The sequence below is a fragment of the Gorilla gorilla genome, chromosome X (assembly GCF_029281585.2).
Source record: "Gorilla gorilla gorilla isolate KB3781 chromosome X, NHGRI_mGorGor1-v2.1_pri, whole genome shotgun sequence".
Taxonomy (NCBI): Eukaryota; Metazoa; Chordata; class Mammalia; order Primates; family Hominidae; genus Gorilla; species Gorilla gorilla.
The window spans coordinates 47,342,820-47,631,177 of NC_073247.2; the positions used below are offsets into that span (position 1 = coordinate 47,342,820).

The 288,358-nt window shown below is 37.5% G+C and overlaps 4 protein-coding genes and 1 pseudogene across 4 annotated transcripts; 1 reads left to right on the forward strand and 4 right to left on the reverse strand.

Annotated features, from left to right (window-relative positions):
* Positions 1–13,061: 13,061 nt before the first annotated feature.
* On the reverse strand, positions 13,062–185,018 carry LOC115932055 (uncharacterized). The gene is made up of 4 exons (XM_055375801.1): positions 184,870–185,018; positions 183,907–184,785; positions 162,636–162,753; positions 13,062–14,201 (listed from the first exon to the last, which is right to left on the reverse strand). Exons 1-4 carry the CDS (start codon positions 185,016–185,018, stop codon positions 14,178–14,180), a joined length of 1,170 nt encoding a protein of 389 aa, XP_055231776.1. The 3' UTR covers positions 13,062–14,177.
* LOC101140666 (transcription factor Dp-1-like) lies at positions 159,747–162,107 on the reverse strand. Its single transcript, XM_055375784.2, has one exon. It carries the CDS (start codon positions 161,814–161,816, stop codon positions 160,587–160,589), a length of 1,230 nt encoding a protein of 409 aa, XP_055231759.1. The 5' UTR covers positions 161,817–162,107; the 3' UTR covers positions 159,747–160,586.
* A 21,410-nt stretch (positions 185,019–206,428) lies between the features above and the next one.
* On the forward strand, positions 206,429–209,112 carry LOC101141047 (putative protein FAM47C). Its single transcript, XM_019019059.3, has one exon. The coding sequence runs from the start codon at positions 206,429–206,431 to the stop codon at positions 209,033–209,035; it is 2,607 nt and encodes an 868-aa protein (XP_018874604.2). The 3' UTR covers positions 209,036–209,112.
* A 31,688-nt stretch (positions 209,113–240,800) lies between these two features.
* LOC101141419 (putative ferritin heavy polypeptide-like 19) lies at positions 240,801–241,701 on the reverse strand. Its single transcript, XM_004063982.5, has one exon. It carries the CDS (start codon positions 241,496–241,498, stop codon positions 240,941–240,943), a length of 558 nt encoding a protein of 185 aa, XP_004064030.4. The 5' UTR covers positions 241,499–241,701; the 3' UTR covers positions 240,801–240,940.
* Positions 241,702–276,365: 34,664 nt separating this feature from the next.
* Positions 276,366–277,082, reverse strand: LOC101142163 (putative ferritin heavy polypeptide-like 19; annotated as a pseudogene).
* Positions 277,083–288,358: the final 11,276 nt, after the last annotated feature.

Genomic DNA, 288,358 nt, shown 5'->3' on the forward strand with positions numbered 1-288,358 from the left:
AATATTGAAGTTTAACTGATATATGACCTTCTTCTAGGAATACTCGACTGGTAAGGAAAAAACAGCTCAAATGAGCATGCACACAACTTCAGTGAACACACAGCACATGTGGCCCCTCCCAAGTGCTGGCAATCCACTGCACAGGTGGACAGCCTGCTCCAAAGGAAAAATTTAGGGAGGAGAAACGGAAACACCAGAAGTATGCCAATGTACAAAACCCCAAGTCGAGGGCTGAAGAGCACACTTGGATCTCTCAAGTCGCCCGCTTGGCCCTCTTCCAAGTGTACTTTCCTTCCTTTTGTTCCTGTTCTAAAACATTTTAATAAATTTTCACTCTTGCTGTAAAACTTATTTTGGTCTCTCCCTCTGCCTTATGCCCCTCAGCAGAATTCTTTCCTCTGAGAAGGCAAGACTAGAGTTTGCTGGAACCCCATCAGGTTCACTGCTGCTAACAATAGCAGAGAATGTGGTGGTTGTTTCCATATTTAAGCAGAAAATACATTGAGACCTGTAAAACCAGGGGTGGAAAATCTTACTCAGTTACTAAGACGAGCCTTCCTTCCTGAATTTATACCTAAGTTATAACAGTGGAAGTGAAGCAGGAAAACTATACATAGAAACAACTCCAAACAGGCCTAGTCTCATTTGGAATGCTCCCTGGACTTCATGATTTCACAGTTGTTTACTGTCAGTCTAGAGGTGTGCCTTAACACAAACCCTATCAAATTTAAGAACAGGATGTTTTCAAAATTATGAATCAAACTAAGAGTCATTAACATAAAATGGCCTCAAGAAGATTGACAGGAGAAAGAGTTTAAAAATCAATTTATGTCCTCAGATGCTTATGGTTGTAGCTCTTCAGGGAATTCCTTTCGTTTAGTTAGTAGCACTAAAGTCCTTGCTTGTGTACAATAAGCCAGACACTATTATTGTCACTTCACTATTTGACAAGCTCCCTTTAACTATAATGCTTGTACTTGAGACATTTCTTAATGATTTCCGTTTAAAGCTGCCTGACACCTGTGTTTTTGCTTTGAGATTTGACTATTAAGTATCTTTGCAACTGTGAAGCATTTGCTCTTTGCCTGGTTGGTGGTCCACTTATAATGTAAAACGAGGCCCACTTATAATGTAAAACTTTCTATAATGCATGAATCTAAAAGAGGAGGATATTATTTTAAAAGCTGAGAGGAGAGAAACAAAGTGTCTCTCCGGAAAAGAAAAGCTAAAGCTGGGTGCCTGCCTCCCTGAAGTCCTTTGCTAGCCCTGAGCATCCTGAAGCGAATTTACAGCATATAATCAAGTGTGATTTCTCCTGATTGCATCAGAACTAATTATGGAGTACCTCTCACTCAAAACCTCCGTCTAATTAGAAGTATCTGGCAAGAAGGTATTTGCATATCTTCAAGTCATATTATGTCATGAGGACATTTGAGCTGATGAAAATTGACATTTACTATAAAATTAAAATAAAATGCATTGAAACCAGGAGTCATCAGAAATTCACAGCTGTGCATTTGGGAGCCTATTTTAATTGATGAGACATAGTGGCTCTGCATCATGAAGCAAATCAGAACATGAAGAATGTAAATATACAGAGTCAGAATATCACAGCAAGAGGCAGAGCTGCAGACACTGTGATTGGTACAGGCATGTCCCAGATTTTGGTTTCTTGCTCTTCTCTTCCCATTCCCTGGTATTTATATATCAGATTTTAGGAGCAAAGCTTTACTCTCACTCTCACTGTTGTTTCCTTGTCATTTTACCATTGCTGTGCCATTTCTACATATTAGAGAACTAGCACCAAATGCCTATAGTAATAATTTTCAGACAAAAGAGGCTCAGAGAAAGAAGGAGTTTACAGTCGATTTTCAGGAGAATGTCATCATTTTATGTTACTGTATTTGCCCTCTAATAATTATAAAGAGTACCCATTAAAGTTACATCAATAACTGCTGCTTATAATACGATGAGCATTGTCCTATGTGCTTCACATGAATTAATTAATTTAATCCTTGAAAATCCTCTGAAGTAAATGCTCTTATTATCTCCACATTAATGACTAGGAATCTGGGCCTAAGAGTGATGGAATAATTTGTTCAAGATCACCTAGCTTCTAAGTGGAATTTGGGATTTGAACCTAGCCAACATGACTCCAGAATCTGAATTCTAAGCACTCGCACTCTTCATGCTAGTTGCTATTGCTTCAATATGTTATTCACAGGGACACACACACACACACACACAGAGTGCACAGAGTGATTGGAGTAGGACTGGCAAGATTGGCAAGTGACTCAGTCAAACCAATAACATCTTTCTCCAGGATTCTTGATGCAACTGTTGGGAAAGAGACACTCTTTTGTGTCTAGAATTGCTAACTCTAAGAACACTGTGTATTTAGAGCAGTATCCTCTATTCCACGTGGAAAAAAAACACTGAATAACTTATTGAAAAAATAGCAACTAGCAACAAAAGTGCAGTTGCTTAGAGCTTAGAATCTTGATTTAGATTGGCTGGGTTCAAATCCTGAATCTCACTTACAAAACAGAAATCTTGAACAAATTATTGCATCACCCTTAGGCCAGTTTCCAAATCATCAGTATGGAGATAATAATAGCACCTATTTCTTACAAATCCAACAAAGAGAAAAGTAAAGCTGAGATATGGAGGACAGAAGAGTAAGTATTAATAATATAATTCAAGCCGCTGTATTAGATAGGCATTCAGCCATATCTGAAGACAGACGGCACCATTGTTTTCATGCCATAGCCCATATGCATCTCTTCTTTGGTTTAAATGGTGTAAGAACATTTTCTGTCATGGGTCCTGAGAAGCACACTATGAGAGTCAAAAGATGAACAGGGAGTGTTATGTGTACTTACAGAGCCTAAATATTGTGCTTTGGAGCAAGGAATGATCTTGAATGATTAGCTATATCAGGATATCTCCAAAAGGAGGAACACCTCACCTCTGTCTTCCAAAACACGAACCAAGAAATTCACATTTGTGTTGCAGAAAGCATTTGAAATATATTTTTGCTCCATTGTCTTAAGCACACCTGACAAATCAAGAAATTAGTATAATAGGAATGTGTATTTATATGTTACTTTACAATTGATGATGTGGGTTTATTCCCTGTATTTTGTCCTCAAAACAACCATTTGAGCTTCCTGCAGCATGTTTTATTATTTTCATTTTACAGGTGAGAATACTGGGGTACAAGGAGATTAGAGAGAGCTATAAAGCAAAATCTACCTATGACTAAGTAATTACTGAAGTAAAAGGATTTTTTCACCACAACATGTATTTTTTTTTTAAATGCAGCTGTAGGTGGGAGTTGTTTTACTTGGAAATGTGCAATTCAAAGAGAGTCTCTGCACATGATTATAAGTGCAATTGTAGTCCGGTATATTCAATGGCTCATTGGATATATAGGACTAAAATGAATATAGATTTATTTTAGAAGTTGCAGATTAGGTAATTAAATAAACAGTGAACATAGAAATCTGGGAGTTTTGTGTGCATCAAATAATTTTATTTCTTATTTTTTTAATCCTTTCCTTAGAAACACTTTTTAAATTCTTATAGGCTATTTTTCAAGATGTGTTAACTATTTTGGTAAATTATAATTGAGTGCTCATAATGGCAGTGAATATACTCAATTCATTATCTAAACTATTTCAGAGGGAATATGACTACAAAAACACCAGCTAACTGAATGTATTAGTTTCCTATTTCTGCTATAACAAATTGAGACAGATTTAATGGCTTAAAACAATGCAAATGTATTATAGCAAATGTATTATATTTTAATTCTGGAGGTCAGAAGTCTGAAATGGGTCACACTGGGCTAAAGGCAAGGCATTGGCAAGGCTGCATTTCTCCTGGATGCTCTAGAGGATAATACATTTTCTCGCCTTTTCCAGTTTCTGAAGTTTGCCTACATTCCTTGGCTCATGGCCCCCTTCCTGCATCTCCAAAGCCAGCAAAACAGGTTGAGTTTTGCTCATGCTTCCATCTCTCTGGTTCTCTCTCTTCTACCTGCTTTTTTCACTTACAAACACCCTTGTGATTATATTGGGTGCACCCACATAATCCAGGATAATCTCTCTTCATCTCAAAGTCATCTGATTAGCAAACTTAATTCTATCTGTAACCTTAATTCTCCTTTCGCATGCCACCTAACGTTTTCACAGCAATCAGGGACTAGGGCATAGACATGTTTCAATGGAGTATCCTTTTGCCTACTACACTTACCAAATTTTTATTTATAGTTTTGTTATACAAGAATGCATACAGAATACGTTTCCGTTTTGAAATTTCAGAACATAAAAACATCAAAAATGTTAAGTATCTTTCCTAATATGTGCACAATATTGGACTATAAAATATATGAATATCTAGTTTCTGTAGGTGTATATAACATTTCACTTGAAAATGAGTGATTTTCATCCGGGTAGTCACGATATATTGATAAACGTTTGACAATATTCAAAACATTTAAGTCTTCTTTTAAACTTGTGCTTCTATTCCTTCATTAGACTTTCCTGTTTGATGAAAAACCATCAATATTTTTGGAGACAGGGAGCTGTATATTTGGAAATACTTTGATTTATACATGATGAATAAGTGACTGAGTTCCCAAAATTAGACTTTTTGCCATTGTTTTAATCATTATTAGTTTTGTCCAAAACAGCATAGCCACAAATTGATAAGACTGGCCCTGAAGGCAATCTCAAAAGAGGAGATACCAAAAAAATTAAGTAAAAAGTCATTAAATCACAGAAGTAGTTTTATGATTTATCAGTGTGAATGTCTAAATTGACTAACTACTCTCATTGGTACATGAGAAATTAGCTATTCAGCATCATTGTATTTTGAACCATATATAAGCACGTAACTAATTAGGAACCTCCTATTTTTTACATTTTCAAATTATTACTATTAATGAATACGCACACACACACACACATTTTAAATTGATGCCATTATATGTGTTTCTTTGGTAGTGTTGACTTTAAAGCATCCCTAGTGGATAAATATAAGTAACTAGAAATTGCTCGGAAATGAAGATGTGTATAATGAATGCATTTAAATCAAACGTAGCACAAGGAAATACTTTTCTGCTCCTTTATCAGTCATATTGAAACTGCTTCTAAGTGTTCACAGTAAGGACCCTTCTTGTGTCTATTTCTGTAACCCATTCCTTTTCCATTGTCATGTATATATACACATTGTGATAGTAATACCACAATCAAGCTAGTAAAAATATAATTACTTCACATACTTACTATTTATGTGTGTGTGATAAGAGCATTTGAAATCTACTCTCTAAGCAAATTTCAAGTATACAATACATGATTATTGATTATAATCACCATGCTGGATGTTATGTATACAGAACTTTATTCTTTTTTTTTTTTTCAGAGTCTCGCTCTGTCACTCAGTTTGGAGTGCAGTGGCGTGATCTCAGCTCACTGCAACCTCTGCCTCCCCGCTTCCAGCAATTCTCCTGCCTCAGTCTCCTGAGTAGCTGGGATTATAGTTGCCTGCCACCACGCCCAGCTAATTTTTGTATTCTTAGTAGAGACGGGGTTTCACCATGTTGGCCAGGCTGGTCTTGAACTCCTGACCTCAGGTGATCCACTCGCCTAGGCCTCCCAAAGTACTTTATTCATCTTATAACTGAAAATGTCTATCCTTTGAGCAACATCTCTCATTTTCTCCAACTTTCAGCCTTCGTAAACACCATTCTACTCTCTGTTTTTATGAGTTTGACTATTTTAGATACTTCATATCAGTGGGATCATGCAGTATTTTTTTTTTCTGTGCCTGGTTTATTTCTTATAGCATAATGTATTCTAGGTCCATTCATATCGTCACAAATGGCAGGAATTCTTTCTTTTTAAAAGCTCAATATTCCATTGTATGTATATACCACTTTTTTTTCTTTATCCATTCATCTGCCAGTGGAAATTTGTGTTGTTTCTATATTTTGGGAATGGCAAATAATGGTACAAGGAACATGGGAGTACAGATATCTCTTTGGGATTCTGATTTCAATTTCTTTGGATAAGTACCCAGAAGTAGAATTGCTGGATCATATAGTAGTTCTGTTTTTAAATTTTTAAAGGACTTCCATACTGTTTTCCAGAGTGGCTGCACCATTTTACATTCCCCACCAAGAATATACAAAAGTTCCCTGTCCTTTACATCTTCAGTAACGTCTTTTTTTTTTTTTCATAATAGTTATCCTAACAGGTATGAAGTTAGAGGAATGCCTATTTAGTTTTGATTGCTCATTTTTAATTGGGTTATTTAACTGAGTTATAGGAGTTTCTTATGCGTATTTGTTATTTATGCTTTATCAGGTATATGGTTTGCAATTTTTCTCCCATTCTGTAGATTGCCTTTTCATTTTGTTGATTGTTTTCATATGGTAATTCCAGTTTTAATTTTTTGAGAAACCTCCACACTTTTATCCATAGTGGTTGTACCATTTTACATTCCCACCAACAGTGTACAAAGGTTCCAATTTCTCCACATCCTCACCAACATTAGCAATCTTTTCTTTCTTTTTCTTTTTTTTTTTTTTTTTTTTTTACAGTCTCACTCTGTCATCCAGGTTGGAGTGCAGTGGTGCAATTTCAACTCACTGCAACCTCCACCTCCCAGGTTCAAGCGATTCTCATGCCTCAGCCACCTGAGTAGCTGGGATTACAGGTGTGTGCCACCATGCCTGGTTAATTTTTTTTGTATTTTTAGCAGAGACGGGGTTTCACCATTTTGGCCAGACTGGTCTCTAACTCCTGGCCTCAAGTGATCCACCCTCCTCAGCTTCCCAAAGTGCTGGGATTACTGGCATGAGGCACTGGGCCCAGCCTGTTGTCCTTTTTAATAACAGCTATCCAAACAGGTGTGAAGTGTATCCCATTGTAATTTTGATACTACCCAAAGTGAGCAATAGATTAAATGCTATTCCCATCAAAATCCCAATGACATTTATTTAAAATATATTAGAAAGCTATACAGAAATTTACATGGAACCAGAAAAGAAAAAGACTAGAATAGCCAAAGTGATTTTAAGAAAGAACAAATGTAGAGACATTATATTTCCTGCTTTCAAAACATATTACAAAGCTATAGAATTGAAAATAGTACGGTACCAGCATAAATACAGATACATAGACCAATGAAACCAAATAGAGAGCCCCCAAATAAATCTATGCATCTATGGTAAACTGATTTTCAACAACGGTGCCAAGAACACACGATGTGGAAAGGCTAATCTCTTCAACAAATAGTGATGAAAAAAAATGGATATCAACCACAAAAGAATAAAGTTGAACTCCTAATCTTACATCATACACAGAAATCAACTCAAAATGGATTAAATATCTAAATATGAGACTTGAAACTGTTAAAATTTATAAAAGAAACTATAGAGGAAGTTTCTTGACATTGGTCTTGGCAATAGTTTCTGGGATATGACACTAAAAGCACAGGCAACAGAAACAAGAATAGACAGTGAGACAATATCAAACTAAAAAATGTCTGCACAGAAAAGGAAACAATTAACAGAATGAAAAGACAATCTATAGAATGGAATAAAATATTTACAAAGCATTTATGTATTAAGGAGTTAATATCCAAAAAATGTAAGTAACTTCTACAACTCAATAATTAACTAAATAAATAAATAATCCAATTTAAAAATGGGAAAAGAATTTGAATATACTTTTCTCTAAAGAAGACAAATGGCCACCAGGAATATGAAAAGGTTCTCAAAGTCACTAATCATCAGGGAAATGCCCAGACCCTTCTTTAAACCAAAATTAGTCAGCAGGTCTATGGATAGAATACAACATATGTATTCAAACACTTCACTAAATCACTTAATTCTTCATTCTTGCACACATATACTGAATGATTATTATGTACTAGGGACTGTTCCAGGTACTGAGAATACATCAGTGAACAAAACATACGAAAACTGCTGACTTCATAGAGTGTACATCTAGGAAGAATAAAAACAATAAAGAATAGACACAATAAATTATTAAATTATGTAATGTAAGTATGTGTAAGTTCTATGAAAATGTATTAAGGGAGGGTGAGGGACTTCACGTGATATGTATGTGTGGGGAACGGTTGCAATTTTAATTAGGCTGTTAGAGTAGGACTTTCTGAAAATAAATCATTGAACAAACATATGAAGATTGCATGGAACTCAGCCATCCAGACAATTGGGGAAAACCTTCTGGGCAAAAGTTTCTAGCGCAAAGTCTTTAGGGCAGGAGCATGTTGAGTGTGTTCAGGAATCAAAATGGAGGCTGGAGAAGAGTTACAAAGAGGTGAGCAGTGGAAGATGAGATCAGGAAGGAAGTAGAGCATGGACAATATGGGGTCTGATAGGTCATCATAAGGAACTTGCCTTTTATTCTTAATGAAAAGGGGTCTTGAGCTTCAGAGTTTGATCTGACAGGTTGTAACAGAGTAACCATGTCCTTTGGGTTTGTGTGTTTGTTTGGTTTAGTTTTTGACAATAGATTGTACAGGTCCACTGTGGATGCAAGAAGACCAGTTAGGAGGAGTTGCTGTTACCTAGGAGGGAGAATGAGAGCGTGGAGCAAGGTAGAAGCCATTCGGCTCATGAGAATTGTTGGGTTGTGGGTATTCTTTGAAGGAAAGACAATAACAGACACCTTTGGATGCATATCTCATTTTTAAATCACTGCTGATAAATATTTTATAAAGATAACCCTTTTCTTCTCTTGCAGATTCACCTGCAAGTTTATTCTAAGAATTTTATTTTTTGAGAGTTCATATCCCCATTCCCTTTCCACCCCACACCTACATAAATGTTCAAATTTAGTCTTACTTTGTTTTGGACCAATTGTGTATTTTCTCAAATTTGTTTTAAATTTTCCTTCCCACAATCTAGGACAATATTCCTTAAGTGGTGGTCCATGGGCCTCTTGCATCAGAAAGATCTGGGGTGCTTGCTAAGAATGCAAATTATGTGCCACACAAAATTCACCAAGGACCCAGGGCATCTACAATTTTAACTCACTCTCTAGGAGAAGATAGGGAGTATATGTGATTATAATTTTCTCTTGTCAGCAAGTCACATCTGATTTTAGCAAAAAACAACATCCAGCAAAGTCCCACAAGAGGACTATATCTTGACTTTTTGCCACTATGTGGCTATGTGATCGCTGTACTTCCATTGAAAATCTAATAGTTTGTCTCTGCTTAAAATGCATGCCTGTGTCTTCTGTTCCCTAGTAGCCAGGTACATTAAACATTCTTGCATTTGTTCAATAAATATTGGTTGAATAGTTTTATATGACCAGAACAAAGATAAATCCTACCCTGTAGTTGCCCCTATGGAGCTTAGAGTCAAGTGACAATATCTTTTTAAAGCAGGATATACATTTCTGACTTATTTCATTTTAACTGAAAGCACTCAATCAGTATTTTAATAATGAATAAATAACCAAAAGTTATTCTGATCACAGAAAGTATTCTAGTTTTTCCTATATTCATGTAATCCTTACCCCCCTTTATATATATTCGTTTAAAATCTCTTGGACTTTCTTAAATTTAAAGAAAAATTCTAACTGAATCTAGGAAATAATAAATACAAATGAGACTGAAATTTTATCTCATTTATTTTTGAACTGAGACATCTGAAGAGGAAGAAATGAGCTCAGCCATGTGCTGAATAGCTCAGAACATGAAGTAAATGTCTTTTAAGCATGCTTAGTATGTTTTTCCCATTCCATTCAGGATGCAAACTTCACGTATTCTCTCTTTCCAGACGTTTTCTGCTATTTGCAGCTTGGAGGGTTCTAAGCACTAATCAGTGGTGGAGAGGGAAATAAACAATCATGACAGTTAAAGGAGTTAACATAGCCAAGTAGTGTGAATTAATGTGTGGGCACAATGCCCTTTGTTAGCAGTCTTAGGAAGCACTCCAGTGGCCCCACAGTACTGGGACTCCATGTTCTTTTTTTTTTTTTTTTTAACAGAGTTTATTTGAAATTAAAGGATTCATGAGTCCATGTTCTTAATAAGCAAGGACCCTCAGCCTCACACAGTCTCACATGACAATGCAAAGGCACTGGGGAATGTACTTGGCTTCCTAGTATTCAGCATTTTGGGAGAAAAACAAAATGACAGTAGAAAGTGTTTTACTTGTTTATTCCAGAGGAATGTATTGTTTCAGTAGGATAAAGTAGGTCCTTTAAGGAAAAAGTTCAAGTAAACTATGCATTAAACTAAGTCTACTACCAATATATTAACAGTATTGCAGCCAAGTTATAGTCATGTCTCTCTGATAAAAAGGTGCAATCTTTAAATAATAAATTTATTGTTCAAAATGTATTAAAGAAAATTGAAATAGAGTGGATCAAAACTGAGCTTTTCCAAGAAAAAGATGTGCAGCCTAAACTGCCATTCAAATTACCTAACTTCCAATAGCTTTCATCCAGGACTGCCAGCTCGCTTGCGATCTACCTGTCTTTGCTCAAATTAAGCATCCCTTTCTCCCCCAAAATGTAAATCTAATGCTGCCACAATAGCCATTCCAATAGCAATGACAATGAAACTTGATCTTTTCTATTTGGAATGTGTGCACCTTAAGATACATGGGCTGTTTGGGAAAAGGTATTCTAAACTAAAGCCTTTTAAGACACCTTTGTCTCACATAATCAATTAGGGCTGAATTACATAGGCCTTCAATCATTTGACAACTGAATTCTGTATAAGGAAATGGCTGATATCAAAAGAAGAGTGGCAGGGACTGTTTTTATAACGTGTTTTAAGAGAATAAATGTTTTTAATATGAGTCTGCAAGAAGACTTCCTTTGGCAAAAGGCAAATGGCATCCAATTGGAGTAAATAACCTACGTATGCAATGACAAAGAAAATAAATGAAAAATTGTAGCTTTGGCATTTAACATATCCAAAAGGAAATACCAATCTTTTCAGAGAAAGCTATTTAGTCTGGCAGTTTCTAAGACTATAATTTTCTTCTTGCTTTGTTTGTTACCTTAATCTAAATCCTATGAAAAATAAACTAAAATAAATTTTCCAGAGAATGTCCTTTTCTAAGTTCTCTGTAAGCCTAATAAAATAATGCATGTGTCTATCTTCTCTAAATGAAATTTGATTTGGATTTTTTCTACCTATATTAAAACTTTCTGATATTTGTTTGTTATCACTGCGTAGGTATGGATACCTGAAGTTTATACTTCAGAAATGATCTATTTGCTTCCAGAAACTGTGCCCGCAGTTCAAGAAGCTGAGTAGCAATTATGTCTCAATTAATAACCTATGATTTCCTTAGATATCTGCAACAAGAAACTCTGATTGGAACATAATTCAATTCTATTCTATTTTTGTCTGAAATTAACATATTTATTACAACATTGAATGTTTAATATTAATCTCTTCTGGGTTACTTTGGCTCCTCCCATCAATTCTTTCCCTCTTCCAGTAATTATTTCTGGGTGAAAATTTGGAAGTTCATGTTGAACTTCATGTTATTCCACTGCCTAAATCCATTCAGTAATTTTTTTAAAAATATATTATCTAAATGGCCACATCTTATCAGGAATGAATCGAAAAGGAATGGTTTGAGACACTTCATCTCTTCAGCTCACTTCAAACTATGTTTTCCTCCACTGTTTGTCCTTGAGCTTTTCTGTCCTTCCAGTGTTTTTCTAAAGTAACTCACTCCCTCTGGCTGAAGGGCATTTTTGTATATTGTTCCTTCTACCTAGAACAGTTTCTCCCCTACTATTAGTCATTTGAAGTGCATTTAAATTGTGATTTCTTCAAAGAAGACTTACCCTCTAAAACTAGATCAATTTAATTTACATTTGTGTGCATTATTCTTTGATAAATATACATCTCCCTGACTCGACACAAAACTCCAAGAGGATAAGGACCAAGTCTATTTGTGTTTACCATTTCATTAACAGAACTTCACATTATGCATTGATAGCTAGAAAAAATAAACAATTAATGTGCTTGGAAAGCATGAATATGTACAAAAAATTGCTTCTCTTAAAACTTGATATAAATTAAATGTTTCCTTACCACATTTAATGTTAGTTTACCCTAACATTATTATCCTGTTTATATCCATAATTTTCTATATTACTTCTGTTGCAGAAAAACAAAAAAAGAAAAAAAAACATCTTTTTCAGTAGGCTTTTTTCTTCTGAGACTTGACATGAAAAATATTTAACCATCTACTTGGAATTTATCAAAATAAGCTCACTGAGCTTCCTTGTATTTTTAACCCTGAAGGCACTCTAGCTTATCTGAGAAGGCTCTCTGTGCCACCTTCCTCAACAGACTTTAGTAGACCCTGCTTTCTTTTCTCTAACCAACCCAACTTTTTAGGCAGAAGGGATAAAATTGTTACTTCTCATGGCAAAGACAGATAGGAAACTAGATGATATTCTCCAGATTTGCATAAAAACCTTTTCCGTTAAAAAGTTTTCCTTGTGTATCTATCTCTGCTAATTTTAAATAGTGCTCTTCCCTCCACTCATCATCATTATACTCCTTAATGTCTTTTTTATAGTAAAATTTGGCTGGAGTTTTTTTCATTCATAAATTATCCAGATTCTTGATTCTGAAAAACTTTAAAACCAACTGAACAACTATCAATTGTAAACAGATAAAAATAATAGTTTCTTTATACTGAGATAAAATCAGTTAAATAAGTATTCAGTAAAATAGACTTCTAGTTCTGGGGAGATAGAGTAGGCTTATCTTTCCTCATTCTTCCCTTTAAGCACAACTGAAAATCTTGGACATCATATATAATATAAATATGAAAAGACTCTGAAAGGTGGAGAGAATAAGGCAGACTGATAATGTCAGTAGAGACCTCAATATGAGCTTGGACTTACACCAATATCCAATGGTCATGAGGTACCCCTCTGCATTTTCACTGACTAGGGTGATGTCAAAGTTTGCCTATCAGTGAGCAGTGGCAAAAAAAATCAACGATATAAAATAACTCAATAAATTAATCAGTCAACAGGATCTAACTGACATTTATAGAACACTATACCCAACAACAGCACAATGTACATTTTTTAAAAAATGCCTTTATAACATAAATCAAAATCAACCATATCTTGGGCCATAAAACAAACTTCGACAAGTTTTAATGAATTGGAGTCATACAGAGTGTGTTTCTTGACCACAACAGAATCAAATTAAATATTAAAACAAAATACAACAGGAAAATCTCCAAACACTAAGAAATAAGTACAGCATAATTTGTAATAATACGTGGGTTAGAGAAGAAGTCTCAAGGGAATTTACAAATACATTCAACTAAATGAAAATGAAATTATAGCATATCAAAATTTGTGGGAGTAGCTAAAGAGCACAGAGAGGGAAATTTATACAAGAGCAAACTAAACTCAAACTAAGCTGAAATAAGGAACTAATAAGAATAAAAGTAGATAATGATTAAAGTGAAAACAGAAAAAATCAAGATGGATAATGCTGATGAAATAAAAATCTTGGCTTTATGGAGATTAATAAAATTGACAAGCCTCTAGTAAGAATGAGGAAAAAGGGGGAAATAATACAAATTATTAACATCAGGAATGAAACAGTAGATACTACTACTCACCAACCAGGCATCAAAGGATAATAAGAGAATACTACAAACAAATTTACAACTTAAATAAAATAGACCAGTTACCTGAAAAGCACAAACTACCAAAATTTACTGTGACAAATAAGTAATTTGAATACAATAAGTATTAGGGAATAGATATTTTAAAGTGAAAACCTCCTGAATAATAAATATTTTTATAATTCTAAGAGAATTTTGGCCACCAAAATTCTGTGACCCTGGTGTACTTTCCCTGTATATTACCCAGGACTCTGCATATGATTAATTATACTCCCATGACTAGGTTATATTGTATTACAAATTGACTTTTAAAAAAAGGGAGATTATCCAGTGTGCCTGACCTAATCACAGGAGCCCTATAAATCTGGACACTCTAGTCAGAGACAGAAAAGTCAGAGAGATTTGAAGAATGAGAGGAACTTGACAAGGTATAAATTATCCATTGCTGGCTTTGAAGATGGAGGCGGCCATATGGTAAAGAATGTGGGTGGTTTCTAGGAGCTCAGATAAGCATCTGGCCAACAGCCTGTAAGGAAAAGGGTGACATTAATAGTATAACTGCAAGACAAAATTTTTCAAACATCTTGAATGATCTTGGAAGAGAATTTTTTCCCCAGAGTTTTCAGATAAGAATTCAGTCTCGCTGGTGCCTTGATTTCAGTATTGTAATACCCTGAACAGATAACCAGTGTATTAGTCCATTCTCACACTGCTGCTAAAGACATGCCCAAGACTGGGTAATTTATAAAGAAAAAGAGGTTTAATGGACTCACAGTTCCACATGGCTGGGGAGGCCTCACAATCATGGTGAAAAGTGAAAGGCACGTCTTCCCTGGCAGCAGGGAAGAGAGAGAATGAGAACCAAGTGGAAGGGGTTTCCCCTTATAAAACCATCCAATCTCATGATACTTATTTACTACCATGAGAACAGCATGGGAAAAAACCACGCCCCTGATTCGATTACCTCCCACGGGTCCCTCCCATGACACATGGGAATTATGGAAGCTATAATTCAAGATGAGATTTGGGTAGAGACCCAGCCAAACCATATTAACCAGTTATGCCATGCTGGACTTCTGACATAGATAACTATGAGCTAATATAAATTAGTGTTATTTTAAGCTTCTAAATTTGTGGTAATTTGTTACACAGCAGTAGGAATATAATACAACAGACAATAAGACTGAGACTTTTTTTTTTTAATTATACTTTAAGTTTTAGGGTACATGTGCACATTGTGCAGGTTAGTTACATATGTATACATGTGCCATGCTGGTGCGCTGCACCCACTAACTCGTCATCTAGCATTAGGTATATCTCCCGATGCTATCCCTCCCCCCTCCCCCCACCCCACCACAGTCCCCAGAGTGCAATATTCCCCTTCCTGTGTCCATGTGATCTCATTGTTCAATTCCCACCTATGAGTGAGAATATGCGGTGTTTGGTTTTTTGTTCTTGCGATAGTTTACTGAGAATGATGATTTCCAATTTCATCCATGTCCCTACAAAGGACATGAACTCATCATTTTTTATGGCTGCATAGTATTCCATGGTGTATATGTGCCACATTTTCTTAATCCAGTCTATCATCGTTGGACATTTGGGTTGGTTCCAAGTCTTTGCTATTGTGAATAATGCCACAATAAACATACGTGTGCATGTGTCTTTATAGCAGCATGATTTATAGTCATTTGGGTATATACCCAGTAATGGGATGGCTGGGTCAAATGGTATTTCCAGTTCTAGATCCCTGAGGAATCGCCACACTGACTTCCACAATGGTTGAACTAGTTTACAGTCCCACCAACAGTGTAAAAGTGTTCCTATTTCTCCACATCCTCTCCAGCACCTGTTGTTTCCTGACTTTTTAATGATTGCCATTCTAACTGGTGTGAGATGGTATCTCATAGTGGTTTTGATTTGCATTTCTCTGATGGCCAGTGATGATGAGCATTTTTTCATGTGTTTTTTGGCTGCATAAATGTCTTCTTTTGAGAAGTGTCTGTTCATGTCCTTCGCCCACTTTTTGATGGGGTTTGTTTTTTTCTTGTAAAGACTGAGACTTTTGAGCATGTAAGAAACACTCTCTCAATCCTTCAAGACTACTCACTTTGAAAAAAAATTTGAAAAGATAGTTCAAACAATGGCAATCGGTGCCTCTGACTCCAAGATGTATAGAGACCCCAAGGACCCATGAAGAAGTATCCCCCAACAGAAAATCCACATCTCTCATTATTCATAAATAGGTTTCTCAGCAGAAATTGTGAAGACCAGGAGAGATTTGGATGTTATGTTCAAAGCGCTGAAGGAAAAAAATCCCAATGAAACATACTATACCTTGCAAAACTGTCTTTTAAAAATGAGGGAGAGATAAAGGCTTTCCCAGACAAACAAAAGCTGAGGGCATTTGTTTCTACTAGACCTGCCTTACAAGAAACTGCTAAAGGAAGTTATTCAAGTTGAAATAAAAAAGATGATAAGTGGCAACGCTAAAGTATATGAAAGTATAAATTTCACTGATAAAGGTAAATATACAGACAAATATAGAATAATGTAATACTGCAATAGTGGCATATAAATCACTCTTAGCCCTGGTAAAAGAGTTAAGTCAGAAGTATTAAGAATGCCTATAACCACAACAATTTGTTGTTGGATACACAGTATAGAAAGAAGTAATTTTAATATCGATAACACAAAAAATATTGAGAAGTGGGAGTAAAAGTATAGAGTTTTGTAAACAATTGAAGTGATTATCAGCTTAAAGTGGACTGTTATAACAACAAGAAATTATATGCAAGCCTCATGGTAACCACAAAAAAAAATCCCACAGGAAATACAATAAAAGATAAAGAAAAAAGAATCAAAGTATATTACTACAAAAAATTTCAAATTTCACAGAAGTCAGGAAGAGAGGAGAAAAGGAAAAAGAGAGCTACAGAATAGATAGGAAACAATTAACAAAATGGCAATAGTAAGTCCTTACCTGTTAATAATTACTCTAAATGTACAAACTGATTAATCAATCAAAAGATATAGATTATCTAAGTATATTTTTAAAGCAAAATCAGACTATATGATGCCTGGAAGAGGCTCACTTTAGAATTAAGGACATGCATCGGCTGAAAGTGAAGGAATTGAAAAACATATTCCATGCAAATGGTAACCAGAAGAGAGCAGATGTGGCTATCCTTATATCAGACAAAGTAGACCTAAGTCAAAAACTGTCACAAGAGACAAAGGAGGTCATTATATAATAATAGAAGGGTTAATTCATCAGGGAAATATAACAATTATAAATGTTTATGCACCCAACATCAAAGGACCTAAACATGCAAATCAAATATTGACAGATATGAAGAGAGAAATACGCAGCAATACAATAATAGTAGAAGGCTTCAGTACTCCATTTGCAATCATAGACAGATCAACCAGACGGAAAACCAATAATGAAATGGCAGGATTGAACAACACTGCAGACCAAATGGGCCAAATAGACATACACAGAACTTTCCACCCAACAGCAGAGGAATATAGTATTCTCAGGCACACATGAAACGTGCACCAATATAGGTCACTGTGATGGTTGATTTTTAGTGTCAACTTGACTGGATTAAGGGATAGTCAAATAGCTGGTAAAGCATTATTTATTCTCCAATTTTAGTATATGTGCTGCTGAAGTGAGCACAACATTATTTATTCTCAATGTTTCGGTAGACACAGAGCTAGTCCCTCTTCTGCCAAAAGAGAAACAAGTGATTATGCTTTTTATATGCTTTTTATTAGAATTATTGGGCTACACTAGGTGTGTTTGTGAAGGTGTTTCCAGATTGGTATGTGAGTCAATGGACTAAGTGGGAAAGACTTGCCTTCAATAAGGGCAGGCACTATCCAATCAGCTGGGGGCCTGGATGGAACAAAAAGGTAGAAGAAGGGCAAATTCTTGCCCTCTCACTCCTAGAGCAAGGATGCTCTTCTCTGGCCCTTGGACATTAGAACTCCAGGATCTTTTGCCTTTAGACTCTGGGACTCACACTAGCGGTTTCCTGGTTCTCAGGTCTTTGGCTTTGAACTGGTGGTGAGAATTACGTTATGGGCTTCCTTGTTTCTGAGGCTCATGGATTTGGACTGAGCCTTGCTACTGGCTTTTCTGGTTGTGTAGCTTACACACAGCCTATCATGAGACTTCTGAGCTTACAGAGTCAAGTGAGCCAACTTCCCTAATGAATTCCCTTTTATAGCTCTCTGTTGATAGCCTATCAATTCTGTCTCCCTGGAAAACTCTGACTAAAAGTCACAAAACAAATCTTAACACACTCAAGAAGATCAAAATTATACCAAGTATCTTTCCCAAGAACAATGAAATGAAACTAGAATGCATTAACAGTACAGAAATGGGAAAATTCACAAATATGTGGAAACCGAATTACAGTCTCTTGAACAATGATAGAGTCAAAGACAAAATTAAAAGAAAAAATATCTCAAGACAAATGAAAATGAAACACAACATACAAAAAATTATGGATGTGCAAAAAGCAGTGGAGTCCAAAGAAGACCTTTCTTTGTGTCATGGGTTTCACTGGAGCCAGGTTTTTACAAACATAGCAATCATAATGAATGTCATGCAGAAGAAAAATGTAGTTATGCTGAACGTCAGTTTCACAGATCTCATTTTGAATTCTGACTCTTCATATCTTCTTCAAATTTTTGTCCCAATTTATATCATAATTGACTCATAGATTTGATCTTGATTGTTGACTATCCAACAGTATACTTTTTCCTGATTTGAACAACCTCTCCTTCATTTGATTATTTATGTATGTTTCTAGAATATGTATGCCAACATAAAATCTCCTTTTCCTCCCCTCAGGTCACATGCATTGTAGAAAATAGTAAAATCCTTTTCCTTACCTTTTGTTGTTATCTTATGCACATTTTAACACGCTTCAGAATGAAAAATTTATTAAAATAATGTTGAGGTTTATATAGTATGATAGACTGATTAAAAACACAGCTGAAATAATTATTTTAGTTACAGAAAGTCTCAGTTGTCAAACAATCAAATAGATGATAACATAATTAATCCTAATTGCTTGTTAACATGAAAGCATCAAGTAGCAAGATGACACCTTGGTTCAGTTCAGTCATCTTAATGACCGAGGCAGAATTCTGTAGGTTTAAAATGTGAATAATTAACTGCTACTGAGTTAAAAACAAGTAAATCAGCTATTAAGCAATATACACGTTATACATTACTTGTGTCAGAAATCACAGTGGGAGACAGCTAAAACAAGTAGCATTACTATTACGATGTTTACAAAGTACTTTAACTTACAGCCCAATTTAGTCTTCACAATGATAGTTTACATATTATTATTATTATTTCATTTTTAAAAATTTGTCCTAAAATAATTAAGTGTAAATGGCTTATCTAAAGTCATACATCTAATGAGTGCTGTAGTTCTAACTCAAGCAGAGGTCTGAATCTGATAGTTTTTCTACTGTTCCTCTATCGCTATCCATAGATACTAAAACATAACTTTTCAAGTTATATTATCCCTAAAAAATTGACTCATTAAATTCTTTTGTATTTTGAAACTGAAATCATAGTTTCATAGTTATCATTGGGAAGGGTGGCTAGTTTTATGGCACCATAAATTAGTAATGGTTTATAACAAGCTTTCAGCTCTATTGACAATTTCAGAAAATTTCTCCCAAACCACATTTTATGACATTATGAACCAAATTTTTTAAATTTTCGGCAGGTCTTTCTGTCAAAAAATTTTCCCTTATCAAGTGGAGACTGTTGTTCTCTAATGTATCAAGAAACTAGATGTTCTTGACAGACTGATTCTAGTTTTCAGCTGTCTTGATTATTTTTCTGCAGCCACTTTTGTCGTTACTTTCCAGATAATCTCATAGGTTTTTTTTGTTTGTTTGTTTTTGTTTTGTTTTTTTTTTGAGACAGAGTCTCGCTCTGTCGCCCAGGCTGGAGTGCAGTGGCGCCATCTCGGCTCACTGCAAGCTCCGCCCCCCAGGTTCATGCCTTTATCCTACCTCAGCCTCCTGAGCTCCGGAGTAGCTGGGACTACAGGCGCCCGCCACCACACCCGGCTAAATTTTTTTTGTATTTTTAGTAGAGACAGGGTTTCACCGTGTTAGCCAGGATGGTCTCGATCTCCTGACCTCGTGATCTGCCCACCTCAGCCTCCCAAAGTGCTGGGATTACAGGTGTGAACCACTGCGCCCGGCCTCTCATAGTTTCTTAACAATTTACACAGGGTATTTCGTTTTATTATTATTATTATTTTTTTCTTTTGAGACAGAATCTCATTGTGTCTCCCAGGCTGGAGTGCAGTGGCATGATCTGGGTTCACTGCAACTTCTTCCTTCCGGGTTCAAGCAATTCTCGTGCCTCACCCACTGGAGTAGCTGGGATTACAGGTGTGCACCACCACATACGGCTAATTTTTATATTTTTAATAGAGATGGGGTTTCCCCCATGTTGGCCAGGCTGGTCTTGAACTCCTGGCCTCAAGTGATCCACCTGCCTCTGTCTCCCAAAGTTCTGGGATTATAGGTGCGAACCACCGTGCCTGGCCTGTTTTGTTATTTTCCATTGGATCCATTCACATAAAATCAGTTTCACATATAATTGTAGTCACTATTTTAATTGTCTGTATTCCAAAACATTTTTTGCTATATGTTACAGGTATTCAAGGTCCTTTACATATGTTCATTACTGTGCTTGACTGACTATAGCTTTCTCAGAGGAAGAAACATTAATTTCCCTAAAAATGTATATCTTACTACTAAATACATATGATGCAAATTATATCTTCAAAGAAGTGGTAGAATTTGTTGAGTGGGGAAAGTTGAGGAAGCATAATTACTGTCTTTAGGCCTAGGTCATACAGGCCCTTGCCCAACCCTCTCTGACAGGGCTCCCGCTGGTTAGACCAACACAATCCTCTAGCCCATACTCTGGCCAATCATGTCCTAGGGTTTCCCTTCTCAAATGGCCCTGAATCCACTTCCAGGGTTGTGTGGGCTTCCTCTTGAGCCCATCACGCTAAGTACAGAGCTATCTTACATGTATATGCTCCTAAGCCCAATGGATAATCAAGTGGCAGATGTCAGTAGGGAGATGTGGAAAAAAAATTTAACCTGTATATGGGAGTGTCCTTATGGGTGTAAGGACCCTGTCAGTGTGAGAGTATGCAAAGAGAGGAGAAAAGAAGAGAGTCAACAGGGTTCAGGGGTGTGCTTTTTCTGTGCTGCTACTTTCTGACCTTGAAGTGAAAAGAGTTCATAACTTGAGCCTGCCCTTTCAGGTGATTAGGAAAGTACCTTGTCAAGGTTGGAACATAGACCATGTTTTACTTAGCAGTTTCTTAGCATTATATGTTACCTTTAAATTCATAGATTTATGGCAATTTGGCCTTTATTTTGTTCTATTGTTATATGTCCCACAAATGTTATAAATGACCTGAACAAGTATGATATTACCAGCTAGTGAGTTCACATTTGTTTTGCTAGCATATGACAATAACATATTGAATATGATATAATGTCAGAAGAATACATCGTGATGGTTATCAGAGCCTTGATGATTTCTCCTTAGATTTAAATGGCTTCACATCTTTCCTTTTGTAGATATCCTAAATGTAAGACAGCATACTAAGAATTTCTCATTCAAAGTAATGACACAAATGTGAAGAGTTCATACTCTCAATATTCCTGAAGTAAAAAGTCAAGGCAATTCAATCTAAAATTATTCATCCATTTAGAATACACATGTCAATCATGTGCTGTGTATATGGAATACATTTTTAAGGATCTCTTGGTAATAAAAATATAAATGGGACACAGTTATAATTTTCTTATCTAATAATAAAGACGAGTCTGCTAATGGCTATAACGTAGGGCAACAAGTAGTTTGTCCATGAGAAGTAAATACGTTATTCTGCAGGAGTTTCAAAGCAGGAAAATTTTTGCAGGAAATATATGAATTGCTTCAATGGTGCATTTTTGTCCAACCACCAGAATTTAGTCTATTTAGAGAAAATGTTGTCTTCTATATTTATATGTCCTCTGCTACACACACTATCTGGGACATGTTAGGAAAGACATAAAAGTTTACTTAATAATTGGCCGGGTGCGGTGGCTCATGCCTGTAATCCCAGCACTTTGGGAGGCCGAGGCAGGCAGAATACGAGGTCAGGAAATCAAGACCATCCTGGCTAACACGGTGAAACCCCATCTCTACTAAAAAATACAAAAAATTAGCCGGGCGTGGTGGCGGGCGCCTGCAGTCCCAGCTACTTGGGAGGCTGAAGCAGGAGAATGGCGTGAACCCAGCAGGCGGAGCTGGCAGTGAGCCGAGCCGAGATTGTGCCACTGCACTCCAGCCTGGGTGACAGAGCGAGACTCCATCTCAAAAAAAAAAAAAAGTTTACTTAATAACTTAGAATTGGAAGGGTATTTCAACTATATTATAGAATACATGAAGATGGAACTCAAAGATTTTTTAAAAAAGGAGGAAGCCACTTGAGTTTGAGAAACTATTATAAGCAAAGTACAGATGGGAAATTGATATAGAAGAAATGCAAGTAGTGCAGCTGAGCTTTGTTGTTGTCTTCCTGGAGCAATGATTGGGAAAAAATTTGGAAAGTCGTGCAGATTAAGAAGGCCTTGAGTATATAGCTAACGAGCCTTCACCTTGTTAAGCAATATAGTGTCAATGAGTGTTTTTGACCAGTTGAGTTTCATGCATGGAAATCTACTTTAGGAATTTTAACATCTGGCTGACAAGCCAAAAAAAAAAAATTCTCAATATCACTACTCACTGGAGAAGTGCAAATTAAAACCACAATGAGATATCATCTTACCAAAGTCCAAATGGATATTATCAAAAAGACAAAAAATAACAGATGCTGACAAAGATACAGAGTAAAAAGGACTCTCATACACTGTTAGTGGGAATGTAAAGTAGTACACCCACTATGGAGAACAGCTTGGAGGTTCCTAAAAATTGAGCTACCATATGATCCAGCAATCCTACTTCTGGGTATATACCCAAAAGAAAGGACATCAGTATGTTGAAGAGATATCTACACTCCCATGTTTGTTGCAGCACTGTTCACAATAGCCAAGATTTGGAAGCAACGTAAGTGTCCATCAACAGATGAATGGATAAAGAAAATGGAGTACATATACACACCAGAGTGCTATTCAGCCATAAAAAGAAGATCCTGTCATTTGCAACAACATAGATGGAACTGGAGATCATTATGTTTAGTGAAATAAGTCAGGCATGGAAAGACAAACATCAAATGTACTCACTTATTTGTAGGATCTAAAAATAAAAACAATTGAACTCATGGACATAGAGAATAGAAAGATGGGAGAATAGATAATAGAACCAGAGGCTGGGAAGGGTAAAGGGGGGCTGGGCGGGAGATAGGGGTGGTTAATTGTTACAAAGAAAAATAGAAAGAATGAATAAGACCTACAATTTGGTAGCACAACAAGGTGACTATAGTCAATAATAATTTTACATTTTATCATAACTAAAAGAGTATAATCTAACTGTTTGTAACACAAAGGATAAATGCTTTAGGGGATGGATACCTCTTTATCCATGGTGTGCATATTTCACACTGCATGACTGTTTCAAAACATCTCATGTACCCCACAAATATATACACCTACTATGTACTCACAAAAGTTAAAAATTAAAGAAAAAAAGAAAACAATATGGATATTCCTCCAAAAAGTAAAAGTAGAACTACCATTTGGTCCAGCAACTCTACTACTAGGTGTCTAAGGAAAAAAAATCATTATATGAAAAAGATACCTGCACGTATATGTTCATCACAGCACTATTCACAATTGCAAATATATGGAATCAACCTAAATGTCCATCAACAGATGATTGGACAAAGAAAATCATATATAATTTCATTCATTTTATAGCAGAATAGTATTTAATATCTATATATAAAATACTTATATGTATATAAATGAAATACTATAAGTATGCATATGTGTATATATGTATATGTGTATCTATGTGTACATATATATATACAAAAAAATTAAATGATATTCTGCTATAAAAAAGAATGAAATCATGTCTTTTGCAGCAACATGAATGAAACTGGAGGCCATTATCTGAAGTGAAATAACTCAGTCAAATACCATATGTTCTCGCTTATAAGTGGGAACTAAGTAAAATGCACACATAGACAACCTCTGTGGAATAATAGACCCTGGAAACTAGGAAGGGTGAAAGGGAGATGAGGAATGAGAAATTATTTAATGGGTACAATGTACATTATTTAGGTGATGGTTACTCTTAAAGACCAGACTTCACCACTATGTAATATATCCATGTAACATAATCACATTTGTACACCTTAAATTTATACAAACAAAAAAGAAAAAAAGGCTGGGTGTGGTGGCTCATGCCTATAATTCCAGCACTTTAGGAGTGTTTGAATCTAGCCTGGGCAACACAGAAAGACCCCATCTCTACAAAAAAAAAAAAATTGAAAATTAGCCGGGCTTGGTGTCACACGCCTGTGGTCCCAGCTACTTGGGAGGTTGAGGAGAGAGGATCACTGGATCCTGGGAGGTCCAGTCCACAGTGATCTGTGATAGCACGACTGCACTCCAGCCTGGGTGACAGAGTGACACCCTGTCTCAAAAAAAAAAAAAAAGAATTTTAATATCATGGTTTGGCTGAAAATACATGGGAAGAGAGACTAGAGATAGCAGATGACCTAAGAAAATCTTTATTCAACAGCCACTTATTGAGAACTTATTAGTTAACAGGCCCTGCACTATGATCTGGAGACACTGAGGCACATAAGTGATAGCTCTGTCTTAGAAATCTCAGTAGAAGAGACTGGCTTTCAAGAAAAAGTTATAGTACAATGTGGTCAGTGTTTTTGAAAAAGGTGTTACAAGGATAATATAAGCGTAGAAAAGGGATCCATTAAATTCCATAAATGAAAACTTGAATTTGAGGGAAGTAAGAGTGGAAAAGGAATAAGAAGAATTATCACAAGATATTATAAAGGTTCCCTGAATGGGACTTTATGTTGTAAATACAAGTGAACAGGAAGGTTTAAAGTTGGCTATGGCTAGAGTATGGCATAAAGAGGGAGTAAAAATCCACTAACCACCTCAGGAAATGCAAAAGGAGAGATTTATTTAGGAGGAAGTACAATGATCTAACCACATAGAGATGATTGTTTCTTTGGGACTGCTGGCAGAAATAATAGCACAAGTTTACTGAACAGATTATGTCTCATGAATCTCCCAACTTGTTTCCTACTTCTCATCTAAAGTTATGCAGCATTGGCTGGGCACAGTGGCTCACACCTGTAATCCCAGCACTTTTGGAGGCCGAGGTGGGTGGATCACTTGAGGTCTGGAGTTCAAGACCAGCCTGGACAAGATGGTGAAACCCCATCTTTACTAAAAATACAAAAATCAGCCAGGCATGGTAGTGCGTGTCTGTAATCCCATCTACTTGGGAGGCTGAGGCAGGAGAATCACTTGAACCCGGGAGGTAGAGATTATAGTGAGCTGAGATCATGCCACTGCACTCCAGTCTGGGCAAGAGAGTGAGACTCCATCTCAAAAAACAAAACAAAAAAAAAGTTTTGCAGCATAAGGGAATCAGTAAAGTTAAACTGGTACGTAGGCAGCCTCTCCTTCATTTTGGGATACCAGTAGCATAAATTTAACCAGAGAAAAAGTGATCAGTGAGAAGATATTGCGCAAAACTAGCACTATTCACACAGGACCAGAAAGCAATTTAGACCAAACACTGACAAACAAATACCTATGAGACTGCTGAAAGTGAATCCAGTTTAGGACATTGGAATAAGACAGTCCAACCTGCAAAAGCTATGCACCTTGCTATGCTGAGTTTCCAGAAAGCTACTGGACAAGGGCTCTGATATATCCTGAAATAAAGCAACTTTATACTCCTGATTACTATATATTGAGTTTGAGGAAAGAATTTCAGATGGGAAAAGCGGTAAAGTAGGAATTCCTTTCCTTTTAAAGCAGATGAGTGCATCTGTCCTACCTTTCAGGTCACAAAATGAAATATCAAGCAAAATCACTGAGCTCATGTGCTTCTAGTTCTGGCCCATGTTACCAGCTGAAAATAAGCCTTCCAATCATAGTCAGTTTTGTCAGGAAATTTTGTGAAATGAGTCCATTCTCATAGACTATTGAAAAGTTGTCAGACAAATAACATGGTAGGAGTTGTCACAGAAACTCAGAGTCTATTTGATATCCAAGGCGGTGAACTAGGGAGGGAAGATTAGAATCTCTCCATACTTTATTATGGGTTGGCTTAGTTAATGTGTGTAATAATTAAATTTACTGTACTTTAATATAGAGAAAGGAAAAAAACAATAAAAACTGGAAGGAATCCACTGAGGTGATGAATAGGCTAATTACCCTAATTTGATCATTACATGTTGTATACATGTATCAAAATATCACTATGTATCCCATAAACATGTACAATGATCACATTTTAACTAACAATAAAAGGTAAAAAAAAGAAATAGCCTCAATTAGATTTCTAATACAAATGTTTTTATCTTGAGTGCTAGTTTCATTAATACATTCCTTGTACATGGAAGGTGATTAAATAAGTCAATATAGGTAAGTTTGTGTTCCAGAAATAAAAAAATCCAAAATCTCAGTGGTTTTAAACAACAATAGTTCATTTGTACAGTGGGTTCTTCCAAGAAACAGGATGCTCCAATCCGTAGTCAAATAAAAAGTGACACTAAATATTAGGAAGTATTTGGTGTAAAGGAGAGTCCCATAAACATAAACATAGAAGATGGGCTTGGAAGAGGGGAGTGTTTTCTACATACTCATCCCAGAGCCTCTCCCAGCCCTTCTGCAGACTCTATTCCCTTAGCACTTATGCTGAAGCTTTCAAAAGATCTGAAGATTAGTGAATCCTGACATCACTGCATTCTGGTTTAGTTTTCTATAAAATTTTCTTTTTCTACTAATTGTTCAGCATAAGAAAAGTCTCCAGCCTAAATTATAACAGGGCCCATATTATTAAACAAAAATATATTTATTTTAACTAGATAGCATTTAAAACTAAAATTGCAGTGGTTTGCCAAGAGGCCAAGCATAAATAGTAGTTGAAATACATATATATTTATTTAGGAATGCTGGTTCACTTTCATGGATTTTTGAGCTACGTTAAATTTTAGAAAAGACTTTAAAATTTCTTGGCTTATAAGGTGTTCTGGAAAAATTATAGACTTTTAAATATTAAATCAGTGACACTTGAAATCACTTCTAATATAAGTTTAAAGGACAAGGGGGAATATGTTTAAGCTAAAACGTTATCAGTAGTTAACACATTGTCTTTGACAACTCTTGTAGCCTAACATTACCCAAGTCCACCTGATTACTTCTACTAGAATTGCATCGCATGTTGGAGGGAGGAATTGAATGCAGATACCAGAAAGTTCCCAGAGAAGCCTGGAATATCTTCTGATTTTCAGTTATAGCTCTTGTATCTAAACCTCATGCAATTACTATTCTAGGTTCAGTGCTTTAATAATACTATGAAATTTCCTTTAAGTAAGAAATATTTTTGTTAAATTTCCCTGAGTTTCATTAATAAAAGTATGTTGTATTTTTTGTGTGTGTTGACTGGCGTTATGTTTCAAGGGATCCGAGAAACCCTGCAGCTGCAATTTTATGAAGGCAGATTTGTTTTTGTTTTCTTGTTTTTCCTCTCTCTCTCTCCACACTTCTGATTACAATGATTTCTGTTGATTAAAAGTGGAACATTTAACCTTCATTTAATTTGAAGATTCTGAGTACAGCAGGTAGCCTTTGCTTAAATTTCCAACTTTTTTGGGGAATAGGTGGTATACGGTTACATGGATAAGCTCTTTAGTGGTGATTTCTGAGATTTTGGTGCACCCATCACCTGAGCAGTGTACACTGGACCCAATGTGTAGTCTTTTATCCCTCACCTCCGTTCCCACCCTTCACCCTGAGTCCCCAAAGTCCATTGTATCATTCTAATGCCTTTGCATCCTCATATCTTAGCTCCCACTTATAAGTGAGAATATATAATGTTTGGTTTTCCATTCCTGAGTTACCTCAATTAGAATAATAGTCTCCAATTCCATCCAGGTTGCTGCAAATGCCCTTATTTCATTCCTTTTTATGGAATTCCAGTAGTATTCCATGGTATATATATACCACATACATGGGCCAACTTATATGAACAAGATGCTCCTTTAGGACAAGGACTACAACTGCTCATTCACATACACTCAAATTAGTGCATTGAATAAAGTGAAGACTGAATGAATTCACTAAAGGAACAACCAGTTGGCTTCAGACTGTGTAGATTCATGTTCTGCCTTTGCTCCAAGTTCCACATTTATAAGAAGACAGGAAAAAGTTTTATACTTCCTTAGTGGCTGATCCTTTTGGTAATCACTCTGCAGAATTAGAGAAATATCTATCTCCTGGATTCTTTTAGCTCCAAATATCTAAATCCCTAAGAACTGAGACTGTGCTCTCACATCCACCTTATTGCCTACCCCATGAAACCTGCTGTGAGGGGAACATGGAGCAAGCTTACTTTCCCCAGGCTTATGTTTTCCTACAGGCCTTCCAGGACAACTTAGTTCTAACGTTGTGTTCCCCAGTGATGTTGACCAGCATTCAATTTGTCAAGTACTTTACTACAGTTGTTTTTATTCAATGAAAACAGATAGGAGTACAATATTGTCTTTCACAGCATCTAAAATATAAAATGTAAATAAACAATGGAAAAATTATTTCCCTTTGAAGGAAGGGAGTATTTTGTACTCAATATAGAGATGACTAATAACTTTCAGTGAATAAATGTTCCATAAAAATATAGAATGAGATTTTGGACAGGAATTTTTCCTCCTACAAATGGTAAAAGCAAAAAATGTAAAGCAGAGCATCAAGGCTTGCTATTATTTTTTTCACTGAAAAATTGAAACTAGTGTATTTTCAGTAATAAAAAAATACGTAAACACCTCTTTAATCTAGCATTTGTATGTACATTGCACTGCTTTGAAATTCCACATTCCCAATCAAGGCTTCGCAGTAAAATAGCTCAAAAAGCACATGACCCATCAGACGTAATACATATTACTCACAAAAATAAACTGTCCTCTTCCCTAGAAAGGAAAGTATATAAATTTTAAATCACAGCAATCTACCATTGAAAAAAAAAATTTTTTGAGGAGCCACCAGAGGCTAGATAACAAGGCACTGTGCTCAGCACAAAGGACTGAATGAGTAAGACACAATGACAAAGAAAATTAATGATTAAAGCAGTAAATCTTACAGCTTGAATTTGCAGTATTCAAATCACTGATTGATTTAAACAATTAACTAATGGGCCAGTTAATGCACCAGGTGAACTGGGGTACTTATCACTTTCTCATCCATCTACAAGAATATAATATTCCTGGCCATAGTTTCTTTCTCTATCTTGTTTGTGGCTGCATCTTCTGAGCCCAGAATACTGCCTGGCCCAGAGTAACCATAATAAATGTCTGCTGAATAAAAGAATTAATTCACTCACTAAATAATTCAGTTCATCTTCTATTAGAAACCTGTAGCAGGTTCTTTGACAGTTTGTAAGATGAAAATGCTTGGCCCTTATTGTGCACTGGAGATCATATGCTTGAGGTGAAGAGCAGACTATCTGGAGTCATATTCCTTGGGTATGAATCATACCCCCCAAAATCACCAGCTGGGTGACCCTGGATAAGTTTCATAACATCTCTGACCTTTGCTTTGTACATTTGTCATTTAGGAACGGGTAGTCATAATCTACTCCTTACAGTACTATGTTAAGGTTAAATTATCCAATACATATTCAGTGCTTAACATAATGCCAGGGCATACTAAACAACTGTTCTTGTTTGGGATACTATTTTCACCACTTAATAACATTCAGCTCATCTGAAACAACTCATGTCTCTAAGACCAAGTGAAATTACTCTGGAAAATAAAAATTTTAAATACTGTAAAATCTTAGATATGGCAAAATGCCTAAGGCACAGTAAATTACAATCCAATTCACTGCAATTACGAAGAAACCTCAGGAAATTTGATTTCCAGTAGTTGTAGCCCTTGCATTAGAGAACTCTCTCTTTATCTCCTGTGCATGACTTTCTAAGCAATTACTTTACAACCAGACAGGCAGCATCAAGTTGTTCGTTTTTCCTAAAAAGTGTGGATGAAAACAAAGGCTCGGCGGGGGTGGGTAAATAAATGAAAGAAAGGTGTTCATGGGGCCCTTGCCTAGAGAGTAAGAGAAAACAGATAATATCCCTGAAGGGAGACCCTCATAACAATGCTACAAATGTTTCTATTTATTCCAAACTGGAATTAAAGAAGTTAGATTACCTGTTTGCATCCACCATGATTTTAAATAGAGAAAACCCTAAAGACTCTACCAAAAGAAAATGTTAGAACCAATAAATGAATTTAGCAAAGTTGGAGAATACAAAGTCAACATGCAAAAGAAGTTATATTTCTATACTTTAACACTGAACTATATGAAAAAAATAGGAAGACAATCTCATTTATGGTAGCATCAAAAAGAACAAAATAATTAGAAATAAATTTAACCAAGAGGGTGAAATATCTATACACTGAAAACCGTAAAACACTGATGAAATAAAGAAGATAAAAATAAATGAAAAGATATTTCATGTTTATGATGGTAAAAATTAATATTGTTAAAATATCATACTACTCAAAGTGATCTACAGATTCAATGCAATCTCTATTAAAATTCCAATTATATGTTTTTAAGAAACAGAAAAAGAATCCTAAAATATAGATGGAACCACAAATAGCCAAAGAAATCTTGAACAAAATATACAAAGCCAGAAACATCACATTACCTGATTTCAAAACTTACTGCGTACAAAGCTATAATAATCAAAACGTGGGTAAATTTTATGATGAAGATGCCAAAAGCAATGGCAACAAAAGCCAAAATTAACAAATGGGATATAATTAAACTAAGGAGCCTCTGCACAGCAAAAGAAACTATCATCAAAGTGAACAGACAACCTACAGAATGGGAGAAATTTTTTGCAAACTATGCATAACTATGCATCTGACAAATGTCTAACATCCAGCATCTATAAGGAACTTAAACAAATTTACAAGAAAAAAAACAAACAGCCCCATTAAAAAGTGGGCAAAGGACATAGACACTTTTCAGAAGAAGATACACATGTGGCCAAGAATCATATGAAAAAAAGCTCAATATCACTGTATATGCAAATCAAAACAACAAGATACCATCTCACACCAGTCAAAATGGCTATTACTAAAAAGTCAAAGAATAATAGATACTGGCGAGGTTGTGGAGAAAAAAGAAGGCTTATACACTGTTGGTGCGAATGTAAATTAGTTCAACCTTTGTGGAAGACAGTGTGGCAATTCCTCCAAGACCTAAACTCAGAAATACCATTTGACGCAGCAATTTCATTACTAGGTGTATACCCAAAGGAATATAAATCATTCTATTATAAAGACACATGCACACGTATATTCATTGCAGCACTATTCACAATAGCAAATACATGGAGTCAACTCAAATGCCCATCAATGGTAGACTAGATAAATAAAGTGTGGTACATATACAACATGGAATACTATGCAGCCATAAAAAATGAGATCAAGTCCTTTGCAGGGACATGGATGGAGCTAGAGGCCATTGTCCTTAGTAAAGTAATGCAGGAACAGAAAACCGAATACCACATGTTCTCACTTATAAGTGGGAACTAAATGATGAGAACACATGGACACATAGAGGGGAACAACACATGCTGGGGCCTATCAGAGAGTGGAGGGTGGGAGGAGGTAGAGGATCAGGAAAAATAGCTAATGGACACTAGGCTTAAAACCTGGGTGATGAAATAATTGGTACAACAAACCCCCATGACACATGTTTACATATGTAACACACCTGCATATCCTGCACATGTGCCCCTCAACTTAAAAGTTAAAAAAAAATCAAAACAATGTGGTATTGGCACAAAAAAAATAGATATAGGGATCAATAAAACAGACTAGAGATCACAGAAATAAATCCACTCATCTACAGTCAACTGATCTTTGACAGGGGTGCTAAGAAGACCAACAGGGAAAGGAGAGTCTGTTCAATAAATGTTGTTGAGAAAACTGGATATCCACATAAAGAAAAATGAAATTGGGCCCTTATCTCATCCATATAAAAAAACACATTAAAATAGGTTGAAGGCTTATGTATAAGACCCCAAACTGTAAAATTACTAGAAGAAAACACAGGGGGAAAGCTTCTTGACATTGGCCCTGGCAAAGGCTTTTGGATATGACCCAAGAAACACAGGAAGCATAAGCAAAAATAGACAAATGAGATTGCATCAAACTAAAAAGTTTCTGCACAACAAAAAATCAAAAGGATCAAAAGACAAACTATGGAATGGGAGAGAATATTTGCAAACCATATTTCTGTACAAGGTTAATATCGAATATGTATAAATAATTCAAATGACTCAATAGCAAGACAACAAATAACCTGATTAAAAATGCACAAAGGACCTGAATAGACATTTATCAAAAGAAACCATACAAATGGCCAACAGATATATGAAAAGGTGCTCAACATCACCAATCATCAGGAAGATGCAAACCAAAATCAAACACAATGAGATATCTCACACCTTTACCTTTTAGGATGGCTTTCATCAAAAAGATGAAAATAAGAAGTGTTGGTGAGGATGTGGAGAAAGGAAAACGCTTGTACACTGTTGGTAGGGATGTTAGTTAGTTCATCCATTATGGAAAACAGTACAGAAGTTCTTCAAAAAATTAAAAATACAACTACTAGGTGGTACAGCAATTCCATTTCTGGGTATATATCCAAAGTGAATCAAATCACTATCTCTAAGAGATATCTTCCTCTCATGTTCATTGCAGCTTTATTCAAAATAGCTAAACTACATAATCAATCTAAGAATACATTAACAAATGAATAGTTAAAGAAAATGTGGTATATATATGCAATGAATACTACTCAGTCTTCAAAAAGAAGGAAATCCTGTCCTTTGTAGTGACATTAATAAATCTGCAGGATATGATAAGTGAAATAGGCCAGCTATATAAAGAAAACTACTATGAGATCTCATTTATATATGCTATTTTTAAAACTCAAACTCATAGATATTGAGAGTAGAATAGTGGCTACCAGGGCCTGGGGGTGTAGGGATACTGGGAGATGTTGTTCAAGGAATACAAAGTTTCAGTCATATAGGACAACTAAGTTCTGTAAGTATATTGTACAGCATTGTGACTATAATAATTGTACTATATACTTAAAAATTGATGAGAGTAGATTTTAAATAAATTTTCTCACTGAAAAGAAAGATAAGAATGTGAGATGATAGATATGTTAATTAGATTGATTTTATCAACATTATGAAGTACCCTATAATTATATGCAATAAAATAAAACTGGTGCTTGCTCACTAAAAAAAATAGAATTTTAAAATTGATGCATATTTTACAATAATTATTACAGTGTCTATGAACATATTTTTGCAATATGAATATTTATGAAATATAAACCAACAGCAGGAATGAAAGGTGTGAAATGGCAGAATGTCACAGAATGCCATGTTATAGATGCACAGTTTCAGGAGACAGGCTACATTGCCTGCTGATGGAATGTTGCCATTATCAAGCTGAGGAATTGCTGCCCAGGCTTTAGATTCCTTTCTCCCAATTATTGATTCTGCTGAAGTGAAGTCCAGCAAGCTTCACTGCAAGCTCAACGTTAAGGGGATAAAATTCAGTCATTTCTTAAATGGACAAAATACCTATATTTTCTCCATGTTCACCTAAGTCAGCATTACGATCTAAATATTTGTTCATCTCCCATCTGCCCAAATTCACATGTTGAAATCTAATCACCAATGTGATGTTATTAGAAGGTGGGGCCTTTGGGAGATGATTAGGCTCATGAATTAGGTTATGGCCCTTGCAAAAGAAAAAAAAAAGGCCTCAGAACACTACTTTGCTCCTTCTGCCAGGTGAGGAATTAGCAGAAGGAGCCATTTATGAACCAGAAAGTGGACCCTCACCAAACACAGAATCTGCTGGCCCCTTGATCTTGGAGTTCCCAACCTCCAGAACCATGCAAAATACATTTATGTTGTTTATAAGCTACCCAGACTATGGCAGTTTTTAATAGCAGCCCAAATCCACTAAAACAGTCTCTCTTTATTTGCCTGATACCCTGGGATTGTTGTATAAAATGATTTGGAAAAGTATCAATGATTAATCACCCTGGAAGTGCATTTGTTACACAAAAAGGGGGTCTTGGAGCTACAGAGGCTTGTCCCAAAAGAAGGAGTTGTAAAATCTCAGGTACTGAATCATTCTCTTTAAATAGCAGGATTCCAGAATATGATGTAGAAAGACACAAGCAGCAAGTCCATGTGAACTTTCAAGCTGTCTGTGTAACATCAGACTTCATTAAGGTCAATTGTATTTGGAGTAGGCTGCATGGGACACAGTCACTATGATTCAAACATACCCACAAACAATGGCACAGTATTTTATAGTATGTATTATCTTGTGGCAAAAACTGTTATTGAAGGATAGTGTGTTCTATATTTTTAGAAGTCTAGTTTTAAGACAGCAGTATGAGTCTCTCAACTCTGTCTTTCACTAAAATTTATGGGAAGAGGCAAAGCTACATCAAATAGAAGTATTTAGCCAGGCTAGAAAACAAATAAGAAAGGAAAATAACGTTTTCAAGTGTTACTTTTTCTTCAAATTAGTCTATAATTTTAAAATAATTTGAAGAAAAATACTAACAAGTTATTTTTGTGGAACTATAACATTGATTTAACAATTAACATAGAAAGTACTGGACTTTAAATGAGCCAAGACAATTCTCAAGGAGAACAAAGAAGGAAGGAGAAGTTGCCTTACCCAATAGCTAATAATTAAGATACTCTAGTAATCAAAATAAGTGTTATTGGAAGAGGGATAGACAAATAATTCAATGAAATATTATAAGATATTCAGAAAGTGCCCCAAGTACATCTTGGAACTTGGTCTGTATTGGAGGTGAGACTACAAATAAAGAAGTAAGGAATTAATTGCTCAATAAATGATGCTAGGAAAATTGTCTTTCTGAAAGTCAAAATTAATAAAATTGGATATCTAAGTCACTTCACACACAAAAAGAAATTTCAGAAATTTAAATGAACTATTAATAAATGTGAAAAATTTAGAACTAGTAGGAAAAAGTACAGGTTTAGAATTTCTTAATTGAAAAATGGCAATTATAATCTATTAAGAATTATTGATACGTTTAACTACATTATAACTATATAACAATAATAACTTTGAAAGAATTTTTAACAATCAAACACATTAAAGGCAACTGCTATAATAGAGTAGCACTGAATTCAATGCAATGTCTCACGATTGCTGCACTCTCCCTCACCCAAGTGTACAGATTCTCTCTCTGTGCTGCACGGCTGCTGCTGAGAGATGGGGGAGGAATGGTGTCCTTTTTCAGTGCCTTTTTTCAGTGACATGAATGTAAAACCGGGTACTGTGAGTGCTCACCTGATTTTTGGTTCTTATAAAGGTGCTTTTTGTGCATAGATAGTAGTTAAGTTGTTGTCCTTGCAGGGGGGAGAATCAATGGAGCCTTCTATTCTGCCATCTTGCTCCACCCTTCCTCAACTTGTTCATTTGATTTTTAGTGTTTTTTCAAGGAACAACACACTCTGGCCATTTTTGTACCCTTAGAAAATTATGAATTAGGCAATATAGAGGTAAGTACTTTGTATCTGTCCTTCAGAAAACCCCCAGTCAAATCATAATAGACAAATAAAATTTTTTGGAAATAAATGCTACTCTGCTCTCTCCAGAACCAGGTATCTACACTGATAATTAGGGCTGTGGTCTTTAAGATTCCACCACAGTGGTGAGTGTGGTGAGGCAAGACTAATTTAAAATAACATAAAGTTTTCCTACTTTGTCAAGTCGCCATTTCTTGAGCCACCATTTACTATGTTTGCTGTAAATCTTTGACTATTTTCCACAATTCTGACAAAGTTGATTCTAATAGTTTTGGAGGAAATTTGTTTGATTGGTTGGTTGGGTGTGTGTGTGCGCGCATGTGTGTGTTTCTGTGGAGAGATGGACCCCTGGAGCCCCTCACTGCATGGCATTCTCCACACTCCAGATGATCTTAAATGTAGAGCCATTTAATTTAACCCACCCTAGATCAATGAAATCACACATGATGTACAAACAAGACTGCAAGAATAATATGCTTGTAGTTTTAAACCACTAGTTTGGGGGTAGTTTGTTACACACATTTTTGGAGTATGAGCTGACTAAAAATATACTCTGCATTGTGTTATGTTAAGAGTAAACACAGAGTACAGTAATGAGAATGAGAAAAACATGTAACCAAGTAATTGTATATTCTATCCACAAATTCTAGAATATGTAAATAATTGTAGTTTGCATTTACATGCTTTGTTATTTTTAACATGCAGTGAAAACATACATGTTTAGCTGGGTGAAATATGCTAAAATACATTGAGCCGACAATTTCCAATGTAAGATATTTCTCAAACTGAGTCTAGGACTCCTAAAATATAGGGTTAATGATGGAAAAATCCTAACACAAGTAAGGCTTCAAAAGAAAGTGTAATTAAAACGTATAAAACTTTAAATTACAGCCGGGGTGGTGGCTTACGCCTGTAATCCCAGCACTTTAGGAGGCCAAGGTGGACAGATCACCTGAGGTCAGGAGTTCGAGACCAGCCTGACCAATATGGTGAAACCCTGTCTCTACTAAAAATACAAAAAAAATTAGCCAGGCTTCATGGCGTGCACCTGTAGTCCCAGCTACTCAGGAGGCTAACACAGGAGAATTGCTTGAACCTGGGAGGTGGAGGTTGCAGTGAACCGAGATCACATCACTGCACTCCAGCCTGGGTGACAGAGCAAGACACTGTAAAAAAAAAAAAAAAAAGAACGAAAGAAATTTTAAATTACATAGAAAAATTTCAAGAAAACAGTGCCTACTTCATTAAGTAAGATTTTTTTTCTCCATGATATTCTATCAAAATAGGCATAGGAATAATGGAAAATGATCATTGGCCTCTGTTTGATAAAATACCCATTATTATGAAACTAAAAGACTGTTACATTTCAGAAATTTATGCATAATGTTCCAAGAATCAGATAGGAAAAAAATACGTTCTTAGTGAAGCTTATTTGGAATATCTACTGTTTGGTGCAAATACCTTTGGCTAATTGGGCAATTTGCTACCGCTAGTGAATTTGTCAATTGATGAAAAGAATATTATGTGAACATCTTCCAGGCAAAATGAAATATGAAGCAATTATTCTTTTAACTAGATCTTCTAAATGAAGCTTCCTTTCAACTGTAGTTTGTGAAGTTCTGTATAAGTTCTTTTCACTTAGAACTTCTAAATGAAATTTTACAACTACCATTGTTATATACACACATTATGAAAGCAGAATTGGCTTCCACTCCATTTCTCATAAAACTATCAACTTAAAGAAATTTTCAAGATATAGGCAGTATAGTAAGATATAGAGAAAACAAAAAGGTAAAAAGTGGAAGGATGAAGTTAAAGTGTAGAGTCTTTATTCATTTTTTTTCTTTGCTTGAGTTTGTTTTTGTAATCAGTGTTGTCATCAGTTTAAAATAATGGGTTGTAAGAAGTTATTGCAAGCCTCATATTACCCTCAAATCAAATAACCTACAGCAAATACACAAATAATATATAGCAAGATATTAAAACACAAAAGCAGAAATAATAACCTTCACATGAAGGAAGATAGGGAAAATAAAGAGAAGACAACATAACAGCCAGAAAAGAACAAAGTGGCAGGAGTAAGTCCTTATTGTCAATAATAATACTGAATGTAAATGGACTAAGCTTTCTCGTCAGAAGACAGAGTGATTCAATGGATAAAGAAACAAGACCCAACTATATGTTGCCTACAAGACACATGCATCATTTATAAAGACACATGCATCATTTATAAAGACACATATACACTAAAAACAAAAGGATGGAAAAGATATTTCATGAAAATGGGAACCAAAAAGGGGCAGATATATAGATATATACTTATAAAGAAAAACTAGATTGCAAGATGAAAACTATAAAAAGAGACAAAGAATGATGATAATGATTGTTTTATATAATGATAAAGGGGTCACTGCTGCAAGATGATATAATGATTGTAAATATAAATATATCCAAAACTGGAGCATCCAGATATATAAAGCAAATATTATTAGAACTAAAGATATAGATAGATTACAATAAAAGAATAGCTAGAGTCTTCAACACCCCACTTTCAGCAATGAATAGATCACCGAGATGATATTTTTTAATTAAAAAAATTTTTAACTTTTATTTTAGGTTTGGGGTTACATTTGAAGGTTTGTTAAATAGGTAAACTTGTGTCACAGGGGTTTGTTGTACACATTATTTCATCACTGAGTTATTAAGCCCAGTACCCAATAGTTATCTATTCTGCTCCTCACCATTCTCCCACCATCCACCCTCAAGTAGACCCCAGTGTCTGCTGTTCCCTTCGTGTTCATAAGTTCCCATCATTTAGCTCCCACTTATAAATGAAAGCATGTGGTGTTTGGTTTTATGTTTCTGTGGTAGTTTGCTAAGGAAAATAGCCTCCAGCTTCATCCACGTTCCTGCAAAAAAAAACATAGTGATTGGGATGGTGTACAAGGGAGCTTTTTGATGCTGTCAATATACACTGAGGATCAGTTTGTGATATATTATTGAGTTTTTATTTGTATTTGCTAAAGTTTTTGTATGTATGTGATGGTGATGTATTCATGATAAGAAGGTTAAATTTTGCTGCATACTAATTTAAATCTTCTAAAAATTAAAACATAAAGACAAGGGGTAAATAATGATGTAGAAAAATATTTCCTACATGCAAAGGACAAAGGATTTCTAAATCACCAAGGTTACATCTGTTTTCCTGGCCTCCTAAAAACCTTAGAGCTTTAAGCTACCTTTCTGCCAATGCTGAAGCCGCATGTTAGAGTATTGAGGTTGTTCATTATTAGCTCCATAATAAATGTGCAGAAAATCTAGAGTCAGTTTCCTCTTGTCTTTGATAAGGGAGACATATCCTTCTGTATTCCTTCTGTATTTTCCACCAAAGTTTTTTCAAAAAGAGAGTTTAAGGAGGGAATACACATTTAATAAATGGGTTTTTAGATGTAGAAAACACTGAGTTATGGTTTATGCACAATTTAAAGGGATGAGCTGGGCAAGAAAGTCTGTGCCAGGCATACAGGAATTGGGGTTTAGTAAAATGAAAGTGGTGGTGATTAGAGAAAAGACCTTCTTTACAGCACCACTCTCATTTTCTTCTTCTTTTTCACCTCTGTTTTCACTTGTCTGGATAAGGAAGATCTCTCTCCCAACCAGTACTGGTGTGTGAAGAGGAACAGATATCAGAGCAAAAAGTACCTCTGAGCTGTAAGGGCTGGACTAATTCTAGGACAGAGTTAGCAAAATAAAGTTGCCATTAACTGAAAAGCTTAACATCATGAATAACAAATGTACCAAGCGCAAACACAAACAAAAAAGAAAGTCTATATTCAAATGACCCCAGAGCCAATATATTTTTAAAGTAGAACATCATTGCAAAGTGGATTGGAACACCACGGATACAAATAATGTGAATATTATATGATATCTGTCTGCCAAAGTATGCAAAAAAAACCTGGATAATCTAAGCTCCAATAAACCTGTGAGGAATATTAATGATCTCCAATTAAATTAATAATATTGGGTAAAACAGAAAATAATAACAATATTTTAGAATTGTAATCAAAGGGTTTTTTATTCCCAATTAATTTTTAAACAAAGTTAATGTTTAAGGTTTCTGAAAATTGTCATTGAATATAAAATTTATCCATTAAAATATTTAAATTCTTTTTTCAGATATTATTGCTACCTTCTACTAATTGAAATTCCTGATATTGTAGCTTAAGTCATTGCTAGAAATGGTGCTGCCATGCAAAAATGTGCTAAGATAATTATGTAATAAACAAATCAAGAATGCATATTCAGCTTTCAACATTCCAATCAATTATCTAGAACAGAGAGATTCTTATTTTTAAGCCATATCCAGCAAAAAGGGCACCCTTTTACACGATATATATTATCCACATTGGAAAAAATAAGTAGCCCTGATTTTGGTAATAATTCTTTTCCCTGACCAAAACACTTTTGACCAACATATTTTCATCGGCAACTCTGAAGTTTTAATTTGACTCATATATAGGTTATAATTAAGGATATAATTGAGAAGGATTAGAAAGATGTTAAAATAACCTTGTAGAGAGTTTCACAAAGCCAGTGTCAGAAAGAATGTTACAGATCATTGGTGGCAGTCATAAAATACAAGTAAGCATTATTAAAGTCATAATACTTTTAAAAATTCATTCCAGTTTATTCAGTATTTCTACCTTAAGTAACCTACACTGATGATATGTTTTTTCACGCTCACAGAATGACATTTAAATTAATGTTTGAGTACGAAATTGTTCTTAATAGTATAAAATTGAAGGCAGCCAAAATATTTATCAATAGAGCAGATATAATAATATTCAAATTTATACAATGAAATAATGCAAAGACATTAAAGCACATACATTGGATCTGTATGTACACATGGAAAGATAACCAAGATATGCTGCCCAAAAATAATTGCAGAATATTTTGATGTACCCTCCATTTTTATAATACTTCTGTATATTAATATACATATAAAAAAGTTTGGGGGCTTTTTCATGAAACCATTCATGATTATCTGGGAGAAGAGTTCTCCAGGGAGTTTCACCATCTATGTTATATATCTTAATAGTATTTGAATTTTATATAAATTCATATTACATTGTGGTTAGGAGAAAACATGAAAAAAAGAAGATGTCGTTATATTTAATGTCTAGTTGAGTTTGCAATATGCTAGTGGTGGAGCTGGACAGTACATTAGGCAGAACCTATATCAGATTATGTCCATGGCACAATTAGGCTTGTGTCTTTCTCAAGGTCCACAGTTCGTTGACTTTCATGGAAAGGCTTGGGAAAACAGTTGTAATTATCTTGGGTCCCTAGACCTCACCTTCCTATAAAAAAGAGAAGTAAAATAATTTTGTCCGCAAAACAAATTTTAAAATAATGTTGTGGCGGTGTAAACTTTTTGAAATAATAATTTTATTATAATAGTATTTTATAGAAATGAGAGAACCTCACTATTTTAACTGATGGAAACTATTAACACAGCATTCAATTTGCAGAGTTAATACAAGAAAAAAATGTTACCAGGAAACTGATTTATATGGGCCCCTCCACAGTTATTATCCTCTGTGAACACTGTTACGGCTTCTCTCACCATGAATTAGTTTTGTATGACTTTCATATAAAGTAAAATTTATTTAAATTGAGCCATTCTGCATGTACTATTTTGTAGCTGGCTTTATTCATCCGTGCATGTTGTGGTGAGAAGCAGTGATTAATTTAGCTTCATAATAGTATAGTATTTCATTTGTATGAATATACACATGCAATTATTTTTCTGTTAATGGCATTTGAGTTTCTTCTGTTGGGATATTTATTAAAAATACTGTTATGAATGTTCTTGCAAATTCATTTTGGTAAATATATATGAACATTTCTTATGAGTACATAGAGGTGAAGCTACTAGATCATAAGATTACATTGATTTAACTTTAGTATAGGATGCCAAATAGTTTATGAAGTAGTTATGGTACCAATTTACACTCTGACCAGCTGTAGTAAAACTTATTTATTTTAGGGAAGAGCATGTGTTCCTTAAATATTTGAACATATTCGCTGGTAAAACCAAATGCACTTGGAGTTTGGTATGAGAGTAGGTTTTGAATTACAGCCTCAATTTCTTTATAACATAAAGAACAATTCTAATTTTTATTTATTCCTACTCAGTTCAGTTAAATGGTTTTTTCAAGGATTTATTTGATTTGAATTGTCAAATTGTTGTCATAACATTGTCTATATAACATCTTCTGGTAATCTTTTAACAATGATAGAATCTCCAGAAATGTACCCTTTTTGATTCTAATACTGATCATTTGTGTCTTCTCTTTTTCCCTTGATTTATGAGTTTATCAATGTTGTTTTTTAAAAGAAACAACTTTTTGTTTTGTTTATTTCATTGCATGAATGTTTTATATTTATTGTATTTCTGCATGTATCATTTTCTACTTTTTGGGGTTAATTTGGTGATTTTCTAGCTCATTAAGATAAATACACAGATTATTGATTTTTAGCCTTCTTTTCTAATATAAACAACTAAGTCTATAAAATCTTTTCTATGCCCGGCTTTAGTTGCATCTCAAATATTTTTATGTGCCAACTATCTTGTCATTTATTTCCAATAATTTTCTAATATTCATCATGATTACTTCTTGACCTATGGATTATTTATAACTATAAAGCTTAATATAAAATATTAAATGATTTTTCCATTTATCTTTTTGATACTGATTGTTAATTTAATTCTACTCTCTGCAAAGACCATAATCTCCTTTAAAATGTTTTGAAACTTGTTTCATTGTTCATAATATGGTTAACACTGGTAACTTTCCAAGTACACCTGAGAAGACTATATATTGTAATTATAGAGTGCATTGTTCTACATACGTCAATTAGGTCAACTTCATTAGTGGTATTCTTTAATCCTAATCAAAACCCCAGCAAAGTTTGTTTATTTATCCACAAAAATCTGACTCTAAGCAGGGAAAAAGAAAAAAGGCCACACCCATCTCAATGTATATTATTACTCTTAGGACCTGGGCCTCACAAGTCCTGACTTCTTTTATTGCCTTTCGATGTTCTTTGCATTTTATGTAGCTTTTATAGCTGTTTGCAGTGGGAGGGTGGTTGTGATATAAGCTGCTCTACCAGAACTGAAAATGGAACTCCTTCCCCAACCACCGTATTTTTATTGTTGGTATTACTACTTCTAATGGAATGAATGAATTTTCTTAAAATAGTACAAAAGAAATATATTCATGGGATTTTAAAAATCTTTTCTTTTTTCATGTTGCTTGAATGTATTGTTATTTAACTAGTGTGTTTCTAGAAGACAGAATGTATAATAAATATAAATCAAAACTCTTTCAATGCAATGGGTATTATTTACATGTGGAGAATGGCAGCATTTACCTTAAATCATTATGTTTCCAAAGGGCTTGCCCAGCTATAGGCAGAGTAAATCGTTTCTGTTTGGGAGACATGTTGTTCAGGCCTAAGGCAAAGTTAAGCAAGTCTCATTGAACATAGGAGTCTCATACGTACCATACCAATAATTTTTCTGCCATAAGACAAAGTTATCATATGTTGCAGATATGTGTGGTGATTGATTGTAAATTTGTATGTGTTTGCATGAACGTGACTGCTTGACATGACTGTGGGTGTAATATTTATGTGCATACAGTTTGTTTAATGGCCTATATGTGGCTGGCTTATCTGTAGATGTCTAGGAAGAGTTATACATATTTACGGATAGACGTATGGTGTACTAGGTCTATTAGCACATGTGTGTACAGCTGGCATGGGCCAATATGTCTCTGTAGGCTGAGTATCCAAAGGAAGGATTTCAGGGACCTGGGGAGGACTTATCCCAGGATGGGGATATGGAAGGAGGACACCAGTCACTTTAGTAGTCTAAATACTAGATATTTGTATTTTTTGGCATTTAATGACCAATACACTGTGACCTTTTACCAAATCATTTATGTTTATGCCCATTCTCCTAAAAGGTCTTCTGCCAAAGTACACTGAGAACATTCTAATTTGTGCAGCATAAGAACCCCTGACCCTGCCAAATTCCCAAATTCCTTTCACTTTTCATCCAATGAATCTGGAGCTCCATCTTTGTGTTCTTAGCTGTTTTTCCTAGGTCATACAGTAATGCTTTCCTGAACCACAATGTCTGCACCTACTTGATCACAAATGTGACCTCTTCCCATATGACCTGCTACATCCATGAACTGTATCAAGCTAAACACCACTGGGTTATGTTATAATTCTTTAGATACTAATTTCAGCAAGTAAATCATGCATTTCCTGCTTAGTCATCTTCCTACCATTGCAGTCTCATAATGGCTTCCTTACTACCATTATTAACCCAAAGGAACTTGTGGTTGAGTCCATGATGCTATTGTCATTGACAATTACTAGGGCCAAAAACAGTCCTATATTCCAAGCCTAAATAAAATAACAGACTATTTTAATTGCATTATATAAGATTAGAAATGATAGGGAATTATTTTAAATATTTTATGGTAATTGTACATTTCTTACTCAACTTGATGAATATTACTGGCAGAAAATTAAAATTCAAATGTACTCATAATAAAAATGTTATCTGGAATTTAATGAAAAAACTAATTATTATAATTTTGTAGGAGTGGGAAAATCCCCAGAAACAATTTAAAATAAAAGATTCTGAAAGTGCTCAAATCTTGTATGGAATGAAGATTGTGACCACAAGGAGACATTGTGGATGCACTGAAAACAAGTCAGATTGAAGAAACTTTATGTCCTTTATATAGAGTATCAGTATATTAGTATCATAAGTGAATGCCTTTGACAGTATTTCTTGATTTCAATAAGATGCACAAAATGTACCTAACAGAATCATTATGGAGAAAATGCAAAAACATGGGCTAAAACCAATTAGGCAGATTCACAGCTGGTTGGACCTTCATATCCACAGTATAAATTAACCAATAAAAGTTAACCTGGGTCAGATATTCTGTCAGGTCGTTATAGATCCTATGTATTTGGCAGCCTTTAGGCTTGTCTGTAAAGGATTTTATTTCTCCTTCACTTATGAAGCTGAGTTTGGCTGGATATGAAATTCTGGGTTGAAAATTCTTGTCTTTAAGAATGTTGAATATTGGCTGTAACTATGTACCGTGTACAGTGCGAAGTGCTGCACACTCATGATCTCAGTGAATCCTTCACAATCCTAAGAGGCAGGAAATAGGACATTTAGTCTGTGAGTAAACTGAAACCTAAGGAGGCTACGAAACTGACAACAATCATAGAGATAGTCAATTATAGAGCTGGGATTTGAAACTGCGTCTGTCTCAGGCACATAGCACCCAACACAACACCTCTCATACGTCCCAACTCATGCAGCAGCAGCAACAATAAAGGGTCCCCTTCCTCGTATTTCTTCTCTCTTCTCCTATTGTATAACAAATTTATACTGGATAGGAATTATTGAGCCAAATGATCTCTTTGTCTTAACAACTTTTAGATTCTACAAACCAAATCCAGAGCCTTGCCCAGTACCAGCCCAGAAAGTAGCAAAGGTTAGGTAAACATATGAAGAGTAAGGCAGAGCTCACACTTCCACTGACTATAAACATTCCAGAATTGCAGTAGAGAGGTTCTTGCTTTTATTTTGAAGGAAACTTTATACCACACAAGCAAAATTGGAAGCACCCCATGATAGCATTTGCCGACACGGCTCAGCACACTTTAGCAGAGAATAAACAAGCACTGAACATGGAAATTGGGAAGAAGTCAAGTGCTATCATCTCCCTGTACATTGATTCAGTGCTCCGGGCTTTGGATGACTTGCTGTAAATTCATTTTTCCACACCATCGTTTCTTGAGGTCTGGATTGTTTACTAGCTGTGTGGCTTATAATTTAAGAGACATTAAAGAAAAGTTATCTTTAAAAAGAACTTCATATTAAAAAAATAAAAAGCTAATCATGTTGTTAAAATATTTGGGATTGAATAGTGCCTTTAGAGAATGTGTATATTACAGAAAATAATATTCAGTACAAGCATGCAAATTTAACTAATGATGCATGAACATTTGAATGTAGTAAGCACAATAAAGAAAATCATGAAAATATGACAAAAATGTCTCTCACAGTCTTGATTGTTGCACATTTTGGCCCCAAAAACTTTAACGAGGCTGCAGTAAAGGAATCATTTGACATATGTTAGTTTTCGTTTTCCTGAAAGTCACAGATACAAAATTTAGTTGGCTATCTGGGTTAAGTACCAATACAAAACACTTTTCTTTAGTTTTGTTGCTCTCTAACATTTTTCTCACAAAATTTCATTACCAAGCTTTATTTTTACAATCAGTTATTTGATGTGCCTATTCAGATGCAAGTATGACCCAAAAAACAAAATTACAAGCTGTATAACATGTCCAAAATAACCACTAATTTTTCCAAAATGTTATTAAAATAATCCTTGGCCGGGCACAGTGGCTCACACCTGTAATCCCAGCACTTTTGGAGTCTGAGGCAGGCAGATTACCTGAGGTCAAGAGTTTGAGACCAGCCTAGCCAACATGGTGAACACTGTCTCTAATAAAAATACAAAAATTAGCCGGGTGTGGTGGCCCACACCTGTAATCCAAACTACTTGGGAGGCTGAGGCACAAAAATCGCTTGAACCCAGGAGATGGAAGTTGCAGTGAGCTGCGATGGCGCCATTGCACTCCAGCCTGGGCGACAGAGTCAGATTCTGTCTCAAAAAAAAAAAAAAAAAAAAAAAATTAGGTGATCCAATAAAGTCCTCTATTGCTTAAAAAATAATTCTCCAATAAGTTTTTATTAATTCTTTTGAATTTTAAAAAAGTAGAGCAAATCTCACTGACTAAAATTTAGGGCACGTAATAACTACTAGATAAACACTAAAATTAGTGTTTGGAAAGGTGAATGAAATTGACAAGCTCACAATTTTCTAACCACAATTGCCATTTACTATTATACTGATAGAAGGATTTTAGTTTATTTAAAATTGGATAGATATTAGATGCCATAGAAATGGCCCACTAATTTGCCCAATTGATTGTTTTCAAAATCCTTCACTAGGAATTTGGAAAAGTCATACTTTTCAGTTTATTCTCAATATCAAAGTATTCATCTCTCTCCACCTCCAATAAGTTAGTCAATAAATTTTAACAACCATTTCTACACATACTTCTGCCAGGTCAAGAAGCAGCATTATTCCGTGTGTATCAATGAAGACATTTAGTATTACATACTGATTTTATTATGTATAAATATGCTCCAAGAGTGACAGACCTTTGATTTAGAACTCTTAAGTCGTGGGTCACTGTTTCTTCTAGTGAAAGCCAGGCTGCTCAGTTATGAGCTTCAGATGATAAAAAATTGATTCTACCATACCTCAAGCCAATAATCTGACACAGTATGGCAGCAAGGTGCTTATGACTGAATGTCTCTGCATACGGACCATATAGCAAAGAACTTTGTTTCTCGCTGTGCACAAGGGTTACCACAGTATGCAGTGTTCATCAAATGCTAAAAGAGAGTTATAGTGGGAGCCAATAAAAAAAAAACAGCCTTTGGCTCAGGTTTATATAACTCCTAGTCTCTATACAAGCTCCTGAAGAGGAAGTACTGTTGACATATTTGTCTTTCATATCTTCTGGCACAGGTTAGCCTCACAGAGGCATTTAGTACCTTCTTGTTTACTTGTTTCACTGTCTTGACTTCTAGGCAGCATAATTGCACATGATTAGAAGGTATCTGAGTTTGTGACAGTTATATATGCTGAGACTGGCTTCTGGTTACTGGTAATAATCAGAAATGATGTGGATAACAAAGGTAGAGATGTATGTGTGTGCCTGTGTGTGTGTGTGTGTGTGTGTGAGAGAGAGAGAGAGAGAGAGAGAGAGAGGGAGAGATCTTTCCCATCTGTTTCAGGAGTATATATTTTTGCCAGTTACAAGAATGCATGAAAAGCAAGTCTATCCATTCCACTTACTAGCCAGATTTCCCTCTTATTGGGGTGGGCCAAACTTCAATAGAGAAATTTATACTTCATAATAAATGTATAAAATCTGAATGCAAGACATGGAATAAAAATACATTTAGTTATCTGGTGATTTCACTATTTTGAAGCTAAAAGAGACCTCAAACATTGTTTATTCCAACTTCTTCATGAATGAAAAAGCAAAGGCTCAAAGAAGAGAAATAATTTCCCAAAGTCAAACAGCCAGCAAGGACCAAAGACTATTGACTTTTAGTTCAGGGATCATTGCACCTCACTAGGATGCCTTGCATGCTAGCGGGTCACTTTCCCATTTCCAACCTCATATTGCACATCAGTGAACTCACCAAAGCAACTCGAGTGAGGAAAGCCCTTTTCTGCAATTTGTTGAGTATCTGTATAGGATTTTGCTAAGCCCTGTGATTAAGCGTAATATTTCTAACCCACAGTTAATCTCAATCATTTGTAGTTTTTTAAATATTTCAGATAAATTTTTATTGTAGTAAACTACATACAAAACAAAATTTACCATCTTAACCTTCTTTAACTATACAGTTTAGTAATGTTAGATCATTCACATTGTTGTGCAACCAATCTCCAAAACTCTTTCATCTTGCAAAACTGAATCTCTGTCTCTTTTAAACAACTCTATAATTTCCTTTCCCCTCAGCCTCTGGCAACCACCATTCTACTTTCTGTATCTATGAATTCGACAACTCTAGGTTCCTTATATAAGTGGAATCATATAATGTTTGGTTTTTATTAAAGAAATGAATACATTTGTTTTTTACCCACATTTATGTTCACAATGTCACTTCACAAACAACTTTTCTCTTATCCTTACCCTCTCTCGTCCCAAATCCTACATCTACATAGATCCACAATGCATTTAGGATGTATTGAACATTGACATAAAGCTTGGAAGGAGACATGCAATGGAACAGGCAATAAAATCTAGAGGGGAGCAGAGTGAGGATTATCTACCCATCTACCTACTAATTTCCCTTTCTCCTCCCCCTCCTTCTCTATCTCTATCTCTCTGTTTTTAGTTTTTGAGATTTGAAGTTGTGTACAAGAGTTAAGGCTTATAGGGCCACTTGAAGGCTTATAGGGATTGGAAATTGGTAGGAATGGAGCAGGTGTTCACAGTAGCATTAGAATTAAGTAGGGATTAAATGTAAATCCAGACTGAAAATAAGCATAGAACTTTTAACATTTGTTGTGTGTAAACAGGATTGGCCTTAGAAAAAATTGAGAAGTAGATGAAGATTGTGCATTCTTTACTTTGCAGCCTTTCCTTGCTGTCATGGACAAGAATAAATTGTTTTCCAATGATTTAGGAGACTAATGTTTTGCTGCATTAATGATGTATATTTTTGAAACACATGAATTACTCCTTTATTATTCTGCATCTCAGTATATGTCTGCTTCTTTCCTTCAGTTGTCTGATTCAAAAAACACAGAAACATCCTCCACTCTTCTTACATTCCACATCCAGTCCAACATCAACTCTTGCTAAAATATATTTAAAATATAACCTCATCTCACCATCCCTACTACTATAATCTTCATCCAAAGCACCATCATTTATCTCCTGGATTACAGCAGTAACTTCCTAAATAATTTCCTGTATTAGGCCATTCTCACATTGGTCTAAAGAAATATCTGAGATTGGGTAACTTATTAAAAAAAGAGGCTTCATTGGCTCAATTGGCTCACGGTCCTGCAGGCTGTGCAGGAAGGATGACATCAGTATCTGCCTCTGGGGAGGCCTCAGGAAGCTTAAAATAATGGTGGAAGGCAAAGAGGGGTAGCAGGCACATCACATGGAGAAAGAAAGAGCAAGCAAGAGAGAGAGAATGGGGAGTGGGTGCGGGATGTGCCACACACTTTTAAACAACCAGATCTTACAAGAACTTACTCACTATCACAAAGACAGCACCAAGTCTTAAGGAAGCGCTCCCATAATCCAAACACCTTCTGCCAGGCCCCACCTTCAACAATGAGGATTATAAATCAACATGAGATTTGGGCAGAGGCAAATACCCAAACTATATCATTAACCTTTTTTTCATACGTTACCTCTTTTGGTCTATTCCCTAAGCCAGAAGGATCATTTTATTAATAAACTTTTATTTTGGGGGTACTTTCAGTTTCACAGCAAAATTGGTGGAAGGTACACAGAATTCCCATAAACCCCTGCTCATACACATGCACAGCTTCCCCACTTCAACATCCGAAACCTAGAGTGGCATATTTGCTACATTCCATTAACCTACAATGACACATTATTATCACCCAAAGTCCCTAGTTTACATCAGGGTTCACTCCTGGTGTTGCACATTCTATGGCTTTTGAAAAATGTGTATTGACTTGTATCTACAATTATAGTATCATACAGAATAGCTTCACTGCCCTAAAAATCCTCTGCCTCCCTGCTATTTATCCCTTCTATGCTGTAACTCCTGGTAATTCCTGATCTCTTTATTGTCTCTAATTTTCTCTTTTACAGAATATCATATAGTTGTAATACAGTATGCAGCCTTTTTAAATTGGCTCCTTTTACTTATAACATGTGCTAAGGTTGCTCTATGTCTTTGCATGGCTTTAAAGCTCATATTTTTAACATTGAACAATATCCCATTGTCTGTATATACCCCCGTTTATTCATTCACCTACTGAAGGATATCTTGGTTGCTCTCATGTTTCAGCAATTATGAATAAAGCTGTTAAAAGCACCTGTATGAAGCTTTTTGTCAAGATATATTTTTAGCTCATTTGGCCAAATACCAAGGAGAACAATCTGGATTGTATTTTAGGAGTATGTTTAGTTTTGTAAAGAACTGCCAAACTGTCTACGAAAGAGGTTGTACCATTTTGCATTCCCACAAGCAATGAATGAGAGGTTCTGTTTATCCACAAACTCACCAGCATTTGGTAGAGTCGCAGCTTTGAATTTTGGCCATTCTAATAGATTTGTAGTGGTATCAAATTGTTTTAATTTGCAAATTCCCTAATGTCATTTGATAATGAACAACTTTTAATATGTGTACTTGCCACCCGTATATATTCTTTGGTGAGGTATCTGTTCAGCGGTCTTTTGTCTATTTTTAATGAGGTAGTTTGTTTTCTTATTGTTGAGATTTAAGAGTTTCTTATATGTTTTGGATGAGTTCTTTATCACATGTGTCTTTTGCAAATATTTTCCTACAATCTTTGGCTTTTCTTCTCATTCTCTTGACATTGTCTTTTGCAAATAAGAAGTGTTTAATTTTAATAAAGTCCAGGTTATCAAATATTTCTTTCATGGATCATGCCTCTTTTTTTTTTTTTTTTGAGATGGAGTCTCACTCTGTCACCCAGGCTGGAGTGCAATGGCGCAATCTCGGCTCACTGCAACCTCCGCCTCCCAGGTTCAAGTGACCCTCCTGCCTCAGCCTCCTGAGTAGCTGGGATTACAGGCATGCGCCACCACGCCCAGCTAAATTTTGCATTTTTAGTAGAGACGGGGTTTCACCATTGTTGCCCAGGCTGGTCTCGAACTCCTGACCTCAAATGATCCACCTGCCTCAGCCTCCCAAAGTGGTGGGATTACAGGGGTGAGCCACTGTGCCCGGCCCATGCCTTTATTTTTATACCTGATAATCATCGCTGTACTCACGATTATCTAGATTTTCTTATATGTTATCCTCCAGGAGTTTTTATAGTTTTGTACTATACGTTTAGGCCTAAGATCAACTTTGAGTTAATTTTTGTTAAAGGTGTAAGGTCTATGTCTAGAGTCATTTTTTTTCTTGCTCTGTCAATGTTTCATTTCCAGCAGCATTTGTTAAAAAGACTACCTTTAAGAGTGATGTCAGCAAGATGAAGGAATAGGAGTTTCCAGTGTTCATCTCCTTACAGAAACCAGTTTGAACAACCATTCAGATACAAAAAGACCTTCATATAAACTAAGGAATCCAGGTGAGACATTACAGCATCTAAGTGGAGCACATTTAAAAAAATAAAAGTAGAACTACCATGTAATGCAGCAATCCCACTGCTAGTTATATATCGAAAAGAATTGAAATCGGGATCTCAGAGAGATATTATCACTCCCACGTTCATTGCAGCACTATTCACAATAGCTAAGATGTGGAAACAGCCTAAATGCCCATGGACAGATGAATGAATATAGAAAATACGGTATATCCTAATGCTAGATGACGAGTTAGTGGGTGCAGCGCACCAGCATGGCACATGTATACATATGTAACTAACCTGCACAATGTGCACATGTACCCTAAAACTTAAAGTATAATTAAAAAAAATAAAAATTAAAAAAATTAAAGAGAAAAAAAGAAAATGCGGTATATGCATACAATAGAATACTATTCAGACTTTAAAAGAAGGAAATTCTGCAATATTACATAACGTGGATGGACCTTGATAATTTTATGCTAAGTGAAATAAGACAGTCACAGAAATACAAGTACTGTATGATTACACTGAGATGAGGTATCTAAAATAGTCAAATTTATAAAATCAAAGGCTGGAATGGTAGTTACCAGGCTCTGGAGGGAGGGAAAATGGCAAGTAATTATCAACAGGCATAAAGTTTCAGTTAAGTAAGATAAGTAAGCTCTAAGGATATGCTCTGCAACATTACATCTATAGTCAAAGATAATACATTGTACATTTAAAATTTGTTAGAAGAATAAATCTCATGTTAAGTGTTCCTACCCTAGTGAAATAAAAATTTTAAAAACTAATTTTAATTCATTTTAAAAATCTAATGCACTGCTTTTCTATGCTTTACTATAGATAGGAATCACCTGGGATCTTAATAAAATGAAGAATTTGGTTTTAGTGCGTCAGAACTTGGGCTTGATATTTTTCACTTCTTAAAAACAGGTGATGCCTGTGCAGCTGGTCCATTGACAATAAATTGTATAGCAAAGAATTTAGCAGTGATTCTCAAACCTTACTGCTCAATGGAATTACCTGGGGAGCTTCAAAGTAAACAGTTATCTTCATCCTACTCCCAAAGGTTCTGATTTAATTGGTTTGGAGTGTGGCCCGGGCATCAGAAATTTTAGAAAGGTCACAGGTGATTCTAATGTGAAGCCAAGGGTACAAATCACAGTCCTTTTCACTCCTCTGTGGACCAGGATACTTTTTGTGATGGGTAGAATGGAAGCAAGTTAGGAATTACTATTTTAAAAGCTGCAGAGAAAACTGCTTTTGGTGGAGCATAATGACATTTGAAATAAGGCAGGAGCAACATCTGATTCTAGGCATGCCCAGTTCTATTGCTAGCATGCTAGGATCCTACTATTGTCAATATTATCCCAGAACCATTCACTTGGGAGTTAGAAATGCAGAATCTCAGGCTTCAAATACGCCTTTTAATAAGATTTCCCAGGTGGTAGTAGGACAAATTAAGGTCCACGACTCACTACAGATACACAGGCTAACCAAACAACTCCCTTATAAAGGTCTTGGAAGCAAAAAGGAGAAAAAGAAAAGGATGCAATCAAAGGTGAATGAGAAATGCTAATGTAGCTTTTCAAGGAAGTGCCAAAATATACCCATTATACACGGTAAGTTTCAAATCTGTCAATCAATATCAATTTAGAGGCATATATAATTTCTTTAAAAGGCAAAATCTCACTTATAAAAGTGAAGCAAGGAAATAAAGATTTCATCCGGCAAATAACTTCAATATGAGAAGCTGAATGATCAGGCTGTTAGAATAGCAGAGTGGTCTCAAGATGTGCAAGTTGCTAAGAATGTGTATGCAGCTCTAGGGTATAAAGTTCATTTTCTTAGTGCATGCACTAAACACTGCTGATAGTATTGTAAACAACAGTCCAGTAACAGCTCAGTGTCTACTTTTTGGTTCTCATTAGTGTTAAATTGTCGATGTGCAGGAACCACTAAGTAAGCCCTTCAAGATGATGGTATTGTATTAGGCACTCCACAGAGATTAATCTCTGGCTTTAACAACTTTTGAGTGTAATTTGCAATTTTCAAAATGCACAATTGTAAAAACTTCAGAGAAGTTGGTTGTCATTTCACATGATCAGGTTTAGTCCATTGGAGCTGTTGAATCTCTGCTAAGGAAAACCAATGTTAGGTATGGACACAGGAAACCATTGGCTAGCCTTGGGCATTGATGGGATCCTTGCGTTGGAAAGAGGTCTGTTAACTCTCACAGCCAGGGCTCTATGGTCAGGTGTACAATCGATAATGGAGGCAGTTCTTGGAAATATGAAAGCTGGGAAAAAGTAGAGGTGTGTTGGTGTTGGCATTCTTAAGTTCCCTACCTCCTATTCAGGCCTGCTCTAGTTCCCTTGTCTCTGAGGTCCAGAACATAACTTTTAAGGGTGGTACAGGGTGCTTGAAGACAGCATTCAGCCTTTCAGTAACAACAGCCTATCTAAAAATTGAAAGCAATGAGGTTTGCCAATGATTGATATATGGCATTCTCACTTGGTTTTTCTGCCAGCTGTTCAAGTGTCACATCATGTTCTGAGGAAAGCCTGGAGTCTGGACACAGCAATGACTTTTTAGTTTATTTGCTTTCAGCATGTAGCAACAGATTTCAATTTATACGTACTCAAGTATGTGATTTTATCATCTTAAATGGTAGAATCTTTGCAATATTGTATACTGGGATGGGGTGTGGGCATGACGTCTTTTGTTCCCCACTGAGGTTCACTGGTCAACTCCTGACAAGTCACCAAAAAATTAATTGAAAAAAATTAGACGTATAAACTTTTTTTAAATAAAATGATTTGGAGTTAATTTGCTGACATTTTCCATGATGACCAGTGATTGTGAGTAGTTGCTGCCTCAAAGGCATTTAAAGACACACACACACACACACACACACACACACACACACTCACATCTAATCTGTTGCTTTAATGTTAAGTGGGTTTTTGCAAAGAACAAGAAAGTAGTTGGTGTTGAAAACAACTCATGCTATCTATAGAGTATTATAAAGAGAGGTTTTCTCTTTTTTTTCCATTTCTAGGTTGCTTTGCTGCTGAAAGAGATATGTGTCACCTATAAAAACTCTGATATCTGGTCACTTTAAAAATCAGGCTTCAGTTTTCTAACTTATTTAAAAATCTCTCCAAAGAAAAGTTTCAGTGACTTTTCAATGTCTTTGATAATAACATAAATTTCCTTTGATAAGTTTGCAAGCACATCTGATTACTCCCCCTTGTGGAAGATTGAAATTTACATGCCAAATTTCAATTAAGTCCTTTCAATATTTAGTAGTTGGGATTTCAAACTCAGTGTCCTCATTAAGTAAGTGCAACCAATGATACTCTTCTTCCATAAAGATCAATTCACCTTTCTAGCCACGACAGCTATGAAAACCAAGAATCAAAATGAAATTAACGTAGAACTATGTTTTACCATTTGGATATTGTGCTATTAATGGAATATCAAAAGGTTAAAAAATAAAGCACATTCAATAACATTGCCAACAAAAGACTTTGTGCTGTTAAAACAGAAAATAAAAATATTTCAAGGTATTGTTTATTTCATCTTTAGCCTATTTGTATTTATGTATTTTGTATACATATTGTATCAGTAGTGTATGTATATAATTTCATACATACTTTGTATATACAAATATATAATATATAAAATTTATATGTAAGTATATTTATATAATTTATATATATATATATAATTCCCCTGAAGGAGACTGATTCATAGGAAATAATCAAAACACACCCTTATTTTTGTCTCCTACTGTCCTTTTGAAATAATTCTGTGGAGGAAATGTCTTCTTCTGCCACTGGGTAAAAATTCCAGTAGAGAGGCAGAATACATTCTCTAATTATTCTTATATAACAGAAGTTCTAGGACCACTTTTAGTTGCAAATATTCAGTCTGGACTTAGTATTTAGAAAAGCTTCAGTCCAATTTATGACTCATCAATTTGAACTTTATTGAAACCAGTATGGAACAACCCATCTGCCTTTGAAGCAGGGGAGGTGTTTGATCAGTTTCTTCTGTTTCTCTAGATCCTATTTACCTTTACTCACTAGTGCTGTTTGTGACCTTGCCAGTGTCTAATGGAGTTTAAAGAGAAGAGAGAAGGGCATAGGGAAGTTCTTAATTCCCTTATACTGTAGGAGATGGTTTGCTCTCCCTAGACCTGGTAGTGGTTTACTCCTCACTTATATCTCACTGACATAGTCACATATATCTTGTGATATAACCATATACATATCAAATATAACTATATTTATATATAGTATATATGTATATAATATATGTGAAATACATATTTATACGTATAACATAAATATATATTAATAATATAATATAAATTATTATATATAAATTGTGGGTTCTTCAGAGTCTGTTCTCCTGGATCCCTTCTGAAGTTCTGTGATCAACATGATGCATTCTGTTTTTCCAGCTGCTGTTACCTCTTCTGTTTCTATTTTTTCTAGCTGCCAACTTCAAAAAAACTCTCTCTTTTGGAGTGTGAAACCCGAAACCAACTTAATTTCCTGGATCCGTGTAAAATAATACCAGGACTGAGTACACTTTACTATCTCTGTGTTAAGTAATGCTGAGAAATAATACTAAGAACAAGCAAAAATAACTCACCAATTTGTTCCACAAAATGTTTTCTACTGCAAGTTAAGAATGTGAAAAGAATAGTATAGTTATTTTCAATACTAACAGATTGCTCATCAAGGTTCACTTCCAGATCTCACCTCTCTGTGTCTCCTAATCCAAAGATACTCTGTCATAACCTCTACCTGGTCCCCCATAGGAAGATCTATCACCTCAGCAAGATCTATCTTCACATCACTATACCCAGGTTCTAAAATCCTATGCGTATTTTCCCCTGACTTTCTCAGTTCTGAGAAAGTACGAAGGCTCAGTCATGTTCTCCCTTACTGCAGTGAGCGCGATTGATTTAGTTGTGCTCGATCAACATGTTTTCGGTGATGTCTTGAAGTTGATTTTGGTCAGTACCTTTACTTTCCCAAGTGGTTTTCTTGGTTAAAACTCTAGGTGGCTCTCGCTCCCTCTTAACTGAGGAGAAGACTCTGAATTCACAGATTCCATGCAATATTCAGCCAGCTGAAGGCACAGGGTCTGGCTCCCTAGTAGTGAGAGTGAAGGAATGCTGCACACAGTGGGTTTGCATGCACATAGACTTAATCTGCTGAACACCCAACAGCTGTTTCTACAAGCTAAAGTTGTAGCTTCTCTCTACCACTGTCTAAAGCTGCAGCTTGTATCTACTATTGTCTCTACACCATTGCCCAAACACTGGGTAAAGTGCTGTTGAATTTGTCACCCCCAGGCATAATTTTGTAACCAAATGTAAAGGTTATGGGTTCAGTCAGTCTAAAAAGTCTAATAATTTCTTCTCTCAGTCCTTCCCTTCTCCCTTGTCTGAAGCTGCCACCACCATTTAGAAGCCTCCCATGCTGTTTATTCCCAGCTGCTCAACCGCAGAGTGTGTGGGAAAGGCCTGAGAGAGAGGGGTATGTTTTCTCTCCTCTGGAGTCTCTGTGGTGTTGACGCAGCAGAGAAAGAAGCGGGAGCAGCCTTGTCTTGCAGAATCACCTTCAATCACTGCTACTGTCTGGGCCGTTACTGCCAGTCTGGCCAGTGTCTCCCTCAGTGGATGGCTTTGCCTCCAGGGGTGGACCAGTGTTTACCTGACTTCTGAGCTCTTTAAGCTGCCTCAAAGAATGAATCTTTTTAGTCTAGAAAATGTGTTTATTTGATAAATATACTATTGTGTATGAGTGCGAAACAATGCAAACTTCGGAGTATCTCATTAGAAGGACTGTATGAATTTATAAAAAATTGAATCTAATCTCAGAAGAGCACATCATCTTCTCAGTCGACAAGGTTGCCCAGCCACAGAGGATCAGAGAATGCCCTGTCCCCTCCCGACTCTTTTTCTCAGAATCCTCTCTCAGGCCTAATTGAGCTGTCATATCCAATTCAGACTGATACAGAGTGAGGGGCGCTGAGAGTCTCTATGTATACAAAGATATAGGAAGAAAATAAGAACCATCACGGGAATGTGTTGGGCTTCTCCCCATGACTGTGATCTTACCCATGTTTGAATCACAAACTTTAAATTTATAACAGTTATGATTCTTGCTGTTTTCAAGTAATTCGTTAAATGCCTATTCAATGCAGGCAGATTTTTGTTTTCAGCTGTGGCTTGTAAATGCCTACAAACTGATTCACGCTGGTGGTCGTTACAACACTTTCTGTGAATTGGTGAATAAATATTATTTTAGAATTTCACAGTAAACAAGAACAACAACAACAAAAAACTCTAGGTGGCTCTACTGTCTCTTACTTTTGATTCACGGGAAACACGCATCTCCCTTCAACAAATTCTGGGTGATTCTAATACAGTCACTTCTCCTTTGCTTTCCCACATAATAACTTGCCATTCCATCTCACTTGTCTTTGTGATTTCCTAGTCCATAGTGAGAATACAGTTCTCTGTGACTCTTAAACCTTAAGGAACATATATCATAATCTCAGTGGTTTTATTAAAACCCTTCTCCTTAGGCTTGAGGTGAGATCTGACCGTTCCCACCTATTCACCTTGAGATCAGTGGCGGTGAATAGGTGAGACCACAGCATAACAATAGCTTCTCCAAAGAAATCTCACACATGTACTCTGACAAATCTGTTCAACTCTTTGATACCTTTAAAGTGTTTCAAGTTTGGAAAAAATTCCAACCTCTCATTTTCTTTGAAAATTTGCATTTTGGTCCAGCAACCTCACTTTGGAATATCATTGTATATTCATTGAATATCATTGAATATTTGGATATCTATTGTATCCTGGTACCTCAGTCAAAACTTCCAATGTGACTGTTAGGTTTTCAATATTCATATTTATTCATTTTATCCTGAAAGCACAGAAAAGGTATCCCAGATCAGAGACAAATTTCCTAATTATAAGTTCATCCTCTGCTCTACATTGCCTCAGGCTTTACCTCTGGGGTTACACAATAAGAATAAGGCCAACTGTCCTACACAAGTAGCCAAGCATTCCATAGGCAAGGGAGAAGACGATGGGAAAGATATTTCTCTTTGCTTATAAAGAGGAAGAAGCAGCTCTTCCCTACCCCTCTTGAAAGGGTGTTCTTGGAAAATTAATTGGTCTGAATCCTAACTCCAATTCACTGATATGTAAATAAAATGTTTGCAGGAGCCAGAGGGCTACATGTGTCTCAGAATTTGGGACCTAGAGATGTCTGCAAGTTCTCCAGCCTCAATACTCCTGGAAATGTAAATACCCAAAGGCATAGCTATTGCAGTCTTTCCTGTACCTTGGGAACTTAACAAGGGCACCTAGTCAGGTATGCAAACATTTAGCACTCTAGGGGAGATGAGAGATTTTTATTACCTTTTCAGACCAGATCAATTAACTAGGCAAATGACTACAGATCTAAATCTCATGGTATGTAAAGAGTAAAGTATTTCTGGGGAAAATAAAAGCAAACATTCTCTATCTTTACATCATATACATTTCTGTGTCTCAGAAGGCAGGGGCTTCTTGAAGAAGCACTAAGAAATTCAGGGAAGTTTTCTTTTTTAGCAGAGACATTCTGCTACATTCGTATTTTGGGAGCACATATATTAAATGTTTGTTTTATTACAAAGCATGTGCTGTTAAAAATAATCTTGTGAACAACTGATCTAGTCCAGTGCTTCTCATACTTTATGCTTAATGCACAGACAGAACCATCTGGAGAATCTTGTGAAAACATATATAAGCAGATTCTGATTACATAGGTGTGGAGTGAGTTCTTAGATTTGTTATTTCTAATAAGCTCCCAGCAGATGCTGATGCTGCTGTTCCTCAGATCACACTTAGCATAGCAAGACCCCAGCCACCTCCCTGTCTCCAGAGTTGGAGCAGAACTGTGAACTCTCTGAGCTGGAAAAATTGAAAATTGTACAGCAGCCAGAATGCATCTCTGTGTTGCCTAAGCAAGGAGCAAGAATCTGGGTCAAGTGTTGGACAGAATATTAGCACTTGTTAAAATTGAAATGGAGTGGTGGAGAAGAGACAGGAGGATTCAAAGAATCCTGGTTGAAAAAATTGAGATACAGTAGGCAGGAGATAGGAATCAGTCAGAAGAGCAAAAGAAAATAGTGGAAGGAAGAACACAGACAAAATAAATACAGTCTAGCATTTCCAGCCCGTGTTTCATTGGGTAAATATATTGCCAGATGTCAGCTTTGCTGTGCGCCTAAGCAATGTGATGGTCTCAATTTTTTGATGGTTATTAAAGAACTTGAGAAGGTGGGAGATGGTCTGGTAATTGGGAAGACATGACCCAGCCTAGGCACAGCATAACAATTGTTTTCTTCACTGCTTGTTTCCATATCCAGTGTTGTTATGCCATATTTTGGAAATTTTCCTTGGGAGGTATTCAAACTGATGGTAGAAGTATTGCAGAAGTTTGAAAAAAATAGGCTTATAAAAAATTCCAACTTACAAAGAAATATATTTAATTATTCTGTAAGTTTGTTAGAGCTAGAATAATTTCCAGTATTTTCCTTTTCAAAAACTGTTCACCATTTTTTTGTTGGTTTAGATAGTACAGAGGTTTGGGGGAGGATACAGATGTCAGCTGTTTTCAGCAACATTTTTTCAGTGAATCTGAAATGTCTATGAGCCAGAGTTTCCATTGCCAGAATCTGCTGTCCAAGCAGGAACTGTCCATGTTCTGTCAAAGTCTCCCTCAAGCAACAGTGAAAGTAAGGGCATCCCACCTATATATCATATGACCTGCTTGTAAATAAATGTGTTGAGACGAATTGTTACACGAAGCACTTTGCAGGCACTGCAATAATCAGGGGTGACTGAATCAGTGTTTCTGGTCCAAAAAATTGAAAAAGAAAAATTTTAAAAGATTATTTTTTAGTCTATTGACTGAAGTTAGAAAAAAAGGACTTTTACTTCTCAACTTTAAAAATATTTACAATGATTTTATTTGTAAGAGACTGCAGATGGTTTCAGAGGTTTACTCACCTTCTTGAAAGGAGAAATGAATTTGACTTTTGCTAAGCAACATATGCACTTTCCACAAGCCAAGACTACCATTTACTGTCTAAATTGTATGTCCTTTTTACTGTAGACAATAATTTTCCCAGTAGTGTCTTTATATTCTGGTTCATCCTTATTATCATTTCTGTCTCTCCTACTGGGAACAGATTTTAAGTAGTTTCATGATAGGTAAAAAAATAAATGCAAAAGAATCATGAAGATTCTTTAAAAAAATCTTGAACCTTAATAAAATTGTTGAGACATTTGTGTTTCTTTCCTACAACAGCAATACAAATCTTATTTAGTCTAAATTATCTTCACTTTCCTTACCAGTCTCTGAATTGCTTAAACCTGAACAAAAACCTCAAAGCCTTACCCTCTCAGGGTTTTAGAAATTGAGTATCTGACTCTATTTGGGAAGGATGGGTTTGGCATTGTCTTAGATAATGGTTTTAACCCTCTTCTACATAATGGCACACAAAAGGTTTGAAAGGAGGAAATGAAAGATGAAGCAATCAATAGAATGACTGTCCCCATTAAATCAATTAGAACATTGAACTTTCATTTTTCCTTCATTTGATGATTACAGGCTTTTTACTCATCCTGCCTGTCTGCACTTTTGAAGTACAATCTTGTCACAGAATGATGACTTTTATCATTACCTGAAAAATTATTAAAGATTTAGTGCTTCTCAGCATTATCAAGGATATTCAATCTTGCTAATTTGAGGACAGTCCTAGAAAGGGCCCTTTTGGGATAGATGTGCATTTCCAAGTCATTGTAACCAAGACAACAAACATATTTCCAATCTATGCCCATATAACGATCCAGGTTAATAAAAACTGCTAGCTTAGTGAAGTTTCTGGAAGATACTTATTCACTTAACGTTATGTAAGCCTCAGGCTCTTAGTAATTCTTAGAGAGTGTTAGGTCTTTAGCTCTCACAAAAGTGTTAATTTCTTTAATATCTCTGGTTCAAAAACAATGAAACCACCTTGGAACTTTGGAATTTTGCTCTACTCTGTTAATATACAGTATCTAGCTTAAGGATTGAGAACATCTGTAAAGTTAAATTGGATGGGTTTGTAAGAAACATATTAGTAATGCTGCCTTTTGATGCTTACAAAAGGCACGCAAAAGAAAGAGATTTCCCGCCCATTTTCAAGAATAGTAATTGAATTGAATTGCCATGGCATGATATTGGAAAATAAAGGCATCTACAAGAAATCATGTTTACCATAATGTGCATCTCCCCAGATCAGCAAATACAGTTATGTTGAATTCCGAGAAGACAAGGCTTACACCCTCCACAATGTGTAGTTCATTCCCCCAAACGTATACATTCTCAACCTGTTCTCTGCCTAACAGTTATAAATATAAAGGGAAATCTGACTAACTTAGCAGATTTTGGTCCTAACTTGCCAAATCATGTCATGGATTTGCTTAACTTTAACATAAATCTATGCATTTTAAAACTTTGCCATGAGGTTCATCCTTTCATCATTCAACTTAATACAACAGATTTCATATTCTTGTCAATAAGGTATGAGGTATATATGAAAAGACAGGGCAGGGTAGTATCTATTAAATGACAGATGAGCAATGTGTGACTTAGGAATCTATATTTCTTTTGAACCTGTTCTGACTCAGAATTATTATTCTGTAAACTGGAATCTCTCTGTCCTTGCCTGGGTTACCCTAGTATGTTTTTTGTAGTTTCTGGCATCCGTAAATTCTCTACTGTTCCTAAATGTCATTTAGAGATATGGTGTTAATTTCTTTTCAGCACTTCTCTGTATTCTGTGCAGAACAAGTGCCCCTAATGATTCTGTGAAGAACAAGTGCTCCTAATGATTCACACTCAATGCTATCCTTGACAGCTGGGTCAAATTCTTGAACTACTGAGAATTATCAGTTTTCTGCATGCATAGGTGACTCAAATTCTCCAACTAATGGTAAATAGCTTTCATCGTATAGCCTGACTTGTTGGCAACATGCCTTTTTCTTTAGCAACTTCAATAATACAAACCCACAATGTTTTTAATAAGCCTATGTCACATGCTTAACAACATTTTGGGTGAAACTAAAATCATCCAAAACCCAAAAGTGGTTTTATGAGAAATGGCCAATTTGAGCATGTGAGCATATTTATGAGAAATAATAAAAGTAATAGCATTTTGGCATAGAATTCTAAATAAAATCCACCATAAGATATTTAAAAGTGTATGTAGGTTTATTTGTTTTGGTTATGGAACATAATGGAATACAATACGAGAAGCACAGAGATCACAGTTATTTATTATGGTTCAATGGAGAAATATTATTAAAGTAGCAGGGCCACAGCCAGCAGAATTAGCAACAATTGTTTATGATAAGTACCCAATACTGCATTGGAACTCATATGCTTTGGACTGGGACTGTACTGTGAAATTTCAATAATATCAAAGAAGATCACTACTTGACAGGTATTTGTAGTTAAGTGGCACGTTTTCTAGAATTAACTTACTAATAATCTTTATTGGTTAATATATAACTTTGTTATTTTAAAACCCACTGCTTTTTAAAAATTATAGCTACATAAGCTCTTGGAGTTGTGTCAGAGAGACAATTTTGAGTTGAAAAGGTGGATTGATAACTAATGATTGATAACTGACAATCGAGAAGACCTTTTGAATTTCTTTATCCTTAGCACCATGCAAATATTGAGGGATGTAAGATCCATTCTACAACCAAAGATTTCCAACTCTCTTGTATTATCTTCCAATATTAAAAAGGTTTTGAGAGAAGATTCTAAATGAGTGACTCAGTGATTTGTTTTAGTCCTATAAAAAACATGTAATATACATCCCAATTCTTCACTTAATGAGAGAACCACATATTCAAAATATTAAGCCACTTGGATGAATGTAATATTAATCACAAATTTAGATGAGAAAATGGAAGACTAAATTTTTAGTCAGGGTATTATGAGTGTAAGCTGGGATGTAAAGCAATTAAGACTTTAGCTCCTTTTTACTGTCAAAATCAATCTCCTCCAAGAATACGATCAGAAAGAAACAAAGGGAATTGACTCTATATGACAGTATGTAGTAGGACTCACAAAATGGCAGAAATCAAGTTATATCTTAAGAAGAACTGGGTTGAGCAGGCAAACCAACAAGGTGGAGGAGGCCAATCAGCATTCAGGATGGCCAAATATTAACAAAGGAATGGTAAGGATTGAATTCTAGACAAGGTAAACAACATGGAAACAGAAATTAATACAGTAAGAACAACATGTCATCATAGAATGATGAGTATTTGAGTCTAGCTGGATTACCAGGTTCTTTCACCAGAGTAGCAGGAAAAAATTCTCTTTTACAACTCTTAAGATTTGATTGTCAGCTAAAAGAAGATGGGCACAATTTGTGAGTAATTGATTGTTGTTCCAGCAAACAAGAGGCATTCTCATTAAAGTATTTCAGGAAAGTAAATCTGAATGTATAAAAGTTGAAGAAAAAATGGCAAAGTAAGGGCTCAAAAAAGCAGTCCCTTCACTGAGGTACCTGTAAGCTGGAAAAAATGCAAAATTTTGGGAGCTCTGAAGTATAATAAAAGACTTACATCAATCGTGAGATTGCTTAATGAATAAACAAAATGTGAAATTTTGGCAAGAAAGTATTGTATTTCTGCTTACCTGCCAACCATCTCCAATTGCCCAGCAGTCCATACAGCTGGCAGTTCATGATCTTGGTGTGGCTTGCTGGTACCAATACAGACCTGTTTTTTGTTTGTTTGTTTGTTTGTTTTGAGACTGTGTCTGGCTCTGTCACTCAGGCTGGAGTGCAGTAGCATGATCTTGGCTCACTGCAACCTCCACCTCCCAGACTTTTTGATCCACCATCATTATTTCTGGTTCACCAGCTACACTGAGTCCCTTGTCAGGCCAGCCAGATCCCAGCTCATGCCTGTGCCATATGGGAATTGAGGTTGCTTCAGGAAAATAAAACTTCACGGCTTACCTCTGTCACATCCATTATAAGGCCAAGTTCCTAAAGTCATTGCTCAAGGTTGGTATGAAAACAGCATCCCAAGAGTGACCTTTTCTTGGCTCTCTCAATGGAAAGTAAAAGCAATCTCCTCCTCCTTCTATACTTTAATGTAATCCTTCCTTATCATAAGTATCTCCTTCCTATACCTTGCAGCAACAAGTGAGAAAATTGGTGATTGCTTTCTTCTTTTCCTCTCTCACTTCTTTTTTCCTCCTTTCAAACATTTCCTAGCCAGATACAGGCAGTATTTCCCTATTCTTCCTCTATGCTCTATTTTCCTTGTACCATTGGGAAGTACAAACCTAAAGTCCTACATGGATAGGGTAAGGAATAATGTATTCGCTTCACCGGGCCAACACTTCATAGTCTAGTTTGGAAAATACTTTCAAAGACAATACTAGCTTTGCAAGGCTGCCATCTAGTGGCATAATCCAATTTAGAATATTAATGACTATCACTTAGGTCTTCCATAACCAGTTACAATCACTTCTCAGATGAATGGCCAGGGAAAATTTAGTCAATTGTAGTTTACAGACGAAGGAAAAAAGAGACTAATCTGTTAGTTCAGTGAGAAGTGATTGATAAACACATTTGGATAACAGTGTCAATTTGTGACAGTGAAACAGCAACCAGGAAGAATACTAGTATTTCTGACATTGATTACCCTGATATGTTATATGGGTCTGAGTGTTTGGGTTCAGAATGAGGTTCTCTGATTTGTTCTACCACCAGATAGATATTTGATTGATAACTCTGAGAGGGAAAGTACTATACAAAGGCTCTCAGCCACAGGAAACCTTATCCTTCAGGATGAAAGGACAAAATAGATAGAGATGATATATTTTATAGGTATATTTTTGAATTTATTAAGAATTCCCAACCTATAGTCATCTCCATTTTTCCATTGTGCAGTCTGATTCACTTGTCCTCTAATTCTGTATTGTATCTATCCTAAAACTGTGAGAAAAAAATGCCAGATATAAGATGTGAGCATTTCCATAATCAGAGAAGAGAACTGAAAATCTTAATGTCTATTTAAAATGCTCTAGGGTCTTTAATAAAAATGCTAACATAACACGAAGTATACTATCAAACATATTTGCACACTAAATATTCCCTAATGTTGTACAAATACCAGATCTTACCAGAAACTGATTTATATTCCACATTATTAAAATCTCATTTTTCCCACTTCATTAATTATTTCAAAGGCAATTTTCACAAGCATGTGACTATAAAGTGCTTGTATTTTTATCCTCCTTAAATACGTTCTAAAGTTTAGCACAGTGGGAAGTCCCTCCTCTGTTTGAAATTATATATAGCTGTGCAAAACAAAATAATTTGAATATTTTCAAACAGGACATATTAATTTAATTAAAATAAATTAAATTCCATACTGTAGGATTCCAACCCGATTTGAAACTTGCCATTCGATGATCAAAAATCAATCTTGCTTCAAACAAAACATTAACTTATAGGTTAACAATAGAAAAATCACTTAATAACCAGTTGAATGATCAAGTTACATTCAATTGCAAATGAATTGTTTATGTATACAAACCATAGAATAGTATTGATTTAGCAAATATGCTTCACTTCATTCAACTTATTTACATACACATGCACAGAAACAGCCTGTAAAATATTCACTAATCCTAAGTATGTATTTAACAAAAATTCTATTAAGTATTATTATTTCTGTAATTCTCATGACCCCTCTAACTGTAGAAATATTTTGAATCTTGCCTTAAATAATGGCAAGTTTGTATTGTTGAATGTTTTCAAGGATTCAAATATCAAAAGGCAAGGAGTACTATTTTAGGCAGCAATTTCTCGGAAGCATGGTCATACGGTACAGTAGTTATGCAAGTCAATCTGTTGACTCTCCAGTAATCTCATACGCCTACAGTGGCACTCAAACTTTTGATTCTTGGAATCATGCCATGAATAAATTGGTCTATTGAGCAAAATCTACGCAGCCAGACAGATTTACATTTAAATAAAATCTGAAATCAACTTAGTTCACTCAGCATAGCAGTACCTGGTCCTCAGTGGTGTGTCTTCTTGCCTTTAAGTATCAGTCAAGAGTAGCCCCTCTAGAACTAAAAGCAGTGAAATAATGGCAAACTTGCAAAAACCTGAACTGATTCTAGAAACCTACAGATCAAGAGAAACCTTTAACCATTCCAGAAACCTGAAATGACATCAGAAAGCAACAGATCCAGAGAAGCTTTTAGCCATACCAAAGTTTTACCATAACTGACTAGGAGGGAAAGCTCTTATTAATCTGGATATTGCATGTTATCCCCTTGAAACACAATGTTGAGACAGAATCCAGCAATATTGTCTTAGGAGAAAACTTTCCTAAGGCAAAGCACAATGACAACAGATATAGAGTTACTGGTCATTATATTGTATGCTGTGTGGTGAAGTTTTTATGAAGAACATAGGCTTAGAATAATGTATCTTGATGCAGGTAAAAAGACTAATAAGCAATTTGGGAAGCCTAGCAGAGGAAAAGTAGCCATCCAAAACTGGAACTATTAAGTCTCAATATCACAGAAGCAAGATGAGTGTACGGTTTTAAAACATATTTGAAAATTCTTTGACAAGTTTCCTATCAAGAGATGGGAAAATTTCCCACCCCACTACTTTTTAAATATAGACTGGCCTTAGTGACCAAAGTCTAATAAAAAGATTGCAGCTGAAGTGACATTGTGCAACTTCTGAGGTTAGATTAGAAAAAGTAATACTGCTTCTGACTGGCTCTCTCAGGACATTTGCCTTTGGAACGAAGATGCCATGTTGTAAGGAAGACCTAGCTACATAGAAAGGCCACACGTAGATGATTCTATTTATTGTTAGCCTCTGCTATGACTCCAACCAAAAACTAACATCAACCACCAGACATGGGAGTAAAGAAGGCTTTTAGAAGATTTCAGCTCCAGCCACTTTCTGAGTGCAGCAGCATGAGAGACTTCAACTGAAATCCACCAAGCTGAGCTCAGTCAAACCCCAAAACTATAAACAGATAATAATTTTAATTGATTGTTATTTTACACCACTAAGTATGGATCAAATTGTTAACCCAGACATGATAATCAAATCAATGGGACATGTGCAGGGGTAGTACCCCTTAGAAGTGGTTTGTGTGAATATTTTTGCTGCTGCTAGCATGTTTCCCTAGTTTCATTGAAAGATTAAGACAATTCTCAAGTCTCTAACAGAGACACTGAAATGTAATTCAAGTAAAACACTATGAGATTGAAAATAATGGCCATCTGCTTTGTCTACTATTTTCATATTACAAAGTGAAGTGATATGTATAAAATTTAAGAAATGGAAAGCTAAAGAAGAAGAATTGTTTTACTTGTGGAAGTGTAACCTGACCATTTGCCATAAATATTTTAGGCACCTTGACAACTATAGTCTTTATACCAGTATAAATCAGGTATATTCACATATGATAGCATTATAGAACTAACCACTCAATCATGTTTTGCCTGTTAATTTGTATATTTATACCATGTTGTTCCAAAAGGATTTGAGAAAGCTTTAAAAAATATAGAAGGTTGGTGCCTCATATGGTTTGACTCTGTGTCCCCACTCAAATCTCAACTCAAATTGCAATCCCCATGTGTCGAGGGAGACACCTGGTGGGAGGTGACTGGATCATGGGGACGGTTTCCCCATGCTGTTCTTGTGATAGTGAGAGATCTAATGGCTTAAAAGTGGCAGTTTCCCCTGTGCTCTCTCTCTCTCTCCTGCCGCCTTGTGAAGAAAGTACCTGCTTCCCCATTGCCTTCCGCCAAGATTGTAAGTTTCCTGAGGGCTCCCCAGCCATGCGAACTGCCAGCCAATTCAACCTCTTTTGTTTATAAGTTACCCAGTCTCAGATAGTATCTTTAAAGCAGTGTGAAAATGGATTAATACAATGTCGGTATCAAAAAAAAAAATCACATGTAACCCATAAATATAAAAACCTATTATGTACCCATAATAATTACAAATAAAATATTTTTAAAGTTTATGTAAATAATATAGAAGGTTAGAAAATAAACCATAAGCTTAAAAAATTGTACCAAGAGAAAACAAAAAATGAAGAATGATGACAAAGTATACCCACGAATTAGGCTTAAATTAATCATAACTCAGTTATGACTTATAGCTTGTGGGAAATACATTTCTAACATTCAATATAAGGTATTAAATTTATACAGTTTCATAATTTAAAAGATTGGCCGAATGAAACAAAATAATTACTCAATAGCACTCAATCCTTGAACTACAAAAGAATGTTCCCCCTTACGGGGAGTGTCAAAAAATAAGACATGCGCTATAATGAACAACATATTTTCAATCATTACATTGACATGTTCCAGAGTACTTTTCTTCTGTTGCTTTCTGTCTTTCTTTTGCTTTTTTCTTAAGGTTTAAATTACATAAGTGATGCCTTTTTATTGAAAAAAATAGAGAATTTTATAAATGAAAACTTAAAAGGAACCTCTTCATCTTTGCCACTACCAACACTTCATTTGAAATGTCTATTTAATCAAACAAGAAATTCTGCACAAATTATTTACTTTCATTGAAATAATGGCCAAAAATTCTGAATTAGCTGAAAACTATAACAGATCTGAGAAACTCAACAAAACCCAAGAAAAAAACCATTAAAGTACATCAACATACATTATAATCACATTGCTCAACACCAACAATAAAAAGACAATCTTAAAAGCAGCCAGAAAAAGAGATGTGTTACATAGAGAGTAATAAACTTAGGGATGACAGCAGATTTGTTATTGAAAACCATACAAACTAAACAGCACAGAGAAAGAGAAACTATAAACCCAACATTTTATTATGAGCAAAAATACCATTAAAAACAAAGGCAAAATGAAGACTTTTTTTACCATGAAGGATTGAATTGACATATAACAATATATTTATATTTAAAGCATACACTCAATTTTGGCATATACATGCACTCATGAAATCAACATGATCAAGACAATGAACATAGCCATCACCCTCAAAAGTTTTATCATGCCCCTTTGTAATCTCTCCCTATTCCCATATCCTTTCTTTAGCATTCCCAGACAACCACTCTTTGGTTTTCTGTTAAATAGCTTGCATTTCTTATAATTTTATACAAAGAGCATCATATAAATAGGAAATAATCAGTTTTTTCTGTTTTTTTATTCACTCAGCATAATTATTTTCAGATTCATTCATCTTGTTACATATATTAGTAGCTCATCCTTTTTATTATGGAGTAATATTTTGTTGTACAGATATACCAAGATTTGTTTACTCATTCACCTGTTAATGTGCATTTTGGTTGTTTCAAGTTTTTGTCTATTAAAAATAAACCCTTGACCAGGTACAGTGGCACACTTCTGTAATCCCAACACTTTGGGAGGCTGAGGCAGGCGGATTGCTTGAAGCCAGGAGTTCAAGACCAACCTGGGCAACATAGCATGACTGCGTCTCTACAAAAAATAAAAATAAAAATTAGCCAGCTGTGGTGGTGCATGCCTGTAGTCCCAGCTACTTGAGAGGCTGAAGCAGGAGGGTCGCTTGAACCCAGGAGCTCGAGGGTGTAGTGACTTATGATCACACCACTGTACTCCAGCTTGGGCTACAGAGCAAAACCCTTTCTCTAAAAGAAAAAAAAAAACCTCTGCAAATTAACATATGCTTTTATTTCTTTTGAATTAATGCCTTAATGTGGAATGTATGGATCACATGGTAGCCCTATGAGGTGGCCTAGGCCTGGTGTCTCCCTCTTTGACCCAGAAATCCCATTACTAGGTTTATACCCAAGAGAATATAAGTCATTCTACCATAAAGACACATGCACATGAATGTTCATTGCAGCACTATTCACAATAACAAAGACATAGAATCAACTTAAATGTCCATCAATGACAGACTGGATAAAGAAAATGTAATATATATACACCATGGAATACTATGCAGCCATAAAATGGAACAAGATGATGTCTTTTGCAGAAACATGGATGGAGCTGGAGGCCACTGTCCTTAGCAAACTAAAGAAGGGACAGAAAAGTAAATACCACATGTTCTCATTTGTAAGTGGGAGCTAAATGTTGAGAACTCATGAACACATCAAAGGGAACAACAGACCCTAGAGTCTACTTGAGTGCAAAGGGTGGGAGGACAGGGAGGAGCGGAAAAAATTAACTACTGTATACTAGGCTTAATATCTGCATGATGAAATAATGTGTACAACAAAGCCCCATAACACGGGTTTACCTATATAACAAGCCTACAGAGGTACCCCTGAACTTAAAATAAAAGTTAAAAAAATTAAATAAATGGTACATATTAAAACTCATTTTCTAGTATCTTTTAATAGCATAAAAAATTCAATTTGACTAGCTCCTATTTTTGAGCTATAGAAGCCTTAGAACTTTAAACATTACTACAGAGGGAGACACCAGGCCCAGGCCACTTCATAGGAAATGAGTACTTTTCAAATGTACAAAGGCTGAAATAATCAGCAAAAGACTGGCACTATAAGATATATATACATAAAGTGGTACATTTATAAAATATGTCTGTCAGACTTTCATAATATTGGTTGAAATGGAAATGGACTTGGAGATATTGACTTAAGATTCATCATCATAGACATGGCTGATATCATAGATGGTAGGGAGGCTGTGGAAAATAAAAAATAGGCACAAAGTGAAAAGCATGGGAAGCACCGATGATGCATGAGAGATTTATTTGATGAGTGCCTGAGGTACCAGGTACCATGCAAGGTGTGTAACATACTTTATCTCATTTCCCTTACATTATGCCTATGAGATAGATATAATTATTCCTATTTTGTAGATGAGAAAACTGGAACTCTGAGAATTTAAGTAAATTTCCTAAGAATACACTGCCAAAAAATGGCAGAAAGAGGGTACAAAATGAATATGCAAAAAACAGTAGCATTTATATATGTTAACAGCAAACAATATAAAAAAAAGAAATGAAGAAAGCAATGCCATCTAAATAGCTGCAAAAATATAAAGTACTTGGCAACAAATTTAAACAAGAAATGAAAGTTCTCTGCACTGAAAACTATAAAACATCAATGAAAGTATTTGAATAAATTCACAAAGGAAATGGAATATTTCATGCTCATGGATTCAAATAATTAATATTGTTAAATTGTTAATATGATCCAAAGAGATTTACAGATTCAATGCAATCCCTATGCCTGTATCAAAACATCCCACATACCCCATAAATATATACACCTACTATGTACCCAGAAAAATTTAAATTAAAAAAATTTTTTAAAAATACTAATGAGATTCTTCACAGAAATAGAAAAAAAATTCTAAAATGTATATGGTATCACAAAAGTCCTCAAATAGTCATACCAAATCTGAGCAAAAAGAACAAAGCAGGAGGCATCACACTGACTTCAAAATATAATACAAAGCCATAGTAACCAAAACAGCACTGTACTGGCATAAAGACAGACATTTAGACCAATGGAACAGAATAGAATACGCAGAAATATATCCATGCATTTATAGCCAACTCATTTTCTACAAAGATGTCAAGAGTGTATATTGGGGAAAGGACAGTCTCTTTAATAAAAACTGGCTAACCATACGTAGAAGAATAAAACTAGACCCCTAGCCCTCACCATATAGAAAAATCAAATCAAAATAGGTTAAAGACTAATCAAATCAAAAAACCTGAAACTATGAAACTACGAAACTATGAGATAAAAACAGGGGAAATGCTCTATCATGTTGGCCTGGACAAAGAGTTTTTGAGCAAAACCTCAAAAGCACAGGCAAAAAATGTAAAAAAAGACAAATGGCATTACATCAAGATAAAAAGCTTTAGCACAGCAAAGGATAAAACAAAGTGAAGAGACAACCCACAGAATGGAAGAAAATATTTGGAAACTATCCATCTGACAAGAGATCAATAGTCAGAATATATTAGGAACTCAATGGTAAGAAAACAAGTAATCCAATTTTAAAATGGGCAAAAGATCTGAATAGACATTTCTCAAAAGAAGACAAACAATGGCCAAAGGGTGTATAAAATAATGCTCACCATCACTAATAATCAGGGAAATGTGAATCAAAACCACAATAAAATATTATCTCACCCTAGTTAAAATGGCTTTTATAAAAAGGGAATTAGTGAGTCTGGCAAAGATGTGGGGAAAGGAGAACCTTCATACACTTTTATGGGAATGTAGATTAGTACAGCCACTATGGAAAACAGTATGGAGGTTTATTTTTAAAAAAGAATCTACCATATCATATGATCCAGCAATCCCATTAGAGCTTATATATCCAAAAGAAAGTAAATCAATATATCAGAGATGTCTGCACTCCCATGTTTATTGCAGCAATATTCACAATAGCCAATATACAGAATCAACCTAAGTGTTTATCAACAGATGAATGGATAAAAAAGTGACATATATACACAATATAATATTATTAATCCATAAAAATGAGATCCTATCATTTGCAGCAACATGGATGGAATTGGGGGTCATTACATTGAGTGAAATAAGCCAGGCACAGAAAGACAAATATCACTTGCTCTCTCTCATATATGGACCCTATAAGAGAGGACTTCATGAAGATAGAGTAGATTGGTGATCACCAGAGGCCAGAAAGATTTGTAAGGAGTAGGAATGAAGAGAAGTTGATTAATAGATGCAAAAATACAGTTAGATAGAAAGGATAATACCTCATGTTCAATAATTCAGTAGGGTGATTTTAATAACAATGTTGTATACTTCAAAATAACTAAAGGAAATTAATTATAATGTTTCTAGCATACAGAAGAGATAAATGTTTAAATTGATAGATATCTCAATTACCCTGATTTGATAATTACACATTATATGAGTGTATCAAAATATTGCATGTACCTGGAAAATGTGTAAATCTGTTATGAATAAATACAAATTATTCAAAAATAAATTTAGGAAAAATCTCATTTACAATAACTACAAAAATAATTAGGAATCTATTGAAGGAGGTGAAAGACCACTACAATGAAAACAATAGAACACTGATTAAAGAAATTGAAGAAGACACAAATAAATGGAATGATATCCCCTGTTCTTAGAATGGAATAATTAGTATTGTTAAAATGTCCATACTACCCAAAAGGATCTACAGACACAGTGCAATCCCTATTACAATTCAAATGACTTTCTTTTACAAAAATAGAAAAAACAATCCTGAAATTCATATAGAACCACAAAAGATCCTGAATAACCAAAGCATTCTTGAGCAAAAAGAACAAGGCTGGAGGCATCACACTTCCTAACTTCAAAATATGCTACCAAGCTATAGTAATCAAATAGTGTTGTACTAGCATAAAAACATATACATAGAACAATGGAATAGAATAGAGAACCCAGAAATAAACACATGCATTTATGGTCAATTGATTTTCAACATAGGTGCCAAAAACACAATGGACAAAGGACTATCCCTTCAATTAGTGGTACTGAAACAACTTAATATCCACAGGCAGAAAAATGAAAGTAGATCGTCATCTCACATCACGTACAAAAATGAAAGATTTAAATATAAGACTTGAAATTATAAAACTACCAGAAGAAAGCATGGGGGGAAAGTTCTGTGACATTGGTCTGGGCAATTTTTTTTTTAAATATGAACCCAGAAGCACAGGCAACAAAAGCAAACATAGACAAATAGGATTACAGCAAACTAAAAAGGTTCCCCATAGCAAAAAAACAAACAAACAAAAACAAAACAAAAAACAGTCAAGAGACAACTTACGGAATGGGAGAAAATATTTTTAAACCATATATCTGATAAAAGACTAATATCCAAAATATATAAGGAATTCAAAAAACATGAAAACAATAAAACAAATAACCCAATTAAAACAATGGTTGAAAGATTTGAATAAGCATTTTTTAAAGGAAGGCACACAAATGGCCAACAGATACATGAAAAAAATCATCAACATCACTAATCATCAGAGAAATGCAAGTTAATACTACAATGCGATGTCACCTCACACCTGTTAGAATGGCTATCATCAAAACAACAGAAGATAATAAGTGATGGAGAGGATGTGGAGAAAAGGGAATCTTTGCACACTGCTGGTGGGAAGATAAATTAGTACAGTCACTATAGAAGACAGTATGGAGATTCCCCTAATACTAAAAATAGAACTACCATATGATCCAGCAATCCCACCACTGGGTATATATCTAAAGGAAATGAAATAAGTATATTGAAGAGATATCTGCACTTCCATGTTCAGTGCAGCGTTATTCACAATAGCCAAGATAGGGAATCAACGTAAGTGTCCATCAACAAATGAATGGATAGGGAAAAAATTTGTATATGTATACAATGTAATACTATTCAGCCTTCAAAAGGAAGGAAATTCTCTCACTGGCAACATCATGGATGCACCAGGAAGACATTATGTTAAGTGAAATAAACCAAGTACAGAAAGACAAATACTGAATGATCTCACTTATATGTGGAACCTAAAACAGTTGAACTTACAGAAATAAAGACTGTAATGTTGGTTACTAGGGGCTTTGGGAGGGGCAGGGTTGGGCAGATGTTGGCCAAAGGATACAAAGTTTCAGTTAGATGGGCGCAATTAAGTTGAAGAGATGTATTGTGCACCATGGTGACTATAGTTAATAACAATGTATTGAATTCTTGAAAATTACTCAGAGTAGATTTTAAGTGTTCTCATGACAAAACACAAATGATGAGAGGTAATGTGAATGTTAATTAGCCCAATTTTGCCATTACACAGTATATATATATTTCAAAACAACATGTTGTACATGATAGATATATACAAATTTTATTTGTCAATTAAAATAAATAAGAAAAAAAGAATTATACCTTCAAGTTGTTTCGTTAAAGAAAGAAAAAGGAGAAATTCTAGGCGAATAAATGACTAAAATCCTCTATCTTCTTTCAGCCCTATTTCATTGTGGGGGATCTTTCACTCCACCATTATTTTCTCAATTCCCAGTGGTGAATGACCCACTTGTTCATAGCAGATGGGTAGCCCCTCCTATTTCCAATCTGTTTTTGGATTTCCCCCATACTGAATAGGTACCAGCTCTACTTTGTTATGATTATTGCTTTTATCTTTACAACTACTCTTATCCTGGCTGACACACAATACATTTTTGTTTCGATGAATTACTCCAGCCTTAAGGGGTCCTGCTACTACTCTGGCAACTCCCTGTTCCTTCCCATCTAATAAACGTAAGTAGTATTCTTTGATCCCTGTAGCCTCATCTTGGTAATCTCTCTAGCTAGAACGTGGAGTCAGGTTAAAAACCAGAGTCTTCTCAGTTCACCTCACGGGAGCAGTTAGTAGAAACTGGAAGCACTAACTCAAGCACCAAAGAAATGAAATAACAAGAAAGGATGAATAATAGTTTTTAATAGTGGGAGGCCGCTATCTTCAGTGACATAATGAATGTGCATCAATGTCACTCTAAATTGTGGTTTCTAATGAATTTTAAATGTAATGTGTGATTTTTTAGCTGTTAATCATAAAAATGAAATAATCTAGGTTAGAGTCAAATAATGTGAAGCTTGTTCTGAGATTCCTTCCATAGACGCTCTCCTTCTGTTGACCCACTATCTGCCTCCACCAACTTAAGAACAAGGGTACAAATTAGGCAGCTGTGATCTGTAACTGCCTTGCCAGAACTATGACATACTGTAAGAGAAGAAATGACCCTCTACCTGTCACATTTTTAACCTCTTCCTTACTGAGTCATATTTAATCATATTTCAAAACAGGAATAAGTAAATCACACTACAGATCCCTGTATATGTTTTTTTTCAATGAATCCATTAACCAGCTCCATTGTAGAGAGATTACATCAATTCAAAAATGTAAATTCCAGCTTTTCAAACTCAGCTCAGTAAAATTCTAAACTTCATTTCTAGATATCTGTTTACATGGGAAATTTATAACTTTCTGGCAGATAACTTGAAACACAGGAATAGCTAAGTGAGAAAGTATTTGAGTGATAGTATAGAAATTATCAATATTTCTGCTAATTGTTCACATTTTGTTTTTTCTCTTCCACATTTTCCCACAGGAAAAATCAGAAAAGAACACTTTCCATCGTCAGAAAGCATGACATTGTTGCCATATATGGAACAATTAAAAGTTATATCTCATCTGGAAGAAATATGACGGAAAAATTAATAAAGGAGGACCAGGTGGTAGAGGATTTAATGAAATGAAGGAATAATGAAAGGGTGTCTTAAACTAAGGCTACTCCATAACTTCGCTTGTATTAATGATAAGATATAGGTAGCCAGGATTTGGTCTGGGAATCTTCTATATTAATGCTACTGGATAAGCTTTAGAAGTAGATGAAATTCATGAGGTGAACTATCGTTGCAAACCCTGAATTTTTCGTCTCTATCTCTGCCTAAATTCTGCACAGAATCCACTCTACTGAAAACTTTAGCATGACAGAAGTGACATGTTAAAACAAACATTGCTGTCAGAGTGATCTTCCTAAAATGCAAGTCCGACTACATTACTCTCTTTTATAGAGTCATCATTGCTCTCCTGTATAAGTTCAAATGCCCTGACATGGCTTGCATGGCCATATACTATCTTGCCCCCTCTCTTAAAACTTCCCTGTCCTGGGCCATGCGCGGTGGCTCACGCCTGTAATCCCAACACTTTGGGAGGCTGAGGTGGGCAGATCACAAGGTCAAGGGATCGAGACCATCCTGGCCAACATGGTGAAATCCCGTCTCTACTAAAAATGCAAAAATTACCTGGGTGTGGTGCCATGCAACTGTAGTCCCAGCTACTAGGGAGGCTGAGGCAGGAGAATCACTTGAACCCGGGAGGCGGAGGTTGCAGTGAGCCAAGATTGTGCCACTGCACTCCAGCCTGGCGACAGAGTGAGACTCTGCCTCAAAAAAGAAAACAGAAAACAAACAACAAACAAACAAAAAAAACTTCCCTGTCCTTTCCTTGTCTTCCTCATTTTTAATTTCTTCTTCTAGGAAAGCTGTCTCTTTGTATAGTATATGTTCACCAATCTGGACAAGCACTCATCCCCTTGATCTGGCTAACACCTTAATATCATTCATATCTCATATCTACTTCCTCTGCAAAGCTTTCCCTGATCATGTCCCTCCAACCTAGTGTCCCTGTTATGTGATTTTATAGTACCTTACACTTAACTTTTAGTACTGCACTTACTCTATACCATCATAGTGTATTTATCTGTCTTTCTTACTAAACTACAAATGCATTCTTTGTCATTGTTTCCTTAGCACCTTATACCCTATCTGACACACAGAATGTAATGAATATTTGTTGAATGTTTAATAAAAAAAAACAAAGAAGCAGACCCTATTGCAGAAATCATCTATGTAATATTTATTAACAGTTTTGTCAGAAATATGACAATAAGAGCATTCTGCATTTTGAGTAATCACATTCATATTGGTAGGAAATATGATCAAAGCTCTTTATTTTTGAGCCAAACCCATTGTCTGAGGGGCATATATATTGACTAATAGTAAAATTTTACAATGAAACCAATCTGGCTTCGTCTTATTTTGTGCAAGTGGAAAACTTCCACAAGAGGAAAGACAGAAGGGAGAAAACAGAAATAATTGGAAGCTAGTGAAAGAATGGTGGTTGCAGTGGGGAATGTATGGTGCTTAACATTTGTCATTACTCAGAAATTCATAATTTTGCAATGCAAGTCTCATCCCCACCCTCGTTTCTACAGTTTTGTGTGTTTATGTGAGATGATGCCACAATCCGGCAAGACCAAATCTTCTCTCCTTGACTTAGTGCTGTTTTATTCTGGCTATTTGGAAATATGTTCTTGTTGCTGAATTGATCACAATATGAGTCCTGGAATGTTGATTTTTTTTAGCATGTGTTCTTTCAAACTGGCCATTTCTTTGGCAGTCTATTTCAACGCATGCAATAAGAATGAATTGTGTTATCCAAACAGAGGGAAATAAAATCACAGCTGGGTGTTACCTCAGCTGCAGGCGTCTAATCAAGAGCACTCCCATATCATCTGGCTGATTGTTCCCTAAATTGCCTGAATGCTGAGAAACTTCTGTCACTAGACATCACTAGAATTGGAATTAGAGGACCTCTGTGACCTCAGAGATATTTAGAAAGTAGTGTCTGCAGGGCCATAGGAAGCCCTTTCCCTGGACTTAAACTTGCTCAGAGTTTGACTCAGTGACATGTTTATCTTTAATCTCTTCCATTAGGAAATAGTGACATGTTCTCCTATGCTACTGCGAAAGCACAGGTTCATTGTATTTTGATTGGCTCCCAATAAAACAGACATATATGCAAGCATTGTAGTATGCAGGTGGGTTATGCCGTCTAATCAGAAAGTAGTTTAGTAATAAACCATCTTGGACCTCACTTAGGACTTCAGCGTGCCAAGTGCAGTCAAAACATGAGCGAAAATCTGAGAGTAAGCAGGACAGAAAAAAAGGCAGTTACATCTCTGCAGGGTGGCAAATCCACTCAGATAACTTATTTTCTATGTTCATAATGTCACCCACCCTCACTGTGGCATATCTTGCTCTATAACTTGTTCTTTTGTTCAGAATTTGTGACACTATTGCTCTTCTCCTGTAAGGGGATGTATTTCCCATTAGTCAGACTCCCATTATTCTCATAAGACTGGACTTATGGAGGGAAAAATGTCTTGATTTTAACACTTCCACTTTATTCCGTGCAACTACCTTGCCACATTTCATTCATCTGATTAAAGTAAAATTGAGATATTTGGGCAAAAGAGAATCTCCCTGTGCCTCTTTCTAAATTATAAAAGTTTTTGTTTTTGTTTCCAAGTCATTTTCTGTGGAAATCTCTGTCCACAGAGAACTGTGGATTGTGGGGATTTAGAAGAAGGCAAGGGTTTCCAAAGAAACAGAGACTGAGAGCTAGTTCTCTTTGCCTTTATTTACCCAAATAGTTTCTAGACTTCAAACCTACTCTACAGCCTCACTTATTCCCTGGGGCTTATAATGAGAAGAAAGACATGAAGAAGCATTACTTCTTTCCTATCCATTTGGACTTATCTGAAAGAGACCATGCACCCTGTATTATTTAAAATTCGGTATGTTCTCTCTGATTTCTAATCCCCAAGGCCCTCACCTCAAGGGGGAAGACAACTACATCCCAACCCTTTGCTCTACTCCCATGCGTACAGTGTTTCCAATCCCTCACAGGATCCAGTCTAGACTTCCCAAGCTCTTTGAATTATCCAGACCCTAACAACTTTCACTTGCTCAACTCTCCTCTCTTCAGTCTTATGTCCTGTAAAATATTCAATGTTTAATTTGCCATCATTAATGTTCCCCACACATTTTTCATGAAATTAACTCATCTGTAACCATCATTTTCAGCCATTTGCATGTCATTCCCTACTGGAAACTTTTTCTTTAGCCAAAACTGCTTCAAACTGCAAGGTGCATTTCAAGATCGACTTTTTATTTTATTGCATAGTTTAATGACTATATGACTATTCTAGTTCCCATGAAGCATTCTTTCTGTGAATTCTATACTGTTCAGCACTTTGTTATTGAATCATCTAATCTTTTATTATTGCCTAAACATTTCACACACACACACACATGCACACTTAATCTTATCTCCTAAATATAATGTTTTCCACTTATTCATTATTTCAGTAAATATCAAATATTTTCCTTCCATGGGTCAAATGCTGTGCTAAGAACTGTTGATCACATAAAATGTAAAATACGTTGTTCCTGCTTTCAAGGAGATCACAAACTATCAGTAAAGATTAGGCACATGGAAAAATAGCAGGAGGAAGAAAGTGCTGTATCATGATGAGTACGTGGAAAAACATTTATATGTGAGTCTTAGAAACTCAAAGCAATTAACAATGAATACGTCCCTAAAACAAATAAAAGGAAAATGCAAAGAACTGAAGACCTCAGTCAACTGGATGAATATTCACAGCATTTTCCGATGGATCACTCAACCCTGATCTGTTGGTGTCTTACTTTGCCTAAACCCAAACAGAAGACAGAATGCAAAGGGGCACAATTGATAGAGTCCACTTAAGTCCTTCTTCCAGGGCACAAAGTACGGTGGCATGATTAGTAAATGTTTTTCTAAAGGAGTTTGCAATCTCAATGCCTATTAGGAAAGTTTAATGCTGATTACAGGGGAGGTGAGAGATTCTTTGGAAAATGGGCTAGAAAACCAGATAAGTCGATTTTAGATTTATTTGGATATTGATAATCCTGAGGGAGTAGAAAACCAAATTTCAATTTGAATAGCAGTAACTTTGGAGATATGTATTACTCAAATGTAGTCCATTCTGTCTTAGGTACTACAGCAGTTCTGGAAAACAGCTTGGAAGGCTGTTAGTAAGCACTGTCTCAAACACTAAAATCAAGCCAAAGCCCAGAGAGCAAGAAAGAAGGCAATAAATGTTGCTTAAAAATTTATATTTCTTGTATGAAAATAAGTTAGTGAAAGCGATGATTATCATATAATAGTGATGGATACTCTATTTTCCTTTATGTATCCTGCAAGGCATACCCCAATTGAGCAGCTTGCTATTTCCCCAGCAGGCCACATATTTCCATCCTGAAATTAGAAGGGAGGGGCAGAGACTCCCTTATTTATCTTGTGCCACTGTGTTGAATATTCTTCATTTGCCCCACCAGATCTTTTATTTCTTGACCATGTGAGTGGAAAGGGAGATGTCAATCTTATTGCACACCACAGGAGCCCATTGGGAGGCCTCCAAACTCCTGATAGTGAAACGAATGCAGGAGCAGGGCTGGGAGGCTCTACAGCGACACACACATTTGGCAGGAAAGTTGGGACTGCTTTCATGGTGTATAGTCTCCTTTCTTTAGAGACCAGATTCTTTTGAGTTCTCAAGTAACTCAAAAAAACTATAATCCCGACTAGGTCAATTCTTTGGAGAAATAATGATAGTCTTAAGAGCTAGCATTCATTGGACGTTTTTCCTATGTTTGTATTGAATTATATTGTTTAATCCTCAATATAGCTCATAAAGTACTATTATTAACTTCCTCCTTTCCAAAAAATAGAGTTTAAGTACTTTCCCCATCAAAGTACCTGTGCTATTAATACAGAAAATCTCAAGACTACTAGAGTATTTCAAATTCCGATCGCTGCTGTCACTAATTGGACATCACCTGTTACCAGACCATGATGTGAAAGGCTTTACATAGATAATCTTGAGAAAACTGCTACAAAAAAATGGTTAAATGTATGGGAGTATGTGTTAAAAATTCTGATAAATCTATATATGTACACTGGAATTGAACAATTAAATGAATGGATGGTGGATAGTGAGAATCAGGTTTCTCACTATTGGAGTCGGAGTTTATAAATAAACAAAGGGAAGAGGCTAGAATGATCCATGTGGTAAGGGATTATAGTTTGTGATGTCAGTAAAATTTACATTTAGCTTATTATAGATACAGATGGCTACATATGCACATATATATATGCACACATGTGTATACACACACATACATACATATATACACACACACATATTTATATGTATACACACACCCAAAAATTATTTGGAGTTCTTCTGGATGGGAGATTTGTCTTTTCTCCCCAAATTATTTATGTATTTGGTTACTTATTTATATTAGTATGGACCCTGGGATATTTATTTTATGCTTTCGTTTATGATCCAATTGCCCACGTTGTTCCTCCTTTGGCCATTGTGAGCTCTTTCGGTTAGCACCTGTGTCCCTTTGACATGCCCCCATTATTGTGGTTGTGTATGTGTGTGTGTGTGTGCGTGCGTGTGCATGTTTGAGTTCTTCCTTGCTTACTAGCACCATGAGCTGCTCCAGACTCATCCCGTATATTCTCCACTTCAATCCTAATGCCAACCATTTCTCTAAGGAGACTTTGTTCCTTTTATTGAAGTATGGTATTAGAAATCAGGATCCAGGATCTAGGTGTGCTCATTGCTACTGGGGTATAGTTACTTCTATGCTCTCTCAACTGATAGTGCATAGGAAATATATATGTGTATAATAATCATTATATATACACATATCCATATTTCTATATGTAGCCATCTGTATCTATAAGAAGCTAAATGTAAATTTATACTGACATCTGGAACTATAGCTCCTCCCTTTGCTTATTTATAAACTCCCACTCCAATAGTGAGAAACCCGATTCCCACTATCCACCATCCATTCACTTAATTGTTCAATTCCAGTGTACATATATAGCTGTATCAGAATTTTAACACATACACACATACTCCCACACATTTAACCCTTTTTCATATCAGTTTTTTATATATGTGTTTGTATATACATGTGTACATATATACATATATACCTGTATACATGTACAGGTATATATGTACATATATACATATATACATATATACCTGTATATACAGATATATATACATATATGTATATACAGATATATATACATATATACCTGTATATACAGATATATATATACATATATGTATATACAGATATATATACATATATACCTGTATATATGTATATACATATATATACATATATACCTGTATATATGTATATACATATATATATATACATATATACCTGTATATATGTATATACATATATATACATATATACCTGTATATGTGTATACATATATATATACATATATACCTGTATATGTGTATACATACATATATACACATACATGTATATGTATACATGTATGCACATACATGTATATGTATACATGTATGCACATACATGTATATGTATACACATATATGTGTATATATACACATATATACATAGGTATATGTATACATATGTGTATGTATACATATGTATATGTATATGTGTATGTATACATATGTATATGTATGTGTATGTATACATATGTGTATGCATACATGTGTGTATGTATGCATATGTGTATGCATACGTGTGTATGTATGCATATGTGTATGCATACGTGTGTATGTATGCATATGTGTATGCATACGTGTGTATGTATGCATATGTGTATGCATACGTGTGTATGTATGCATATGTGTATGCATACGTGTGTATGTATGCATATGTGTATGCATACGTGTGTATGTATGCATATGTGTATGCATACGTGTGTATGTATGCATATGTGTATGCATACGTGTGTATGTATGCATATGTGTATGCATACGTGTGTATGTATGCATATGTGTATGCATACGTGTGTATGTATGCATATGTGTATGCATACGTGTGTATGTATGCATATGTGTATGCATACGTGTGTATGTATGCATATGTGTATGCATACGTGTGTATGTATGCATATGTGTATGCATACGTGTGTATGTATGCATATGTGTATGCATACTTGTGTGTATGTATGCATATGTATACATGTGTGTGTGTATGCATATGTATACATGTGTGTATGTATGCATATGTATACATGTGTGTATGTATGCATATGTATACATGTGTGTATGTATACATATGTGTGTATGTATACATATGTGTGTATGTATACATATGTGTATGTATATGTATACATATGTGTATGTATATGTATACATGTGTATGTATATGTATACATATGTATACATATATACCTGTATATACATACATATATACATATATACCTGTATATACATACATATATACATATATACCTGTATATACAGATATATATACATATATACATACATACAGATATATATACATATATACCTGTATATACATATATACCTGTATATACAGATATATATACATATAAACTTGTATATACAGATATATATACATATATACACATATATATGCGTGTATATATATATATATACACACACATATATGTTACACACAAAAAAATTATTTGGAATCCTTCTGCATGGGAGATTTGTCTTTTCTCCCTAAATTATTTATATATTGTACACACACATATATATATGTGTGTGTATATATGTGTGTATAATGTGCGTCTATATATATATATATATACACACACACACATATACATATATACATATATATATTCTGGCCTCAGGGAAGTGAAATATAACTCCCATTCCTTAAGTGTGGTGTGTGCATAGTCACTTCATTGCAAAGAAGACTGCGATGAAAAGATAAGAAAAAGAGTAACTATCTGGTAGAGAAACCTGTTAAAAACTACCTCAGCCAGGTGATTTAAGGTCAACATCAACAGTGATAAGTCATGGTGACTGTATTTGCTTTCTATACGATGTGATAAGAATGGCACTTTACCTCTGTGGTCTTCCAAAATGCACTACTTAAAAACTAAAGAACAGGTTACTTACTTAAAATCACTTAGTTAGTAAAAAAGCCATATTAGCACATGGTCTTCCGTATCTTTACCTGTGATTGTTTTCATAACTTAAAATAATTGTTTCAATATTATATTTTTCAGAAACTCATTGTATTGTATTTTTAAGAAACTACATTGGTGAATGCCTACATTTAATGCCTTTAATACATTAGTATCTGTCAGATAATCTACTATGGAATTCTATGAATCTCCTAGGGTTGCACATTATTATTTGATTTGTCACCATAATATTTTATCTTTTGACTTAGAGCTGTTACACATGAGGTCATCTGTAAGTTTATTCTACTTCTCCCTCTTTTTTATCCCATTTTTGTTAATTGTACTATATCTAATTTCACAACATATATTTAAATATTATTCTGACGTGATTTTTCATACTGCTGTCTTAATTTTATATATATATATATATATATTTTTTTTTATACTTACCAACAGACTTTGCCAAAGTTTTCCTAATCATCTCCAGTTAGCTGAAGTTTATCCTGTAGGTTTTTCCTCAGAAAAGGCACATGGAAATGATATCATCTTATTTCTTAAAATCTTAAAATTCTTTGTCTATTCTCTTTGGGCTTGAAGGACGGCTTGCCTGGATGTAAAAGCATTGGCACAAATTTTCCCTTAGAAATACCTTTAATGTCTTCTGTCATTTAATGATGTTGTTGAAAAAAGATGATGCCAACCCAATTCTTGTTACCTTTGCATTTTACTTAAGTGGTCAAAAAATTCTTTCTTCATTTTTAAAGTTCAATAGTTTTCCCAAGATATGTCTTAACATTTACTGTTCTGGATCATTTCCATCAGGTGCATACTGTTGCCTTTCAAGTGTATGTTTAAATCTTCTTTTACTTTAAGAGCATTTTCTTAAATTATAGTCTTGAACATTTATTTTGTTGCATTGTCTTGATCTGCTTTGAGCTCTCAAATTAGTCACATATTAAACCTTTTTCTGCCTAATTTCTACAGTTTTGTAGGAATTCTGTGCATAGGGTGAGGATAGGGAATTTCTCTCGGGAATCAAGAATATCTCAAACTTGAAAAAATATATAGAAGATGGGGCAGAGCAAGACGGCCAGACAGAAGGATTCACAGATGATCCCCCCTCCCACGAACACCAGATTTAACAACTATCTACACAAAAAAAACACTTTCATAAGAACCAAAACTCAGGTGAGCTCTCATAGTACCTGCATTCAAGTTCATATTGCTAAAAGAGGCACTGAAGAGGGCAGGAAACACAGTCTTAAATTGCCAATGCCACCCCTCCCTCATCCACCAGCAGTGGATGTGTAGCATGGAAAAAGAATCTGTGACTGGAAAAGGGAGGGGAAGAGCATGCAAGTGTGAGACTTTGCAATGAACTCAGTACTTCCCCGTCAGAGCACAAAGCAAAACCATGTTGAACTCAGCTGATACCTGCCCACAAAGGGAGCATTTAGACCAGACTTAGCCAGAGAGGAATTGCCCATCCCAGCTGTCAGAACATGAGTTCTGGCAAGCCTCGCTACCGTAGGCTAAAGCTCTCAAGCCCTAAGTAAACTTGAAAGGCAGTCTAGGCCACAAGAACTGCAATTCCTACACAAGTCCTAGTACTGACCTGTGCTTTGGTACCAGTGCTGAATACCCAGCCATACCCAGGTAGTACACCATGGGCCTTAGGTGAGACCCTGAGACAAGCTGGCTTCAAGTGAGAACCAGTGCATTCCCAGCTGTGGTGGCTATGGTGAGAGACTCCTTATTCTTCAGAAAAGAAGAGGGAACAGTAAAGGGATTTGTTTTGCACATTAAGCACTAGCTCAGCGACGGTGGGGTAGAGCACCAAGCTGATTCTTAGGGCCCTCAATTTCAGGCCTTGGATTTTGGACAGCAATTCTGGACCTGTCCTGGGCCAGAAGGGATATCACTACCTGAAATGTGAGTCCCAGGTCTGGCCGCACTCACCATAAGCTGACTGCATAGCCCTTGATCTTGGGTGAACATCACTAGTCCACGGCAGTACCCCCCTGTGGGTCTGTGGTGGTGGTAGTCACAGGGTGAGGCCCCTCTGCTTCTGCAAAGTTGAGAAAAAAGTGGGAAGGACTTTGTCTTGTGGTTTGGGTGGCAGCTCAGCTGCAGTAAATAGAACACCAAGTAGATTTGAAAGATTTTTGCCTCCAAGCCCTGGCTCTTAGATGGCATTTCTGGACCAATCTGGGGCCTAGGGGAATGTACCACCTTGGAGAATGACACAAGCCTGGCTGGTTTTACCACCTCCTGATTGTAGAGCCATAGGAGCATCAGCAAACGTAGGCGGTAGACAGGTAGTGGCTACAGCATACCTTGGGTAAGAACCAGTGCTGAACTTGCTTCAGGTCTGACCCAGTATAGTCACAGTGGTGGTGTCCACAGGAGTGCTTGTGTCACCCAACCCCACGTTCCAGGCAGCTCAGCAGAAAGAGAGACTCTGAGAGAAAGTAAGGGAAGAGAACAACAATCTCTGCCTGGTAATCCAGAAAATTCTTCCAGGTCTTATCCAACATCACCAACATGGTACCTCTACATGTCTGCACAATCATGGAATTACTTATGTTACATTCCTGATGATGCAGATACAACTTGTATCACAACACTCAAGTTCTTTTAAATACCTGGAAAACCTTCTCAAGGAGGACGAGTACAAACAAGCCCAGGCTGTGAAGACTGCAATAAATACCAAATTCTTCAATGCCCAGACACAGACAAACATACCAAGTATCAAGACCATCCAGGAAAGCATGACCTCACCAAATGAACCGGATAAAGCACCAGGGACCATTCCTGGAGAAACAGAGATAGGTGAATTTTCAGACACAGAATTCATAATAGCTGTTTTGGGGAAACACACAAATTCAAGATAACACAGAGAAGGAATTCAGAATTCTAACAGACAAATTTAATAAAGAGGTTGAGATAATTTAAAAGAATCAAGTAGAAATTCTGGAGCTAAAAATACAATTGGCATACTGAAACATCCATCAGAGTCTTTCAATAGCAGAATTGATGAAGAAGAATTAGTGCAAGTAAAGGCAAGCTATTTTAAACCATACACTCTAAGGAGGTTTTTAAAAAGAAATAAAAAACAATGAAGCACTCCCACAGGTTCAAGAAAATAAACACAAAAGGGCAAATCTAAGAGTTATTGGGCTTAAAAAGGAGGTAGAAAAAAAGATAGGGGTTGAAAGTTTACTCAAAAGAATAACAGAGAACTTCCCAAACCTAGAGAAAGATATCAATATCCAAGTACGAGGAAGTTATAGAACACCAAGCAGATTTAACCCAAAGAAGACTAACTGAAGGCGTTTAATAATCAGTCTCCCAAAGATTAAGGATAAACCATCCTAAAAGCAGGAAGAGAAAAGAAACTAATAACATACAATGGAGCTCCAATACATCTGGCAGCAGACTTTTCAGTGAAAATGTTACAGGCCAAGAGATAGTGACATGACATATTTAAAGTGCTGAAGGAAAAAATCTTTTACTCTAGAATAGTATATCCAGTGAAAATATCCTTCAAATATGAAGGAAAAATACTTTCCCAGAAAAACAAAAGCTGAGGGATTTCATCAACACCAGACTTGTTCTACAAGAAATGCTAAAGGGAGTACTTAAGTCAGAAAGAAAAGGATATTAATAAGCAATAAGCAATCACCCGAACATACAACTCTCACTGGTAATAGTAAGTACACAGAATATTATAACTCTGTAACTGTGGTGTGTAAACTACTCATATCCTAAGTAGAAAGACTAACTGATGAACCAATAAAAAAGTAATAACAAAAGCAACTTTTCAAGACTTAGAAAGTACAATAAGATATAAATAGAATGAAAAAGAAGTTACAAAGCAGGGGGACAAATTGAGTTTTTATTCGTTTTCTTTTTGCTTGTTTGTTTTTGCAGACAGTGTTAACTAGTTATCAATTTAAAATAATGGATTATAAGATAGTATTTGCAAGCCTCATCATAATCTCTAACAGGAAAACATACAATGGATACATGAAAAATAAAAAAACAAGAAACTAAATTATATCACAAGAGAAAATCACCTAAAGGAAGACAGGAAGGAGAGAAAGAAGAAAAGACCACGAAACAACCAGAAAACAAATAACAAAATGACAAGAGTAAGTCTTTATCCACAATAACATTCAATGTAAATAGACTAAGCTCTCCAATCGAAAGAATTAAAAAACATGGCCCACCTGTTGTGACAAAGAAACACACTTCACCTATAAAGATACATGTAGACTGAAAAATAAAGGGATGGAAAAACATATTCCATGCCAGTGGAAACAAAAAAAGAGCAGGAGTTGTTATATCAAACAAAATAGATTTCAAGACTGAAACTATAAGAAGAGATAAAGAAGGTCACTCTAAAATGATAAAGGGGTCAATTCAGCAAGAAGATATAACAATTTTAAATAAATATGCACCCAACACCAGAGCACCTACATATATAAACCAATATTATTAGAGCTAAAGAGAGAGAAAGGCTCCAATGCAATCACAGCTGGAGACTTCAACACTCCACTTTCAGCACTGGACAAATCTTCCAAACAGAAAACCAACAAAGAAGCATTGGAGTTAATCTGCACTAAAGACCAAATGCATCTAATAGATATTTACAAAACATTTCATCCAAGAACTGCAGAATACGCATTCTTTTCCTTAGGACATAGATTATTCTCACGGATAGACCATATGTTAGGTCACAAAACAAGTCTTAAAACATTAAAAAAAAACCTGAAATAATATCAAGCATCTTCTACGACTACAATGGAATAAAACTAGAAATGAATAAAAAGAGGAATTCGGGAAACTATATAAAAATGTGGAAATTAAACAATATGCTCCGGAGTGACAAGTATGTTAATGAAGAGAGTAAGAAGGAAATTGAAATATGTCTTGAAACAAATGATAATGGAAACACAGCATACCAAAGCCTGTGGGATACAGCAAAAGCAGTACTAAGAGGGACGTTTATAGCTATAAGGGCCTACATCAAAAAATAAGAAAAACATCAAATAAAACATCAAATGATGCATCTTCAAGAACTAGAAAAGCAATGGTAAACCAAACTCAAAATTACGGGAAGAAAAGAAATAATAAAAATCAGAGCAGAAATAAACGGCATCAAAATGAAGAAAACAATACAAAAGATCAATAAAACAAAAGTTTGTATTTTAAAAGTTAAATAAAATTGACAAATATTTAGCCAGACTAAGAAAAAAGAAGACACAAATAAAATCGGAAATGAAAAAGGATACATTACAATTGATACTGCAGAAATTCAAAGGATCATTAAAGGCTATGAGCAACTACATGCCAATAAATTGAAAAACCTAGAAGAAATGGACAAATTCTAGACACATACAACCTACCTAGATTGAATCAAGAAGAAGTCCAAAACCTGAACAGATCAATAACAAGCAACAATATTGAAGTTGCAATAAAAAGTCATCTGGTAAAGAAAACCCCAGGCCCCAGTGATTTCACTGCTGAATTCTACCCAACATTTAAAGTACTAACCCCAACCCTATTCAAACTATTCTGAAAAACAGTGGAGAAGGGAATACTTTCAGACTCATTCTACAAGGCCAGTATTACCCCGATAGCAAAACCAGACAGATAAATCAAATAAAGAAAACTACAAGCCAATATCTCAGATGAATATTGATGCAAAAATCCTTAACAAACTATTAACAAACCAAATTCAACAATACATTAGAAAGATCAGTCATCATGAATGATCCAAGTGGGATTTATCCCTGGGATGCAAGGATGGTTGAATATATGCAAATCAATCAATGTGATACATCATATCAAAAGGATGAAGTATAAAAACCATATGATTATTTCAATTGATGCTGAATACGCATTTGGCAAAATTCAACATCCTTTCATGATTAAAAATAATACCCTCAAAAAACTGGGTATAGAAGGAAAATACCTTGATATCATAAAGGCCATATATGAGAGACCCATATGTAGTAACATACTAAATGGAGAAAAACTGAAAGCCTTTCCTCTAAGATCTGGAACCCAACAAGAATGGCCGCTGTCACCACTGTTTTTCAACATAGCACTGAAAGTTCTAGCGAGAGCAATCAAGAGAAAGAAATAAAGGGCATCCAATTTGGAAATGCAGAAGTCAAATTATCCTTGTTTGCATATGATATGATCTTACATATGGAAAAATCTAAAGACTCTACTGAAAAACTATTAGAACTGATAAACAAATTCAGAAAAGTTGCAGGATACAAAATCAATATGCAAAAATCAGTAATAATTCTACATGCCAATAGGGACTAATCTGAAAAAGAAATCAAGAAAATAATCCCATTAACAATACCTACAAATAAAATGAAATACCTAGGAATCAACATGACCAAAGACAGTAAAGATCTATACAAGGAAAACTACAAAACATTGATGCAAAAAAATTGAAGAGCACACAAAACAATGGAAAAATGGACCATGTTTATGGAGTGTAAGAATCACTATTGTTAAAATGTCCATAATTCACAAAGCAATCTGCAGATTCAATAAAATCCATATCAAAATACCAATGACATTCTTCAAAAGCAGTTGAAAAAACAATCCTAAAATTTATATGGAACTACAAAAGATCCAAAGCTATCCTAACCAAAAAGAACAAAACAGGAGGAATCACATTACCTAACTTGAGCTAATATTACAGAGCCATAGTAACCAAAACAGCATAGAACTGGCATAAAAACACTAGACCAGTGGATCAGAATTGAGAACTCCAAAATGAATCCATGCATCTATAGTAAACTCATTTTTTACAAAGATACCAAGAACATATATTGGGGAAAGGCCATCTCTTCTAAAACTGGTGCTGGGAAAACTGGATATTCATATGCAGAAGGATGAAACTGGACCCCTATCTCTCACCATATACAAAAATCAAATAAAAATGGATTAAAGACTTAAATCTAAAACCTCACACTATGAAACGACTAAAAGTAAACATTGGGAAAACTCTCCAGGACATTAGATTGGACAAAGATTTCTTGAGTAATACCCCACAAGCACAAGCTACCAAAGCAAAAGTGGACAAATGGGATCATGTCCAGTTAAAAAGCTTCTGCATAGCAAAGGGAACAATAAACAAAGTGAAGAGACAACCCACAAAATGGGAGAAAATATTTGCAAACTATCCATCTGACAAGGAATTAATAACCAGAATATAAGAAGATTAAACGACTCTATAGGAAAAAAATCTCATAATCAGATTTTTTTTAATGGGCAATGTGTCTGAATAGACAATTCTCCAAAGAAGACATACAAATGGCAATCAGGTACATAAAAAGGGGCTCAACACCATTGATCATCAGACAAATGCAAGTCAAAACTACAGTAAGATATCATCTCACCCCATTTAAAATGCCTTTTATCCAAAAACAGGCAATAATAAAAACTGGAAAGGATGTGGAGAAAAGGGAACCCTCATACAACTTTGGTGGGATTTGTAAATTAATACAGCCACTATGGAGAACAGTATGGAAGTTCCTCAAAAAAACTAAAAGTAGAGTTACGATATGATCCAGCAATCCCACTGCTGGGGATATATCCAAAAGAAAGGAAGTCAGTATATCGAAGAGTTATCTGCACTCTCATGTTTATTGCAGCACTATTCACAATAGCTAAGATTTGGAAGCAATGTAAGGGTCCATCAACAGATTAATACATTTTTAAAATATGGTATATACACACAATGGAGTACTAATCAGCCATAAAGAAGAATTAGATCTTGTCATTTGCAACAACATAAATGGAACTGGAGGATATTATGTTAAGTGAAATATGCCAGGCACAGAAAGACAAATATTACATGTTCCCACTCATTTGTGGGAGCTAAAAAATAAAACAATTGAACTCATGGACATAGAGAAAAGAAGGATTGTTACTAGAGGCTGGGAAGGGCTGTAGGGGGATGGGGAGGATGTGGGGATGGTTAATGGGTACAAAAAAATAGTTAGAAAAACTGATTAAGACCTAGTATTTGCCAGCACAACAGATTGACTATAGTCAAAAAATAATTTAATTATACATTTTAAAATAACTAAAAGCATATAATTGGATTGCTTGCAACACAAAGAATAAATGCTTGAGGGGATTGATACCCCATTCTTCATAATATGCTTATTTCACATTGCAGGCCTGTATGAAAACATCTCACATATGCCATAAATGTATACACCTACTATGTACCCACAAAAAATTTTAAAATTTAAAAATAATAAATAAAATGGGAGATTGACATTATGAAAAAATATAAAAGACATAGAAACATAGAATCCACATAAATGGCTTAAAAATGAAAATATTAACATCTCTATAGAAGCAGAGACCATTTTTTACAAAATTTAACACAACTTTATAATAAAAACTTTGTAAATTAGGAATATATAGAATTTCCCTAACCTAAAGAAAACTTCTATATAATTCCTACAATAAATATCTTTCAGGAGTATTCCTTTTACTTGTTAGTATAGAAATTTTTTAATGATTTTTAAGAGAAATATTTTAAATTTTGGAAAACAGTATCATGAGCTTCAGTTGTTACAGCTATTCACCCAGCTGCTTCGTTAACACCCTGATAGAGTTTGGCTGTGTCCTCACCCAGCATTTCATCTTGAATTGTAATCCCCACATGTCAAGGACAGAACCAGGTGGAAGTAATCCGATCATGGGGGTGGTTTCCCCCATGCTGTTCTCATGATAATGAGTGAGTCACCTGAGATCTGATGGTTTTATAAGCATCTGACATTTCCCCTGCTTGCACTCACTCTGTCCTGCCGCCCTCTGAAGAAGAAAATGCCTGTTTATCCTTTGCCTTCTGCCATGATTGTAAGTTTCCTGAGGCCACCCAAACCATGTGGAACTGTGAGTCAATTAAAATTCTTTCCTCTACAAATTACCAAGTGTCAGGTATTTCTTCATAGCAGTGTGAGAATGAACGGACTAATACACACCCAATCCCCTTGCACCCTTTGAATTACATTGAAGTAGATCCCTGTCATCATATTTTTCATCTGCAGATATTTCTGAATGTATCACTCAACAAAAAGATACATTTCAAGAATCTTTGAAAACAAAGAATATCATTATCAATAATAAACAGTAAGTATAATATTTTAATATCATTCAATATCTAGTCAATGTTTAAACTTCCTCAGTTATTTATAAATGTTTTGTTAAAGTTTGTTTGAATTATATTTCCAAAAATGCCCGTACATAGCAAGTTTATATTTTTGACTTTCTGTTTATCAAAGAATGCCACTCTTATTTTCTGCTATTTATTTTTGTGGAAACAAAACAAAACAAAACACTGAATTGGCTGTTTTGTAGTATTTCACTCAATCTGGATTTGACTAATTGCATCCCTCTTATTTAGTTGAACATGCTCCACACTGTCTTGTGTTTTATGTAAATTGTTGATTATATATATATCCTGATTTGCATTTTAGCAAAACAGCTTCATAAATGGTATTGCACCCTTTTGCTAGAAGACCCAAAATACCTGGTGCACTCTCTGTTATGATGACAACCACTGATAGGCATTGTTTTTTCCAATTACAGTTACAAAAAGATGGTATTCTAGTTTTATTTCTTCACTTACTAGCTAGAATGCTTCTATAAAGAAATACCTTAAGATAACATTTGTGCTGGAAAGGTAAGAAAAACACTATTTTATTTTCAAATAAATGAATTTGTTTTTTTCATCCCCCCAAGTTGACCAATGAATGTGATGGGGTGTGTGTTTGTGTCTCTGTGTGTGTGTGTGTGTGTGTGTGTACGGGTGTATAGGTTATGAAATACTTATGAGTGTAAACATATTTTAAAACATATTTATGCTTTCCATTTGTTACATTTATTATTATTCATTCTCAAAATGTCCCATTTGAGGGAAGATGCAATTCTTCTCTAGTTGATTTGATATGATTCAAATATTATTTAATAACTTTTTTGTTTACCAGTGTGACCAGATGTTCTAGGCTTATCTACATTTTTATCCCCGTATGTATAATCTTCAATTTCCACAACGAGAACTAATTTTATTTTTGAATCTGTTTTTTTACCCATGTTTCTGTAGATATTGCTTTTTATTTATTTCCCCTATATCCCTTAGTGTGCTTTCTATTTTCAGGCCATCACTTCCTGTTTTCTGGTCATCTTTTCTTGAGTCTTAGATTTATGCTTTGTAGTATTCCTGCATAACTATCATTGCTCTTTCAAGATTTAATTCTGTAAGTTTTCTGTTTGTTGTTTTAATTCTTATTATAATATTAAGTTATAATTTTCATCTGCTTTGTGGAAGCCATTTCCAGATAGGTTTTATTCCCTTTGTGTAGAAATATATGTTGCTCTTGTTCATTGTTTATCCTATAGTATTCTTGTGTGTAGGCAAAGCTTCCTCATTTCTTGTTACCTGTATTTAAATGGGATAGATTTTTCTAGACTTCTAATAGGAGGATGGGATGGAAAATACAGGTATGCTAGGGTAGTATTCCAAGCGTCACAGCTTCCAGCTCCCTCCTCTGTCCCTACAGTGAATACCTTAAGGTATTGTCCTTTCTGTAGCCAATTTTGCTCTGGCTCTTAGAGCACAGCCTGGTTCAGGTGAACTTCCTTTGCCATCCTGGACCTCTGAGTTCCCATCGCAGCCCTTGCTTACACCACAATGCATTCTTAGAAACTGTTTTTACTGGAACATTTTGCTACCTGCCACCTGTGGGCTCCTGAGCACTTTCTGAGCCTTAGTTCTCTATTCCTTCTCCAGTGATCTTGAGGTGTTCAATCTCAGTTATGCTCACACTGGTTCCCTCTCAGTGAGATGTTCTCATTTGGGAGGCAACTATTGGCTGGAGACGTATGGACATGCCAGCCCTTAGAACTCCTCTGCCCACCTTGTTCTTCCCCATAGTCCCCTCACAATGTCATGCTTCCCATGTAGCTTCACCTTTGATGGAATGTATATTCAACTGGGAATCTGTTGATTTTTTGAGTCTCCTAGTTTTAATGAAAATATAATTTGAAGTTGTGACTTGTAAAATTTCTCCTTGTTTTCTCCGTATGAATTGTAGGAGAAAGAAGATATTCCAAAATTAGTTGCTTGATTATAAAACTGTTGGCTATAAACTGCTTGCTTATAAAGTTTAATTTCTAAACTTTTATAAATGGAAGAGTATGTATCATCTGCTAAGGGTTGTCAAGGACCAGTCTCAGTGCTATGTACTGTGAATATAATGACTCAGTACAGCAAACCTGAGGGCTAATTACTGCCCCCATGAAGCATGCTGGTTGGGTATTCAAGTCTGCACTGTAAGCAGGTGCAGCCAGGCTGGGGCTCCAGGAAAGGCTCAGACAGGGGGATTTCAGATAGACTGGCCCCATTCCACAGCCAAGACCATGCTGCTCTGTCCAGGTCCGACAGTCACCAAAGGCCAATGCCACCTAGAGGAGCATGGCAAGCCTTAGGGAACGGGCACCTGTGGCTGTAGTCCACTGCAGCCATTCCTGCACCAAGCCCTCTGGACTCCACAAAGCCTGGAGTCTTGCCCATGCCACCACTCTAAACAGCTCTCCCTGCCAGCTAACATGTCCATGGGGGATCATGTGATCTCCTGCAGCTAGGATTCTGGAGGCAGTGAAGCTTCAGCAGCAGCTGCCTCAGGCAACAGGGAGGTGGTCATGGCCCCTCCTCCTGGCAGGTCTGTGTGCCACAGGCACCATACCAGGCAGGTGTACCATGGGAGGCTGGCATGTACCCCGCCACTTCTACCCCTGGCAGGTCATGTAGACCAGACTTCGGGGCTCTCTACACCTCCCCAGAGTGTCCCTCAGCCCCCTAGGTGTTCTGCAGCACTGCCAGCCCTAAATACCTCTCTAGTGCCTGCCTTGGTTTTTTTTTTCCCCCCTGTGTATGCATCACACTTTACCGTTTCTTTGCATGTGTCGTATTTTTTTGTTGAGAATTTGACATTTTAGATATTTTATTATTGCAACTTTGGGTACTGACCCACTCCAGAAGTGGTTGTGATCTTTGCTGGTTTTTTACTTGCTAGTTTGTTTAATGTCTTGGGTGAACTATTCCTGTAAGTCTATTTCCTACTCAGCGTGTAGCCTCTGAGTTATTTTTCTATTTTTGTCTTTCAACCTGACTATCTGGGGGGTCACCCCTGTGTAATTATAAGGCACTTACTTCACAAAGATTACACTTAAGCCCCATTTCACTAGATACATGTTTACTCTCTACTATGAGATGTTTGTGTGGCTTGAAGGTTACTATCTTAGTTCAAGGAGTTTATGGTTTTATGCCCCATTCATCCTGGCACTAGTAGTTTGGTGGTTCCCTCTAGTGGTAACTCTGTATAGAGTGCAGCCTTGTGCATATACTCAGTCTTCCATACAATCATGGATGACTGTGATATTATTTTTAAGCCCGTATTTTTAGGAGTCACCCCTGAATTAGAGTAGCTGATTGTTCAGTCAGTGTCTTTTCAAAGGTTTTATTTAAGCACCTTGTGCCAAAAAGACTTCTTCCCTGCATAAATGGGTCTGTTTATGGCTCTGCCCCATGTCTTTCTCTGATTGCTTCTGAGTGGGTGTAGCATAGTGTATATCCACAGGCTTCACAAACAGGGTTGACTGTGATCCTAGGAAGACTCTACATTGGCTATCTCTTTCCCTGGTAATCACTATTAAATTCCTGGCTGTTCTGTTGTTTTGCTTATATCAGAAATACCACCCATAGTTCACCAAGGTCTTCACTGTTTTCAACAACACACTTAGGCATGACTTCTCCACTCACTGTTCCAAATAATGTCCACTCCCTCATGCACAACTGAGGAGCTATTTACTCTTAAAGCTTGACTTTACTCCTGGACAGAACCCTTGTGTCTCTGCACTGAAGCTGCTGGTGGGAACCCACTTTTCCAGAGTAACACCCCTATTCTAAGAATGGGCATTGGGGACTGGAATATCAGCCCCAGTCTTGTCAGCTTGCCCCTCCAGACATGGAACCTCCACTCTACCAGCAAGGTAGTAGCTAGACAGTTGGGGCCAGTATCCTTTGCCTGCAGTACCTAAGGTAGACCTTTAACCCTATGAGTGGAGATAGGGTGTGAGAAGAGAGACCAGTTCTTCTGCACACCTAGAATAAGGCTTCCACACCTCAGAAGTAAGAGGAATGAGACACAGCAGCAGCCTTCACATCCTCGGACGAAAATATATCCCCAGGCAGCTGGGTGAAAGGGATCTACCATATTCTTTTTTGCACATGCCTGGGGTAGAACTTTTGGAACAAATAACTGGGAATGGATGGATAACGGACCAAGTTGTGGCTCAAATGCCTCACACTCTCAGTGTTCTGACCAAAACTTAGTAAATTCTCTTTAACAAATGTGTCTCCTAATGCTCTGTGGTTTTAGGAATATCTCCAGAGACTTCAAAATATTTTTTTCTTTTATAATTTTCACTGGTTTAATTGCTTTACTAGGGAGGGAGTCTAACATGTTCCTTATTCCGTCATTTCAGAAGTTCTATCTTCAGTATTTATTCTGTATTTTTTATGCCCATAGTTTCTAGTCCAGTATCTTCGTGCTTGATGTTCAGTATCTCCTCATTTGTTATTGCTAAAAGAATGAATGAATGAAGTTCCCAGAAAAATGTCTGGCAAGCTCTCCAGTATGGTGTTACTGTGTCCTGCACAGTTACTCCTCCCCATGACTTGACTCAAATTTGGGAAGATGGTCTTAGTCTTTACTTTCTCCCACATCAATGGGAATACTGTTTCTTTCTAGCAGATAGAAGATAGGCTTTATGCATCCTCCCTTCTTTATGCAACATTGTATATTCAGTGTCTGGGGACATTTAAAATGGTCTAAAAATTTCTTTCAAAAATCTACAGGCAAATCAGGTTTTAGTAATCTATCATGCAACCCCAAAAGTTTTAATGTGGGTATAAAGATGTATTGTGGCACTGGACCATACATCTAGTGATTTCCGATCTGTATTACTTTATAGTAAAACAAAACAAAATCAAATTATTTTCTCCATAATAGCCGTAACATTTTTTGAAGAATGCAACTGGTGTCTCTTAGAATCATCTTTACTCTTGACTTTAAAAATATCGAAGAATACTACTGGCATCCTTAAGTCATTGATCTGGGTTTATGCTCTCAGCCTATACCTAGATTGAATACAGTGAACTGGTTTCTGATCAATACCGTCAGAATCTACCCTCTTGTGAACTGGACGTTACTTCTTTTATGCAGCCAAAGATGGCAGCAGATGGGCTGTGGTATTAAGTATTGCCAGATGTTTTGTGGCTTATGTTCTGAGAGTCATCACTGCAATATACACATTTCTAAATAAAAATGCATCTATAAGAGGCTGAGCTGAAGTTCTAATAGGGCACAGTTCCCATATGCCCTTAGAGCTCTCTATTTTTGCCCAATATCATGGTCAATTGTGAAAAGTGAGTGCCTGGTATATGTTCTGGGTCTGAGAAAATACCTTCGCTTTCTCTTGTATTGAACAGTGATTATTTCTTACCTTATAACTTTTAAAATTTTCTCCTTTTATTTCCCCTTATCTACAGAATCTCAGTTGAATTCTATTTTATATAAGCTAATATGCTTATTTTTATATCCGTTATTTTATATTCCTCTAAGGGTGTCTGAAACGGCTCTTAGGACATATGCACTTGGAAAAAATACTTACTTATTTTTTAGGTAACAATTTCCCTAGCTTTATCCAAAGTGAAAACACGTGGGAAACTTACTGATTTCACAGGATTATACATTGCATAAATGTTGATACAAGGAAACTGAGACAGAGAGGGGAGCATTTTAGTTAACTAGTGATGATATGGGCCTTGCCAAATAATTGTCAGGGAGTCCACATTTAAACTCACTAAATAAAATGAGGAACACATGGGAGGGGTGGAGTGCCAGCAGCGAACTGTTTATTTCCACTGGGCGTTCATCCGTTTGTCTCTCAGAGGATTCATAACTACCAACAATCTGTTATTTCTCATTTTGTTGACCTGGAAAATATTATTTTTGATACCAGCATCAAAGAGAACAACTGTTTATGTAATCATAGACTTTTGCTTCAGAAGCATGCATGGCTTTTTTTAACTTTATTCCAGGGGTGAAAATAATATTTGTAGTGAGCAATTTGACTACTAAGCTATTAATCAAATGAGAAGGATTCAGAAGAACTGATTTTAATTCTGGTCTACCACCAACATACTGTGAATGAGTTTCAATGGCTGAATACCTGAACGCTTTCAAATACAGAATGGCAATGTCAAAGTCTGGTTTTCCTGCCTCCCAACTTTTCTGATTGCAAATGAAATGTGAATTTGTTATGATATGTGAATATTTTCAAAAAGAACTTCTTCATGAGGACTTAAAATATACAAAGCAAGCAGTAAAAACAATAAAAAATATATTTTCAACAGAATATAACACAAATATAAATACTAAGTTCTTCATTTAAGCCAAAATGTGGATAACATGGCTCCTTTTGTTATTAACAAAGAGGGCCTAGAATACATGCAATCTCCAATTTGTACCGTCTACACACATTGTTATTTAAGGAATTTTATTTTGTACCGTGTACAACCACATTCGTTTAAGTGTGTGTGTGTGTATATATATATATTTAAATGTAAGTATACATATAAAGATACACACAATTAAATATAAGCATGTATACATACACACTTAAATATAAGTATACATATGTATATATGTGATCATATATATGTGTGTATATATATATATAGAGAGAGAGAGAGAGAGAGAGAGGCTCATGATTCTACAGGCTGTACAAGCATGGTGCTGACATCTTTTAGGGAGGCCTCAGGGGGCTTTTACTCATAACAGAAGGTAAAGCAGGAGCAGGTGTATCAGATGGTGACAGATGGAGCAAGAGGAGTGATGGAGGGAAGATGCCACATGCTTTTAAACAACCATATATGGTGAGAACTCATGATCTTGAGAACCAAGCCATAAGGGATCTTCTGCCATGACCCAAACACTTCCCACCAGGCCCCACCTCTAACATTGGAGATTACAATTCAACATGAGATTTAGAGGGGACAAAATTCTAACTATATTAATTATATTTAATATAAAAATAATACATAAATATTATATATAATTAAAAGTGCTTTTAAACATTTTCTTGGAAAAACTCTCAAAATCTAAAACTCAGTAGTTCATTAATGTAGAATAATTCAATATTTATTTTTGTCAGAAATAACAAGAACATATTAAGAATTGGTGTGTGTGCATGTGTGTGTGTGTGTAATTAAATAATTTTATTCCTCACAAATAATGGTATACTTGGAATTATTTGAGATGTGTCCAGTCTGGAATTATTTGGAAAGTAATAGCTGTTTAGACACATAACACTTTCTGTGATAGTAACATTTTTATAAGGGCATAAGTATAGTCTTTCCTAACATAAAACTACACAAAATTGAGCAATTTTAATAAGCCACTTAAATTATACATTTTATCTCTCTTAACTATAAACGTGACAATTTCAAAGTGATGTATGAAAACAAAACACTATAAATACTTGCAGAAGGTATGCTTTATCTCCTAACTACATTCCACTCCTTTTGCTAGAAAGCAGGATGGTAGTTGTCTTAGCACTGCCAAAGGAATTCAGAGTGTAGACAGTGCGTGATTTCAATAATACCATAAAATAGGCTGGATAATTTGTTTGGATAATAATACATTTGAATCTTTATTTTTTACTCAGTACCAAAGATGAGACTCATTTTTTTAAGGTCAATGAAATATGCAATTAAAAGTTACTTTCACATACCTTCCTTCCATGGGTGTCAGTGCAAATTCTCTGGGTTCACTTCTCCATAGATCTGTATAGAATCATACAAAATCATTCATGCAAACTGACCTGAAATAGCTTTGAAATATTGAAAATTCCATTTTACAAGTTCTTCTGATCAGTAACAAAGTGGTACATCTTCATCTTGATAAAAGCCCCAAAGTATTTTCATTCATTGAAGTGCCTGATTTTGTGGGTTTTGAGAGTAGGAAGGAGTAATGGGGAGAGCAGGTCATTAAAAAAAAAAAAAAAAAAAAAAAACAGAGTGCAATCAGCACCAGGAAGGTGGCAGTATGCTGCTTTAAAAGAATTAAACAAATTGACCCTCTTCTGAATATTTCACTCTGTCTTTGACTAACCATACATTACAATACTAACCATTACAATAGCCATTATGCATAAATCAACAGGCCTGGAAAGAGTGGGACACAAAAATAATTACATTTTGGTTTATTTCACTTAACATAATGTCCTCCAGTTTCATCCATGCTATCACAAATAATAGTATCTCCTTTTTTTAAGGCTGAATAGTATTCCATGTGTATATACACCACTTTTTTTAATCCATTCATCCAACTAGGGGCACTTATGTTGGTGCCATATCTTGGCTATTATGAATAGTGCTGCAATAAATATGGGATTGCAGCACAAAAAATTATAACTATGTGATGTAATACATTTGTTAATTAGCTAGATTTAACTATTTCAAAATGTATATATATATATATATAATTTAAAGCATCATGGTGTAGATGATAAATTTATACAATTTTATCCATCAATTTAAAAAATCAAATTTTGTTAGCCGGGTGTGGTGGCAGGCACCTGTAGTCCCAGCTACTCGGGAGGCTGAGGCAGGAGAATCGCTTGAACCCAGGAGGCAGAGGTTGCAGTGAGCCAAGATTGTGCTGCCATCCACCTAAAATGTGTCTTGTTCCTCCTTGCCTTCCACCATGATTGTGATGCCTCCCCAGCCATGTGGAACTGTAAGTCCATTAAACCTCTTTCTTTTGCAAATTGCCCAGCCTCAGGTATGTCTTTATCAGCAGTGTGAAAACGGATTAATACAGTAAATGGGTACCAGTAGAGTGGAGTGCTGCTGAAAAGATACCCAAAAATGTGAAAGTGATTTTGGAACTGGGTAACAGGCAGAGGTTGGAACAGTTTAAACAGCTCTGGAAAAAAAAAAAAAAAAAAAAAAAAAAAACAGAAAAAATGTGGGAAAGTTTGGAACTTCCTAGAGACTTGTTGATTGGCTTTGACCAAAATGCTGATAATAATATGGACAACGAAATCCCAGCTGAGGTGGTCTCAGATGGAGATGAGGAACTTGTTGGGAACTGGAGCAAAGGTGACTCTTGTTATGTTTTATCAAAGAGACTAGTGGCATTGTGCCCCACCCTAGAGATTTGTGGAACTTTGAAATTCAGAGAGATGATTTACAGTATCTGGTGAAGAAAATTTCTAAGCAGCAAGGCATTCAAGAGGTGACTTGGGTGCTGTTAAAGGCATTCAGTTTTAAAAGGGAAACAGAGCATAAAAGTTCAGAAAATCTGCAGCCTGACAATGCAATAGAAAAGAAAATCCCATTTTCTGAGGAGAAATTCAAACTGGCTGCAGAAATTTGCATAAGTAATGAAGAGCCTAATGTTAATCACCAAGACAATGGGGAAAGTGTCACCAGGGCATGTCAGAGACCTTTGCAGCAGCCCCTTCCATCACAGGCCCAGAGGTTTAGGAGGAAAAAATGGGTTCATGGGCCGGGCCCAGGGTCCCTCTGCTGTGTGCAGTCTAGGGACTTGGTGCCCTGTGTCCCAGCTGTTCCAGCTGTGACTATAAGGGGTCAACATACAGCTCAGGCTATTGCTTCAGAGGGTGGAAGCCCCAGGCCTTGGCAGCTTCCATGTGGTATTGAGCCTGTGGGTGCACAGAGGTCAAGAATTGAGATTTGGGAACCTCCGCCTGGATTTCAGAAGATGTATGGAAATGCCTGGATGCCCAGGTAAAAGTTTGCTGCAGGGACAGGGCCCTCATAGAGAACCTCTGCTAGGGCAGAGTGGAAGGGAAATTTGGGGTACAAGCCCCCACACAGAGTCCCTACTGGGGTACTGCCTAGTGGAGCTGTGAGAAGAGGGCCACCACCCTCCAGACCCCAAAATGACAGATCCACAAACAGCTTGCACTGTGTACCTGGAAAAGCCACACTCAATGCCAGCCCAAGAAGGCAGTTGGGAGGGAGACTATACCCTGCAAAGCCACAGGAGTCAAGCTGCCCAAGACCATGGGAATCCACCTCTTGCATCAGTGTGACCTGGATGTGAGACATGGAGTCAAAGGAGATCATTTTGGAGCTTTAATATTTGACTGCCCCAGTGGATTCTGCACTTGCGTGAGGCCTGTACCTGCTTTGTTCAGGCTCATAGGCAGAAGGGACTTGCTTTGTGTCAGATGAGACTTTGGACTGTGGACTTTTGAGTTAAAGCTGAAATGAGTTAAGATTTTGGAGGACTGTTGGGATACCATGATTGGTTTTGAAATGTAAGGACATGAGATTTGGGAGCAGCCAGGGGCAGAATGATATGGTTTGGCTGTGTCTGTCCCCACCCAAATCTCATCTTAAAATCCCACATGTCGTGGGAGGGACCCAGGCAGGTCTTTCCCATGCTGTTCTCATTGATAGTGAATAAGTCTCACGAGACCTGATGATTTTATAAAAAGGAATTTCCCTGCACACGCTCTCTCTTTGCCTGCCACCATCGACCTAAGATGTGACTTGCTCCTCCTTGCCTTGCTCCTCTCTGCCTTCTGCCATGATTGTTACACGGCTCCAGCCATGTGGAACTGTAAGTCCATTAAACCTTTCTTTTGTAAATTGCCCAGTCTCGGGTATGTCTTTATCAGCAGCATGAAAATGGACTAATACAGTGACCATGTAATTTGTCTTCCCAAATGGGACACATTTGAAAGTAAAAGATAGTACTATGAACAATTATACAGGGGCAATAGGCATAAACCAGGACTGTCCCACAAAAACACTACATATGTCTTTGTTTAGCAGCTTCTGATAAAGATTACTGGTTACAGAGAAAATCAGTGACATTCAGATACAAGGAGAAATGCTACTAGTCTCACAATACTTGCATGTAAATTAGGGAAAAAATGAGTTCTTTTCTCCTGGTAGATGTATACAGCTCAATACCAGGGTATATGAATTTGGTTACTTTGTGCAGTAAGTGGTCTTCACAATCATATGCAATAGCCTTATATATGGATTTGTTTTAATGAAATCAAGGCAGAAAAAGTGTTTTTGAAGAAGTTTGAATTTGAGGAAAGAGGGCTTGAATTTGAATCACTGACAAATAATAACGGATACAAGAAGTGTGGCTGAAATAGCTGATTGTAAATTTCCAAGTGGAGTTTGGCATGAAGTTCAAGTACGATAGAACTGTATTCATTATCATTAGGCACCAATACTTCTAGAACCATACATTTTCAGGCTTTCGGCTGGTTTTTTCTTCCTCCGTTATCTCAGTTACTCAACTTTTCTTAGTATACCATGTAGGGATTTCACCTTGGTATAATCTAGACTATCTTTCTGATAGAAGGCTAACACCTATAAAGTATTATTTGGAACAAGAATATTTAATGTGCAAATTATAAACTATATTTTACTAAGCCACTATTGCCCTGTTGGTTTCTTGGTAACTCACTCCATATTTTAAAATTATAGCAAGGGCATAGTCTCTTAGTCTAAGACATTTGAACACAAAATATTCTTAAGCTGTGAGTACTGTTTTTTTTTCCCCTATTTCAAAAAAAATACAAAAACTTCTACTGACCAACCAGGGCCCTAGACATCTTAATAAACATTGAGATGTGAATTTTATTTTTAGACTTTCCATTTAAACTTAAATCCACTAGATAATTGTCAACTATATTTTCAGCTTTCTGTTGTGTAGATGCAGTTTAAATATTAATTTCCATAGGAGAAATACAAATAAACTAAGAAAGTGAAATTTAAAACAAACAACACTCCTTGTTTTTATTTTTAAGATAGTCTTCCCAAAATGTCCCTTGAAAATCTCTAAGAAAGAGCAGAGTTAATTTACTTAGTGGAACAAAATGTCCTGACTAATCAAAATAATATTTTCAGATCTCTTATTCAAAGGATTATGGTTTAGTTAAAGAATAAGGAGTAAGGAAGTTATGTTTGATGCAAAACAAGCCTGGCACCAGTAGGGATGCTACTTCAGGAATAATGTATTGTCCTTATTACTCTGCTGATACATAGTTATGACAATAAGTAGACATTATCTTAAGGTGATAACAGCATTCTACCAGATCCAGAATAGATAAATTGAATCGTGTAGTTTCTTGATTTAATATACACATGAATTTTTAAAAGATCAAAGCAAAACTTATTTTTATATGGAAATGACAAGGAATGAAGAGACAAAGATAACTGCGTGTGCTTTGTTCAACCCTGCTGTCATGTATTGCATCGCATTGAAAACATTTTTATTCGATTTTAAACCTGTTGATTGATGAGCTATTTTTAGTATTCTTTCTCTTGGAAATGTACCAGGTATGCACACACATAATGCAATTTGTTCCTCACATACAAAACACTTTAAATTGAGTAAAAACAAACAGCTTTCTAATTTCATGACATGTGGAAAATAAATTATATTATGAATTTGCAGTAAAAATGAAATGATAGAAGTGAATTCCCTCATCTATTCTTCTTCAACTTGAGGGGATCTTAACTAAGAAAGTGGTATAGAAGGTAGTATGAGCCAATAATAAAACCAACTATTAAAAAACATTACATTTTTAAATGTTCTAGTAATGTATTGATCTGCATATTACCCCAGCACTTTTACATAACTTGTAAATTTTGAAAGTTTGCCTTTGTGGCAAGTTAACGACAATGAGCTCTATCTCTTTCAATTTAGGAAAATTGGTCTATTTAAAGTGACCTGTACTTACAGCTTTGTTTTTTTTTTTTTTTCGTTTTTGAGACGGAGTCTTGTTCTGTTGCCCAAGCTGGAGTGCAGTGGTGCGATCTTGGCTTATTGCAATCTCCACCTCCTGGGTTAAAGTGGTTCTCCTTCCTCAGCCTCCCAAGTAGCTGGGACTACAGGTACACACCACCACACTGGGCTAATTTTTGTGTTTTTAGTAGAGACGGGGTTTCACTATGTTGGCCAGGTTGGTTTCGAACTCCTGACCTCAGGTGATCCACCTGTCTTGGCCTCCAAAAGTGCTGGGATTACAGGCATGAGCCACCGTGCCTGGCCCTAACTTTGTAATTTGAAAGCTATCGAGCCAGTACAAGAAATAAAATCCTGCCTCTATGATAATAGATTTAGAAGCCTCTAATGCAACATTGCTAGTAATACAATTTTGGAAGCAATTTTAGCCCACAAAGTCAAGCAATGATCTGTAGGATTGATTTTACTTCACTTAGGGTATATTAATGTGCCATTACTTTGGATTTCAGAAATAACAAATGTGTTTCACTATATACATGAAAACAGTGAAGTCAAGGTTGATTTTGAATTACTACATTATTTAATACACATACACCTATTTTTAAAAATATTATTTAAAATTAGATATTTGGGAACTATTATAATGTGTCGGGTTAATTTTCTTTGGTTTCTAACAGGCAAACTTCTGTTGATCAAATGCATTATTGTAATCTATTATGATACAAAAATGCTCTGTGTTAGGACATATGGATAAGTTCCAGTTTCTAGGCTGACCTTAAAGTGCTAATTTTGGTCATCTGGTAATAAGGACAGAGATTAATCATGCGTTTTCCCGCTAGACATGAAAAATAAGAATTTATTTCTATATTTGGGAATATTAATTTCAAAAGATGAAAAAACATTGTCAATAGTTAATGCCATCTAGTGCCGAACACATAGCAATGGCAAAGAATGGGTGAAATGCTGTAACAACACAGAAAATATACAGAGTACAGAGCCACCTAGTGGTTATTTTAGCATTTCAAAATAGTCATATCTACTTGGATAAATGAATTATTAAGTATTAGGTGTCCCACAATTCTAAAACATTTTCAGTTTTTAGATGGTATCAAATTTAATTTCATTCCATGAATCTTGACTGTCTGTAATAAAGGTCAGCAAACAATGGCCTGTGGGCAAAATGTAACTTACCACCTATTTCTGCATAGTGCATAAGCTAACAATGGTTTTTACATTTGTATATAGTTGAAAAACCCCAAAGAAAAATAATACTTTGTGACACATGAAGATTCTATAAAATTGTAATTTTATTGCTTATATATATTTTTGCTTATATATAATTTTATTGCTTATATATAATTGGAACACAACCTTGCTCATTTGTTTACATGTCTCTCGTTGCTTTGGACTACAATGAAAGAGAAAAGTAGTTGGAACTATACGTGGCCTGTAAAGCCTAAAATTTACTATCGGGCCCTTTACAAAAAACAAATTTGTTGGCTTCTACTCTAAAATATGTTGCAATTTGAAAAACACGCCAAGAAAGAAAGAATGCATGCATATATTTTATGTAGTATGTGTAATATAAAATGTGATATACGAAATGGCATCACTCTGGTTCAAAACACAAAAATAAAGTTCAGGAAGCTATTTCAAGAAGGATTGCCTGTATTACAGGCAGAAAACAGAAACAAACAAAAAACCAGGAACTTGCCTTGAACCTTTGAACTGGGCCAAACTGCAATGACCACAACATCCTGGAAAACAGCCGGATTTCACCAACACTGCAAATTCCTGAACAGCAGCAACCAATGAACTACGGATTTGTGTACTAAGCCAGCTGCCTCCACCAATGATCATTCTTTCAAAGCAACTTATGTAATCACCTTTAGCTTCCCTTCAAAAACCCTTACTTCCCTCCCTTTCTTCTGAACGCAATTTGGCTTCTAGCCAAATATGTGTCTTCCAAATAGCAATTCCTAATACACCAATATATGCCTAGTCTTACTGCACTGGAGTGTGGTCTTTCGCCTCTTGGTTGACAGTAATATATGTGTTTGTACATCTGTGTAAATCTGGTTTCTTTACTATATCTATTATTCATATCATTTATTTTGTTCCAATTATACATTATAATTATATGTATATATATATTATATACAATTATACATTATATGTATATTATATGATTTTTTGTACAGCTTTATTCTTGGGGATTCTAGGGTACAGGCTTCAAGTTTTGGCTCCATTATTGTTTTCTTTATCCTTTTCTCCACTGATGGTTCATGCAGCTTCCTGAGTGCACAAAGCCTCCAAGACATTCCTGTGATCCATAGCCCCACACTGGACTGTCCAAGTGTGCTTCACACCATCTGGGTGATTTCTTTACAAAGGCCCCACAGGGGTGAAGAGCTGTAAATCATTGCTTGGCATTTCCAAAGGGCTCAATAGATGGACATTCTGTTAGCACTGCATGAGGAGGAGAGGCCAGCCTCCATCTTCCCTGTCCGGAGATTTTGATAGTATGATGCCTCTATAAAATGGAATGAAGCCCAAAAGAAATATAGAGATGCCAACGCTAAAGGGTGGAAAACTCCAGTAAAATTACTCTAAGAAATAATCAGGCATTGTGGCTGCCTTTTACATGTGAAAAGGGAAGGATGCAAAACTGCAAGAGAGAGATGAATTAATGTATTTCTGCTGCTGTGGACATTAGGCTGCTGTGATTGTGGCAAAATGATTTTGAAACATTCGTGAGATTTGCCTGATATTTATCTTCTCAGACTTCCCTGACAAATATAATTAATTTATAGTTTGGTTTGTAAAACATTGAGACATAACAAACATTAAAATACATTTTTAAGATGCATTGGTTTGAAGATCATCATTTAAATTTTTATTCCTCCTTGCATTTTACAACCTTAATTTTACTAATAACGATGCTATTTGAAGACAATACCAAGAAGAAATTTTTATATAAATAGAATATAGAAACTTCATATGAGGTCTCTACTCTAACCCCTTTTGCCCAATAGAAGAGGCTCCTCGTGAATATTTTTGTCAATACCTGTTAAGAAACAGAAATAATTGGGGTTGTAATTGCTCCACATTCTGGCCAACACTTATCTTTTGTGGTTGTTGGTGTTTTGTTTTGTTTTTTCATGACAGCCATCTTAAGAGGTAGGAGGTAAAATGTCATCATGATTGTGACTTGCATTTTCATTATTATTAATATAAAATATTTCACGTTATCTGAAATCTGTAGCTCTGAAATATGAGTGTTGACATAAACATTATTGATGAGGAAATTGAAATAAGAATGATTAAATTATCTGTCCAACCTAAAACAGCTTGTAGGTGGTGAAGCTTTGTTTTGAATCAAGATCATTGTTTTAAATTAATAAGTATAGTGCTTAGTACCAGTTGAGGTTTAATAATACATCTATTGTATTACTAATTTTGTACCACATTTATAATAAAACTAAAATGTTTATTATTGTTGAAAAATGAAGCAATTAGTGTTCTGTTGGAGAATGGAGTTACAGCGGTGCTGAGCGAGGGACCCAGCATCACCTCAATTGTTTCTGGCCCAGCAAGATCTTTCCTATTACCTTCCCAAGGGAGGTGCATAAAAGGCACAGAAAAGAAGAACAATCTTTGTTATTCAATGGGGTTTTAGCTCCAAATTCCAAAGTAGAGCACTGCAAAGCAACATAGATCACCTGGAAGGCTAAATAATCCTTGGTCTAGAGGACAGAAGACATAGAACCCAGAATCAAAGCAGTCTAAGTGGTCTTCTAGCTTTCAAGGCCCCACACCAAATTTATTATTTACTATTTTAATTAGAAAAAAAGGCTGCACCCAATTTTCATCTTAATTGCTGGCCCTTGGACCCCACTTCTGTGAACGAGAAAAGGTGCATAAATGGAGAAAAAAAGGTAAAGCCATCCAGATGAGGCCAAACCCTATGGGTGAGGAAGAAGTGAGGGTGTGAGGTAGGGTGAAAAAGATCAAGTTCATTTGACAGGACTCTTTAAGGACTTAGAACACTAAACCCAATCAAGAACTGACCCACTAAATAAGGACCCTTGCATACTGGATGCATTGTGTGTGTGTGTGTGTGTGTGTGTGTGTGTGCGTGTGTGTGTGTGTGTTGATCATAACTATATATTGAAGAAAGAATAATGAAAAAAGGAGACCTTGAATGTTTCAGAAAGACTGTAGATTTACTAATGGAGAAGTTGCCTATTCATTTGTTTAACATTTGGAGTTCTATTTTTATTAATTTAAATTCTACCTCTATTTCCCTTATAACTTCCACTCAACGATTACTTCTAGTTTTACTTCTAGTTCTGCCTTCTGGAAATATACATATAAAGTTGATGTGACACATTTGCTCATGAAACTGCAGCAATTACAAGATTTATCCTTTATCACATCAGATGCAAAACTTGATCGCTACTCCCTCTCTACACATACATACACACAGAGGCAGCAAAAAGTTAACATCTGAATGCATAAAGAATTTAAAGTATAATAAGAAAAAAAGAAAAAAAAGAATGCCGAATTTATAGATATGATCCCAAAAGCAAGGCAACAAAAGCAAAAAAAAAAGAAAAATAGGATTACATTAAACTAAAAAGCTCCTGCAAAGCAAACGAAATAGTCAACAAAGTGAAGAGACAACCTAAAGAATGGGAGAAAATCTTTGCAAAGCATACATCTGATAAAGGGTTAATATCCAAAATATATAAGGGACTCAAACAACTCAATAATAAACAACCTGATTTTAAAATGGGCAAAGGATCTGAACAGACATTTCTCAAAAAAAAGGTATACAAATGGCCAACAGACATGAAAAAATGCTCAACATCACTAATTATCAGAGAAATGCAAATTAAAACAATGAAATATTACCTTGTATTTGTTAGAATGCTTACTAACAAAAAGGTGAAACATAAGTGTTGGAAGAATATGAGGAAAAGAAAGCCATTGTACAATGTTGGTGGGAATGGAAATTAGCACAGCAATTATGGAAAATAGTACGGAGGTTCATCAAAAAATTAAAAATAGAATTACCATATGATCCAGCAATCCTACTATTGCTTATATATCCAAAGAAAATGAAATCAGTAAGTTGAAGAGATATTTTCACTCCCATATTCACTGCAGCATTATGCACAATAGCCAAAATATGGAATCAACCTAAATATCCATCAACTGCTGAATGGATAGAGAAAATGTGGTAAATATGTACAACAGAATACTAGTCAGCCTTTAAAAAGAAGAAATTCTGTTATTTGACACAGCATAGATGAAACTCGATGACATTATGTTAAGTGAAATAAGCCAAGACACAGAAAGACAAATACTGCATGAGCTCACTTATATGTGGAATCTAAACAGTTAAACTCACAGACACAGAGAATAAAATGGTGGTCCTAGAGTCTTAGTGGGAGGATTGGACAGATGTTGGCCAAAGGATACAAAATTTCAGTTACATGGGAGTAATAAGTTCAAAAGATCTACTGTACAACATGATGACTATAGTTTATAACAGCATATTGTATTTTTGAAAATTGCTAAGAGATTAGATCTTAAGCGTTCTCACCACAAAAAAATTTAAGTATGTAAGATAATGGATATGTTAATTAGCTTGATTTAGCCATTGTACATGGTGTTAAATATACGTGATTTTTATTTGCCAACTAAAAAGGTTTTTTTAAAAAAATAAAAGGAACCTGACTTAAGGATACCATAATCTTTTAAAGTGGGCTGCTGACAAATCTGCCTAATCCTTGCCCTAGAAAGACACATTCTTTATTATCCTGAATAGTGAACAAATAGGCCCTTTGTTGCCTATCCCAGAAGGAGACAATATTTCTGTCTTTCAAGTTGTTCGCCATACAAACATCCTTGAAAAGATAGTTTAGGACAAAAGCTAATTCAAGGTGTGCAAAATGCAAGGGACCCATGGAAAATTATCTCCCAAATATATATGTGTGTATGTATATATATATATAATTTATACTCATAAAAGTTAATTTTTGCATAAATTGGATCCATTTTTTAGTGACATGCTTTTCTTTATGGACATCTTACCTTGTCAGTATACCTCATTCTTCTTAACAGCTACACAAGTATTGCATAGGGTCAACATGCCATAATTTATTATAATTCTGAACTACTTCCCTATTAATGTTCATTTAAATTTTCCCCAATATCTTGCTGTTACCAAAAGATGCTGGGATAGGTATGCTTTTGTAACGATGCTTCAGTATTTCTATAGGAAAGATTAATAAAAAATGAAATTTCTTTCTCAAAACACGTGCATTGAAAAATTTGAAGGATAGGTACAAGTTGTCTATGTCAAATTATGTACCCCCAACAGTATGAGTTTCCAAGCCCTATTTTCCAGAGTGCTAACATACTTATATGCTCCCATTAAGGATGAACCGATGAAAAGATATGATTTAAAATTATCATTGGGTTCCCCATCGTCTCAGCCCAAAATCTCCTCAAGCTGATAAGCAACTTCAGCAAAGTCTCAGGATACAAAATCAATGTGCAAAAATCACAAGCATTCTTATACACCAACAACAGACAAACAGAGAGCCAAATCATGAGTGAACTCCCATTCACAATTGCTTCAAAGAGAATAAAATACCTAGGAATACAACTTACAAGGGATGTGAAGGATCTCTTCAAGGAGAACTACAAACCACTGCTCAAGGAAATAAAAGAGGACAAAAACAAGTGGAAGAACACTCCATGCTCATGGGTAGAAAGAATCAATATCGTGAAAATGGCCATACTGCCCAAGGTAATTTATAAATTCAATGCCATCCCCATCAAGCTACCAATGACTTTCTTCACGGAATTGGAAAAAACTACTTTAAAGTTCATATGGAACCAAAAAAGAGCCCGCATTGCCAAGTCAATCCTCAGCCAAAAGAACAAAGCTGGAGGCATCACGCTACCTGACTTCAAACTATACTACAAGGCTACAGTAACCAAAACAGCATGGTACTGGTACCAAAACAGAGATATAGATCAATGGAACAGAACAGAGCCCTCAGAAATAATGCCACATATCTACAACTATCTGATATTTGACAAACCTGAGAAAAACAAGCAACGGGGATAGGATTCCCTATTTAATAAATGTTGCTGGGAAAACTGGCTAGCCATAAGTAGAAAGCTGAAACTGGATCCCTTCTTTGCACCTTATACAAAAATTAATTCAAGATGGATTAAAGACTTACATGTTAGACCTAAAACCATAAAAACCCTAGAAGAAAACCTAGGCAATACCATTCAGGACATAGGCATGGGCGAGGACTTCATGTCTAAAACACCAAAAGCAATGGCAACCAAAGCCAAAATTGAAAACGGGATCTAATTAAACTAAAGAGCTTCTGCACAGCAGAAGAAACCACCATCAGAGTGAACAGGCAACCTACAGAATGGGAGAAAATTTTTGCAACCTAGTCATCTGACAAAGGGCTAATATCCAGAATCTACAATGAACTCAAACAAATATACAAGAAAAAAACAAACAACCCCATCAAAAAGTGGGTGAAGGATACGAACAGTCACTTCTCAAAAGAAGACATTTATGCAGCCAAAAAGCACATGAAAAAACCTCATCATCACTGGCCATCAGAGAAATGCAAATCAAAACCACAATGAGATACCATCTCACACCAGTTAGAATGGCAATCATTAAAAAGTCAGGAAACAACAGCTGCTGGAGAGGATGTGGAGAAATAGGAACACTTTTACACTGTTGGTGGGACTGTAAACTAGTTCAACCATTGTGGAAGTCGGTGTGGCAATTCCTCAGGGATCTAGAACTAGAAATACCATTTGACCCAGCCATCCCATTACTGGGTATATACCCAAAGGATTATAAATCATGCTGCTATAAAGACACATGCACAAGTATGTTTACTGCGGCACTATTCACAATAGCAAAGACTTGGAAGCAAGCCAAATGTCCAACAATGATGGACTGGATTAAGAAAATGTGGCACATATACACCATGGAATACTATGCAGCCATAAAAAATGATGAGTTCATGTCCTTTGTAGGGACATGGATGAAGCTGGAAACCATCATTCTTAGCAAACTATCGCAAGGACAAAAAACCAAACACCGCATATTCTCACTCATAGGTGGGAACTGGACAATAAGAACACATGGACACAGGAAGGGGAACATCACACACCAGGGACTGTTGTGGCGTGGGGGGAGGGGGGAGGGATAGCATTAGGAGATATACCTAATACTAAATGATGAGTTATTGGGTGCAGCACACCAACATGGCACATGTATACATATGTAACAAACCTGCACGTTGTGCACATGTACCCTAAAACTTAAAGTATAATAATAATTTGAAAAAATAAAATAAAATAAAGTAAAAATAAAAACTAAAATAAAATTATCATTGGGTAGTACTTTTTGAAAATTAAAAAATGTAATTTTGCCCTCTGTACCAAATTTATTCCTATACAAATGCTGGAAGCTGGCTATTATTAGTTTCAATTTTAAATAAATAAAGGGAAGCATTTCAATAAATGAGAAAACTATGGAAAAGAGAGAAGTAATCAGAGCTTCCAGTGCTAATTTCTTATATTTTTGTATTCAATGCTGCTGCCTTCCCTGACAGAAATAAGGTATACGCAATCTATGAGGCCATACATCAAAAGGAATGCAAGAACTCCCTACTGGAGCATTTCTACAATGTATTTTATCCCACATAAGCAACTTTGCTACATAGCTTCATCACGTTTTCCATAACTGAGTTTCATGGCAGTGGACTTGAGACTAGGGATTCTTACTGAGCTTGATGTCAACTAAAACTTGTTTGGTTTTTGTTGTTTTGTGTTTTTGTTTGTTATTTGATGATGCTGCTTCTGTTGTTATACTTTTAAAATAAACTGCCACTTAGCTGGGTATCCCCAACCTATTTGTGTGTGTAGGTATAATGTTGTATTTTACTTCTGAATGAATAACTTAATACGACTCCTAAATGCATCACCTTGCCAACTTCAGCTCATATTTCCAGATTGTCAAGATCTTTTCACACTTGATTCTGTCTTCTATCATATTTGCTGACTCTTCCATTTCTACATCATCCATTATTTAATAAATACAGAATTCATTCAACTCACTTATTAAAGTGTTGAACAAGACGTATCCAAACCCAAGCACATACCTATGCCAGCAATATCTTATCTGAGGGTGGACATCATTCTCTTTACAAGCCTGTCTTGATTTTCATCAGTAGAGCAATGGCCATGAATTCAGTCCAATGTCACTGGGTCAGGTGTAGGGTACACAAGATGACTGTAGTAAAATGAAATGCTAATGGAAGGGAGAAAGCTGCCACTTTTCACATATATCTGTAGTTATGTAGGCTTCATGGGAAAGGTAGTGTAAAAAGATAGCACATACATAGAATTAAATTCTAGTAAAATAAGATGAGCTTAATTTATTCATTTTGAGCATTGATATAATGAATAATTTTACTTATATATTTATTTATTTTTAGGTGTAAACTTTTTTATTTTTATTTTTTGTGGGAACATGGCATATATATTTTTAAGGTATGTAAAATATTTTGATACAGACATACAATGCATAATAATCACATCAGGATAAATGGGGCATCACCTCAAGCATTTATCCTTTCTTTGTGTTACAAACAATCCACTTATACACTTTTAGTCATTATAAAATGTACAATAAATTATTGGTGACTGTGGTCACTCTGTTGTGCTATCAAATACTAGATCCTATTCTATTTAACTATGTTTTATAACCCATTAACTATCACCTCTTTCCCTACAACTACCCTTCCTAGCCTCTGGTACCCATCCTTCTACTCTCTATCTCCATGAGTTCAACTGTTTTAATTTTTAGCTCCCACAAATGAGTGAGAACATACAAAGTTTGTTTTTCTATGCCTAATTTCATTTAACATAATGTCCTCCAGTTCCAACCATGGTGGTGGAAATGATAAGATCTCATTCTTTTTTTATGGCTGAATAATAAATACTTCCTTGTGTATATGTACCACTCTTTTCTATTTATCTGTTGATGAACCCTTAAGTTGCTTCCAAATTTTGGCTATAGTAAGTACTGCTGCAATAAATGTGGGAGCGCAGATATCTCTTCAATGTACTGATTTCCTTTCCGTTGGGTATATACCTAGCTGGGGGATTGCTGGATCATATAGTAGTTCTAATTTTAGTTTTTTTGAGGAACCTCCAAACGGTTCTCTATAGTGGCTGTACTAATTAACATTCCCACCAACAGTGTACAAGGGTTCCCTTTTCTCCACATCCTTGTGAGCATTCATTATTGTCTGTCTTTTGGATAAAATACATTTTAACTGGGGTGAGATGATAACTCAATGTAATTTTACATTGTATTTAGCTGATTATCACTGATGTTGATATACCTGATTGCCATTTGTATCTCATCTTTTGAGAAAGGTCTATTTAGATCTTTAGCCTGTTTTTAAATTGGATTATTAGTTTATTTTCCTATAGAATTGTTTGAGTTCCTTATATATCCTGGTTATTAATCCCTTGTCAGATGGATCTTTTGCAAATATTTTCTCCCAATCATTAGGTTGTCTCTTCACTTTTTTCATTGTTTCCTTTGCTGTGCAGAAGCTTTTTTAACTTGATGAAATCCCATTGGTCTATTTATGTTGGTTGCCTGTGCTTGTGGGGTATTACTCAAGAAACCTTTACCCAGTCCAATATCCTGGAGACTTTCCCCAATGCATTCTTTTAAGAGTTTCATGGTTTGAGATCTTCGATTTAAGTCTTGCATTCATGATGTTTGTATATGGTGAGAGATAGGGTTCTACTTTCATACTTTGCATATGGATATCTAGTTTTTGCAGCACCATTTATTGAAGAGACTATCATTTCTTCAATGTATGTTCATGGCACCTTTGTTGAAAATGAGTTCATTGTAGATGTACAGATTTGTTTCTGTTACTGATTTTTGTAGGTTGATTTTGTATCCTGCAACTTTACTGAATTTGTCAGTTCCAAATAGAAGATCGTATCATCTGCAAACAAGGATAATTTTACTTCTACATTTCCAATTTGGATGCCCTTTATTTTTTTTTCTCTTGTCTGATTGTTCTAGCTAGAACTTTTAGTACTATGTTGAATAACAGTGGTGAAATTGGGTATCCTTGTCAGTTTCCAGATCTTAGAGGAAAGGCTTTCATTTTTTCATCCATTGAGTTTGATACTAGCTGTGGGTCTGTCATATATGGCTGTTATTGTATTGAAGTATGTTTCTTCAATACCCAATTTTTTTAGGGTTTTTATCAAAAGTGGGGGTTGAAATCCTAGTTTCTGACAAAACAGACTTTAAACCAACAAAAATCAAAAAAGACAAAGAAGGACATTGCATAATGGTAAATGGATAAATTCAACAAGAAGAGTTTATTATTCTAAATATATATGCACCCAATATAGGAGTACCCAGATTCATAAAACAAGTTCTTAAAGACCTACAAAGAGACTTAGACTCTCACACAATAATGGCGGCAGACGTTAACACCTCACTGTCAATATTAGATAGATCATCAAGACAGAAAATTAACATGGATATTCAGGACTTGAACTCAGTTTTACTTTTTTGATGTGTCTTTGTCTGGTTTTGCTATTAGGGTAATACTTCCTTCTCCTTTAAATGTTTGGTAAAATTCAGCAGAAAAGCCATCAGGTCCAGGCTTTTATTTGCTGGAAGACTTTGTATTATGGCTTCGATCTCATTACTTATTATAGGCCTCTTTAGCTTTTGGATTTCTTTGGGGTTCAATTTTGGTAGATTGAATGCCTCTAAGAATTTATTAATTTTTTTCTAAGTTTTCCAACTTATTGGCATATAGTTGCTCATAATAGCCACTAATAATCCTTTGAATTTCTGTAGTACCAATTGTAATGTCTCCATTTTTATCTCTGATTTGATTTATTTTGGTCTTCTATCTTTTCTTCTAAGTTACACTGGCCAAAGGTTTGTCAATTTTTTTTCTTTTAAGAAAACCAACTTTTCATTTTCTTGATCTTTTGCATTGTTTTCTTTGTATCAACTTTATTCGTTATGTGATTATTATAACTTCTTTTCTTCTACTAATTTAAGGTTAGGTTGGCTTTCTCATTTTTAATTTTTTAAGATGCACCATTTGGTTGTTCATTTGATGTTTTTCTAGTTTTTTGATATAGGTGCTTATAGCTATAAACTTTCCTCTTATTAATGCTATCACTGTATATGATAGGTTTTGGTATTTTGTCTTTCCATTATCATTTAAGGAAATGTTTTAATTTCTTTCTTAATTTCTTCATTGATCCACTGGTCATTTGGGAGCATATTGTTTAATTTCCATGTGTTTGTATAGTTTCTAAAATTCTTCTTGTTATTGATTTCTAGTTTTATTCCATTATGGTCAGATAAGATACTGGATATAATTTCATTTTTTTTTAATTTTGTAAGACTTGTTTTGTGGTCTAGCATATGGTATATCCTTGACGATGATCCATGTGTTGAGAATGTGTATTCTGTAACCACTGAATGAAATGTTCTGTAAATATCTATTAGGTACATTTGTTCTTATAGTGTAGATTAAATCTGATGTTTATTTACAGATTTTCTGTCTGGAAGATCTGTCCAATGCTGAAAGTGGGGTGTTTAAGTCTCCAGCTAGTCTTGTATTGGGGCCTATCCCTCTCTTTAGCTCTAATAATATTTCCTTTATATATCTGGCTGCTCCCCTGTTGGGTACATATATACTTAAAATCATTATATCCTCTTGCTGAATTGACTCCTTTTTAATGATGTAGTGATTTTCTTTGTCTTTTTTATAGCTTTATCTTGAAATCTATTTTGACCGATATGAGTATAGCTGCCCATGATCTCTTTTTGTTTCCATTGAATATCATTTTCCATCCTTTTATTTTCAGTCTGTGTGTCTTCATAGGTGAAGTATGTTTCTTGTAGGCAAAAGATCATTGGGTCTTGTTTTTCTATCCCTTCGGCCACTCTGTATCTTCTGATTGGAGAGTTTGATCATATCATTTTCTTATTTGTTTTCTGGTTATTTTGTGGCATTATCTTTCTTTTTTCTTTTCTTCCTGTCTTCCTTTTAGTGAAGAGATTTTCTCTGGTGATATGATTTAGTTCCTCGCTTTTTATTTTTTGAGTGTCTGATATATATTTTCTGGTATGAGGTTACCATGAGGCTTGCAAATACTATATCATAACCCATTATTTTAAGCTGATGACAATTTAACACTGATTACATAAAAAACAAACAAGCATAGAGAAAACTCCTAAAAATCTGCTCTTTAACTTTATCCTCCCACTTTTTAACATTTTGTTGTTTCTATTTGTATTGTACTATATCTTAGAAAGCTACTGTAGTTATTATTTTTGATTGATTCATCATTTATTCTTTCTACTCAACATATGAGTAGTTTACTCACCACAATTGCAGTAAATAATATTCTGTGTTTTTTGTGTACTTGCTACTACCAATGATTTTTTCACCTTCAGATGACTTCTTATTGCTCATTAATGTTCTTTTTATTTAGATTGAAGAACTCTATTTTGCATTTCTTGTGGTACAGCTCCAGTGTTGATAAAATACCTGATCTTTTGTTTACCTGAGAAAGTCTTTAGTTTCCCTTCCTATTTGAAGGATATTTTTGTTGGATATATTATTCTAGGGTAAATGTTTTTCTTCCTTTAACACTTTATATCATACCACTCTTTCCTGGCCGGCAAGGTTTCTACTGAAATGTCTGCTACCAGATGTATTAGAGATCTATTTTGTTCTTTCTCTTCTCTTGCTGCTTTTGGGATCCTTTCTTGATCCTTCACATTTGAAAGATGTATTATTAAATGTCTTAAAGTAGTCTTATTTTGTTTACGTATTCTTGTTCTCTAACCTTCTTGTACTTGAATGCTGATATCTTTCCCTAGGTTTGGTATGTTCTCCGTTACTATCCCTTTGAATAAACTTTATACCCTTATGTCTCTTTCTACTTTTTCTTTAAAGCCAATATGCTCTTAGATTTCCCCTTTTGAGGCTATTTTCTAGATGATGTAGGCATACTTCATTTATTTTTATTATTTTGTCTTTTGTCTTCTCTGACTGTGTATTTTCAAATAGTCTGTCTTGAAGCTCACTAATTCTTTCTTCCGGTTGGTCTATTCTGCTGGTAAGAGACTCTGATGCGTTCTTCAATATGCCAACTGCATTTTTCAATTCCAGAATTTCTCCTTGCTTCTTTCTAATTACTCAATTTCTCTGTTAAATTTATCTGAATACCTTCTTATGTTAATCTTGAATTTTGTTGAGTTTCCTCAAATGGCTATTTTGAATTCTTTGAAAGGTCATATATCTCTGTCTCTTCAGAATTGGTCCCAGGTGCCTTATTAATGCATTATATAAGGGTATATTTTCCTAGATTGTCTTGATGCTTGTAGATATTCATCAGTGTCTGGGCATTGAAAACTTTGGTATTTATTGTAGTCTTCGCAGTCTGGACTTATGTGTAGCTGTCCTTCTGGGGAAAGCTTTCTAGGTATTTGAAGGGACTTGGGTGTTGCAATCTAGGTTTCTGATCACTGCAGCCATATCTGCATTAGAGGGCACCCCAATCCAGTAATGCAATGGCTCTTGCAGAGTTATAGAGGTACTGCCTTGGTGGTCTCGGATAAGATCCTGAAGAATTCTCTAGATTATCATGCAGAGATTCTTGTTCTCTCCCCTTACTTGTTTCCAAACAGAGTTTTTCTCTTTCTCTGTGCTGAGCTGCTTGGAGCTGGGGGAGTGGTGACAAAAGTATCCCTATTGCCACCACCGCTGGGACTGTGCTGGGTCAGACCTGAAGCCAACACAAAACTGGGTCTTACACAAGACCCACACTAACCACTGCCTGGCTACTGCCTATGTTTGCTCCAGTCCTTAAGGCTCTACAATCAGCAGGTGGCAATGCCTGACAGGCTTATTTCCTTCTTTTCAGGGTGGTAAGTTTCCACCAGCCCTGGGTGGGTTCAGGGATACCATCCAGGAGACAGCTTCTGGAGTGGGAAACATTAGGAATCTACCTGGTTCTCCATTCTACTGTGACTGGGTTGGCACCCAAGCCACAAAACAAAGTCCTTCCCCCTCTTCCTCCCCATTTGCACAAACATAAGAGTCTCTCCCCCATGGTCACCACTGCTCCAGGCCCATGGCAAGTACTGCCAGGCTACTGTTGATGTTCACTCAAGTCCTCAGGGATCTTCATCCAGCTTGTTGTGAATGCTGCCAGGCCTCAGACTCTCTGTTCGGGGAAGTGGGCTCCCCACTGGCCAAAGACAGGTCCAGAAATGCCAGGACAGGTCCAGAAGAGGCAAGGTCCGGAATCAGGGACCCCAACAGACCACTTGGTGCTCTACCCTACTGTGGCTGAGCTTATACCTAAGCTGCAAGACAAAGTCTTCTTTACTCTTTCCTCTGCTTTTCTCAAGCAGGAGTCTCTTCATATAGCAACCACAGCTAGGAATGTGCTGGGTCACACCTGAAACCAGTACATTTCTGAATCTCACCTGAGACCCATGACAAGTACTGCCTGGCTACCACTGCTGACTATTCAGAGCCCAAGGGCTCTTTAGTTACCAGGTGATGAATCCTACCAGGACTAGGTCCTTTTCTTTAAGGCAGGGGGTCCCCTTCTGGCCTAAGGTGTGTCTAGAAATGTCATCCAGGATATAGGGCCTAGAATGAGGGCCTCAGGTCTCTGCCTGGTGCCCTATCCTACTGTGGCTGAGCTGGTATCCAAGTTGCAAGACAAATTCCTCTTTACTCTTCCCTCTCCTCTACTGACTGCTTAATGGACAGAGGGTTTCCTTTTGGTGTAAGAAAAACATTCTTGAATTAGATATCAATGATGATTGTACAGCATTGTGAATACACTAAACAGCACTGAATTGTAGACTTTAAAATGGTTACAATGGTGAATTTTATGTTATGTAAATTTTATCCTAACTTTAAAAATCATAATTGCTGAAATTATGAAAAGTAATTCAGCAGGCAGATGGCTTCTTTTTTTTTTTTTTTTTGAGACAGAGTTTCACTCTTGTCACCCAGGGTGGAGTGCAATGGTGTGATCTCGGCTCACAGCAACCTCTGCCTCCCGGGTTCAAGGTATTCTCCTGCCTCAGCCTCCCAAGTAGCTGGGATTATAGGCGCCCGCCACCAAGCCCAGCTAATCTTTTTTTTTTTTTTTTAAGTAGAGACAGGGTTTCACCATGTTGGCCAGGTTGGTCTCGAACTCCAGGCCTCAGGTGATCCACTCACCTCAGCCTCCCAAAGTGCTGGGATTATAGGCATGAGCCACCACACCTGCCCAGATGTCTTCTTTAGAAAAAAAATGAACAATAATAGCTAATAAACCTGCCAAGTGAATATGAGAAATTCACTGCTTTCTGCAAATTAAAAAAAATAGTAATGAGCATTTAAAATTATTCATTAGGAGGCAGAGCAAGATGGCTGAATAGAAGTCTGCACTGATCTGCCGGGCGCAGTGGCTCATGCGTGTAATCTCAGCACTTTGGGAGGCTGAGGCGGGCAGATCACGAGGTCAGGAGATTGAGACCATCCTGGCTAACAAGGTGAAACCCCGTCTCTACTAAAAATACAAAAAATTAGCTGGGCGTGGTGCCACACGCCTGTAGTCCCAGCTACTTGGGAGGCCAAGGCAAGTGAATTGCTTGAATTCAGGAGGCAGAGGTTGCAGTGAGCCGAAATCATGCCACTGCACCCCAGCCTGGGCTACAGAGTGATACTCCGTCTAAAAAAATATAAAAATAAATAAAAATACCTGCACTGATCATCCTCTCCTCTCAGAAACAACATTGACTATTTAGAACTATATTGTCTAATTTCCGTACATTTGCAAACTTTCAAAATTTCCTTCTCTTATTGATTTCTAATTTCATTTCAGTGTGGTCTGAAATGTACTTTGCATTATTTCTATCATTTTAAAACCATTTAGGTATGCTCTATTGCCTAGCTATGATCTATCCTGGGAAATGTTCCATGGGAACTTGAGAAGACTGTACATTTTCCACTATATGTTAGGACTACTTGTTTACAATGTTGGCCAATTACTCTCTTTACTTATTGATCATCTAGCAGTTGTTCTGCATATTATTGAAAGTATACTTTTGAAATCTCTATTATCAGTGAACTGTATTTAACCATCCAATTATGTCAGTTTGCCTTTGTACATTTTGCAGCTCTGTTGTTAGGTGAGCGTATAATTAACTGTCACATATTCTTGAAGTGTTGACACTTTTATCATATATAGTGTCCTATGTCTCTTACAAAAAATTACTTAAATTCTATTTTGTCTGATTTTATTATAGCCACTTCAGCCCTATTTTATATTTCCTTGGTATACATTTTACCTTTCTTTCATGTTCAACCTGTTTTTGTCTCTTCTCCCCTTTTACTTTTAGCTGACACATAACAATTGGACATATTTATGGGATACAGAATGATATTTTAATATGTGTCTACAATGTATAATGATCAAATCAGGATAATTAGCATAGTCATCACCCCAAACATGTATTATTTCTATGTGTAATATAAACATTCAAAATTCTCTCTTCTAGCTTTTTGAGAATTACAATAAATTAGACTTAACTATATTCACCCTACAGTGCTGCAGAAGACCAGAACTCATTCATCCTGTCTAGCCATAATTTTGTATCTGTTAACCAACCTCTCCTTATTCTCCCCTTGCCACTACCCTTTTCAGCCTCTAATACCACAACTATACTCTGCTTCCATGAACTCAATGATTATTTAGCTCCCACATATGAGTTTGAACATGTGGTTTTATGTTTCTGTGCCTAATTTGTTTTGCTTACCATAATATCCTCCAAGCTTATCCATGTTGCCATGAATGTCAGGATTTTATTCTTTTTTATGGCTAAATAATACTCTATTTTTTATATATACACCACATTTTCCTTTTCCTTTTCCATTTGTCTGTTGATGGGCATTTAGGTTAATTTCATACCTTAGCCATTAGGAATAGTGCTGCAGTAAACATGGGAATACAGGTATCTCTATCACTATACACAATAATTAACTTAAAATGGATTAAATACTTAAATATAAGACCAAAAACTATAAAACTACTAAAAGAAAACAGGCAAAGCACTCCAGGACACTAGTATAGGCACAAATTTTATGAGTAAGACTTCAAAAGCAAAGGCAACAAATAAAAAATAGACAAATAAGACTATATCAAACTAAAAAGGCTTCTGCACAGCAATGGAAACAATCAACAGAGTGAAGAGACAACCTGTAGAATGGGGAAAAATATTTTAAAACTATTCATCTGACAAGGGACTACTATCCAAAATATACAAAAAATGGAAACAACTCAATAGCAAAAAAACACAAATAATCCCATTAAAAAGTGGGCAATGAATCTTTGTAAACATTTTTCAAAAGAAGACATATAAAATGTCCAAAAGGTATATGAAAAAATGCTCAACATCACTGATCATCGGGGAAATGCAGATCAAAACCACAATGAAGTATCATCTCACCCTAGTTAAAATGGCTTTTACCAAACAGACAAAAAATAACAAATGCTGGTGAGGACATGGAGAAAAGAATACTCTTATACACTGTTGGTGGGAGTGTAAATTAGTACAGCCATTATGGAAAATAGTGTGAAGGTCTCTCAAAAATCTAAAAATAGTTTCTCAAAAAACTAAAAAACTACCATATGATCCAGCAATGCCATTACTGGGTATTTATCCAAAGGAAAAGAAATCACTATTTGTGTCAATCTAATGTGAGTCTTTTCCACACAGCATAGAGATGAATTGTATTTTTCAACCATTGTGCCAATCTGCCTTGTAATTAGACAGTTTAATCAATTTACATTTTATGTAATTACTGCTAAGATAGGAGTTCCTTCTACTCTTTTAGTATTTCCTGTCTATATTTTTTCTTTTTTGTGCCTCAATTCCTCCATTACTATGTTCTTTTGTATTTAATTAATTTTTATTGTAGTGACTTGATTGTTTTCTCATTTCCTTGTCTTTATATATTTTAGGTTTTTTTTAGTGCTTACATGGGGTATTATAATTGACATCTGAAATTTATAACAATCTAGTTTAAATTAATAACAACTTTGCTTGTATAGTATACAAAAACTTTCAGTGGCATATACAATGTCTGTCCTTATATAGCTCTGCCCCCCTTTTATGTTGTTATTGTCACAAATTCCATTTTTATCAATTATATCCCCATTAGCACAGATTTATACTTATTGCTATATAAGAGCAAAAAAGGATTTACAAACCAAAAATACAATAACACTTGTTTTAATAATTTATTCATATGACTTTAAGTTGCTATCTACTTTCCTTTTATTTCAGCCTAAAAAACTCCCTTCAGCATTTTTTATGGGTTGGGTCTATTAACAATTAACTGTCATGCTCTAATTTATATAAGAATGTCTTAATTTCTCCTTCATTTTTGAAGGACAGTTTTGTCAAATAGATAATTCTTAGTTGACAGGTATTTTTTTCTTTCAGTCCTTAAATACATTATCCTACTTCCTACTGATGTGTATGGTTTCTGATGAAAAATCAGTTGTTGATCTTATGGAAGTTCCATTATGTGTCATGGTTTTTTGTTTGTTTACTGTTTCCAAATTTTCTCTTTCTCTTTGGCTTTTGACAATGTATTTATTTTATGTCTTATTATGAATGTATTTGAGATTGTCCTATTTTGAATCTGTTGAGCTTTTTGGATGTGTAGATTTATGTCTTTCATCAATATTGGGTAGTTTTTGGGCAATATTTCTTCAAATATTCTTTATGACCATTGATCTCTTTCCCCTCCTTCTGAGATTCCCATAATGTGTGTGTTGGTATGCTTGATGGAATCCCATATGGCTCCTTAGGCTCGTTTCAAATGTCTTCATATTTTATTTCCCTTCTTTTCCTCAGACTGGTTAATCTCAAATGTCCTATCTTCAGACTTGCTGATTCTTTCTTCTGCCCACTCAAATCTGCTACTGAGCTTCTCTACCGAATTTTCATTTCCATTATTAGATTTTTCAGCTCCAAAATTTCTACTTTTTAAAATAATTTCTGTCTTGTTGTTGATATTCTGTATTTATCAAGCCATTATTCTCCTGGTTTCCGTTATTTCTTTGCCCATGGTTTTCTTTAGTTCTTTGAGCACACTTAAGATAGTTGATTTAAAGTCTTTGTCTAGTATGTCCAATGTCTGAGCTTCCCCAGAGATAGTTTCTATTAATTTCTTATTTTCCTGGGAATGAACCATACTTTTGTTTCTTTGTGTGCCTTATAATTTTTTGCTAATTCTTTTTAAATATTATAATGTGGTAACTATAGAAATCATATTTTACTTCCTTCCCATGATTTGTTGTTGCTTCTTGTCAGTTGTGGTTGTTGTTTTGGGTAGTATTTTTAGTGACTTTTCTAGGCTATTTTTGCAAAGATTGCATTATTTTTCACATATTATTGAGGCCTCTGTTCTATTAAACTTGTGGTAAGCTAATAATTTTATAAGGATTTCCTTAAACACCTGTAGCCAAAAAAAAATTTAATACTCTCCCAGTCTTTGTGTATTTGCTCCGTTGTGGTCACCATTTCAATGCTTAGCCAAGCCATTTACAACTCTGCCTTTGCCTTCACTTTATCTTCATGGAACCTAAACGCCAGCCGAAGGTGATAGCTTAGGGTTTTTGCAAGTCTTTTCTGAACACGTATCCAGCCCTTAGTGTGTGTATGACTTTTACATTCTCCAGTATAGGTGGCACCTTTTCAAAGCCATTATTCTCCCATGTATCTCCTTCAGCAGTCTCTCCCTTTCCAGGCTTTTCGGCCTGCCTGCTGCTTGCTCTATCTGTTATCCCTCATCTCATGTGGAAATGGGCTTTAAATGCTTTTGATAAATGCCTACTGGAAAGCCAATCCAGTGCTGAGGGAACTCCACTGGGAAAGCAAAACAAAAGCAAGCCCCTGAGATTATCTCTCAGGGAGCCATCAGACAGTACAAAATACCAATTCTTTGTTCTCAAAGTTGTTCTCAAAGAATTGGTATTTTCTCCTTCTCTGTCACTTGCTAGCCACACCAAGAACCACAAATACTGCAGGACTAAAGAAAGCATAGAGTTTTTCCTTCCTCTTCTACAGTATTTTTTTAAAAAAACTTTTATGGCCGGGCATGGTGGCTCACGCCTATAATCCCAGCACTTTGGGAGGCCGAGGCAGGTGGATCACGAGGTCAGGAGAACAAGACCATCCTGGCTAACATGGTGAAACCCCGTCTTTACTAAAAATGCAAAAAATTAGCCAGGCATGGTGGTGGGCACCTGTAGTCCCAGCTACTAGGGAGGCTGAGGCAGGAGAATGGCGTGAACCCGGGAGGCAGAGGTTACAGTGAGCTGAGATCGCGCCACTGCACTCCAGCCTGGGTGACAGAGCAAGACTCCATCTCAAAACAAACAAACAAACAAACAAACAAAAAACTTTTCTAATACATATGTGATCTTGTTAGTTGTAAAAATGTCTGCCTTCTCTTATGGACTTTAATTCAATGAAGTTGGAGTGTAGTTTAAATGATCACTCATTTCCCAATAATTTCAACAGTACCTGGAAAATAATAGGTGTTCAATAAATGTTTGTTAATCAAGTTCACTCTATATAAAGTAGATGAATTAAGACTCTGAAAGTTTGATGTGACTTGCAGTGACTCACTCATCTACTCAGCAGGGACATCTAGCTGAAGCCCCAGAATTTCCAGGAAAAATATTATGTAGTTTATTTACTTCTTTGAATTTTAATCTCGCCTTGCTACCATGACTTGCCCTCGAGCACACAGACCATGCTGAACTTCCAGAAATTGTGTTAGTTCCTTCATGTGTCCAACCTCAATCCCTGTGCTATGCTCACAGATAGTCTCAAAGGAGGTCTTTAAAAAAAAATATGGACCACTTTCTTCTAACAATTGTATTGTTAAAAAATCCTTTATGAAAAAATACTTTATGGTCAATCCCAACTGCTTTACAGCAAATTAGCCACCCATCATTTTTTCTTGCCCCTAATGCTCAAGATTCCTACAAAGTTCAGGACTAGATAGAGATTACAAGGTAATAATTTCTGTCTATTGTTTTGCTAGTCCACCCAAAGGAATATCTATGCCTTTAATTGCCCACTTTAGATAGCTTTCAGCTTTTGAAAATTCAGTAAGAAAAAATTCCCAGTAAATATCACCATTTGACAAAATATATCACCTTCAGGGGAAGCAAAGTACAAATGTGAACCACATGAACCTAAGAAGCAAAGTGAGCCACACAGATCTGCCAAATTTGATATACTAAAGAGGAACATCATTCTTTTTTAATTGTACATAACAATTTGAGAACATTATTATTCTAAAATGCTAATCCTTATTCAGTGCCCTCAGGCCTTGCTGTAATCCTCTGTAGGAGCAATTTTCACTGACAGTGGCCAGTAGTTCAGTCACTGGTAGGCAAAAGCATTACATTGATAAACATAAATCCTTCAGCTAGGGAAACAATAAATAACTTTAACAGATATGTAATTAATAGGCTGCTCAACAAGTGCTCTGAGCTCCCCAAGCTGGTATTTAAATGCAAATATGCACCAGAGTGTGAAAAGCATGAATGGAAGAGAGAACCACCATGAAACCATGCAGGCTTCCCAAAATTCAACAAGGGGGTTAGTACATGGTAATCATGTAACTGCCCAAGGAGTTCACCTTGCCTGCTGCCTAGACAGAGCCAATTCATCAAGACAGGGGAATTGCAATAGAGAAAGACTAATTCACACAGAGCTGGCTGTGCAGGAGACCATAGTTTTATTATTACTCAGATCAGTCTCTCCAAGCATTCAGGGAGCAGAGTTTTTAAGGACAACTTGGTGGGTGGTGGGAAGCCAGTGAGCCAGGAGTGCTGACTGGTCAGGGATGAAATCATAAGGAAGTTGTCTTCTTGTACTGAGTCAGTTCCTAGGTGAGGGCCACAAGATCAGATGAGCCAGTTTATTGATCTGGGTGGTGCCAGCTGATACATCAAGTGCAAGGTCTGCAAAATATCTCAAGCACCGATCTTCCTAGCAGTTTAGGGAGGGTCAGAATCTTGTAGCCTCCAGCCGCATGACTCCTAAACCATAATTTCTAATCTTGTGGCTAAGTTAGTCCTACAAAGGCAGTTTAGTCCCAGGCAAGAGGGAGGTCTGATTTGGGGAAGGGCTGTTATCATCTTTGTTTTAAACTATAAACTGAGTTTCTCCCATGGTTAGTTCAGCCTATGCCCAGGAATCCACAAAGACAGCTTGGAGGTTAGAAGCAAGATGGAGTCGATTAAGTTAGATCTCTTTTACTGTCTCAGTCATAATTTTGCAAAGGCGGTTTCAATCACAACAATATGTCCAGGTCAAGCACTAGTACTTATCTTCCCTTGGAAGTCTGCTTAGGTCCAGCCAACAATTGCACACACTTGTTTAAAAAGGAAACTTCTAATACAGGGGATGGGGAGATAGTATAGAAACAAAAGACAAATATTCTTACGGCCAGCACTCTATGTTTTGTTTTCAAGGATGTTAGATGTAAAATTTAATTTTTCCTTCTGATAATTGTTTTTCAGCCATGGAGTTTCAAGAATATGGTGTATCTAATTCAAAACCTTTAAAATTTATGTTATAAAATGTATTACAGTGTTCTAATAAATCAGCACTTGGTAGTAACAAATTACCAGTATGTACCATGTATTAAAAAGACAAATGGGAATTTAATAGTTAAGAGAGAAGGTGTTTTCAGATCACACAGCCAAATCACTAACTAATGGACACATTTGTAAACTCGGCAATGATTTACACCAGGGCTCTTGGTTAGAGTGCATAAATCCAGCAGAAGAGTTTTTATCTATCAACTGAGACTTTTGGTCACTTGTTTATAAATCAAAAAGTTAACAAAGAGTCAGGGGTCTGTAAATCCAGATACTATATTATAAATTTGTAGCTTTTTATTTATAAATAGGTAGCTTTAAGAGTTATATATAACAAATAGAAAAATGAATTGCATTTAAAATTAAGTGAAGGTTAGTATTTATAAGTCACAATTATAAATAAAATGTCTATATGTTTGTATCACCAACCAATACCATCTCAACCAATTCCAAAACTATGCATTTCATAAGATCATAGCAGGGATGTGCCAAGCAGAATGTCAACACTTGGCAACTTCAGTGCAGGAATTAACTCAATGTTATTCTATTAACTTTAATAGGGAACTTTTAAAAAATATAGCATCTGCATTAAAATTTTTTGTTTCACCATAAAAGGACCAAATAATGGTTATATGGCAAGTCATAACTTGAAAAGACTGCATCTAGTTATAGACATGAAGTTCAAATGTCTTCCTTTTCTCTTAAGATACGCTAAATATATTTCCTAAGAAGACCCAATGTAAGGACAATTCTCTCACGTTTTGCTTTGCCTCATAACTTCTCCTCACAGTGGAATCCAAGATAAGCAGGTGCCATTTCAGGGCCAGGTTACTCAGGTCCCATGTGGCCATTTCACACAAGCCACAGGCTGTGACTCTGAAGGAGGTGAGCTTGAGACCCTCACATGACCCCCTGTTTGTGAATTTTCAAATCCCTCCTGAGTGGAGAGGGGAGACTCTCATCACAAAAGAACACAAGAGAAACAAAATCAAACGAAATGAAAAAGGAAAGAAGTAAGAAATCCCTACTGGCTCAGAGACAAGGTTAAATACAACTTGTTTGCCTTTTACTGCCTCTGCTTCAGAAGGACACCCCTGCTAGACTGCCTCCCTGTGAGCTACATCACTGTGGAAGAGCCGGGCCCAAGTGAGGTTCTGGGGAGTCTCATTCCACCAAGGATCCCCTCTGTCCCTTCTCCTAGCATCTCACCCAACCCTTGAGGGTCAGGTCCTTTATTCTCCTGGCTACTCTGAACCTGAGTGAAATATCCTGCTTCCCATTCCAAAGGAAGTGACCCTGCCTTGTGTCCTCTTCTCTCTAGATGGTATGAGTGCCTCACTAATCAATAAACCACCTATGTACCAGATCTGAACGGATGCTAATCTGTGACTCCATGTGGGTTGACATCGTTACATGTTAGTAGGAACCTTCAAGTACTCTTCTTTACTGGAGATAATAATGCAGGACTTTATATAGGCAGCAAAATGTGGGGTAAGAAGCTGTAAGGGAAGGCTGGAGATATTTTACATGAAAGGTATTTGGGAATAGGGACATCTGCCCTGGAATCACCAGTGCTTACTGCATTGAGTAGAGTGGGGTTAAATAACATCTCAGCAGCCTACTGGATCATAATTGTTAAGGACCTATGTAGAAGGTACCCGCCTTTTTCCTCCTCTGTTTTCACTCACTAGTTATTCACGAATGCAGCCACCCTGGACTCTCCTGTATGCCGCTTGCATAAGGTCTAAAACCACAGCATCTTGAGGTTGATGCAATTTCCGGTGAGGAGTGAGGAATAGGAGACCCGAGGCTTATCCTTTGAACCCCTTCTCCACCACGATGACCTCATGACATGCCCTTTGTTTTCTGTCCTTTCACAGTGACCTCGTTGTGCGGCTTCCTCAAATGTAGGTTCATGGACTGCACATCTATATTCATTTTCTGGCTTTCGGTTTGGAAGCTGTGCAGCTCCTCCCTGCATGACACTCCCAGGGAACCCACATAAGAATCCAAATGTCAACTGCGTCCTCATCTCTGACTACAGATGGAACCACTCCCAAGCATGCCATGCAGGTCCCTTGGAAGGGCTTGTACATAGGAGCCACTTAATATGATTTGTTAAATTCTAAAAATACAGGCTTAAAGACACAGGGCATTTCAAAGCTTGAGGAAATGTACTGAGTTATAGGGTTATAAAGCAAATTCATATCAGAAATTAATTAAATGAAATAAAAGAGCACAGATCCTAAAACACAGAATTTGTAGATAATATTATTTCTTCACTTGAAATTTACTCTCAAGTGTATTTAATATCAGACCTAAAGATACATCTGATGTGGCATTGCAGACTCATTTTACCCTTCTGCATTCTTCTTAGAACTTTAGAGACCTGGGTATGTCAACAGCTTACTGGGATAGTAACAAAATGAAAAATCAGAGCAAGTGGTCCCACGAGTTAGGTACAGAAAATCATCCATCGCCCTGCTGAAGCAGCTCCATTAGGTCCAATATAAGCAAACAAAACTTATGAGAGTGTATAACATGGTATTTTGCTTCATAAGCATTTGATTACATTTTGTCTATTATTTGGAATAAGATAGGACTCATTAGTCTGGACACATGCACACACACACATACATACACACAAACTCCCCAATAAATACAAATATATTGATTCTTATAAAGATCAAAATCAGGAATATTTACTGCTCATGCTTTCATTTGCAATACTTGTAAACTCCCAACCACTTAAATGTTTCCCATTATAAGTTCATCAACCCTTAACACGTGTTACTCAAGTTATAATTTTGCTAATATCACCTATTTTTAAAGAACTACCAATGCTACATTACTGATATAACTTTATTCTCTCCAAAAAAATACGGCACTAGTTTCTAAACCTGACTTTATAAAGTTCAACTAGTCACCAAATAAAGTGCAATGTTTATCAGCTATTGTAGAGAAACTGGCTGTTATGTGAAATGGGCTGCTCCATCAGCAGATTGCTAGGGATCATTTCCAAATAGAGGTGGGAATATAGGCTGTTTAAATAAATAAACAAACAAACAAACAGAAGATAGAGCCTGTCACTTGCAAAAAGAACCACCAAATCATGACTTGGGGCCTGTGAGGGTTATGTTCCATCTTCTCCAGTTCTACCAACAGCTTTTCTCTGCTCTTCTCTGTGCCCCAGAAGGCTCCATCTTGCAGTGTTCATCAGGGGCTCCTCTGCTCTCTGGCTCCTGTTGGGTTTGGCTGATGGGAGGCACCAGCAAGAGCATGGAGGGCAGGAAGAAAGTGAGGTTGCGGAATTTATTCCTCAAACCTCTTTCAGACTTGGGCAGTTGTGGCAGTCACTGTGCCCCTCCACAACTATAGCTCTTACCAGTGACTTCTCTGGCAAGGCTCCCCCTCTCAACTGGTTGCCAAAATGCCTCTCCCCTTCAGGTGTGGTAAGGTTTTCTGTTGTTGCAAGTCCCTGAAGAGCCAATTATAATCCAAAAAGGCACAATCTTGAGTGCCATAATCCCAAATATTTAAATCCCAAAAGATCAAAATCTTGAAAATATAATTATGAAAGAAATAATTTTTAAAAACTCTTTAAAATATATTTATTTACATTTTTAAAGGGGGATTTATTGAGAAATTTATAACACAGGACAGAACATGTCATAGGACAGTTTACATAATAAAAGAGACAATAATAACATATATATATTTTTGCAAGCCTAAACACCCAGGTATATTAACACACAGGTATACTAGCTGTGAGCAAATGAACCATATTCATAAAGTAATATGTCAAAAAGGGAAACTTATTAGCACATATCACTGTGATTTGTAATTGTGTGTACCCAGCTGTATAACTGCAATCACCTGAACTACAACAGACAACCTGTCTTTTGACAAGATTGATTTTAAAAAAACTGCAATGAGTCACCACTGCATCAACCCTGAGTTAATCACCCAAAGAACCAAGAACCAGAGAAATTTATCTTTCACAAATGCAGATGTACAAAAAATATCTCCTCACTTATTGAGGAAGTTTTTTGTTTGTTTGTTTGGTGTGTGTGTGTGTGTGTGTGTGTGTGTGTGTGTGTGTTTTGTGATGGAATTTTGTGTGTGTGTGTGTGTGTGTGTGTGTGTGTGTGTGTGTGTGTGTGTGTGTGTGTTTTGTGATGGAATTTCACCCTTGCTGCCTGGGCTGAAGTGCAATGGCGCAATCTCGGCTCACTGCAACCTCCACCTCCCGGGTTCAAGTGATTCTCCTGCCTCAGCCCCCGGAGTAGTTGGAATTACAGGCGCGTGCCACCACCGCCGCTAATTTTTTGTATTTTTAGTAGAGACGGGGTTTCACCATGTTGGCCAGGCTGGTCTTGAACTCCTGACATCAGGTGATCCGCCCGCCTCAGCCTCCCAAAGTGCTGGGATTACAGGCATGAGCCACCGCGCCTGGCTAGAAGATTTTATGTACACGTACAATGCTTACATACAAAGTCAATGTTGTGATAATACACTTTCATGGAGTCACATTTCAAAAAATGCATAAAGCAAATTAGAACTCTCTAAAAGTCTTTACACAATGTATACCTGCAGTGTTTAAAATGATGCAAAGATAAAAATACATAGCATAAAGAATTGTAAAAAAAAAATAATGCTGACAATTTAAAATAGTGAAAAAACCTAAAAAACAAATGACAACCAAAAAGTAACAAAAAAAAAAAAGATATGAAAACGTGTACTACAGGCATAGATTATAGACTATTATTCAAAGATAGTCCAGAGGTTCTGGCCAATTTTTATGATCACTAACTATATTTTAAGGTATTGCATCATGTCACTTGAGGTCAGCATTTCGAGAACAGCCTGGCCAACATGGCAAAACTTGTCTCTACTAAAAATACAAAAATTAGCCAGGCATGGTGGCACACTTCTGTAATCCCAGCTACTTGGGATGCTGAGGCACTAGAATCGCTTGACCTCGAGAGGTAGAGGTTGCAGTGAGCTGAGATTGCACTGAGCCTAGATCGTGCCACTGTACTCCAGCTTGGGTTACAGAGTAAGACTGTCTCAAAAACAGAAAGAAGGGAAGGAAGGGAAGGAAGGGAAGGAATGGAAGGGAAGGGAAGGAAGGAAGGAAGGAGAAAGAAAGGGAAGGGAAGGGAAGGAGAAACAGAAAGAAAGAAGAAAGAAAGAAAGAAAGAGAAAGAGAGGAAAGAAAGAGAGAAAAGAAAAGAGGAAGGGGAAAGGGAAGGAAGGAAAGGAAAGGATGGAAGAAGAAAGAAAGGAAGAGAAAGAAAGAAAGACAGAAGGAAGGAAAAGAGAGAGAAAGGAAAGGAAAGGAGAGGAGAGAAGAGGAGAGGAGAGGAGGGGAGGGGAGAGGTGAGGAGAGGAGAGGAAAGGAAAGGAACCCATTCCCTGGGCACTCATATGCAGACTACAAATTTGATAGAAACAATGCTGGTAACTGAATGGGACACTGTTGTGTAAGTATCTTCTTATCTTACCATGCACATACTTGTTTCTGAACCAGTCAGTAACTTTGCTGACTTCTTCAGGCAACTGCATGGAGCTTTAATTCATTAAAAGCTCCCAGAATGCCATCAACTGGGAAGAATGCCAATGCAGGTAAATGACACATTTTCAAACTAAAGTTTTCCTCATTGCCGTACTTCATGGCCAATTGATTCTTCTTAATTTTCTGTCAAATACACTCGGGTGAATGGGAAAAAAAACAAACTTTATTGGAAACACCTTGAAATTCATTTTTAGAAACTTTAATTGCACCTAATTCCAAATCTGTCATTATGGTTTGGGGATTCAATTGAAATTCATTTTATTCTGGATAAAGACAGTAAGAGGGTGCCAAGGTGCCAAGGTGTGTAGATCACTTGAGGTCAGGAGTGCGAGACCAGCCTGGCCATATGGTGGAACTCCGTCTCTACTAAACATACAAAAATTAGCTGGGCATGGGGGCTCTGCACCTGTAGTCTCAGGTACTAGGGAGAATGAGGTGGGAGGATCACTTGAATCTAGGAGACAGAGGTTGCAAGTGATCCAAGATCGTGCCACTGCACTCCAACCAGGGCGGCAGAGTGAAACTCCATCTCAAAAAAAAAAAAAAAAGACAATAACAAAATAATAGTTTCACCTGACATTATGCAATCAATTTGTGATTGTGATTTTTCAGGATTTTAGAAGTTAGGGATTGTAGACTTTAGGAATTTAGACTTTAAGAACACTGATCTTTCAGGATTTTAGCATTCTGGATTTGGCATCTGGGATTGTGTTTTTTGGGATTACAATCCAAACTCAAAGGATCTTCTTGTCATCCACCTACCTTGTCATTTAACAGATGATATTAGTCAAACGTCAAACTATCTCAAAATTAGGGTTAGAATTTAAGTCTCTAGACTCCCAGTTTAGACAGTGCCCCATCCTACCCCTCTGCCTTCTTGTTGAGCCATTTGAGAAGAGGCCCTCGGAGTAGTGGTCATGGTAGTAAAAGATAAGGTCATGGCATGTCCATAAGGAGAAAGGGTAAAAGGGCATGACAAGGCACAGTCTGAGCACCTGCATTGGTATTGATAGCAGTATCTGGGGCTACACCCATGGGATGTAGAGAGATGCTATCTTCCCACAGAGAAACACATACGCAGAGGTTATGCTTCCTCTCACTAGAGTAAACTCAAATTCTACCTTTTTTTGGAAGCCCTCCCGGATCTGAATCTATCAAACAAAATTAAATTCCCGTAGAATTTATTGCTTGAAACATTGTTGTAAAGATCAAGGGAGATAATGCATATTGGAATGCTTTGTAGAGGGTGACGTATTATAGTATTATTAATGAGAATCCTCAGTTAAATATGAGAATTCTTGCCTCCTAGACATGGTGTCTGTTTTGACATGAAAGGAAACATGAAAAAGATGCTACCATCTTAACCTGTGGTTAATATTTCTGAACTTTATTTATAGAATTAAAATTGAAGGGGCTCTATGAAGAAAGAGTAAATCAACAAACTGGCATCAGAATTTTGGCTTTATTGTCTATTTTCATCTTGGTTTATACATCATGCTCATAGTCTATAGTAGTTAATTTTCCCTTATATAACAAAATAAGGATAAGGGGGTCTCAACCGATTCTGAAAGGTTCTATCTAGCAAAAAGTGATATAGTCTCTCGGGTTGTTGAATTCCCAGAACATAACTAGAACCTCTGAGCTGTCAAATATTGGGTCGATTTCATCATTCTGCAGTAGATTTTTGACAACTGTCCAATGAAAAAGCTCTAAAAAAAATGAAGACTTACTGAATCATATTTTTTCAGAGGAATCGCTTGACTCAGAAATGGTAGTCAGCACTAAGAGAGAACGAAAACAGATCTTTCCCTGATCTATACTGTGAAAGTAGCACAGAAGCACTTTGAAACTCATCTTCACAAGGAGCAGGTAACTTCCAAATCCTAATACAAATGCCAGGATCACTCAGTTCAATAAAACTCACCAGCAGTCAGGCATGCACCTTTCCATCTCAACCAACAGTACCGAAACAACTTAGAGAAACAGCCTGAACAGTGAAGAATGAAGCCCCTGGTTCACCAAAGTTCAATTTCTCCTTTAGAGTCTCGCAAAGAAATATGGGCTTTAGAAGCAGCCAATTAAGCCCACCTGTCCCTGAGGAAATTCGGCCAGTTTATATTCATTGAGCAGTGAGTGGATGAAGAACCATCTGCAAGTTGTTCTCAGGGAACAGATTTCTTACGTGAAATCAAAGTCCTTTCTTTGATGTATCTGCCACTACCCACAGTAACACCCCAGTGCCAGTCTTCAGAGAGATCTCCCTTACATAGTTTACAGAGAAAATACAGTATATCCACTTATGCTCAGCTACTACAAGCAACTGAAAAACAAACACACTCACTAAGACTCATGTGGACAAACCTGTTTGTACATATAGAAAATCTGAAGCAATGTCATCGTGTTTGAAAGCTGATAGACGTGTCAAGGTACTTCTCACTTAGCACAGACAAAAAATAAAGCACAATTTACTTTTATTTATAAGCCCACCTGATTCTAACTCGAATAACGAAGGGGAACAGTTTATTTCAAGATGGTCTTGTAGAGAAATAAGTTTTCATTTAACCTGTGGTGCTGTTACGTTCAAATGCTGCACTAGAGCTCCCTGATGTTGGGCAGTAGGCACCAGTCACTGGAATACAGGCCTTAGTTACAAGTTAAGAAAATATTTGCCTTTGGAGCAACAAACATCAAGTGAGTTGTACAGGCCATTAAAGAAAGCCTATCAGAGACCATTTGGCCATTTGTCCATTGACCATGTATGGTAATCTTTTGTCATTTTTAGAAAGAATAGGTCAGGAACTTCAACAACCCACCACTCTACTTCTTTCCAGGAGCTTGACACCATCATAATGTCTCTGATCTCAGAAACCCAAGTAGAAATCACCAAATCTCAAGAAGCGATTCATAAAGAGCTTACTCAGCAGACTTTCAAGTCAGAAACTGCTGTTGTCTATAGCCCTTCTATGCCACATTTACTTTTTTTATTGACAATGAAACTGTGAAAGGGCTATGTGGACCCTGGCTGCATCTTTTCTCAGCCTGCCTTGTGGGTGAGTTTCCCTGTACATACGTCTGTTATTGTACTTGGAAAGTGGCACCATGACTCTGTTTATGAAGACTGGTCCCAAAACTGGATAAAGTCCTAGAAGATTGTGTTAGGCATTCCCCCTTAGTTGCTGGATCATTTGTTGGTGAGGGAGTGTGTATAGGGCAACAACTAATAAGGTCTGGGAACTCAGGGAAGTGGTTGTTAATCAACTTGTACTCCAACACCTAGATATAATCATATAGTTTGCCCATCTCTTAGGTACTTGAAATCCAGTATTCTAGAGGGACAACTTTGATAACAAAAAGTAGCTGTGCCCATTAATAAAGTTTTGGTCCAGGTGAAGAGCACATACACTCATTAGAATACAGAGGATCAACCCGGCAACTTGCAGGCTGTGTTTAGCACTCTCCTTATTTTCTCAAAGCCTTTGCTCTTTAGTGACATAGGGATGAAGATACCTACCTTGCAAGGGTGTGATGAGAATCAAACAGGACAATGCTGTTTAATTGGATGAAACAGAATAATGCTCAGCATTGTGGTTACAATGTAGAAGTTGTGCCGTAATTGCTGGAATATAATGATACACTAGAGAATATAATGGTACACTAAGCAAGATCTCATCCAATTTCCTCATTCTACAAATAAGAACCTCTGGGTGCAGGGATGTTTATAATTTCCAGTGGTTGCCCAATAGATTAATCACAAATTCAAAAGAGGAAAGCAGGTTTCCTGTCTTTCTGTGGAACATCCTTAACCCTACATTATACTATATCGCTTTTATCCTTTTACAAAGAATTTACCATAACTTTGTCCCTGTGGTACATTAACAAGTTATGCACTTATGCTAATAACTTTTTGCTGTAGAACACATAGTAGTGAATAGGGAAAAGTAAACAAAATGAAGTTTATGCATAAAGGATAAGACCTATAGGGATGTGCTTAATGAAAGGACTTGGGGTGTGAAATAGGAAATTCCAATTAAAATAGCACACACTTAAATACAGGCTATAACCCATTCTTTCAAGAATGTTCAGTCAGAATGGTGTTATTTTCTATTTCTTTTCCTACTAAATATTTCCCAATTATTTTTTGATGAGCTTGAGTGTCCAAAAGCTCAGGTAAGGGAATTTATTTTGACAGAACACAGATGATCCTCCCTGGGAATTGCTGCCACTAAGTCTTCTGTGAATCTGCATTCCTCTATCTGGCAGCTCCAAGAAGATATTTGTAAATAGCAACGTTAAGTAAATAGCCACAGCATGAAGAGTCCTTCCACCAGATTAGTACCATTCCTGACTGCTGGGGACAGCAAACTCGCATTTAAATAAAACTCCCAAATATGTCACACTGCTCCTCGCCTTTCATATATTTATCCTAAGTCAAAACAATGTCTTGTCTTTGGAGAACACAAAGGGAAACAAGCATCAGGCCTGGACTTTAGTCCCCTGCCCCACATCTTCTTACCTTCCCATCTATAAATGTGCAGTTTCATTGACGAAAGTTGTGTTTCTGCATATTTGTGTGTGATTTTTTTCCCCTATGCACAAACTGTCAATAGTTACTAAGGCAGGAGAACATGTTCTATCTTTCTGGAAGCAGAAAAATTAGTTATAATCTGTCAGATAACAACTGTTTATCAAGGAATTCTTCCAGGAGCACTAACCTTTGTTTAATATGTCGTTGATTTTCTAAACTGTTAAGTATGCCTTATAATGGTGAAAACCTACATGATACCACTCACTACATTAGCTAATATCTAGTTTATTAGAACATTAACATTTACCACTGACAATTAACTGACAACTTGCATGTGTATGTGATTTATAATGAGAGATTTGAAGGTGAACACAAGTTAAGTATTTTTAAATGGCATGTGGGAATGCTGTAGTGAAGCCTAGACTCTTCTTGTCCTTCCCTTTTCTTCTTAGAAGAAAGAGACCAGTACTATGCAAGTATGAAGCCCCTCCCCTCTGAGCTTGGTGAACTAATCTGCAATTAGCCATTGGAAAGCCTGTGCATAATTAATTAAACATTACTATTGAAGAAAGATGTGTACATGTGTGTGCAGATGGAGAACTTGTGAATAAGATAAGGCAAAGTGTTCTAAACAATGAAAAAACATTGTGTTGCTCCATTGTTGGTGCAAGGTAAGATTCATGTTTATTCCTTTACAGGGACTATATTAGTCTGGTAGGGCTGCCAAAACCAAAATGCCACAGACTGGGAGATTTAAACAACAGAAATATATTTTCTCACAATTCTGGGACTAGAAGTCCAAGGTCAATGTGTCAGCAGGTTTTGTGTCTGGTGAGGCCTTTCCTCCTGGCTTGTAAACTGCCATCTTTTCACTATGTTCTTACATGGCCTTAGATCTTGCAAGTCTTTAGCCTTTATTTTACTTTTGAAATTTTTTGTTTTTATTAAATTATTGTACATACATTTGAGATGTGCCAATAGATATAATATGCACCATTTAAATCTCCACCAAGTTACAAATAATAAAATGATCTTTAAGATTGTCAGGTTTTTGAAATATCGTAAGAATCTATAAATGTACAATCATTTATTTATTTAAATAATTTTCTTCATTCAACATACACTTAATATCTCCAACTATTGACCGACTATTATTTCTATCATAGAGTTGTTGTTATATACTATTCAAAAAAACTAAAAATGTTTTTATAAATTGAACATGGAAAAAGACTACTGAATGTGGCAAAGCCACAATAATTTATACAGATGTATACGTACTTGCTTATGCATCAAACATTTTTAGTGCATATGTCCCTCAAAGGCAAATATTTTAGTAGGCCATCCCATCAATTGACTGGAACTTAAAAGTGTTTGATGATAACAATGCTTTCTTTTTGACAAAAATAAGTTGCATATTACTAAAGTTCAGATTAATATTTTACAAAGTACTTCGCAATTTTTTCACTATACGTTATTTCCAAAGTTAAAAACATAAAATAACTCTCTCCAGTGAAATACTCAGATGAAATGAGGATCACATCCTTTTCCTATTTTACTTTTCTTATCTTTGTATTCTGTTTGTGGCTATATATGCAGATATCCTTGAAATTAGAAATATAGCCAGAGGGTTTTCCTCCTAATAAAATTGCATTTTAAATGAATATTAATAGCGTAACTTTTTATTTTTAACCTCTTTTATTACAAACATTTTAAACATATGCCAAAATAGATATAGTAACATAATGAACATTCGTATTTCCATCAAATAGCTTCAACAAATGGCCAATATCGCTTTATCTATTTCTCCAACTATGTAATTATTTTGAAACAAACCCCAGACATCTTAAAACTTCTGTGAATACTTTACAGTGCATCTTTAAGAGATTACTATTTTAAAAAACATAACCACAATATCATTATAATCTCAAATAACAATAATCACTGTATACCATCAAATATTTAGCCACTAATCAAATTTCCAGTTTGGTTGGATTACTTTTATTTAATATCTCTACAATATTTTTTGTAGGTTTCCTCTCTCACTTTCATTCTTCAATTTATTTATTGAAGAACCTGGACCATTTTTCCTGGAACATTTTCTATACATTAGATTTTGCTGATTGCATTCCTATGTTTCTTTGTCTCCTGCGCTTACCATAAAATAATAGACTAAGCGATTAGGTTTTATATTATTTTTGGCAAAAATGCACATAGTTGAGTTTTATTTTCTTTCTTGCACCATATCTGAAGGCATGTAAAAAGGGGTTGCTTTTCTTTTTGTGATTAATCAATAGGTTTAGGTGTTCCCACCTTCACCCATTCACTAAAAAGTTTCCCATGTGGTTTTCACTTACTGCTATCAGCAGCCATTCATATTTATTACAAAGATCCATTAATTACAAAGATTCAAAAATCTCTATTGTAATGTGGCAATATTCCAATCTAATTCTTAACCTTTAATACATTATTTAATAAATATAAATAAAGTATAATTATTTTCATTTCTTCTTTCAGGAAATTCTAATTTAAGGACTTTGCATTATTCTTCATAGTACTTATTTAAAATTATTGTAAGAGAGGTCCCTTTTTGTCTCTGTGTGAGACTGGTTGGTTGTGTACTTATAGAGGAGAGTTTTACTTCCATTTGAATGATAAGCTCTTGAGGGCAGGCAACAACACATCTTATATTTATTTTTATCTAGCACCTACCATGATGTACTTTACATTGCAGACACCCAAGAAAGTCGTGGTAATTTGGTGGGTTAGAATGCTTTGGCACCTGCCAACCTCATCTTTGGGCCATTTCCTTTACCCTACCCCTCCTCCAAGTATGGCCCTGTTCATCATTTTTACCACATCATGTGGGATAGTGAAGTGTAAAGTCATTGATTGATAGTTGGTGTTTATGCATTAGGTTCTACCTCACTCTAGAAAGTAACGGTTGATATTTTAAATTCTGAAACAGAAAGATCCACTTGTGCTGGTGTCAACTATTCAATTAAAGTCAATCCATTTCTAACAACATTTTTAAAAAGGCAGAGATAAATAATTTACTGATGTTAGTTACTACCAACTACTAATGTCAGTTACTGCACAGTAGTATTTTATTCATTTATATAAAGGATCTTTAAAATATCTTTCAATATAATATAATATATAATATATGTTAATATAATAATAATAAATTAATCTGAAAATGATGATTTTCAGGAGAGGAATACGTTGAGTCATTGTGTGATTAGTATCTCTACAACGTTTACATAGGGGTTTTCACAAATAGGCAGTAATATTTATTACTGCTAAAATGAAATCGAAGACATATTACTGTAATACTGTAACGAGTTCATGGTCCAGTCTGGGAGACAGAATCTATGGTGATAAACAAATGATAATACATACATAATGGTGTAGTCAGGATTCAGAGAACACTATTAGACCTCACTGAGATTGTTATAATTATTATAAGTCATTTGAGACTTTACCTCAGGAGAGATCAGTAAAAAATTTCTCCTCATCTCAGTTTCTAGAAGTGGTTATTATATTCCATGGATCTGTAATGGCAGAATTTAGATCAAATTTTTATCAAAAGTTCAGATGGGACAAAAATGCCACATATGGATAGAAATTTCCAGTTTTCCAATAATAGATGACATCCATTTTTAAGTCAGTTTTAGTATCAGTAAATCAGTTTGAAAGGTTATATAAAAACATATGTCATAAACTTCTTCTTTACATCCCTTACTCAGAATCTGCCTAAATTAATAACAGAATTTTCTAGGCTTTGATGACAGGTTATTCTCAGGAAACTGCCACCACAGCACCTAACAATTCGATGTCATGATGCTTACTCCAGATTGAGTGCTACAGATTTGTTATATTCCTATTTGAGTTCAAAACTGAATGAGAAATGGCAGTTGCATTTTAATTTGAGGTAACATTTAGAAATGATTTAAGAAATGTGATTAATGACAACACAGATTTATTAGATTCAATTATTAGGAGGCTTGTTTTTACCTTTTTCATGTTTCAAGCAGGCACTAAATAATTCTATCAACCTGTTATAAGACATTTATAAATGGCATTGCAAAGAATTATTTACATGTCTCTTGAACATAATAAAGTACTTATCATAATAAATTATTATGGAAAAGGCAGTGCTATTAATCACTTGTTAAATGTTAATAACATTTACCAACATTTATTTCTTTTAAAGCAGCAAGAAAAAATAGCTATTTCTTTTTTTTCTGTAATATAATTTTTATTGAGACTGAATAAAGCATTTGAAACACTGAATGAGTCGTTTCATATACTAAATTTGGAGTTTTTCATTTGAGATAACAAAGCAGTGGGAAATCAATGCTATGACAACTAACATTTGACTATAAAACTTAAAGTATAATAATAATAAAAAAACTAAAACTCTGTGTTCCAAAAAAAAAAAAAATTGCTTCTTAGTTTTACTTCTATTTTAGACATTATCTACTGAATCTCTTCAGTAGTCAATTTGGATGTTACTCCCTTTTACATTTTTAATAAAACCATGAGCATTTATCTTTTTTGTATTTTCAATATAATTTAATAACAACTTTTGGTTATATTGATATTTATTGTTTAATTGTACTTTTAAACATTGTTTGCTGCCAAGTAAAGTAATAATCACATTAAAAAAAAAAGAAAGTTCCTATAGGTACTTTTTCATGTTTAGCATGTTATTCAATATTGTTTACAAGTATAAATTTACAACAAGTGGAAATTTAAAAATAGGTATTTCATTTTGAAAAATTATCAACTGAAATAAGGATTTTATTATTTCCAGATCCCAGATTCTCAACTCTAGACTTAAATAGTTAAATCTTTTACCTCTTAAAAATTCTTGTATTTATTGGCTTTAATGTAGATGAAAATAACGTATTTTGAGTTTTACAAAAATTTAGCTTCTAGAGTGCAAAAGCTTTTGAGAACGTAAGTGGGGTAGAAAAATTAAAACTAGATTGTATATTATAAAGCACTTTCTGTACTACTTAACCAGGAAAGCATCTAAATATTTATTCACTTTCCAATGTAGTACATTTATGCCATCTTCTGGCAATGGTTCCTCAAGCTGGGAATATTCAAATTAACATGCATCAAAATAATTTAATATTTCCTTACCGAGTCAGTAGCTGACATTCCTTAAATAGTATGAAGTCCTGTAAAATTGGAACAAGGCCACAATAGTGGCTATCTTTAGTAAACAGAGAAAAGGTGATATTACAAAATCACTGTTATGTTAGTTGACTAGTCCCAATATATCAGAACAGACGCTAAACATTCACAAAACCTGTAAAAGTTAAACATTTGGAAAACACCAAGTGTTCATGAAGAGATGGAGCAATGACAAGCTCTATTTCACACAGTGCTGATAGAAATATAACTTGGAAAACTGAATGTGCCTCTCCAAAAATTCATATGTTAAAACCCTAATCCCCAATATTATGGCATTTAGAGATGGTTCCTTTGGGTGGTAATGAGATAAGTATTTTTTTCCTTTTTTTCTTTCTAATTTTTGTGGGTACATAATAGATGTATACATTTATGGAGTACATGGGATATTTTGATGCAGGTATGCAAGGCATGATAATCACACCATTGAGAATGGGTTATCTATCCCCTCATGCATTTATCCTTTGAGTTAAAACAATCCAATTACACTCTTTCAGTTATTTTTAAAAGTATAATTAAGTTATTATTGACTATAGTCACCCTATTGTGCTACAAATAGTAGATCTTATTTATTCTTTCTATTTTTTTTGTACCCATTAACCATCCCCACCTCCCCACCCAGTTCTCCACCACCCTTCCCAGCCTCTGGTAACCAACCTTCTACTCTCTATGTCCATGAGATCAACTGTTTTGATTTTTAGATCCCACAAATAAGAGAGGACATGTAATATTTGTCTTTCTGTGCCTGGCTTTTTTCACTTAACATAGTGATCTCCAGTTCCATCCATGTTGTTGCAAACGACTGGATCTCATTTTTTTATGCCTGAACATGAATGTGGAAAAAACAGCCTTTCCTATAAGATCTGGAACACTACAAGGATGTCCATGTCATCACTGTTATTCAACATAGTAGTGGAAGTCCTAGCTAGAGATTAGCATATTTATTTTTAAAACATGAGTTAACCTGCTTCCTCTCTCTCTCTGTTCTCTGCCATGTAAGGACATAAGAAGATACAATGTAAAGATGTATAGAAGCTACTGCTTCAGTCTGTAAACCAGGAAGAGGGCCCTCACCAGAACCCAACCATGCCGACAACCTGATCTCAGACTTCCAGCCTCCAGAACTGTGAAAAATAAATTTCTGTCGTTTAAGCTATGCAATTTATGGTATTTTTGATAGAGTGGCCCAAACTAAGTTAGTATTGTCCAATAAAAGTAAATAAGATCATACTTTACGACTCACAACTTCACTCCTCAGTATATAACAAAGCAATACTAGCTGCATTTATTTCTTTTCTTGGAAAGATAACTAGGTCACTTTATATCCCATCTAACAATATTTTATAAAATCTGGTTTAATGTCTGTAATCTTTTTCAATAGCTTGGTATGTAAACGAGGTCACTTCTTTTTCATCTCTTCAAATTTGATTGCTTAGAACTTCATGCATCCTGATTAGCAGTATGTCCACTTTCCCCCTTTTAAGGCCTTTTAGCTTTCATTAACCAAGAAAAGGAGAGTTTACTCCACACAAAAAAATCAGTTCTTCCCCCAAAACCTAGCCACACAAAGAGCTAGAAAGTCCAGTTCTAACACCATTGTGTTGTTGCCACATGGAGTCATAGTTGAACTCTCTGGTTCTGTGAGATCTAATGTTACTTGTTCCAAACTGAGGTGAGTTCTTTGGTGGTTTGGATACTTTATGAGACACAAGGATACCCTGGTCTAGGGCTTCAACTTTACCATTGTGTATTTATGTGTCTGTGTGTTTAACTTCCCACTCAAACTATCAGCCCTTGTTCTTCCAAGTGAAATGAGACCTCCTGGGAGTACGGGCATATTTCCAAAAACTTTGTGACATATGCCACTGATATTTCCTTTGAACAAGAGTCCACTGATGAAAGTGCCATAATAGCTTTCATGAATAAATGACAATCCACTTTTTACAATTTTAGAACAGCTTTAGGTTTCAGCAAAATTGAGCAGAAAAAAATAGAGTTCCATATACTCCCTGCCCCTACATTTGCATAGCCTACTCCATTTTCAACATCCCCCACCAGAGAGGTACATTTACTATAACTGATAAACCCACACTGACACATTATTATCACCTAAAGTCCATAGTTTACATGAGAGTTCACTCTTGGTGTTTGATATACTTTGGATGTTTGTTCCCTCCAAATCTCATATTGAAATGTAATCTCCAAAGTTGTAGGTGGGGTCTGGTGGGAGGTGTTTGAGTCATGAGAGCGGGTCTCTCATGAATGGCTCGGTATCCGCCCCCCCCCCCACCCCGCAGTAATGAATTTGCATGAGATCTGGTTGTTTAAAACAGCTTTAGCACCTCTGCACTTCTCTCACTCCCTCTCTCACCATATGATGCGCTGGCTCCCTTTCACCTTCCACCATGATTGTAAGCTTTCTGAATCCCTCACCAGAAGCAGATGCCCATACTATGTTTTGGGTAGAGCACAAAAACCATAGGCCAAATAAACCTCTTTTCTTTATAAATTACTCAGTCTCAGGTATCCATTATAGCAACAAAAACAGACTAATACAGTGTTGTACATTTTATGGGTTTGGGAAAATGTTTAATGAATGACATGTATCCATCATTATAGTACCATACAAAGTAGTTTCACTGCCCTAAAAAAACTCCTCTGTGTTCCACCTATTCATCCCTCCCCAGTCCCAACCCCTGGCAGCCAATGAAACTTTTACAATCTCCATAGTTTTGCCTTTTCCAGAATGTCATAAAGTTGGAATCATTCAGTATATAGCTTCTCAGAATTGGCTTTCACTTAGTAATATGCATTTAAGTTTCCTCTGTGTATTTTCATGGCTTGATAGCTCATTTTTTGATAGCACTGGATAATAAATAGTCCATTGTCTGGATGTACCAATTCATTTAACCATCCACCTTCTGAAGGATATCTTGGTTGCTTCCAAGTTTTGCCAATTATGAATAAAGCTATAAACATTCAACTGCCAGTTTTTGTGTGGACATAAGTTTTCAACTTATTTGTGTAAACACCAAGGAGAGTCATTGCTGGATCATATGGTAGGAGTATGTTTAGTTTTGTAAGGAACTGCCAAAGTGTCTTCAAAATTGGATGTACTACTTTGCATTACCATCAGCAAAAAAACAAGAGCTCTTGTTGCTGCACATCCTTGCCAGTATTTGTTGTTGTCATTGTTCTGGGTTTGGTTTAATCTGAAAGAGAATGGAACCTGGGCCCCAGTCCAGAAAGCACAGAATCTTAGCCACTAGGCCACAGGGCGAGGTGCTCTTTTGTCAATGTTGCAGGGAATAGAAGCAGGCAGTTTAAGCATTTTAAAGGATTTTAACTTGTTTCAGATGTGAGCTCAATTGGAAGGTTGTTTAGCTAATTACCTAGATGTTACCATTTCAAAGACAGGATCAGATTTACATCTCCAAAGGACTGTGAAGTCCAGCAGGACATTTAAAGGGTATTCTCTGATATTGGGTCAATAAATCATCCATGTCATTTATTAGTTATGGTTTAGAAGAAAAACTTTGTTGGATCTGTATTTTATAATCTCAGTAGTTTTCTTCTCATTCTGTAGTTGTTCCATTTGTTTTCTCTCCTCCAAATTTAAAGACGTTTACCCTCTTTTGACAAGAGAAAAAAAAAAGTTTGCATTGTGGAATTTCAAAAATCTCTGCCGAAGAGCTTATGGGAGCTGAGGGAACAAGCAGAAAGGGATGAATTCAAATGACAGGGGTACAAGGAGGAGGAGCAGTTGGAGGCAAAATGGAGAAAGTCTCTGAAGTCTTTTTTCATTTGAAATAACTTTAGACAATCTTGATTTCCTCTTGCAAAGAAATTTCTTTATCAAAAACTCTTTTAGAAGCCTCTAAGTAACATTGAAAAATTGCTCTCCCAGTTATTTTGGTTTTATTTTAAAGCCAGCTTTATTTTTATTATTAGAGCATGCAGATAAACTATTTTAAATGTTTCAAAGATATCCTATTTAGGCTGTTGTAGTTAGGGGTCTTTGTGCTTTAAAACCATTTTTCTAGATATTGACAGGAGGTGGCACCATAAGTATTGTACATGAATTCACCTGAAGTTTCTAAAGTTGGATGTCTCCTTTAGAAGTACAAATGCAAATTAGATTTTCCCTTTGAATGACCAAAAAGATCTAGTGGGAGGAATTTTGGTTACTCCAGATGAAAGTGCAGATTTGACCACCGAGCCAAGCTTCAGAATCTGGCCAGTTTTAAAGATTACAAATTTTTCATTTAAGCCACAAAAATTTCATTTTCTCTCTTCAAAGAAAACCTGTTTTCTCCTTGACCAAATTTCAAGTGAGTGAAAAGGTTTCAAACCCTAAGAAATAAGACAAACAAAACCTTTACTGCAGAGAAAAATGAAAACAACAAATATGCAGTCCACAGAATCCCTAGAATTAAAGCTCTGCTTTAAAGTAGGAGTTTTCTCAAAAGACTCCTCTTGAGGAAACTCCTACCTTAAAATCAGAGCATCAATTCCAGCTCCATTGAGCATGGAATTGGGTTGCTTGAATAAAGTTTCAATCTCAAACTGAAATCAGGGCAACTGAAAACCTGAGAGGAGCTTTGACAGAGACCCCCATCAGCTTCAACAAGGTCGGGTGAATGAAAAGCATTCCCTCTTGGCATAATTAATTTAGGGAGTCCTGAAATTTTATTTTCTTTTACATGTACAAATTTTAGAAGTTTCTTTCTATAAAACCAAGTATTATTAAATCAAATTTAGCCTAAAGCAGCCTCCTTACATATTTTAAGGTCAGCCTAAAAGTTTCTCTATACATCATGAAGTATAACTTAAATGGGTTGTATATAGACTGTAGCCTACTCTTGTGCCAATCACTGAGTTTTGGCCAATCAACCGTGGCCAACTGTTCAAATTATATTCAAATAAGGCAAACCCTGAGCTGTAACCAATACCAAATCAAATTTCTACTTCAAAAATAAGTCTTTTTTGACCTCTAACTTTGGGATGCTACAGAGGGCCCCTGAAGCATCCAAAAGAGAGGTTAACAGGATTATTTGACATGTTAAGTTACATGCAAAGCATTGCCAAATAAGAAATAATGTTTAACTTTATTCAGCCTATATTTTAATGAATGTTATTAATATATGTTCAAAAATTGTATGGAATTCCTAAAATTCTAATATGTCTGAGTATATGCTATCAATCATAATTATGGGTAAGTTACTGTAGACCACAGAAATAACCACATTTCCTTGTCAATTGTGTCTTTAACTGTGACTATCTAAAGCCATTTCCATAGTTAACTGCTTGATTCTGATGCAGTTTCTGAAAACTTCACAAGCATGCAACATCCAAGAATACGATGTCTGTAAGGAGGTTCAGGAAAGGATGGAAAGGACCCTGAGAAGCACTCCTTAGTACAGGTCTAATCACTTTAGAATCATATCATTTGGACTGGGTAAGAATTCCCAGAACTTTAATGAAGAGACTGACTAGTATATAAAACTGCTCACCCAAGCAGAACAAAAATTAATATCAAGAAAATATTTTGCAGGTTTCCATGCTAAATCTGCCAGTATTGAAAATGTTTAGATATACAATTTGAATGAACTCCATAGTCTAAGTAAAATTACCTATGATAACCCATCAGTTATCAGTGCTATGCACCTAAATTGGAGAAACAACTGGTATTCAAGAAGACACAAGTCTATCGTTAAGCATAGACTCATGGAAAACCAGGATGGCTATCTTGTCCTTCTTAAGTCCTTAAAGCTATGGTTATTAAAAGTTCTAAATCCAAATTAAATATATATATTGGTATGGTGACTTCTAAGTTGCTAAAATAGTTTATGACCAATGTTTGGTTTGTCAAACCCATATTCTTGGGAAGACAAATAAAAATTTCAGGTACATTCTACTATCTGATGGGCTATTTAAACACTTCTAAAGGGATTTCATTTAATTGTCATTTTCAGTGCATGTTTTCTGGTTGTACAAAACGTTCCCATGCAAGAAGGCTAATGTTATAACAGTAGCTCATTATACCAAAGTGTCTCTTCACCAGGTAAAGAAAGATTTTAATGGTTCACTGACTGAGAGCAATTAACCTCTTCACAATATAGAACATGAAGATTAGACCTTCTAAGAATATCATTGAAAGACTACCCTTGCCATCCACACTGCAGCAAAACTTCTGGACCTTGAACCTTGGGTTCATAATCTCACAACTTAGAGGGGTCCCTCCTTACTCTTGGAACTATAAACACATTGGAAACCTTAAGGTAAAGCTAACCAGGGAAGCTTCTCTCCTCAGAAGAAGGTGGCATCCTTGATGTAGACAGCTTTATCCCAACATCACAGATAAAGACTTCTCTAGTATCATGAGACTCTTATCTTTGAATATTTTTCCCTTGCTTATGCCTCTATGAATGATAGAAGTGAAAGGGGGGGTATATTGTGTGCACTCATGGGGTATAGTTTATTTGTGAAAAATTTTGCAGCCAGTCTTATATATGGATAACCTGATGCCTCTATGAATGATAGAAGTGAAAGGGGGGGTATATTGTGTGCACTCATGGGGTATAGTTTATTTGTGAAAAATTTTGCAGACTCCAAACTCTTGGTGTTATTCTCCTGATAGTCTTAATAGTAGTCTCCCTGGTACACTGTATTCTCTCAAAAGTTTTAAATACTTCCATGCAGCCATCTCTAAAATGTCAGATGGTCTCTCTTTAACTGGAGCGACAAGAGCTGAAAGAAATATGTGACCAAAAAGGCACTGTAACCCACGAATGACATGCTGAGACCAGAAATCCCAAATGATGGTAACTGAGAGTGGCACTAAGGCCCTAAGTTTTGGTCACACTCTCACCATGAGAATCTGACCAAAAGGGGGGAATTTTAAAACAAATTATGGGAGCCCATTGTTTGCCCCAACAGACCAGACCAAACCAAAATGGTGTCATTTATGCTAAATGTGACATAATCAAACTAAGACTTTAAGGAAACACAGAAGATTTTTAGAACAGACCATGTTTTGTTTCTCTCCTGCAGCATAAGAAGGTATTCTCTACTCCAAACCTTACAAAAATAATAATAGTAATAACGTTAAGACCTTTTTTCCACCTTACAAAACCCGCAGTTCTGCTATTTCCCAGTGGGTTTCAAAACCAAGTAAGTACATTTACTATGGTGATAGTGACATCAATGACTAAAGTTTTGGTAAATCTCTCACAATTGAGAGGATGAAAAAATGGGGGGAATTGTTAAATCAAGTTTAGCCTAAAGCTACCTCCTTATATATTCTAAGTTCAGCCTAAAGGTTTCTCTGTACATCATGAACTATAACCTAAATGGAGTTATATATAGACTGTAGCCTACTCTTGTGCCAATCACTGAGTTTTGGCCAATCAACGATGGCCAACTGTTCAAACTATGTTCAAATAAGGCAAATGCCAAACTGTAACCAACCCCACTGTTTCTGTACCTCACTTCCATTTGCTGTATGTCTTTTCCTTTTTCTGTCCATAAATCTTCTTCTACCATGTGGCTGCACTGGAGTCTCTGAGTCTTCTCTGGCTCAGGAGGCTGCCTGATTTGTAAATCATTCTTTGCTCAATTAAACTCTTAAATTTAATTCAGCTACAGTTTTTCTTTTAACAGTACATATGGTCAAGTAATTTTCTACAAGGCCACTAAGAATACACAAGGTGGAAAGAGTAGTCTCTCCAATAAATGGTGCTGGGAAAACTGGATATCCACACAAAGAACAATGAAACTGGTCTCTTATCCTACACCATATACAAAAATCAACTCAAAATGGATTAAATGCCTAAATATAAGACCTGAAATGTAAAACTCTTTAAAACAAAGGGGACGGGGAAGCTATGTGATATTGGCCTTGGCAGTGACTTTTTGGATATCACACCAAAAGCACAGGCAAAAGCAAAAATAAATAACTAGGACTATATCAAACTAAAAAGCTTCTCCACAGCAAATAAAACCATTAACAAATTGAAAAGGCAGCTAATAGATTGAGAGAAATTACTTGTGAACCATATATCTAATAAGGGGTTAATATCCAAAATATATAAGCAACTAAAAGGAAACTAAAACTATTTTCCTCAAAATATACTTTTTTGGCATATTTTGAAATTCAGGCAAATTTGGCTATTCAGAGGACCTGCAGACAGGAATAGCTCTGAAAAGCTGTCATTTGTGGAGTATATATGCATTGCTACATTAGCAAAATAAATAGCCAGGCTTTCTTTGAGGCCCTACCCCTTATCCAGATCTGGAAATAATTAACTCAACCACAAGCTGCTACCTATTCTTTCTGAGAGCTGTTGCCTTTGAGATTTCATCTACCTGACAAGATTGCCTTTACCCCTTGCCTTTATTTCTCTCTCCCTCCCATAATCTTGAAGCATGGTCTTGCCATGCTTTAAGCCCCTATTCTTCTGTTACCTCAAGGTGGTATAAAAATGTCAACTATCTGGCCCTGTCTTTGAGATTTTCATATTTTGTATGAGTCCCATGCACACATGTGCATATTAATAAATTTTCTATGTCTTTTCTCCTATTAATCTGCTCTTTGTCAGTTAATTTTCAGTGAACCTTCAGAGGTCAAAGGAGACATTTTTCCTTTTAGCCCCTTCAGAACTCACAAAATTATATAGCAAAATCATAATATAATTAAAGAATGGGCAAAGGACCTGAATAGACTTTTTCCAAAGAAGGCATAAAAATGGCCAATAACTGTATGAAAAGATGCTCAACTTTATTAATCATCAGATAAATGTGAATCAAAAGCACAATTAAATATCATCTCATACCTGTTAGGATGGATATTATCAAAAAGTCAAGAGATAACAAGGGTTTTCAAGGGTGTGGAGAAGAGGGAACTGTTGTACACTCTTGATGAGAATCTAAATTGGTATCGCTATTATGGAAAACAGTATGCAGGTTCCTCAAAAACTTAAAAATATAACTACCTTAAGATCCAGAAATCCCTCTTCTGTGTGTATACTCAAAAGGTATCTGTGCTCCCATGATGAGCATTATTCACAGTAGCCAAGATATGGGAACAACCTGAGTGTAGTGTGAGTGGGCAGTTGAATGGATAAATTGTGGTAGATATATAATGGAATATTAACCTTAAAATAAAAGATACTGCCATTTGTAACAACATGGATAAAGATGGAAGACAGTTTGCCAAGTGAAATAAGACAGACACAAGAAGAAAAATACTGCCTGATCTGGTATGTGGAATCTTTTTTGTTAAAAAAAAAAAAAAAAAAAAAGAGTCAAATACTTAGCGCAAGGAGGAAATGGGGATGTGTAGGTCAAAGGTACAACTTACAGTTACTTGGGTTAAATAAATAAGTCTGAGATCTAATGCACAGCAGGAGTACTATACTTAACAATATTGTATACTGAAATTTTACTAAGAGTTTATTTTAGATGCTCTTATCACAAACAAAGGTAAATATGGATGGATGGTTATGGATACGTAAAATTGCTTACCTGTGGTAATTATTTCACTATGGATATGTACATCAAAACATCTTGCTGCTCACCTAAAACTAATACAATGAAAACGGAAATGCTCCTGACGGGGCAAGGAGGAGAAAGCTAGGTGACTTGGAGCCAGCGCGGCTGGGTACCTAGCGTCTTCAAGGAACTGCCGCGCGCCGCCAGTCGGGGGCGCGGGGTGGCACCGGGCTCCCTCCGCGGGCCAGGGCCGCGGTAGGGGCGGGATTCGCGCGAGCCTCGGGCCCTGGGAGCAGGAGCCGAAGTCACCGGGTGCTGGCCCTCCGCCCCTCCCTGTTCGGCACCACCTCCCGCAGCCTGGGGAGGGGCCGGGACGGAGCGAGCCCGGTCGAGCGGGGCGGAGCGGGCGCGGGGCCGGCGGCGAAGGTCAGGGGTGGAATCGACGTCGCTGCGGCTGCCGACGACCCCCACCCGGCCGGCGGCCTCCGCAGACCCACCTTGGTCGCGCGGCAGGGGGCGCGCAGAGCCCCGAGGGAGCGAGTCCCAGTGCGTGGGGGCTCGGTGGCTTCTCCCCTCGGGAGGTCGGGCTCCTGGCTCCCCGGACCCGCCTGGCGTCCTCGGGCGGCAGCGGCGCCCAGGAATGGCTTCGGCGGGCAGCGGCATGGAGGAGGTGCGCGTGTCGGTGTTGACCCCCCTTGAAGCTGGTCGGGCTGTTGTGCATCTTCCTGACGCTGTATCTGGATCTGGGGGCGGTGCTGAGCCCGGCCTGGGTCACAGCTGACCACCAGTACTACCTGTCGTTGTGGGAGTCCTGCCGGAAACCCGCCAGCTTGGACATCTGGCACTGCGAGTCCACGCTCAGCAGCGGTGAGGGCCCGGCGCACCGCGACCCCTGCCTCCCGCCCCGGACTGCCTTGCGCCCTACTGCCAGGAGAGTCACCACCTGTCCCCACCTCTCCGCGTCCCCTGCCCTGGCCCGTCCCACTGCGTCCAGGCCCTTCTCGGATCCTGAGGCTCCAACCACCTCTCTGGCGTCCACCCCTCTTCCCTCCCCATCCCTGGCCGCCAAACCTAAAGCGACAGCCCACGTCCTCTCCCTCCCCCGTGGCCATTCCTCCTATTCTGCAGTAACACGTAACGCTATTTTGGGTATTTGTTATCATTTGAGGCGAGAGCCATGTGGCTGTGTAAAAAATGCGACGCCTTCCACACCCCAGTTAAAAAAGAAGCAGGCAAAAACGCCCCAACTCCACCGAGATGCTGCGGGGGTTCTCTGTTGGTCTTCCCCACTCTTTTTTCCCTCCTCTCTCGAGGACGAATTTGCCTAGGTTTACCTCTCAGTGTTCACATTTCTGCCTGTTCCACTCCATCTTATCTGGATTTTCACCAATTAACTCAGATTGGGATTTTATTTCCTTAAACTTTTGGGAGATAGGAAGAGTTGGGAGAGGGAGGGGCTTACTTTCCTTTGTGGTCTTTGGTTGTGAGTTGCCCTCCCATCTCCCCAGTCCAAAGTACCTCTCCTCTCCAGCCAGACCTTTATTTATTTCTCCTTTGCAAGAGCTGCTCACAGATGGCCTAGGACTTTATTGCTTATTCAGCCAGTACTAAAAGCTGCCAATGGATCCCCACTGTGGGAGATCCCAGGACAGAGTTGTCTGACATTGGAGTTTGGAGTGGAAACAAAATGGTATAAAGACATTATTGGAATGATTGTTCAGTTTAAATAGGGATAGTTATTGTATAATTAGATAATATTGTATTAATGTTAAATTTCCTGATTTGCTCATTGACAGTGGTTAAATAAAATAATGTGTTTTCTGGCCAGGCGCGGTGGCTCACGCCTGTAATCCCAGCACTTTGGGAGGCCGAGGCAGGCAGATCACCTGAGGTCAGGAGATCGAGGCCAGCCTGGCCAACATGGCGAAACCCTGTCTCTACTAAAAATACAAAAAATAGCCGGGTGTGGTGTTGGGCGCCTGTAATCCCAGCTACTCAGGAGGCTGAGGCTGGGAGAATCCCTTGAACCCGGGAGGTGGAGTTTGCAGTGAGCTGAGATCACCATTGCACTCCAGCCTGGGCAACAGAGCCAGACTCTGTCTCAAAAAAAAAAAAAAAATATATATATATATATATATATTCCTTTTTTTAGTCAATACACACTGAAATATTTAGGGGTACAGGGTCACAACATATGCAGCTTACTCTCAAATGGTAGAAAATATGTATATATGGTAGAGAGAAAAAATGATAAATGAGACAGTGTTACAAATTGATAAATATGGGTAAATGACTTTTCTTGTACTATTTTTGTACTATTCTTGCAAATTTTCTGTAAGTTTTAAAGCATTTAAATTTTTAATTAAAAATATTTTTCCCTGGTATAAAGTACTTTTAGCACAATGAATTCAAACAAGTGCTTGCCTTTTCTGTAAAGGAGAATGATAAAGTAGGATGAAAAGTTATTAAGTGTGTGAAAACCGTTAGATTATCTAAAATTTATATTTTTTGAAAACATACAGTGTGAAAAAACAGATTTTATGTTTTAAACGTATGAGCCATATTGAACTCTAAACATTCCATGATATTTGATATACATAGTGAACGCTTTCAATAACATTTAGATGACATTTGCAAATAATACTTTATTCTATTTAGAGTATATAATAGCTCATGATTGGTCTAGGAAGATGAATACTTTAAGACAAAGCCAGTTTTGTTAAAACACACACATATATGCATGTTCAACCACACACTCACAGAAAATTGTGTGAAGCCCTCCCTATTAGAGTGAGACACAAGATGTATTTGTCTTCTAGCATATGTGACATCACTTGTGTAGCATCTAGTGTTATTTTTGTGCTGCCCAGGACTGGATCTTTATACAATGGCTACCTCTGGTAATGCAATTTCCAGCTGTGGAGCAGTTCTATGGAATTTTCACCCCCACCTTGTGCTTTCCTATCCATGCTCTCTTTGAATAGCATGTAGTCTAGAGTAAAGAATGGTGAGCCGGGTGCAGTGGCTCATGCCTGTAATCCCAACACTTTGGGAGGCCAAGGCATGTGGATCACCTGAGGACAGGAGTTCAGGACCAGCCTGGCCAACATGGTGAAACCCTGTCTCTACTAAAAATACAAAAATTAGCCGGGCGTGGTGGCAGGTGCCTGTAATCCCAGCTACTCGGGAGGCTGAGGCAGGAGAATCACTTGAACCCGGGAGGCGGAGGTTGCAGTGAGCCAAGATCATACCATCGCACTCCAGCCTGCAGCACAAGAGCGAGACTTTGTCTCAAAAAAAAAAAAAAAAAAAATGGTGAAGAAGAGTATTCTCTCAGAGTGGGAAGGGAAGTCCAGATATGTCTTTTCTTTTGTATGAGAAGTAAAACCTTTTAAAATACTATCAGTATCTATTAACTTCCTCCATACTTTGTCTCTCATTAGGCAAAGCAATGATGTTATCTATAACCTTCTAGAACAAAACTTTGTGTGAATCAAATCCTTCCCCCTGGCCAAGGAGATAAATCCTAGCTCAGCAGCGTCCTATGGAAATGGGGCTCTCAAAGACAGTCCAGCACACAGGAAAGTGAACCTAGCTCTCCAACCAACATAATATTATTAGTTAAAAGCATATTTCAGAGTTCCTAACAGGGTAATTTTTGTTTGTTTGTTTTTGTTTAAAATGCCCATGCGTATTTTATTAATAAAAACTAACAGTGCCAAGTTAAACAAGTCAAACAATTAAAGTCTCTTTATATTCCATAAAATATTACAGAAAAGTTTATTTGTGTTTCAATAAAAAGACTTTCGCTTTAGAACAGGCAGCTAATAGCAACTGTGCAGTTAATGGGTTTTGTGAATAAATTTTAAAAGAGACTACTGCCTGTCCTTAAATTCCTTGTTCTTTTTATTTAAAAAAAATGAACTATTAAAAATGATTGACAAATTTTGAGTTAAAAAATTGTTAAAACATTCTTTATACTTAATTTCAATTTTATAATAGATTACAGGAAGATGCTTATGAAACAAATACATTTGTTTCAGTATATGTCTTTAAATGATAGACTGATAAGTATGTAAACAACTATATAATAAAAGGTTTCCAAACGCTGCCTGTAAGAAATCAGGCAAATTTTACCATAAGCAATAAACCATTCCAAGCCTTCCAAACAGTCTCCATAGCCGCACCAGCGTGGCAGTAAGCTTTAACCAAACAAAAACAAACAAACAAAAGCACTTTGCAATTTGTTGCTGCAAAATAGGGAGAGAAGAGAGTGTATAAACTTGATGGAATCACGACAGTCAATATAATTTAAGGGAAAATAAAGTTAATAAGGTTGATGGTGTTTATTGTTTAAAATGTCGAATTCTGCTGTTTGCTTGGGGCTCTGGACACCGTACCACTGAACAAATGGAAAACTCCACAGAGTCTCGCTATCTGCCAGTGGGGGCGCCGTCCAAACTCACGGCAAATAAACGGCATCAGGTGCTCACCATCCACAACAAGAGGGCGTTTTATTTTCATGCATGTGGATGAAATACAATTTCTTCAGCAAACTCAGCAAAAACTGTTCAGGGGCAAAAATGAACTCTGCACTTAAAAAAAATAAAAAATGAAAGCACAAAATACTAAAAATTAAATAAACGCTCTGCATCAGCACACTGGTATCAAAACACACATCCACAGCACGTCCTAATCCTACAGGAAACAATCCTTGCTTATCAGAGGTGCATATCTAAATTAAATAGCTTACCAATATCTTCTTGGGAGTAGGACAAAAGGAAACAGAAAACCCACATTAAAAAAAAAAGTTTCTTTTCCCTAAATGTTTTCCTGAAGCTGAATTTGAAGTGGGGAGGACGTCAGTCGTCCTTGTCATTCTCGTTGAAGTCATCATCCTCCTCGTCGTCCTCCCCGACGTAGGACACCGGGGTCTCCACCCTGGAGCCGCTGTACTGAGACCTCTTGGAGCTTGTGGCCAGCATCCCATCTGCACCGTTGGTCAGGTCACTGGCAGAGAACCTCGTGCCTTTAGACGTGGAACCTGCCGCCGTGATGAACACGCCTCCAACAGTTCCCTCAGCCATTTCTGTCACATACGGCTCCAGCGCCTTTGGGACTAGACTTCTGGCCATTTTAAGGTCTTCAGCAGAGCAGCTCCCGGACTCCAGCCAGCAAGCCATGCCCATCCGCTTCAGCACTTCTATGTCACCTTGGATTTCAAATGTGTTGTCAAAATTAAACAGATACTCGAGTTTGTCGTTGGAGATGCTGCAGTCGATGACGGTCTTCTTGCTGGTGTTGACGATGATGAAGGGCAGGTGGATGACCGAGTTGGGTGGTGGCGGCCGGCTGGCCTGCTGCTCTGCGTGCCGGTTTCTCTGCACCAGGTTCTTGAAGGCAATTTGCTGTAGAATAAGTTCTTGAAGTTGAGACTGTTTCTGTTTTATTCTTTCAAGTCTCCTCTGTCTTTCCACCTCTAAGTTCTGACATTCCTGAGCCGAGTTGGTGGGCAGACCAATCCACTTAATCTCCTTCTTCTCCTTGGAGATGATGTTCATGGCCATCAGCACGTTTAAGGCATCATAGACGCGCCGTCTTATGTTCTTCTGGTCATAAGCTGACTCGTTTGGTAAGATGTGGTTGTCGGCAGCACTGAACTCTGCTACCAGCTCGTCCGCCACTTCGTTGTAGGAAGTGGTCCCTTTCCTCTGCACCTTCTCGCAGACCTTCATGGAGAAATGCCGCAGGCCCTTGCAATTCTCTCCTTTCCTGTTGCGCTTCCCTGCAGACCGAGGTGAGGAGTCAGAAGGCTGGTTCTGAGAGGCAAAGTGAGTGCTGGGGGTGTGTGAGCTTCCTACCACCAGGGTGTTTGACGCTGCAGGTCTCTGAGGCATACCAATCACCACTTGCTGGGCAATGCTGACATTGGACTGTCCAAAGGTTTTTGGCAAGAGCTGTTTCCCGAGCGGGTTGACGGTGGAGGGGTGAACGGCCACGAGGGACACCACGCCTTTTCCGGAACTAAGGTTCTGGTCTATGAAGACCTTGAGTTCTCCGTTGGCTTCAATTAGACCGGCATCTTTTGCCATGTTACCAGATCCGGAAAATCAATGCTACAAATGTTCACCTTCCCAGAGAAGAAAAATGATTTTTCTGGGCGCAGCCCCGGGGTCCCGGCGCAACGTGCAGGCTCGCGGCGTCCACCCCGGACACTGGCGGCGCCCGCCCGGCAGACCGGTAACTCTGACAGGTGGGCTTCCGGGGTCCTCGCCGCGCGCCTGTCACTAGGCCTCGGGCCGCCTCCGCACTAGGCGCCTCCCGCGCGCGCCGGAACCGGGTCCCCGCGGGCCGCCGTGGGGCGGCCTCCCCTCCCCCGCCCTGCGCGCTCCAGCCGACCCTGGCCCCGGCCCCACCTCCGCCGCGGGCCGCGGGCGCTGCTGTCGACCGGGAGGGCCGGGCCCGGGACCCCCGCCCCACGATTACCTGGGGAGCCCCCAGCAGCGCCGAGCGCGCGGGGTCCCTGAGGCACAGGGGCGCGCTGGGCGCGGGAAAGCGCGGGTCGGGGCCGCGCGGCGCCTACAAGCGGCCGGGGCACCGGATAGGGTGGCCAGGGGTCCCGCCCGCGCCCCAGGCCCCCCCCGCGGCTCCCGCGGCATCCCCTGCCCGCCCGCACCTGGCTACCCGATCCGGCCGCGTGGGTGGGGGCGCGGAGAGGGCGCGGTGCGGGGGCCGGGCCCGGCGGTCCAGGCCGTGGCGGGGTCCCTGCCCTGGGCCGAGCAGCGCCGGGGACCACAGGGTAATTTTTAATTGCTAGCTGTGTACGTAATTCAGGGATGCAGATTTCAAATATACGCCAAAAAGGTAGGCAAATCTGTGTGAATTTTTCTTTTAATTCCCAATATACTTACTTTTTTGTTATTTTCAAAAGCTTGTCTTGCTTCTTTGAATGTGCAGACGACTTCTGTGTACTCGCCCTCAATCTTGGCTAGCATTTTAATACTGAATTGGCTTTTTTCCTGTGAAAAACTAAAAAGATATATAATTATAAGCAAAAAAAATAATTTTTTTATTGAGACAGTATCTCACTTAGTCACTCAGGCTGGAGTGCAGTGGTGATTATGTCTCACTGCAACCTTGACCTCCCGGGTTCAGGTAAGCCTCCCATTTCAGCCTCCCGAGTAGCTGGGACCACAGTTGTGCACCACCACCACACCTGACTAATTTTTATATTTTTTTGCCATGTTGCTCAGGATGGTTTTGAACTCCTGGGCTCAAGCGATCTGCCCACCTCAGCCTCCCAAAGTGCTGAGATTATAATAGGTGTGAGCCACTGCACCTGGCCAACAGAGTAATTTTTTTTTTTTTTTTGAGATAGAGTCTCACTCTGTCACCCAGGTTGGAATGCAGTGGCATGATCTCGGCTCACTGCAACCTCCGCTTCCTGGGTTCACACGATTCTCCTGCCTCGGCCTCCCGAGCAGCTGGAATTACAGGTGTGTGCCACCATGCCCAGCTAATTTTTTGTATTTTTAGTAGAGAGGGGGTTTCACCATGTTGGCCAGGCTGGTCTCAAACTCCTGACCTCAAGTGATCCATCCGCCTTGGCCTCCCGAAGTGCTGGTATTACAGGCGTGAGCCACCACGCCCGGCCGAGAGTAATTTTTTTTTTAAACCCACATGGTAACTTAATATACCAGATGAAAACTGCTAGGTGCACTCTAGAAAACAGCCAGCATCCTACACCTCTTTCTTGGAGACAGCAATGGAGTAACACTTAATTCCAAACCACTGCATCTGCTATCTTCCTCATCATGTGAGTACCTCCTTTCAGTAGCAGTTCCCCTGGGCAGGGACAGTGACATAATTAACTGTGTTATATTCAGACATTAGCACATTCCTGCAAACCAAGGGTGTTTATGATAGCACTATTTATACTCATTAGTATAAGTAGATGCCCCAAGGCATTCTGCTGTTGGACAGAAGCAACCAAATCAAAACCCAGCCTCTAGACAATGTCTTTGTCCTGCTTCCTGAAAATAAATAAAACTTCAATTGAACTGTATAAACCCAGAGAACCATTACTTGTATGAAAAGATAGGTGACAAAACAACATTGAGGAGTTAAGATACATTTGGCCAAACCCATTCCAAAAAAGAAATAATAATTTTGTTTTAAATAAACTTTAATTATGTATAGTGACATTTTAACACATACAACCCTATTCCACTGCCCCTCAGAAAAAGAAAATTCTTCTCTGTGATGTATGGAGATATTGCCACATAGATAATCAAAATTTATACCCATGATACTCTGTGCAGTAAATAAGGCAATAGCTATATATGCGCTCATGGAGAATTATTTTTACTTTTCTATACAAGTAAATATAAAATGTACTTCAATTACATATATCTAAAAAGAAATCTTCTTTGTTTGTATACATAAATAAAATGCCACCAGAATTAAATCCCTGTTAATATAAAAGGCCTATAACATTTCTTAATCTTATAAATCTCTAACATATGAAAAGTCACATTAGTGCAAGATTTTTTTTAATTTGTATTTTCCAAAGGAGTTTTTAAAGTATTCATTTTCCAGAGAACATCTTGAAATAAATGAAAAATAGAAGTGCATTTTTAAGAATAAATGTCTAATCAATGATTTTAAACTTTACTTAATTATGTATATTTCATATAATAGAAAACAGATTTTTAACCTAGTATTTTTTTAAGTATCCAAATTGGAATCAGCTAGATGACACACAATAACAACAATAGTAGGCCCACAATGAATGTTTCCATCCTTCCACACTTCATAAGCATAGCCATCTAAAAACAAACTTCAAGCATGGCTGAGTGAAGTGGTCAGTGAATTATCTTTGCAAAAAACAATGATAAACTGGATAAAATTGTCAAAAAAAATTCAGTACTCTGGAAAATGACAAAAGGCATACAACAAATTGAAAGTGTTTATTCAAGAAATACAGTGAATTTGTGGCATTATTAGCCTGAGCTCCTGCCATCCTGTCTCCCTACCCCTAGCTCTGTGGTGTAGCACTTCTACTGTGGTATAGCAGCAGGCTATGAGACTAGATGATGGAGAGGGCTGATTTTAAAGTGCAGAAAAATCTGTGCTGAGGGGTGTTGTTGAAAACAATAACTGTTTTAGTGGCAAACAACTGAGGAAGATCAACATCACAGCTAAATTGGGGTTGCAATATGAGTTGGGGTGAGCTACAGATAAGAAAGTCAGCTGTAAATTTAACAGAGAGATCCAGCAATAAGACAGCCATAGTGAACTTTAAGAAGCTCCCATATATCCCAACTGTTATGAAAGGCTATATTCACTCAGGAAAGTCCAGAGATTGCCCTAGCTAGCAACGTGTCCCTGGCTACATGTGAAGCCTTGCGTATCCAGAAAGTAAAAGCCAAGGCAGATTTGTAAACTTCCTGAACTTTGAATGTGACTATATTTAAGAGACAGGGCCTTTATGGAGGTAATTAAGGTTAGATGTAGTCATAAGGGTGGGATACTGTACTGACAGAAGGGAAACCTCTAGGTATCCAGGTTTAAAAATAAAAAAATAAGACTTAAACAAAATGAGTAGAAACATTAGTAGCTACACACTACAAGAGAGACAGACCCTACAGAATGAATCTGGGCAGAAACTGTAGCTGCTATAATACAGTACCAAAAATGTCCACTTCTAAAAAACAATTATAAGACATGGAAAAAGCAAGAAACTGACTTGTGCACAGGAAATAAAGCATTAAATGAAAACTATCCCTGAAGGAGCTGAGATATTAGACTTAGAAGACAAAAATGTCAAACCAACTTTTATACGTATATTCAAAACTAAGGAAACATATTTAAAGATTAAATGAAAAGTACTAAGATAATGAGTTGTCAAATAGAGAATAAAGATACAGAAAATGCAAAAATTCTGGAGTACAAAAGTACAATAACTAAAATGGAAAAATTTCACTAGAGAGGCTTAAAAGCAGATTGGAACTAGCAAAGAAAGAATCCATGAAGTCAAAGGTAAATCTCTAGAGAAAACTGAATGGAGACCCACAGACCAGTGGAATACATCAAGCACACCAACCAATATATGAATAATTGGAGTCCTAGAATGAGAGGAGTGAGAAAGAAGGGAAGAAAAGGTTTTTGAAGAAACAATGTGTGAAAACCTCCCAAATTTAATGAAAAACAGTCTCACCTAACCTGATCAACCAAATCCCATTCTCAAAAACACAGAGATATGGCTGGGCATGGTGGCTCATGCCTGTAATCCCAGCACTTTGGGAGGCCGAGGAAGGCAGATCACCTGAGGTCAGGAGTTTGAAACCAGCCTGGCCAACATGGCAAAACCCCGTCTCTACTAAAAATACAAAGATTAGCCGGGCGTAGTGGTGGGCACCTATAATCCCAGCTATTCGGGAGCCTGAGGCACGAGAATCACTTAAACCCAGGAGCCAGAGGTTGCAGTGAGCCGAGATCATGCCACTGCACTCCAGCCTAGGCGACAGAGGAAGACTCTGTCCAAAAAAAAAACACCACACATATACACACAGATCTATCCCTAGACATGCCATAGTTGAATTTTTGAAAAAGACAGAAATGATTCAACACAGAAGGGAACCACATTAAGAACATAAACCAACTTCTCATCTGAAACAATGGAGGCCAGAAAGCAGTTGGGATATTCAAAGTGCTGAAAGGGGGGAAAAGTTTATCAACCAAGAATATTGTATAAGCAAAACTATCATTTAAAAGTGAAGGCAAAATAATGACATTCCCCAATAAATGAAGGCTGTTAGAAATCATTGCTAAAAATCTTGCCTTGTAAAAAAATCTAAGGGTTCTTCTATCTGAAAGAAAATAATAGCAAACAGTAACTAGAATACACAAAGAGCTAAAGACCACAGGGAAATATAAAATGCTGTATAAATATTTTTTTCTATTTTCTTAACTGTCACAAGCTAGGCATACTTCCCATTTTATAATGTACAAGTGGTAGAATTTTACCATCTTTTGGCTGTCAAAAGGCAGATTGTGAGTGAAAATAGGACAATATTAATGACCAACCAAGTATCCTGTCCATCAAATACTTAATCCTAAGTGGCTCTGCTGTCAGACCCATAAAAGTGAAAACACATTTAAGCAGAAGCATGTAAAGAGCTAGTTTTAAAATGTAGGTTGTCCTTTCTTTAGATTTTTATACTTGAGCCTCAAAGGGGGTTATTTGGTTTCATAAAATTAAAAACATGTCATCTGTATTCCTTCCTTCCTTCTGCAAATATGTATTGAGCATATTCTGTTTGCCAGGAAGGTGCCTGTCATTCTGCTCTGTAGTAGTAAAAAGGCAGTGGCAATTAAGAGTTTGGAGTTGCCTCATTTAAAGGCTCCCTAGGAAACATGTAAGACGAAAACAAAAGTGATTCTGTACGTGCAGTGAGCAATACACCCAAAAGGGCAGCCAGAAATGCCAGGGAAAAGGGAGCAAGAAAATTATAAAAACGGCTTGTGAGAAAAATAGCAGAAGAAACTCAGGGAACAAATTTGTTAGAAACTTTTTGCTTTGTGGTTTATTGCACAACTTGCCATCTAATTTCACTCCACGTACTTAACCATACATGCTTGTCTCCAGCATCGCACTACCAGTCCTTTCAATATGTTCTATTCAGGACTTCTTACCTGTACCTGAATGCCTCCCAGACACCTTCTCTCTACAAGTTTTCAAGCTACTTTGGTGAGTCTAGGGTGAGAGTAAGCAACTAATTCAGTCCTGAATCCCTAAGACTGGTTTAGAAGCTCTGCCCACTCCCATGAAAGTTCCCTCAACAAACAAAAACAATTGCCATTCAGTCAACATTTATAGGTATAATTAGGTAATGGGGAATTTTGTTTAACACTATTAGTACCACCAGCCCAAGACAGCAGAAAGTTCACAACTTTGGAAAAGAACTTGAGTTCTGGACAAGGCTCAATGTCTTATTAATTGGGGGCCATAAGTCCCACAGGTAAATCTTGGGTTGTATCTGTTGTTAGATTCCCCACTGGTTGGTGCCTGTCAAAAGTATCCTGCTTGGGCAACAAATGTTATCATTATCCTACTTCTTAACCATATAACCTTTGGAAAGCTACTTAACCTCTCTGCAATGTTTTCTATTTTCTATTCTGAAAATGAATGTGGTAATAATATCCAACTTGAAGAGATATTGCAAGAATTAAATAGGACAGCTTATGTAAAATGCACTTAGCAACTTAATGGTCTATATAATTATTAGTTTCTCTTGGTTGCAATGACTTGGAAGCATTTTGGGATCTTGGAGCATCTTAGAGCCACTGCCATGAAAAACTGTTATTCTTGCTCTGCTTTAGGTAAATGGTTCAACCAGTCTTTCTTGTATTCGAATCATCTATCTTTTCACTTTTAATTATTTTAACTGGGCCCTATCCCCATACCCCTTTTCCCTAGGTAGAAGTTTAATGTAGTTCCAATCCTCATTTTTAACTCAATACTTTACTAGGGAAGGCACAACTGTGTACATTAAACCATATGAAGATTTGAATCAACACAGAGCTATTCAACTCTTTCTTCTACTAATAAAACATCATCATTAAATCTTAATTTAGTATGGCTTATAAGAATATAACGGATATATCAAGCTATATCTTTGATGAGGAAATGTTTGTTGACAAAATTTATCTATAAATGACCACATCATTTCTGTTATTAGATGGCATTCCATAAATGTTCTCTAAGAACGCTGTTTGATCATTGAACAGGAAGAGGGTAAATGTGAAGAACAAAACAGAGTGTGGATAAAAGCCAAAAAGCACGGGTAAAGTCAGTTAAGGTGTCCTCATTTATTTTCTTGATGTTTATATTTCTCAAAGAAATACATGTGCATTGTTTTAAAAGTCAAGAGCTCTTCAAAATAATAGCAGGCTCCTACCCCCCCCCCATTCCCACCCGTATATCAACTCCTTTGAGGCAAAAAATTAAAACATTTTTATCTGTGTATTTTTCTAGCAACTTATCTCCATATTTAAAAAATGACATCCTTATACAACTATTTCTTTATTTGTTCATTTAGGCATTATCTGTTAATCTGCTAACATGGAAGATGAAACTTTAGCTTTTTTATGATCTCTCCATACATACTTCTCCTTTCTTACCTACCCAAAATAATAGTATCACATTATTTGACTAAATCAATATTCATTGAGCAATATCATGTGCAATTAGTCCTACTTTTGTCTCCTTTTTCTCCCCTTGGTATTAATACCCAGCCGTGATCCTGGACTGTCCTTTTACCACCACCCTGGAAGTTCCCTGTGGCCCCACTGGTATTGGGGCCTCAGGTTTTGTGATCCCATATTTTCCAATGTTTTGGTTCATTCCCTCTTTTTGACAAACTACAAAAAGGGTATCTTTTTGGAGACCCTGCATATCTAAAGATATGTTTTCTACTTTCACACTTGATTGATAACTTTGGCTGCTATGGAATTCTAGTTAAGAATTTTCTCTATGAATTTTGGAGACCTTGCTTCATTGTCTTTTAAATTTCTAAGTTGCTATGAAAAGTCCAATGCTAATCCTTGTATGGAACCAGGTTTTTGTTTTTTTTTTTTCTTTTTGGAAGTTTTTAGGATCTCTTCTTTATTGTTTTTCCATTGAATATGCTGGTGGGTCTCTTAAATCTGGCAACTCATGTATTTCACTTATAAAAAATATTCTTGCTTTTTTTCGTAATTTTCCTCTTTCACTTTGCTCTCTTTTAATTGGGACCGACTACTAGACAGAGGTTGGACTTCTCTAATCTTTTCTCTTATTATCAATCTCATTGTCTTTTGGTTGAACTTTCAGAGACATTTATTCAACTTAATATTCTCATTTTTGCATTTGATTATTTTAATTTCTGCTATCATATTTTTTAATTTCTAAGAGTTCTTTTCTGTTCTCTCAATATTGCTATCAATAATATCCTGCTTTCATTTCAGACATGCGATTACTTTCCTCTCTGACAATATTAATTATAGACTTGGGCATTTGGGAAATTTTCTTATGCAGTATCATCTCTTTCCTCCAAGATTGGCTTTCCTATTTGTATATTTTGTTACCATCACTGCCTTTTAAATCAGACACGTTCCTCAAATGTCTTTTGAATGACAGTTCCTATTTAACAGTTTCACCCTAAAAAGCTCACTGGCAATTCTGGGTATGGGAAAGGGCTAGCTAGTTGATGGGCTTTCAGCAGAGGGCGATGAGACAGTGTACCTGCATTTACACTGGGATGGAGTACTCCTCCAAATGTCTGTATCTGTGGTTCTTTTTTCGTGAATGTATCTGACAACCACATATCGTCCTTCAACCTACTGCTTGTTGGAGGCAGTGGCTGCCAATGTTCTGGATGTGGATTTCAGGAAGAGGTTAACTAAATGTGTGTGCAGGAGGGAGGCGCCCACAATTCAGCATGTAAACTTTCAGGTCATTCTGCTTTCAGTGAAGTACCACATCTCTGCCCTTGACTGTACCTTGGGCCTCAAAGCTGAGTTTCTCTAATTCAATCTGTCAAAAAAGTGAATCTCAGGGCTTCTACTAAGGTGTGGAGGGCCCAGGTGGAGGAACTGCAGGTTTCCCTATCAAACCTTCTCAGATGCTTCTTTATCAGTTCTTTGAATCCATCCCCCTATGTCCATATGCTTTGCTTCTAACAACTCTCACTTGCAGGCTTCTTTAGAGCCCTACTTTTGGGCTACAAGTACAACTTCAGCAGCATGCCAAGAGAGTCTGTAGTACCTGAAAATTTACATACCCCCCCCCCCACCACCAGCTGAAGCTCATTACTGGTACAAAAGTGTACCTCTAGCCTAGAGTGTAATATACACTCCAGAGCTTCCCTACAAGATAAGACAGAGGCTGGAATTTAGCCTAAGATCCCACTCTTGCTTCATTTCCTTCCATTCACTGCTTCCTACTTTCCCCATTCTCATACTGGTTTCTCCTTGGAACACCTCCTTAATAAACAATTCCATATGAATCCACATCTCAGGTTCAACTTTTGGGAAATCTGGCCTAAGACTATCATATGGTTGCTGAGATTTGGGAAAGTATCTGGGAGTCTAACCACTGTTTATCAAACTTGCAACTAATTCTGTTTTCATACATGACCCACACCCCCACTAACACCAGAGACACCTGGAACCTCCAATTCCTGAACCTTTCTACTGTTCAGGAGGCTGAGACTTCCAGGCTCCTGGAAGTTTGTGGAAAATGTAGAGCACCTTCATGTATTGTCATTTAAAATAGAAACTTCAGAAACATTTTGCATTTGATAGAGTGGAGTTCAGGCTATTCTTCCAAACATCTTGGGGTGCAAGCCCAAGATCCTCTTGGAAGTGTGTGCTTTAGTAGAAAAACATGCAGACAGACTACCTGACTTAAATCTATAGAAATTAAGAAGTTATATAGTCAGACAAACGTGGGTTCTACTACTTTACTAGCTGTGTGATGATAGGCAAGTTACTAAACCTCTCTAAGTCACAATTTTCTCACCTGTAAAATGAAGAAAATATGCTTATCATAGTGCCTGTCACATAGTAAGTCTTATCCTTTGATTTATTTTCTGGTAGTGATAAGTTTATGGTACTGCCGCCATATACCCTCACCTAGTTCCCACATTTCAGAGATGTTTGGCCAAGGTTAAGGGTATAGTCTAAGAAATTCATTCTCGAAATGTATTCCCCAGACCAGCAACAGCTGCAGCATCACTGGGAACTTGTTAAAAGTGAAAATTCTCAGGTCCATCTCCAGAAACTTGGGGAGTGGAGCCCAGCCATGTGTATTTTAACAAGCCCTCAAGGGATTCGAATGTATTGCAGGTGTAAGAAACACTTGCATCAGAAAAAATAAATAAATAAATAACAGACCCACACGGAGAATAAAGCCAAGATTTAGAACCCAGTTGGTGTGGTATCAAAGATCATAAGCAGAGCTAATCAATATACATGACACCCCCACCCCTGATTAGGGATAGGGGAAAGTCATAATTATAGCTTTATTATTAAAGTAGCATAGTTGTTAATATAAAGAGCATTATGTGATAAATGAATATAAATAGGAGCTAGGAATGAAAGAGTGAAGTGCAGATTTAAGTTTGTAAAACTGACAGTGAGTCTATGCCACGTAGCTTTCAAATACTAATAGAGAAGTGTATTAATGCATGAAAAAAATAATTTCTGAGCCCAGAAGCTGAAGAAACACTTGAAAGAATCCTTAATTGTATTAATCCTTTTTGAAACAAGCCACTATATGTACATGATCTGGAACATTTGCTGAGGAAAACTTATTTTAAGTTGTCACTTTGACAGTGTCACAACTATTGAAATTCCTCTGAAATTCTGAATTAGTGCTATGTAAGCAAATTATCTCTAGAAACAAAGAAGAGAACCTAAGAGCAAAATATAGCTCACTGAATCCACCACTCAGAATAGGGAGTTGGAGTGGGGAACAGAGCAAGAAGCAAATATTCCAACATCACCTGAATGGCAATTTATAGTATCTTCAAGCCAATCAGGTGATTTACTCCAAGGAGCACAAATCAGAGAGACAGGAAAGCCAATTCTTATAACACTGCAAAGATCCTACAGTTTTTAAAAGAGAAAAGAGCCCTTTCCCTGGAGGAAGTGCAGAGTAATTCACACAAGTTCTTGTTTTAGGGGTGATGCCCACTCAATTTACTTTGACATATAATCTGCCTGAGCAGCTCAGCTTAATCTCCTGCATGGCAGAGCAGAGGGCTTCCCTCCAGCCCTTTAAGGCCTCTGTGTGAAAATCTCAAAGCTTTGCTGTTGCCATCCAGGACATAGCGGCTCTGAATGCCACCACAGGGAATATAAGACAGATTGGCTGAACATCCAAAAGAATACATATGCTATTTAGTCAATGTAGAGTGCTTTAGCACCCTATGCTAAAGCCCAACAATACTCAGAATCAACATCCAGAACACTGGCAGCCACTGTCTCCACCAAGTCGTAGGTTGAAGGAGGGTTTATAGTTGTCAGATAGATTCAAGGAAAAAAAAAAAACACACATACTGACATTTGGAGGAGTACTCCATCTCAGTGTAAATGCACTTACACTGTCTCATCACCCTATGCTGAAGCCCACCAATACTCAAAATCATGGCTGACATAGGGAATTCGTAGTCTGTGCCTGGGAACATCCTCTGCCAAGCATGTTACCACACATTCTCAGTGGCCCTTCCTAGCACACCTATGAGGTAGGTGCTGCTTGAATTGCATTTTGTTGGTGAAGAAATTAAGCCTCAGGGATGCTAAGTAACTTGCTTAAAGTCAACCAGATATTGCAGTGGAGTCCAACAATCCCAAGGCTACCTGAATCTGAAAAGGCTGTTCTTAACCATCATGCTTTAATGTCTTCATTGAGAGTCCAGCCTATTTCAACAATTGCAATTTGTAATAAATATGCAATTCTCTTTGCTTCACGAGAAAAAAAAAATTTAAAAAGCAAGATTATGTTAATGATATATGCATAAGGACAATATATTGTTTCTGGTTGGACACTGGATCTCTTTAGCCTCGGATAGCTGTAAAGTCTGTTAGAAATGTGTCTTCTTCCTAAACTCATTGTGTAAACAGAGATTCAGCTGGTCCCGACAGTGCTTGCTTTGAGATTGGTGATGCTTTTGTTGCCATAGACACCAGATTTCAACACACCACTGAGCATGGGGAATCCATTCCGCACAAAGCAATGCAGTCAGCAGATGGGCACCGTAACAGCTAACTGCGCATAATGCCATAACCAATATTTGTTTTGCCACCTCTCATTTAGATGATGTTCTCACCAATGAAGTCTGTAAGACTTTGTCTCTCATTTGAAAAACAGCTTCTTTATGACCCAGATAGCCATACTCACACATTAACGGGCCGAAGTCGTTCATTTCTCTGGTTTGGTGAATGGTTAAGGCTATTCAGAAAGGAAAATCTGATTTTACACAAAACACTCCTTTATTCATCTTGCAAAAAGAAAGATCAAATACTTCTTGAAAATTCAGTTTGTTCAAGTGGCTAGCACCCCAAGAATAATGGGCCTGTTATCTTGGTAGGTTTCCCTAGTAACTAAAACCATAAAGAAAATAATTAGGAAGAGTTTAATGATGTGTGTATGCATGTGTGTATCTTATATACACATGCATACATATATCTGTGTGCGTGTGTGTGTATAATGAGGACAACTTTTTTTTTTATGAGACAAACCAAACAATCAAGACATGGTACTTGACTGGTGGTCAGAGATGAACTTGTAAAGTTGAATCATGAAAAGAAAGACTTGGACACATCATGAACTGTTGAACCAGTTTACCTAGAGACCATGACCATGTGGGGATACTACAGGACCGCCCTGTCACTTGAAGGAAATCCATTGTATATTGTGTTGCAGCCAATCACATGACAAACATCATTTACCAAATTAACCAGCAAAAGTGTAATTAGAGAAGTTAGTAAGAAATTTATATAATCTGTCATTTTCACATTCAAAGGCCAATACATTTAATAAAATTCCATTAAAACAATCTCCTTATAGAGCACTGGGAGTTTAACTATTGGCAAAATAAATAATTAAGTTCATTTAAAAGAATTTTTACTATGTTTATTTTTCCATTTACTCTAATAAAAAATTATGAACTATGTTCTCTTTAAATATAATACAAATAAGTTTGGGTTTTAGTGGAATGTATATAAACAGATGAAAAGATATAAATAAAATGTATCTAAAGCTTTTTGGATTATTTTGAGTAGGTCTGTTAAATCATTGTGATTAGAAAATCAAGAAGAAAATGATCATTTTTAATTTAAATTAATTTAGAGTTGGAAGAGAAACTGCTTTATGTGATGCAGGTAAAAATCAATTGAATGACTAAAATAGGAGTGGTATCATGATTATCAGGCTCATGTTTTCTGTTTGGGAATGATGTAATAAAGTGTCTCTTGAATTATGATGAAATAATTTAAAACTGCTGAGATGTGGTTTGTTTGGGCCTTTAAAGGAATTCTAAAAACTTGCTGTATACAGTGAAAAATTACATCTATTAGGAAAAAGAAATCCATGCATTTGCTCATTCATTCAATAGATGTCAGCAGATTCCTTAAACCTGCAAGGAGATGGACCAGGAAGTGACTCTTTCCTTCAGTATAACCTACAAACCAGAGAGCTGGTATTCTTGCACCTATGGAAGAAGTCATCTTCAGTACAAGAAAAAATGATGAAAATTATGATGTTTGTGGACTCGGTTACATTTGTTGACAGGCAACCCCACAAAATTGGGGAAAAATTGTAATTCAGAGTGTTGTGCTCAAGTTTGCTCCGTAAACCAGCAAGAGCAGCATCACCTGAAGCTCAGTAGAGATGCAGAATCCTGGGGCACACTCCAAACCCACTGAGCTAAAAGCTGATTTTTAACAAGATCCATGGGGTTTGTATGCACATTAAAATATGAGGATCACCAACTGAAATCACAGATTTGGCAACCAGCCTGGGGAAGATGGAACCCCATCTCTGCCACTGACTTGCTGTGTGATTTGGAACAAGTTTCTCAACCTCTCCGTGCCTCAGTTTCCCTACTGGATATGATGGCGATAATAATGGTGCCTATGTTATAAGGTTATTGGTAGTATTAAGTGACATATATGTAGAATCTAAAAACGTCTAACTCATAGAAGGTGAGAGTAGAATGGTAATTGCCAGAAGATGGAGGTGGTTGGGGGAAGATGGGCAGGGAAAGGGTAGAAGTTGGTAAAAGGATACAAAGTTTCAGTTACACAGGAGGAATAAGTTCCGATGATCTACTGCACAGCAAGGTGACTATAGTTAATAATAATGTATTCTATACTTCAAAGTTGCTAAAAGTGGATTTTAAATGTTCTCACCACAAAGAAATGATAAGTATGCCAGGTGATGGATACATTAATTAGCCTGATTTGCTCATTCCACAATGTACACATCTATCAAAACATCACACTGTATCCCATAAATATATACAATTATTGTCAATTACAAATAATAAAATTTTAACAAAATTACACTTAGCTACATTTTGAAAAGTGGCATAATACATGAAAAATGCCTACAACAGTGTGCGGAAATAAGTGATCAATCATTGTCAGTTTGTATTACATCATTTTATCATTCACTGGGTTCTGGGTCATGGATAACAAAGGGTCTAAGCTGTAGCCCATAGACGTGCCTGCTTTCTGGTTGATCTGTAATCAGGCAATTAGGAATTGAACCCAGCCTACAAAAATCCAGCTTGCCCAATCTGCTGCCATTTCAAGCCAAAGTTCAGGGTTTACTTAGGCAGTATGCAACACACACCTGCCTGAAAAATGGGGACCGCTCAAATCCAAAGACTGAAAGAAATCCTACACATGCATTTTGTTTGGTAAAAGTTGAAAGGAATAATAAGGACACTCAGTTTCTACCCTGGAAACCTCCATCCTAATTTTCTGCTCATCAGTTTGGCATATATTAAAAACTCTGAGGAAACCCAGTGAGAACACAGGCACTCCCAAATGCTGGTGGAGAGAATAGAAATTGATGGAACATTTTTGGAGAGCAATTTGATAATCCTCTATCAAATAAAAAATACATGTAAACTTTGACCCATCAATTGTGTGTTAAAAATTTATCCTACATAGATACTTGCAAAAGCAGGCAAAAATACAAACATAGAAAGACATATATATGTGTGTATACACACATATATATTACATGTATGCATTTTACTCTGTAAACCACCTGCCCCTTCGTCACTTAGTAGGAGTCTCTAGGCGTCTTGGGTATCAAATCGAAAAACCAGTATATATAGCGTTTGTTACTATCCACGGTTTCAGGCATCCACTGGGGGTCTTGGAACACATCCCTGGAAGATACAGGGAGACTACTGTATATGTATATGCATGTATATTATTTATGGCACTATTTATTTGTGATAGCAAAAAAGAAGAAATGAGTCAACCTAAATGTCCATCAATAAGGGTTAAATTATAGTATAACCATTAAATGGAACAAGTATAAAGAATGTTACATCTCTATACAATATGCAAAGATGTCCAATGTACATTAAGCAAGAAAGTAAGCTGTATAATATATGTATAATATGATAATTTGTATAAGTGGATAAAATATAGGTATTTTATGGAATAGACTTCTAAAAAAAGAAAAAAGTTAACTTTTAAAATAAATTTTAAATAAACAATTTAAAGACTCATTTTGTTTTAGATCTTTGATGAGAGAAATAATTTTTAAGAAAAACTAGGAAAAATGCAGTTGCTGCCATAAAATATACTCCCCAAACTTTACTAGTTTAAATCTTAATTAATAGTTAATATCTTAGCTTTCATTTAATTGGCAGCTAGCTGACAGCAAAAACAAGATACCTTACAGGTGCCATGACGCATGGAGGTGACCTGGAAAAGGGAAGAGAAACACCAAAGGAAGGAAAAGCGAATGGATAAAGGAGGTCACAAGACAGACCTTGCCAAGGGATGCCAAAGGGCAGATGCTTTGGTAACAACCCGATAGCGATTTCCTTCTTCCTTTTTTCATATCAGAACCTGTGTCCAATGATAGAGGTTAAAAATAAAAACACTAGCCTTCCCAGCCTCCCTGAAACTAGAACTGACTAATGACCAAGTGCTGGGCAATGAGTCAGCAGGAAAATTATTCTAGGATAGAGTGTTCTACACGACATTAGAAAAAGATGCAGGGGAAAAAAGCCTCAGACTTTCCCTCACTACTTCAGTTAGGGGAACATGATTAGTGTACGATTAGTACTTCAGTTAGGGGAACAGTGAATTACAGCAGCCATCTTACAACATTGAAAGGTGAAACAGCTCAAACACTGAGAATAGCAGAGAAAACGCCTGGAAAGAGCTTGGATTTGGATAACTCTCCTGAGTTGCTGAAACAATCCTGGAGTGGCCTAGTTTTCCACTCCTTGCTAAGTGAGGTAATAAATGTTCTCATTATTTAGATGACTTTTTATTGGGCATTTTGTTATTTACAGCTAAAAGCATTGCCCCTTATACAGCTGCCAACCACCTGCCTTAGAAATGAGCCAAAGACCCAATTAACAACTTTGCAATAATTTGTTGTTGTTGTTGTTTTCAAATCACAGCAGGAAGATAGATACGTCATATTGAGTATCATTTTCTATCTGATATTCAGAATTACCTTAGGTTTTCTGTTAGTAGTAGCGAAAAAGGCTACCATTGATTCCATTTAGCAGCTACTATGTGCCAAGCACTGTGCTAGGTACTTTAGGACTGGTCATCACAGCAACTTCCAAACCAGTCTCCTTTGGCTGGGGAAATAAAATCACATCTACATGTTTCCCGCCTTAATTAAACAATTTAGCATTTCATTACAAACGTAAACCACAAACCACTAGTTGTACTTGTGACTTTGTCACCTACAGAAATCACAGATATATGCATACCACACTGCAGCTGTGGAGGGTATCTCAAAATACCATTGACTCTCATCACTGTTTCAAAAGTATCATCATCCTTTAGCCTGCTGTAAAATCTTATTTAATGTGTTGATAAAGGAGCACATACGCTACTGCTCACACATTTTAAAAATGTTTTGGTAACAGCGTTGCAATATAATTGACTTCCTTTGTCATTCTGTGTGTTTTATTTTATGCATTTAAAAATATTATTCTAAGATGAGTCCTTGGCACAAAAGGGGTTTAGACCCCCCATAACCAGTGCCCCTTGTTATCATTCTTAATATTGTCAATCCACTCTTAATACAGAAAACCAGGGCGATCTTTCTAAAAGGTAAGTCAGATCAAGATTTTTCCTCCTTTAAACACGAAACAAATGCTGACTCCTAACTTTGACTAACTTGGGCCTCCAGGATCTGATTTTACCCTGCTCATGTCTCCTTCCATGGTTTCAAACTCCTCTATCCCCTGCTCTCTCTCTGCTCCAGCCATGCTAGCCTCCTTCTATTTCTTTGAAATATCCAAGTCATTTCCTACCTTAGGGGCTCTTGCCCTCTGCCTGGAATGCCTGTTCTTAGAGCAGCCACTTGGTTCCCATGCTCTAGTGATAAACCAGGACGCTGCCTCCACAGAGAAGCCTTCCTACCAAACAGCAGCCCTCCCCTTTCCCACCTGTCCTCAGTTAGTTCCTGATTACATCCCTAAGAGCACTTATCTAAAATGATTGATGTTATTTTTTTTCTTTACCAACAAAGTTATATTTTTTGTTCACTACTGAACCCAAGAATCTAGTAAGTTGCCTCACACCATGTAGAAACCTGACATTTACTGAATGAATGAAAACCGGAACAAGTCAACAAAGAAGCTCTTATTAATCAATTTACAGGTGAGGAAATTGAGGCTCAACGATATTAAAATATTTTTCCCACTTTGGGAGGCCGCGGCGGGTGGATCACGAGGTCAGGAGATCGAGACCATCCTGGCTAACACCATGAAACCCCGTCTCTACTAAAAATACAAAAAATTAGCCGGGCACGGTGGCGGGGGCCTGTAGTCCCAGCTACTTGGGAGGCTGAGGCAGGAGAATGGCGTGAACCCGGGAGGCGGAGCTTGCAGTGAGCCCAGATCGCGCGCACTGCACTCCAGCCTGGGGGAAAGAACAAGACTCTGTCCAAGATCACTCAGTGGCAGAATTATTATTTTAACTGAGATCCTAGGTCTCCCCCGAATGCCTCTGCCATTGTCCGCTACATTTCCCCCAATCAGTGGAAAGCCGAATGGGCCCAATATAAGTTTTTATGGCATGATTTCTTGAGACTTCAATGCCCCATTGCTTAAGGATATCTGCCTAAGAAATCCTTGGAGCTACTCCAGGAAGGCCAAGTTAAGTGAAAATACATGCCTGGAGAGAGGGATTCTCTGTCTCTTGCCACATACACATACATCTTTTTCTTATATCTGAACCTTGTAAACATAAATACAAACAACAAAATCAAATAAAAAGAAAAGAACCTAGAAAAGGGTAAACTAAGGAAGAAACAAATTAGATAAACCCAGGGGAAATGTCTACACATAAATATAGATCTGCTAAGGTACTGTACGCTAGCTTATATGGACCACAATTCTAGCCATACACTCCCTAGTAGTCAACACAAAGTGAGAAACAGAATCAGTTACATAACATATTTTGAAGATTTTTAAAATTCAATTGCCAGGAGTCACACAACTATTACTGTCTCTACAATCTGAGAGCAATTCCTCTTGTGAGTCTTTAGAGTGAAATGTAGGATATAGTAATCAGCATTCTAAACTACAGACCTTTTAAATAAACATATCAAGCTTCATAGAATGGCGTCTTATAGTATGCCTTAATAGAGGTGGCAGGTATAATGCCAAAACCTATGCAGCACAGTATTGCCTTGCTATTCAAAGCATGCTCTATGGACCCGCAACATCAGGATCACCCAGGAACTTGCAGCTCTACAAGATCTGCAGGTGATTCCTAAGCACATTAAAGTTTAAGAAGCACTGCTTTATTGGTTGAGCTTAAGCCATGAAAAATAATTGGAAGAAACTATAATTAATTCATTCATTTAACAAATATTTACTGAAACTTTCGCAGTAGGAAAGGATTTCTTTAAACATGACACCAAAACTACCACCGTAAAGGAAAATATTGATAAATGGGACACCACTAAAATTGAGTGATATTTGCAAACACAAAGCTAGGCATCTAAAAATGTGTCAGGCAGTCTTGGCAATGAACATCAATGAAACCAAAAATGTCTACCCTTATGGAGCTTACATTCTAATCAGCGAAGACATAAATAAACAATTTAAGTAAAACAAATCACGAAAGGGGGATAAGTTGAGGGTGGGGTTGCAATTTTAAATAGGGTAGTCAGGAAAAGCCTCATTGAGGAAGTAAAGACCTATACAAGGCCAGGCACAGTGGCTCATGACTGTCATCCCAGCACTTTAGGAGACTGAGGCGGGCAGATCACTTGAGCCCAGGAGTTCCAGAACAGCATAGGCAACACAGTGAAACTCTGTCTCTACAAAAAATACAAAAAATTAGCTGGGTGTGGTGGCGCATGCCAGTGGTGTCACCTACTTGGGAGGCTGAGGTAGGAGGATCACCTGAGCCCAGGAGGTCGAGGCTACAGTGAGCCACGGTTGCACCACTGCACTCCAGCCTGGATGACAGAGTGAGACCCTGTCTCAAAAAATATATATATATATAGATCAGGTGTGGTGGCTCATGCCTGTAATCCCAGCAATTTGGGAGGCCGAGGCGGGTGGATCACCTGAGGTCAGGAGTTCGTGAGCAGCCTGGCCAACATGGTGAAATCCCATCTCTACCGAAAATAAAAAAGATTAGCTGGGCGTGGTGGCACACGCCTGTGATCTCAGCTACTTGGGAGGCTGAGGCAGGAGAATCGCTTAAACCTGGGAGGCGGAGGTTGCAGTGAGCCAAGATCATGCCATTGCACTCCAGCTTGGGCAACAAGAGCGAAACTCCGTCTCAAAAAAAAAAAAAAAAATATATATATATATATATAGACCTATACAAGGTCAGAGATCTAGCTACAAATATCTAGAGGGAGTGTTCCAAGTAGAAATAACTATAAGAACAAACACACTGAGACAGGAAAGTAACTAAAACAGGAAGATAGCCAGTGTGGTTGAAGAAGAATGAGCAAAGAGTAGAGTAGGAGTGTAGGAGGCTAGATCACGTGGGGCCTTCTCAGCTATTTTTAAGAATCATAACTTTAACTGTGAGATGACAAGCCACTGGAGAAAAAGTAATAGGGAGCCACTGCAGTATGTTGAGCAGGTAAATAACATGATGAAAAATGTCTCTTGAAATATTTGTTTCTTAGAGGTAGATGGAACGGCTTGAGTGGGAGATTCTAGCTCAAAGTATATTGCACCAATCCCAATATATGGTGATTCATTCATTCAACTATTTATTAGGTGGCAAAGATGTGCCCAGTAATGTGGGGAGGATCTAAATTAGAGCGATAACTGAGGGAATTGCCAGAGGAATGTGAATATAAATGACATCAGAGGGGAAGAAACCCAGGACATACTGAGAGATTATTTATAGAGAAATGACACAAATTCGCAATTCAATCTAATCAAGGTTTATGGATCACCTACTGAGGGCAAAGCAATGTGCTGGCTATGACTTGCGGGGTGGGGATGGTGTATAAAACTTGTACTTTCCCCTCAAAGGGCTTCCAGCCTGGCGTGCTTAGCCCCTGCCCTACACCTTTCAAGCCAGAAAGTCTTGAATTGACACAGCTGCAGCTGGCACTGGAACTAACTGGTTTGCTCAGGTTAAGAGATGGCTGTTGTTTTTGTTGTTGTTGTTGTTATTCTTGAAGCTTGTTCCATCTCCTGGGAGCAGGGGCCAAAACACCTCAACTCGATTAGTACAAAAAATATAGATCTGGTTTGGCAGGAGGGCAGAAGAGAGGTCTTAATAAATGTCTTTGTGGATCAGTGTTGCAGATTGGCCCGAACCACCAGTTTTTGGGCAGAGTCCTTCTGGTCTGCTTCCACCTGTGTGACCTAGTGGTCACACACTCTTCCCATTCCATTCTGGAGAAAAGGCCTCAAGGCATGGAAAAGGGAAGAGGCAAGATTAAGGAAAACAATTGGAAAAAAATTTTTGAAAACCTCCTGCTGCCAGACTACAAGGTGAAGGGAGCAGACACGAATGCAACGCAAATGATATGTAAATATCTCTGTGGCCTTCTAAAAGGTTTTCTACAACTGGAAGGGCATTTGAAAAACTGCTGGCAGTAACAGTGACTCAGAAGCAGAGCAAACTATTTCAAGACAACTTTGTGACATAGACCTTTGCTGCCCAGCTAACACAGTGCACATTCTTTAGTAATCTTTTTCTCACTTGAATCAACCTCACCTGCTATAAATAAAAAAAATAAAAAAATAAAAAAAGCGGTCCTCAGCTCCGCACTAGGGGGCACGGGTAACAGCATGGACACCAAGCGCTGCGTCGCCAATTGCTTTGATGACTACCAAGGCAGCCTGCTGGCGGGCCAGTGTGAGGAGGCAATGGTGTCCTTGGTCACTTGCCTCTGCAGAGGTTATCTAAGTTAATTATTCTTTTAAAACACTCTACATACCTTTAATTTTTCTTCAAACGCCTTTCTCACCTAAATAAAGCCAAGTTAAATGTGTCACTTCCTCCCTAGAACAATAGTTGGCTCCAGTGGATTATGAATGAAAGTGCCTCTCTCTCCGTTCTAGTCACTATGATCCTTCAGAGTTTTGTTCTTTTTCCTACTCCACAGGAACTGGCATATTCTCTTCTAATAACCACATGCTGATTTCAAAGTGAGTCCAGGAAAAAATATGTATGTGAAAACCAATTCACTTTTAAGAGCCACTGTAAAGTTATTCTTCAAGAAAAGCTGCCCTGCCAAGAAAGCTGTGGTCTTGCCCACCCTAAGCAAATATTTTTAAGTGAAATAATTCACATTCAACCACAATGGGGTACATTTCCGGGTACGTTTCCGTCTACATTTATGTATTTTTAAAGGGGACACTCCTATCAGATCCTATCAGATATGCATTTAATAAGAGCCATGGGTTGAACTGAATAGTAAGCAAGACAGTAAACACATCAGACCCACAGCTGAGCAGTTATTTTTGGTTACAGACCCAGGGCTCCAGAAGCAACTTAACTCCACATCGGCTCCGAAAAGTTCCATTACTTTCTAGCACTCTAACATTCGAGGATGCCTCAGCTTTTGACAGCAGAGTCAAAGGAAAGGAAATCCCTTCCATTTCTGAAGTTTTCATCTTACTTGAAAGGGCCACACTGTTATCCCCCAGAAAGCTAACAGGCATCCGGTGTGATGCCACGTTCAGAGTAAAAACAGGAACGAAGCGCAGAGACGCCGAATCTCAACTAATGAGAGACTGAAAAAGGAAAGAAGACGGACAAAAGCAGGAGACAGACCTCAAGAGACCGAAGAAATGCTAGCACCACAACAAGAGTAACAAAAACATGGAGAGCAACCCGGGACAGTGCTGCCCGAGCCACGGAGTCCGGAAGGGAGGCCGGGCAGGCGGCGAGCGCCCTCCCGCGGCCGGGGCTACCTCTTACCTCCTGGGCGAGTTTCTGCTTGAGCACCAGCGCGGCACACAGGTAGCCCGCGCGGCCCACGAACAGCTCGTCGGAGCCGCACTCCAGGAAGGAGACCGGCGCGCAGACGGCACACAGAGCCCGGAACTTGCCCAGCGGCTGCACGTAGTCGGACCGGCCCAGGGCGTGGTATACGAGCGTGGCCACGGCGTACACGCCCGCGCCCCCGAGCAGGAAGGCGGCGCGGGTGTCGTCGTCCGGTTCGCCCCACTCCTCAGCGCGGGCGCACGCGTCCATGAGGCGCATAGCTGAGCGCAGGTAGCGTTCCCGGGCCGTGGCGAAAAGCGGGCTTTGCGAGACGTGGTAGAGCATATACGCCACTCCGGCCACGCCGCCATAACCCCCCCGGCAGCCGCTAGCCCTGGCCGTCGCCCCTCAGGCCTCGGCGCCGCCCCGAGTGGGGGAAGCTCCTGGAGGATGCGCTGGATGGTGGCGGTGACCAAGGACGCCACCGCCTCCTCGCACTGGCCCGCCAGCAGGCTGCCCTGGTAGTTATCGAAGCGACTGGCGAAGCAGCGCTTGGTGTCCATGCTGTTGCCCGTGCCCCCTAGTGCGGAGCTGAGGACCGCTTGAAGTTGTGCCCTGCAGCCCCGCACACCACCTCCGGCTCTCTGAGGCACTCGGATGGCGGTGTATGCGGCGGGGAAGGAGCGAGAAGGATGAGACGGGAGGTGACAAGAGGAGGCGGGCAAGGAGCGGATGGCCAAGTGGGGCGCCGGGTTGCTGCGAGGCTCCCGAGTGGCCCGGGCGATCGCGGGGGATGCGTGTCCTGCGCCCCCCCTCTGAGGCCGTGCCCTCGCCGAACCCGCCCCCTCCTGCGCCGCCGCAGCTTGGCTGCCTCTCCAAGGGGCCGAGGTGATCTCTGGCAGGACCCACGGGGGGCCCGCGCCACTCCTCCCGCTCCGCCCCCGGCTCCTCCCCTACTGACGGAAGGCCTGGGACCTGCGGGACACTGATCTGGGACGCCGGGACTCAGCATACACACACCTGGCGGTAGAGGTGATGGTCTCCGGTCCCTTGTATACACAAAGTGTGGTCCTTGGGTTAGAAGCATCAGCATCACCCGGGGGCATGTTAAAAACGCAGCATCTCAGGCTTCGCTCCAGACCTATTGACTCCAAATCTGAATATTCAGCAAGATTCCCAGGTGATTCGCATGCACATTAAAGTTTGAGGCGCCACTGAACTAGGCTAGAGTAGCAAGACAAAACTGGGCGCCTTCTTTGAAGTTTGTATTTCATCTTGGTCGCTTTGGAGTTCTCATTATGAATGTTTCAATCCCAAAGGCTGGGGCATTTGAGCACATCATGTTTAATGCATTAAAACGGTGAAATACCCCATACAGGAACTTTTTTCCCAGCTTTGATTTTTGTATTGTTTTCTTCGAGTATACAGGAGTAAAAAGTCAAAGAACCACACCAGGTTAAGGCAAGGAAGGGGCACGCCCCTCCTGCCATGCGTGCATAGTAAAAGCTCAATACATATCTTGAGGTCATTAACTAGTTAATATTAGGATAAACGCTCTGTGAGAATTTAATTAGGCTTTTTATCTCCCCCTTCCCTCCCTTCTTTCCCATGTTTGTCCTCTTCTGCTTTTTTTCCCAAGGGCGTTATGGAGGGTCTCCTATGTGTCCTGAAACCTGGAAATAGATGGATGAATAAAATTTGACATGGTCCTATACCTCTTGGAACTAACAATTCAGTGGGAAAAACAGAAAATGAACAGTTACACAAGCTAGTAGCCTTTCTTGTGCTCAGCTGTTTGAAATAATTCTGCCTTTCCCAAAGTGTTGACTCTTGAAGACTAAAGAGGTTACGTCTCCCAGGAGTATTTGACTTTTGATAGGGACTGTGCAAGACATAAAGGAGTAAGTGGCTCATAGAACAGTTTCTGATACTTTGTGGGGAAAGTCACTACTCCACTTACTTGAAGGCCAGTTTGGAGGCATTTTTTTTTCCTCAGAAGTGTTAAATGTCACTATGATTGGGAAGCAGATATTAAATACCCTGCCCCTCCACCCTTACTTAATGTAGTCTGGGAAAGAACCTTAGTTTGCCAACATGATTGCCAGGACTGACACATCCACATAGTTTAAGGACAGTATGGCCATCGTCCCCCTTTGATGCTGCCAAAACAGGTTTATTTTTAATAATAATCATAATGATAAAAGTCCACTTTTAGGCAGGGAGCTTGATATGTTAAAGGAGGAAAAGGCATCAAAGAAGCAAAGGAATGTTAAGAGTTTCTCCTTGAGACTTCCTTCCTCATCCCTCAACCATAACAGACATTAGAGGTGATTTGTCCCCTCAGACAAGGAAACATAAAATAAAGCCTTTACTGGCAAAAATGAAGCCTTATTCCACTTCATTCCTCCACACCTCATTCACCCTTGTCATGAATCTAGAGGCAACTCTATTAATTCTGACTCTGATTATTCTTCCAAACACTCCAGCCTAGAGGTAGCGCCAGCAACAACAACAGGGATCTGCTAACTGGCTTCAAAATAGAACTGTGTGTAAACACGTCTCCAAGAAAAGGAGCTCTTCCGCTTTTTCCCGGTTGTGTCATCTGTCTATTGCCCCAAAATGCTGTATGAAAAGCAATCACAAAATCTAATAGCATATGGCAGTAAGTTTAATGTTTATGCATCTAGGATCTTGGCTGGGCTCATTCAGGTGTCTGGAGGTGGGTTGGGTCTTGCTTGGGGAGACTGAGGTGACTGGCCTCTGGCCCATATGTCTCTTGTCTTTTAGCTGGCCAACTCCCAGCATGCTTGCATGAAAATGGCAGAGGGGCTAAAGCAAAAGCAGAGACATGCAAGACGTCTGAGGGTCTAGTCTCAGGACCACACACTCTTTTCTGCCTTAGTCTATTGGCAAATCACATGAGGAAATATAAGGTGTTTTTGTTGAACTTCAAAGTTGCATGACAAAGGGTATGGATACAGGGTAGGGTGAAGCGTTAGGGTTCTTTGAAACCCCACCTCTAATTGTCCTATACTTAATTTGCATGCAGTGTTATTTATTTTAATATCACTACTCCACTAGAATATACTCTCCATGAGGCTTTTTCTTGCATTTATTTACTGATATGCAAGAGCCTAGAATAGTCTCTATTCTACCACTGCTACTGCTACTACTATTACTACTACTACCACTACTCCCTGTAGTAGATATTTACTGAAAGTTTATGAAATAATGAATGAATTACCATGAGAGTGCCATGAGAGACTTAAGGTACCCTAAAGTGTAGAATACAGCATGAGGCCTTTTTTGAAACCTTAGCCTGACATGTCTAAACTCCTCCTATATTCTTGGACCCTTTTCCTCTTGTGAGCACAAGAATGTAAACATTCTGCAGTTTTTGCTCTTGTCAGTTTCTCTACAAGATATGGTTACCTCTATACTTTACCTTGAATTCAGGGCCTTCACACGTTCTACTTTTGCTAACTAACCCTGTGTGGCAGCTTATATTTTTCAAATATGGCCACAACAATATCTCCTATGCCACATGTTCCTCTACATGTGACCTTGACATTCTTCTCATCAGGAGGGAGGTACATGTAACCTCTTCTGAATTCTGGGTGGGCTGATACCTCATTTGTAACAAATAGAATGTGATGGAAATAACACTGTATGGCATCCAAGGCTAAATTACAAAAAGTAATGCAGCTTCCATCTTAAATGTTGCAGCACTCACATTTGGAGCCTTGGGCTGCCTTGTAAGAATCTGACTACCCTGAAGCTGCCTTATCGGGAGGAAGCCCAGACAACATGAAGAGGTCACCTGGAAGTGCTTGGATTGACAGCCCGAGGACAGCATCAACTGACAGCTATGTGAGTGAACCACTTTGGAAATATCCACCCCAGTCAAGCCTTCAGATTACCACCATCCCAAACCCTTCCAGAGTTCCTGACCCAAAAAATTACAAACAAAAATATAATTGTTATAAGCCTCGAAGTTTTAGGATAATGTGTTATGGAGCAAGGTAACTGGAATGTCCTGCTAGCTTCCCATAATCCAATGCTCTGGAAGTCCCCTCTAATCAACAGTCTACACTCAACAGGGCAATGGGCAGTTAGGAAGATAAATATTTTAGAGAAATCTGGAAGACAGAGAAGTATGCAGGCACCCAAAACGTTGTGTTCTGAAATAACAATTCCAGTTGGATTCTTTAAAAGTAGTGATGACCCCACAGGAAATATGCAGTCTATACAAAATCTTGCCAAGGCCATTTATTTTACCATTATCTGCAAGATTTGTCCTGATAGTCACAGAATTTCTAGCAGCATTTGCTGACAGGCAGCTCCCAACACATGTTTCTGTGATCTTGCTGAATTGCTCAGTTCCCAGTTCTTCTCAGTATGTCCTTATTATGCAGATTATGCAAAACTATGGATGGGAGAGAGTATTATTGGGTTCATCAAGGAAATCGCATAAAAATTATGCAAAACTATCCAGAAAAGAGAGTATTAAAATCAGGGTTTCTCTTATGCAAATTATTGCTCTCTATGGGTGAATATGAAAAAAATCAGTAATTGTATAACTGTCAAACCTTACCAATTAAGGTTTAATACATTGTATGGGATAATGCATCTTAGAAATGCTTTCAAAAGGTTTTCCAAAGTTTTGCTCAAAGGGTGCATCCTAGAAATGCTTGAGATAACTGAATAGTGCTTTGTTCATTCCTTATAGCATATCCACTGTGGAGACTCATCCCTATTTTATTAGATTAACAACATAATTGGAAACTTTTCCCTAATTCTGCTCTTTCCTTTGCAGTTTTCTCTCCTTGGAATACTCTTCAAAAAATTACTTCATGGCTTGCCTTTTCACCACTCTCTCAATGAGGTTTTCTCCAACTTATTATTTTAAAGTTACTGCCCTTCCGCCAATCATTAGTATTTAACAACTATATATTTTACTTACTTATTTTGTTTCCCATCTATCTCTCTCCACTAAAATTTAATCCCCATAAGAACAGGAAATTTTGTCTGTGTTGTTTCCTCTTGTATCCTCAGCATCTAGATCAATGCCTGACACATGATATGTACTCAGTAGATACTTATTGATGTCTGTGATGCTCTTCATAATGTCAAAATTTTCTATCAATCCACGGCTGAGTTTTGCTGTCTGCTTTCCTGACCAGTTGCTTGATTATACACCTCTGCCACAAGCAGCCACAAAAATGTGCATTCTAACATAGGATTTTATTCTCTTTATTGTCTTTTTTCCTTCTACTTCCAGTTTTATCAATTTATAGTACTTTGTTAGCCATTATAGGCTAATCATGATTGCCAATACACGTGTAATCCCAGAATTAAAAGCTACCTGAAATGAGCAAGCAAAGTGGTACTTGCCACTCCACCTGAAGGAGGGGCAGCCGAGTTTGATTGGGTCACATTGGCCAAGAACAAGCAATAGTGCACACCCCAGCTTATTGGATGTGAAGAAAGTATAGGTCAATTATACCTTTTGGTATTACAATGTGTGTGTATGGATGAGTGATTTGAATGAAATATAATAAAACACTGCTGTATGGGACACTGCTAAAACAAGTATTCCTCCCTTGTAAACTAATGCATCTGTGTAAGATACATTAAATTGGCAAGTGGGGATGTAGGTGTTCCTTTAGGTAGAGTAAATTATTTAACTGGAAATGTTTAACAGCTTCCTACATGTGGTCATTTCTAAGGTTTTCGCCAGCAGTCGGAAGGGTAGGAGGAAAAGAGTGATTATAAATTCCTGTGGTGCTATAGTTCAATGGCTATTAAATAACCTAATAATAGCTTAGTGTTGATAATGCATTAACACATCTGCTTTTTGTCTTATGGTACACTAATATTTTTCACTTGTACATTCACAGTTCTCCTTATCTTAAGAAGTTCCAATGTCAAAAACATAAGGTAGAAGTAATTCTCGTATACAATTTTTAGACATCTGCATGAATGCAAGAGGTGGTAGTTAAAAGAGCAGATATCTTCCAAATAATTCATATTGATTTTGACTCTGGAATGGCCATGGTCGCACTTAGCCAGCTGTTCTCAATCTGAGATGACTGCTCAACAGGACTTGACCCAGCATTCTCATGAGATACAGTAAGGGGCGATAACCAGAAAAACACAGGGTCTCAGTCCATAATCCAAAAGATAGGCAAACCAATTACCAAATGATTAAACAGAGCTAACTACTTTGGGCTGGCAAGGATTAACAGAATCATGGAGCTGGAAGTCATCTCCAAGAGATCATCTCTTTATGCCTTTCCTTTAACAATAAGGAAACCAAGGTCCATGGAAATCATACAACAGGCAATCCCTGAAAGGTTCTGAAGAGGAGAGTCGTGGGATCATATCTGTGCTTTAGAATGATGAGTTTTCTTGAAAATTAGAGAACGTATTTGAAAGGAGGACGATATGTCAGAGCAGTAAGTAGAATAATCAAGAAACGAGGAAATCTGTACTAGGGCAATAACAGGAAGGGTGGCGAGACTTGGAAGAAGTCAAGAGATCTGAAGCGAGCAGGTTTACAGGGTTTTATGAGCAAATGGATGTGGGAGTAAAGGAGGATAAAAGTCAAAGATTATGGCTGGTTTCTGCTCTGGACAATTGGGCCAACAAAGGTACTATCCACCACGCCAAAGAATACATGCAGTGGAATAGATATGGGGCATAAAGATGAAGGAAAATAGCTAATTCAGTTTTAAAACCTGAGTGTGGCTTTACAGTCTCATGATGTAAAAAGAGAAACAATAAGGCAATAAAATGTTAACAATATGTCCTGAAGTTTAAAAATTCAGTACAACTGATTAAAGAAGGTTGATAGAGGTGAGCTTTGGAAATTGGTTAATATAGGGATAGTACAGAGAAAGGCATGTAGCTGAACTTCAGAATGAGGAAGCTTGACCACCCAGCATTCATTGCCTTCTACTATCAGCAACATCTTGAGTTTATTTTGAGAAACCACCATTCCCTGTTTCTGGAACATGTGATTTAAAAGAAACTATACCATTTCCATGTCCCCAAGGGGGAGCATATATCCCAGGTCTGCCCAAGGAGAAGCAATCCTGAGCTTTCTTGGCTAAAACCATTGGGAAAGCTAAGATTGCTAATGTAGAAGGATTAAACCTACAGCTACTGCTAGCTCTCTTATGACTGCAAGGTGAAAGCATGCTGAGGATTAAACCACACAGAGGAAAGCAGAACTGAGTAATAAAAAATGTATGACATGCTATAACAAGATGTCTTAGAATAAAAAAGAAAAATAAAATAATAAACCAATAAAACAAAAATTATAATAAAAAAAGAAAAAAGTATGACAAAAAGTGTGACCCAATGACATTATTAAAATGCCTGCATCTGGCCTTCCCTGAAAGACTATTCAATTATGGAACCCAGTACATTCCTTCTTTTACTTAAATGGGGGTCTGTCACTTGCAAAAGAAGGAGACCTGGAATAATTCAGCGTTTTTTGGCCATTTGAAGTAGTTTGCTGTGATTCGATTAGAGAAGCTAGGTACGTATGGATGGGAGCAAGAAAAATATTTACTGAAGTCACATTTGAGAGGATTATTGACAACAGAGAATTCTATGGCCTTTGAGCAATGAACGAGTGGAGGTATTGAAATGAGACTTGATGTCAAATTCCTGCTCCACCAAGCCTCACTGTGTGACATCGGGAAAGTTATTTAACCTTCCTAAGCCTTGGTTCTCTCATCTGTAAATTGGTAAAGACAGTGGAATCTTTCTCGAAGCTTGGTTAGGATAATGCCTATAAAGGGATTAACTTGATGTCTAGCTCTGAATAAATGTTAACATTTGTCCAAAATCATTATTATTCTGTATGTAGTTGCTTTGAGAAGTGGATTATCACTGCCTGCTTACCGCCTAACCTCTTGCATCTTCCTCTTTTTCTAAGTTGGTTCTCCTTAGAAAAGAGTCATAGGTTTTTGGTTTGTTTGTTTGTTTTGCTTATTCTTTCTCAATGATTCCTAAATAAAATGTGTTCCGTTTACAAGCCTAGCGATTTTTTTTAGGGTGACAAATTCAACTTCTAAGGTGAGAAAAGAAATCTCATCTTGTGTTTTTCAGCTTTTATGTGATCACCGGTAATAAAGATTCAAGTTGACAAATTGTGTTGCTGATGCATGAGACAGAATAAAGTTAATCTTTTCAAGGCTATCTGGTTCTGCAGCAGAAAGAGTAAACAGGAAAGTAAAAACATGTGACAGAAAGCTATGTGGGTGAGCAGATCTGCAAAGAGAGGATAAGCAGAAAACATCTGAGGGGGGACTTTTAGTTGTTTTCAATCTTTTAAGTTCCATAGAAGTTTCCCACAGTTGATCTTTACCAAGCTCTCACAACTTTGGGGAAGAAAACCTCTGCAAGATGTCCTTGGATATTTAGTTATTAGAGCTGCTTCTGGAAAGACTGAACAAGAAATTTGCTTTATTTTTGGCTAGAAGGTATACAAACCAAGCTTAGTTGAGAAATAAAATGAGTGTCTTCAGCTTCTAATTTTATTTTCTCTTTCAATTAAGATGTTCCAGAAAATTATTAATAGTATATTTCTGTGTGCCATCCAAATGGGTGGCTTACGCATATTTACTTGAAATTCACAATTAGAACCTCCACATAACTCAATCTCCAGGCCACCACTACTCAGTAAAATTCTTTTTTATTTAGATAGTGACATTCAGCACTCCCCTCCATCTTTTTTGGTCAATAAACTGCACAGTTGGATTTTGAGTTTTGCATGAGACATACAAAATTTGAATTCAGACAGAGTACTAGTGATGCAGAAGTGGTAAGTAGGTAAGTACATATAAATGGTGAATGTAAAGGCATTCAAAAGATCAAGTCTTTTAAAAAAGGGAACCTGGAGATAAGTCAATGAAATAGAACATCATAACAGTGTAATAGGCTCCTGCTTCCGGAAAAATGTCATGGAAAAGTAAAGAGATTTATTTTGTACCAATATTTATTTTTAAAACTGAGGTCTATTATTTCCTCTAATGGTTTTATTTCATTTCCCAAATGATTAAATATAAATAAAGTGAGACCATTTATTTAATACAAGCTGACTCTGGTTTCTGATGCAGGCTAAGTATACAACCCAAAAAAGAGAGATGTGGAGTGTGAGGCTAGCTAACAGGTTACTATCCAGACATCTCCTCTGTTTTTCCCGATTAGCCAAAACAGCATGAGGCCCATTATTTTCCTGTCCATAAAACCAAAAATAAAGAGGAGGATTTTCTTTCCTGGGAAGTATATTTGTATATATTCTCATTATTATTTTAAAGTTCCTCTTTTTCATAAAATATTTGGGAGAAGAAAAATGCACTGAACCTTAGATTTATGTACTCCTAGATTTGTAAAGCTTTAAAGTATCATCTAATATTATCTACCACTCAAAGAAGGGATCTCTTTGTATCCATTAGGATTAGCTTTAGTTGCATCAAAAATAAAAATAGAAAAAAATTGTAAGCACAATAGAAGTTTATTTCTCTCTCCTATTAAAAAAGCCCAAGATACAGAGAGTGACATCATAAAATGGCAAAATGGGAAGCATTAGATCCTCCTTCCTGCCATGGAGACAGATTTGGCAATAAAACATGGAACAACTCCCTCTGTGGGAAATCCAGAAACCAGTTAAGGGGCTCCTGCACTCCAGAGAAGTGCAAAGGCACTCCAGGCCTATATGAAAATTCATGGCACTCATGCTATAATCTGTCCCCCAATAGAGTGCCATATGCTTGGGAGAAAACTCCCAGCTTCTAGTTTCTGGCTTCTCCCTGGGGAAGGAAATAAAAGACTGGACTGTACTTCCAATGTTTTTACTTTCCAGGGGGCTGGATGAGGGACTGGCTTTTGCCCACCTGTCTGGGAGCACTAACAGGGGCAAGCACATTCTAGATACCTGGGGGACCGTGACAACAAAAAAGAGCTGTGCATCACGCTGCTGCTACCCAGGAATCATGGTACAGCAGACAGAGGTCAATAGAGGTTGGCAGTTTCTTATTCAGGGAGAAATAGAAGAGTAGAGCATGTGTTCAACATCTGGCTTTTCATGGAGCTGCCTGAGGTACTGGTTTCTGTCTATCTTGATGTGGGGAGCTGACTGAACCCAGCATACTTTAGATACCTGGGGTTCCACTGCAAGTAAAAAAGGGCTAGACTGTATGGTCATGTTTCTGCTTCAGATGACCCATGGTGAAACAAAAAGACACAGAAGGAGCAAGAGATTACAAGCTCCTTAAAACAAGAAACTGGCAAATCCCTCTAATTAGGAATCTGCACACATGTCTAGAGAAGACACATTCACAGAAAAGACTTGAGAGGCCCCCAGAATCTCTAGCCAGGCTTATAGGTTAAGATCTTTACATGTATAAAGCTAATCCTTAGAGACTGGGAGAGGTGGCTGATTTTTCAAATACCCAGATACCAACACAAAATCACAAAAATTACAAGACACAGGGGAAAATGGCCCAGTGGGGAAAATAAAATAAAACTCCAGAAATTGAACTTAAAGAAACAAAGAGATATGAATTACCTAAAAATGAGTTAAAAATACCTGTCATGAAGATTTTTAATGAGTGTAGAAAAATGATGCATGAACAGAATGACAATTTCAAAATAGAGATAATTTTTTTTTAAAAAAAGAACAAAGCAGAAATTTTTGAAGCTTAAAGATGCAATAACTACAGTGATAAAAGAAATCACTAGAAGGGCTCAACAGCTGACTTGATCAGGGAGAAAAAAGAATCAGTGCACTCAAAAATGTGTAATCTGAAATTATGCAATAAGGAACAAAAAGAAAAATGAATGAAAAAGAATGAACAAAATCTAAGGGTCTTATGGGACACTATCAAACAGACCACTGTATGCATTATGGAAGTTGCAGAGGGAAAAGAGAAAAAGAAAAGGAAAAACAGTTTCTTTAAAAATTAATGGCCCCAAACTTCCCAAATCTGGGGAAGAAAAAAGACATCCAGATTCTAGAAGCCAATGGAGCTCAAAAAAGATGAATCCAAAGAAATCCATGTAAGATACATTATAATTAAATTGTCAAAGTCAAAGACAGAGAATTTTGAAAGCAAGAGAAAAGCAATTTGTGCCACACAAGAGAACCTCAGTAAGACTCAGAGGATTTTTCAGTAGAAACCTTGCTGACCAGAAGTGGGATGATATATGTACAAAGTGCTGAATGGGAAAAAAAAAAAAAAAAAAAAACTTGCCGACCAAAATACTATACTTAGCAAAACATTTCTTTAAAAATGAAGGAGACCTAAAGACATTCCAAAATAAACAAAATAAACAAAAGCGGAAAGAGTTCATCCCCACCACACCTGCCTTACAAGAAATGCTAAATGGAGTCATTAAAGTTGAAATGAAAAATGCCAAGCAGCAAAATGAAAACATATAAAAGTATAAAGCTGTCTGGTACAGGTGACTATAGATAAATACAGAATACTATAATACTGTATTGGTGGTGCACAAATCACTTTTAATTTTTGTATGGAAGTTAGAAGACAGAAGTATAAAAATAACTACAACTATAAAATACGTTAATAAATTAAAAATATTTAAACAAAACAAGATTCAGTTATATGCTTTCTACAAGAGATCTACTTTATATTTAAAGACACACACAGGCTGAAAGTGAAAGGATGGAGAAAAGATATTTCATACAAATGATTATAAAAAAGAAAACACAACATACCAAAACTTATGGGGTACAGCTAAAGTAATACTAAAAGATGCTAAAAGAAAAATATATAGCTGAATTAAATTCAAAAGAGTTTAACAGAGCAAAGAACGGTTCACGAATTGGGCAGTCTCCTGAGCCAGAGTAGGCTCAGAGACTAGCACAGTCAGGTGGAAGAAGAAGATTTATGGATACGGAAAGGAAACTGACGTACAGAAAACCAAAGTGAGGTACAGAAACAGTCAGATTGGTTACAGCTCATAGTTTGCCTTGTTTCAACATGATTTGAACGGTTGGCCACATTTGATTGGCTAAAGCTTGGTGATCGGCACCAAAGTAGACTATGGTCTGTATACAACTCCATTTTGGTTATACTTTACGATGTACAGAGAAACCTTTAGGCTGAACTTAAAATATATAAGGAGGCAGCTTTAGGATAAACTTGAGTTAACAGAGATAAGTTGATAACAATAAATGCCTGCATTAAAACTGAAGAAATATCTCAAATAAACAATCTCAGTCTATACCTAAAGGGATTAGAAAAAGAAGGACAAACTAAGCCCAAAGTTAGCAGAAAGAAGGAAAGAACAAAGATTAGACCAGGAATACATAAAATAGAGAATAAAAACAATAGAAAAATTAAATGAAAACAGATTTGGTGTTTTTAAAAGATCAACAAAATTGGCAAACCTTTAACTAGACTAAGTAAGAAATAAAAGACACAAGATTCAAATAAGTAAAATCAGAAAACGATGCGATGGTGTTACAACTGATGCCATGGAAATAGAAGGATTACAAGAGACTACTGTGAACAATTATATACCAGATCCAGGAGCTCTAAGTTTATCTTGGAACCTTAAGAGACAAGGATCACCCAACTCACAGGTATTTGAGGATAAACCCATGGCTGGGCGCAGCTTTAAAAGGTCTTATCTGAGATCCCTTGGGGAATAGAGCTCCATCAAAGCCAATCCAAAAGGCCTATGTAGAAAGAATTATCCTTGCTGCACTTTATGCAAATAATCAGGCCACGTATAAGACTAAGGTCTATTTTGCAAACCACCCGACCTACGATGATTTGTTTTTTAACAAACATGAGGACTGGAGAGAAATTAGGTTCCAAAACTTATCATACATTTGTCATTAAATTCTAAACGCACTAGTTGTTTTTAAGTTTTCACTTACCTTTTAGACTAACCCTGCTTGTTCCTGTGAACCAACCAGCAATCTCTGGCTGCAGCTCAGAAAGAACAAGAGGGATGGATAATGTAAAAATCTGGATCAATATTCTAATTCTGAGCAATTATCCTGCAAATCCTGCCAGGGGATTGGAATCAATAGGATGCTCATTACTCGGAGGTTTCCTTTTGGGAAAGTAAGAACAAGCCAGCTAACCAAAGACAAACACCATGCACCCAAATCCTAGCAGGCATAACTATAGCCACCAGGTGTTTGGGTGTGTCACAGGACATCCTTTTCTCTCTCCCTTGTTGGAGGAGGACTCAGTTCCACAGTTTCACCTTAGCATTCAGCTTATGATAAGGAGTCCACGCAACACCCCCATGAGATACATTTTTGTCCCAAACTAATTCCAAGCTTTGAGTCAAAGCCCTAGGAAAGAAAACTGGATCTAAGGGATCCAGAGGCAGACAACAACGGAGGTTAAAAGGCACAGTGCAGGTGAGTGTGGCTGATTCCTGCCGATTAAGCCAAGCCCAAGCTTCCTGTTTCATGGATAAAGGCCACATTAGTATCCATGGCATAAATGAGGTGTAGAGAATTCAAGGCTACTGACAGCAGGGAAGATAGGGCATACGTGGGAAGCAGCGGATGATTCCCACCCGTTCGACCCCCTGCTTCATGGGTGCAAGCCACTTTTACACTCATGGCCACACCTGCCAAGGTTGATGGGACTTGGGGAGGCAAGGACAGAAGAGGCAAAGAGGACTCTCTTCCCTCTCTCACTAACGTACCCTGGGTATCTGTTAGGCAGAGAAGGGAACCAGGGATGCCTGTTCTCCTCTTTCTAGATGGGTAGCCATTCTTCAGTCTGTACCCCTTTCGAATGCATCCTGAGCCCCTGGGACTCCTTTGAAAAATAAAAGCCTTCTTTTTTCTTCTCTCCTCCTCTGTCCTCTCTTCACTGATAGGTAATTGTGTCCCTGTACTATGGAACACTTCCCTCAGATGCATCCTCCAAACTGGAAAGAGTTAATTTCCCAAACTTTAAACTGGTTGGCTTGGGGTTGGGCTCAGGGGAGGGGAACCCAGAAGCCCAACATGCCAGAAAAGGGTAAAACTTTTTACCAGCCGGGCTTTTGGCCTCCCTGTCCCCATGCAAACTGGTAAAAGGCCTTAGAATTTTTGAGCTATCCTTACCCTTCACCTTGTTTCGTTTTGATACATGTTTTCTAATAACCCAGTTTGTCTGTCTTGCCTTCAGGCCATGGAACTCCAAAGGGTCATGCAAACAGAGCCTCTGATGATGGCCCCTTCTGCTGGGAAGCCTTAGGCCTCTGAGGGAGATCTGACAGCCTTTTCTCCAAAACAATGCCCCAGTCAGCAGGAAGCAGTTAAGGTCGGTTTTCATCCTTATCCTTTTCCTTATTCTAACAGGAGTTAGGTGTACTTCTTTAGAGGGGCGAATGAGACAGCCAGGTGGGAAGGGGCCCCCCAGGAAAACACCAACCAGCCTGCACACTGGGGTGGAGACATAGGAATTTGCGCCCTTTGCAGCAGTGAGGAGCCTGGCCCCACCTCTTCCTGTGTGGAAACTGGGATTCAAACAGCATGAGGTGGGAAGTGCACCGGCAGGAACTCTGGCCTTGTGGAGAGTCCCCATTCTCCCTTTTTCCCTTTTCACTCAATAAAACCCTGCTTTGCTCACCGTTCAAACTATCTGGGAGCCTAAATTTTCGTGGCCATGGGACAGACAAGGAGCTAGTCTTTAGCTGAACTAAGGACAAGTCCTGCAACACTGAGAGCAGCTACTGGTGGCAAAGCATATGACTGTGTTGTATGTGCAGGTATTGTAACATTGCTTAGCATTCCTAAGACCTTAAATCACTGTCAAGGACTAAAAACTCCAGTGATGACTGGAAATATCTGTTCCACATCCAAAATAGTCTATTTAGAATTGCTTCCCTAGTTCACCAGGTCTCTATCAAATATCGGTGCTTTTAGTTCCTTCCAAATCATCACTTTGACTTCTAATCCAATGTATTCCTGAATTATGCTGTAGAGAAAAATGCAATTTCCATTATGTCGGTCTCCCTCCTTAAGTTTTTCTTCCTCACATCAAACATCTCTAACATTTAGAAAAAGACAATAGTTTGTGAATGAATCCAGGTGCACAATTGTCCAACTCATGAAAATAACTTCCTAAATCATTATTCATTGATAAATATATTGACCAAATCAATGTAAGTATTTCAGTTGATCAGTTTGTCTACAGAGATCGTGGCTACAAAATGAAAAATCACATTCAGCTTATTCATTTGTTATAAATGCAAAAAGAGCAATGGAAATAGGAATCACGATATTCTATGCAAAACCAGAAGTCTACTTTATTTTTCCCCAGAGACACTGATGGCTGATTTTCCTAGCCATGTTATTAAATATAATTGGTTAGATTACATTCTAAATTAAACCAGTTCATTGGAGTAAACCTCTGTATGGGACACTTGGCATCATAAAGCTGTTTCACAGCTGGATGATGTAGAATATCCTTCAGACTCTTTGTAAAGGAGTACCGTTAGATCAAATGAACACACAGGTAGTAATATTATATTAGAACTATTTCTGTAAAATCACAACTAAATTAACATTTTGTAAAAGGTTCAATAATATCTTAGAAAACTGTGGTGTGTTCACATGTGTATTGAATGCATGCATTTGCGTATACATATTAGGCTTTGATCACTAATGTTAAAACCAGCTCAACTTTGGACCTTTAGTGAATTGTGGTTTTAACATAGAATTAACAACCTGTATTTCAAAATTGAGGTAAAATGGTAACAATCTGTCTGTAAATATACTAATATTGCATATTTTTCCTGCTCTTCCAATGTTGGACATTAGCCAGGTAAGGTGGACACTACCGAGAACATAGCTTTGAGCTGGTTATGTGTGTATGTGTACAGTACTCTGCAAACTGGTAATTCTATAAAAGATGCAAATTTTGCAGTAGAAGCCAAGAAATAAGATTAAATCAGCACTAGTGGACAACTGAGATTATTGATTATTCTACATTATTCATATCCATGATATGAAGTGATTCTGGAATTATTTTGCTAGCTACTAGAAAATAAGCTAAGATTAATGACAGCTTGTTGAATGCATCTGCAAAATTCCATCAATAGGAAAGCAAGAACAGTCTTTTTTAATTAAATCAGAGAATATGACACAGTAACAGTTACCTGTCCTCAAAGTTTTATTACTTTAACAACACACAAAATTGCCAAGATTTTAGCCATTTGTGAAGTCCTCTAACTATATACTAGAGAGCGTCATTGAACCACCTGAACCACCTTATAAAATAAAGCTGCCTCTGCTCGATTATTTTCTGAATATTGCAATCTATTTATATTTGTGAATTGAAACAATGGACCAGATGATAAATATGCATATAAGGAGACAGGAATATTGTCATTTTTTCTGGAATTTATCTATACCAGAAAATAGAATGAATCTTCTAGAAATATGAAAAATACTAGCCTGACACTGTTTATTCTTACTTTTTGAGAACTCGTGTAAGTCATTTGTTCTATTTTGCCTCAAGTTCTTTATTAATAACAGTAGTGCTGGACTATATCCTGTATGAAATACTGTGATCAAATTATTATGTATCCAGGGATTTCAGCCTTTGGCTGTGAATCATTATCAATGGGAGGAATTTTGATTCTGCAGGCTCAGGGTAGAACCTTGGCATATATACTCTTAAGATGGGCCACAAATGATTCTGATATTCAACCAAGGTATGGAATAATTCTTCTATGTTTTTTGATTCAATGAACAAAATGGAAATCTTTAAGTCTATATTATTTCTTATGCCTTAACTATATTTTATACTTTGCTGAGAAAAAGTGTCAGTGGGTGTAGCAGTGGTAAAATTGCTGCAGGGAGTATCATTATAAGACAAGATATGAACATTGTTACGGGTAGAAAAATGATCAAAATGAATAGTGTATTAATCAAGGTTCTCCAGAAAGATAAGAAAATATTAGGATATATGTGTGTGTGTGTGTGTGTGTGTGTGTGTGTGTGTGTGTGTGTGTGTGTATGAAAATGCTCTGTACAGTCTTTGCAGCTGGTTAATAAATCAAAAATTATTCAAAAACATAAGGTTTCCAATTTAAACTATATATTGCATCATGATAAATTATCAGCAGTCTAGATGTTGCTATGGAGGTATATATAAATATATGTATACAGAGAGAGAGAGAGAGAGAAATTTTAAGGAATTGGTTTATGCAACTGTGGGGGTTGGCAAATCCAAAATCTGTGGACCTGGTTGTAGGTTAGGAATTCAGGCAAAAGTTGATGTTGCAGTCTTGATTCTAAAGTCTGGAAACTCAAACAGATCCGTCTTCTTGGGGGAACTTTTGTCTTTTTCCTGAAGGCCTTCAACTAACTGGATGATGCTCACCCATCCTATGGAGGGTAAATCTGATTTACTCAAAGTCTACTGATATAAAATGTTAAATGACAACTTAAAAATACCTCCACAGCAACATCTAGACTATTTGACTGAATAATTGGGCACCATAGCCTAGCCAAGTTCACACAGAAAATTAACCATCACAGAAAGTAAACTTACCAAGAGCTAATAAAAGGAAAATAATTCCAAAGTGGGTTGGATCAGAATGAAAATGATTGGGTATCTGAAAAAGGCTGGCAGGTGCCGCATGTGGGTGGAAGAGGCAGCAAGGTTGCAGATAATGTGAGTCTGCTGGAGCATAAAAACGGTGTCCGGAGTTAAGTCTACAGTAAAGGTTGTAGGTAACTAAGAGCAGTCAGAGGCACACAAAGATGTCAGAACTGGTACTCCTTAGGCTCCATTAAACCAATGCACTTCATCACATTGATTTTCATTGTTTATTTTAATTTTCTTATACACTTATTCATTACATGCTGCTCTGCTCAGAGCATTTTGACTTCCTTGAACATTTATTTATTAGCTTGTTGGTGTTCGTTTTGCTTGTAAGCTACATTATTCATTTCTGGAGTAACACTTCATACTAAGGCAGTTGTTGCTTGTTGATTGAACAGGCCAGTTGTAATTTCTCTGAACTCTATAGTGACATCAGTTTTCTTTAACCCAAGAAGGGCTGTTTGCACAAGTAAGTTGCTTTCACTCCTAGTTGTTTTTTCACTGCCAGTCAGGTACTCACCAAACTTTGTATCTTCTTTACTCTTCTATCATGACTTCATTATCCTGTGGGTCCACCAGTTACATACATGTTATCTAAGTGAATTATTTTGTCCACCGGCTCTACTATCTGATTTTTACATTCCCATATAGCACTTGCTGAAATTTAATTTTCTCCAAATTTGGTGACTTTGGATAATACCATAACTGCTGTGGTTTTTAAACTCTTTGAAAGTCTTTGTGGGCTATAAAAAGCACAGGGCTTTAGAAAAGTAATTCTCACATATTGGTGTGTATAATTTAGAGACCATGTAAAATGTAGATGACTGGCTCCACTTTGAAAAAATTATGTTTTACTATATATGAGGAGAGAGGGGCCACAAGTATGCATTTTAAAGAAGCTACATCTTTCTCTCTTATATGATTAATAGTGATTTGCTGATAATTTATCATGATGCAGTATGTACTTTAAATTGGAAATCTGTTGTTTTAGAATAATTTTTGATTTATGAACCAGTTGCAAAGACTGTACAGAGCATTTTCATGCACATTTTACCCAGCTTCCCCTAAAATTAATATCTTACATTGTACATGCATTTAAACTAAAAAATTAACATTGACATATTACTATTAACTAAACTTCAGACTTTATTCAGATTTGTAGATTTTTTTATACCCATGTCCTTTTTCAGTGTCAGGATCCAACTCAGCCTACCACATTGAATTTAGTTTGAATGTCTCTTTGATCTAAAGTCTATGACTGGTTCTCTGCCTTTAATTTTTTCCCATGACCTTTATGATTTTGAGGAATACTTGAGAATTTTGTAAAATGTCCCTGGACTTGGGTTTGTTATATGTTTTCTCCTCATTAGACTAGGATTCTGGAATTTAGAGAAGAATGCTACAGAGATGAAGTGTCTTTCTCATCACATCCTATCAGAGTAGTGCATGATACCAATGTAATGTCTCACTGCTGATATTAACATTGATCACTTGCTTAAGGAGAGAACTGCCAGGCTTCTCCACTAAAAGGTCACTATTTTTCCCTTTCCATATTCCATTTTTTAGAATCCAGCCCACACTCTGGGGGGGGGGGGGGGCATTTAAATTCCACCTCCTGGAGGGAGGAGTATCTATGTACATTTTTTGAAATTCTTTGCGAGACAGATTTGCATCTTTTTTTTCATTTATTTATTTGTACGATCATTTATATCAGTATGGACTCATGGACATTTTATTTTATATTGTGTTATAATTTTTAAATTTTAGTTCTCATGTTGCTTAAATTGTTTTAACTTTGGGCATTGAGTGCTCTTTCAGTTTGGCTCCTGATCTGCTTTTATTCTTTTGTTTTCTGAGAACTTCCTATTTTCTCGCATTACATAATACTCCAGGCTCATCTTGTGTTTTCACTGTCCCAGGCCTAGAATTACTCATTTCTCCAAGGATGTCTCGTTTTGCTTTTGTTATTTTGGATAATTGTATTTAGAAACCAAGATCTGGGCACTGGATGTACTTTTTGCTACTTGGATGTCATTTTTTTTCCAGTTTCTCAGCAGACAGAGCTATAAAATATATGCATGTATACTAACCAATATGTGCACACAACTATATTTATTTCTTTACCTATATATCTCTATACATGTTAAACTACTATGTATTATACATTTTGTTTTGTGTTCTCTGTTGTCTTAAGTTTTTTGTTTTGTTTTGTTTGTTTGTTTGTTGTTTTAAGGTGGAGTTTCACTCTTGTTGCCCAGGCTGGAGTGCAGTGGCGCGATCTCGGCTCACCGCAACCTCTGCCTCCCAGGTTCAAGCGATTCTCCTGCCTCAGCCTACGGAGTAGCTGGGATTACAGGCATGCGCCACCATGCCTGGCTATTTTTTCTATTTTTAGTACAGACAGGGTTTCACTGTGTTAGCCAGGATGGTCTCAATCTCCTGACCTCGTGATCCGCCCGTCTCAGCCTCCCAAAGTGCTGGGATTACAGGCATGAGCCACCGCGCCCGGCCGTCTTATTGTTAAGTTTTAATAATTATTTATGTATTCTGGATATAAGTATTTTGTATAATATTCTACTTTGTAAAGTGGAAAAAAATGAAGTGGCTGTAAAGTACAAAAACTGTTTTAATGAACAGCCACATGACAAATTTTGAAGATGCCCAGTTGACCTTTAGGAGCTTCAATGTGTGTTTTTCTCTGGGAATATTTAGAATATAGAAGTTTTATTCAAACCCTCACCCACTTTAGATAAGTGAGAACTGATATGTGCTTGCTAGTTAGAGTACTGTTATAGAGAATTGTTGAAATATTGGCTCTTGAATTTAACATACATTCCATGGAATTTTTCCAAGTGAGAAAGTTAAAAACAAATCCATATCAAAATGGTCTTACCAACTTCACATTATGAAATCTACTAAATGTGTTGTTTAACAGATTCTTATAATTGATAAATGAAAATATTTGTGACATATAAATAGATCTGTATGATTTCTGCTTCCCCTTTATTTAGACACTGAAAGTAGAATATTTTTATTTTCAAATAGTAGTAATCCTATATAAAATAACAATACTTTACTGGATGCTTATTCTGTGCCAGGCACTATACAAAATCATGTTAAATAGATTATCTTGATTTACACATAAACCATTTATTTGCGTTAATGAGAAACCTAAGAGGAATATATATTGTGTCTATTTTACAGAGGAGGAGCCACAGGGAAGAGAGGCATTGATCATGCCTTATTTACAAGGAGGAACTAGGGTATACCTGCTAGTAATGGTAGAAAACATTGTTCAGCTGCACTTAACAAGGGAAATAAGAAATACTTCTTTTAAAAATGGATAAGAATGTACAGAAAAAATTATTATGTGATTAGAAAATAATATGGTTAAGGAATAATGCAAGCTGAATTTGTCTATAATTACATTTTTTATAAAAAATCTTTTTCATAGATATAGTTTTAAACACCATAAGAGAGAGAAAAATTTCACTGATATTATTCAAAGGAAAATCAAGGATTGCAACCGGACTGAGCAGAGGGGATGAAGATATTCAGTTTGGAAAGAAAGAAGGGAAACTGTCTTTATTCACAGATGACATTATCATATATATAGAAAATTCAGTGAAATCTACAAAAATGCTCCTGAAAGTAATAAGTGAGTTTACCAAGGTTGTATGATACAAGATGGGTATACAAAACTCAATATTTATATATACTAACAACAAAAAATTGGAAATTGCAATTTAAAAATACTACATATAATAGTATCAAAAGCAATATTTAGAAAAAATCTGGGGAGAAATTATGTGAAAGACATATGCACTAAAAAATACAAAATATTCCTGAGAAGATTAAAAATCACATAAACAAATGGGAAAATGTACCTTTTTCAGTGGTCAGAAGACTTCCTATTTTTAATATGTCAATTACCCACAAATTGATCTACAGATTCAACAGAATCCTAATCGAAATCCCAACGGAATTTTTTTTAGACATTGACAAACTGATCTTAAAGTTTCTGTAGAAATTCAAAGGACCTAGAAGAACCAACTTTGTAAATGAACATTGTTAAAGAACTAATACAACCTAATTTCTAGATTTATTTTGAAGTTAAAGTAATCAACAGAGGGTGAAATTTGTGTGAGAGAAAAATCTGGAAGAGAAAAGAGTGCCAAGAAATTGACCCACAAAAAAATATAGACAGCTGATATTCTACAAATTTCCAAAGGTAATTCAGTGGAGAAAATATAGTCTTTACTGAAATTACCAGATATACACAGGCAATAGACACATTTTTTTAAAGTACTTTGATCTATATCGTGTGCTGTTTACAAATCTTCAAACAAATTTAAATTTAAAAAAATCTTTGTGACCTTTGGATAGGCAAAGTTTTAACAGATACATCAAAAGAAGCACAATCTGTAAAAGAGCAAATTAATAAATTGGACTTCATCAAATAAAAAAAAACTTCTCTTTGATAGACACTGTTAAGACAATGAAAGGGAAAAGCCAAGGATGAAGAGAAAAATTTGCAAGTCATATAGATGATAACGGACTTAGATGTAGAACAGAACAAGAATTTTCAAAACTAAATATGATATCCAGCAACACAATTTAAAAATGGGGAAAAAATCAACAGAAACTTCAACCAAGGAGAGATAAGGATGGCAAATAAGCAAATATAGAGATGTTCAATACCAGTAGTCATTAGGAAACGCAAATGAAACCCAGAATGAGATTCTACTACACACCTGTTAGAATCCCGGCTGCGCAGGTGGCGTCAGCGCTGCTCCGCCTCCAGGAAGGAACCTGGGCTGCGCGTGGCTGGCGGTCTCCTAGCGACTAGAGCGGCAGGGATCAGGAACCGCGGAAACTGGAGAGGTGGCACCCCAGCGAGGGCCACCATGGGGGACCAGAGGCTGCAGGACTGGCTGAGGTCCCCGGGCATGGACTCCAAGCCCTCGTACTGTAACAAACCGCCTTCCAAGTACTTCGCGAAGCGCAAGCACAGGCGCCTGAGGTTCCCGCCTGTGGACACCCAGAACTGGGTATTTGTGACGGAGGGCATGGACGACTTCCGCTACGGCTGTCCGTCTCCCGAAGATACGCTTGTTTGTCACCGTGACGAGTTTTTACTCCCCAAAATATCTCTCAGAGGTCCCCAAGCTGACCCCAAAAGCAGGAAGAAAAAGCTGTTCAAGAAAGCGGCCCTATTTTCCAAGCTCTCGCCAGCACAGCCAGCACGGAAGGCGTTCGTAGAGCAAGTGGAAGCCCAGCTAATGGCCAAGCATCCCTTGGCCATGTACTCCAATCTGGGAGAAGATATGCCTCCAGATCTCCTACTACAGGTACTGAAACCGCTGGACCCTGAGAGGAAGCTGGAGGACGCAGGCTCTTGTGAGGGCCGGGAGAAGACAACCGACGAACCCACGGAGCCTGGTAAATACCCCTGTGGGGAATTCTCCCCTCGGCCTCCCGAGACTCGGGTGTCCTGTCTCCGCCCGGAGCCTTCCAAGACTCCGGTGTCCAGTCTCCGCCCGGAGCCTCCAGAGACTGGAGTGTCCCATCTCCGCCCAGAGCCTCCCAAGACTCAGGTGTCCAGTCTCCACCTGGAGCCTCCCGAGACTGGAGTGTCACATCTCTACCCGGAGCCTTCTGGGACTGGAGTGTCTCATCTCTGCCCAGAGCCTCCCAAGACACGCGTATCTCATCTCCGCCCAGAGCCTTCTGAGACTGGAGTGTCCCATCTCCACCCAGAGCCTCCCAAGACTCGGGTGTCCAGTCTCCACCCAGAGCCTCCTGAGACTGGAGTGTCCCATCTCTGCCCGGAACCTCCAGAGACTCGCGTATCTCCTCTCCGCCAGGTGCCTCCCGAGGCTGGAGTGTCCCATCTCTGCCCGGAACCTCCCAAGACTTGCGTACCTCCTCTCCGCCCAGAGACCCCCAAGAATGGAGTGTCTCCTCTCTTCCCGGAGCCTCCCAAGACTCGCGTATCTAATCTCCGCTCGGAGCCTCCCAAGATTGGAGTGTCTCATCTCTGCCCGGAGCCTCCCAAGACTCGCGGATCTCATCTCGGCCCAGAGCCTTCTGAGACTGGAGTGTCCCATCTCCGCCCAGAGCCTCCCAAGACTCGGGTGTCCAGTCTCGACCTGGAGCCTCCTGAGACTGGAGTGTCCCATCTCTGCCCGGAGCCTCCAGAGAATGACGTATCTCATCTCCGCCCAGAGCCTCCCGACACTGGAGTGTCCCATCTCTGCCCAGAGCCCCCCAAGACACGCGTATCTCATCTCCGCCCAGAGCCTTCTGAGAATGGAGTGTCCCATCTCCGCCCAGAGCCTTCTGAGAATGGAGTGTCCCATCTCCGCCCAGAGCCTCCCAAGATTCGGGTGTCCAGTCTCCACCGGGAGCCTCCTGGGAGTCGCGTATCTCATCTCCGCCTGGAGCCTCCTGAGACTGGAGTGTCCCATCTCCGCCCAGAGCCTCCCAACACTCAGATGTACAGTCTCCACCCGGAGCCTCCCGATACTGGAGTGTCCCATCTCTGCCCAGAGCCTCCCAAGACTCGGGTGTCCAGTCTCCCCCCGGAGCCTCCCGAGACTGGAGTGTCCCATCTCTGCCCGGAGCCTCCAGAGACTCGCGTATCTCATCTCCGCCCAGAGCCTTCTGAGACTGGAGTGTCCCGTCTCCACCCAGAGCCTCCCAAGACTCGGGTGTCCAGTCTCCACCCGGAGCCTCCCAAGACTCGTCGAGTGTCCAGTCTCCACCCGGAGCCTCCCAAGACTCGTCGAGTGTCCAGTCTCCGCCTGGAGCCTCCCAAGACTCGTCGGGTGTCCAGTCTCTGCCCGGAGCCTACCAAGACCGGAGCGTCCCATCTAAAAGAACTGTTTCAGGAAGGTACATCAAGCACAATGGAGTGTGTTTCTGACTCTCTTCAACGTAGACACACATCGAGAAAACTCCGTGACTTCAAGTGGGCTGGAGACCTAGGAGTTGATGAAGAATCCATCAGCAGTCTGTTTGACTTTACCCCTGAGTGCAGAGCAACCTATCAAGACCAAAAGAATAAGAAGGCAAACGAGTGTTCCTCAGGGCTGAAGTACAGCATGGAGCTAGACGAAATGGATGAGGTCAAATTCTTCTCACAGGAAAAAGACTTGGACGGGAAAATCCAGACTGCACCAAATTCTCATAACGCACAGCATGTGAAGATGGGGTATGGAGCATGGTACCTCAAGCCTAAGTTGGGGAAAAAGCTAAGAAGTGATGAACCTTTGATTGACCCAAAGCTCGTACTTGAAAAGCCTGATGAACCCGACATTCTTGACGGTCTTTATGGACCAATCGCCTTTAAGGATTTCATTCTAAGCAAGGGCTATGAAATGCCTGGCATCATTCAAAGGCTGTTTGCCAGGAGGGGATGGACTTATGACTCTGTTAAGACTCCTATTCAACGTGCAATGCAAGTTTACAAGTACAAAGAAGACGTCACAGATGCATCGGAAGAAGATTAGATGGTTTTCAATTTACTACTTAATTGGGTATTTCTTGCTCTCATTTTAAACATCAGTCAGAATTTATGATGACTGGCCCCAGGAATGTACAACGTTGGCAACATCTGTAAATTCAATACCTAATGTTTATAAATATTTCTTAATGACCTGCTTTGGCTTCATTACTTCATATATTTTATCATTTATGTGATTAATATTCACATATACTTTTTTCACACTTTTGAAGCATTGTGAATATTACATCATCATTTCAATTATTTGTAAAAATACATACAACCAGAAACAAAAGCAGAATTAATCTTAGAAAGAGAAATGGGGTCGGGTGCGTTGACTCACACCTGTAATCCCTCCCGCCTTTGGGAGGCCCAGATGGGTGGATTGCTTGAGCCCAGGAGTTCAAGAGCAGCCTGGGCAACATGGTGAAACCTGGTCTCTACAAAAAAATGCAAAAATTAGCCAGGCATGGTGGCATGCACGTGTAGTTCCAGCTACCTGGGGGGCTGAGGTGGGAGGATGGCTTCATGCCACCACACTGCAGTCTGGGCGACAGAGCAAGACCCTGTCTCAAAAAACAAACAAACCAAATTTGCTGAGTGAAAGGAGAATTCTATAACTCTTCTTATATGAAAATTCTAATGAAATAATTATGACAATTATTTTATTACTATAGCCAAAATAATGTTAACACTTTTTAATAGTAAAATTGTTATCTTCCCCTTTGTGATTCCATCAACCCCCCCAAAACAAGTTTGAAAACTATTTATCAAAATCATAGTTGAAACTTGAGTTATGCCATTTTGTCATATCTCTCAATAGAATGTATGTATTTCACCATGTTCATAAACCTTCACAACAAAATACTATTACCAAATCATATAAACAAGTGCAGAATAGGAGGTAGCTTCAACTCCCTGGAAAATCTCATGTGCAAAATAGGATCTGTATGAGAAAAGCTACCAAGCAACATCAAATATCCTTACATATCTGTTCAAGTTCAAATAATTTTCATTTCATTCATAGCAATTTAAAATGCACTCATAAGTTTAAAATGATAAATCAAGCATCTGCTTTACCTTTCAAAAATAGCAGGTAAAGCTGTCTGATATAGGTAAATTTGTAGGTAAATATATTTGTAGCGTAGATCTGAAGTGCACTTTTTCTTTCAGTGACGAAAGTGTCCATCTGTAAATGGATGTATATGCATATATTTCATCCAACTAAGCAGTGATATATAGATCTGTGTATGTGCAAATTCTCGTTTCTAGTGAAGTTTGTCTGTGGGTATTGTGTTCCTGAAGAACCAAGTATTTTCTATGTTGTTTTCTAAGCCGAGGCCTAGAATTTCTCTTCAAATTCATCATCATAAACTTAGGTTCATCTCACCACTATCTCTTATTGTATTTCTGCAACGGTTTCCAACCTGTGTCTCTTCTCGAGTATATTTTTGCAAAATGCAAGCATGGCTTGTTAATTCTCCAGGCTCATCTAAACTTATCTAGGTACATAAACACTCACACACACATGCACACACACACACTCACATGCTCCTGCATTCCAGACTCCAGTTAATATTCCTTTTCTTACCTCTGTGTGTTTCTTGTGTCTTTGTACATAATCTTCTCTACTGTTAGGACTTCACTCAGGCCATGTAATCCTGTTTCAGTGCTTTCCCCATCGAGGTCAATTTCATGATTACATTTATTAAGATCTTATATCTGTAGACAAGGACCCTCATTTTCCAGTTGTCTTCCACTGAAGAACTTACATCAGTATCCTAGAGAAATGAGTCATTAATGCCTTCAAAATAAGGGAAAATCCCATACTTATTTATTACAACTTCTGAGAGGCCAATACCATGCCTTATGGCTCAGAGTTATCTGGTTTCTGAGGTTCTTCACTGAAGCCTTGGGCTTCATGCAGGAGCATTCAGTGTTCAGTTCCTTTCAGCAAGAGACAGACCTACTTTTTCACATTTGGTTATGTGACCTTGCACTTCATGGAGGATGTATCCTCATTTACACAATGGACACCATATCATCAAATTCAAATTCTGGTGAGACTTAATTACTTATTGGAGTGCCTAATGCCTCAGGCATCACAGAATTAATACAAAACCTGCATTTGTGGAAGAGAAGGAGGGAGTTGGTAAAGGAAGAAGGGTACTAAAAATATCACAACAGAAATACACTATACAAACATAACTTTTTGATGGTGTTTATCTGGTGATAGCCTTCACCTATATCACACACAATCTTAGCCATTGCTTAACATGAAAAAGTAGGGCTTGCTTTGGCTGCACATATACTAACATTAAGATGAAAAAGTGTAAATGCAAAATAAGAGCCACTGGTTATGGTTTCTATTGCTTCTTGGTAATGGCTACTTCCAGGAAAATAAACTTTCGTCACAGAAATTATGTGGGTTTCTCTACACTGTAATTACACACATTGGTATTAGTTGTCATACAGATATAAACAGAAACAATGTTTGATCTATTTGGATTTTTAATACCAGTTGGACTTCTGAAAACATCCTGACTTCAAATCCATAGGTTTTAGAAAGAGAGAGAATTCAAGAGAGCTTGATATGTAACTGTGCCTGTGTAGCCTAAAGCTATGAATGGTATATTCCATAAATACTGTAGTAATCAATGGTATTACAGCATCACATAGGTTTCACAAAAGCTTTGGAGAATTTGGCTGTAGGAATATGTGATTTAACAAAGATGAAGGGAATTATTTTCATTTCTGAGAGTCTGAATGAATGAGCAAGGCTTTTGGAGCTAGGCAAAAATGAGTTCACATCCCAGTGCTGCCATGTTCTTATCATATAGCTTTAGGCAGAGGCAGAACAGGCAGAGGGAAAATACAGAGGGTGGGCTGAAGGGGGAGGAAGCTAGGAGCCCTTCCTAGGGCTAGTGCACACTGGAATGTTTTCCTGGCCCCCAGTGACTCCTACAGAGGGGAAGAGTTTAACAGGCAAGGAGCTACCCACTCTCACTGTGGGCCTTTGGAATCTTAGCAAGAGGAGACCCTAGACCACCATGGACACTTGAGTTGTCAGGGAAAGCTACTTAGAGAAGTGGTAGCGGTAGAACTCCAGCCACAGGCAGAGCACAGAGGGTGTCCTGTGGGAGCAACTGTAGTGGAGCACTGTCAGAGATGTGCATCCCCCTAGGCTAGAATTGCTTGCACAGGATAATTTAGCCCTAGGGGAACCTTTGGACCTGAACTCTGCAGGGCAGTCTTACCCATGAGACAGGACTAGGCCAACCTGAGCACCTCTCAGTCTGCTGGCCTCCTGCAGGGCCCCAGCCTGGCCACAGCTGCTTGCAGCACAGCTGCTAGGTGCCTCTTGGAGCCCACATTATAGCTGGTGGACCACACCTGACTGGCAGAGTGCTCCAGCCAAGTGGCCTCTGAAAACACATAACAGCTCGTTTGCACCCATGGCCACCCTCCACATCACTATGCTGGTGCATATATGCCCAGGCAGACCTAGCCTTCTCTTCCCCACCAGCACAATGGTACACCTGCACCCTGCCTTGCCACTGCTGCTGGAGTGAGTGCACCTCCTCCCCCCACCCCCAACCCCACCACACCACCATTGTCTTCAGAACATTGGTGGGCACAGAGCCCCCCAGCCCCCACTGTCAGCACGCTGCCCATGAACCTGGGCCACCAGAGCAAAACTAGGCATGGAAAACAGTAGACTAGCCCCTAGCCTTGAGCGGCTGCTGCTGCCAGCGTGAACGTGCACAGAGGGTGCACACAGTCCTGCACCAACCAATGCCCCCACCTCCATGCTATAACCACCAGCTGCAGGGACATGCACACAGTCCCAGTGGGGGCTCCTCACCCCCACCAAGCCATACTGCCACCACTGCTGCTGCAAATACTCACGTCAAGCCTAGCACCCCGGCCATGGAAATAAAAAGGATTATAAGAGACTACTAAGAATAATTGTATACCAACAAATTGGAAAACCTGGAAGAAATGGATAAATTCTTATAAACGTATAACCTACTAAAACTGAATCATGAAAAAAATAGAAAATCTGAACAGATTCATAACTAGTAAAGACATTGAATCAGTAATCAAAAACCTCCCAACAGGCTGGGCGTGGTGGCTGACGCCTGTAATCTCAGCACTTTGGGAGGCCGAGGCGAGTGGATCACTTGAGGTCAGGAGTTCCAGACCAGCCTGGCCAACATGGTGAAACCTCCTCTCTACTAAAAATACACAAATTAGCTGGGCCTGGTGGTGGGCACCTGTAATCCCAGCTACTCTGGAGGCTGAGGCAGGAGAATCCCTTGAACCCAGGAAGCGGAAGTTGCAGTGACCTGAGAACGAGCCACTGCACTCCAGCCTGGGTGACAGAGCAATACTCCATCTCAAAAAGCAACAACAAAAAACCTCCCAACAAAGTAAAGCTCAGGACCAGATGGCTTCATAGGGGAATTCTACCAAACATCTAAGGGAAGATTAAGGCCAATCTTTCTTGAAATCCTCCAAAAAAATTTAAAAGATGGAATACTTCCAAACTCATTTTATGAGGCCAGCATTATCTAACAGGAAAGCCAAAAAAAAAAAGACACTACAAGAAAAGAAAACTATGGGCCAATATTCTTGAATATAGATGCAAAAATCCTCAAAAAATAATAGCAAACTGAATTTAACACATTGAAAGGATTATATACCACAAATAAGTGATATTTATCCCTAGGATGTAAGGATGGCTCAACACACGCAAATCAATAATGTAACACATTAACAGAACAAAGAATAAAAATTACATGATTGTCTTAATAGATTCAAAAAACTATTTTTAAAAATTCAATTTTATTATAATAAAGGCATTCAACAAACCTAGAATACAAGGAAATTCCCTCAACATAATAAAGGCTGTATATGAAAAGTCCACAGCAAATATCATACTCAGTGGTGACAAACTGAAACTTTTCCTCTAAGACCAGGAACAAGCAAAGACGCACACCCTTGCCACTATTATTCAACATATTTATCAGAGCAGTTAGGCAAGACAGAGAAATAAAAGCGCCTAAGTTGGAAAGGAAGAAGTTAAATTGTCCCTATTTGCAGATGACATGATCTTATATATAGAAAGCCTTAAAGATGTAACCAAAATAATAATAATAAGAAGAAGAAGAACAAATAAATGAATTTAGTAAAGTTACAGGTAAGGAAATCAATATACAAAATTTAGTTGTGTTTTTATACACTAACAATGAGCCGTCTGAAATGAATTAAGAAAATAATCTCATTTATAATAGTATCAGAAAGAACAAATTCTTAGAAATACTTAACCAAAGAGGTGAATGACATGTACTTTGAAAACCATATGCTGTGGTTTGTATGTAGTTTGTCTCCACGAAAATTGATGTTGAAATTTAATTGCCAGTGTAATGGTATTGGGAGGTAGTAACTTTAAAAGGTGATTAGGTAATGGCTTTCTCACAGGAGTGAGTTCTTGGTCTTGTGAGACTGATTTCATTATCATGAGAGTAGGTTGTTATAAAGTAAGGCTGCCTCTCATGTTTGGCCTCTTTGCATGTGCCTGCTTCCCCTTCCAATTCTCTGCCATGTTATGACACACAAAGCCCTCACCAGAAGTTGGCCACATACAGCCACCTGATCTTGGACCTCCCATCCTCTACAATTGTGAGCTAAATAAACCTCTTTACTTTATAAATTACCCAGGTATTCTGTTGTAGCAACAGAAAACAGACTAAGACAACATATAACATTGATTAAATAAATTAAAGAAGCCATGAATAAATGGAAAGGCATCTCATGTTCATGGATAGGAAAAACATTTTTAAAATGTCCAATAACTCAAAGCAATCTGTAATTCAATGCAATCCCTATCAAAATCCTTATGATATTTTTTACAGAAATAGAAAAAAATCCTAATATTCATATAGAACCACCAAGAACTCTGAACAGCAACATGAAAGAACATTATTTCTCTTTGTTCTTCAGAAAAACAGAAGAAAACTAAAGGTTTCATGTTTCCTAATTTAAAAATATATTACAAAGCTACAGTAATAAAAAAAACAGTATGGTACTGGCATAAAGACAGACATATAAACCAATGAAACAGACTAGAAATCCAGAAATAAACCTGCCCATATATGATCAACTACGAAGAATAAACAATGCAAAAAGGGTACTCTCTTCAATTAAGGTGGTGGGAATACTGTATAGCCACATGCAAAAGAATGATCAGATCCTTGTCTTGCACCATATACAAAAATAAACTGAAGATAGAATAAGGACTTAAATGTGAGACCTGAAACTCTAAAACTCCTAGAAGAAAACATAGAGGGAAAGCTTTATAACTTTTGCCATGACAATTATTTCTTGGAATTCTCACTTTGTGAGATTTAGTGGAAGTCAGACCTCACTTCCTTTTACATAATTGAAAATGCCACATTCAGATTTTTCACAACATTCCTTGCAGCTAGGATGTGAGTACATGACAACATTCTGCCAATCAGATGCTCTTGTCAGTACTATCAGGCTTTGAATTGAAGCTAACCATGTCAAATATCTGTGACTATGGAGATTCACCTTGGGTGGAAAGTTTGGCTGTCTCAAGATCGAATTCCCAGGGAAGCAGAGACAGGGTCTTAGTGGCAGCATGAAATGTCCCATGCTGTGGTAGTTCTGACACAAACTGTATCATCTATTACATAGTGATGGTGGCAACTGAGTCCTCAATAGGCTTTTATGTGGGGTGATTTAGAGCAACATTCCTGCCCCTCAGCCTCTGCCCAGCTTTCCAGCCCTCCCAGAGTTTCAGTGAGCTACACAATTTTCTTTTAATAAATTCCTTTTCTGTTTAAATCAGCAAAAGTTATTTTCAGACTGATATAACCTCTGATCTTTGTAAGTGTCCAGGGTTTCTCTTTTTTCCTGATCTTCGTTGTTCTAACTTTTTCAGTTTGAAATTAATTTTCTTCAATGAAAAAATAAAGATAAAAGAAATGGAATAGTTTTGCCTTCCTTCTATCAACTGTTATGAAACAACCAATACTCCTGTAACTTTTTGTCTCTTCTTTCTCAGAGAATAAAAGAAAGGAATTGTGTCTTCTTTTTGCATGCTTACGTAATAATCCTAAACTCTCCCTGCCTTTCTGATGCCATTTTGGGGCTTCATGCCATTCTTCCAATTCATATTTGGTTAGTTGCCTCCATCTCATCTTTGTGTTTTTAAGGTCTTTGTCTTTCAGCAAATTCTCTCTGCAACTTCAATGAACTCTTCAGCTGCCTCTGTATTAGGCAGGAACTCAACTCGCCCTGAATTTCTCCAAAAGAGAACTGATGGGTTGAAACCAAGAGATCCTGGCATGGCTTACACTAAGCGCTAAAATAATGATGTGAAATTTTTCTCCCTTTCTCCTGCCTCCTCTTCCTCCTTGTCCTCTCCTCACCCCAGGTTGGATTCATTTTGAGGCAGGCTTTTTCTACAGTTTAGCAATCTTCATAGAAAAAGAGTGTTTCTCTGTGGACACATAAAGGGGAACCACAGACACTGGGGCGGTGGACAGTGGGAGGAGGGAGAGGATCAGGAAAAATAACTGATGGGTACAAGGCTTAATACCTGGGTGACAAAATAATTTGTACAACAAACCCCCATGACATGTGTTTACCTATATAACAAACCTGCACATGTGCCTCGAACTTAAAATAAAAGTTAGATTTAATAAATAAATAAAATGAAGAAAAGGAGTGTTTCTCTCAAGATTTTGACTCTCTTTGGCCTAGTTTTGGTCACATGCCCATTCCAGAATGAACCTGGTTGGCCAAGCTTTGGTCACATGCTTATGCCTGGGAACATGTTATGAGAGTGGGAAAGAAGTGATTCCCCAATGAAAATTAGGGTGTTGATGCCAAAGCAAAGGCTGTGGGCTGCTGGGCAAGCAAAATCTTCCCAGTTTGTCTGAGTGTTTCACCCCCACACTTACAAAGTAACTGTCAAAGAGTTTATTCTTGTCTGTGAGAATTTTGAAATAACTGCTTCCCAAACATGAGCCCAGACTTATCCAGGATCTACGTCAGACAATGTGTATGACAACAATGTACTACTCTTCCTATTCCTAACACTTCTGAATCACCACCATCACTACCCAGTTTTTCCTTGTGGTTAATATTAAGTCAACATCAGTGGTTCCCATTACTCTTACTTTCCATTGACAGATAATACATTTATTTGGGGTAGACAACAATGTATCAGGTAATCTGTCTTTAGTACAATGAGATTTCTGCAAGTGCCCAGTGGCTGAAACCCTCCATCAGCACTGAACCAGTTTTGCTGTAATGCTAAGCTAATTGGAAAGCATTACAGGTAAAAACACCTCAAAGTTCTCAGTCTCCTCCAAGTTTTACTTATCCTTTTCCACCAAGAAGGAAGATTCGACAAAAAATTTATTTCCGGTTTTTCCATACACTGGTATGTGACCTTAAGCAAGTCTTCTCTATTTTTTAGCATCTCAGATTTTAAATCTATTTTAGAAGTTGGTTGTAAGCTAAAGTGTGGTAAAAATATAATAAAATAATTTTAAAAATAAGAGATTATAAGGTCTTAGCTATACTTATTAAACTGTTTTAGTTTGAAATTCAAATCAAGCAAATTTGGACAATTTATTGGCTCACAAAATCAAGGGAATGACAGGGAAATAGCTAAGCAGAAAAGACAACTGGAATTAGGAACTTGAGTGTTGTTAGAACAGTCTCATTCTGCTTGTATTCCTCTAAGCCTAGGGGAATATGGCTGCCTCACAATTCACAATGTTGTCCATCAAAGGGAAACTGAGACATACTCCACTAATTCAATTTAATAAGCTCCTACTACATAACCGTCGTTATTCAAGGTGATACACATACATCAGAGAGCAAAACAAAGTTCCGGATCCTCACGTAGCACCCCATCCAGTGGCCATAAATTTAAAATTCTAAGGAAGAACTCTCATTAGCTCTGTTTGAGTCATAGGCTTACTCCTGGGCCAATCAGTGATGGTCAAGTGGAGCTTGATAAATGGAATGGTCTTATCTCTAGAAATTTGGATTCAAAGAATGGATCCTGAGAATTTTGTTTTTAACAAGCCCTCCCAAGTGATTCTGATTTAGGTAATTATTGAAAGAAACAGAAAAACACTTTTCTCTTGCACAAAGGCACCATCATTTTTTGGCCTTATCTTAGAAAGTCACATTTCTGTCTACATACCCTGATGCTAGTAGCATGCTATCCTCCAGTAATACTTTCTCGTACCTTTGTATTAAGAGCCAACCATGACGATGAATGAAGAACTATACAGTGAAAATAGCAACAACCACATTGAAACAATCGTGGACTTTTATAAAGAGCTGGCCTGAGGCAGCAACTCAGGCATGGGGAAGCTCATGGAAAAAATGACTTTTCTTTAACACGTGTGACAAGTGATAAAAAAAATACTTTAGGTCTTTAGAATTTCTGCAACAGCTTTTTCTTTTGGTCATGCTACATGTTTATGGAAGCCTAATTTGCATGGGAATTGGTTGAAGGTGGAGATCAGTTTAGTCTTATAGGATGACTTCTGAAATTCAATGTCCAAGTGCTTGATGGGGAGAATATTCCAAGGCATTGTAGGCAAATGAGTCAAAGCAAACATACTCAGGAAGGGCCACTTTCCCTCTCCAGGGGTATGTCCCTGCTAGGCGATAGAAAAAAGGTGCATTTTGCTTGTCAGCCAGGTTGCTAATTTCATTTGCATGCTATGAGAGTTTTGCATGTCTGTAGCCCAAATGTGGCTGAACTGAAAATATGTTAGGGAAACAGAATTCATGAAAGGAAATTGAGTAAGACTGGTTTGGATGGCAAAGAAAAGAGATTTGATGAAATCTCTTGTCTCCTTTTTCATTTCTAATTATGGCTTTTTGAAAAAATCTGTCAGATTACATTTGAATAATTTTAGTAGGCATTAATCACAAAATAGTCCAAAAGACAGAATTTGCAGTAGTACAATTATTTTCACCATTTCTTACCTTAAACTGCTTTTTGTGATGAATTCATTTCAAAGAAAATTTCACTTGGTTTTAAGTCATAAGACTTTTAAATATTTGTTCTGTCTTCCCAGAAAAATAATCGTTCAACAATATATGGTTTAAGTTCTTCAGATATCACATTTGACTTAATTAATGCATATGTCTATAAAATGAATGTGTATTCTATCCTATTTGAGAAAACACAACATCTTTGAGCACTTACTCTGTATGGGAGTCTGTGAGGCCTTGGATCAGGGAGAGGGCAGAGAAAAGGGGCACAATGGGAATAAATCAGTTCCCATTCATAAGGACCCTTTAACACAATGGAAAATACAGATGTATAAAAACATAAATGAGTAATTGATAAATGCAAAATAAAAAAGTATTAAAGAATGCTGAGTGTGTAAAACTCTGTGTATGTATTTTTATATATTTATGCAGAAATATAGCATTAAAAGTGCTTTCAGTCATGATTCTCAGAAACAGACCCTGAGAAGATGATTGGCATGCAACTGATTTATTAATGATATTCCTGAAGGGCTTGGGGGACTGCTAATGGGAATGAGAGAAGCAAAAAGGAAAAGATAAAATGACAAGTCAAAGTACCATTTTAGATCCAGTCTCACAGAGGGTAGCTTCAACATGTTATCAGGAGTAAACGCTGGAGTGTAAGTTACCCTTCAGAGTTGTCCGAATCTGAATCAAAGAAGCTATGATTTCATCCTTCCACATCTACAATCACTGAAAAGCAGTTCCTTTAGCCTGAGTTGCATTTTCTTCCTGAAGAAAAGCTCCAGATGTTGGCCTGGTTGTTGAAAGCACACCAAAGTGAGGAAGGGCTACGAAAACTCCTAAAAAGTGATACTTGTGCCCTCTACAGCAAATGTGGAATATTTTGCCTAATTGCAAAATATACATTATCTCTTTTTGTAAGTCATTATCATACCATGATATTTCCACTTAATCCTGCTAAGGAAAATACTTTCATATTTTCATGCCCTATTGTAGGCATTTAAAACATATAATGCCTTAGAGTAGATATTTTAAATGATTTACTGTTGAAGTAATAAGTTAATGAAAAAGTTAATGCATAAAAAGGTAAAAGTCCTATTCTGGTAATATGAAATTTTCCTTGGAAGCCATATAGATGAAATAAGAGACTATAGTTCAGGAATTTACAGAATGCATTATTTAAAATTTTTCCTTTAAACAGTAACTGTCTCATAAAAAATGCATCTCATAACTATCATTTTCAAAACCAGATGCTTTCTGGTGGTTTTCTATTTTGCCTGACTAGAAACTATGCCATGTACATGGCAAATCTCCATGCGGGGAGATGATTTTTGGTTTCAATTATTGATCCATTTTATACATATTTATGGAGGGCTTAGGAGTCCTAGATGTTCAAGGACATCTGGTCCCTCTTCTGAAGGAGCGCCCAGAGTAGGAGGGGCTACAGCACCCACAGCATATTAATTCTAATCAGAGGAGGTGGCATACAGGATGGACCCTCACCTGAGGGCACTTAGGGTGAGCTGCACAGGGTCAGTATTTGAATGCTAAATTTGCATTTTCTAGGTGACGAAGGAGGGACAAAGACATTCCAGCTGAGACATTTTCCCATTTGAAGGCAGAAATAACAATAGCTAGCTAATATTTATTGAGGGCTCTCTTTGTGCCCAGCACTGTGTAATATGAATCAACATAGATTTGTGAAAGACCATGGGATTTTGCAGCAATGTGACTAAAGTAAGTAGAATCTGATTGTGAAGGGTCTCATGGAATGAGGTTCATAAATGGTGGCAGAGTAATCAATATTATTAATGAACTGATTTCCTGGGGTAATGAGGAACTCCTAACACGAAACGGAATCATCCCTTGCCTTTGGGAGATCATTACATCTCCTTTGGGAGATGCAAACATGCATCTACTTTGGACACAAAAGACTATTCACACCCATGGCCTTAGAATCAGAAACCATTAAACATGAATGCTCATGATTATCTGCCTCAAACACAGCAAAACAGAGGTTGGAACAAAGGTAACACTCATGACCTTGATCTTATTAACCCCAATGATTCATTTGAGCACTCTGGAATAACGCTTCTCAACCTTTAACATGCATGGAGATCATCTGCAAATGTTGTTTAAATGCAGATTCTGATTTATGAGGGGGCCTAAGATTTTGTACTTCTGACACGTTTCTGAGCGATGCTGATGCTTCCAGTCCATGGACCACACTTTGAGTAATAAAACTCTAGTTCACTGGTTCTCAGTAAAGGATGCACATTTGAACCACCTGGGAAGCTTTACAAACTACTGAGGCCTGGATTCCACCCACATAAATTCTGATTAACATGTCAGCGGTGTGTTCTGAACATTGGAAGTTGTTGAAATTTCCCAGGTGATTCTAATAAGCAACAAAGAGTGAGAACCACTATAGTTAGTTATAAATGCACAGGTAAACTATCAAGGGTATATTTGACATGTCGATAAAGCACCATTGAGAGGAGAAATTATTTTATTGAAAAGATGATTTTGGAAAATGGAAAGAGTATCACTTCTGATTGGAATAGAATACTTAACAAAGTTAAACAAAATTACCAAGACATGCAAATGATGTTTCATATTGCAATGGTCAATCATTCAGACTTTCTATTAATAACTTGGCAATTAGGATTGAAAGTGTGTCCTTTAAAGTTTTACATATATCATAATATCAAAATCTTAGTAAAAATATTTTTTCTATTTAAAAATGTAATGTGTGCTCATCATAGAACATTTGAGAAATAAATCTCATAATTTCAATTACTAGAGAAATGTAATATTTTCATATATTTTCTTTCATAATATTTCATGCATTTTCAAAGGGTGTGTTGTTTTACAAAACTGAAAATGCTGTACTTTTTATTAAAACTATCTTAAAAGTATAATTTGTAATGGCTACTGTTGTGTATCTAGTATTTAATTATTTTTGTAAATCAATGTGGGACATATTATTCTTTTCTTTGGTAGAGTGGCTCATCATTGTACCTGTTACAGCAGAACATGAATAATTCAGTTAAATAAATTTTAATGGACTGCCATTCTCTGTCATTTCTAAAGCAAATATCTATAGTGAGACCTCAATATGAAAATTATATGGCTATAAATAGTAGCAAAACTGAGCTGCAACACAGAATTATTTTTGTTAGCGGGTTGGGCTTTACTTTCCCTAGGCACAAATGGGGCTTAGACTAAAAGTACACATAGCGATGCCTTATCTTGCTTGGTTATTCAAACATCTACTTGCTAATTTGGATGCTGGAACTGCTGCTAAAGAGATATATAGAAATTGCTCAAGACCTGACAAATATTTAAAATAGCTCAAACCAAACTATGGGAATAGTCTTTGGCAGAAAGGTGTAATCAGATTTGCTCTAAGATGTCTGAAGGAGGAGTCTTTCTTATCGTTAGCAGTAATTGAACAGTAACTCTCCTTATTTAGTTTGATGGGGTGCTAGAGATGGATTTTAAAAAATTACCCAGGCTAGCAGTTGGTAGCTTTATCACTTCATTAAAACTCCCCAAATACTTCATGTACATAATCAATGATGAGACTTTGAAAATGGTTTTATAATTATTCCTTTACTATTTTTAGTTGGATAATTTTAAGACTGTATTCTTATTAGATCTTATGTATCTTCCCATTCTAGAGGTTGTTATAATCCTAAATTTTGTGTTTATTATTTCCATTTATGTCTTTATACTTTATGTATACACGTAAAATTTATACATACATATTTATTTTGCACGTTGATAAACTATTTATAAACAGTATCATACTGTGTGTACCCTTTATAACTTGCTTTTTGATCAATGTCGACTTTTTTGAGATCTATCTCTATTGACACAGATAGCTCCACTCCATTCATTTTCATTGCTGTATAGTATTTCATCATATAACCATACTATACCACAACATACTTATCCATTTTGCAGATGAATATTAAAGGTGTTTTTGTCTTTTTCCTACAAAAATAATGTTGTAAGAATCTACTCATTTCTATGTATAAGAGTTTCTTTAGGGATTATACGTAGGATGGGAAATGCTGGGTCATAAGATTGGCCCATCATACATTTTACTAGGTATTGCCAAATTTTAAGCCGAAAGCATTGAAGCAATTTACAATCTCTACCAAGAATAATAGAGAGGTTGAATTCCTTAATATCCTCACCAAGCCATGGTATTATCAAATATTTTATATTGTGTCAATTTGATGGATGTAAAATAGTATCTTGTAGTTGCTTTAATGTTCTTCTTCTATTTTATTGCATTACTACTCTGTGTATTAGTCAATTATTTTTCCTAGTCTATGAATTGATATCTTTTACCCATTTTTGATTGAGTTGTTAGTCTTTCTTCTGTTAACTTATAGTAGCTTTTAATATAGTCTGATAACTAATCCTGTCAGTTGTATGTTATAAAAATCTCTCACAGTCTGTGTCTTGTCTTGTCTTATTTTTGTGGTGTTCTTTGATAAATGGACATTTTGAATTTTAAGGTAGTTAAATTTATCAATTTAACTTTTATATCAATTTAATCATTACTGTTTGTACTTTTAAGAATTCCTTCCCTACTTTGAATCATAAAGAGAATCAGAAAATCATTCTCTTTTAGTTTCCTTCTAAAACTTTTACAGTTTTGCTTTTTCACATTTGGATCTTAAAATATACTAAAATTGTTTTTGGTATGTGGTGTGAAGTATGGATTCAGTATTTTTCTATGTTACTAAGCAATTGCCTGAATCATTTATTAAATTGTTTATCCTTTCCCTACCTAACTGCAACGTACTTTATAGGTGGATTATATACTTCCATCATAAGGTTCATAATGTCAGGGTTATTCTATTTTTCTTTTTCTTTTTTGCTTTTTGTGAGAATAGCAGACCCTGAAGATCACTGCTTGGATTCACTATATCATTAGGAGTCACGAGTTGGAAATATTCTAATTCTATCTTGCCTTCTTCATTTATTGCTGGAACGCTTCTAAAAACAGAATTCTTCTCATCAACTATTTGGTTACCTTGGCATACAGGCCATATAGGAAAGGCAGAATAAATGCTGGGTTCTTTCCCCTTATTACAAGCTCTCAAAAAAACATGTTGTTTTCCTGGTATAGATTTAAAAATATTTGATGTGTTTTAATTATTGTTGCTATTCTTACTGATGTCCTCTTTCTTTCTTTTAATTGTTTTTATTTTACAGCAAAGCTATATTTGCAGAGTATAAGGAGTCAAATAACTTCCCCATTTACCACATTCCAAAGGCAATAATTTTGTATTCTTTTAGCTAATTAGTTTGGTATCTTTAAATAACCTGATTATTACTTTCTTTATTTTCAGTTTTCAGCATTTTCTGCTGACTTCCACTTACTGAAGATGAGGATTTAGATCATTTCACCCTTCCAAACCTCCACCACACACACGCACCCATCACCTATCATCTTCATATAGTTACAGGATAATCATGATTAGTTCAATCTTAAGTGTTTTCACTGACTATGTAAATACTATTCACAAATAAGCCCCAAATAACAGTATGGTTATTTTTTCCATTTTTTGCACAACATTTTCTTTTACCTATAGTTAATAATTGCCATGATTTTTTGCTTGCTCAGTTTCCCACATTCTTAGTACAAACTCAATCTCCACCTCTATTAGTTGTCTAAATCTCTTCCTAACCCATTTAATGGATCAAGTGTTCTCTCCATTTCAACATCTTGAATAAGCTCTCTGAAGTCTTCAGGCTACCTCCAACCCAGTCTGCTGGTGTATAGCTGCCATTGTGTGATCTCCCCCATCCCTTAGCCTGTGAATTTCTGTGGCCTCTTTCGTTGCATCCACTGTTTCCTGTCTTCCTTATCTCCCTTTTCCTGGATTATTTCCTTATTTTGATGAAGCTCATCCTCTAGTACATTCCTAAGAACAAACACATAGGAAATAAATTTTTGACTTCACTTATACAAAAATATTTTCATTTGACTCTCACACTTAGTTGAAAATTGAATAGAATTCTAGCTTGAGAATCATTTTCACCTTAGAATTTTTGAAGGCATTGCTCCATTGCCTTCTAGCTACTGGGCTGCCATTAAAACGACTGAAGACATTCGAATCCCTGGCCTTTTGAATATCAACAGTTTATTCCTCTCTCTGGATAAAGGAAGGATTATCTCTTTGTCCCTGTGGGCTCCAAAATTTAGTGATCATATGCCTTTGTATGGGTCTATTTTTGTCAATTTTGCTGAGCGTCTGATAGGCCCTTTAATGTGAAAGGTCATGTCCTTCTGTTAAGGGACATTTTATTACTAGTTCTTTAACAATCTCTTTCTCTCAATTTTGTCTTATTTTTCTGTAATTCTTAATAATTGCATGTTGAACCATCTGGATTGGTTCTTTAAATTTTTTTTATCCTTACCCTATTATCTATTTGTCTTATTGCTCTACTTTGTGGAAATTTTTCTCAACAATGTATTTTAAACTTTTAATATTTTCATTGTTTTAATTTTCAAAAGAATTGTTTTTGTTCTCTGAATGTTCCTTTCACTAGCACCCTTTTCCTATTTAGTAGATGCAATATTCTTTTCTCTCTGAGGATATTAATGAAATTTTTTTAAAATTTTACTTTAAGTTCTGGGATACATGTGCAGAATGCGCAGTTTTGTCGCATAGGTATACACATGCCGTGGTGGTTTGCTGCACCTATCATCCCATCTTCTATGTTTTAAGCCCCGCATGCATTAGGTATTTGTCCTAATGCTCGCCATCCCCTTGCCCCCCACCCCCCAACAGGCCCCAGTGTGTGTTTTTCCCCTCCCTGTGTCCATGTGTTCTCATTGTTCAACTCCCACTTATGAATGAGAATATGCGGTGTTTGGTTTTCTGTCCCTGTGTTAGTTTGCTGAGAATGATGGCTTCCAGCTTCATCTATGTCTCTGCAAAGGACATAATCTCACTCATTTTTAGGGCTGCATAGTTCTCCATGGTGCACACGTGCCACATTTTCTTTATCCAGTCTATCATTGATGGGCATTTGGGTTGGTTCCACGTCTTTGCTATTGTAAATAGTGCTGCAATAAACATATGTGTGCATGTGTCTTTATAGTAGAATAATTTATTATCCTTTGAGTATATACCCAGTAATGGGATTGCTAGGTCAAATGGTAGTTCTGGTTCTAGATCCTTGAGGAATTGCCACACTGTCTTCCACAATGGTTGAACTAGTTTGCACTCCCACCAACAGTGTAAAAACATTCCTATTGCTCCACAGCCTCACCAGAATCTATGGTTTCCTGACTTTTTAATAATTACCATTCTGACTGGCCTGAGATGGTATCTCATTGTGGTTTTGATTTGCATTTCTCTGATGATCAGTGATGATCTTTTTTCCATGTTAGTTGGCCACATAAATGTCTTCTTTTGAGGAGTGTCTGTTCATATTCTTGCCCACTTTTTGATGAGGTTGTTTTTTCTTGTAAATTTGTTTAAGTTCCTTGTAGATTCTGGATATTAGACCTTTGTCAGATAGGTAGATTGCAAAAATGTTCTCCCATTCTGTAGGTTGCCTGTTCACTCTGATGGAAAAACATTCCATGCTCATGGATAGGTAGAATCAATATCGTGAAAATGGCCATACTTCCCAAAGTAATTTATAAATTCAATGTTATTCCCATCAAGCTACTATTGACTTTCTTCACAGAATTAGAAAAAACTACTTTAAATTTCATATGGAACAAAAAAGGAGCCCGTATAGCCAAGACAATCCTAAGCAAAAAGAACAAAGCTGAGGGGATCACACTCCTTGATTTCAAACTATACTATAAGGCTACAGTAATCAAAACAGCATGGTACTGGTACCAAAACAGATATATAGACCAATGGAACAGAACAGAGGCCTCAGAAATAACACCACACATCTGCAACCATCTGATCTTCAACAAACTTGACAAAAACAAGCAATGGGGAAAGGATTCCCTATTTAACAAATGGTGCTGGGAAAATTGGCTAGACATATGCAGAAAACAGAAACTGGACCCCTTCCTTACACTTTATACAAAAATTAACTGAAGTTGGATTAAAGACTTAAACATAAAACCCAAAACCATAAAAACCCTAGAAGAAAACTTAGGCAATACCATTCAGGACACAAGCATGGGCAAATACTTCATAATGAAAACACCAAAAGCAATTGCAATAAAAGCCAAAATTGACAAATGGGATCTAATTAAACTAAACAGCTTCTCCACAGCAAAAGAAACTAGCATCAGAGTGAAATTTTATTCTTTACAATTATCTTATCCTTACAAATTCCGTTTGTCCTCCCACACTGCTATTTCTGTTTGTTTGTTTGTTTTGTTTTGTTTTGTTTGACCTCCATCTTTCAGTCTGGAGGATTTCCTTGGAAAATTTCTCTCTTTGGTTTGTCTGTTCATCCTTAAATATGATGTATTCAAAAGCTGATTGGAAGCTCTATGGGAGTAGTTGGGTTTTGTCGAATGTGGGTGACATGGTAATGTGGTGACATGACTGGCCTATTCCCTTGGGGAACCTTTAATTTAAACATCCACAGAGAAGGACTATCCAATAACCTGCCTGGAGGTCACAAGTCTGAGTGCCATTGCTACAGGAGCTAAGTGGAAGAAGAAATCTGGGAGATGCGGCATCTCAAATTTTGTCTATAAATGTTCACTTAATCCCCTAGTTTTCACACAGTACTTCTAACCTCAACTATGCCTGGTGTTCTCTGGTCCTGAAGTTCCTTGTCTTATCCTCTCCATAGACTAATCCCCAGTTGCTGTTTGAGTCTAGGCAGGACAGTCAAATGCTGCCCATAAGGGAGGAGACCACCCCTCATATTGTCTTATGCCCCATTTCTGCCTCCAAAGAAAGAAGTAAAAACTAAAAGGCAGAAATGAAATCCACAGGCAGATAGCCAGATGCCCACCCTGGTAGTTAAAAATCAAGCCCTGACCTAACTGCTTGTGTTATCTATAGATTCCAGACATTGTATGGAAAAGCATTGTGAAAATCCCTGTCCTGTTCTGTTCCGTTCTAAATACTGATGCATGCAGCCCCCAGTCACGTACCCTCTGCTTGCTCAATTGATCATGACCCTCTCATGTGGACCCCCTTAGAGTTGTAAGCCCTTAAAAGGGATAGGAATTGCTCACTCAGGGAGCTCAGCTTTTGAGCCGCCAAGTCTGCTGAAGCTCCTAGCCAAATAAAGCTCCTTCCTTCTTTAACCCAGTGTCTGAGGAGTTTTGTCTGTGGCTCGTCCTGCTACACACACAGTGAGGGAGGTGGACTGGATTCCAAATGCTTTGTACACAGAAGTTCACCCAATCCTTCTGCTTTTAACCCTGTCCTCACCCCAATTTTCAGGGCTCACTATTACTACCAGTCTTAAGCTTTTCAGGGTGCTGCTGGGTGGATCAGATTGGTTCTCAGCTTTCCTCCCTGCCAGTTTAGAAATTAGATTTCTTAAGTTTTCTGAGTCATTTACTGCTTTGCAGTTTCTAAATTGTGTTGCTGTTGTCTTATCTCCCATTGTACTTATCCTTTTAGGTTTCTGTCTTTAAAACATCCACTTTCCTCTTATTTCAGAGGAGCTTTGGGAAAAAGCAAAGAGAAGATAATACATTTCCAGATGCACAATTCCTTTTGGAGTAGAAACTCTTTGTTCTGTCTTCTCTTTGTTCTTTTGTTCTCTTTGTTCAGTCACTGATTTTCAAGAAATAAAATCTTATTCCCATTGTATAGATAGAACATATTAGGGATAAGCTTTGCACGGTGGCTCACACCTGTAATCCCAGCACTTTGAGAGGCCAAGGCAGGCAAATCACTTGAGGTCAAGAGTTTGAGACCTGCCTGGCCAACATGGTGAAATCCCATCCCTACTAAAAATACAAAATAATTAGCTGGGTTTGGTGGCATGTGCCTGTAAACCCAGCTACTTGGGAGGCTGAGGGAAGAAGATCACTTGAACCTGGGAGGTAGAGGTTGCAGTGAGCCGAGATGGCACCACTGCACTCCAGCCTGGGTGATAGGGTGAGATTCCGTCAAAGAAAGAAAAAGAAAGAAGGAAAGAAAAAAAAAAGAAAAAAGAAAGAAAGAAAGAAAGAAAGAAATTAAGAAAGAAAGAAAGAAAGAGAAAGAAAGAAAGAAAGAAAGAAAGAAAGAAAGAAAGAAAGAAAGAAAGAAAGAAAGAAAGGAAGGAAGGAAGGAAATAAATTAGGGATAAATAAATAAACTCACTTTTCCAAGATGACAGAGTTGGAGGTGGGGCAGTAGCTCAGTATATCCGTGTTGAGGAAAAAGCCAATGCTGTAACACTATGCAGCTGTCACACACCTGACATAAGTTACTCTAGCCTGCCTGCTCATTGCTTTGCAGTTGACCTCTACCAATGTCGTGGCCAAGTAATAAAAGCCAGAGTTAGTTGCTGAATACAAAATGACCTGGCTAAAACATTCACATATTACTCTTTTTTGCAAAAGAAAAAAGAAAAAAATTGAACTGATCTGACCTAGCATTTTTCATGATAATAACTGTAGTTACCTAACCAAGCTGAACGAGCCTTGGAATTCATCTGAGAAAAACTACCAATACTAGGTTCTGGAAACTGGAAGCATGACAAATTTCTGAGTTGGATCTTTTAGAGACAGGATAAAAGCTGAGGTCATCTAAAATTTCATTTAGTGCCTGAAAGTAGGTCTCAAAATGAAAATGATACTTTACCATTTTAAAGCAGAATTTTCTGTATCCTGTGTCTCTTGAAGCAATTTACTGCATGGATTTCTCTTAGGTCAGCAGGATGGTTAGTCCGAGTTTAAGCCAAGCACAGTTCACAGTCAATTTCTGTTCAGATTCATTACTTTTGCAGCTAGCTGTCAGCCTTATTGCATCAGTAGGAGTCAGACTAATATTGCCAGCAGATCATGTCATAATTTGTTAACAAAACTATTCATTACTATTTTTTGCCATTTCTTAATTTATTTGGGATATAATCTGTATCTCCCTTATTAAAATATGTCAGATATGCTGATGTTCTGTACAACTCAGTTGTATTCTCCTGACTTTATGGATGAAATGAACCTATATAACAAACCTGGGATTACTCTATAAGAATGCCTCTGAGTTAATTATACTTCCTGTTAGTACAAGTCTATTCTAAAATGCACTTAATTGCATTTGCAGACATTTATTTTGAAGTTGGTCATTGTTGGTGGTTTGCGGCTTTGCTCTCAGGAAGAAGGGTGCTACATTTAAATTAATCAATAAAGAATAAATACACTTGAAAAGGAGTTTATGATTTGGTGTTCTTAGAGTGAAGATGTGGGAAGAGAAGTCCTGCCAATGTGAGGAGTCGATTTTACAGAAAATTGAGTCTCGGGTAATTTAGTGACTTTCTCCCACAATGCTCAGTGATTTAATGGTGGAGCTAGGAGTAACCAGTTCTCAGGTGCCCCAGGCCCATTCCCTTTCTACTTTACTATGGGAGCAGGATCTTGCAGAAAAATTTTCTCAATGTAATTTACTTTTCATAAAATAATAATAATTAATGATTTGGTATTTTTAAAATTTTTATTTAGAAATAATTTAAAACTTGCAAAATAGTTGCATATACAATACACATGACTTTCTGTAGTTTGCCTAAGACATTTAATTTATTAATTATTTTGAAAACAGTTAAGATAAATACCTAAATTTCTTACACTTCATTTGTAGATTGGATAAGTTTTTATTAATTATAATAATATTTAAGTGTATATAAATATAAATATAGGTCTTCTATTAAGTTGAGCCATAATCTTAACATATATTATTTATAAATTTGGTTCTTATAAATTTTAGACAATATTCCATGTATTTGGATTGATAGTTTCACCACTTACACCAACTGTGTACAGTTTTATGATGTCCTTGTTTCTCTGTCAAAGTGTTATTATAAAGTATAATACACATAACTTTCTACATTTAGATAGATCAATTTTTAACATTTTATAAATGTGTGTCACAGACACACAAACACACACTGAAATACCTGAATGAAGAGACAGACAGATGCAGCTAACTTCATATATTTCCCAAGAACAAGAGAATTCTGGGCCAGGCACCATGGCTCACACTTGTAATCCCAGCACTTTGGGAGGCCAAGGCAAGAGGATCTCTTCAGCTTAGGAGTTGAAGGTTACAGTGGCCTATGACCAAGCCAATGTAAGGCAGCCTGGGTGACAGAGCAAGACCCTGTCTCTAAAAAAAATTAAAAGAAAAGCAAACAAAAGAAAAAAATTCTCTTACAAAACCATAGTACGTGTATCCAATTCCAGAAATTTAACATTGATACCATGCTTTTTATTATATAATATACAATCCATATTCAGTTTTCACAGTTGTTGCAACAATGTTTTTCTGGTCATTCTGTTCTTTTTCCTCCTAAATCTAATCCATGTTCATGTGTTGCACTTAGTTGTCACGTCTCTCTGGACTCCTTTAATATTGACTAGTTCTCAGTCTTTCTTTGTGTTTCATGACATGGACATTCTTGAAGAACACAGGCCTGCTGTTTTGTAAAATATCTCTCAGTTTGAGTTTGTCTGATGTTTCCTCATGATTACAGTTGGTTTAGGTACTCCTCTGGCAGAAATACTACTTAAATGGCTGTGTGTCCTGTTAAAGCATCACAACAAGAGGCGCATGATGTTAGTTTGTCCATTATTGGTAATAACAACTTTGACATTTGGTTAAGCAAGGGGAGGGGGGTCTTCCAGGTTTCTTAGCAGGTTATTTTCAGCACAGCATGAGAAGCAAGAAAGTCTACATGGCAGGAAGTACCTAAAATCCATTTGTGAGCTAAACTAGACGGAATGCTGGCATTAACTAAGGTTAGATGGGGTTCTTTGCAGTGCCAGCCAGTGTGATTCAGCCCTCAGCTTGTACTATTCTCCAGGCCTCCTTCTCCTGCCAAACCTTACGGCCTGATTCAATGACAATCTTTGATGGGGCCTGCTGAGTCACTTTCTTAGGAGCCAATGCTATGTAGGTATTCCTTCCTCTACAGGAATTCAGAAAGTATCATCCCTAAATCTAAAAACACATGAGTTGGATGACACCATGGTCTGTATATCCTGAGTCCTTTATTGATCGGTTGCAGAGATGTTTGACTGATAAGCCTGGCTTTAATTGAGCTTACTTATGTAATAGGCAACAATAATAGCCCAAGGAATATATTTCCCAAGGCACTAACCATAGTAGCAGGGACCCCTTCCCCTGCCCCATTTCCTTCCCCTGTCCTGTGCTGAGGTAATTGGCTGAATAGAACAGAGCTTGAGCCGGGCACAGTGGCTCATGATTATAATCCCAGCACTTTGGGAGGCTGAGGCAGGTAGACAGCTTGAGCTCAGGAGTTTGAGGCCAGCCGGGGCAACATGGCGAGACCCTGTCTCTACTAAAATTACAAAAAATTAGCCAGACGTGGTGGCGCATGCCTGTGGTCCCAACTATTCGGGAGGCTGAGGTGGGAGGCTCACTTGAGCCCAGTGGGGTGAAGATTGTAGTGAGTTGCGATTGCCCCACTACACTCCAGCCTGAGTCACAGAGCCAGGCTCTTTCTCAAAAAAGAAAACAAAAATCGAGAATAGAACTCGAAAAACACAGTTGCAGTTGTTTTCCTCAGGGAGCCATCTCACTCTAATGAAGGTTCTACCTGCTACCCACCTTTATCCCCTGCCTTTCCCCTTACTAAGCTGGGATAATGTTAAACATTTTTTACTTGGCAGAAATATTCATTCTTGATTACAAATCACTGGGTTGTCTGAGAAAGGTGAAGTCATATAAAACTATGGGCCTTCAAAGAGGATACTCCACCCTCTTTGGGGGCTGATTAGAAACTAACATGAATCAAATAAAACAAAATGAATGAAGTAGCTCTCTGTAGAAATGTTTACAGGCCCAACTTCCAAACTTCACAGTTATTTAATCATGGATTGCTACTGGGACTAGAGCTTCTCCCACATGTTAGAATGTTATAGTTAAAAAAGAGTGTTAATCCCAGCACTTTGGGAGGCCGAGGCGGGTGGATCACGAGGTCAGGAGATCGAGACCATCCTGGCTAACACGGTGAAACCCCGTCTCTACTAAAAATACTAAAAATTAGCCGGGCGTGGTGGCGGGCGCCTTGTAGTCCCAGCTACTCAGGAGGCTGAGGCAGGAGAATGGCGTGAACCCAGGAGGCGGAGCTTGCAGTGAGCCGAGATCGAGCCACTGCACTACAGCCTGGGCGACAGAGCGAGACTCCGTCTCAAAAAAAAAAAAAAAGAGTGTTACGAATGATCAACCTGCTAGCTGCCTCAGTTTCTTCATTACAAATGAGAATAACCTGATCTAAAGAGACATGTTTGGAGCAAGCTTGAATTTATTTGGCCTTCTGGTCAAGTCAAGCAGGTTTAGCTTGGAAAAAACTGAATCACACATAAACTAGAAGTGGGGTTGCTCATGGATATGAGACTGTGCCTTGGGAGTTGGTAATAGAGAGGGGTTGTTTTCTCAAAGCCTTTTTGGAGAAAGTCACCATAGGAGTTCCTTGTTCTTCATCCCAAATCTCCATAGTTTCTGCAACTCTGCTAAATTCCACATGTCTGCTCCTTTCTGTTTTCTCACCCTCACTCTACCTTTCAATTTCCCCAAAAACTCTGGTAAGAGCAGGGGTAGTATCTTAGCTTGAGTTCTCCCAAAAGATGATCCTGGGAGAAGGGTTTGGATACAAGCAGTTTATTTGGGGGATGTCTTAGTTTGGGCTGCTAAAACAGATTACCATAGACTGGGTAGCTGAAAGAAAAATAATATTTTTTTCACTATTTTGAAAGCCAGCAGTCTGAAATCAGGATACCAGCATGGTTGGGTGCTGGTGAGAGCTCTCTTTCTGGTTTGAAACTGGTAGTCTTTTCGCAGTATCCTCATATGGTGGAGAGCAGAGAAAGAGGAAAACAACCTCTCTCGTGTCTTCTCAGTGCATTAATCACATAATGAGGGCTCCGCCCTAGTGACCTGATTACCTTCCAAAGGCCTCATCTCCAAATACCATCATACTGAAGATTAGCGTTTCAACATATAAATTTTGAGGGGATACAAACATTCAGTGCATAGCAAGGAGTAATACCAGGAAGCATAGAGGGGAAAAAAGAGAAAGGGGAAGACATTCAATAAAAGGCACATTCATGAGTGAGTTATTACTAGGGAGCTCAATCCACTAGGGACCTGCTGAGAGACTTTGCTATCTCTCATGCTGCTAATCATGAGACATCATGCCCTAGAATTATCCCTCCAAGAGAAGGAAGGAAATTGGAGAGGTACCCACCAAATTCTGTTCTTCATTTGTGAAAGTCACTTCTAGGTCATTAAATTGCCTGGCCCTTCCTGGCTTGCCCCACAAGTGTGTGTAGCATACTCTCATAGCCAGAGAATGTCCTAAGTCACAGAAATACAGGTACTTAAGGTAAGAAGCCTCTGGTAGTATAGGAACAAGTAACTGTCCACGGAAGTTGCACATGATCTCCTGGATAAGCTGAGAGGTTACAGACGGGGCAACAACAATGAGTGACACTATGAGGAAGGCACCTGAGGCAAGCTGGGCCAGGCAGCTGGTAGGGAAGGTTGGAGTGCCCTAGGTCAACACTTCAGCAAAAACTGTATGCACAGTGATTCCCAAAGACAAGAATTGTGAAAGGACTGGTACGGTATAACCGGTCTGCTAGTAAAACCGGTCTGCTAGGTGTTTCCAAACAACTTGTGTAGGACCAACCAACCCCCCACAACACACACACACTGAGCATACATACAGACACTAAAATTCTAGGAAAGCCTCATGCTCACGGTCCATACATTCTATCCTTGCATCTTCAAGGAAGCAATAAGTCCATCGGCAGAAGTAATTATTGCAATAGTGTCTTTATTAATCGAATTCTGTCTGTCACTCTGCTCAGTTTTCATTACTTTTTAAGATCATGCTTTGGATGAATTTTTTAAATGACTTCATAAGAATAGAGCAGAACAAATACCCCATGTGGCTTTTGGAAAATCATTCAAGTCTTCTAAATTACATAAAAGAATTTAAAAATATTCAACCCCTATTCATGCTGGGGTTGAAAGGATAAATAAAGCAGCCCTTTTTATTTCCCTCCAGAGTCACAAACTAATTGAGACATAAAACACAGGAATAAAACAGAGATAAAAAATATCACCTTTGTCGAATTAAGATTGAATTGCAGAATTAGACTAGATTTGTAGTCGTAATGGACCCCCCAAAACTGTGCCCCCTAACAATATACCCAAGAATCCAGCCTCCCACTCGTAGCAGAAAAACATTCCCTAAGACATGCAGCACATGGAGATTGTAAGAGTGTTTGAATCTTCTGTACAAATTACAAGAGAGAGACAGAGAGACAGAAAAAGAGAAGTAGAGCTGTAGAGCCACACTGTATTATTTGGGTCTTTTTGGAAGCAGACTCTGAGACAGAGTTAGTAGTGCAAACAGTATATGTGGAGGTAAATCTTATGAAAGATGAAAGGGGGAGGAAGCAAAACTGGGCAGGGAAAGTCTTAGACCATGCTGTGGCTATGACACCTATGAAAGGAAAGAGGCGAGAAAGCAAGATTGAGCGAAGGGGAGTAAGTTTCGTCAGGGCAAGCCTGGGATCTCAATGCAGATTTGACAAAGTCTCAGTCAACACCTAGGGCAGCTCCAAAGCAAATAATTCCTGTTAATTGAGTCCCATACTGGCAGAAACGGTCAGGCCTTAGCATTTCTTCTGTGTTTCCTCATTGGCTAGGCTTCCCGAGAAGAATGTGGTCTTCAAAAGTTGGAGGCTGTCAACTAGCTGCACTCCTTGCAACTGAGTGGCAAGTTCTTTCCTGAGACGTTCTCCGAGTGCCACACCTGAATGGCTGCCATACACATCTACTTTGTTCCTTTTCTTACTGTTTCTGATCAGAAAAGTTATACTTCTTCACTGCTGGAAAGGAATAGACAAAGGAGCAGAGAGAGGCTGGCAGTGTTACCAACATGTGTTTAGGTCTCAGGGAATGAAGTGGAAACATACATACACACAAAAATACATATTAAGTAGAAGTCCTTTATGGATACATGAGGCATATGAAATAATTCTCGTCCCTTACCCCTTGCCACAAATAACATATAATCGCACTTGCCTTCTAAGGCAGGTGGGTCCTATTAACTGGAGAACCCTTTATGTTGACGAGCTGGAGAGCTAAGTGGGGCTCAACTGCATATCACAATGGAAGAGAAAAGAAGTGAGGGGAAGGATGAAGAGAATGGAGCCTGTAACAGTGAGCATTGTATGAAGGACAGAAGGAAAATCGTTGTATCAGGAAGGCCAAGAAGGGACTTGGGAGAATATAAATGTCAATTGAAATTCTTAAGTTGATTGCTTTGAGGAAAATGATGTGAACTCTTTCTTGGCCTCTACTGTGAAATGTTAAGAAAGTCTACATTGTCCTGAAATGCTTTTGTGAAAGTGGATTTTTCACAGGATGCCCAGGAAGGTATTGACATTTATGTCTGAATGAATATGCCATGCGGCAAAGCCAAGTGGCTGAGATAGTAATCTACCTTGGGTCTGCATGGTGCCAAAGCCCATGAGCTCAACTGTTAGGCTTAGACTGCTGTTGGTTGGCTTCAAGGAGAATGCAAGTGGTGCACAAAGTTAATGGAACAGCCTAAGAACTTTGCCCTGGACATGCCAGCATTGTGGAGTTCCTCATTTATGGGGTTGTGTTCCAAAACTAGGGTGTGTCCTCAGAGAGTGTGTACACACTCTTGTTTTCCATAGTTACTCCCACAGTCCAGCCTTTGGCTGCCTCTAACAATAAATATGGCAAGAGAGCACAGACAGTACACTGAATCGCCAAGGCCAAATAAGAGTGGGGTGAGGTTTGGTCCACTTTCAGTCCCAAGCCCCATGATTCCCAAATATTAAAAAAGATATTAGTAAACAAAATATAAAACAATTTGAAAAAGCTATATTCATGACAATTCTAATATATTCTATATTGGGATTATACCAACTATGGTTAAGGGAAACTATTTCACAAAATGGATTAACTGTTAAAAATATGTGTTAATGCCTATCCAATACCATGGAGAGGAAGGTTGGTTGGATTTACAGGAGCAGTTCTATTTATTCAGAAAAAAAATCCTGTAATAGAAAATTTACTCAGTAAGCTGTGCTACCTTATGAATATCATTTGGGAGAAAACAAGTCTAACAGATGCTCTTGGTGCCCTCCCTCCATAGCCCCTTGGCATTTACCATGTTCATACATGCTGTCCAACTTCCAGCTGCCAGCACCTACAGCCCTCAGCCTGAAGCCTTTCTTTGGACACTGGAGCTCTTTCTGATCCTCCCCACAAGCAACCCCCAACTAATGATGGATCGAGTTACTGGATAAATATCCCAGCTCCCTTGTGCCATGACTGGTATAAATCAGAGGCACGTCCTCCCAGGGAGATTATGTTCTCCTTGACTTTGGTGATCTTGCTTAATAATGCAAATTTTATTGGCTTCTTCCCATTCCTTGTTTTTATTTCTCTATTTCCTTACTGATAGTTGCTGGGATTATCTGCCAAATAAATTACTTACATTTAAACCATTGCCTCAGAGTCTTCATTTTGCGTTACCATAGAGGACTACCCGAGACTGGGTAATTTATAAAGCAAAGAGGTTTACTTGGCTCATCACTCTGCAGACTGTACAAACATGGGACCAGCATATTCATGGTTTCAGTTGAGGCTTCTGGAAGCTTCTACTTTTTGGCAGATGGCAAAGGGGGAGGAGGCATGTCACATGGTGAGAAAAGGAACAAGAGAGAGAGGAGAAGGTAAGAGCCTCCTTTAAACAACCACCTCTCCCATGAACTAATAGAGCAAGAACTCACTCATTACCATGGGGAGGACACCAAGCCATTCATGAGGGATCCACCTCCATGACCCAAACACTTCCACCAGGCCACACCTCTAACATTGCATATCACATTTCAACATGAGATTTGGAGGGGACAACTACCCAAACCATATCAGGGTCACTTCTGTAAGAACACAAACCAAAACATTTCATTTGCCTCACCTGTTGCTTACTAAACAAACTTCTGATTTGAAGTTGAGCTTCTCTAGTGGCCAATTTCTGATCAAAGATGCAGTAATAATCTGTCCCGCTTATATGAGTCCTATTGGTGGCTGATTAATGACTTGGAAATATTGTTGGTGTGAGTCAGTCTTCTAGAACAGGGAATGGCAAACTATAGCCTGTAGGCTAAATCTGGCCGGCTTTTAAATTTTGTAAATAAAGTTTTATTGGAACACAGCCACATCTACATATAGTCTGTGGCTACTTTCACACCACAGCAGCAGAGTTAAATAGTTGTGACAAAGACAATATGGCCTGTAGATTGTAAAATATTATACTTTATAGAAAAAGTCTGCTGATCACTCACGGAGAAGCTGTTCACCTTTGGGTTCACTGAGAAAGTCAAACCTGTAGATTTATAAATATGAGGGTCAGAACTTGGACCAATGGCATCTCACCAAGTGGCAGCCCAGTGAGACTCTCAACTTAAAATATAGACTGGTCACCACCTACTCAATTCCTTCCAGTGTTTGATTATGGCATGGTCAGAATTCTAGGAATTCTTGTCCATGTCTTGGGAATTCTAGGGTAGAGACCAGAAGGAGGGCATTGGCTAGGCGGGAATATTAAGAAAGTGTCTTTTAAATTGAGGTTCATCAACACACTTTAAGCAAACTTCTCTCCAGAAAACTTCTTTTGTTTATTGACCTAGTTCTTGCTAATCATCCCCTCATGCTGTACCCTCTTGGTCCTTACAGGCTCAGCATCAATTATTAATTAATTTGAAGTTGATCGATGAGGTCCTCTGTAGATTATTCTAAGCTATGCCACAATTCTAGCTAGCTCAAGCTTCTTCAGCATAGAGACTATTTATATTACTTGTCAACATCCTAGCCCCCAACAATTGATAGCATAGTATTTTGTATACAGCAAATGTTCAGTAAATTATTTGACTGTCCAACATCCACCACACACAGACTTCTATAGATGAGGCAAAATGATAATCAAACTGGAATCATTTGTCAAATATGAAATAATTTTACATAATGTCTCTAGAGTGATAAGGAATGTAGGCTTCAAAAATGCTAAAGAAATGTATGAAATCCCTAGCCTTGGCCATGCAGTGTTATTTTTGACATTGAAGTGGAATAAATTGCTAAGTCACAAATTTCAAAAGTGACCCCTTCCTGAGCAAATAATAACAAAGCTAACAAAGAAAGAAAGAATATATGTGACCCATTTGGGAAATTAACCAGATTGCGTGAACTTTATGTCTTGTAAAAAATCCTTCTGAGTAAAGGCTAATTACTAAAAATGTATTTTTGTTCAGTTATCCACAATCTAGTTGGTGGATAAAATAGGTAGGCCAATAATAATATTCCAAGGAACATTTAGACATTGGAAAGAATAACCTTGCACTATAATAACTAGTTCCACTACTTCACTTCTACTCATTCTTTAATCCACTGTGATCTGACTTTTATTTTCAATTAAGTTCAACTTCTCATTTTTAATTTCCTGTTTATATATACACTAGGGCTTAATGAGAGAAAAAATTCCTGCATTTCCTGCACTCCAGTTTTCTACAGCCTATTAAAAGATCCAGGCATATGAAGAAACAATTGCCATACAGAGTGGCAAGTGCCATTAACAAGAAATGTAGTATAAATGGAGGTAAGACAAAGGAGAAGGTGATCAACTGTGTTTGAGGGTGGCTCTTAGGTTGGCTGGTCAAGTCAAGTCACTGCCTTGACATTTGGGGGCATTTATTCTACTTTATATTTATTCTACTTTCTATTCAATATCACAAATTTGACCTTCAGCTTTGACCTTATGTTTTTCAGTCCTTCTTTTGAGCTGTTTTTTTTAACCAGCTTTAATGGAAGAAATGGTACAATTGAAGGGCAATATGCAGGAAGTCACCCCATATCTGTGGGGAAGGCAGCCTAAGGCTCAGCCCATTATCCGTGTCACTCAGGGTGAGCTTGCCAAAGAGGTACTCTGCCATACTGTCCCCCAGAGCCCCCATCTTGCTGCCCAGAAGCAAGAATACTTAGCACTTGCATGTTTTAAAAAGATAACTTTTCATGTCAAGTTAAAGACTGTATTATTTTTATACCCGCCCAATCTCATTCCCTTCCCTTCTCCAGAGGCAAACGCTAGGATGAATTCCATACCATGTTTTACACCGTACCGTGCATACGGACCCACAGATACCATGGCCCAAGACAGCACACCCCACCCGAACCCACCCACCCCACACATCTCACCCCACCCTACCCCACCTCACCACACCCCACCCCACCTCACCCCACCCCATCCCACATGCCCTCAGAGTTTATAAGGGGAAGACTAATGTATTTTCCAGGGGCCCATAAAATACCTTTCCCCTCCACCCCCGCAGATCCTGAGTTGCATGCAGATGGGGCAGAGCTGAATGGAAAGACTGCTGGATACCTACTTTAAACCTGCATGGGGATGTGCCCTGATTCCTAAAAGGTGAGAGGGCTGCAGACACACATCGTCTGGACACCTTTATTGCTTTGAGAACAGATAACTTTATTGCTAACAATGGTCAAACTGAGAGGAGAAAAATGAAGAGAATGTTCTGAAAAGGCAACATGGACGTCCCGCCTGGTGGCGCGAGCAGGGGAAGGCACCCCGTGGCTGCGGGGCCTGTCTGGGCTCAGGTGTGTTTCTGGCTGCGGCCCAGGGTGAGCTTGTTAAAGAGGTAATCTGCCAGGCCTGCTTCTGGGGCCCCCATCTTGCGCAGGTTGCTCAGGTAGCCACCCAGCTCTTTGATGGTCTTGGCCTGCTGGTTCAGGAAGTGGTTCTCCAGGAAGTCGCAGAGCTGGGGGTCGCCGTTCTCCTTGGCCAGCTGGTGCAGCTCTAGGAGGCTCTGGTTGATGTTCTTCTCCAGGTGGAAGGCGCACTCCATGGCCTTGAGCCCGCTCTCCCAGCCTTGGCCCTCTGGCTTCCTGATGTCATGAAGGCAGATGTGGCCACCGCACAGGTTCTGCAGGCTCATCAGCTCCTGGGCGTGCTCCCTTTTCTCCTGCAACTGGCGCAGGAAGTAGCGGTCAAAGTGCTCCAGGGCCGCGTCATCCTGGTCAAAGTAGAAGGCCATGGACAGGTACACATAGGATGCGTGGAGCTCCAGGCTGATGTGGGTGTTGATGGCAGCCTCACAGCTGGGTTGGTGGTACCGTCCCACCGGCGACAGTGGGCCCAGGGCTGGCAGCATGGGCGTGGGGAGGAGGGGAAAAGCAGTGGGTTTGCCAGGGGCCCGGAGCAGGTAGAGGCATCGGCATGTGCAGTGGCGGCGGCGGCGGGGGCGTCAGACCACAACCAAGGTGGACGACGGCAGTCGCGGCTGGCGGAGGGCGGGGTCCTCCGGGCCAGGCGGTAGTGTGGTTGCTGGTTCTGTGAAGGGACCGGAAGTGAGCGGTGGAGACCGTTATGGGGGGAGGGGCGCACGAGGTCGGGCGGGTGTGGGCTGGTGCGGAGCCGCGCGGGACTTCCGACTGGTGGGGGTGGGGGAGCACGCTGAGTTCCATGGGCAGCCCGAGAAACTGGGCGCTGTCAGACCTCTGCGCTACGTCAATTCTGCAGTAACTTTTCTAGTGTCCAAGGACTTTCACCTGTCCCCTGATTGTTCCCCTCTATGACAGCTTGTTCTCATTTTATAAACCTCTTGTCTTTCTTAAACTCTGAGAGTATGTTCTGGTAACGTTTTCTTCTGTTTCCTGTATTATATCCTTTTTTTCCCTCCTCTAGAATTAGTTCTATTTGTGCATCTTCCTCACTTTCCTTAAATATCTGGAAAACGTTTGTCCATTCATGATTGGAATCAAGGACTGGGTTAGCCTCAGTGATGAGCATGGATCGAATGCACAGTTGTGAGTCTGGGTGACCAATAGGATTCTCCCATGAACAGGAGGGTGGAGTGTGTCAATTAGGGAGTGCTCATCTCCTTTGGAGATGAAGGTATAGAGCTCCCAGGCAGAGTAGGAACTATTCCAAATGCCCAAAGCATGGCATTTCTCTGGCACTGGAAAACTTTAGTGGATCTGTCTTCTAGGTAGATGTCAACTTCCCTTTAAATGCTCACCCATGTCTGCTGCACCCTGAAGCTTAATTCTCTCTGCAGGAAAGATGACTCCACATGATAAGGAATGTGATTTCAGATATGTTTTCAGGATCAAAGCTTAAACACCAGAGTAAAGACTCTGTTTTTAAAATTTATCTCGAAAAGCCCTCTATGTTCACAGTTTTAGGTACTCAATAACTAATCCCCGTGTCTTCCCTGCTGAATTTGAAACCAATTAGTAGACACAGGACTCAGCTCACTGAAGAGCAAGCTTAGGTCTGTAGCAAAATGAACTTGCTAGTACTTTTCAAATCTTCCAATTAGAGCAACTCACTGTGGCAGAGTGACTTCATCAAAACTTATTTGTTTTCATGTTGATCCACAGGTAACCATACGTTTTGAGCTACCCTTGTAATTTGATGGGGTCTTGTACTGATTTCTGGCTATTGGAATATGAAAATAACTGGTGTATGGCCAAATAAGGCCTAGTTTATAGGACACACCCTGTGCAATCCATGTCTCAAGTGAAGAAGAGGAACAGACCCTACAATATGACATATCCACTTTGGAGAAGGAGCCTGGAACTTTGGATAACATATGGACAATGTCCCCTCATCACTGTCACCACCAACCTGCACTGGACCTTGATAAAAACAGAAAAATAAAAATTTACTTTAAAAGCTAAAAAGATTTGGAACATTTGTTACAGGAGATAGCCTCTCCTGACTAATCAAATTAGCTAGTCAAAGAAGGTACTGGATAACCACAGGCTGTTATCCAGTCCTGTAGGGTCCTGTAGACTTATGGCACTGGAGGGCATTCCAGAACACACCCTCTCAGTGGGAAGGCAGATGAGGAAAAGGAGAGGTTTAGATAGCTCTGGGTCATCACACTTTCTTCCTTTTGCTTACTGCACTACACACACACACACACACACACACACATATCTCAATCATTCTCCTTTTTTTCCTTCTGGAGAGTGAAATGTAAAATCCCTCATTGGCCAGCGTGGCAGGTTACCTCTGTAATCTCAGCACTTTCGGAGGCCAAGGCAGGCAGATTGCTGGAACCCAGGAGTTCAAGTCCAGCCTGGGCAACATGGCAAAATCCACTATCTACAAAAAAAAAAAAAGAAAGAAAGAAAGAAAAAAAAACACAAAAAATTAGGCATGGTGGCACACACCTATAGTCCCAGCTACTCAGGAAACTGAGGTGGAAGAATTGCCTGAGCCCAGGAAGTCGAGGCTGCAGTGAGCCGTGATCCCACCACTGCATTCCAGCCTGGGCGACAGGACTGAGAGACTTGGTCTCCAAAAGGAAAAGAAAAAAGAAAAATCCCTCATGGACTCTTGAGGATCAAGGAAAAATGTTTTCCTTCTGCCTCGATGTCCTGGAATAAAATCAGGCTGGTCCTTGGGTACCTAACCTTAAGCCAGGAACACAAAGCACAGGGGCAGAGATCATGACTATCTGACCTCAGAACCAGTCAGCTGTAGTGAGGAAGGTGGGACATGTAATGATATAAAGCTCTCCTGGAACCACATACCTGCAATCTGTGTTTGGGTGGAGTACTTCCCCAGACAAGGGGAGTGATAGTTCCAGGACTGGTGGTGGAAGGCTAACCTGGTGGTACCACAGATAGTACCATTCAGTCTTCCCTACTAAGCCATGAGGTCTGCAGAGTTAGGAGGTTCCCACATCTGTCTTTGCTTCCCACACTACACCATGCCAGCGCTTAGCACATTCTTCTCCTTTGGAAAGGAGTATAGTGAGGAAGAAGCAACAAAAGTGGGCTAGGAAAGCAAAAGAACAAATTGTTGAAGGTATCTGTGGGAGTGAAAGTGGCGCCAACTCCCAACTACTAATGTGAAATGCCTTTGGGCAGCATGCTGCCTCAATACTCTGTGTGAGGCCCAGGGTTCAGGGGCATGGCCACAATGAGCACTGGTTAATAAAGGTGTCTAGGAAGCCAGTCTAAGCTCTTTCACCAGAGAAGTAGATGATTTAATGAGTCCGTACCAGACTAGATGATTTCCAAAATCCTTGGGAATCCTCACTATTTTGTGTGGTAGGAATTGTTTTTGTTATTGTACCCATGAGAAATCTGTTAACCTAAATATAAAGCCCTTGCCCAAGACGATACAGAATTCAAGAATTCACTGTCAGGGCTGATGCTCAACTAGAACTGTGGGACCACAGTCAAGTTTTCAATGAAATGCTGTATAATTAGGTTGCTGGGTCATATAATTTCTCATGGCCTCTCTCTGCTTTAGTGAGAACAAAGACATGTAGAGAGAACCAGTAAGTAGCTGCTGTGATTCCACAGCAGCATAAACTACCGCCCTCTCTTGCCAAGTGTTCCTGGGACAGCCCTTTCTTCTGGCAAGGTCAAGTTTCTCCTACGCAACTTCACAGAACAAATACCCCTTGTTCAATTTCTACTGGGAAATGAGTTTAAGTAAATTGTTTTTAAAAATGTGAGGCTATAGTATGAGATAGAACACAGCTTTTCCTCAGGAGGCTGCCAAGCCTCTCTTCATGGATGGGATGAGGAGTTTAGGCTTTTTATCTCTCCCCTGATGTGCTGATCCCTACTTTAGGATTGTGATTAATTTAAATACTGTGTGTCTACATTTTAGGTGACATTTCTTTATAAAGTGTTGGTCCCCCACCCTTGTGCAATGGGGATAATCTGCATTGAACTATAAGAGTACAGCTGATGCTTGGATTGCCTTTCCTGGTAGGATTAAAATACATTTTATTTAGCACCCTACTCCTTCTCCAAAACTCTTGTTCCTTGGTCAATTTTCTGAATAACTGGTGCTATCTGTGTCTTATTATTTCTAACTTGACTGTAATTATGTGACTTCTCATGAAGATGTTCTTCCTTCCTCCATCTCTTAACAATTTGCTGCACAGAAATCCCAAATAATTATTTACTGGTTATAGACACCTCTTTGGCTTATGTAGACCAGCAATTCTCAAACGCAATCCATAAGTCTCCCTACTGAATTTTTGAGTCTGTTGGTGCAGGGTGGGGGTGATATGAAAGACAATTTTCAGGGTCCACATTCTTCATTTAATGTTCAGCAAGAGAATCAGCTTCATTTCATCCAGAAACTAGCACACAGAGCAATGGGAATCATCACTGATCCTAAATGCTCTCCTGATAGTTATTTTATGATTGAGTCCATGTGCTTCAAAACTCAAATGCTTTCATTGCATGTTTTATTCTAGAAGGATTTCAAATGGATGACTCTGTCACTCGTGGTAGGTGACAGTGACCCTTTCATGGAGAGTTCTAGTCTAGCAGTGGCCCTAGTGCCTCTTTACTGCTTCTCAAATCACCCATTTTATCCAATGAAGAGTGTGGAAGAGGAGTGATATGGTTTGGTTCTGTGTCCCCACCGAAATCTAATCTCAAATTGTAATCCCCACATGTTGAGGGAGAGACACGTGGGAGTGATTGGATCATGGGAGCAGTTTCCCCCATTCTGTTCTCGTGATAATGAGGGAGTTCTCACAAGATCTGATGGTTGTAAAAATGAGTTTCACTTGCACTTTCTCTCTCTCCTGCTCATGTAAGATGTGCCCTGTTTCCTCTTTGCCTTCTGCCATGATTTTAAGTTTCCTGAGGCGTCCCCAGCCATGCAGAACTGTGAGTCAATTAAACCTCTTTTGTTTATAAATTACTCATTCTCAGGTAGTATCTTTATAGCAGTGTGAGAATGGACTAATATAGATTACTGGTACTGTCAGAGTGGGGTACTGCTATAAAGATATCCTGAAAATGTGGAAGCAACTTTGGAACTGGGTAACAGGCAGAGGTTGGAACACTTTGGAAGGCTCAGAAGAAGACAGGAAGATGTTGGAAAGTTTGGAACTGCCTAGAGACTTGTTGAATGGTCTTGATCAAAATGCTGATAGTGATATGGACAATGAAGTCCAGGCTGAGGTAGAAAAGAAAATTGCATTTTCTGGGGAGAAATTCAAGCTGGCTGCACAAATTTGGATACGTAACAAGGAGCCACATGTTAATAGCCAAGACAATGGGGAAAATGTCTCCAGTGCATGTCAGAGATCTTCACAACAGCCCCTCCCATCATAGGCCTAGAGGCCTAAAGGGGAAAAATGGTTTCATGAGCAGGGCCCAGGGCCCTGCTTCTCTGTGCAGCCTCAGAGCATGGTGCCCTTCATTCCAGCTGATTCAGCTCCAGCTGTGGCTAAAAGAGGTCAAGGTACAGCTCAGGCAGTTGCTTCAGACAGTGCAAGCCCCAAGCCTTGGTGGCTTCCACGTGGTGTTGGGCCTGCGGGAGCACAGAAGGCAAGAGTTGGGCTTTGGGAGCCTCTGCCTAAACTTCAGAGGATGTATGGAAATGACTGGATGTCCAGGCAGAAGTCTGCAAGTCTGCTGCAGGGGTGAATCCCTCATGAAGAACTCTACTGAGGCAATACAAAGGGGAAATGTGGGTTTGGAGCCTGCACACAGAGTCCCCACTGGCGCACTGCCTAGTGGAGCAGTGAGAAGAGGGCCACCATCGTCCAGACCTTGGAAGGGTAGATCCATCATCAGCTTGTACTGTGCACCTGGAAAAGCTGCAGGCACTCAACGCCAGCCTATGAAAACAGCTGCGGAGCTGTGCCCTGCAGAGCCACAGGGGCAGAGCTGCCCAAGAGCGTGGAAGCCTACTCCTTGCATCAGCATGCTCTGGATGTGAGACATGGTGTCAAAGGAGATTTGGAGCTTTAAGATTTAATGACTGCCTGGGCAGGTTTTGGACTTGCATGGGGCCTCTGGCCTCTTTGTTTTGGCCAACTTTTTTCCACTTGCATGGGAAAATTTACCCAATGCTTGAACCCCCATTGTGTCTTGAAAATAACTAGCTTCCTTTTGATTTTACAGGCTCTTAGGCGAAAGGCACTTGCCTTGTCTCAGATGAGACTTCGGGCTTGGACTTTCGAGTAAATGCTGGAAAGAGTTAAGACTTTGGTGGACCATTGGGAAGGCAGGATTGGTTTTGCAATGTGAAAAGAACATGAGATTTGGGAGGTTCCAGGGGCCTGGTGATGTGGTTTGGCTCTGTGTCCTTGCCCAAATCTCATCTCAAATTGTAATTCCCCCGTGTTGAGGGAGGGACCTGGTGGGAGTGATTGGCTCCTGGGGGCAGTTTCCCCAATGCTGTTCTCATGACAGTGAAGGAGTTCTCATGAGATCTGACGGTTTTAAAAGTGGCAGTTTCCCCTGCACTCTCTCTCTCCTGCTGTGTGTAAGATGTGCCTTGCTTCCCCTTCAGCTTACACCATGATTGTAAGTTTCCTGGAGCCTCCCAAGCCATGCAGAACTGTGAGTCAATTAAACCTCTTTTGTTTATAAATTACCCAGTCTCAGGTAGTGTCTTTATAGCAGTGTTAGAATGGACTAATACAAAGAGCCACAGGAGGAAACTGAGCAGCAGACATCTTGGTGGTGGAGCTTGCTCTCCATAAACATGCCACACCTTTTTTACATCCTCTAAGGCAGGGATTGGTCACTAAAATAATAGATGGAACAAGGGTATCCTCCAAAGACATAAGGGTACAATGTGAATTTTTAAGAGGAAAAATATTGCCAATTTCTTGTAACCTTTGGCTGTCAAATTATACATGGCATATGTCCCAATCTTTGGGCTGTACACTCTGGTAGAGAGAGGATGTGGGCAGCAAGGCATTTTCAGAGTTATTGCAGGTAGGTTGCAAATCCATATTTTCACTGAGCCTTGTCTGAGGTCTGAATGATGGCTCACAATTAACTGCTATTTTCATAAGCATATGGATGCTCTTGTGATGAAGAACATACAAATTTATTTAAAAATTCCTTGCAGACATCTACCCATACATTGTTGGTCTACCCTGGGGTCAGCTGGAGAGAGTTCCTGCACTCTCTGCTCAAGGGTTTTCTCTGTCCCACAAGGGAATAATGCTCATACCTTGGAGGTCAACCCTCAAGAGAAGAGTAACAGAAGTTTCCACGTCAATACTCCAGGTTCTTTGCCTTGGATGGGACACTTCTGAGGTGTGTGCCTGACTCATTCTATGGCTCTCCAGTGGTACTAAGCCCCAGTTTCTCGCAGCATCCATCTGGTTGCCTATTGCTTGTTCTTACAAATGTTATGTCCTGTGTTATCATGACAGTGATTAACAGTATATAATTTTGAGCGGATGGGATGATAGGCTCTAAATAGTGTGTAAAGGATGAGATAATCAAGGGCATGTATGAAAGTACATCTTTCAAGGGTCTTTGGACCCACATGCTAAAAGTGAGTCACATTATTGATTAATATACCAGATGCCAAGTATCAACTGCACCCACCCGCCTGCCATCAATCATCACCATCAAGAAGTGCCACAGAATTCAAACTTCTGGTCTGGGGCTTTCACAGGAAAATGTGACATGACTGAATCTTCACAGAGAGGAGAAGAGAGGAAGGGGATGGTGCTGATAATGGTTGAGAGCCTGAGTTATATTGTCTCTGGGGAGGGAACAGATATTTACATGGGAGAAAAGATCTTGAGGGTATAGAGAAGCATATCACATTTTATCAGTTGGGTCTGTCAATTATGTTTACAGTTAAGAAACAAACACATTTCCTAGACTCTTTCATTTTAATAAATAGGTTTTCAATTATATTTTGTTATTTCCAAACTCAGTGTTAATTTTTTTACTCATTGATACTGGTAAACCTGTGGCTTTGTAGAACATGGTAAGGATTAAGTGGCCATCAACCTCATCTTAGATTGGTTGTTTTAGAAAAGAAAAGCTTGTAAAGTTACATCTTCTTTTCTAAGTGGGCTGGGAATCATTGCTTCTCATCTGTTTCTGGAGTCTTAATTGCCAGAAGCAGCGTTATGAATAAAGTTAACCTTGGAAAATAAATTTGAATCCTTTTTTATATTGTCAGTTAACAATTCAAAGAATTGGAAAAACATGTTTTCTTTATATAAAACAAATCTACATATTTTCTTAGTTTCTCCAACTCTCTCTGGAAGCTGTTTTTGTGTGCAATAAAGTATTTATGTATTTTTGTGTTGATGTATTATCTTATCAGGTGTGGTAAATATTTCCTTAAGGTTAAGTCATTCAACAAAGATGATATTTAAATATTGGAAAAACTTACGAGGGAAGCCACTGGCATCTATTTTAAATATAGTATAAGATAAACTCACTTCTTTTGAAAGCTATTAGTGTGAGGAAGAATAAACTAAAATTAATTCTCAGTTTATTTTGGCTAGTAGTACAAAAAAGACTTACTGAATTTAAAACTTCATATTAAACTCAGTAACAAATGTAAAACATCTATAAGCAATGGTTTTTGCAATACTTGCATGTTGAAACTATGTTTGTGTATAATGATCTTCTGTGTTTTACCTAAATTACATTTTAGGAACATGAATTGTTTCTTAATTATGAAAATTTCAAAACATATAATAAATTCCCATGTTTCCTTCTCACAGCTTCAACAATTACTAACTCAGGTCGATCTTTCTCCCCTTCTACCTGATATATTATTTTGAAGAAAATCTAGAACATTGTATCATTTCATTCATAAATATTTCATGACGCATTTCTCAAAGTGATAATTTTTATAGTAAAAATTATCATGCTGCTTTTTTTTCAAATTATGAATTTGTGATCATAAAGGCAAAATCACTTTCAAAGGTGAAAACTTTGCTGTTAGAAAGAGTGTCTGGCCAGGCGCGGTGGCTCACGCCTGTAACCCTAGCACTTTGGGAGGCCGAGGCGGGCGGATCATCTGAGGTCAGGAGTTCGAGACCAGCCTGGCCAACATGGTGAAACCCCATCTCTAATAAAAATACAAATACAAAAATTAGCCAGGAGTGGTATTGTGCACCTGCGCTTGTAATCCCAGCTACCTGGGAGGCTAAGGCAGGAGAATCGCTGGAACCCAGGAGGCGGAGGATGCAGTGAGCTGAGACTGCGCCACCGCACTCCAGCCTGAGCGACAGAGTGAGACTCCGTCTCAAAAAAAAAAAAAAAAAAAAAAAAAAAAAAAAACAAGAAGAGTAAAAGAAAGAAAGAGTGTATTTTATTCTGGATAAATGGTTTTTGTTGAGAGAATGGTTTATGTCAACTAGCAGTTATGTGAGACACAGCTTTAAAGAGCAAAGCACTGCATTCAGCAGAAGATCACAAGCTATGCTTTCTTCCATTTTGATTAGAAAAATAAAATGGCAGAATTACATACAAGACAACATGGAACTACTAAAGTACTTTTTCAAGTTGCTTTTATGTCTGATTTGTTAAGGAAAAACAAAAAGAACTTGAAGATTCCCTTTGTGAATATGAAGAAGGTGACTTGTGAAACTAATCTAGCCATAAATTGATCCCAGGAATACTGGTTCTTCGGAGATTCCTATTGCTGTTCCAAGAGTACAAGTCCTGTATAAAGGAGTGCTTCCTAATGGTTATAGATTTGTGAAAAATGTACCATAAAAAGTTCAGCTCTTTATTTTTCATGAAATGGGTATCCTATGGCATACTTTCTAGAAATATCATGATTGGCAAAGCTATTTAGTCATTATACTGAAGTATTTGATGCATTTTTTTCTACATGAAGTTTATGGATATATTAAGTTTGAACCCTATGAAATTCCTAATTTGTCAGTTTATTTTTCGGCAGTAAAGTCCCTTTAGCATTTCCTGCAGAGCAAGTGTACTAGTGAGGATCGCTGTTGAAATTTGTTTATCTTGGGATGACTTATTTTTTGATTTCTTTGAAGGATACATTGTGGAATGTAGAATTCTTCATCAGCAGTATTTTTCTTTCAGCACATTGAATATGTCATCTTCCTACCTCTAGGCCTCTGGTATAGTTTGAATATATGTCCCTGCAAAATCTCACTAACCTGTGCCCCAGTAACCTGTGCAGCCTCAGGACACTGCTCCCTGCATCCAGGCTGCACCAGCTCCAGCCTCAGCTCAGATGACCCCAGACACAACTCCTGATGCTACTTCAGAGGGTGCAAGTCACAAGCCTTGGTGACTTCCACGTGGCATTAAGCATGTAGGTGTGCAGAGTGCAAGACTGAAGGACGCTTGGCAGCCTCCACCTAGATTTCAGAGGATGAATGGAAAAGCCTGAGTGTCCAGGCAGAAGTCTGCTGCAGTGGCACGGCAGTGCGGAGGGGAGATGTGACATAGGAGCCCACACACAGAGTACCCACTGGGACACTGCCTAGTGGATCTATGGAAAGGGCACACCATCTTCCAGACCCCAGAATGGTAGAGCCACAGGCAGCTTGAACCTTGTGCCTGGAAAAGCCACAGGCACATAACAAGCTGTGAAAGCAACCATGGGTCCTGAATCCTGCAAAGCTACAGGAGTGGAGCTGCCAAAGGCCATAGGAGCCCATCCCCTGCACCACTGTGCCCTGGATGCACAATATGTAGTATAAGGAGACTATTTTGAAGCTCTAAGATTTAATGAGTTCCCTGCTGGGTTTTGAACTTGCATGGGGCCTGTAGGCCCTTTCCTTTGGCCGATTTCTCCATTTTGGAATGGGAGTGCTTACACAATGCTTATACCGTCATTATATCTTGGAAGTAAATAACTTGTTTTGATTTTACAAGCTCATAGGAGGAAGGAGATGAGTCTCAAATAAGATTTTGGACTTTCATTTGGGACTTTTAATTGAGTTGATATCAGCTGGAAGGAGTTAAGACTTTGGGGTGCTGTTGGGAAGTTATGGTTGTATTTCGCAATGTAAGAAGAAAATAAGATTTGAGGGGCCAGGGGCAGAATGATATAGCTTAAATATATGTCCCCACCAAATCTCCTGTTGAATTATAATTCCCAGAGGTACATGTGGGGCCTGGTGGGAGGTGTTTTGGTCATGGGGGTGGATTCCTCATGGCTTGCTGCTGTCCTTGCAATAGTGAGTGAGTTCTCATGAGATCTCATTGTTGTAAAGTGTGGTGCCTCCCCCAACCCTCTCTTGCACCTTTTCTGGCCATATGCCGTGCCTACTTCCAGTTTGTCTTCTGCCATGAGCTAAAGGTCCCTGAGGCCTCTCCAGAAGCCAAACAGATGCCAGTGCCATCCTTGTCCAGTCTGCAGAACCATCAGCCAATTAAACGTCTTTTTAAATAAATTACCCAGCCGCTGATATCCCTTTATAGCAATGAAAACAGACTAATACAGCTTCCATACTTTCTGTTGAGAAATCAGCTGTTAATATTATTGATCATCCTGTGTGTGTGAAGTGTAACTTCGATTTTGCCACTTTCAGGATTTTTTCATTGTCTTGTTTTTTTTACCTCTTGTTTATAGTGTCTTGGTGGGTATATCTTTGATTTTTCCCTACATGGAATCTATTGGATGTGTAAATCAACATATTTCATTATATTTAATAAGATATTGACTGTTCTTTCCTCAAATATTCTTTATATCCCTTCATATTCCCCTTTTTATCTCTTTCCAGAACTCCCTTTATGTATGTTTTGGTACACTGGATGGTTTCCACAAGTACTCTGAGCTTCGTTAATTTTACTTCATTCTTTTTTTTCTTCCAGATTCTCAGACTAGATAATCTCAACTGACCTTTCTTGGAGATTGATGATTCTCTCTACTTCTTATTCAAATTTGCTATTGACTCCCTCTACTGAAATTTTCATTCCAATTGTTATCCTTTTCCATTCCAGAATTTCTATTTTGTTCCTTTTTATCATTTCTATTTTCTTATTGGTATTATGTATTTGATGAGACATCATTCTCATGGTTTTCTTTTCTTCTTTCTAAATGATGTTCTTTAATATTTCAAAGAGTTGATTTAAAATATTTGCTTAGTAAATCCACTGACTGCATTTCCTCTGAGACAGTTTCTATTGATTTCTTCTTTCTCATGTATGGGCAATACTTTTTGTTTTCTGATATGATTTATATGCTTTTGTTGAAAACTGGACATGTTTAACATTATTAAGTGGCAATTCTAGAAATCATCTTTTCCCTCAGCCCATCTGCTATTATCTAAATGCCCTCCAAAATGTAGTGTTGAAACTTAATGGCCAATGTGGTAGTATTAAGAGATGAGGCCTTTAGGATGTTACTAAGTCGTGAGGGTAGATTCGTCATCACTGGTACTAGTGACCTTTAAAAGGCACTGGAGGGAACTAATCCTTTGACTCTTCCGTCTTTCTGCTATGTGACGACATACAGTTCATCCCTTTTATCATTTTTTGCTCCTTCTGCCATGAGAGGACACAGCAAGAAGACCCTTACTAGATGCCTAATTCTGGAGCCTTGATCTTGGCCTTCCCAGCCTCTACAAATATAGGAAATACATTTCTGGTTTTCATAAATTATCCGCTCTGTGGAAGTTTGATATAGCAGCATGAACAGACTGAGACTCCAACGATTGTTTTTGTTATTTGTTCCAGTTGTTGTTTGCTGGTTTAGTGACTTTGTTGAACTCATTTTGTAACATCTGTATTCTTTGTCATGTGTGGCCACTGACATCTCATTCCTGTTATTGTAGTGGTCAGCTTGTGAATTAAAAGAGTTCTTATCTAGAACCACCCCTCCTCAACAAAACAAAACAAAACAAGAAACAATCTCCTAGTTTTCACAGATGGGCTCTTTGTGCATATTAGAACACACTTTCCTTTGGGAGGCCAACGTGGGCGGATCACAAGGTCAGGATTTCGAGACCAGCCTGGCCAACATGGCAAAACCCCATCTCTACTAAAAATACAAAAAAAATTAGCCAGATGTGGTGGCGGACGTCTGTAATCCAGCTACTCGGGAGGCAGAGGCAGGAGAATCACTTGAACCCTGGATGCAGAGGTTGCAGTGAGCGGGGATCCTGCCACTGCACTCCAGCCTGGGTGATAAGAGCGAAACTCTGTCACCACCCGCCCCGCCTGCAAAAACAAACAAACAAATAAAAAACACAAAAGTAAACAAAAACAAACAAACAAACAAAAAAACTTTCAGTTTTCAGCTTGGCAGTATACAGCACAGCCATAACTTTCACTTCCTGCTTGAGGGTAACCTGAAGTGCCCATCACAGCTGGGTGTTATTTAACTCACCAAACCAAAAAGCTGGGTGTGCCCAGTGGTACAAGGTGCAGGATCCTGTGAATTAAGCAACTGTCTGGGTAAGGGGGGAGGGTATATATCCATGTATGCTGATAACTCCGTAAAATAAATGTATATAAGGATACACAGAAACCTCCCCCCAAAAAAACAGGGACAGGGAGAAGCTTTCATAATATATCATTTTATATGTTTTATTTCTGAACATTGTGGATATATTACTTCTCCCAACACTTAAAGAAATTCATTACTCCTGGGAAGTCAACAAGAACAGGTAACCTTTTCTAGAATCCTGGCTATGAATTACAGCATGAGATAGCAGCCAGTTAGAGATGCAGACAAGGTTTATGGAATTGTGTGTTTAGTGAACATGGAGAGTAAAATTGATCATTAAGGGCTGGATGCAACAGAGAGAACACAGACTCTGGGTCTGAACACCTGGAAGGGTCATGTACACACACACACACACACACAAAACGCACAAACCTGCCATTTATTTATTAATAAGATACGAAGAGACCCATTACACAGGTCTGTTGCTTAAATAAAGTCTCCTATGGCATGTGGAACAAGGAATTGAGATGACAGCAGAACAGAAATGATGCAAAGACATTACCTCTTTCTGAAGCCAGGTGATTCTGACTCTATCACCTACTAACTATAAGGTTTCAGATAGTGACACTACTCTGAAACCATTTTCTCGATGTAAAATAGGGGAGATCCATGTCTCACAGGGTTGTTGTGAGAAGGACACAGGCAATGTCTGGAAAGCACCTGAAATGGTACCTAATGTAACACGCACTTGAGAAATACTTGCTATGTAAAAGCAGGGAGAAAGATGCATTTATTTTTTTCTTTTGTGAAACTTTATTGCAGTATACATGACAAAATATATATATATATATATTCAAGGTGTATAATGTGATGTGTTGATACATGTATACATTGTAAATGATTACCAAAATCAACCCAATTAGCATATCCATTACCTCACATAGTTGCTTTTTAGTGGTGAGAACACTTAATATATACTCTCCTAACTTTCTAGGACAGCATACATTATTATTAACTATAGTCATCATGCTGTACATTGGTTCTTCAGAACTTTTTCAACTTACAACATGTGTGTACCCTTTGAGCAGAAAAATGCCTTCTCCTTACAGTCTTTTTATATCAGATGAATCATAACAAATAGAATATCTACAAAGTAGCTTAAGTAGCAAGGTTAACTGCTGTTATTTATCAGGAACCCTGGGGCATATTAAATGCCAGAGTTTATACTTCTGACTCAATTATGACAGGGCTCTACACTGGGTTCTGCAACTCCCTTGGCCTTGTCCTCATGGATACCAAGTGGCTGTTTCTGCAAATAGATCACATCTCCATACCAGCATTCAATCAGCATGACAAGGATGAGGTGAAATTATTATTTTCACAAAGTGCTGTTATTTATCAGGCAAGTAAAATTTTATTAGAAATCCATGTTATTTCCATTTACATATTTGGTGAGAACTCATTCATCTGGCAAACTCTAGCAGCAGGAAATACTAGGAAAACAAATATCTTGAAAGAGAAAAACAATTTTCACGATTCATTTTGACTAGTTATTATTTATCCCAAGACACTGTCAACACCATGACTCTTAAAAATTCAATGTTCTCTTACTAAGGAAGAAAGTATAGAATGGCTTTTGTATCAGTAATCGATAGTGTCTGTCATAATCTCTTTTCTGAGATAATTGATTAAATCATGAGCATATTAGATTAGATAATTCAGGCAATTGCTTTCTGCCAAAGAGTGGTGGTGGTAGAAAATGTATGAGAAAGCTACAATAAGCATTTTGGACAGCGAAAGACCATTGAAATGTTAAAAATCTCCGGTGAATATTTTTAGGTAAATTTAGGGTCTGTTCCTACAGATACTAAATATTTTAGTATTTGCATGTCATATAGTCTCTGTCTCATCTACTAACTCTGACTTTGCAGTTAATACCCAGCAATGGGCAATATATCAATAAATGGGCATGGCTTCATTTCAATAAAACTTTATTATAAAGACATGGTTGGCTGAATTTGGCTTATAGGCTATAGTTTAACAATCCATGGTATAAGACAGACCAGTTTGTGATAAAACAAAATGGACAAAATTGTGTCTGTGTCTGTGTGTGTGTGTGTGTGTGTGTGTGTATGCCAAATCAATGGAACTGAGAGGATTCCAATTCACTTTAAATATTTTCAAATACAATAATGTTGAAGTTACAATAAAGTTATGTTATGTTTGATCCAATACTTGCATGAGGGTATGACTTAGTGCGTTTAAACAGCAACATCAGTATTATTTTCCAGCTCCCCAAGTGTCGGCTTAGGCTGCCACAACAAAATACCATAGAGTGTATGGCTTAACAGAAACTTATTTCTCACAGCTCTGGAGACTGGAAGCATGAGACCAGGGTAATCACATGGTTTCTGGTGACAGCTGTCTGATTTGCAGATGACCACCTTCTTACTGTGTGCTCAAATGGCATGGCAGAGAGGGAGGGAGAGAAAGAGCATGCTCTCTGGTGTCTTTTCTTGTAAGGACTATCAGACAAAGGCTCCTTCCTCATGACCTCACCTCATCTAAACCTAATTATATCTTAAAGGCACCCGTAGTGCGAAGGGTCCCAATCAGCTTACTAAAAGGTTTATTTCTGCTGCCCAAACCCTGAAGGCCAGGCCATGAGCCAAGGCCATGTTGCCCAGCCAGAGAGCAGGTGTCCCTGAGAACCCAAACATTCCAGACAGTATCTGAGAACCTACCAAGAAAAAGTCTCATCGCTTAAACACAGTAAGCAAGGAGCCAGAAAATTAGCTGAAAAGTACTTTAAAAATAATAAGCGGTGCAGATCTCTAAAGCTGTCCTGCTGTTGTCCCGGAGTGCCTCCTATGTGAATCCTAATAATCTCATCTACTCGCCAAGCTGGACTTCTCCAAGTCATTTCTTGATCTTGGCTCACTCCCAGTTTGGGAGAAGGTATTTCTATATGATTCCAGGATTTTCTCCTTACAGCCCCATCTTCAAATACTATCACCTTGGAAGATAGTGCTTCAACATATGATTTGGAGGGTACATGAACATTCAGTTGATAGCGTTCTGCCCCTGGGGCCCCCAAATTCATGCCCTTCGTGCATGCAAAATCCATGCTTTCCAACCTCCCAAAACAACCCTTATTTCTTTGAGGACTGAAGCTGCCTTTGTAGAACTTACAAATTAGCCACAAGATTAGAAATTATGGCTCAGGAGTCATGTAGTCAGAGGTCACAAGGCTCATAACCTCCCCAACTGCTTCTATAGAGAGCATCACTATTGTAAAACCTAAGATTGGTGTTCAAGACCCTTCATTCTGTCGGACCAGCTGGTTCCACCTGGACTGGTAAGCTGGCTCAACTGGTCTTGTGATCTGACCCAGGAACTGACTTAGCACAAGAGGACAGCCTCAACCCCCATGACTTAATCCTTGACCCAATTAATGAGGATGACCCCTTCGCTAGCCCCCACCCACCAAATTATCATTTAAAAACCCTAGTCTCCAAATGTGGGGGGGAGATTTACTTGAGTAATAAATCCCTGACTTCTGTGTGGCTGACCCTGCACTAATAAAACTATTCCTTTCCTGCAATACTGCTGTTTCACTAAATCAGCTCTATCTGTGCAGTGGGCAAGAAGAACCAGCTGGGCGATTACACTAGTACAGCCAGTCCCTCGGTGTTCTCTTCAAACATAGATTCTTATTTTTTGCAGTATTGATAGGAAAAGAAATACCCATCACATTGGGAGTTGGGGCTTTCACATAAATTTTTGGTGGACACAGACATTCAGAACATAACATCAGGTGATGTAAATTACAGCCATGTTTAAAAACCAAGCTGCTAAAGAGTGCTTCTTAAAATTAAGAGTGTGTATTGATCACCTCGAGTCCTGTTACAATGCAGATTCTCATACTGTAGGTCTGAATTGTGGCTTGAGATTTTGAATTGCTAATAGGCTGTCAGTTGAGATTGATGCTGTTGGTACACAGACCACACTTTGAGCAGCAAGATGCTCTGTTTTTCAATGCCTGGGATGCCCGGGTCCTGCCCCAAAGACTTATTTATTTCATCTGGGATGTGGCCTGGGCATTGAGATTTTCAAAAGTTCTGCTGCATTCTAATATGTAGCAAGGCTTGAGAACCTCTGTGCCAAAACTCATGATGATGTACTGATTCTAGTTATGTTATCAGTAGCCTTAATGTGTTCCCTTTTGCTCATTCTTCCCCCAAGCCCCACCCAGCCATTCCTCTGCTTTTCAGGTCCAAACATCCAGATGAAGGTGGGGATCAAGGTGAGCACTTCATCCTGTTGCTCTTATCCATCTCTGAGGAGTGGGAGGCAGTTCTGGATGGAAACAGGAGGCTCAAGCAACCTGAGATTGATTGGGAAGAACAAGCACAATATTCTAGGGGTAAATTCAAGGGTAAGCTGGTTGAGATAGAATGAGGAGGGGGAATACAATGAAAAAGTTATCACAGCAAAGCCTGTCTCCAGTCTTGGCCCTGAGAGTGGGACAGTAAAAACAGCCATGTACCCCCCTGAGTCCTGGTGGCACCTGACAACCAAACCATCTTCTAAGGATTTTTCCTTCGCAGTATGCAAGGCGACATGGTTAGTAGAAATGCAAGAGTGACCCCCAGTGGCAAAGTATAGAAGTGAAGTATTTTCCCCAAAGCATAAACGAAGCAAGGGAACTTAAGAGTAGAGCATAATAATGGTGAGAGTGATAAATCATGGCTACCACATAGTGAACATACACTGTGCCAGGCACTACTCTAAGTGATTTACATATATTAGCTTGTTTAACCTCAACAAGCCAATGATGTTAATGCTTTTATTATCCCCATATTACATAGGGAGAAACTGAGGCACGGCACAGTTAAATAACTTGCCCAAGTGTACCCAAGATGAGTGGATAAGCTGGAATTTAAACCAAGGCAATCTGAGGTTAACAAAACATTACACCAAATTTTCTCTCCAAAAATTAAAAAGACCCCTCAGTCAATGTAAAGTTTGAAACATTAAAAAATAGATTCTTGCTCTGTTCTTTCTCATATTTACAGGAGCACAGTCAATGGACATATATATTTCAATAGGTAATACCTGAGACAAAGTCAGACAGTGCAGCAGTCCTTACAGCAGGCAGAGAAAAAGATACAGTGAGAAAACCAAGTTTGACTAAGACACATAAAGAGGCAATAGCATTTTCTGGAAACTGAACTCAAAGTGCCAGAATCCTAATTTTTAAGAAAAGTGTTAAAGTGCAGTCATGGGGAAATGTGGAAAATAATTAGTACATGGCTAAACTTGTTTATATTTAATAAATTTTCAATGCAATCTGCTAGCTTTAACAAGATACAAGTTACCCATGTGTCTTTGACTAAAGCATATAGTCTGTAAATTTTTGACTTTTATCTTTGTAACCCACAAAAGAAACAATATTCTCTTTTGTAGCACAGAAGAAGCAAGATGTTTTGAGTATTTTTCTACAGACATGGACAACCTTAGGGTTTACATGGATGGAGATTTCCTTTGGTCAAATAGTGAGTGGACTGAGAGAGGAGAAGAATTTTTAAAGGGAAACAGGAAAAAAACAGAGAAACAAGTGTATTAATTTCTGTGTGGAATCTTATTTTCACTAGGAAATTATTTCTTTCTACCTATAGCCATGAAGAAAATATAAGGCTAACTATTCTCTATGTCTCTAAAGAAGAAACCAGAGGCTACATTAAGCTTGTCAGAACAGGCTGATTTTTGAGGTAAAATTGGAGCAGACATTAGGGGTCATAGCCTAGAATAAGGTGATGGTCAAGGTGGGACCAGCAACTCTCTGGGTGTTCAAACACCTCAACCATCCCCTAAATGTTAGCTGCCCTGCACTCGGGGCTGGATTTGTCATACTCTTCCTCACACTCTCTTTCTGGTGAGCTCATCCAATCACATGACTTCAATACCATCTATAAAATGTCTCCTGTATGTGTATTTCCATTCCTCACCTCCTGTCCATGAGCATCGCTTGTCACTTTGTCCAAAATCCATCTAAAACTTGTCTACCTCTCTTCATTTAATCAGCCACCATCGCAGTTCAAGCCACACTAGTCTCTTACTTGGGCAATATCTCCACCTGGTCTCTACTTTCAACTCTCCCACACCCCTCTATATTCTTCAAAACAGCCAGAGTCACTGGCTTAACAGTCAGGAGTACATATACTACTTTATATTCAATATCACAAATTTGACCTTCAACCTTGATCTTTTATTTTTCATTCCTTCTACTGAAGTATTTTTTGCCATGTTATTTTATTGGAAGAAATGGCAGAATTGAAAGAAAAAATCAGGAGTGGAGGATTTGTAAGGGTAATATGCAGGAAATCACCTCATATCTGTGGGGAATCCAGCCTAAGGCTCAGTCCCATTATCACTGTAACTCAGGGTGAGCTTGCCAAAGTGCACTGCCATACTGTCACCCAGAGCCTCCATCTTGCTACCTAAAATCAGTAAATGTTAACATTTGCATACTTCCATAAACTACAAGTTTTTATGTAGGGTTGAAATCCAGCTTTATTTTAATCCCTGCCCAATCCCATTCCCTTCACTTCTTCCCCAGAGGCAACCACAAGGATGAATTCCAGACCATGTTTTACCCTTTACTGTGCACATGCACCCACAGACACCATGGCCCAAGAATACCCACCCCACCCCACCCCATATATCCACATAGTTTATAAAGGGAAGATTAATGTGTTTTCCAGGGACCTACAGAATACCATTCCCCTCCACCCCAGTAGATCCTGAAGTACATCCAGGTAGGGCAGGGGTGGGTGGAGAGACTGCTGGATAAAACAAACATAAGAAGACTCTGTAGTTTCTTTCTGTCTTCTGAGATGCCCCACTCATCTCTCCTTCTGCATCTTTGCAGTCTTATTTTATCACCACTTTGCCTCATCCATGAAATATCACTCTGGTTTATAACCTACCTCGAAAGGGAGACATGGTCACCACCTTCAGGATCTGCAAGAACTATGAGTCCATTTCCAGGATGACAGTGTGAGGAGCTACAGGCACCTACTGCCCAGTGAAACAGGCGAAGCTGGTGAAAACTATGAAAAAAAAACATAAAGTTTCTAGAAATGTTTCCAAGGATATAGCAAATGAAGAAACATTTATTTAAAAAATTATTAAAGCTTGAAAAGAACAGTGAGAATTTGTGGCATTTGAGCCATGACCTGCTTCCTATCTCCCCAAGGAGTTCAACTTGACAGAAGCTCCACTCTGGGTAAGTGTGACCTAAAAGACAAAGCTCCGTCTTCTCTCAACTCTCAATTAATGCTTACCACATTTCAATGGGAGGGGCATGCCACCAGTATTTGTGTTCTTCCACTTCAAGTTGTATAGGTAAGTCCCTGGTGACTGTGGATGAAAGGTCATCACTTCCTTCTTTAAACCAGACCCTACCCCATTGGATGGGGGCTGTACCCAAGGCAAGAAAGAACAAGAATACTGGACTTGAAACTGCCCTTACCACAGCTCCTCCTTAGGAAAGAGGCTCCATGCTTGGAGAGACAATCTGAGAAGATCAGTGGCTTCCATGCCATGCAATGTCCACAGAGTCTTCCCCGGGAGGGAGGCTGTCTATAGGAAAAGTATACTAAATTCTCTCCGTAGAAACTGAGTTTTTTTAAATTTTTAATTGTTGTGGGCACAAAGTGGGTGTATATATTATGGGTTACATGAGATATTTTTGATATAGGCATACAATGCGTAATAATCACATCATGGAAAATGAGGTGTCCATTCCTTCAAGGATCTATCCTTTGTGCTACAAACTCTTTTAGTTTGTTTTAGTTACACTCTTTGAGTTATTTTAAAATGTGCAATGAAATTATTACTGACTATAGTCACCCTGTTGTGTTATCAAATACTAGCTCTTATTCATTTGTTCCAACTATTTTGAGTACTCATTAACCATATGCACCTCCCCTTTCTCCTCCCTTCCCAACCTCTAGTAACAATCCTTCTACTCTCTATCTCCATGAGTTCAATTGTTTTGATTTTCAGATCCGACAAATGGTGAGAACATGTGAAGTTTCTCTTTCTGTGCCTGGCTTATTTCACTTAACATAACCACCACCAGTTCCATCCATGTTGTTAAATATGACAGCATCTCATTTTTATTTATGGCTGAATAGTACTCCATTGTATACAACTACCACATTATCCATTCATATGTTGGTGGACAGACATTTAGGTTGCTTCCAAATCTTGGTTGTTTTGAACATTGCTGCAACAAACATGGAAGTGCAGATTTCTCTTCAATATTCTGATATGTTTTGTTTGGGATATATACCCAGCACTGGGATCACTGTATCATATAGTAGCTGTATTTATACTTTTTCTGAGAAACCTGCAAACTGATCTCCACAGTGGTTCTACTAATTTACATTCCGCCAACAGTATAGGAGGGATCCCTTTTCTTCGCACCCTTGCCAGCATTCGTTATTCCCTGTCTTTTAGATATAGGCCATTTTAACTGGGGTGAGATGATATCTCATAGTAGTTTTGATTTGCATTTTCCTGAAGATCCATGATGTTGAGCACCTTTTCATATGCCTGTTTGCCATATGTATGTCTTCTATTGAAAAATGTCTATTCAAAACTTTTGCCCAATTTTTGATTGGATTATTAGATGTTTTCCTATATAATTGTTTGAGCTTCTTATATATTCTTGTTATTAATCCCTTGTCAGATGAGTAGTTTGCAAATATTTTTCCCATTCTGTGGGTTGTTTCTTCACTTTGTTGATTGTTTCCTTTGCTGTGCAGAAACTTTTTAGCTTGATGTAATCTCATTTGTCCATTTTAGCTTTGATATCCTGTGCTTGTGGGGTATTACTCAAGTAAATTTTGTCCAGACCAATGTCCTGGAGAATTTTCCCAATGTTTTCTTGTAATAACTTCATAGTTGGAGGTCTTAGATTTAAGTATTTAATTCATTTTGATTTGATTTTCATATATGGCAAGAGATAGGGGTCTAGGTTCATTCTTCTGCATGTGAATACCCAGTTGTCCCAGCACCATTTATTGAAGAGATGGTCTTTTCTTTAGTGTATGTCCTTGGCACCTTTGTTGAAAATCAGTTCACTGGCCAGGCGTGGTGGCTCATGCCTGTAATCCCAGCACTTTGGGAGGCCAAGGCAGGTGGATCACCTGAGGTCAGAAGTTCGGGACCAGCCTGACCAACATGGTGAAACCCATCTCTACTAAAAATACAAAATTAGCTGAGTGTGGTGGCCCATGCCTGTAATCCCAGCTACTTGGGAGGCCGAGGCAAGAGAATCGCTTGAACCCAGGAGGCAGAGTTTGCAGTGAGCTGAGATTGCACCATTGCACTGCAGCCTAGGCAACAAGAGCAAAACTCTGTCTAAAAAAAAAAAAAAGAAAAAGAAAAAAAAAAAGAACAAAAAGAAAAGAAAATTAGTTCACTGTAGGTGTGGGGATTTGTTCCTGGTATCTCCTTTCTGTTCCATTGGTCTATGTGTCTAGTTTTATGCCAGTACCATGTTGTTTTGATTTCGATGGATTTGTAGTGCAATTTAAAGTTGAATAATGTGATTTCTCCTGTTTTGTTCTTCTTATTCAGGATACCTTTGGCTATTCTGGGTCTTTTGTGGTTCCATATACATTTTAAGACTGTTTTTTCTATTTCTGTTAAAAGCGTCATTGGTATTTTAATAAGGATAGCATTGAATCTGTAGGTTGCTTTGAGTAGTGTGAACATTTTAGCAATATTGATTCTTCCAATCCATGAACATGGAATATATTTTCATTTTTTGTGTCCTCTTCAACTTATTTCATCAGTGTTTTGTAGTTTTGTGGATATCTTTCACTTCTTTGATTAATTCCTTGATAGTTTATTTAATTTGTAGCTATTCTAAATGTGATTACTTTCTTGATTTATTTTTCAGATTGTTTGCTGTTGGCATGTGGAAATGCTACTAATTCATAAGGTGATTTTGTATCCTGCAACTTTACTGAATGGGTTTATACGTTCTAATAATTTTTTGGTGAAGTCTTTAGATTTTTCCAAATATAAGATCATATCATCTGCAGACAAGGATAATTTGACTTCTTCCTTTCCAATTTTGATGCCCTTTATTTCTTTTTTCTGATTGCTTTAACTAGGATGTCCAGTACTATGTTGAATAACAGTGGTGACAGTGAGCATCCTTGCTGTGTTCCAGATATAAAAGGGAAGGCTTTCAGTTTTTCCCCACTCCATTTGATATCAGCTGTTGGTCTGTTATATTTGGCTTTTATTATGTTGAGGTATTCTCTTCTACACCCAGTTTTTAAGGGCTTTTATCATGAAGGGATGTTGAAATTTATCGAATGCTTTTTCGGCAACAATTGAAATGATGATATGGTTTTGTCCTTCATTCTGTTCATATTATGTGTCACATTGATTGATTCGTGTATGTTGAGTTATCCTTGTATCCATGGGATAGATCTTACTTGTTCATGATGAATGTTCTTTTTAATGTGTTCTTGAATTCAGTTTGCTAGTATTTTCTTAAGGATTTTTGAGTGAATATTCATTAGAGATATTCTCATGTAGTTTTCTTTTTTGATGTGTGTTAGTCTGGTTTTGGAATCAGAGTAATTCTGGCCTCATCTAATGAATTTGGAAGTATTCCCTCCTCCTCTATTTTTCAGAATAGTTTCAGTAGGATTGGTATTCTTTAAATGTTTGATAGAATGCAGCAGCGAAGCCATTGGGTCTCGGGCTTTTCTTTACTGGAAGACTATTTATGATGGCTTTGATTTTACTACTTGTTATTTTTTTCACATTTTGGATTTCTTCATGGTTCAAACTTGATAGGTTGTATGTGTCTAGGAGTTTATCCAGTTCCTCTAGATTTTCCCGTTATTTGGCATATACTTGCTCATAGTACCCACTAATAATCCTTTGAATTTCTGTAGTATTAGTTGCAATGTCTCCTTTCCCATCTCTGATTTGATTTATTTGGGTCTTCTCCCTTTCTTCATTCGTCTAGCTAAAGTTTAGCTTTGTTTATCTTTTCAAAAATTCAACTTTTTGTTTCATTTATCTTTTGTATTATTTTCTTTGTTTCAAAACCATTTATTTCTGCTCTGATCTTTATTATTTTTCTTCTACTAATTTTAAGCTCTATCTGCTATTTTTTGTTTGTTTGTTTGTTTGAGATGGAGTCTCACTCTATCACCCAGGCTGGAGTGCAGTGGCACAATCTCTGCTCACTGCAACCTCCACCTCCCGGGTTCAAGCGATTCTCCTGCCTCAGCCTCCCAAGCAGCCAGGATTACAGGCGCCTGCCACCACGCCCGGCTAATTTTTTTTATTTTTAGTAGAGACAGGGTTTCACTATGTTGGCCAGGCTGGTCTTGAACTCCTGACCTCATGATCCACCCGCCTCGGCCTCTCAAAGTGCTGGGATTACAGGTGTGAGCCACCACGCTCAGCCTGCTATTGTTCTTCTAGCTCTTTAAGATGCATCATTAGGTTGTTTATTTGAAGTTTTTCCTCTTTTTGATGTAGGCATTTATAGCTACAGACTTCCTCTGAGTACTGCTTTTGCTGTATCCCATAAGTTTTGATATATGGTGTTTCCATTATCATTTGTTTCAAGAATTTTTTCAATTTTCTTCTTAATTTCTTCATTGATCCACTGGTCATTCAGAAACATATTGCTTAATTTCCATGTATTTATGTAGTTTCCAAGATTCCTCTTGTTATTAATTTCTAGTATTATCCCACTGTGGTTAGAGAAGATGCTTGATATTATCTCAATGTTTTGAATGTTTTAAGACTTATTTTGTGATCATATCTCAAGGATATGATCTATCCTTGAGAATGATCCCTGTGCTGAGGAAAAGAATGTGTATTCTGTAGCCCTTGGATGAAATGTTCTATAAATATCTGTTAGATTCATTTTGTCAATGGTGCAGACTAAGTCTGATATTTCTTTGTTGACTTTGTATCTGGAAGATCTGTCCAATGCTGAAAGTGGGGTATTGAAGTCTCCAGCTATTATTGTATTGGGACTTTTCTCCCTTTAGTGCTAATAATATTTGTTTTATATATCTGGGTACTCGAATGTTGGGTGCATATATATTTAAAATTGATATAGCCTCTTGCTGAACTGACCCCTTTATCATTATAGGTAACCTTGTTTACCTCTTCTTATAGTTTTTGCCTTGAAATATATTTTGTTTAACACAAGCATAATAACTCCTGCTCTTCATTGGTTTCCATTGACATGGAATATATTTTTCCATTACTTTATTTTCAGTCTATGTGTATAGACTAAGAAGTATACTGGAAGTGTGTTTCTTACAGGTAACAGATCATTAGGTATTGTTTTTTTCATCCATTCAGCTACTCTATGACTATTTATTGGAGAGTTTAGTACATTTTCATTCATTGCTATTATTGCTAAGTAGAGACTTTTTCCTGCCATTTTGTTATTTATTTTCTAGTTGTTTTGTGGTCTTCTCTTCCTTCATTCCTTCCTTCTTTCTTTTCTGTCTTCCTTTCAGTGAAGGTGATTTTCTGTGACTCTGTGATTTAATTTCTTAATTTTTTTGTATCCATTGTATGTTTTTTGATTTGAGGTTATTATCTCATAACCCATTATTTTAAACTGATGACAACTTAACACTGATTGCATAAGCAAATAAACACACAAAAGGAAATCTAATAAAAGTTCTATACTTTTCATTCATTCCCCTGCTTCTTAACTTTTTGCTCTTTCTCTTTATGTCTTATTATACTGTCCATGTTCTGGAAAGTTGTTGTAGTTATTATTTTTGATTCGTTCATCATTTAGTCTTTCTACTTAAGATAACGGTAGTTTACACATCACAATTACCGTGTTATAACATTGTGTGTTTTTTGTGTACTTACTATTACCAGTGATTTTGTATATTCAGATTATTTTATATTCTTCATTAACATCCTTTTCTGATTGAAGAATTTCTTTAGCATTTCTTTTAGAACAGGTCTGGTGTTGATGAAATCACTCAGCTTTTGCCTTGGAAGGTCTTTATTTCTCCTTATGCAGAAAAGATATTTTCACCAGATATGCTATTCTAGAGTAAAAGTGTTTATCCTTCAGCCCTTAAAATATGTCATGCTACTATCTCAAGGCTTGTAAGCCTTCCACCAAAAAGTCTGCTGCCAGATGTATTGGAGCACAATTGTGTATTATTTGTTTACTTTCTCTTGCTGCTTTTATGATACTTTTAAATCTGTAACCTTTGGGACTTTGATTATTAAACAACTTGAGGTAGTCTCTTCTGGATTAATTCTGCTTGGTGTTATATAGCCTTCTTATACTTGAATGTTGATATTCTCTAGGTTTGAGACATTCTCTGATATTGTCCCTTTGTATCAACTTTTTACCCCCCTCTCTCTCTACCCCTCCTTTAAGGCCAATAACTTTTAGATTTGCTCTTTTGAAACTATTTTCTAGATCTTGTAGGCATGTTATATTGTTTTTTATTCTTATTTATTTTGCTTCCTTTGACTGTATATTTTCAAATAGCCTGTCTTTAAGCTCAATGCTTCATTCTTTTGCTTGACTAGTTCTGCTTTTAAGAGACTGATACATTCTTTTGTATGCCAATTACCTTTTTCAGCTCTAGAATTTCTGCTTGATTTTTTAAAAAATTATTGCAATCTATTTGTTAAATTTATCTGATAGGATTTTGAATTTTTTCTCTGTGTTATCTTGGTTTTCTTTGACTTCTCTCAAAATAGCTATTTTGAATTCTCTGTCTGAAAGGTCACACATTTCTGTCTCTCCAGAATTGGTCTCTGCTGCCTTATTTAGTTCATTTTGTGAGCTCATGATTTCCTGGATGATCTTGATGCTTGTAGATGTTTGCTGGTGTCTGGGCAGTGAAGACTTAGGTATTTATTGTCATCTCCACTGTCTGGGCTTGTTTGTGCCCATACTACTTGAGAAGGCTTTCCAGGTATTCAAATGGACTTGGGCCCCAAGCCCAATAATGCTGTCATTTTTTCCAACTTGTAGAGGGATTGTCTTGGCGGTCTTGGATAAAATCAGGAAGAATTCTCTGGATTGCCAGGCAGAGACTCTTCTTCTTTCCCTTATATTCTCCCAGACAAAGTCTCTCTCTTTCTCTATGCTGTTTTGCCTGGAACTTGGGGTGTAGTGATGCAAGCACCACTGTGGCCACCACCACTGGAACTGCACTTGGTCATACCTGTAGCCAGCACAGCACTGGGTCTCACACAAGGCCTACTGTAATCACTACCTGGCTATTACCATGTTCACTCAAGTCCCTAGGGCTCTAGCAGATGGTGAAGCCAGACAGACTTATGTCCTTTTCTTCAGGACAATGAATTCTGCAAGGACCCAGACAGATCCAGAGTTGCAGTCTGGGAGCCAGGGATTAGAATCAAAAACCTTAGAAATTTACCTGATTGGGAGGCTGAGGCAGGCGGATTACGAGGTCAGGAGATCGAGACCATCCTGGCTAACAGGGTGAAACCTCGTCTCTACTAAAAATACAAAAAATTAGCCGGGCGTGGTGGCGGGCGCCTGTAGTCCCAGCTACTCGGGAGGCTGAGGGAGGAGAATGGCGTGAACCTGAGAGGCAGAGCTTGCAGTGAGCCGAGATCGTGCCACTGCACTCCAGCCTGGGTGACAGAGCAAGACTCCATCTCAAAAAAACAAAAACAAAAAACAAAAAACAAAAAAAAACAGAAATTTACCTGATGTTCTATTTTACTGCAGCTAAGATGACATTCAAACCACAACACAATGTCCTTCCCAAACTTTCTTCCCCTTTCCACAGGCACAAGAGCCTTTTCCTGTGGCTGGTGGATTCTGCTAGGCCTTTGCTGATGTTCACTTAAATCTCAAAGGCTCTTCAGTCAGCTTATGGTGAATATTGCCAGGCCTAGGACTCACACTTGAGGGCAGTGGGCTCCCCTCTTGCCCAGGGCAGGTCCAGAAATGCTGTCCAAGAGCCTAGACCCGGACTCAGGGACCCTAGTAGCCTACTAATTGCTCTCCCCACTGTGGCTGAGCTCATACCTAAGGCACAAGACAAGGTCCCCTTTACTTTCCCCTCTGCTTTTCTCAACAGAAGGAGTATTTCAGCATAGCCACCACACTGGCAATATGCTGGGTCTTGCCTGAAGTCAGCACTTCCCAAGGCACATGGAATACTAGCAGGGTATTGCTGCTGGTTATTCAGTGCCCAACGGCTCGTCAGTTAATGGGAATAAATCTTGCCAAGATTGGGTTCTTCCCTTCAAGGAAGCAGGTTCCCTTTCAGCCCAGAGTGCATCAAGAAATGTTGTCTGTGATCTAGGTCCTGGAATAGGGGCCTCACAACTCCGCCCATTGGCCTACCCTACTGTGGCTGAGCTGGTATCCAAGATGCAAGACAAAGTCCTCTTCACGCTTCTCTCTCCTCTCCATAAGCAGCAGGAAGGGTTCACTTCCTGCTGGGGTGTACTGCCTGGGGTTTGTGGAGAGGCGGTGCAAGCACTCCTTTAGTCACCCTAGCTTGTGTCTTGCTACGTCATATGTCACTCTATTCCACTGGCCTTGAGGCCAGCCCAGCACTAGGAGTTGCCTAGGAAATGCAGTCCTTGTATCCTAGACTGCCTTTCAAGTTTACCTAGGACCCCAAAGCACTGTGGCTTCAGTGGCAAGGCTTGCTGAGAAATTCACATTCCGACTGCTGGGATGGGTGATTCCCCTCTGGCTAGGACTGGTCAAAGTGCTCCCACCATGTGTGGGCACTGGCTGGGCCAAGCCCCAGCTTTGCTCTCCATTGTGACAGGGAAGCACTGAGTTCAATGTAAAGTTCTCCAGTTGCTGTACTCTCCCTGTCCTAAATGCACAGATTCTCTGTATCACATGACTGCTATCGGAGGATGGGGAGGGAGTGGTGTTGGTGATTTAAGACTGTCTGTCCTACCCACTTCAATGCCTCTTTTAGCAATATGAAGTTAAAACCACATACTGTGATTGCTCACCTGATTTTTTGTTCTTGTGACTGTACTTTTCTGTGTGCAGATTGTTGTTTAAATTTGCTGTTCCTTCAGGATGGATGAATAGTGTAGGCTTCTATTCCACCACCTTGCTCTGCCCTGACTTCAGAACTGAGTTATTTTTTTTTTAAGCAGAGTGTGAGAGCATTCAAGCCAAAGACTGGTCTGAAAAACAATAGCTTCTCTTTTTTTGAAATTTATTCTATTGTAAAGCAAAACCAATGTATGACTTAATATAATTTTTATGAGGTGCCATCCTTTTAAGCACTACACAGTAGAAAACAACAGCAACAACAGAACCTCACCCATCACCCAGCAGCCCCTCCATGTGTCCACTTCAATCACACCGGCCTCACTCGCTAAAGTGACCTCGAACCGGATTTCATAACAATCACATCTGCATTCTTTTACAGCTTTATTACTCAAAGAGCATCCCTGGATACTATGATTTAAACTCATCCTTCATGCTTTTTATTTTTTAATTTTTAATTTTTAAAAATGTTTTATATATAGTTAAGATATACCACATGACATTTTAATATTCATATAGATAATTAAATGGTAACTATTGTCAAGCAAATTGGCATATATCTATTATCTCACATAATTACCTATTTTATTTTTCTGGCAAGAGCACCTAAAATCTACTCTTTTAGTAAAAATCCCAAATACAATACAATAGTATTTAGTATAGGCCTCAAGGTATCCATTAGATCTCTAGAATTGTTCATCCTACATATATGTTTCTTTGTAGCCCTTGACATACATCTCCTCACTTCTTACCTCCATCCTTGCCCCCTGGTAACCACTGCTTTATTCTCTATCTCTGTGTATTCAGCTTTGTTTGCTTGTTTGTTTTTAGATTCCACATATAAGAGAGATCATGTAGTATTTTTCTTTCTGTCTGGCTTATTTCATTTAGCATAATATCTTCCAGATTCATTCATGTTGTGAATGTTTTGATATATGCAAATCAATAAATGTGATTAGCCACATTAACAAAATGAAGGATACAAATCATATGATCATCTCAGTAAATGCATAAAAAGCATTTGACAACATTCAACACTCTTTCATGATAAAACTCTCAACAGAATACATATAGAGGTAATGCACCTCAGCACAATAAAAGTCATATATGACAAACTCTTAGCTAACATCACTGTTGGAGTGCAGTGGCATGATCATGGCTCACTGCAACTTTGACTTCCTGGGCTCAGATGATTCTTCCACCACAACCTCCCAAGTAGCTGGGACTACACTTGCACACCACCATGCCCAGTTAACGTTTTGTATTCTTTGTTTAGAGGGGGTGGTGAAAATTTGAAAGCTTTCCCTCTAATATCAGAGACAAGACAAGGATGCCCCCTTTCACTGCTTTTTTTCAACATAGTTCTAGAAATACTAGCCAGAGAATTTAGACAAGAGAAAGGAATAAAAGGGATCCAAACAGGAAAGGAAGAAGTGAAATTTTTTTCTGCTGACACATAATCTAAATATAGAAAATCCTATGGAATCCATACACACAAAAAAAACTGTTAGAACTGATAAACAAATTCAGTAAGTTATAAAATGCAAAATCTACATACAAAAGTCATAGCATTTCTAAACACAAATAATGCACTGTCTAAAAGGGAAATTAAGAAAACAATACCATTTACAACAGCAACAACAACAACAAATATTCAGGTGTAAATTTTATTAAGGAGGTGAAAGACTTCTATACTGAAAACTACAGAACGTTGTTGAAATAAATTGAAGAAAATACAAAGAAATAGAATGATATCCCATGTTCATGGATTGGAAGAATATTGTTAAGATGTCCATGTTGGCTAGGAGTGGTGGCTCACACCTGTAATCCCGGTACTTTGGGAGGCCAAGGTGGGCAGTTTGCTTGAGCCCAGGAGTTCTAGACCAGCCTGGGCAACATGGCAAAACCCCATCTCTACAAAAAATAGAAAACTTTAACTGGGCATGGTGGTGTGCAAGTGTAGTCCCAGCTACTTGGGAGGTTGTGGTGGAAGAATCATCTGAGCCCAGGAAGTCAAAGTTGCAGTGAGCCATGATCATGCCACTGCACTCCAGCCTGGGTGACAAAGTGAGGACCTGTCTCAAAAAACAGCAACAACAATAAAATAAAACATGCCCACTGCAACCTCTAACATAAGGAAAAGGATATATTTCTCAGAAAAAATATCCTAAAATTTGTATGAAAACACAAAAGACATCAAGTAGCAAAACCAATTGAGCAAAAAGAAAGAGAATGAAGCTGGAGATATTGCAATACCTGATTTCAAAATATAAAGCAATTGTAATCAAAACAGTACAGTAGTATGGTACTGGCATACAAACAGACTCATTGGTCAATGGAATAGGATAGAAAGCCCAGAAATCTATGCATTTACAGTTCATTAATTTTTTACAAAGTTACCAAAAACATACAATGGGGAAAGGACAGTCTATTCAATAAATGGTACTGAGAAAACCGGTTATCTATGTGCAGAATAATGAAATTAGACCCTTTTCTCACATCATGCACATACCATGCACAAAATTCAACTCAAAATGGATTAAAGATTTAATCGGAAGACCTGAAACTATGAAATCACTTAAAGAAAACATAAGAGAAAAGTTCTGTGACACTGGTCTGGGCAAGGACTTTTTAGACACGAACCTGAAAGCTCAAGCAACAATAAACTAAAAGGATTGCAAGAAATTAAAAGCTTCTCCACAACAAAAGAAATAATTAACGAAGTGAAGACATAGCCAAAAGATTGAGAAAAAAAATATTTGCATGCCATACATTTGATAAGGGGTTAATATCCAAAATATATAAGGAACTAAAACACCTGAATCATAGAAAACCAATAACCCATTTAAAAAATGGACAAAGAACCTGAACAGGCACTTCTCAAAAGAAGACATACAAATGGCCAACAGGTTCATTTAAAAAATGTTCAGCATCATTGATCATTAGGGAAATGCAAATTAAAACCAAAGTGAGATATCAATTCACACCTATTAGAATGGTTTTTATCAAAAAGATGAAAGACAAGTTTTGGCAAGGATGTTTAGGGAGCAATTGTGCACTGTTGCTAAGAATGTAAATTAGTACAGCCATTATGAAAAACAGTATAGAGATTCATTAAAAAAAAACCTTAAAATAGAACAACAATCCCACTTCTGGAAATGTATCCAAAGTAATTGAAATCAATATGTGAAAGGGATATTTGCACTCTCATGTTTATTGCAGGATTATTCATAATAGCTAAGATACACAATCAACCTAAGTGTCTATCAACAGATGAATGGATAAAGAAAATGTGACATATATACCAAATACAATACTATTCAGCCTTAGAAAAAGAACAAAATTCTGTCATTTGGGGCAACATGGATGAATTTAGAGGACACTATGCTAAGTGGAATAAGCCAGACACAGAAAGACAGATACTGCATGATCTCATTTTTATGTGGAATCTTAAAAATGTCAAATTTATAAAAGTATAGAGTAGAATGATGCTTACCAGAGGCTAGGGAGTGGGAGAGTGTGAGGAAGTGGGGAGTTGCTGCTTAAAGTGTACATTGTTTCAGCTAGACAGGAGTAATACATTTTGAGATATATTGCCAGCAGGGTGACTATATTCAATAATAACATACTGTATATTTCAAAATAACTAAGAGTAAATTTCAAATGTATCACCAAAAAACGTCAAACAAATTAGGTGGTAGATATGTTATCTAGTTTATTTTTGTTATTCCACACTGTATACATATATCAAAACATCACGTTGTACTTAATAAAGGTAGTACAATTATGATTTTTTCATTTAAAATAGTATTAATAAAAAAGAAACAAGAGTATGTTACTCAGAAGAGTAAAGGATCAGTAGCATTTCCTAGAAACTGAATGGAAAGAACCACAATCCTTATTTTTAAGAAAGTGTTGAAGTACAGTTATGAGGAAATTTGGAAATTAATTATTGCTTAGCTAAACTTGTTTATATTGTATGAAATACCTCAAAGCCATCTGTTAGCTTTAAAAATAACTACCCATGTGTCTTTGAATATATGATACAAATCTATACATTTTTAACTTTTTTCTTTGTAATGCACACAAGGCCCAAAAGAAACAAAATGTATGTTTTTCCCAGACACGGACAGCCCTAGGGTTTATATGGGTGCAGATTCATTTGGTTACATAAAGAAGGAACTGAGAGAGAGGTACAGTGTTGAAAAGGGAACAGAAGAAAAAGGAAATACATACAAATACATGTCTATCACTTCTTTAGAAACTCTTTTTAGTAGAAATTTTTTTTCCTACACACAACCATGAAGATAAAGTAAAAGGCTAACACTTCTTTACATCTTGAAAGAAGGACTAAAGGCCACATTGAGGTGAGGAATTGGCTAATTTTGAAATAAACTTGTGGCAGACACTGGAGCCACAGTCTGGAATAAAGTATTGGTAAAAGTGGAACCTGCAATTCTCTGGGTGTGCGAACACCTCAACCAACCTCAGAATGTTAGCTTACATGGGCTTGGGGCTGGCTATGCCATACTCTGTTACACTCTTTTTCTGATGAGCTTATCCAGTCACATGATTTCAATACCATTTATAGAATGATCTCCCAATGTGTTCGTTTCCAAAACCGGCATTCATTTTTCCTGCTAACTGCATGACATTTTGACTTAAATGTCTAATAGGAATCTCTGATTATACATTATATGCCTTCCCCAACCCTCCAGGTGTCCCCCCTGCAAGCTCCCCAGATTTTAAAATATCACCTTTAACCCAGGTGCTCAAGGCCAAACCCCGGAACATAGGTTATTTTCCCCATCTCACGTTCCTCATTTCCCATCCATGAGCAATTCTTGTTGACTTGTCCAAAATCCATCTGGAACTTGTCTACCTCCCTTCATTTCCTCAGCCACCATCACATTTCAAGACATGCTAGCCTCTCATCTGCACCAACTACAATGTCTCTGCCTGGTCTCCACCTTCAACCCTCCCCGACACCCCTACATTCTTCAAAGTAGCCAGAGTTCTACTTTATATTCAACACTATAAACTTGACTCCCAATTTTGACCTTATATTTTTCAGCTCTTCTATTGAGGTAATTTGTTTTTCTTTGGTACCACGTCACTTTAATGGAAGAAATGATTCAATCAAAGAGAAATAAAATAAAAATAAATAAGTAGAGGTTTTGTAAGGGCAATATGTATGCCCAGCCCTGGCGACCACAGAAATGCATCTCCTGGCAATGGGGAAGCCAGCTTAAGTCTCGGTTTCCATTATCACTATTACTCAGGGTAAGCTTGCCAAAGAGACGATCTGCCATGTCATCTTCCAAATACCCCATCTTGCTACCCAGAATCAAGAAATGTTAGCATTTGCATATTTAAAAAAGAAAACTTTTCATGTAAAATTAAAAACCTCATTATTTTAATCCCTGCCCAATCCCATTCCCCTGACCTTTTCCCCAGAGACAACCACTAGGATGAATTCTAGACCATATTTTACACTTTACCATGCACATGCACCCACAGACACAAGGGCCTAAGACCATCCACCCCACCCTCCCTACCCCATATATCCAATAGCTTAGAAAGAAAAGATTAATGTGTTTTACAGGGACTCATAGAATACCTTCCACCTCCATCCTTAAAGACCCCGAGCTGCATGCCGATGGAGCAGCCCTGGGTGGAGAGACTACTGGACACACTTTTTCAACTTGCATGGGGATTTGCCCTAGTTAGTAAAAGGTGAGAGTTTTGCAGGCACGCCTCAACTGGACACCTTCATCGCTTTGAGAACCAGATAACTTTATTGCCAACAATGGTAAAACTGAAAGGAAAAAACTGAAGAGAAGGTTCTGAAAGGGTAACATGCACGCCCCGCCAGGTGGCCCGACCCAGGGAAGGCACCTCGTGGCTGTGGGGCCCGTCTGGGCTCAGGTCTCTTCGTCGCTGTGGCTCAGGGAGAGTTTGTTAAACAGGTTCTCAGCCAGGCCGGCTTCTGGGACCCACATGTTCCCCAGGTTGTTCACATAGCCACCCAGCTCTTCGATGGTCTTGACCTGTTGGTGTAGGTAGTGGCTCTCCAGGAAGTCGCACAGCTGGGCTTGCCCTTCTCCACGGCCAGCTGGTGCAGCTCCAGGAGGCTGTAGTTGACGCTCTTCTCCAGGTGGAAGGCACACTTCACGGCCTCGAGCCCGCTCTGCCAGCCTTGGCGCTCTGGCTCCCTGATGTCATGAAGGCAGATGCGGCCACTGCGCTGGTTCTGCAGCCTCATCAGCTCCTGGGCATGCTCCATCTTCTCGTCTGATTGGTGCAGGAAGTAGCGGCCAAAGTGCTCCAGGGCCACGTCATCCCGTTCAAAGTAGAAAGCCATGGACAGGTACACATAGGAGGCGTGGAACTCCAGGTCGATGTGGCTGTTGATGGCGGCCTCGCAGTTGGTGTGGTAGCTGTGGCGCACCTGCTACAGCCGGGCGGTGGCCATGGCGGGCAGCGCTGACAATGAGCACGCAGGCAAAGGCAGTAGCGCGCAGGCAGCGGCAGCGGTGGCAAGGAATGGCAGACGGTGAATGGCAGACGGTGAATGGCGGTTGTGTGACGGAACCGGAAGTGGGCAGTGGAGACTGTTATGAAGGAAGGGGCGTGCTTCGAGGCTAGTTGGTTTGAATGAGGGACAGACTTCGGGGGCGAGGTGTGGGGCTCCAGCGTTCCATGAGTTCCATGAGTTCCACCTGAAACTCCAGAGTTCCGTGAGTTCCACCTGAAACTCCAGAGTTCCGTGAGTTCCACCTGAAACTCCAGAGTTCCGTGAGTTCCACCTGAAACTCCAGAGTTCCGTGAGTTCCACCTGAAACTCCAGAGTTCCGTGAGTTCCACCTGAAACTCCAGAGTTCCGTGAGTTCCACCTGAAACTCCAGAGTTCCATGAACTCCACAAAGTCCAGAGTTCCGTGAATTCCACCTGAAACCCTGGCGACTGGACTGTAACCTGACCTTTTCACCTATAAAGTATTTTTAAAGTTATTTATGAATATAAGTGTAACCACTTTGAGTGAATCACCTGGGTGATTTCTTAAAGAAATTTATTACAATATTGTCAAAATGTGATTGTTTTATCAAATGTACTGTTTTTTGTGATGTCATTAGTTATACTTAATATCACAAAGCTTTATTTGAATGGCAGATATCCTCAGTGACTTCAGCATCCATACTAGTGACACTTCCAATAACCTCCTTACTCACTTCCTAGACCTTATTAACTTTAGCAACCTTCATTTTTTTCTTTCTACTCATGGTCAAGCTCCCACTTCTCTGACAGCAGAGCACCACCTCCAAAATATCAAACAGTGAACCTTTCCACCTTTCCATGTTTCCCACTCTTTGTTCTTCACTCCTTTTTCTCTTCTAGTATCTTAATCTTTCAGCAGCATCCTAGAAACACTTTTTTTTCAAGTCGTCCTGTCTGGATCCCAAAATAGACAATTCCAAGATCTCTTCCCTGACATCCTAGATTTGCTCACCCCTTTCACCTAGATTGCAAATTTCCTCTTCTTGGGTAAGTACAGACTTAAAAGCCTTGGGTGAATTCTTAGAGAAAGCACAACACCTTCAACTTCCTTTACTTCCATTGCCACTCAGTAAGCCTTTTTAAATTTAATCCTTCTTTTAGGTTCTATGAAATGAGTCATATTAGCATTGTGAATTTAGGCAGTTCTTGATCTATATTTTCAGCATACTGCTACTTCATTAAAAGTATGTAGATACAGAACAAATGCAATAAGCATGTTATTCCTTTCTTAGGAAGTAAAGAGACATTGGATTCTGTGTCAAGTAGACCTCATTTGGAAGCTTGACTTCACCTATTTCGAGTTGTGTGAACTTGCATTAGTGTTTTACTCCTGGGAAGAATAATACCAATAATGAGTTTTAAGTAATAAATTAGATGATGCATTAAACATGAGGGTTATATAGCACTTAGTTTAATGATTGCAATCAATGTGCGATAGCTATTATTTTTAAAAATAGGCTGTCCCTGAGAAAGCTGTCTAATCATTATATAAATGCTCACCTTAGTTTTTTAACTTTAGATTTTTATGTTATAATTCCAAAAGGCAAATATAATACCTTTTTTTCTTTCCTCTTACTATGTCCTTTTTTATTTTCAGCTAATCACTAAAATCTCCTTTATGTTATTTCTGGTGGAAATGTTAGAAAATGCTATCCTAAAATATGAATAGCTTTTGCAATCAATAAATCCCAAAGATTAGTCTGACAAAGTGACAACCTTCAAAAAGTAGCTTATAAAAAGGATAAACTTCTATAGACATATCTTATATTATTGTCCTGAATTGTTATTTAATTTTGAGTATGTCTGTCTTGTTTCTCTGCCAAAATTGTAAATTTCTTAAGGTCAGGATCCTTAGATTATGTCTGTTTGTTTCTATTGCAGAGCTTTCTCTTCTATAGGCTTAATAAGGATGATGTCAGAAGTATATCTTATTTTAAATTGTTTTATTTTGTTTTAATACAATATAGTAGTATAGTAGTAGATACTATTTTAAATTATTTAAAGAGTAGTATATCTAACTTTAGTCTATTGAATACAGATCCGCTAAATACTGGTACTGGCATTCTGTACTTTATTTTGAAAAATTTGATAGTTCACAAAGCTGAATTTGTTTTTATTTGAGGAAATGAAGGAGAAAATCAAATATGCAATGAATAGTGGATTTGAGTGATCTTCTTTTAGAAGTTTGTTACTTCCCATGGACACCAGAAATAAAGTCTGATTGAGAAGGTAAAATTAAAATCACATGTAACTGCCAACAGCTCACATGACAAAGAACTGGAGAATAAGGATGCATGATGATTACTTTAAACAAATACTTAATTCATTGGCAAGCTAGAGCTTACAAGGGCCCAAACCTAAGCTATGAATTTAAAAGACAATAAATAATTCTAAATTTTTCTTCTCTGGTGTTTACATAGTTGGGCTGATACCTTCCTACCCTTACCCTACCCTGCTACATGTCTACAATAATATTCATTCTTAGCTTCATTTATCAAATTTGTTAATTATATGAGAATTAGGCTGGTATCTCCCAGCATTTATTGAATAATAAAACCTATCACTTCCACCTTTGATGGGGATATTGTGTTCTCATAAGGAACTCTTCAACTTCCACATATATACATGGGGACTGGCTCCTGAAAACTAATAGAAATACAGCTATTTTCATTGTATTAAATGATTGAACCCCTTATTTTCTCTGGCTAATTATCTATTTTAGGGTGGAAAGAAATCAGGTTTCACCGTGCCTCTCTAATGTTGTAGAATAGACATGTGCTTGGTATACGATTAGATCACAATTGCCTTTAAGGAGTGATTTTAAGTCCTATATATTTATGCCACTCAACAACTTGTGACTCTGTGGTTCAATAGATTATTACGGTATTATGGAGTGTACTATCAGCTTTAGGGGGATGGCTGGCCTAAAGTAGAGGATTATATGGACATACACGACTAAAGGAAATTTTGACAGAAAATTTGCTACAGCCTACTCTAACCTATTTTCAACACCCAAACATATACTCATTTAAAACAATTTTAATATTAATATGATGAATCTAGTTAGCAATGTTTAATAATTAAAGTGTTTGTTTTCACTAGGATTGTTATGAATACAAAATGCTTTTCCCTCAAATTGTTAGAAAGACTGAGATATACTTTATTTCTTTAGTGGGATGTAACGTTATTCAAAAAGTTAAGTGCTGTGTTCCTGGACCAAAAAAAAAAAAAAAAAAAGGAATCAGCAAAGTAAATTATTAAGAACCTCCAGATTTCACTTTTTGTTAAATTATAAACTACAAAATTACAAAATTGGCTACTTCATTATCTTTCAATTATTTCATGTGTCATCAGCTTCTTCATGATGCAAATATTTGTTGAATGATGCTGTAAATATTTTTCTTACTTAAAGGCATAGTTTTTATTATACGCACTAAAGATTCCTTAGTTACTCTAATCATAGAATGAAAAGAGGTCAATATCCTCAAGCTCTGTTTAAGTGATCAGAGATTAGGAGTGCATAGCAGGGGTATCACTGCCCATGGAATCCAATTCTATTTGGCTTCTGGCTTTTACATCCTTCCAGAGCTGAATTTATCACCACTTCTGCTACACAACTGACAAAGCTGTGGATACTATGCCAGGCCAAGAGAGAAAATCAGACTACAACTACTTCAAGAAATATGAAGGCATATATTTCTTTTTCCTTTATTAGAGGCCCCAGTGCAAGTGTTCCTACCCTTGTTTCAGTGGTTGGAGCCCAAGGTTTCAAAGTGAATATTTCTTTGTTCATAAAATTGCTGAATGTCAGTATGGAAATAAGACACGATTATCAAAGTGTCACTTCAGCATTAGGGAAAAAAAGACATGCAATTAGAAGACTTTAACTCTAAACCTCACTCTTAACCTTAGATAACACAGTTATTTGAAATTTTCTCAGCTATAAAATGGAAATAATATTTTTTAAATCTTTATGCTGTTAGCATCAAAAAGAATAAATAATTATGCAAAGATGAATGGGCTTTGAAAACTTTAAGAGGATACACAAATACAATTATGTATCAGGCTGTCCTAAACTCCTTTGCTTTCTATAAACTATAGATTGGAGGTCAGATTGTTTTCTGAAGTCTCACTGGTGTTTAAAATCCAAATAGATTAAATGCTGCTCCTGTTTGCCTGCATGACAACTGATACCAATGTGGGTAATTACAGTGTTGAGAAACTCACATAATTTCTCCAAGAAAGCATATTTTACTGGGATTTGCCATTCCTAATAAACAAAAGAGGGCTTACTATTGACTCTGATTTTGCAAATGTATTTCTTCATGTTAAGCAACAGCTAAGATTGAGTATGATTAAATTGGAGGCTATCACACTGGATTAATGTGATCAAAATGTTTCTTTTCCACCATGGCTTCTTTCCTTTCTGTGTTTGTTACACCATTTTTTATTACATCTCTTACTCCTTCTCTTCCATGAATCTATAGGCATACCCTGTTTTATTTTGCTTCACTTTATTGTGCTTTGCAGATGTGTTTTATACAAATTGACTGTGGCAAACCTGCATTGAGCACGTCTCTTGGCACCATTTTTCCAACAGCATGTGCTCACTTCCTGTCTGTCATATTTTGACATTTCTCACAATATTTCAAACCTTTTTATTATTATTATATCTGTTATGGTGATCTGTGATCAGCGATCCTTTATGTTACTCTGGTAATTGTTTTGCAGCACTATGAACCATGTCCATATAAGATGTGAACTTAATCAATAAATGTTGTGCCTGTTCTGACTGCTCCACAAATTAACCATTCCCCCATCTCTCTCCCTCTCATAGGGCCTCCCTATTTTCTGAGACACACATTGAAATTAGGCCAATTAATAACCCCACAATGGCCTCTAAGTATTCAAGTGAAAAGAAGAGTCACATGTCTCTCACTGTAAATAAAAAGTTAGACATTATTAAGCTTAGTGAGGAAGGCAAGTCAAAAGCTGCTATAGTCCAAAAGCTAGGTCTTTTGTGCCAAACAGTTAGCCAAGTTGTGAATTCAAAGGAAAAGTTCTTGAAGGAAATTAAAAGTGCTACTCTAGTGAACACACCAATGATAAGAAAGTGAAACAGCCTTATTGCTGATATGCAATTGAGTGGTCTCAATAGACTATCAAAACCAGCCACAATGTGCTCTTAAGCCAAAGCCTAATCCAGAGCAAGGTCCTAACTCTCACCAATTTTGTGAAGAGAGAGAGGTGAGAAAGCCGCAGAAGGAAAGTTGGAAGCTAGCAGAGGTTGGTTTATGAGCTTTAAGGAAGAAGCCATCTTTATAAGTGCAAGATGAGGCAGCAAGTGCTGATGGAGAAGCTGCAGCAAATTATCCGAAAGATTTAACTAAGATAACTGATGAAGATGGTTATAGTAAACAACAGATTTACAATACAGATAAAACAGCCTTATACTGGAAAAACATGTCATCTATGACATATCTAGAGAGAAGAAGTTAATGCTTGGCTTCAAAACTTCAATGGACAGACTACCTTTGTTGTGAGGAGCTAATGTACCTGATGACTTTAAGTGGAAGCCAGTGCTCATTTACTATTCCAAAACTCCTAGGCCCCTTAAGAATTATGTGAAATATATCTCCCAGTGCTCTATAAATAGAATAACAAAGCCTGGGTAGTAGCACATCTGTTCACTGACTATTTTAAGCCCACTGTTGAGATCTAGTACTGAGAAAAAAAACAGATTTCTTTCAGAATATTACTGCTTGTTGACAGTACACCAGGTCACCCAGAGCTCTCTGATGGAGATGTACAAGTAGATTAATGCTGTTTTTATGCCTACTAACACAACATCCATTCTGCACCCTGTGAATCAAGGAGCAATTTTGACTTGTTATTTGTCTTATTATTTAAGAAATGTGTCTTGTAAGGCCATAGCTACAATGGAAAGTGATTCCTCTGATAGATCTGGGCAAGGAAGATTGAAAACCTTCTGGAAATAATTTACCATTATAGCTGCCATTAAGAACATTCATGATTAATGGGAGAAGGTCAAAATATCATCGCTAATAGGAGTATGAGAGAAAGTGATCCCAGTCTTTATGGATGACTTTGAGGGGTTCAAGACTTCAGTGGAGGAAGTTACTGCAGATGCGGCAGAAATGGCAAGAGAACCAAAAGTGGAGCCTGAAGATGTGACTGAATTACTACAATCTCATGATAAAACTTGAATGGATAAGGAGTTGTTTCTTATGGATGAGCAAAGAAAGTGGTTTCTTGAGATTGAATTTACTGCTGGTGAAGCTGTGAACATCGCTGAAATGACCAAAAAAAAAAAAGATTTAGAATATTACAGAAATGTAGTTAACAGGATTTGAAAAGATTGACTCAAATTTTGAAAGAAGTTATATTGTGGGTAAAATGCTATCAAATAGCATCACATGCTACAGAGAAATCTTTTGTGAAAGGAAGAGTCAATTAATATGGCAAACTTCATTGTTGTCCTATTTTAAGAAACTGCCATAGCCAATCCCCCAACCTTCAGCAACCACCACCCTGATTGATCAACAGCAATCAACATCGAGGCAAAACCTCTCGCCACCAGCAAGATTACAACTTGCCAAAAGACCAAAAGATTGTTAACATTTTTAGCAATAAATTATTTTTAAATAAAGTATATACATTTTAAATATAATACTATTACACACTTAAGAGACTACAGTATAGTGTAAACATAACTTTTATATGCACTAGGAAATCAAAAAGTTTATGTGACTTGCTTTATTGTGATATTTGTTTTATTGTGGTGGTCTGCAACCAAACATGCAGTATCTCCAAGGTATGCCTTTATGTTGAGCATCAATTGTGTGATGCCCATGGCATTGGGCAATTATATAAAGTATCCTTTAATTCTCACCAAAGTTTATTTGAGATTGATAGTATGGTTTCCTTTTTATAGATGAGAAGATATGCACCAGGAAGTGCCAGATTACATAACCAAATGTGGAAAAGCAGGTATTCATGTACATGATTTCTGACCCTAATGTATTGCTATTTTTATAAAGCATGCATATTAATCAATGAATTTTTATAATAGAGAAAAACCTAGCTCATTGATTTTTCTTTCAGTGACATGGAAGACTTAAATCTCCTTTTTTGTTTTTCTAGGACATCATAGCTCTTCCAATGAACCAGTGTCCTCCAAGGCATCTCAAACTGCAGGTTGGCTTACCTGCTTTGTTAATTCACAAGATAAATTCATTGATCTATTTACTCAAATATTTGAGTGTCTATTATATTTTAAATGCTGTGATGCATATTAAGACACAATGAGATAAAGGAGATAATTAACACACTAACTGGCACATATAAAGTTAAAAGTAAATGACACACAGCCTTTGCTTTGTATGTGATTATAATAAAAATGATTAAAAGACGTGTATTATAGTATTGGAAATGGTGTGATATACTCTATTTATCAGGAAGAAGTGAGCTACAACTTTTTGTGAAGGAGAGAGCTAGAATTTTTTGTGAAGGAGAGACCACTTCTAGCAGGGACAGTTTTGCACTGGTTATAAAAGGAGATGAGGATAGAAGGAGTTTTGATTTTTAAAATTTGAGAGAAATGCTATAGAATGTTAACAAATCTGATAATTTATAGAAGCTTCTCCTCAGTTATTAATAATTCATTCAGTAAATACTTTTTGAGCATCTACTTTGTGCTCTGCACTTTCTAAGTACTGGGATTTCAGAGGCTAATAGATTAAGTGTTGGTTTTCATAGAACATTTAGCTTGGAAAAGAAGTGGGGGTGGCCAAGTGTAGTGGCTCACGCCTGTAATCTCAGCACTTTGGGAGGCTGAAGCAGGCAGATTTCTTACACTCAGGAGTTCAAGACCAGCTTGGGTAACATAGGGAAACCCTGTCTCTAGGAAAAGTAGCCAGGCATGGTGGTGCATGCCTGTAGTCCCAGCTACTTGGGAGGCTGAGGTGGGAGGATTTTGAACCTGGGAGGTCAAGGCTGTAGTGAGCTGAAATTGCACCACTGCACTCCAGCCTAGGAGACAGAGTGAGACCCTGCTAAGAGAAAAAAAAAAGAAAAGAAGAGGGGAAATAAATACACATAAAACATCTCATGGAGATAAATGTAATATAAAAAATAAAACAGAGTGTATTAGGGTTCTCCAAAGAAACAGAACCAATAGAAGATAGATAGGGAGGGAGGGAGGGAGATAGATAGACAGATTTATTATACGAATTGGCTCATCATGTCATTCTGGAGGCCAAGAACTGCCATCTGCAAGCCGGAAGACCAGAAAGGCCAGTGGTCTAAGTCCCAATGTGAGTCCAAAGCCCCAAGAACATGGAGCTCTGATGTCCTAGGGCAAGATAACATGGATGTCCCAGCTCAAAAACAATTCACTGTACCTCCCCCATTTTGTTCTATTTGAGACATCAATGGATGGGATGATGCCAATCCATATTGGTAAGGGTGATCTTCTTTACTCAGTCTACCAATTCAAATGCTAATCTCCTCCAGAAACCCCTTCACAGACACATGCAGGAATAATGTTTTACCAACTATTTGAGTACCTCCTAGCCCAGTAAAGTTGACACACAAAATTAACCATCACACAGGATAAGGCTATAGAGAGTGGTGGATGGTAATAATCAGGGTTAAGTGGTCAGAGAGGGACTCTCTGAAAAGTGACATCTGAAAGATTACTGAATAAAGTTAAACAAATGAACATTTAGGAACGGAATACTGCAGGCAGAAAAAAGAGGAAATTGAAAGGCTCTCAAATGAGATATTTCTCATTCTTGGTGGGAAATTAAGCTTTTATTCTAACTGTTCTGGAGGGCCTTCTGAGGATTGGAAAAGACGATGAAGATTACCTTAAAATTATGTGTGGGTGTGTGTGTGTGTGTATATATATATATATATATATAAAATGTGGATATATATGTAATGTGGACATATATATAATGTGGTTATATATAATATGGATATATAAATATATATTTATGTAATATATATTTACATTCATATATTTTTAAAATATAATATATATTCATATATATATTTCAAATACAAATAAATATATATTTCTATATTTTTAAATATAAATATATATATTATTAAATATAAATACATATTTATATTTTTAAATATAAATGTATATTTATATATTTTAAATAAAAATGTATATTTATATATTTTTAAATATAAACATATTTATATATTTTTTAATATAAATATATATTTATACATATTTAAATATATATATCTTTAAATATAAATATATATTTATATATTTTTAAATATAAATATATATTTATATATTATTAAATGTAAATATATATTTAAACATTTTTAAATATAAATATATACATTTATATAAACATGTATATATTTTTAAATATAAATATATATACATGTTTTTAAATATAAATATATATATTTATATATATTTATATATTTTTATATATATATATTTATAAATATTTCGTATATTTATATATTATATATTTATATATAGATTATATAAAATATAAAATATATATATTTTATATTATATATAATTTATACGTAATATTATTATATTAATTATAATTTTTAATAAAAATTCATTTCATAAATTAATTATTAATATATTTAATTATTATTAACATATTAATATAATTAATATTAATATGACTAATTAATAATTCTTAATTATTTAATTAATAATTATTAATAAATTAATGCCTAATTAAATAATTAATTAATATGATAATTAATATAATTAATATAATTAACATTAATATATTATTTACTTATACTTATTATTTTTCCTAATTATTATTTTATATTATATTACATATATGATATAATATATGATATAATATATTATATAATATATTACAATAATTAATTATTAATAATTTTAATTAAATTAATAATTCATTTAATAAATAATAATTAATAATTATAATAATATTGTTAAAATATTATATACTTATATGTAAATATACATTCAGATATATATTTATATCTATATAAAGTACATCTGATATATATTTTTACATATATTTTATATATTAATATTTATACATCTATTTTTATATATTTATATTTAAATATATATATCTACGTATGTTTATATATACTTATGTATATTTATATATATTCACATATTTATATATACATATCAAAATTTTTATACATTTTTATGTAAACCTATATATTTATATATTTATATATGTATATATAAATATATATTTAAATGTTTTAATATATGTATATATGAATATATACATGTTTTAATATATTCATATATAAATGTATACACTAATATATTTTCATATATTTATATATGAATATATACACTTATATATTCATATATTTATATATGCATATATATATTCACATATTGATATGTTAATATATATAGTTATATATTTTAATACATTTATATACAAATATACATCCTTATGTATTTTAATACATTTATATACAAAAATATATATACTTATAAATTTTAATATATTTATACATAAAATATATATTTATATATAAAAAGTATATTTATATATTTGAATATATTTATATATGAATATATATTAGTATATAAAATATATATTGAAATATTTTATACATTCATATATGAATTTATATATTTATACATACATATTTTTTCATATATTTATGTATAAATATATGTATTTTTATATATTTATATATAAATATACAAGTATATGTTTTCATCTCTTTACATATAAATATACATAGTTATATATTTTTACATATAAATACACATATTTATATATTTTTATATATTCTTATATAAATATATATTTATACATTTTTATATATTCATATATAAATATATGTTTATACATATTTGTATATATAGAAAAATATATTTATACATATTTTTATATATAAATATATATAGATTTTTATATATAAATATATATATTGTATATAAATATAGATTTTTATATATAAAAATATATATTGTATATAAATACAGATTTTTATATATAAATATATATATTGTATATAAATATAGATTTTTATAAAATAATCTTTATATAAATATATTTCTTATATAAATATATGTTTATATAATAATATATATATTTTAATATGAAAATATATTTATATATAAATATATATTTTAAAATGAATATATATTTTTATATGTAAATATAT

Bases quoted from the DNA above. Each gene is read 5' to 3' on its own strand.
- LOC115932055 (XM_055375801.1), bottom strand. From the start codon at position 185,018: ATGCCCCCGGGTGATGCTGATGCTTCTAACCCAAGGACCACACTTTGT. The intron at 184,786-184,869 runs GTAGGGGAGGAG...GGCCCCTTGGAG, and splicing joins AGGTCCCAGGCCTTCCGTCA to AGGCAGCCAAGCTGCGGCGG. The intron at 14,202-162,635 runs GTAAGTATATTG...TTTTCCTTACAG, and splicing joins CTTTTGAAAATAACAAAAAA to GCTGTTGGCCAGATGCTTAT.
- LOC101141419 (XM_004063982.5), bottom strand. From the start codon at position 241,498: ATGCTGCCAGCCCTGGGCCCACTGTCGCCGGTGGGACGGTACCACCAA.
- LOC101140666 (XM_055375784.2), bottom strand. From the start codon at position 161,816: ATGGCAAAAGATGCCGGTCTAATTGAAGCCAACGGAGAACTCAAGGTC.
- LOC101141047 (XM_019019059.3), top strand. From the start codon at position 206,429: ATGGGGGACCAGAGGCTGCAGGACTGGCTGAGGTCCCCGGGCATGGAC.